We start from the raw sequence: 288358 nt of genomic DNA, 5'->3' as shown, positions 1-288358 counted from the left end.
AAAAATATTTTATAAAAAACAAAATTTTATAAAATAACAAAATTTACGAGAAATAATTTTAATGATAACGAATTTAAATTTAATTAAAAAAGTTTGAATTTATAAAAAATTCTAATACTATTCATGTAACTCAAGAATTGATTTAAGAAAAAATGTTTGCAAGCGGTTAAACAAGTCCTGATTTGCAGCCACCCGTGAGTCCTTTCGTGCATGATGCGATCCATACATCTCAACGTCCTTATTTCTTGACTCTGTAGCTTCTTCAGAGAGCTCTCTAATTGAAAGTAATACATATTGAAAAACAACAGAAGTGTGAATCAAAATTGTATGCACTGAACGATGAAGATAATACCAGAAATACTTAGTTAGTTCTCTTGCAGTATCTACTTGTAGAGCGAATTTTCTAATTTTGTTCAAATTAATTTTATCACCTGATGATAAGGCTTACACTAATGTTGCACAATTTTCAATTAGCTGTTTTTATACTCTTGCAACATGTTGGTACATAGTATAATATTTTTTTTCACTTAACGGTTGCTTGTATCACTTAAAACTAATCGAGTTAGATATAAAGTTATGTATATCTACATGATCAGGATCAAGAGGCGATTTGAAATCTGGGTGACTGTCTGTCAGTCCGTTCGCCTGTGCAAGCTGTAACTTGAGCAAAAATTGAGATATCTTGATGAAACTTGGTACATATGTTTCTTGGCACCATCGTCTCGTCCACAAAATGTCATTAATAAATTTACATAACTGAGCTCCAAAATAAGATATAATGTTGTTATTTGGTACAAGGTATCGCATTTGGAAGGAGCATCTGCAGTTTAATAAATTTTGAAAAAGTGGGCGTGACCCTTCCCTCTAATAAGTTTAATGTGTATATCTCCTAAACTACTAAAGCTATATAAACCAAACTTGCTGAGAATTAGTCATTTTGTTACCTCTTAAGACTCTGTGAAAATAGGTTAAGTCGGGTAATAACCACTCCCACTCCCAATATAACGGTTATGTTAAAAACTACTAAAAGTACGATAACTTACTAAATAAATGAGCCAATAGCATTAAATTTTACGACCAGGATGGTAAGGATGAGCTTTATTATCTGTTGTATGTTGTAGGTAAAATCTTATATCTTAGTACTATCTGACCGATTTCAGCCAAATTTGATGTGTGAGACATTCCTATTATTGTAGATACTGCAAAAATGGACGAAATCGGATGACAACCACGCCTATTTCCCTATAATAAACGATTAAACTCTGTCTAAATTTTTTACTTGACAGTATACAAATCAAACATTAATAAAGTTATCAGAATAAAACTTTGCACAAATAGTGCCCTCAAGTTCGATTTCAATTTGCCAAAAATGGGTAAAAGCACACTTCCCCCCATTTACCTAACATAAATACTTTTGAAACTCTGGTTTACTTTATACCGCAACTATCTGGTCAATATGTAAGAAATCTTAAAGAAATTCAGAAATAATATCTTTCTAATAACAATATGTCCTCTTTCTTTAAATTAATGAAATCACGGCAATACTTTACTTAGTTTGATATAAAGTTTTCTCAGGTATTTAGACGGCTTTGATATTTGAAAATTACAAGAGTATAAAAAGTTCATATATACAAGTTTGTAAGCTAAATGCACAAAAACGCTTTTAAAAACGGCTCAATAAGCAAAAATATTCATCAAAGGGTGCACAGCCTGGAAAAAGATTATCAGTATGTTGTCGCCATATGCCGCACAGTTGGGTGCTTTAAACGTAGGGATTCGCAGGTGTGTTGGGGCGCGTTGCAGGGGGTGGGGTAACAAGTTGAGCGACTAAATGACAAAGCGTCCCAATGGTTGGTTGAGTTGCGGCGCTGTTAGCTTCTTCTTTGAAATTTTGCCAAAAAGTGTTGCATGTTAACGTTCAATCAGCTTATGCTGCTGTTAGCACTGGGATGTGCAAAACAATGAATATCGACGCGCTTCAGTTCGCACGAATAACAAAAATCGCTTGCTTGCCGATGTACAACAGATTTCCCTTCTGTGGGATTCATTAGAGAAAATTAAATGAAAATACCAACAAAGCGGAATAAGAGGTGCAGCTAAAGAATTTTGATAAATGCTCGTCTTGGGGGTTGCATACGTCGCCTCTCCAGGAATTAGCGAGACTAACATATCTTTCTCCTAAAATGCATTAGGTTATCAATTTCATTAAAAATACTTATATAATGAAGCATAAATTTAGATAAATTATTATTTCTTCTTTCGGTATTGCCGACACTTAGAAATCTCTGAATATATAACTAGTTATCCGTAACAGCAGTAACCTCACGTTCAACAATAATATAAATTCCAATATCTGCACTCAAGTTTGGGATTTGTTTGTCTTTTTATCCTATTCCTCTCCACAGATATCATCGGACCATTATTAAAAACTTTTGTGTTTCACGAGATATCTTCCCAAAATGTGGCATGGATTATTCTCCAAGACAACATTGACAACGGAATGAGAAACCTGTATATAATTTCGTTCCAAATTTGTATGTTTCCCTGTAGTGAAATTACTACGACAGTGCACACCAATGAGTCAATATTCGTGATTAAGACAAGCGAGAAATTGTAAAATCATTTATGTTCAGTGTTTACTTTTCCGGTTTATCTTGTTATGGGCTCATATAACTATTAAAATATTGTTTTGTTTGACTATGTACAAATGGTGAATTAAGTTACATATGGTGGTTATTATCCTCAAATATCAAATTAACTGCGGCAGATACTCAAAAATTATACTGAGTCTTTATAAATGGTGTTTTTTAGACATCTGGTCTTCAAGAAAAAATAAAACGCGTATAATTTAATATTAATACCAAGAATTTAGCTTTATTATAAAGATAAGGGTTGGCCATTATGTTTTAAAATGGCTCGAAGAAATTTTAGCCAAATGGACATTTTTCGACCAGTTTTTGCAGTAATTTTGGCGGTGTTCCAGCAATAGGAGCCGAATATTCTCTTCCAAAATATCTTCCAGCGGTGTTTAATCGCACGATCTTGGAGTTCAGGCGCAAATTTTCCTTAATAAATTAATTGTTTCATTAGCTGTATTCGCATGTAGCCACTACAACATCCTTCAATTCAGGAACGAAAAAGTCATTAATCATGGCTTTATTGTTCCCCATGAACTGTAACATTTTAGCTGACTTCATTTATGAAGAAATATGGCTATTAATTTATCTTAAGATTTTGGGGCGCGACTACGGTTTTATTGTGTCAGAACTATTTTGCGCAATCGGAAGGTCAGTTTATTACAGTTTCATTGAGTCACTAGCATGGGCAAGATTCTCCGTCGTAGGAATCCAGTTGAAAAATGATGTTTTAACCATACTTTTAAGGCTACCCTATTTTAAACAGTAGTTAGGTATTATTTTTCTTGGTTTTGCGAGTACAAACTAGTTAAATTAGTAATTATATTAATTACTTAAGTCTATGAACATTAGTTCTTACAAGCTAATAGAAAATTATAGCATAATAAAATTATAATAAACAAATAGATAACTTATCTAAAAACAGAATTAATGGTGTTAACGAAGGAAGTCCTAGAGTGAGAAAAATCAATTAGAACTTTCTCAGAAATCGAGTTAAACTCACACACAGCACGCTTGAGGGGGCATAACCTGAAAATTTAGTTTTTACGTTGAGAAATATTGAAAACAAATGAAAGGAAAAGAACCGACTGTCGATTTTCAAGTGATTTAAGGTTTAATAGCAATATATGAGATTCATAAGACGGTGATGGGTAAACAAAATTTAAGAAGCTAATAAACAATATGGTCTCCAGATGAACACATCATCGTATAGGGATCCGAAAATATGGACGCATTTCGACAGACAAAGCCAAGCACAGTGAACGATTTAGAAGTGATATAATCAATGTGATTATTGAAGGAAAATCTTTTGTCAAATATTACCCCAATATCTTTAATTTCGGTTAGACATTTTAGGGCGCTATTTGAAATGTTGTAACTAGAAGGTAAAATGCTATGTCCCTCGCATACGAGATTTGCGAATATCCAATCATAAAAACTATCAATGTCACACTAAAGTTTATTTACATCTTCAGAGTTTTTGATTATTGAGAATATTTTTAAGTCATCTGCATATAGTAAAAATTTAGCAAAAGAGAATCAACAGGAAATGTCGTTAATGAACAGCACAAAAAAAAGAATACCTAAAACGCCTCCTTGAGGCATTACCGATGACGCAATGAAAGAATCAAATGACACCACGCAATAACGCAACGTCTATGGTGCAAATATGACTGCAAGAAAGAGTGAAAACCTAAAGTGAATAACTTTTTAATTATAATATTGTGTTAAACTTTATCAAAAGTTTTAGAGAAGTATGTATATACACAACACAACTTGAAATCCAGCGGAGAGAGCAGACATGCAATAATCACTAAAAACATCTAAATTTGACACAGTAGAGCTACCAGAAACAAACCGATGCTGATTGACGTTAATGAGTGACTTAATTGCAAAAAAGACATTGCAGGACAATTTTTTATATTTACAGACGGCAACCTATCAAAATCAATTTTGATAGAAGGCCTGATATCACAAATAGATTTGGCAATATCATCTTGCGAAAAACTGTGTATTATTGCCAAAATTTACAGATGAAAATTGTTTTTAGAAAAAATAGAAGTACTTCCAAATTCATCATGTACATAATTAGTTTATCAAAATAATTATTGGTACAATAATTTCTGTTAAGCTATATGTAAACGGAAGTCACCTTAATCAATTTAAGGACATTACACTCATTAAATCTAACAGAATATGTAAACTGTACTGTAAGTCTACTGATGCTAGTCTGACTCACGGATTGCCACCTGTAGACTTCACATACACGACCATACATTTTTACCTGCGGTTCTATGATCGAGAAAGTAAGGACAATTACAGCTCAATGTGAAGAATTCGAAAATTTCACTAGCCATTTAGGCAGAGTACAGCCCACTACCACAGCTGGTCCTGTCATCTCCGCTGTTGCTCTGAGTGTCTTAGATTTCTGTACAACATTTGATGTCTCTCATTCAAACGGATATGGTTGTTGTTTAATATGAAATGTCAAATATGGTAGTAGTTGCTACATTTGCTGGTGCTTCAACGGATTGTACGTTAAGTAGTGTGGTGCGGTTCTTCGAGCTTTCATAGCGGCGGCTCTTCCACTCATATTTATGTTCCTATATTCTCTGTACACACAGCGGTTAGTTGCACTGTCAACACCAGCTAAAGTTGAAAATATCCATAACTGCATATGTATATTCATAGGTACATGCTACTTGACATTTGTTCCATCCCCCAGTGGCCCGGATGCATGAACTAGGAAACCGGCAGCTGACACAATTTGTTCTCGTCAACAAGGACAGACGGATGCAAAACCGAACCACAATCTGGAATTTAAGCACAGTATATATACATATATGTAGATGTTTGGAGTGTGGAAATTTAACTATGTAAAGCTTGAGTAGGTACACGTACGATATGCTTACTTTTATATATATACTTTTGTACGGGAAAGTCTAAACTTAGAAAACATACTGAGGAAAACATTGTTAAATTACTAAAAGCAACCTCCGATATAAAAAAACTGATTGGTAGAAATTCGCTGAGCATTTATTATTAAAATGTTAGCGGTCTTAATACAAACCGTTCCAATTTTAATTTCCATATAATTGGATTTACAGAAACATGGTTAAAACCGCACATTTTTGATAATGAGATTTTAAACAGTGAATTTCAAATATTTAGATGTGATCGACTGAACAGAATCAGAGGAGATGTTCTACATCCGTACATTTCACTATCCCATCTGAATATGTTCTCGTTCTAGGAACCGACTTATTTGAATTTAAATGTATTAGAGTCTATGTTAACAGCTTACATACCACCCCATTCGGAATTATCTGTATATATGCAGCATGATTCTTTATTAAAGAGTGCTACCTCGATGGCAAATAATGCAGATTCAATAATCGTTTTATTATAATTCAATTTACCGTGTGCTTCGTGGAAAGCTTTCGGTGATTGTCACCGAATCGTACTGATTTGCAATCGGTCATCAGAGTTTTTCGAAAAAATGTCCGAGTTGAGTCTGAACCAAATTAATTTGATTCCGAATAAATTTGGTAAAGGCTTAGATTTAGTATACGTTGATACCTCTTCAAAGTGTTCAGTTATTCATAGTGATGCTCTTGTTTTACCAAAAGACTCGTATCATCCTGCTTTGGAAATACCTGTCGAAATCATAGGCAGTGTAAGGGATAATAATCATCAAACTTCTAGCTTCTATACTCGGTTTAACTTTACAAGAGCTAATTTTAAAAATTTAAATAGAGAACTTTGTACAATAAATGTTCTAATTATAATAGCGATATTGAATTAAGAGTCTCGCATTTTAATAATATTATTATGAAATTATTTGAAAAGTATGTTTTCGAAAGAGTTATATAAATTGAAAAACAGAAAAACTCGAGCCTTTAAACATAAAAAAACCGGTTCACTTGTTGAATTTGTTGTGCTTTCGGCACGAGTGTTTGATCTGACTAAATCAAGCTCTTTGCAGCTCCCTCGTGTGTACATATAAATATATTAAATATTTCGAGCTCGAAATGACTTGATCGGATAGCTATGTCCTGACATTCTAGGGTAGTATACCTGAAGTCGATGTCGTCGTTGATTACACGATATTGCAAAGTGTTGTGCAGTATGAATGAAATTATCTCGCTCTCGATATTCACGTTAAACGTTGAATCCGCCATAACTCAAAAGATCTGAACTGAATCTATATTTCATTCATTTGTCAAACATACACTTGGGTATACACTAGTTATGTAGTTTGAAAAAAAGGGTTAAAAAAAGGGGTTTTAGTTATAAGACGAACTCTGGGGTCATCTAGCGGGAAAGTTTTTTAAAATATATGAGAGCGCTTACGAATAAGCAAATAAACAAATATTTAAATATTATATTCTGTTAACGATTAATTATAAGTTTAATTAATTTGAGAGAATTATGCTGTACAATTTGGCAGCATCATTCTCCAGGTACAATCTGGCATCATCATTGTCAGGTGACGCACTTTAGCTTCGGCATTTTTACCGTTGTTTGGGTCAGACCATTGTGAAGTACACAAGAACAACAGGAATCACCATTATCAGATGATGCATTTAGCTTTGTCATATCATACCATTCTATTGATGTTTAGTCAGGCCATTTTACCGTATGCAATAACAACTTTATTACTTTCGTCGGTTCGCTTACATACTAATTTTCTATATAAGCATAAGTTAAGCATAAGATTAAGTCAGTTGTCTGTCAAAGGAATTGGATAGTACTTGGAGCGTAGCAAATAAATAGTGAAAATAATAAAACCGCAGCTTTATTGTAGTGCAAATCCGTCATTAGGATACGCTTAGTTTGAGTGTTAGTGCAATCCTAGACATATACAACTTATTTTTTAGCCCAGCCGCGAAATGTTTTTAAAAAAACAAATTTAAGCTGTTGCTTCAACTTTATTCTGCCATCTTTCCAGAACGCCTTCTTACAGAAAAGAGTCTGACTTATTTTACACTTAAGCCTATTTATACTATTCATTATTGTTTATTTAATATGAATTTCATCATTTGATGAAATTCTTTAACCTTGAGTCTATTGGATTGCGATTTTGTTATTATTGAGAATTTAATACCGAAATCTGTTTACAAACAGTGATTGGCGATATTTTGCTATTGCTTAGAGTTACTTTTCAATTAAACTATTATGTTTACTTTACAGTTAAGTGCTATGTGTGAGCGGTGGCGTTAACTCCCCCACCTCTAAGTCGAAGCGTCCCGTCTTCGAATATAATGCTGTTAAGTGGTTGATTGGATTTGACAACCTCAATAAATTTTCTTCTTTTTCTTTAGAATTTTTTAATTGAATTTGAGAAGTAATGTATATAAAAAATTTATAAACAAAATAAACCAATAATGTCACTAACGCTATAATAGTAATTGACCACCAAATGGGATTATTGTTTATTTCCTGTTTTAATGGTGTAAGTATATTGAAGTTGTTTTATCTCAAATCTACATTTTTTGTTTCAATATATTCTTTTATTAAAAAAGTTTTAAATTTTCCTCCTTTTAAATGATTAATGATTTTTCCTGTTGGGTTTTCATATATTTTACTATCAATTGTTACATTATCTTGAAAAGTTACCAAATAAACTCCGTTTATTATGTGATTATTAACTTTATGTTTTCCAGATACTACTATCGCTCCATCTTTAATAATTTTTATAGACTCATTTTTTCATTAATTTTTGTACAATTAGCATGCTTATTATTTAACATATCAGACAAACATGTATTATTTGCTTTTATCATACAGAATGCATTATTCAATTCATTTTTACAAAATTTTACGGAATAAAATTTATCTTGACATTTTATTATTTCATTTTCAATAAATAATTTTCCATCGCTTTGTGCGACAGCTATTGCTTTAAATAATTTACATATGTTTTTTACTTTTGGATATTTAATGTAAATAACTATTAAATTGTTTTTTTGTGCAATTTTGAAATCGGATACATCCATAAGATCTGATATTGATACATTAACTTTTTCTTCGTTTATTATTTCTTTTATTTCTGCCATATCTAAAATTAATGGATTTAATATCCCTACTTTTGACAATGCAATTGTTTCTACTGTGTTTTCAAGTTCATTTATTATTAGTTTATTCCTTTGTCTTAAAACAGTTTTTTCATTAGAGCTACCTTGTAATTGTTTTAATATTTTAGTGAATTTCGTAATGGTCTTAAATAACTGTGAATTAGTTGTAAATTGTTTATTATTATTTTCTATTAAATCATTTACTTTATTTGTTATTTGCATAAAATCATCATGGTCAGGTGTACTTGTAATCCACTTCCAAACTGTCCCAAGCTCATTAATACCTCTTTTTGATCTATTATCAATTTTTAATTTTTCTAATAACGTTTCTATCATTTGTATTTCAAAATCCATATTCAAATCTTCAAATAATGATATTTTCTCATCGATTCTATAGTTTTTTATAATGTTCTCAAATAGCGATAAATTAGTCAAATGATACAGTGATCCATAATTTTCAAAAATTGCTGCATTTTCCTCCTCTATTAGTATATAGTGTTCCCTTGTATAATCAATTATATCTGATGTTATAATTGTAGCATACAACATCAACAATAAAATTTGTTTATGTGTTCCCATTGTTTCTATAAAATTATAAAATTACACTTTAATATTATCCTTATGAATAATTCTGTTTATGCTTTGTATTTTAACCCTATTTCCTAAATCCTCTATTACTATTTGTTTTTTATATTTGGGTTTTAATTTATTCCTTTCCCCATATATTTTTTCATATATAACTTCCCTGATAACTTTTTTGAATCCGTTTTTTATAATGGTACTTCAACATTTTTTCCTGAGCATTTTTTAATATTTCTCCCCTATTTCCATGTGCTTCTTTGTTAAATAAAACATTATAAGGTTTTTTATCTGTTACCGAGTGTACTGTTCTGTTATACTGCTGAACTGCCTCATAATTGATTCGTAATCACTTATCAAATTATGTTCTTTCTTCAAACATCGAGAAATCTCCACCAGTGTCGAATGAACCCTTTCTACTTGTCCATTGCTAGTACTGCGACGTGGTGCACAATAATAAATTTGTATATTAAATCTTTTCATTAAAGACTTGAACTGTATCGTACTAAACCCCGGTTCGTTATCTATAAATATACTTTTAACATCTGGAAATGTCTGCAAAAGTTCCAAAACCTTATCTTCTAAATTTAGTTTATCTTCAATACATTTGATAACCAAATATTTGGAATAAGAATCCAAACACGTAATAAACTTTAATTTTTGTGCAAAAAATATATCAATATGGAGTTATTCTCCTTCTTTTTCTGGAATTGGTGTTTCACCTATTGGAATTTATTTCGGATGCCTTTCATACTTATTACTATTACATATATTACAATTTTTCGCATATTGCTTCAATTGTTTTACCATTAACGGCCAATAATATTCTTGCCTAATTTGAGCCATATTTTCTCTATAATTTCTATGTGCTCTATTATGCGTTTGTTCAATAATTGCCCCCTGATCCTCTCTATTAGTCACATCATTAGCGAATAACTTTGTATAAAAAAATTTTATCGCTGGAAATGCTTCCCCTAACAGATTTTTTATTTCATAAAGCACTTGAGCTGTGCAGTGTATTCCCGTAACTATTTTTGGATTTATATATTCTTTCAAAACACCAATTATATTTTGTGGTATGTCGTACTCATTTAAAAACCGCTTATTATTAAAATAAGAAATCGTCTCCAAGACTGTTATTCTTGCTCCATCATTAATCAATATTTGCTGTTTAAAATGATTTAATGGTTTCTTTGTTTCGTGAATGTGATACTCATCACTACTTTCTGCTGAATGTTGAGTATTCGTTACTGAATCACCTGAACGATCTGACTCCTCAGGGCTAGTTATGTTATTTAGTATCTGTCTTGACAATGCATCAGCAACGACATTTGTTGCCCCTGGCTTATAAATAATTTTTGGTGAAAATTCTTCAATAAACGATCTCCATCTTTTAATTTTAATATTTGGATTCCTTTCAGAAACCGCAAATGACAAAGGTTGATGGTCAGTGTGAATTTCCAAATCACTAACACCGTATAGATAATTTCTTAATGTTTTTAGTGCCCACACTATGGCAAATAATTCCTTTTCATTTGTTGCATAATTCATTTCTGTAGAATTTAATGTTTTTGATATAAATATAATGGGCTTACCCTCTTGTGATAACACAGCTCCCAAAGCCACATTCGACGCATCAGTAGTTAGAACGAACTTCATATTATAATTAGGTTGCGTTAACTGCACCTGTTGAGACAATACATTTTTCAATCTCTCACAAGCAGTTATGCCACTCTGATCAAGATCAACACTTTTCTTCTTTGACAAGTATTGAGAAATCTTTCCATTTTCTCCCTGTAAGTATTTAGTTAATGGCTTCGATATTGCCGCATAATTTTCTATAAATTTCCTATAGTACCCTGTTAATCCCAAAAATCCTCTCAACTGTCGTAAGGTAATTTTGAATAGTTTCAATTTTTTTTGGATCTGTTTTAATAATATCCTTAGCTACTACATATCCAAAAAATTCAACTTCCATTTGATAAAACTTTGATTTTTCAGACGATATTTTCATGTTTGCCCCCCTTAACATTTCAATTATCAAATTCAAATGTTTTTTGTGTTCTTTTAAACTTTTTGAAAAAATTATAACGTCATCAATATACACATGACAGAATTTCCCTATATATTCTCTCAACACATTATCCATAGCTCGTTGAAAAATGCTCGGCGCATTCTTCAATCCGAACGGCATTCGTAAAAACTCGTATTTTCCATTATTAACCGAGAATGCCGTTTTTTCTATATCGTTTTCTTTCATTAATATCTGGTAAAATCCAGACTCCAAATCAATTGTGGAAAAGTATTTTGACTTTCCTAAATTTGTCAGTATTACTTCAGGGTTTGGCATCGGGTACCTATCCGATATTGTTTTTTCGTTAATTTTTTTGAAATCGATCACCAATCTCAATTTTGGACTTCCGTCGTCATTCATTCCGTTTTTTGGAACTACCCATACTGGAGAGTTGTATTGGCTTTTACTTTCCCTGATTATTCCCTTTTGCAACAAATTTTTAATTTCCTCATTAACAAATCTATTCACTGACATTGGATAAGGATATTGCTTTGACCAAATTGGTCTATCCTCAGTTATTCGTATTTCCGCCTTTACATCAGTACGAAAGGGCAGATCTAAGTTTACATTCCTATGTATTTCCAAAATTTCCTCAATTGCTTCATTTTGCAATGTTTTTATCATTTTTCATTCAATGCTGATGGTCCTCCGATCTTTGAAACTTGATCGGGGTTGTTAATCAATAAATTATGTAACACATGTCCGCTTTCGGAAACATGCCCAATTTCTTTTTGGTTTATTTTTTTTCCAAAATCAGCTTTTAGTAAGCGTTTTGTTTTTTTGTTGCCGGTATTATCGTCGGCGGGCGCCTTAAGATTTTTGAATCCCAAGGGGTTTAAAATTTTATTTCTTTTACTTTTATTTTCACATTTTTCTTTTCCGTGGCCGGTATTTACATCGGCAGGCGCCTTAGGATTTTCGAATCCCAAGGGGTTTAAATTGTTTAAATCATCCAGAAAATGTATTTTTTCTATTTGGCTATCACCATATAACAATACTCGATTTGGAATATCAATTTTGGCCCTGATTTTATTTAAGAAATTTATTCCAATTAAGAGATCACTCTCTAAATTATCAATTTCATAAAACCGTTCTGAAACCCAAACAGATTCACGTTGTGGTAATATTGTATGATGGTCGAACCATTAATGGTCCTTACCCTCTTCTTAATTGCTAAAATATTTTTATTAATATATATTCCCGCCCGTATATATGAACTGGTTGCCCCCGTATCTATTAATATTCTAAATATTTGCCCCATTTTTTTTATCCGATTTAATAATATAGGGCAAATCGAGATTTACTCTAAAAAATGATTTTCGTTTAAATTATTAATCCTTTGTACCTTCTGCTGAGGTTGAGAGCTGATTTGAGCACTATCATTTCCCCTTTTTGGTACGTTATTTGGTTGGTAATTTGTCTGATAATTACCCCTATTTACCCTTACCTGCGACTGGTTTGTTCGCCTTGGGCTAGGCCTATTTAATATTTGGAAAGACTGATCCACGTCCATCGGTTCTGGACGATTTTGTGTAACTTCATTTATCTGTGGCGTCCTTATTGGATACCTTAAATTATTTTGAAAATTGTGAGCCCTCTGATTTCCCTGTGAAGGACCCCTTGAATTTATCATGTGACTATTTCTTGAAAAATGCAAAGCAAATTGTGCTCGCATTTGATTTGAATATAATTCTTGCGCCTTAGCAAGAGCGTTTGGCAAATCTTTTGGTGCCAGCGTAAACAGAATTTGATCCAATGGGGGATTAAGTCCCGTTATAAAAGTACGTAGGGCTGTATCCCTATTTTTAATATTCAATTCCTTTGTTATGGCAGAATTCGTGCCATGAGTCATAATTGTTTTGTTAGTTAATAACGTTAATTTTTTATTTACCTCGTTATAAAATTGTATTAAGGTCCTGGAACCTTGTCTTAGTATACTCATCTCCTGCTCTATTATATGACAGGGTCTCTTATCGGCATATGCGAAGTCCAATCGACTCAAAATAGCGTCGAAGTTAAGGACAGTGCCGTGGTTTGTCAAGATGTCATTGGCATTCTGCGTTAATTTATTACGCAGTATTGTTAAAGCTGCGAAGTATTTTTTACTCCCCCTGGTATAAAGCGACATAGAGTTATTGGCGGCTTCACGCCAGCTAACGTAATTATTTATTTTTCCTTTAAATTCGGGAAGAGATTTTATGACATCTAAAGTTTCATCACAATGAATGGTCGAGTCGATACTCTCAACCGAATATTCAGTTACATTATTATTAGAGCTTAAATTCCTAAGCTGGAACCTAACTTGCTCCAATTCTGTTCGCAATGAAGCAGTACTAGCTGCTATTAACCTAGACACCACATCCATATTCATCGAATTATTACCGTTATTTGCCAAGGCCATTACGGAAAACTTTTTTGTTACTTCTTCCAGTTTGTTTTTTATTTAAAAACAAATTCTTTTATTTATTTATTTATTATTTTTTTTTCCTTGGGCACTTGGAATGATTGTGATTGTCCCTACACTTATCACACCAATATAGTCTTTGGTATCCTAACTTAGAGGGACTATTTCCCATTAGTATTTTAAATACATGAACTTATACTTAACTATATTTATTCCTGGTTGCTGCCTGGTCACTACCACCGTTAATAATTATTTGTTATATCTCCTTGTTGATGCCTGGTCATTATCACCGTTAATAATTATTTGTTATATCTCCTTGTTGATGCCTGGTCACTACCACCGTTAATAATTATTTGTTATATCTCCTTCACTTTCAAAAGTTTTTTTATTTTTTTTGTTTTTTATATTTTTTCTCGTATTATTTTATTCACGATACTTATTTCTTGTAATTAAGCAACTGGAGATTTTTGTCTCCTTTATTTGTTACTCAGTTTTTTCGGTTTTTGTTTTACTTTTCTCGTATTTATTACGATACTTGTTTCTTTATTTTGGACAACTGGAGATTTTTGTCTCCTTTTTTAGTTGCCAAAAAATTTTTTATTTGAGTTCAAGAGATTTTTTTACATCTCCTGGCAGGATCGCCACTTATTTTTTAGCCCAGCCGCGAAATGTTTTTAAAAAAACAAATTTAAGCTGTTGCTTCAACTTTATTCTGTCATCTTTCCAGAACGCCTTCTTACAGAAAAGAGTCTGACTTATTTTACACTTAAGCCTATTTATACTATTCATTATTGTTTATTTAATATGAATTTCATCATTTGATGAAATTCTTTAACCTTGAGTCTATTGGATTGCGATTTTGTTATTATTGAGAATTTAATACCGAAATCTGTTTACAAATAGTGATTGGCGATATTTTGCTATTGCTTAGAGTTACTTTTCAATTAAACTATTATGTTTACTTTACAGTTAAGTGCTATGTGTGAGCGGTGGCGTTAACTTACATACTATAAAATAATTTCCAGTTGTTAATTAATAATTGCATGCCAATATTTAGTAATAAACAAAAAGGAAGCGACATGTGGGGCCGAACAAGTGATAATCCTGTAAATTGAATGAATTAGCGGCGTTTGTTATATTAACAAACAGCGGAATAATAAAATCAATACAATTGAAATGTGTGCCGAAATACTAGAGATCGTTTCAAACATCCAATGATGATAGACAGATTTCCGTTCTTAATATCTGGTGAACTTTTTTCACTAAGCATAATATGAATTTTATAATACTAGACTAAGCTCAAGCGAAATTCACCTAAACGTAGTTTTTCCAATTTGTGAACTAATTCACATGACTAATACATTATCCTTAGCTTTAAGTTAAGCGTATCTGGGATTATTCATTAGAGAGGTCTCGAAATTTTAGTTCTGATTTGATTTGGTTACCTTATTCGGTATCTGGGGGTTTTAACAGCTGAATGATTTTTACAATTTTTAGTCATAAGGTGATACGAGTAAAAGGCACTATTTGAGCAAAGTCTGATACTCTATATTTATATTATATTTAATTGTGCTTGATTTTTATACCGTGAAGCTAAATATTGAGGTGGAATTTATAATTGTGTTGTATGGAAAAGAAGCGTGATTGTACCTCGATTACAACCATTTTCGCACCGTAAAATACAAATATCAGGATAATGTTATTAAAATCTGGCTGTAATCGGTTGGGTATCTTGTGATATGGGATTTGACTTAAAGGTGAGCGGTGCCACATCAATTGTCCAATTTTGACACCGGCTCCTATGAAGTCCTATGTGAACATCATAAAGGATGTGAAATGTAATGCTTAATGAGTTATTGCACTTTTAGTAGTTTTAAACATATGGTTTTATTCCTTGCATTCAATAATTTTATCTTAATATTGACCTTAGTTATGGCATTTTAATGGCTTTCAATTAATGACATTTTGTGGGCGTGACAATGGTCAGATTCCGCCCAACTGCAATACCCATATAATCATGGTGCCAAGAAACATGTATGGTATAGCAAGTGCTATCAAAAATCTAAATTTTTACTCAATTTATCGCTTTTTAAAGATTTCAACTCGATAGGTTTGAGGTCACAAGGTGACTGTTATGTGAACAAAACTATTATGCTCTGTAACAACATGTTGCGAGATTATAAAAAACCTTAGGAAAGTATTAGCGCGAAATCAGAATCGTTGAGCCTTTTTCAAGACAACTACGTGAATAATTCGAAATTATTTCTATGGTTTCCGAAAATTTTATAATACTTATACTCTTTAAAAGTTCAAAGGGAATATTCTGTGGATATTCATACGTGAAGGTATACATTCTCATACAGTTTTCACATACATCGGGATTACTAATATTAGTTCAGATACTCTTCTATAAGTAAGTGTAAGTACTTAGTTATTAGTAATATGTGAAAATAAGTATATCCTTCTATAAATCGGCGTAAGTATTGACCCGATTCAACCCATTTTTGGCACAGGCGTATATTATTATCAAAGAAAAATTTTCCCTAATTTCAATAACATATCTCTCAGATTGACCAATATCTTAGAGAAAAATGCAGCCATACGCTCTGGCGCCCATATATTCGGTATGTGGGGGGTTGAACAGTTATGGTCCGATTTTGACAGTTTTTAAACTCGAGATGACATACCTCAAAGGCACTATTTGTGCATCTAATTGTATTCACTTGTGCTTTATTTGTATACTGGAAAGTGAATAATAAATTATAGTTTAAAAAACTAAAACACGTTTTAAAGGAATTTTTAAACCTTCTTCTATGAAGCTCTTGGTAGGGATCTTGTTTGTGAAAATTAATGCTTTTGAGCTTTGGAAGATATATGCATTAAACCATTTTGGACCGGGGTTACGCCTACCTTTAAAGTAATGGGAAACTGTTATCAAATTATTGCATTGTCATCGGTCCTTGACACGTCTGCAAAGTTTCAAGTTGATCAGACTTCTGGAAACCGGTGAAAATTGAGCTCTAAGATTCAATTACATACATACAACCCAAGCTAATAAAAGCGTATTAAAAAATCAGATGGAATTTAAAATTCCGTTATATAGGAGGTAAAAAATTTCTCAACGTAAAATAGAATCGTCAGGATAATGTACCGAATTTGGTAGAAATTGTTTGAGTAGGTCCGAAGATATGCGATTTCACTCAAATGTGGGCGGTGCTACGTCCATGGGCCAATTTTGATCTCGGCTCCTATGAAGCTCTCTTGTATCATCTTAGATAAAATTTAATGCCTCTGGCGCATTTAGTTATTGATTTATCGCGCTTTTGGCAGATTTTAATCTAGCTGCTTATAATCCGATTTCCTCCATTTTTTTGCGAATTTGGTTATTGTAGCTTTAGTGATTTAGGAGATATGTACATTAAACGTATTAGTGGGCGGGGCCACGCCAATTTTTTTAAGATTTTAAGACCACAGGTGCCCCTTGCTATTACAAATCTCTGTACCAACTTATAGGTTAATATCTTAATTTATTGCGTACTTAAGACATTTTATAAATTTTTGATTAATGGCCTTTGTAGGCGTGGCAGTGGTTCGATGACGCTCATCTACTATTTTTTTTTGCCAAGAAATACGTGTACCAAATTTCATTTTAATTTTTACTCAAGTTATCGCTTGCACCGACGGACAGACAGTCTTTCGTATTTCAACTCGTATTACCATCCTGATCATTTATATAAATATATATACTCGTAAAACTATATATACTTCGATTAGGTTTTGGTGCTACAAACAAACGTTAATGGAACAAAACTTATACTCTGCACCAAAATGTTCCAAGAGTAAAAAAATGCTAGTAGATACGGAAGTAAATATATTAATATTTATGAATAATGACGAAAACATTATTGCCGGTATAAGAGTTCAAAGGGTTGTTCTTGAGGTTTAATGAAATGAAAATGATTTATAGAAATATTTGTCAATGGAAAAAACAATGAATTTTCCCTTCGGCATTTTACTCAAATTTGTAATACTAATAATGTTTATACCCTGAATACCGAGAAGGAAACTTCGGAGACGCTATAAAGTATATAAATACATTTAAGAGTGACGAGCTGAGTCGATTCAGCCACGTCCTCTGTCTGTATATACGCGAACTGAACGATCAAAATCAAGTATTTGTATGGAGTATTTTGAAATTGGAATTGGTTGCAACCGAAGTTTACGTTTTTCGAATATTACATTTTCCACTTTTTCATGCTCATCATAAATTATTGTCATACTCATAAAATTTTTAAATGGTTCCAGAACTGATCTATAGCTCAAACAGACCTGCCTGACGTTATTTCGCAAATGATTTTGTCCAGATAACTAATGGCCACACAAAAACATTGCCAACTTCAATGGCAAAAAATTTACGATGTAATTATATGCGTAAGTACATACTTGTATATTATTACTTACTTTTACAAAGATCCCAACAAAAGAAATTCAAAAACATTCAAAAACGTTTCTAATAATATATATTTTAAAGCTATTACAACTTAATTTCAAACTAGATTAATGTATCTATTATTAACATTTCCACGTGTTACCGGTATGGTGAGCGAAAAAAATGTGGACCGATAAAGGTATTGAAGGCACTAGAGTCGAACCATTTCTCCAAAGGGGTGGTTGTGAAAATTTTATTTACACACATTAGAGCACATGATGTACATACATACATATGTATATAGTAAAGTATATAGAAACATATCTATGAACGCAAATAAATTAGATTTATGCAATTGCTACCCTTTAGCTGTTGTTTCCACATTTCTCTCATTTGTTGCGCTTGAATGCATCGACGCCGAAACTATTGAAAACACGTAAGAAAGGGCCAAGTTTGAGTGTAACCGAACGTTTGATACTCTTGCAACTTACCAGGATCAGTGCTGGTAAACCAGTATTTTAAAAAATATTGCGAAAAAATTAAACATTCATTGTTCGAAGAAATCGTGAATAGATTACAATTAAAAGTGTATCTTATTAACTTATATTATAGGTCATAGACTAAATTAGTTTTATACCTATATTTTATTTCCTGTCAGCGAAAATTATATTAAAATCATCATCAAATATGACATATCTGACAGGATTATGTGGTATACAGTCAGTCGGACGTTCGAAAATTTTTCCATTAGGTATATGGTATATCTCCAAATTTTTATGATATCTCACAGATTGGTCAATATTTTCGATAAAAAGTTCGCAACAGGAACTGGTGTACACATATTGGGTGTCTGAGAGCTTTAGTAGTTTTGGTCCGATTTCGACAATTTTTAGTCATAAGGTGGTATACCTTAAAGCCACAATTCGTGCAAAGTTTTATCCGGATACATTGATTGATTCCTTATTTGTATACTGAAAAGTGAAAGATTTCACCTATTTTCAAACTGTATTGTAAGAATGTCAGGATAATATTACCAAACCCATAGTTAAAATTTGTTATTGTCTCCTATAAAGCCTTCTTGTATAATCTCGGGTGTAAAATTTTATGTCTCTGGCTCATTTATTTATAGATTTATCGCACTTTTAGTAGTTTTTAACAAAACTAATACAGGGGGAGAGAGCGGGGTTATTGTAGCTTTAGTGGTTTAGGAGATATTACCCACAGGTGCTTCTTTCAACTGCGATCGCTTGTACCAAATTTCAGTTTTATATCTCAATTAAGTGCTTAGTTGTGGCGTTTTATAGGTTTTTATTTTAACGACGTTTTGTGGGCGTGGCATAGGTCCGATTAGGCCCATCTTAAAACTCGTCCTTTGTTTTTAGCTAAGTAATACGTGTAACAATTTTTACTCAAGTTATCGCTTGCACAGACGAACAAACGGAACGACATACTGTCACTCAGAATCCAACTCGTTTCGTCATCATAATCATTTATATTGTATATATAACTCCATATCTAAATCGATTAGTTTTAGGTGATACAAACAATCGTTAGAATAACAAAACTATTAGACTCTGTAGCAACCCTAGGAAATGTCTTATGAATCAACTGTAAAAAAATTACACACGAATTATAAATATGCGCACAAGCAAAAATATGTGTGTGTACAAAATGAATTTGTAGCTGTTGATAAGTTCGTGTGCTGCGACGAGAGCGTGCACTCGTTACTTCTATTGCAATCCCCTAATTTTCTTTAATTTCCTAACCAATTCTGTCATTATTGGAGAGGAAAAAAAAAACTACAAAGTAGACCCTCGCAGTGGCTAGTACAGAATGAATGTTTGCATGTATATGCATATGTATGTACATTAGGAATCACCAGCGCGCTTAACATAAATTAATGTGGTAGTTAGAAATTGCGACGATAGTTATTTGTTATACGAAGGGTCGAGTAAAAGGGGTTAGTAGTGAGTACCAGCTTGGTCAACTTCTCTCTCATAGAATATTATTTAAGATGTCATTATGTGCTGATAATAAAGAGCTGATGCTGACGTACACATAAAACTCCAATTGTATCCTTTCAGTAGAGCGTCGAGACACGGCATTCTGCATTGCTTTTATGATGAGCTGTCACCTTGGCCTTATGTTGACTACGACAACATTTGCCAAGTTTGGCGGCGTTTTTATTGTACTACAAGTATATCTAATTACTACGTTTATACATTTACGAGTATATTTATTTATATAAAGGATCAGGATGGCGATACGAGTTGAAATCCGAGTGACTGCCACGCCCACAAAACGCTATTAAATGAAAATTGATTTGGGACATAACCGAGTACTAAATTACGATATAAAAATGCAATTTGGCACAGGGGAGTCCAGTAACATAGGGCAACTGTGGTATAAGAGGTTTGAAAAATGTGCGTGGCCCCACCATCCAATATCAAATCTTATAAGAACCCCTATCAACAGTGTGAAAATGGATGAAATCGAATTATAACCCCGTCTTCTCCCGCTATAAATCAACAAACGTGTCAAAAATGGGTTGAATCGGATTTCCCTAGCCGTCATACCTCATACATATATTTTCGAACTTCCGGTTTTATTTATACCGCATATATCGGCCAATATGTAAGTTATCTTAGTGAAAACGAGAGTGTATTTTACTAATTACAACGTATATTTGTGCCTAAAATGGATAAAATCGGGTGAATACTCGTACTAGGATTCATATAACCAATATCACGATTTTCGAACGTCCGGCTGACCTTACTCCTTATATATTGGTGATGGTAAGTGTATCCTAATGAAACTCTGGGATCATATTATTAGTATGCCGCATGTTAATAGTTTGCGATATTGGCAGAAATAGATAAAATCGGGTAATACCACTCCCAACTCCCAATTCCCATATACTACAAATAATGATTTTCGTTTTTCTAACAGTCCTTATGACGAATATGTCGTTCAGCGTATTAGTTATATATTTATAAAATTGCTTAAAATATGTTCTCAAGTATACCTGAACAATGTTCAAATTAATGCAATCTGCCTGTTCCTTTCTCTGCCCCCAATAAAGCATACGAGTATATAATGATTTCCGACTTTCCACCTGACTTCAAACCGTACAATTTTGTCAAACGGTGACTATTTGTGATATTTTAGTGAATTTAATATTAAGAATTTCAATCCTCGGGTTGACGTTTTCCACATCAACTCCATATAATAAATTTAGCCAAACTGCTTAGAACCGGCTGGACCGATTTTGATAAAATTCTGGGTGATTATCGGGTAAGTCTGAGAATTGGACAACATCTATTTTTCATACCCCTAAATAATAGGACTGGACTACACCAAATATCACCTTTTTTTATTTTTTTGGACAAAAAAATGTTTTTTTTTCACGAATCAGGATTGAAAAATAAATACAATTCTAAACTTTCACCCTTGTGCGATAAACCCCTGATTTTTATTCGAAATATTTATATTTTTTTCGGTTCCACAAGGCAATAGCATGTATTAGGTGTAGTAAAAAGGAATCTATTATTTTTCAAATAAATGACGTTATTTATCTGTATCTCGCTTTGTATAAATCCGGTTCAGCTAGATGGCATTAGAAAGATGACATTTCGTATATTTTACGGTTTTTCTTCGATTAGAGCGAAAACGCAAGCCAGGCGTCTGAAATGTTAATAGCGTTTACGGTCCTGATACTGTAAAATCTAATCAGACGGAATTTTGGTTTTGTCGATTCCGTTTCGGTAATGTCGATGTCAAAGAAGCACCACACACTGGAAGGCCAATTGTCGAAAATGTCGACAAAATCATAGACATTGTCGAGTCTGACCGTAATGTAAGAACTGTTGTAATTGCACAAGAGCTAAAGTTTGAACAAAACCGTTTGGAACCATTTGAATAAGGCTGGATACGAAAAGAAGTTTGATGCATGGGTGCCACATGAGTTAACGCAAAAAAACCTCATGGACCAATTTCCATCTGCGAATCGCTGCTGAATCACGACAAAACCGACCCATTTCTGAAGCGGTTGGTGACTGGCGATGGAAAAGTGGATCACTTACGACAATGTCAAGCGAAAACGGTTGTGGTCACAACGCGGTGAGCCGGTGGCCAAGCTAGCATTGATGGCAGGGAATTATCTACTATAAGCTGCTCCCATACGGCGAACTCTTAACTCGGAACTGTACTATCAACAATTGGACCGTCTGAAGGAAGCAATCGCCCAGAAGCGGCCAGCTTCTCAACCAATAGGAGAGAAATTGTGTTCCATCAGTACAACGCCAGGCCACACACATCGATAGTGACTCAGCAGAAGCTCCTGGAGCTTGGTTGGGAAGTTATTATGCATCCACCTTATATTCCGGACCTGCCTTTAAAGCCTTCAATTTCATGCAAAAATAATGGAACTATTTTTACTACACCGATAATAATTGAAGTACTTCTTCTTGCGAAAAAAATTCTGGTATAAATCAACACGTGTTTTGAACTCCGACAACAACGGTAGTTGTTTGTAATAGTGATTGATAAGCGATGGTAGGTTCTGCGCCTACCATAATTGTAACGGGTAACGATAAATCAAAGTTCGATTCCGGAGAGGGAACCCAAGCAACAGCAGCAAATTGATTAATTCATATTTTTTATGTACAGACAACGATGCCAACTAGACGCAAAGGGGCCAATTCCAGTCGAACAACAAATCAAGAAACATACAAGGTAGAAAATCAAGCATGCCGCAGTTATATCAATCACAATCGCAACAGGCTCGAGCTAAAAGAAATCAACGAAGAAAATTAGGACGCGAAGCGCGCAGATTCATAATCAACAGACGAAGAGTAATTGACCAACAATGGCAACCAGTATATCGAGCATTTACATCAGGATCATTCCTTCGACTAGCATTCCGGTATGAGCCTGATGTTGAATATTATGCTCATTCCAAAGTGATCATTAATACTTTGGACAAGGAATGCCCATATTGTCGGTCACTTAAATTTAAAAATGCGCCAATCGGGATGGGTTGTACAAATAATGGAAACTGAAACACCACCTGAACCATTGAACGGCTTACTTATCGGTACTGATCCAGATTCTAGCCTGTACCTAAAGTCAATTCGTGCATTCAATTCATGTTCCCAAATGACATCGTTCGGAGCAACAGAAATTGTTCAAAAAATTGCTGCAAATAGTCAACAATTTAATTATACTTTCAAAATCAAATACCAAATTTATCACAAAGTGGGTTCATTGCCAATGCCAAACGAATCTCAAACATTTTTACAAATCTATTTTATGGGCTCCGAACGCGCATTGCAAATCGCGTGAAAGCACATTCCGATTACAATAACCTAAATTCAAAATAAAATTGCCAGGCGAATCATCGGCGAGCTAGACGCTCTGTTAAATGATTTATTACTTTTACATGTGATCATCCAAAATGGCCTGAAATTACGTCATTGCTACTACCAGGACAAAATGCAACACATCGTTATGACAGCACGTGGTTTTAAACAAAAACAAAGTCCTTAATAAACTTTATTACAAATTTCATGTATTTTGGCGCTACAATTCGGTTGAGTGGCAAAAGCGAGGGTTACCTCATGCTCATATTTGGATTTGATTCATCGACAAAATACGTGCTAAAGACATCGAGTTTAATTTCTGCAGAAATTCCAGACTCGTTTACTGATCCATTATTGTTTAATATTGTTACTACAAACATGTTCGTGAGGAGATCTGAATCGTTCATCGCCTTGCATGGTAGACGGAAAATGTACAAAGCGTTTCCAATAATACAGACATTGACAATCGATGGGTGTTCACCTCTGCTGAGTAAAGCTTTCAATGCTCATATTAATGTTGAGTTTTGCAGTTCGGTGAAGAGCATCAAATATATTTGCAAGCATGTGAATGAAGGAAGTGATACTGCTGTATTTAGAATTGAAAATACTAATGCAAATGCTCCTCAAATAAGTGTAAGTAATGAAATAATAAATTACCCAATTAGCCGGAATATCAGTTCAAATGAAGCTGCCTGGCGTATCTTCGGCTTTCCAATTCATGAACAGGACCCAGCTGTTATTCATTGAGCTGTGCATTTCGAAAACGTCCAACGCGTATTTTTTACGAACGAAACAGCACTTGATCGTGCTATTAATCCACCAAAAGCTATGCCTACTGAATTTTTTGAATTGTGTTATTCAGAAGTACCAAGTTATATTACATGGACCCAATCGAAAAAAGGGATCCCATGCTAGCGAGGCTCACCAGTTGCCCTAGGCTTGCTAGAAGATGACAATCATTGAGATAGTATGCTTGCTGAAGCAGCATTAAACTGCACAGGGACCCAAATTCGTCTACTTGCTATAGTACTGACGACATGTTTCCCAACTCGTTCCCATATGTTGTGGGATAATTACAAAGATTCGATGACTGATGATATATTGTATCGACATCGTACAAGGTGCAATGAGTCATTTCGGTATGAGTTCCCCAAATCGAAGTGCATCTGATTTAAACGTCACAGTTATAAATCGAGAACTACAGTATGATATCGTTGAATTGGCTGCGACTGTCACCACCACTAAATGATGAGCAAAAAACAACTTGAGGAGGTGGATAGGATATTGAAAGATTTAAAACAATATCGACAAACTATTACTCCTTTCAGGTGATTTCAGACAGACGCTATTATCGAAGCCACCATTTTGAATGGCAAGTACTTGAAATAGGTGAAAATGTATTGCTGTCACGAGTCTATATGATTCTTACAGATGTATCAATTGAATTCAAACGCACTCAATTTCCAATTAGACTGGCATTCGACGACCAATAAGTCACAAACGTTATTTGTTTGTGGCTCAGATTTAGGTACACAATGCTTTTTTTTACAGATAACTTTATGTGGCATGTTCTCGCGTTGGCAAACCATCCAGTATGTTCGTATTCGCTTAAGACGGACTGACCAAAAATATTGTACACTCGATTGCGTTGAGAGATTAGTCTTTGTCTATTTTGGATTGCTCTAGTTAGTAGTAGAAATAACAACTAATTGTACTTTAAAATATATATGTTACTTTAATAAATAACAATTTATTAACTTATATAAAGTATTTATGTTTTAATTGTCTACAAATTTCTCCTCTTTATAATTACATCCCCCACACACATATTTTGTCAGCTATTTTTAAAAATATTTCCCAAAAATTATTGCAAAACAATGTTTGCCGAGTGAGCTGGTTTTAATATAATTTACGTTGCCGCAATAAAAAAATTTCTAAAACCAATAATGAATGTTGATTTCTTTCGCAACATTTTTATACCTTTGCAATTAGTTGCTTCAGTGTATAATAGCGGTTGTGTGCATCACTTAAAACTAATAGAGATAGATATACATAGTTTTATATATGTATAAATAATCAGGATATTAGACGAGTTGAAATCCTAGTGACTGTCTGGCTGTCCGTCTGTGCAAGCGATAATTTGAGTAAAAATTAAGATATCTGAATGAAACTTGGTACACTTGTTCATTGGCAAAGAAGTTCATAGATAGGCGTAATCGAACCAATGACACGCCCACAAAGCGCCATTAATCGAAAACTTGTAAATTGCCATCACTAAGCAGCAAATTAATATATAAAAGCACTAGGCGCCCTCCGGGACGCTCGCTTCGCTCGCTCGCCTACGTCCACCCCCCGCCGAGCGCGAGCTAGCACGCTCTTATGTTAGTTGATTCTCGACAGCAGCAGAAAACTTTTATATATAATAGAGAGATAATTTGGTACAACAATTCGTAATAATGAGTGCCATCTGTGCTTAAAATTTTTTTTAAGTGTAATGTATACATCTCCCAAACCATTTAACCCATATCACCCAAATTTACATAGCACAAATAAAAATTTCGACATCTCTTGCCCCAGCGTGAAAATAGGTAAAATCGAATTATATTCACGCCCACTTCCCATACAACGGTTTTGTAAAAAGCTAATGAAAGCGCGATAAATCAGTAACTAAATGCGCCAGAGACATTAAATTTTTCACCTAAGATTATACAAAAGGGCTTTATATAAGCCGTGATTTAAATTGGACGATTCACGTGGTAGGTGAATATTTAGGCATATTTAGGTGAAATCACATATCTCTGGACCTGCACAACCATTTTCAACCAAATTTGGTATATAACAATACGCTGATGATCCACGTTGTCATGGCGTATGGCTGAGTAATTCCCGAAAATATTGGTCAATCTGTGAGATATGTTATTGCAATTCAGGAAAAAGGTTTCTTTGATAAAAATATACGCTTGAGTCAAAATACGCTTGAGTCAGAACCGGGTCAATATTTCCCTTAGCCTTCAACTTCCAGATGACTATATATCACATATTATATATCGGCCAATGTGGGCCGATATTTTAAAAATAACAAAATCGGGCGAAGCTCGCCTTACCCCATATAGCCAATATTCAGCATTTTCAAACTTCCGGCTGACTTTACTCCATATATATGTATGTATGTTATATTTATAAAATTATATTAATGGCTTAGCGGTCAATATAAATGAATTGGTCTTGGTCTAAGCCTCCTATCTATAATATAAAAATGAATCGCAAAATGTGTTGGTAAGCGCATAACTCAACAACGCCTGGACCAATTTAGCTAAATCTTTTTTTTAAATTTTCGTTGAAGTTCAAGGATGGTTTTTACGGCGATAAAAATTAGAATTATTGCTGGAAAAACTCTAAAAATAGCCCTTTTCTTTTTCCCATACAAATGATTTGTAACTAAAACGTAGTCAATTTGAGCTTTATTGCTATGGTATAAAGTTCATATTAAATTACAAGCACTCACTGTTGTCTAAGCAATGTAGGTGTGTTCCTAACGTCAAAGATCATATCTATCAAAACAATGTGCGTGTGTGCGTTGGAGCTCAGAATATATAGTTGGAGGAGTTTAATGTGGCGTTCCGAAACTCGCGGACCAACAGTGTTTTATTATTTTTAATATCCAAATTTTAAGTACGGCTTAAAAGGATTTGACTTCAAGTCATATAAAATTTAAAAAGAAAAAAGTTGTCTGTTACCTAATCTACTGAGTTTGCTTTTGACGACTGATACACGAAACAAATTCGTATATAGTTTTTTGTGCAGAGTGTTTACTTAGTTAGTGTTTGTTTAGTTCGTGATTAGTGAAAAAATAATTTATATTTGATATGCCTCCTATAAGACGAAGCAATTTAGGTAGAAGAACCAGAAATGCTACAAACCAAGCTAATTACCGATCTAATCGTACTGCACAAGAACGTGACGACGGAAATGAACGTGAAAGAATTCGGATATCACAAACGCGTGAAGCGCGAGCGCGACATTCAACTAATAATCGCGCAAGTTTGAATCGAGCTGCTTTCAGTTACGATGTGTCAATTGACTACAGTAACTACCAATGTGTTGTTATTGGTTCTATGAACTCGGTTTGCTCACACTGTAAGGCATTAAAATACAAAAACGAAGCCAATGGATTGTGTTGCGCAAATGGTAAAGTGAAATTGATACCATTGGATCCACCACCAGAACCATTGTACTCATTGGTTTCAGGAATAGGAACAGATTCTATACACTTTTTGACACATATCCAACAATATAACAATTGCTTTCAAATGACTTCATTTGGGGCAACAAATGTAGTTCGGGAAAATTTTATGCCAACTTTCAAGGTATGTATTATAGCAGTTACTCATAATTATTTTAGCGAACAAAATTTTTTGGCACCAAAGTTAAGATGTGTCACTAATCTTCAATTTCTTAATCACTTATATATCACTTAGTCATCATATTAGATGGGGATTTAGTTTCAGTGACACTTTTATTATATTTTATATTTAATAGATATTAGTTAAAACTAAATATATACATCCAATCCATTAATTTATACCACACCATAATATTTTTTTTTTATTTACAGATACAAGGGCAAATATATCACAGAGCAGGTTCACTGTTACCAGTGTCAGATAACGACAACAAATTCCTGCAAATTTATTTTATGGGCAATTCACCACAAGAAATTGATCTGCGTTGTGCACATAACAATTTAGTAAAGAGGTCTATTGTAGAACAATTACAAACTTTATTTCATCAACACAATCAATTGATTATATTGTTTAAAACTGCCTTGGATCTGATGCCATCCGATAATCACAAAATTGTAATCAGAGCTGATAAAACACCTGCAGGTCAACATACAAGACGTTTTAATGCATCAACTATTGATGAAGTTGCTATCGTTGTAGTTGGAGAAAACTTGGAATCCCGTGATATTGTTTTACATCGTCGGAATGATCAATTACAACGTATAAAGGAAACACACCGCTCATATGATGCACTGCAATATCCCATTATATTTTGGCAAGGTGAAGATGGCTACGATTTCTCAATAAAAATGATAAATCCCATTACAGGTAACTAAAATATCTCAGTCATTATATTATGTATTTTGAATGTTATTAAAATAAAATCTATTTACAGGTTCTGAAACCAACAAAAAAGTCAGTTCAATGAACTATTATTCATACCGCCTAATGATTCGGGAAAATGAAGATCAGGTTGAATCAAACTAAACTCCGATCTGAAGAGTATGTTCACCTTCGAGATGCGATTAATACTGATGGAAATGCACAGAATGTCGGTCGGATGACTATTCTTCCAGCAACATACATCGGAAGCCCTCGGCATATGCACGAATATGCTCAAGATGCCATGTCGTATGTTCGTCATTATGGTACAGCAGATTTGTTCATCACATTTACATGCAATCCACAATGGATAGAAATCAAGCAGGAGTTATTCCCTGGGCAATCACCCATTGATCGTCATGATATTACAGCCAGAGTCTTTAGACAAAAGTTGATTTTTAATGGATTTCATCGTAAAACATAATGTGTTTGGTGAGTCACGCTGCTGGATGTATTCTGTGGAGTGGCAGAAACGAGGATTGCCACATGCACACATTTTGATTTGGTTGGTTGAAAAGATAAGGCCAAATGAAGTTGATGCAGTGATATCAGCTGAAATCCCTAATGTACAAGTAGATCCTGGATTGCATGAGGTAGTTATCAAAAACATGATACATGGTCCCTGTGGAACTCTTAATCAAAATTCACCGTGTATGATGGATGGTAAATGTTCAAAACGATATCCACGGACATTAATATCGGAAACAATTACTGGTAATGACGGTTATCCATTGTATCGTCGCAGATCGACAGCAGACAATGGAAAATCAACAATTGTCAAATTAAATCAACAAGATATTGAAATAGATAATCGTTGGATTGTTCCATATTCACCCATTTTATCAAAGACATTCAAAGCACACATCAACGTTGAATCTTGCCATTCAGTGAAATCTATTAAATACATTTGCAAATATGTAACCAAAGGGAGTGATATGGCTGTGATTGGAATTGGTGCAGAGAATTCCAATGATGAAGTTACCCAATACCAAATGGGCCGCTACGTCAGTAGTAATGAAGCAGTTTGGCGAATATTTTCTTTTCCTATTCATGAGAGACACCCTTCTGTTGTTCACTTAGCTGTGCATTTAGAAAATGGACAAAGAGTGTATTTTACAGCACAGAACGCAGTACAAAGAGCTGCTCAGCCACCATCTACTACATTAACCAGTTTTTTTGAGACATGCCAAAACGATTATTTCGCACAAACATTGCTATATTCTGAAATGCCAAAATATTATACCTGGAATCAATCCTCAAGGAGATTTATACGACGGAAACAAGGAAAACCAGTTCCAGGATATACAGATGTATATTCCACCGATGCGATTGGCCGGATTTATTCAGTACATCCAAGCAATGATGAATGTTTTTACTTACGACTGCTATTAGTCAATGTACGTGGCCCAACATCATTCCAACAGTTACGAACTGTTGATGGTGAATTGTGTGGATCCTACAGAGAAGCCTGTCAACGTTTGCAATTGCTTGAAAATGACGCTCATTGGGATCAAACTCTCAATGATGCTGTAATATCATCACACGCTCACCAAATACGAACATTGTTTTCTATAATCATATCTACATGCTTCCCATCAAACCCAATTGATTTGTGGATCAAGTACAAAGATTATATGTGTGATGATATTTTGTATCAAATACGGAATAGAATGGGAAATCCAAATATACAAATCAGTGAAGAAATTTACAATGAAGTATTGATTTCAATTGAGGACATGTGCTTGATAATGTCAAACAAACTATTAATTCAATTAGGCCTGACCGCGCCCAATCGTCCAATGCATGACGCTTTTAACCAAGAGCTGCATCGAGAAAAACTGTATGATCTCAACTCTTTGAAAGAATTAATTCAAACAAATCTTCCACTGTTAAATGAACAACAGAAGTATGTATTTGAAACTCTTATGAAAGTAACAAATGATGAAACTGGAGGCATTTACTTCTTAGATGCACCTGGTGGTACAGGAAAAACTTTTTTGATTTCATTAATATTAGCAACAATTCGCTCACAAAATAAAATTGCACTTGCACTCGCTTCGTCGGGAATCGCAGCAACTTTGCTTGAAGGTGGTCGAACAGCCCATTCAGCACTAAAATTGCCATTAAATATGCAAAGCAATGAAACTCCAACCTGCAACGTTTCGAAGAACTCTGCAATGGCAAAGGTTTTGCAGCAATGTAAATTGATTGTTTGGGATGAATGCACGATGGCACATAAAAAATCTTTGGAGGCTTTAGACAGAACCTTAAAAGATCTACGGAGCAATAATAACCGATTTGGTGGTGCAATGATTTTATTAGCAGGAGATTTTCGTCAAACATTGCCAGTGATTCCACGATCAACGCCAGCTGATGAACTCAATGCATGTCTAAAGTCCTCCAATTTGTGGAAACATGTCAAAGTACTTCATTTAAGTAAGAATATGCGTGTCGAATTGCAAAATGACCAATCTGCAAACATATTCTCTAAACAACTCATTGACATTGGTAATGGCAAATTTCCTATAGACATGTTGACTGGCTGCATTAACTTTCCTCAAAGTTTTTGTCAGTTAACTCGATCAAAAGATGAACTTATTCAGAAGGTGTTTCCAGATGTTTCTCAAAATTACAGAAACCATGATTGGTTGAGCGAACGAGCTATACTGGCTGCAAAAAACATAGATGTAAATGAACTAAATTTCAAAATTCAAGAACAAATTACAGGCGAATTGAGGATATATAAATCAGTTGATTCGGCTACTAATCAAGATGATGTAGTCAACTATCCACCGGAATTTTTAAACTCGCTGGATTTGCCAGGATTGCCACCTCACAATCTTCAATTAAAGGTTGGATCGGTTGTTATAATGTTGCGAAATATCAACCAACCGCGTCTTTGCAACGGTACACGGTTAGCGATAAAAAAATTACTAAACAATGTGATAGAAGCAACTATACTCAAAGGAAAGTATAAAGGAGAAGATGTTCTTATACCGCGCATCCCAATGATTCCGACTGATGTGCCATTTGAGTTTAAACGACTACAGTTTCCAGTGCGGCTTGCTTTTGCTATGACTATAAACAAGTCCCAGGGGCAATCATTAAGTGTTTGTGGTATTAATCTAGAAAACCCATGTTTCTCACATGGTCAATTGTATGTTGCCTGTTCCCGTGTTGGAAAACCATCAGATTTGTTTATCTATGCGCCAGGTAATCAAACAAAAAACATCGTATACCACAAGGCACTACAATGATAATAATAATAATTATGATTCACATGATTAACAATAAAGCGATTACTTATTTTTAAATCCTTATATATGTTTTATTTAATTATTTTTTATTCACAACGCCCTATCACCAGGGTGACGGTTCTGTTCAGGAGAATTTTTTAAAATACGTAGGCGAAAAAAATGCCAAATTACAAATCTTTTTGACAGGACGAAGTCTGTCGGGTCAGATAGTTCCAAATAAAAATGAGATCCGAGAGTTTGGTTCACATTATTCACATCAAATCAATATATTAAATTTAGTCTCTTTGGTTGAGTTTACATCACACGTAGTTCATTTGAGGATGATTTAAGTATTATTTTCGCTGACGGGAAGTATATATTGTAACAAAACTAAGTGAGTCTATGAAATTATCAGCATGATGAGCTGAGTTGATTTAGTTATGTCCGTCTGTCTGTCCGTCTGTGTGTATATACTCGAACAAGTCTCTCAGTTTTTAAGCTATCGATCTGAAATTGCGCACCTGTCCTTTTCTCACTAAGAAGCTGATCATTTGTCGGAACGGCCGATATCGGACAATTGTAGCATATAGCTGCCATACACATTGAACAATCGGAATCAAGTGCTTGTATGGAAAACCTTTATATGTGACGGAATATCTTCACGAAATTTGGCATGAGTTATTTCTTAAGGCAACAACGTAATCTCCGAAGAAATTGTATAGATCAAATTACTATAGCATATAGGTGCCATACAAAGTGACCGATCGGAATGAAGTTCTTGTAAGGAACCTTTGTATTTCTGAAGGGTATTATAGCTTCGGTGCAACCGAAGTTAATATTTTTCACCAAACTCACCTCGATTTTGCAATCTACATTTCATGTACTCGTATATACATCCATATATAAAAAAAAGTCATGGTAGTTATACTATTTATAACTCAAGAACGGCTGAACCGATTTGTCTGAAAATTGATAGGGAAATATATTAAAACCAGGAGACGGACATATGATACTTTTTATCTTTTAGTGTTAAAAGTCAAATTAATTCATTTATAAAAAAGTTAAATTTTAAATCATAAGCATGTGATCAAAATTCATATAATAATCATTTGAATATTTTTTTATTATACTTTTAAAAAATAAAATAACATCACATAGCTCCTGCCAGAGTACAGTAAGTTTTGTTTACATATGTACATGGATTATGCTGAAGGTTGTTACTGAACAAGGAGTTTATTTTCTGGGCCATACCACATGGAATCGACAAGACATTTATAATGATGCATCGCCAGGCAATGTGGTTACTTTGCCAGATGTCGGGAGAACGGGGCACAGTCATTCATAACAAACCAAACGGAACATGTAACATAAAAAATAGCGGAATAGCTGCAGTGTTGAGAAAAAGTTCTGTCATAATTTGAGATAAGTGCATAACAGCTTTCAAATATTCTCATAACAATGCAACATTTAAACGGCATCGATTCAGTTTTCGTTGGTGTTGTCTAACGAGTACTACTATCTGGTAATTTCCGACATTTTTCACATTTCGTAAGCCAAAGAGATTACCAAAGTTTAAACAAACTTTCTCAAGTTTGGATTAACCATTTAGGGGTTTCAATAAGAGTAATATGATTTACAAAAAAACACACTTTTTAAGGAAATTCAAATGTTTTTTTTAGAGTGGGGAACAATCGATACAATTAAGTTCTGAATACAACATTATTCAAGTGACCTCCACGACTTCTTTTGTAGGAACGAATCCGATTAAACCAATTTTCTAGTACTTTTTCCTTCAATATTAAAATTTCTTGAAATTATCGAATCTCCAAAGTTTTCTCGCAATAATTCGGTTGTTGCAGGTGCTGTGTCGCACGTAGCCCCGTATTGTTGGAACCAGATTGTTAAGATCAACTTCTTCCAATTGCACTCATAAAAAGTTGATTATCGTCGATCTACACCGCTCTTCATTGACAGTAAAGGTGTTACCAGATTCATTTTAAAAGAAGTATGGACCGATGATTCTACCAGACTAAAAACCACACCAAACTCTCTATTTAGGTAATGTACAATAAAAACTACAGATCGAGACATATTAAAAATGACCGAAACGACACTTAGAAATCATATCATCCCTATTGGAAACCCCGATATATTCGAATTACAATTGCAGTCATTGCCACAAATGTAGATATTGACGAAATTAATTTCCAGTAAAAAAGTTGTTGATAGGCGTTCTGATTAATTTAAAATCGATCACTTATGTTGTTGATAAAAACGAAAACGTAAATTTTCAAATTGTATTTCAATATTTTAAAATAAAAAATTCTACATCTTCTGTTGACTTGTGACTTGTGCTTAATAGCAACTCAAAGAAAATTTTTATCAATAATTTAGAAGTCTTGTTCAAATTTTAATCCCGTGGGTTTTTATATCGCTATAAAGGTAATAATAATCTTAATTCATAAGTACGAAATTCGACCAATAGAGCATACAATTTATTAACATTAATAGTATTTAAATTATATTGAAGAATTTGAGCAAAATGTGAACAAAATCTAAAGATAGTTGTAGAAAACAATTTACAGAAATAAATAAATAAAAACTCAAATTTATAATTAATTTTCGTGCAAAATTATTCTGTACGTGGTTTTGGCTTAATTCTTCCTCGAATGAACAATCGAATCAAATCGGCCTATGCACTTGCGAAAGGATGCCAAAATAATTAGTATAAAATATTAATCAATTGTTTGAATGAAATACCGATGAAGTCTCGAACTGATGCTCCATTTTGAAATCTTTTCAACAAAGAAATTAGTTCTTCGGTGATATCGGAAATTTATTGGCATAGGAATCAGCAATTTCGTAGAACAGCACCTTCTTCTGAAGTAATTCAACATTCTGACGCAATTTATCGCGTTGAACCTTCTTTGAATCGCGTTCAATTTGCAGTTGATCGCGTTTATTCTTTAATGAAGTCACAATTTCGACAATGCGACTTTGCACAACATCTTGTTCCCGTCGTAAATTGTTAAACAAAATCATATCCTCTGCCATCATGAAATCAAATCGCTTGCATACAAGTGAAATCAAGAAACAAATAAATGAAATTAAAATATTAAAAAGACTGGTATGTTTGCAATTTTTTAGTCAGTTCTTCCAACAATTCGACTTATTGCACCGTATGTTTTTCCTTCTTCCAAAAGTTTAGTCATTATTTCCCTTTCAGAGGATCCCTTTGTTTTTTTTGGGCGAGATTCGATGTGTTAAATTTTATAACAAACTGATTAATACAAAAATCGTTTAAAATTGCTACTTTTACGAAAACAAGTAAACCAATAACTTTCCGACACTTTCACTCAACTATGCTATCCGATTTTTACTGCTTTAAATTCTATGGGATTATGCAATTAAACTTAATTTACGTATTAGTCCAGTCATTTAAGCTTAAATTAGGTAAGAATCTCGGAATTCAGATACCCAGCTGTAAGTCTGTAAATACTTGTATATTGACACCCTAAAAGTTGTCTCAAAACCTACATATGGTAGGGTGTACTCAACTATTAAATTTCAAGGTCAAAGGTCACAAAAATCGGTTTTTTGCGCTTTTTTTGTAAATATCTCATTTCCTATGGGTTTATTGCTATTGGTATTTATTATCAATATTGTAGAATACAAAGTTCTCTACAAATTTTGTTTAAAAATTTTTTTCATACGGTGAACCGTTTTCGAGATAGAGGGCTTAGAGCGCGCGGTCACAGCATCACTTCAGGTCAACCGGTGCCTCCGATCAAAAACGCGCCATATATAGTTGATGAACTATCGATAAATCAATGATTATAAATATTTGTCAATTTTTATTAACTATTATATTATATTTTATCATTTTTTCCTAACCTATCCACTTTTTATTCAGTATTAATTTATTTAACAACACTTACCTGCCCATGAAATTGCAGAATTGTTAATGAAAATATAGGAATTATATTTGAATTTAAACCTTATTAATAGTAATAACTTCATAAAGAATGGAATAAAGGGTACAAAAACTACAATTTATAATTTTAATCATCTTCTTCCTCTTCATCGTCGTCTTCCGGCTGCTGGTAAATTTCAAACTGGTCTTCATTATCGTCTTCAACGACATTTGTTTCAAGTTCTTCCATGATTTCGGGGTCAAAAGTTCCATCTTCGTTAATGTCGCTCTGATATGGTAGAGCATTGAGACAAGCTTGCCCATTACAGTGGCCACAAGCTAAAGAGCATTGCAAGCCCGCTTTCCTGCATCCGCATCGCGAACCACAACCACTCTTGCAGTTGCAGAAAATTGTATTTAGCAAATGTTCTGGAGCAGGTGGTAAAATAGTCATGATAGGCTCCAGAAAATCGTTTCGCATTGCCCAACCCCATACCTGGGGTTCCAAATCATGCCCTAACCAAGTTTGAACTTGATAATATACACGTTCCAAATGTTGATGAGCAGCTGCACTTGTTGGTGGAATATTTGAAAGCTGCACAGGTTTATTAAGTTTTGTAGACTTGACGTAATGCATATAACGAAGATGATCGAGACTTTTCACAGATTTCGGAGCATTATAGACTGCCAATAAGGTTTGAGTTCGACTCTCTAATAATCTCTGGGCCGAACAATTTTCTTCCTCAAATGCTGCAGCTAGTTCATCCAAATTGGTCAGTTTCTCAAAAACTTTAAAAAATGTTTTTTTCCCTTTTTAAAAAGCGCAGAAGTTGTGTCACATCCACTTAATGCGTGCAGAAATAAAATATGTGTTTTGGAATGAGGATAATTATCAAAACTTTTAGTCGAGTATATCTCCGTTTTTACATTGCCTTTCCCAACTTTTTTAAAGAAAATTTCTTGTTCGTAAGACAGTGTACGCCCAATTAAAATGATGAGTAAATCAATATCTTGTCCTATTATTTACAAATTTACAGATTTTAAAGAAGATGCACTTAATTATTTTCTAATTAAAATGTCATTAGTGTTAATGGGAATATAATTATAGTAAGGTTTAAGTTTTTCCCTTCATTATTTTTTAATTTTAGGAAACGGTGATCAGTATTATTGAATAGATAAAGATTTAAGGCATGAAGAAAATGATAAAATATAATATAATAGTTAATAAAAATTGACAAATATTTATAATCATTGATTTATCGATAGTTCATCAACTATATATGGCGCGTTTTTAGATCGGAGGCACCGGTTGACCTGAAGTGATGCTGTGACCGCGCGCTCTAAGCCCTCTATCTCGAAAACGGTTCACCGTATGAAAAAAATTTTTAAAAAAAATTTGTAGAGAATTTTGTATTCTACAATATTGATAATAAATACCAATAGCAAAAAACCCATAGGAAATGAGATATTTACAAAAAAAGCGCAAAAAACCGATTTTTGTGACCTTTGACTTTGAAATTTAATAGTTGCGTACACCCTACCATATGTAGGTTTTGAGACAACTTTTAGGGTGTCAATATACAAGTATTTACAAACTTACAGCTGGGTATCTGAATTCCGAGGTGAACTTACTATAATGACTGGACTATATATAGAAGATATTTTTTAACAAACGAAAATAAGACATAAGCGTGTACGTAGACTTTTTTCTGTCGAGTGTATATTATTCAATAAGTGATTGCGATCACACATGTAAACCGAATTAAAACAAAAAATTTTAAATTATACTCATACTAGCTGTACCCGGCGTGCCCTGACACGCCCCTTTTATATTGTCAACATGTTGCTATATAGTACCGGGTGGCTCACGAATCGTGCTAAAAAGACAAACCGTAAAGGAATATGTCATCAGCGCAGTTCTGGGTAAAAGAACTCATTCAACATCTTTAAATAACGGTGTCCATTGACAGTTACTGTTACACCGTTTTCTTCAAAGAAGTATGCCCGACAGCACACCTTGATGAAACTGCGCACCACAGAGTGACTCGTTCTGGCAAAATAATTTTTTGGAAAAATTCTCTTCGGTATCTATCGTTAATTATCTATCATTAATTTTAAAAAATAATTAATAATAACCTGCCAAATAAAACAAGTAAGTAACCGACACAGAAAAATTTTATTACGGTTTGCCTTTGCCTCTACAGTAGATTTGTATACCTAAGGTTGTTTGTATCACCTAAAACTAATCGAGATACGGTAGATATGGTAGATATGGAGTACAGGGGGACAATGTGTCCGTTCTATTGATATCCTCGTTAAATCTATTTTGTATGAGCTAATTGACAAATTTCAACGAAATTAGGTTTATAAGATTATTTTGACGTTCCCATATTACGATGTGCGAATTCGGTCTACAACCGAGTCTTCTGATTCTGTCACTTCACAGTGTAGAAATTGCAGTTCAATAAAGATATCGGGTTAAAACTTTGTAAAAATAGTTCCAATTAGATGTACCATCTGCCTTGTTTAAAAATTACTTGCAGTAGCTATGTGTTGTTATTCTATGTTTTTTAAGTACGCATGAGAACGCATGCTTATGATTATACTGAACAGGGTATATTAAGTTTGCCCCGAAGTTTGTAACATCCAGAAGGAAATGTCACATAAATAATCAGCATGATGAGCTGAGTTGATTTAGCCATGTTCGTCTGTCTGTATATCTGTATATACTCGAAAACTAAGAGACTAGAGTTTTTGAGATATCGATCTTAAATGTAGGATATGACCGTTTCTCACCAAGAAGCTGCTTATTTGTCGGAATAGCCGATATCGGACCACTATAGCATATAGCTGCCATACCAATTGAACAATCGGAATCAAGTGATTGTATGGAAAACCTCTATATGTTACGTAATATCTTCACGAAATTTGGCATGATTTATTTCCTTAGGCAACAATGTAATCTCCGAAGAAATTGTATAGATCAGATTACTATAGCATATAGCTGCCAAGCAAACTGAACGATTGGAATCAAGTGCTTGCTTGTACAACTTTTCCATTTGATGAGATATATTCACGAAAGTCGGAACGGATCATTATCTAAGGCAATAATAAAAGCTCGGAAGAAATAGTTCAGATCGAATTACTATAGCATATTGCTGTCATACAAGCTGAACGATCGGAATCGAGTTCTTCTAAGGAACCTTTTGTATTTGTTAAGGGTATTATAGCTTCGGTACAACCGAAGTTAAGTTTTTTCTTATTTTTATACTCTTGCAACATGTTGCTACAGGGTATGATAGTTAGTTTCAGCTAACGGCTGTTTGTATCGCCTAAAATAATCGAGATAAATTTAGAGTTATATATTGGGTTTTTCAATAGGGATGATATGATTTCTAAGTGTCGTTTCGGATATTTTTAATATGTCATGATATGTACTTTTCTTTCAAGATATACGCAAGAACAAAGTTTACAAATTATTCCATTTTTTTTATCAAAATAATTGTTCCTCAATTGCAAGTTTCCGTCTTCCCCGATGAGACTCACCGTCATCTGAGTGGGGCAATAAATAAATATAAATGTCGATTCTGGTGCGAAGAAAATTCACAAGTTATTCATGAACGGTTTGGTGTGTTTTTTGTCTGGTAGAATCATCGGTCCATACTACTGGAGAGCGGTATATATCGATGATAACCAACTTTTTATGGGCACAATTGTAAAAAGTTGATCTTGACAATATCTGGTTCCAACAAGACGGAGCTACGTGCGACACAGCACCTACAACAACCGAATTATTGCGATAAAACTTTGGAGATTCGATAATTTCAAGAAATTTTGACATTGGATGACCACTAAGAAGTTGTGATTTAACACCATTAGACTACTTCTTGTGGGGTTATTTGAAGTTATTGGTCTAGCAATAAATCAGACTCTCTTCAAGCTTTAGAAGTCAATATATTCATGACATACAACTTGATTTAGTGGAGAAAGTACTAGAAAGTTGGATTAATATCATGGGCCATTTGAATGATGTTATATTCTGAGTGACTGTCTGTCTGTTCGTCTGTGCAAGCGATAACTTGACTTAAAATTGAGATATCTTTATGAAACTTGGTACACGTATTCCTTGGCAAAAAAAAGTTCGTAGATGTGGGTAATCAGACCACTGATACATGTACTAAATGTCAATAATCGAAAACTTGTAAATTGCCATAACTAAGCCGCATAGTAAGATATAACAGAGTACTTTGGTAAATATATTGTTAAAAAGTTTTTTAAAACTAGGCGTTGCCCGCCCCCAAGTGTATATATCCCTAAACCATTCAACCCATATCACCCAAATTGGCACAGCACAAATCATTACGACATCTCTTGCGCCAGTGTGAAGATGGCTAAAATCGGATGATAATCACGCCCACTGGCCATACAACGGTTTTGTTTAAAACTAATGAAAGCACTTTAAATCAATAACTAAATGCGCCAAAGACATTAAATCTTACACCTAAGATTATACAAAGGGCTTTATAGAAGCCGGGGTTAAAATTGGACGATGCACGTGGTACTGCCCATGTTTAGTTGAAATCACATATCTCCGGACTTATACAACCAAATTTAAACAAACTTGGTACATAACATTACGTGACGATCCTATGTCAAGATGATTTTTTCACTTTCCAGTATACAAATTGGAACGAATGAATATATTCGGATAAATTTTGCACAAATAGTGCCCTTGAAGAATGCCATCTCGAGTCTAAAAATTGTCAAAATCGGACGTTAACTATTCAATCCCCAGATAACGGATATGTGGAGCCCAGAGCCTATGGCAGGCTGAAAATATCGATCAATGTATGAGATATGTTATTGCAATTCGGGAAAAATCTTTATTTAATAATAATATACCCTTGCGTCGAAAAGGGATTGAATCGGGTCAATACTTCTCTTAGCCCACAAATACCTACTAGAAAACTTTTCGAACTTCTAGTTGACTTTATACCACATACGTATCTCGGCCAACGTGTTAGTTATTTTAATGAAATTGAGAGAGAGTGTTTTTCTAAATAACAGTGTACCTTTCTGCCTAAAATATATAAAATCGGGCGAAAACTTGCCCTAGCCCACATATACCTGATATTATTTCAAATGTCCGCCTGACTTTACTCCATACACATAAGTTTATATTATATTATATTTACGAAATTGCTTAAAAATAAGTTCTCAAGTATACCTGATCAATATCAAAAATCAGCCCTTCAATTTCTATGCCCCCCATGATTTTAATATAACTAAAACTGAAAAAACTAACTGACGGTAAGAAAAATATAGTAATAATACTAAATAAGTCTATGAACTTCAAAATAAGTTAATATGATTCCAAATTTGATTGTAATCCATTTACCGTTTCGTCGAACATTGAAGTTGAACCTTTTCGCTACATTTCTGGCCCTGGCTTTCTTGTTTTATACGAGTATATGAATTGTTTTGACTTTTAACATAAAAAGATAAAAGGTATCTATATCCGTCCCCTGGGTCTGTGCTACCTCCCCACCAATTTTCAGCCAAATCGGTTCAGCCGTTCTTGAGTTATAAATAGTGTAACTAACATGACTTTCTTTTATATATGTATGTATGTATATACAAGTACAATACATAAATATGTATATTGAAAAACCGACTGTGATTTTACAAAAATGGCCTCTGCTAGGACCCTCTGCAGTATATGTATACCGAAATAGCATTTAATTTTTATATACATATCAGTTAAACAAATGTCAATATGATATAAGTTTTCATTTATTTATTTATATCGCTGATCCACCATCAACATTGGTCTAGTCCTAAAATATTCTTTATTTGGGGAGGTTAAAAGTTCTTCAACAGTGTTCTCATTATGAAGCCCTACTCGCTTTACCATTGTATTGGTATTAATCCACTGTACCATATATAAAAAAAAATAAGTTGTTTAAGTGTTCAAGTAAAAGTTCTAGCGGTAAAAGTAATGATTAAACTTTTTTTATATTAGCTTAAAGTATTTATAGTTAAAGTTTCATTATCTGTGGAAAGAATTATTTGAATATTTACAAATAGAGTATACAATAATTTATTATTTCTATACAAAATTTGTATTTCATTCTATTCTACTTTAGCGATGAGTCGTTATCAAAGGAACGTTTCTTTCGGAATACGACAAGCGAAGACAGACGGCCTTGCTCTTCTCAATATCCATAGAGATAATGATGTTTCGAGGGAAGAAATTTTGAACATCAAAGCTTCACAGCTCCGAAGACTGGATATCGCTTTAAAAGAACTTTTTTCATTTGCAAAAAATTTTGTTCAGTTGAAAAGTAAATATAATTTAATGAATAATTGACGTAGTATACTATATTAAACAATAAAAAAAACACGTTGACAGTACTAACTATTTTAATCTGCCTCATCCCTTTTTAACATGAAGCAAAATTTGAGCAGAAAGCCCCCCTGAAATTTGTTTTTGCGTACGCCGCTGTAACTTATTAAAAATTGTGATATCGTAATGAAACTTTGTACACGTGTTCCTTGGAAAAAAGTAAAGACGAGTGAGTAAACGGGCCATTTATCTACAACTTATAAATTGCCATAACTAACCCGCAAATTAAGATATAAAACTATAATTTGGAACAGGGGATCGCAATAGTATGAAGCACATGTGAGCTGAAAATCTTTAAGATGTGGACATGGCCTGACGCCTAAATAGGTCTAATATCCAAATCTCGCAAATCATTATAGCTATTTGAACCAAATTAGATCAAGAAAAATCTTCTTGATACCTCCTTTGATAATTTTAAAATGGATGAAATCGGATTATAGTCACGCCCATTCTTCATATAACAGTTATGTTGAAAACTACTAAAAGTGCGATTATTCACTAACGGGCCGTCCATATATTACGTCATTCTAAATTAGGGGGGGTTGGTCTGCGGATGACGGTAAAGTCAAAGTCGGTAAAGACGGTGTCTTTAAGAAATGACGATAGGATGATTATAGGGGGGGTTCTAAAATCTGAAAAAATCGATGACGTAATTTATGGACGGCCCCTAAGTAAATACGTCGTAGGCAGTAAATTTCACGAAAAAGATGTTAGGGAAGGTTTGATATTGGCCGGTATACAATTTGGTCAATGAAGGTGGCATCGCTCACTTTAGGTGAAACCTTATATCTCGGGAAGAACAAAAGCAATTTTAACAAAATTCGGCACATAGCACTATACTGGCATGGCTATCTAACAGCGTGAAAATGGTCGACAATTTCAAATTCCATCTTGTTTATGTAATGAGCTAAAAATAAGTAATTTGTCTCCTCCTGTCTCCTTTTCCTTCTTTTTCGAAATTCCGGTTGACTTTATATCATATAACGGGTGATCCAAGTAAAGGTAATTTTTTCAATAGCCTTTTCCTGACAGATTACGCGTGAGTCATGTCAAGCTATCATGTTATTTTTGTTGAGTATTATTTAGCGTTTTATCATAAAAAGAGTTACGCCTGAACAACCATCGTTCAACTTAATTAGGAAAATTCATGTTCTGTAAATAATGTGTTTCGCGCGCTTTGCTCACCTTATGGTTAACATAATCGGCCTACTGAGCGTAAAATTCTCAACACCATCACCCATATTGATACCTAGCATTCATTATTGGATAATATTCGACAGACAGACCACGTCCAATATGTAGTGAAGAAAATATAGCAACAGTAGCTGAGAGTGTACACGAAGACCGTGGAGTGTTGATTCAGCGCAGTTCGCAGCAACTCGGACTGACGTATGGAACGACGTTCAGCGAGGAGTCCCATTTCTGGCTCAATGGGAAAATAAGCAAGCAAATTTGCCACATTTGGGACGAAGAGCAACCTGAGGTGATTCAAGAGCTTCCATTTTATCCAGAAAAAACAACGGTTTGGTGTGGTTTGTAGGCCGGTGGAATCATTGGTACCCGATTCAATCTATTTTTGACATGCAGACATAATAATATCAGGAAATGATTCTCTCCGAATTTCAGTCATAGGTATATCTCATACATTGCACGATTATTTGGTAAAGAGTCAACCATGGACACTGCGGTCTACCGTTTATGACCCAATTTCAACAATTTTTGCATTTAAGATGGCATATCTTGAATGTACTCTTTTTGCAAAGTTTTATTTCATTAATTCTTGATTTGTATACTAGAAAGTCAAGAAATCAGATGGAATTTAAATGTGTGATTTTAGACGTGGTTTAAGTCCGATCTCATTTTTGCACTGTGACATAGGAATGGCAGAATATTGCTACCTACCAAAGTTGGTTGATATCGGTCAAGTTAGTAGTTTTAATAAAAACCGTTATATGGTGATTTTTGCACTGTCGGTATGTATATGTATATTATTGTGGATCTTAGTTATGGCAATTTATTTGTTTTTGATTAATGGCGTTTTGTGGGCGTGGCAGTGATCATCTACAATAACAGCCTTCTTACTGTGCCAATGATCATGTGTACCAAGTTTCCTCAAGATAACTAAATTTTTACTTAAGTTTCAGTTTGCACAGACAGACCTGGATTTTAACTCGGCTCTTCACCCTGATCATTTATGTATACGCGGGGTGTTCAACGAAAAAGGTGAATTTTGATATTTCGCGGGCTGTGTACATTCGATTATCGATATTTTGTTTTTGTTTTAATCGGACACATATGTTTATCATGTGCTTTTATTAGGAGCCATTTTTGATTAGTATTTTGTATTTGCGAACAGAAAAGGTTAGTCACTTTGATTCATTTCCTACACTGAACCACTGAAATATTATATAAGTACTTTATTTCATTAAAATATTACACTCACATTTTCGGAATTAAGCAGTAGTATATCCAACATTATACGTGCATTTGTTACTTCTAAAAATATTATTTTTAACTTTCTTTAAGGTACCCCAGAAATTTACCGACATTTTTAATAAAAAGCTCAGCCATAAGCAAACAGATCCACATATTTGGTATCTGGGACTTGAAAAGTTATGATCCGAATTTGTTTATTTTTGGACGCAAGGTTGCATACCTAAAATGCACTTGGCGTGCAATGTTTTATTCCGAAAAAGTCATTGGCTGTCGATGTATATACTGTAAAGTGAATCATATGGAATTTCGATGTCACACTGATTATGCCCATCTGCAATATCAATCTTCCTTGGGTGCTAAGGTATATGTGTACCAAGATATCAAGATATCTCAATTTCTACTCAAGTTATCGTTTGCATGGACAGACAGACAGTCACTCGAAATTCAACTCGTCTCATCATCCTGATCATTTATATACATATACATACTTGTATATTTCGATTAGTTTCAGGAGATATAAACAATCGTTAGGTGATCGAAACTATTATACTCTGTAGCAACATGTTGCGAGACTATATACAATTATTATAAGAGAACCCATTTATACTTGGAAAAAGAAATTTAAACAGCAAAATAATTACTCAAAAAATGGCACACAAAATTAAAAAATAATTGGTCGTCTAATAAATTGAGAAAAATTTTTGCGCGAGACGGAGAGCCCAAAAGATGGCCTATTTTCAAACCGTTTATTTAAAATTTTATATTAAATGGATATACATATTTAAAAAGTACGAAATATCTGCTATGTAAAGTAATTGTAATAGAATCTGACACTCCTGAATGTAAAGTTATGGACTCATACTATTATTCTCAGTTTGGTTTGCCATTTCATAACGCACAGACTTACTTTATAACACCGTTTGCAAATTTAAATGTAGTGGTCACCGATCCCGATTGTCACAAGAAAATTTTGTTCAGGGCCGTTTTAACCTCACAAAGTCACTGTTTGGTGTGCTCTACGGTCGATATGATTCCAAAAATTATGACTTTCATAATGTTAGAGTTAATGGAGAACGATATAAAGCCATGATTAATAACTTTTTCGTGTCTGGATTGGAGGATGTTGATGTGGACGACCTTTAGTTCCAAGAAGACGGCGCTACATGCTATACAGCCAACGAAACAATCAATTTATTGAAGCAAACTTTTAGTGAAATCAATTATCTCTCCTCGTGAGCCTGTGGTGTGGCCTCCAAAATCTTGCGATTTAAGACCGCTGGTCGTTTATCTACGCAGATACGTTCGAGACGATTGACGCTTTGGAAGAGAATATTCGGCACGTTATTGCTGACATACGGCCCCAATTGCTGCCAAAGTGTTCGAAAATTGTGTTCACCACTTAAAACAGAAACAAGTAAAGTGCAAAATATTCTCAAAGGGATGCAAATATTTGGAAAATTTTTCCTAATTTCTAGCATTGATGGCATTCAATAAGTTGTATAGGGGCATTGATCTCTTGAAGAATCAATTTACTTTCATTGATTGACTGAAGGATTTTATACCATATGAAAGCCGTCAAAACGCACTAAAATTTGCACATATGTTTCAAAAATCCATCAACGTCTCGACGAGTTTCTGCCGTAGGTTAAGTTGTATGCTGCTATTGAAAATATTGAAACATGAAAAGTTTTTGTTCGAAGACAGCATTCAGCCTTCATATTTACCGTTCATATTACTACCATTATCGTAGCCATGTCCATGGCAAATCGAATTAATCACCTATCAAAAGCTTTATAATTTTTAACTATTCATTTAATTTTTTTGTAAATACGGGACACTTTGACAACTTTTAGCCCAATTAATTTGTTTGCTTGAGTTTTCAAAAATTCTTTTAACGTAGTTTGTCTCAACTTTCCTCGATTATGTTTTGGCGTACTGCGTACGGCCCAGTTGTCCTGTTGCTTCAGAATATGATTTAATTTGACCCACATCATACATGATAATGTCAATGTCAATATCTGCTGTATTAACAATTTCGTCGATTAACCAAACAGTCGCCCGAATGCGGTCCTTGCTGATTTTCATTTAAAAGTTTTATTAAAGCCAATAACGTCGTTATGACAATAACGTCTTCTGCATCGAAGCCAGAAATTTTTCTCACACTTTTTTGAAAACATGCCCTTGAAAAACAGTTTTTAATTGTTTTCATCGTTATGTTGCCCATGCCACCTTTAAAATGTCAATTGTCAAAGTTTCTTCATTGAAATGTCGTCTTTTCTTATCAAAATAAGTTTGATAATATTGCATTAGTAAAAACATTTGAAATTATGAGTGTAATGACCTGATCGAGAGACTGGCAAACGGATGTTGTCCTAGCAGTTAGAAAGATCAACTTTATGATATTAAGTTTAATATATCGTATATAGATTTCGATTTCCGGTCGGTTTAGTTACTTTACCTTTGTTTTAATTATTGATCTTCGTTGTATGCAAATAATTGTTTTCTTTGCACTTTCGTTTAGCAATTTAATTTTCTTGTTCGTTATTGAGAGGTTCCCGTCCGCTTACCAAAGATAATAAAAATTAAAAATGGTAAAAACAAGTTTCCGCGGCCGGTCTTTGTTCTAATTTGTTCTGAAAACCCAATTTAAAACGCTCAACACATAGATGATGATGACAAACGAAAGGCAGCATCTGCCAAATATTAAAATGCACACGTTTTTATGGGCACAGTTTTTTAGACAACCGCATGACTTCACGGCCGCAAGCTTGCAGTTGTCGCTGTCGCTAAATTAAAACCATTTCTTATTTTACCGACAACACTGCTGCCAATCGTGCTGCCACTAATATGTGAAATATACAATTATTCAACTCTCTAACAAATCTAATGTTGTTTTAATAACATAAGCATAAAATAGCACTAATATATCATTTGTAGCATCAATTGATAATTTAAAACCAATTAATAGACCTATTTACTTATTTTTTGCACCAAAAATTTCGTTTTGAACAAAATATTTAAATATCATTGAGGTAAAATAGGGGTTTTAGTACGGCAACAACGAAATTGCGTTTATTAGATGTTAGATATGTCTTCAAAATGTTCAAGAAGCTGGCTTCAAGTCGACATTTGCAGACAAGAAAATTTCGTTGCCATGTACTCGTCTTTGTATTCAAATCATAATGTTCAAACCGATGCAAAACCGTGGACCGAATCAGCTGATACGACCTATCTTATGAGAGCGCAATTTAAATGAACTCTCAAAACCGCTATCCATCCATCTAGCGTCCGTTTCTACAGAAGGTAGGATATCCGCGAAAATTTAATTTTTCCAGTAGAAACAACTGAGCTAAGAGTGAGAGAGAATTCTCTTGCAGCGCAGGGTGCCAACCTCTTAATTTTGTAGTAATTATAAAATAAACTAGAATATATTTTAAATATTCCTAAAATAACTCAAAATCACAGTCGATTATTTATAAATAGGTAAACTACTTTTAATAGTTGGATTTTAGTTTTGAGCTTTTACACTATGAAAAATTATAACTAAAAAACTAAATGTGTGAAAAATCGTGTATACAAATATAACAATGGCAACATTGGTGAAATGAAAACAAAAGAGAACAACTGATTTCTGCGTTGCAACAACGGGCATAACTTTTGACAAACTTGTTTTGATACGGGCGGTAAGTACGGAAGGGAGGCACTTCGGTGACTGTTTGCGGTATAAAACTTGGTTTCTGAATTTTTTTTTTGTCCGTTTAAGAGAGAAACTCCGCTGATTGCGGATGTCCGCAACTATAGCTTTCGCTATACCTATAAATATATGTAAAAATTTGTAAAGTCAGGCACTTTTCTGTTGAAATTTACTTTGTGTACATGCTGTGAAAAATAAAAGTATGTGGGTATAGCGCCGCGTTTGAAGAGAATAAAATATTGAAAATGTCCTATACTTTTCTCTTAATAGATAAGTGTACATATCGGAATTGAAACGTTCGCAACGTTCCGATACACATCTGATTCTCTCTTTTGAATATTCTTTATACAACGGGGTGCATCCAACTTTCTCAAAAATGCACTTGTGCGCACAGTAAATTCGACCGGAGCTAAAGCAGAGAACGTAAAAGAATTGTTATATATACAAAATTATTATTTTCAATAGAAGTAAAGTTAAGTATATTTATAATGGAAGTAAATGAGCATCCAGTGAGCAAGAATATTTATATGAATATGAGGGTGTGAATGTGATTTATGAAGAAATTTGAGTAAATATATGATTGCAAAGTACATGAATGGCTGACAAAGCACACTACCACACCAGACCGCAAGTTGAACTCTGTGGGTGTCACTGTTTATTGTAATATTGATGTTGCGGAGATGTGGCCGCCGAATGTGAAAGTGTAAATGTGATGCGGTGAAATTGTTGTCCAAAAGTGAGGAGTGAATTTAGTGCATCGACGACACGGTATTGGAACATTGAAGAGCAGCAGTAATATGATTGTGAACTGGCACAGAGGTGACCTAATACAGGTACCTCTCACTGCAAATTATTTAGTAACAAGTTACACATTGAGTGGTTAGTGCCGGAAACGGGTTCTCGGTTCTCGCGTTATTCGCTGCGGTTTTTTTGCGCGAGTTACTATCAAATAAGACAAGCTAAAACAAAAAAAAGGCTATCCCCAAAAAACAGAAACCTTATCAAACAATAATGCTTACGGCACTGTAAGAAATAAGAAATGTAAATGTCAAATAAATTTTCAGACTATAACATCTCTAAATCCGGTTACATAAATAGCGCTATTTAGCGGGTCAATGACTGCTAGAAATTGAAAATTAATTACGCTGAGTACAACGCTTAGCTACCGACGTCGTGGGCGGTATAAGGTTGCGTCGGCACCAATTCAAATGATTAAATGTTTGTATGTATACGTCGATTGTACATATATTTCGATATGTATGTTTATGTGTATGCTCCAGTGTTTGTATGAATATATGAAAATATTGATTGATGTGAACTAAAATTCACCAAAATAATTTTAGTTATGGGAGTTGCTTCTTCTATCTTATCACTTAACTAGTCAGTCACAAGTTAAAAGCTGCAAAAAGCTCTAATGTAAATATATATATATACACTTTTATGTTAATATATAAATATATCTTAACACAGTCAATAAAATTATGTGTACGTACGGCAAATTGATTTTAAACATTTAAAAATACAAGTAAAATACTCTGAAATATTTGCGTATCCACATATGTATGTATGCATATATTATATATTGTTATGAATTTGTGCGTTGAAAGGCACAATACATTATGTAAATTCCGTATAAAATAAGGAGAATGTGGTTTAATTCAAAAATTTCTATCTGTCTTAAGAAGATCATTTATATATACATACATATATGTATGTATGTATATAAATATACACATATAACCTCATGCTTTAAAAAGATTTCCAAAGCACTTTAACTGATTTAGATTTCAAAGCGTATAAATGCATGCATATTTTTTATCAGCGGCGGCAAGTTTTCGCGCCTAGTCATCCGTGCGCGTATAATTTTTTTATTGTGTGTTTCTAAGTTTTTTGTACATAAAAATATCATCCGTCACATGCACACGAATTGTATGAGTTTTATGTATCGTGTCATGTAGTGTCGTGATTTTAGGACATCTTACGGAATTGTGGTGCTCACTAGCTGTTTGGCCTAATGAAGATTACTATAAATACATTGATGTACGAAACATTACTCAGCGGTTGTTGAAGTACAATTAACTGTATTGCTAATTAACTGCGCTCCTTCCGTTCATCGTACAAGGAACACTGTTTGCGCTGTCAGTCGTTACCGAATGCAAACTATCCAACTAGAAGCGCTTTACATACATACATAAATACATATATACTCTTTCAAAGACGTCACTAACAAAAAAAATTAACTTTTCAGCTTTGCAAGGTAAGTATACAACCTCATTTGTTTACGACGGCCGCATAATACCTACCCTTGGCGCCAGCTATACACAAGTATACACACTTAAACTTATACAAACTTACACATGTATGTAAATCGTTTGTGCACACAGAATTGAATGCATCAAAAAACACACACAGAGAAAACATTTTTCCCTCTAGTAACTTGAACTACGGCCGATTTAATGTTTTCAATAATACATAAATATCGATTGAATACAATAGTTAATTATCCCTTCTTATGTATCTACGAGTATCAAACTAATTTTGCATTCGTATATCTAATAATTTCGGTTTATATTAAGAAAAAGCAAATACGCAAAAATTTGTATACCCTGAACAGAGTGTATTAAGTTTGTAACACCCAGTAGGTTACGTCTGATACCCTATAAAGTATATATTATACATATATAAATGATCAGCGTGACGAGCTGAGTTGATTTAGCTATGTCTGTCCGTCTGTCTATATAGGTACATATACTGTAAAACGAAAAATTTTTAATCTTCATACATATTTATTTTGTCGCCTTCAAAATATGCTCCTTCTGAAGCGATACACATATGCCACCTTTTTTTCCAATCATCGATACATGCCTTGTCGCGAATTTTCTTTTACGCCCCAATTGAGTCGAAACGGCTTTCAAGGAATGGTAAATTGAGTTTTGGAAACAAGAAAAGTTAAATGGGGTCAAATCCGGTGAATACGATGGTTGATCGATGGTATTGAACAATGCTGGTCTTAAAATAGTTCATTATACTTTGTAGTAAAATGTTGTACTATGTAACCAGAAAGTTTCTGGAAATTGCTTTTTTTTTATATTCGCGGTTTGGTTCATCATGAATTCATTCCAACGGGACAGAAGGTCAAAAAAGAGTATTATATAATATGAGCGTTTTGAGGCGTTTGCGTGAAAACATCTGTCGTAAACGGCCGGAATTGTGGGCCAATAATTTCCGGAAACTTTCTGGTCTTATTGTACGTAAATTAGTCCCTCAGTTTTTGAGACCATCCTTTCATCCTCAAGAAACTGCTCATTTGTCGGTACCGCAAATATCGGACGACTACAAAATATAACTGTCATACAAACTGAAGGACCAAAATGAAGACCTTGTATGGAAAACTTTTTTAATCTCTCTCACGAAATTTGGCATGGATTACTGTTCAAGACAATAACATTCTTATAAATTTTTCAGATTGGACCTCTATAGCATATACTCGTACTAGCTGTTATACAAGCTGACCGACCAAAATCAAGACAAACATATTTTTATAAGAGTATTTAAGAGTATTATAGCTTAGGTGCAGGCGACGTCACCTTTTTTGTACTCTCGCAACCTGTTGCTACAGAGTATAATAGTTTTGTTCACCTAACGGTTGTTTGTATCACGTAAAACTAATCGAGTTAGATATAGGGTTATGCATATATAAATGATCAGGATGAAGAGACGAGTTGAAATCCGGGTGACTGTCTGTCCGTCTGTCCGTCCGTGCAAGCTGTAACTTGAGTAAAAATTGAGATATCTTTATGAAACTTGGTAGACATGTTTCTTGGTACCGTGAGACGGTTGGTATTGCAGATGGGCGTAATCGGACCACTACCACGCCCACAAAACGCCATTAATCAAAAACAAATAAATTGCCATAACTAAGCTCCGCAATAAGATACAAGACTGTTATTTGGTACACAGGATCACATTAGGGAGGGGCATTTGCAACTAAACATTTTTTTTAAAGTGGGCGTGGTCCCGCCTCTAATAGGTTTAATGTGCATATCCCCTAAACCGCTAATGCTGTAATAACAAAATTCACTGGAAGCAAATGTTTTTAGAACCTCTACCTACAGTGTGAAAATAGTTGAAATCGGGTGGCAACTCCGCCCACTCCCCATATAACGGTACTGTTAAAAACTTCTAAAAGCGCGATAAATCAAGCACTAAACTCGCCAGAGACATTAAATTTAATCTCTAGGATGGTATGAGATGACTTTACAGGAACCGCGTTCAAAATTAGACAGTGGGCGTGGCACAGCCTACTTTTAGGTGAAAACCCATATCTTGGGATCTGCTTAACCGATTTCAACAAAATTCAGTGCATAACGTTCTTTTCATATTTCTATGTTATATTGCGAAATCGGACTACAACCACGTCTATTTCCCATATAACACCATTTTCAATTCCATCTGATTCTTTTACTTTCCACTATGCATATCAATCATCAAACTATGATTATATCGGGGTAAAACTTTGCGTGAATAATACGTTTAAAGTATGCCACCTTGTGACCAAAAATTGTCTAAATCGTAACAAAACTGTTCAAGCCCTTAAGTACTAAATATGTGGACCCCAGTGCCTATAGTTGACCTTCTACCGAAAGTATCAGCCAATCCACAAAGAAATCTCAAACGAGTATACCATTTGACTTTGCGAGAATATAAAATGTTTGGTTACATCCGAACTTAGCCCTTCTTTACTTGTTTAGTTTTTGTTTTATTAAAAATTTACCTCCAACAAGCATTGCATATCTGAACAGCATTTTAATAACTATTAACATTAATATAACACAAAAATATTTCACTGCTTCTCCGAGAAGATTTCAATAGTTAATTATTTGCAATCGATAAATTTCCTACAGGAATTCTCTTTGGTGTAATAATTAACTTATGACTGCAGCCTTATATTTTGATTTTAACTCATGCACAGCAATTGTAACCGATAACAGCAGTACACATATGTATATATGTATGTATGTGAACCAATTAGTGCTCTTGGGGCGGAAAAATGTATGTTTGTATAACTAACACTTTCTCAATAAAAAGCAATCGAGACACCGTCAAGAAACCCTAGCGATTCTTTTCCTATACAAAGCCTCACATTCGTATAGAAGATGTTCTATAGTATCTTCTTCTTCTACTTTTCGGCAGCTTCTATAATGGTCGTTGTATGATATCCAGTGCCCTGTTAGAGTTGTTATGTCATTCATTTTGAATTTTAATAGTCGGCAGACATATATATATCTTCTTATTCCACTAAGAAATCAAGACATTTCATTATCTTCGATGAACCGTAAGAGACTTTAGTTATTTCACAGCCGCTGGGCTATCTGTGTATATATATATAGGATTACGAAAATTCGAGGTATTGGGTAGAAATGGAATGCCTCTTTTTTGTTAATATTAAAAAAAATTTGCTCTACTTGATATTTCGACAGTTTTACCGAACATTTTCTATACCAATTTTAATAAACATTACTTTTTCATATTTGAAAAATATATATACATATATGTATATTAATAGTTAGTTAATCCTTTTTAGGAGCGGAAACTGAACCTTTTGACAACATCGTAATGAATGGGTGAAGAAACAGTGTATTTATTTCATCGAACTAAGTCTTCCATCCATCGTGGTTCTTCGCGAATTATTTCGGATGTCGTTCAAACCAAATTTTCGAAGACTTTTATTTCTGTCCTCGAGAGCTTCTTCTGACATCATACCTCTCGAAAGGGCAACATGTCTTATAAATTCAAAACAAAGTTTTAAAATTTCATACACAGATGTAGGCATATAAAACCATGGGTGGTACTTCGCTTGTCGGATCTGTACAAACTTGTACTGCCCGCAAATACGAGTGCGTCGCATGGAATTTCTTTCACGATGTCCCAAACGTTTTTTTGTCATTTTCTCTGACAATCTGTGAAATTAAGTTTGGGTTGCACTTGATTCTAGATACACCAATATGAGCTCATCATTAGGATATTCCTTCTCGCTTGCTTCAAATTTATATATATATATATATCAATGATTTTCTCCTATTTCAACGCCACTGACTAATTCAAAAACATTGAACCGGTTTCAGTCGAACCTTAAAAGTTCAAATCTACGAAAGATTAGTTTATTAGTATAAATAACATCTCTATAAAGCACTATAACTAATACTGAAATTTGGAACAAAACACAATCCCAAATCACAATGTGCGAATATTTAGAGAATAATTACACGACAAGTGTGTTTGCCCTATGATATAACGTACCATATATACCTATATTATATTAGTATCGGAGGACGAAACTGTAATGGCGCCTGGATTATTGTTTGAATTTGAACTGTTAAATCAGCGATTTGTGGCACTGGCAGTGGCGTGCCGTCTGTACTTGTCACACAGGTATGTTGAATTTATGCTCAACTCACATATATGAGCTACACACATGTGCGGTGTATGCAGTATTTTGTAAAAAAATTTACCTATTTTACATAGGATTAGTAAAAATGGGTTTGAGGGGAAGCAGCCATTTTTAATCAATCATCATCAATTTGAAATTTTTCACACGTTCTTTCCTTCGCAAGAAGCTGCTTATTTGACGGAACTGTCGTTATCGAGCCAATATTGCATATGGCTGCCATATGTTACAAACTGACCGCTCAAACTGAAGTCCTCGTCCGGAAAACCTTTTAATTTGGCGTAAATTATTGTCCAAAGCAGCGCTATAATATCTAAAGAAATTTTCAAATTGAATCACAATATCATATTGCTGCCATACAAGCTGAACAATCGAATTCTTGTTATTGTATGGAAAACTTTTTAATTTGGTGAAGTATCTTCATTCAATTTTGGCATCCATTATCGTTATAATCTCCTAACATTTTGTTCAGATCGGACCCATATAGAATATAGCGATTCATTCAATATATTCAATGACAGTAGACTAAATTTTTGGCAGTGTACTGTCTAGTACTATCTGTTATCCACAGACGGCATAATAGCAGCTAGTCTGGCATGTAAAGCATAATTCATTGTTATTTTAATACATAAACAGGTTCATTTATAGACAGATACCAAGAAATCCAACTTTCATATCTAAAAGCAATTTCAATTATTTGGATATTCTTTTGCAGAGAATTTTTATGAAATCAACTTTGTGCATGACGATAGCGTGATAAGTAGATGAGTGATGAAGGTTTGTTATATTAAGTTGTATTTGTAGTTCATTTCGTTACTTTGACACCAATTAAATTTTTTGAAGAAACACACGGAAAACCGTATATGTAATGCAGTTAAAATTGGGAGAAAGGAATGCGATTCTATTATATTGTGTTGTTGTCAATTGACAAGCGTTCAGAGGTCAGTAGAGAAGTAACTAAGTTCTATTAGCATAAATAGCAGCATATGCGATTATAGGGATATGCTCGATATTGTTAAAAATATAAAGAATATTATATTTACTTTTTAAGCTGATGGCTTAACTTGTTAAAATTTAACTTACTTATGTATACTCGTATTTAAACAATTTAAAATGAATTATATTTTAAACTTATGTATAAATCAGTTCAGTACATCTTTTGTACGTGCCATAGATGAAAATAATATACAAATAAATATAAACATAATAGTTTGAATAGTTTGCTACTGCTTGGTTTAAAATGGAGATTTCTATCTGAATGAAGAAATACTAAAAACTAGGGCGATTTCCACTTTAATGAGTTCATTCTGCTAATTGATTTTAAAAATGTTTCTTTGTTCTCGACGTTGCATAGATTAACCTTAGAAGTCTATCATTTAAATTTTACAATAGGTATTACTTTAAACATGCAAATGTAAAATATTAAAAGCATAACTTTGCATATGTATAAACACGCTCATATATAATATAATTTCTCACAAATACCTAATATCTTAGTGTAGTTGCATAAATTCATACGTTTGTATGGGTTAATGTTGAAATACTGAATATGCATGCAGTATATTTGGTATATGACGACGCGGTACCTATATGTAGAATGAATGCTGAATTGAAGTATATTGAATATTTATACTAAATAAATGAAGTGAAATCCGTAAAGTCCGCTTCCTTCTCATGTATAAGTATTAATTTAATTTTCCCAAAGTGCCCTTGAATGTCAATTTCATTTGCCACCCGTCGGTATAGAACAACAGTCCTAACTTTGCACTCATACAAGTACATGGCTCTGCACCTCATCATTCACTGCAATACATTTAATTTTACACCACCAGTCTGTGCAGCCCTTAACCACACCCCGGCCGCAAAAGGGAGAATCAATTTCAAAGGATTTTCCATGTATTTATTCAAGGACTTTAATTTAAGCATAAATTACTGGCATAACCGATTGAGGCATATTTTTGGAGACCAAAGGTAACAAGGCAACAAAATAAAGACGCCATTCACAAAGCGGAGAGATTATCCGTGGTATCGCAATGCAGTTCCCATAATATTTCCTAGTCGACATTGACATATATACCACATACATAACATGTTTATACATATAAATATATACAAAATTAATAAAAGTATTGTATGTTTGACTAAGGCCATTTGTCTCTCATTTATGGACATATGAAGATAACCAATAAGCTTGTGTGCACTTACTCCATTACATACAAATATGCAATTCTCCTATATTCCCGATATAACTGCCCACCTACCTATGTAAACATGCATATGTATACCGAGATGTTAAATTTGAGCATTAGTTTTAGTGCTCTTTAAATTAGTGTACCTTGACTCGAAGTGTTGGTATGAAAGTCAAACTGCAATTTTAAATTGTCTAAGACTGCTTGTTTTGATTTACCATTAAATTAAATTAATTAAGAAGATTCGTTTGGGAATATGTTTTCTTTACCTTAAAACAAAGTTCTATGTTTTACTTGTAGGTTTTTGTTAAAAGCCATGCGTTTGGGAAAATAAATGGAACAAAAAAGTACTTTCGCTTAAAACTTGGCAAACGGAAAATTGTCAACACTTAGTGCCCATTGAAAATAGTGAGCTAAAATATGTTATTAGCCAAAAGTGAAAGCTCTGCCCAAAGGCATAGTAATGGCATTGGTAGGAGATAGAAGCATAAAATAAGAGATTTGTGTTCCAAAAAATTTGTATCAACAATGTTGGTGACATGAAATGGGCTGATAAATATTTAGGCTGAAAAGAACCCTCGTAAGGCGGTGTAGCACCAAAACTTCGAAAAGAAAAAGTGTTGTACCAAACGTTTCTAAAATAAATATTATATTTAAATATTTTTGTTCATTTTTATTTTATCTGCAAAAATTGCTGCGGGGATCAAAGTAGGATCACCGTTTTTTCGAAAATTGTGCCGTTGTCTTGAACCCATTCCGAATTTCGTGCAGATATTTTATCGAAAACAAACATTTTCAATACAAGGACTTTATTTTGATCTTTCAGTTCCGTTTTAGTTATATTTTAGAAACTAAATCGTCAAAGGACAAATTTTCGATTTATTTACACTAAATGATTTTTTAAATTTTAGATTCACTTCAATCATAGTTTGATTTTGAAAATAAATTCAGGTTAATTTCTTCTTCTTTGTCGCTCGTCATTCTTGTCGAAGTTTATTATTAATTATTTAAAGGTATCACATCGAACAATTGGCATAGCGAGTATATTTCACAGAAACATATTACACATATAGGTATGTTTAATTAAATGAAAGCGATATATTTAAGAACATTTTACCGCAGGAGGTAGTCTGGTGTAAACATGGGAAAGTAAGTAATAATAAAATAGCCCATAAAATAATTAATAACATCCTAAACACCACCTGAACCATAGAACTAAGCCATCAATAATCCCATTTTACTCTGGGGTAGTAACTCAATTAAGCCTTATCCATTATTTTTTGAGTCGGCTATGAATCACAGTTTTTAAGCTTTCAGACTTTGTCAGCTGTAATTTCTGCAAAAAATTTAAGATTTGCTATAAATTAGCAGACATTCTAATTTCCTATAAGGAATATAAATACATAAACTTTCAGATGTGGTCAAATATCAGCAGAGTAAGGACTAAAATATTTACCGGTTAATCATTATTAAGCTCTATCGACTTGTATGTATGTATGTATGAAATTATTCAGAGTATACATGGATGAATATACTTGTACATAGTTAGATGTTTATTTAAGCTTAAGGCTACTGAAAGTATTGACTGGATCGGTTTCAAATTAAAATTTGTTCTGGATTTCTTTAGCTTGTCGGATGCCATTTATTTGCTGATTCAACAAAGCCACAGACGAATGTGCGCACTTAAATCAATAATAACAACAAAAAACTTAAACATTTACTCGTATTAGTGGGGAACATAATATATATATTAACGTGAAAAAGGGTAGAAACTGTAAGAACAATGAAGCCAATTTCATATTATTGGAATGTCTTTAGCGAGTTAAGCGGTACCTGCTGTATAAATATGAGAGAAAACTAAACTAGCTTAGGTTGACAGGATGAATGCAGGTTAAACAGAGGCTACTAATCTAAGTTCTTATATGAAAAGCTATTCATTATATAGTATACCATACAATATTATATGTATTAAAATTTTATGCTCACCATTTCTCTGAATGTCTTTCTTCAAGCTACAAAACCATCTCTTAATGCATTTTAGGAGAGAAAAGAGCACACATGTCCTCTCTCTACATATTTCATGCGCTTTTCCCAAATCCATTACTGTCTATTTGACGACTATATCATACTACTACTCATCCATTCCATACAAGGTTCATTTGATCGGTCAATTTGTATGGCAGCTATATGCTATAGTGATCCGATTTAAACAATTTATTCGAAAATTACACTATTGCTTTAGAAAATAATCCATGCCGAATTTCTTGAAGATATCACGCCAAATGAAAAAGTTCTCTATACAAGCACTTGATTCCGTTGGTTCAGTTTGTATAGCAGCTATATGCTAAAGTAGTCCGATATCGGCGCTTCCGACAAATGAGAAACTTCTTGGGGAGAAATGCACGTGTACAAAATTTGAAATCGATATCTCAAAAACCCAAGGACAGACAGATGGACATGGCTAAATCCAGTTGGTTCGCCACGCTGATCATTTATATATGTTTTCTTCTGGCTGTTACAAGCAACTTATAGGGTCGCCTAAGTTAAACTTCGTGGCAAACTTAATATGTACTGTTCAGGGTATAAATATCTATATTTCAGACATCCATGATTAACCGTTGGGTGAAGTTCATTCATTAGCTCAGGTAGCGGCTAATCAAAAAAAGGAAAAGTCACATGTTTTAAGGTTTTGGAACTGACTTAATATATAATAAAGAAAATTTGATAATGTGGTCTCATACTTTTTATGTGCTACTCTAAAGTCTGTTTGGAAATATACGTAGATAGACATTGTTCGAAATTTTAGCGCGATACGATGATTGTTGCAAGTATCAACGTTTTCAAAACTTTGGTAGTATTACGGTATAATTTGGCGATTATTCAGACGAGCCAGTAGAATAGCACTTTGAAGCCCCGTTCTATGTTCGGACGTACCAAAAACGCTATTTAATTATCTATGGCTTTCACTTTTTAGCGTAATCGATTTACATTTTCTGACTGTTACATCGTTGGATCCTTCGGATTTGCATCATCGTCTATGATCCACACGAATGAGTTTTTACTGGAACCATGTTTCAACAGTGTCTTTTATATATTGTTTTTGATCTCGAAGCAAGCAGTTACCTATCAAAATACTCAGGAACGTGTCGCTCATCTTTATTGTATTACTTAATCTCAGTCGCATTTTTTAATGTTTTGTTTCTTCACTTCTAAGACAAGAAATTTTTAGGAATGATCTAGTATTTCGCATCTATTAATATTTTATAAATATAACTCGATAAACTCAAAAAGTACTGAACCGATTTTAATAAAATCTTGCCCACTGTGTGCCGTTTGATCGAACTGAAGAGATAGTGAGCTGTAAGGAATTTATAGAAGCGAATTTGTTTTACTGTAAATAATTTTTTTATTATATTAAAAACAGTTATAATTATATGTAAGATTCTAACAGATGACGGTGTAAGGTAATTTGTCCGCTTGATTAAGTAGGTTTCGCTTTGTTAAAAGTTAAAATATGTCAGGTGTATCGGTATGAAATCAGCGTTTTTTTGTGAAATTGAAATACTACTTTCAAAGTATTGACCCTAGCTCTTTACAAATATTTGCCAATAGAAATGTTCGTATTTCGAAGCAAACCAATCAGATACCCAATTCTCAATTTCTGCGTAGGAATCGAAGTGCTGCTCAGCCAATACGTGTCCCATCGATGAAAACAAATGGTAATTCTCGTCGTTTTTCAATCAATACATGGTTCTGATTGATCATTTGTTGTCTGTAGGGTTTAGTATTAACAGCTTCACCAGGAAGCTTTTAGAAGCTTATGAAATACTACACCCTTCTGATTCCACCAAACACAGAGCAGTGCTTTCTTACCGAAGCGAACTGTTTTTGCAGTCGATGTTGATGGTTGTCCCGGATTAACCCATAATTTTTTTCGTTTAGGATTCTTAAAATAAATCAGTTTTTTATAGCCAGGGAGCATTCGATGAAAAACTAATTTTCTTTCGTGTCTTTGAAGGAAATTTGTCTTTAATTCAATTCATGTGGCACCAATTTTTCACATATTTGGATATTCTCATAGCTTTCAAAATTGTCTGAAATTGTTTGTTGTGCAACATTTAATATGCCATTTTAGGTGGTCTTCCACGTTTTTCATTTCTCACATCGAAATCATTATCTCTGAACCGTTGAAACCATCTTTTGCATGTTGCTTCTTATAGAGCATGACCATTTGCCTCGACAAGCATTCGGTGCGACTCTGCAGCACTCTTCTTCAATTGGAAAAAAAAAAATAATGCTTTCCGAAAATCATTAATTTTCGGTACAAAATTTGATATTTTCAAAACTGTCAAAAAAATATGATGTTGTTTAATTAATGACTGTAAGGCCAGCCAAACAGGAAAAAAATTAGACTTGTTAACAACAAATGTTCCCTGTAAACACAGTTGTACCTTCGTTCACTTCATACCGGTATAGCTGGTACGTAGTGTATGGTACTTAATACTATAAAAGATACTGTCCCACAAGGAAATCGTATTGGCAGTTCCATTGGTATCGACAAAGATAACCATTTTGGCGGTGCTGTGTTACTACTGTCTGTTGATTTCTGATAGACCTTGCCGGAAATCACGTTTGGTCATCAAAAAGATTACCGGAAATATTCTTGAAGCAATTATTTTGATTGGAAAGTTTAATGGAAAAATGCTCCTGTTTAACATATTTCAATGACACCGTCAGAATCTAAGTTAGGTAAATATGTAGAAATATTGGGTGGATATGCACCGTCACCATGGGTCTATTGTGCTCTATGGTTCTTTCACATTTCACATGAACGTGACTATTACTATAGCAACATGTTCCGAGAGTATCAATATTACTCTGGATTAGAATAATCTAGTTGCATATTCGTCAGTATATTTATTCTTGTTCGTATGTGTATACGTTCGCTTTATATTTACACTATAACAATATTGAAACGATATACTCGTATGATCCAAAGTGAATTAACACACTTTTGAAAAATTTTATAAAGAAATTCCTACTGCGTAATCAAAATGTCAACGCGACCTAGAAGTAAGAAACGAAACTTTTTACACCATCGTGTTGCATTTTTCCGGTGTGCAATTTCCATGATTGTCAGATAATACCGTAAAGCGAAGGGAAAATGAGAAATAAAAAAGGGTAATGAGAAAATTAATCTCATGCATGTCATTGTCAATGAACCAAACGACTTTGATGAAAATCTAACTTGACATTTAGTGATACGAAATTTGGGGTTTCTGACGATGTGCACGACTATTTCTATATACATATACATATGTATGTGTTTACATCCTATGTACCAATATATAAATATATTTAATGTTAAAATATTAATATAAATATTTTCTACTTCTAAATATTTCCAATCACGGTTGCTATAAAAAATTATAGAAAATGTTATTTTTTGTTTGCTGTAGAAGTTATATAAAGTTTGCTAAAATAATTAAAATGATTAAATGAATGATAAAATTGACAATGTGCAATCGACTTGTTGGGAAGCCATGGGGTTGCAACCCGAGGATTATCAGATGGTTGTACACCATGATTGTGAGACCGATCATAACATATGGAGCGGTGGCTTGTATTTCCAAAGCATCGCAGACTTTGGTAGGACTTTGACTATCGAAGCTGCAATGACTTTCCTGCATCTGCGCGTCGGGCGCGATGCGTGCGTGTCCGACTGCAGCACTGGAAGTAATGCTGGAGCTCACACCGTTACATATAGTGATCGAACAGACAGCCAGACAGACCCTGCTTTAAATGACAGCAGAAGGGTTTGAAAGAGAAAGGGAAAGTAACCCTACTGCTAAGGAATAACACTATCAAGTGGTACACCGACGGCTCAAAAACGGCGGAGGGGATTGGTGCAGGGGTCGCAGGACCACGCACCAAGCTCTCCATTCCCATGGGAAATTTTCCTAGCATTTTTCAGGCGTATATGCTATAAGTTGGTGTGTAGAGATAAACCTCCAATACAACTATAGCAATAAGAGTATTAGCATACTCAGCGATAGTCAGGCGGCACTAAAAGCGATCTTGGCTTTTGAGGTCAAATCGCGACTAGTGCAGAAGTGCATAGAACGGCTAAACAGCCTATCAAGCCACAATAGAGTGCACCTCATCTGAGTGCCTGGTCACAGGGGTATAGCAAGAAATGAACCATTAAAGAGCTGCTCCGTAAAGAGGAAAGAGCAGGCAGGGAGAGACATTGGCAACATCTCCAAGGCATGCGCCATGCCATGACCTAGGGGAGGGCACAACAGACCATAGGTCGCGGTGCATACCTTTATCCTTATCTAATGTAACCTAATCACAAAATTACATATTTATAATCTTAACATATAGACAGACTGACAGACAGATGGACATGGCTAAATCAATCATTTATATACCAGTATATATTTTATATTTTACAAATTTAATATACCCTAAATATGTAAAATATAAAATAGATACTGGTATATAAATGATTGATTTAGCCATGTCCATCTGTCTGTCAGTCTGTCTATATATGTATACGCGCACTTTTGAGATATCGATTTGAAATTTTGCCCATGTCATTTCCCCCCAAAAATCTGTTCATTTGTCGGAACCGCTGATATCGGACCACTATAGCATATAGCTGCCATACAAACTATCAGATTAAAAACAAGGTCTTGTAAAAAAATCATATATTATGTAACTCAATAATTATAACAAAAATTAGCTGTTTTCGATTAGCCATTTCTCTGCTCGCTTCTGCTCTCTTGTCAACAAAATTACATGTAAAAGCAACATGAACCTCATTAAAGTGGTATAGCCGCTATCTCCAAGGCTACCAAGTTTTATTTTACATATTTTAGATCAGTTTTACTATTGCGAATGGTTCAAATGACAAATGCAAATACAAATGCAAATAAAAATTTCCTTTTTTTTTTGTATTTTTAAAACATGCGACTTAGTTTCAATTATAATAATTTATAGAAAACCAAAATAAAGGGTTACAGTAAAATTTTTTAACACGAAAAAAATAATTTATTCACTAAGAAAGAATCATAACACTATTGCGCATGTGTCAGAAGACATGTTAGCGCATGTTGCACCAGAAGTGCTACCCGTTTGTTTGAACGTCTGGTATAGTTTGTTCGATTTGCTGGAGAGTAACGCTTGGCGAATCGAAGTCAGCTATAATATCGTAATAATTACCTGGGCTGTTTAATCTTAGAATTTTAACTACACTCTCTATTTGAGGCACAGTAGTTTTTACAATTACAATAATTATTTTACCAATTTGGTAAAAAATGAATTATTAATTTCAACGGGGTGATATGTTCTTGTTAGGGTGAAAAATTTAACGAGTAATATCTATGTATATACATTAGGGTGGGCCCAAACAAATTTTTTTTTCTTAGTTACCATAAAAATCTCATCCGAAATGATGAAAAAAAAATTCTGGTAAAATTTGAGCTCCTAATATTAATATTAAGAGGCGTCCCATTGATATTTTCGATTTCCCATATAAATAACACAGGAAATTTTACTTTTTTTCTTTGGATTTTTATTGTACACTAACCAATAATTGTTAAGCGAGAATCAACACAGATTCTTATAGGAAATTTACCGATCTACAAAAAAGTTCTGAAACTTTTATTGGTTGTGTCAACTCATATCAAGTTATTCGTAGTTCAAAATCATAAAAAACTACGAATAACTTTTTTGGCCCACCCTAATATACATATACTGCTATTTAATGTACTTTTAAAAATAAAAAATGTCGCGCAGTTATTTAAAACTGAATAAAAACGACAACATTGTGGGAGTGCTAAGTTCCTTCATAGGGGTAATAACACCGTTTCGGATTCGCACCACCAGCACTTCACGACGTCATACATGATAGATTCAAATGTACATAGTATGCTTTCGTACATAAGGCTGCTCGTACGCCTATAAACCTCGACATCGTTCGGTACAACTAAACCTATTTTTAATGGTTTTATTCAGCCGTTTGCATGCCGTGATGGAATATAGAAAATTTAGAAAATGTCAGCAGGCTGATGATATTAGCGAAAATGCCACAGATACTATAATAAAAGAACAAAAATTGTCTGTGATTGTGACAGTCGTGGTGGCATCGAAAAGGTCAGAGCAACAAAGCTAACAAAAGTATACATTGTACGGTCGAATTGGGCAATACATCGAGCTGTTGAATGGTAAAAATATATTCACGTACATGGCGCGGTATTGCACCATACCTAACCCCACAACAGCAGAGCCCTTGGTTCGTAGCAGCGAATGCGTTGGCGGTTCGCCGACTTTGCAGCAACGATTGTACCGCATTCTCCATGTATTGTATAGTATCGTGATGAAATCGTTCAGCACCTTCTGTGTTATATTTATTATAATATTTCAAGATGTGAGGCAACCGATATGAACGTGTCACGATTTTTACAATTCACACACTTCGCTTCCTTCACCGCATTTTCGCTTGTTACCATAGCTCAATCACACAGCTAAATGTGTACGGGTGCATGTACTATACTTGGTATATTCCTACCTTTGCTTTAGGGCTGCAATTCACCACGATTGTCTTCTTCGAGTTGTACGCTCATCGTGTTTGCTGGCTGCCATTCCAACAGTATAGCCGTCTACTGGCAGCATTGCCTTCTTGAATATGATTTACGGATATCTACAAGCTGTACAAACATACACGGTTCATGGTTACCTGTACCCAGAAATGAGTATGACTGCTCATATAACACCAACATGGTGTTTCTGGAATGACGCGACTTCTTGGCGTGAATGCGCAGCTTGTTAAACGATCATGCAGCAAGTACTCACTTCGTTTTGTTAGGCGGTAACCGCTTTTTCTGTCTGTTCGGATTGTTGATTTCGTTGGCTACTCGTATCTTGTTCATATTCTTCGATCCCTTTCAAACAAACTGCCCCGCTTATTATTCTTTCATCTTCAATTCTGCCGTCTCATAACTTCGTTCGCTTTATGCCACAGCATGCGTTGTCAGTAAGTTTTTACTTGTGCTATCTGTCTCCTTTGGGAATCGATTGTACTGGAATGACTTAACGATGTCTGCGGGCCATCCTTTTACGCTGCCATAACAGTGTTCTGATTATTACCAAAACGCGCATATGTGAAATACACCAGCATGTAATGCGGCATAGTTGAGGGTAATAAGAAGCAATCAGCAAGCTCCATTCGCACCTTCAACGCCTCCTTATTGTATCTAAATATATTAAATAGCCGTCGTCACACAAATGTTTGTCCATTAACTCTCTTTGCAAGTAAATGCAAAATTGTTGCACTTTTGTGTTGGCTTCAAAATCGGAAATTATGCAGAGTTCTATGCATATATGTACGTAGTGTCAATTTATCGAGACTGTGAAACGTAATATTTATATTATCGCTACATGCTGAGGCAGAGTATAATAAACGGTACCGAAGGGCTTTATGGTAGATGATGACAAAATTACACAGTGGGCAAGGCGCCGGCGACCTTTAGGGAAATTTTATATATAACTACTTGACCAATTTCACCCTAACTAGGTATATAACATTCTTCACCTTCTTAAATATGCTACCAAAAATGTATATCCAAAAATTTAAAAGAATTTGCAACTTCTAATTGGCTTTATATGTGAAATCGGTCAGTGCATTACTATATCTAGAGTATGTGGCTATTACACCTGAACTTAGCACTTCCTTATTGGTTTTCTTATTAAAATCGCATTGTATGAAGGTAATAATAATTATTACTAATAGGAGAAGTCACTTCAATAAATCAATCTACAAGTAAATAACGCTTTGATTTTTTTGTAAAAACGTTCGCTTAGATTTTTGTACACATTTTTAGTATTATAGTATTATATTTAATCGAAATTACATTATAATTCGAAGTGTATTCTATAATACAGACCGCAAAGTCGGTAACTGTGTATATACATATACATATATGTATGTATGTATCTAAATTTGTTTTATGTAATATCGCGTTACTTATTGATTAATATAATGGAATATATGTTATTTTATATAATCATAGGTTAGTTGGTGTCAATGTATCGACTGGGACTCAAGCGTTCTTCATCGGCTACTTTTGTTCGTATTTTTTTCGTCAGTTCATATTATATCCCGCTGGAGATTATGCTTAAATTTAAATTGTTGGCTCACCTCCATCTTTCGATCTCAGATGTAAAATATTTTTTTGAAATACTTGACACAATAAGTCAGGATAATTATTAATAAATGTGTAATATAAAAAAATTGTATATTTTATTATCAAAACATCTGGTTGTTAAAAACTTCGAGGCAAACTTAATATACCCTGTTCTGAGCATAAAAGATCGGATTATTTGTAAATTATTTCTTACCACATAAGGTGTTAAACTTTAGATCTTTTACAAGTTGCCTTACAAAATTAAAGATGCAAAAGTAAAGAATAACTAATTTCCGTGACATAAAAAGATAATAGAGTTAAGTATAGAAGGAATATACGAGTATATAAAATCTTCGTTTAAGGAAACGAGGAGCCTAGCAATTTTATGTTCGAATCCTCCCGTTTTTTATATCTGTGAATTAGAACTATTGAAGATAAAGTTTTACATGTGCACAAGAGTTATTTTAATTTGGGCTTAATAAAGATGAAAGCGCGCAAGTACCGTAGCTACTGCAAAAAAATAGTGGGCGAATCTTAACAGGGCGGAATAAAAAGCAAATTTCACAACTCGCTATTTCTATTAAATAAACTCTCTGAACAGTTTTCCAAAACGGCATCCAGAAACGTCATTTTTCTTGTAGTTTTACTGTGGATAAGCTTCTTCATCTGTCGTTTCGTTGACAAAACGTTAATATCTTTTAAGCGGACAGGTTTACGAAAATCCGTAAGACACCATTTTGTAGAGCATTTAATTTCCTATGAAATCCTCAAAACAAAAGATGTTTTCAAGTAGTTGGAAGCGAGATAGGAATTTTCTATCTGATAATACGAAAAAATAGAAACCCGTTAAGTGGAGAACCCTCCCGTTACAATTAGTAATTTTTTAGAGTACCAAAAAAATAAAAGAATTTTTTTTTTTACCCTCCTTAATATAATATATATTATATATACTACTATATTATATATATATATATTTAAGTATATATGGGCTTGCGCATTTTTCAAGTTTGTCAAGAGTTTTTGTTGTTGAAATATCTAACGTGTCTGCATTTTTCTATTGATTTCCACTTATGATGACATCGAATTGACGATGGCAGACGGGTATTGTTTGGCATTTCAAGCTGGTGTGGCGCTTTTTTGGTTGCTGTGAAGGCTACATTGTTTGCAGTTAGAGGAATAGCAGTAAGACGAGGATGAAATATTAAGATCCACATCCATTTTTTGTTGCGAACTTGAAGTTGTATTCGCAGCTTAAGTGAGAACATAGTTAGACGAATATTTGGTTTGCATATTTATGAAATGAAAACACTCATTCTTTACTTAGTTAAATTGGATAAGGTTAACAGAAAAACAGCAGAAGATTTAATGTTTCCACTGAGTACATACATACATATATTTAATATATTATTTTAATCTGCGAGCGATCTTAAAGAAATTAAGAAAAATATATTTTCCCGGTCTCCATATGTGAATGTGTAATGAGTGAAACTAATCCACGAATTACTCCAGCCATCTACATATATAAGTAAGTATTCTAGTGGACTCTACGCCGAATATGTCACTGAAATTAAGAGTTGCAATAGTTTAATGCTCAGATCTTCCCTTATGCCTCTTTGGTTGAGTTTATATCGCATATATATATATATAATATATATGGTCTACTGTACCACCCTACAGCATTAATAAGATTTATATAGACCCATAGTAAAAGTTAATATGTTACGATGTTATGATGTCGTTTCTTCGAATGTTTAATTTTTACGCAGCACTTATGGCAACTATGGTCTGAAAATGTTCCAAAAGTTGGGGAGACCCCGCCCTCTAACAGGTTTAACGTACACATCTTACAAACTTGTCTGCTCTGTATAAATGGGTGAAATTGTATTGTATGAACAGTCACTCCCCATATAACGATTATGTTGAAAACTAATAAAAGTGCAATAACTTCATAGAAATGCGTCGGAAATATTAAATTTTACACCCGAAATGATGGGGAAGGGCTTAATAAGAGCCGGTGTCAAAAGTAGGCGTGACACCGCTTGACTTCAGATGAAATCCTAAATATGAGGAACATTACTTTAACATTTTTATACGTTGTGAAAATGAGCGAAATCTGACAACAACCACGCCTATGCATCAATGTAGTTGCATAAATAACGCTTCTAAAGTATGCAATCTTATGTCCAAAATTGGTCGAAATCGGACCATAACTTTTCCAGAAAGAAATTGGGAGAGCGTCTCTCTCTTATAGCAGTGTATCCTTGTGCCTTAAATAAATAAAATCGGTAGCCCCCTATATCCAATATGAGAAATTTATATTTTTGGGTGAATTTATAGCGTATACACATATATTGGTTAATATGTAAGGTGTCTTAAAAAAATTAAGTGAAGGTATATATAATATTAAAGAAACTACAGCTTAATTCCGAAAAAGTACCACAAATTACCCCAACTCCCATTATTGTATACCATATAATGATTTTCATCATTCAAACCAGACTTTACTCCAAATATGAAAGTATGAGTTAACTTCATAAAATTGCGTTTAAACTTTTTCTCCAGTATATTTACGAAATGGCAACAGTTAAACTGACTTTTAACCTTTTATGTTTGTCAAAATGTGTCATATTTTAATGAAAATAAACCTTAACCATAATGTGGTTTACCCTGATTATAAATGGAATTGGTTTCGACCTTGCTCTAAACCTTATATACCTAACTTCCGATTATTTGGTTGACTTTTTCGTCATATACCCAAAATATTAAAATAGAACACTTTGCTTTAGTTTATTTTTTATAGTACAAGTATATTAATATATGGGATGGATGAATGACTTATAATATATATAAGTTAATATATACTAAATTTGATTCCAATATATTCGGTTTCTTCGAATAATAAGGTATATTACTGGATCACATTAATACAAATATGCAATTGGAAATGAACTTTCCGACCACATTATTACTCGAGGAGGTAGAAAACTATTTAGTTTGGTTGATGCTGTTATTAACCACTTATACTTTGGTTTTGCTGACGTTGACCCTGAGGTTTGCTGTTTCTGATCGACATCTATACATTTTTATGTATTGTACTTACATATATACATGCATATGTATATATACTAACACATGGGCTGAAACGTCCCGGCTTTCACACATAGATGGCGCTTCAAAAGACAGCTGTTTAAATTTCATGACATTCTTTTCATTAGTTTGCGAGCTATTGAGATAAGACTGACGCTACTTTCGTTATTTTAAAAACAATGGATGATAATCAATTTCGTGCTTTAATTTTATACTGAATTTTTCATGGGAAAAAATACCGTTTAAGCGATGACTTGAAAAGTGTTATGGGGATTCCTCACCATCAGAAACCAGATTAAACGTTGGTTTGCTGATTTTAAACATGGTCGTGGAGACACCAATGATGCAAAACACAGTGGACGTCTAAATGAGACTGAAATACTAGAAAACATAAAAAAAATCCACAAAATCGTTCTGAATGATCGGAAAGTGAAGTTGTGTAAGGATTTCAAAAGACCGTGTTGGCTTTATATTGCATGACTGGTTCTGAGCAGTGTTCAGCCAGTTTAAAAGTTACAAACCGGAATTTTGCATCGATATGGGACAATGGATGAAACCTGGATCCATCACTTTACTCCGGAATCAAAACGATCGCCATCTGAGTGGACAGCATCTGGTGAATCTCGTCCAAAGTGCCCGAAAGCGCCACAATCAATTCCCACAACAGCTGGTTCTACGTTACCGGAATTGACAAGCATTTTATCTGGCCAAGGGTGGTTATTACGCCGATCTAACCCTGTTTGTATCGGTAAGTTTTAGTTTAAGTTTGTCGTAATTAGAGAAACGCTTAGCAACAGGGTTGCTCCGCATCCTCCTGATCCGTGTTGGCATCGAGTCAAACCCGGGCCCTGAAGAATTCTTCTGCTGGATGGACCCATCTTAAGACCTGCTCAGGCGATGTCTAGCTCGAGATATTTATTATACTTCGTGGTGAAAACCGTTTGGTGAGTCTAATCGATATTGACATCGACCACAAGGACACTACCCTTGAATGTCTGGGTATAGCTGTCCGGTCAGGCGATGCCTAACTCGAGATATTTATTATACTTCAAATAATATAAGCACACGAGCGCGACACCTTACGCCATGCCGTTCCTGTGATCCCCAAATAAGGAATCTCAATTTTGGGCAAATGGTAAATCAGAATAAGCGCACAAAATGGATAGGACTTCAGATGCTAGTCCTGCAACCTCTCCACCGGTGTGAGTAAGCTTTGAAGCGAGGAAACATGACGACCAGGTTGAAATTCAATTCCATGCGCCTAGATAGGGGGTTTCACAGGGTGGTGTCCTCTCCCCGCTACTGTTTAATTTGTACATATCGAAACTCTCCCAACCACCAAAGGGAATTTCCATGACCTCATACGATGATGACTGCACGATATTAATGTCGGACAATGGAATCGATGGCATGTGCCCGAAAGTAAATGGCTATCTCTCCGATCTTTCTCTCCTCTTTTCTGCATGGAGCCTGACACTCTCCATCACTAAATCCACAGCGACCATTTTTACAACTTTAAGGAAGGAGTACAGACTGGATCTAGACATTTCAGTTGATGGCATTAAAATTCCGACAGTCAACAACCCTAAAATCTTAGGCGGTACATTAGACAGTCTGTGCTCCTTCACTGCTCACACGACCTCAAATCGATTGCCGGCAGCAATCGGCCAGCCGATTTTAAACTATCCTGCTCCAATAGGGTTGTCTGGATGAAGTGCAACGCAGACGAAGAAACTTCAGACTTGTTAAAACACTGCACTCCGGACTATCAAGAGATGCCTCTTGATGGCCCCAATGGAACACCTGCATAGTGAGGCCCGTATGCTTCCGGTTACGGAACATAACGAGGTCCTCTCCCAGCAGTTTCTGCTGGGATGTTTTCGTAGAAATCACCCCTGCAGCTATCTGCTTAAACGGAACCGCCTCTTAATAACATCAAGAGGTCCTTCCTTAATTACGGCGGCGACATTAGACAGTACGCCGATCAAACTTCGGACGCAACGAGCTTTAGACAAGTACTGACCGCCATTCACAGTGGAGCCATCAACACCTTCACCGACTCCCTCTCAGTGAATGGCGTACTAGGAGTCAAACCACCAAACATAGCAGACGTAGAGCTCGATTTGCCTCGCGTATCTAGAGTGACCCTCGCGCAACTTCTTTCTGGATATTGTAGCAGGTTAACTCCTATAGTCCAACCCGTCGAAGCAGCTTGTTTCCTGGACCTCCCGTTAAATGTCCAGGTAACCGTTACAACAACAACCACAATCAGTGGAAAAGGTTATGGCCGCGGTATTTAGGGATATAAAAAGTGTAATATTCATCGACTATCTTGAAAAGGGAAAACCATCAATAGTGGTTATTACATTGCGTTATCGAATGTTTGAAGTCCGAAATTGTAAAAGAGCGATCAAAGCGACAAAGAAAAAAATTTTTGTTCCATCAAGACAACGCAACGTGTCACAAGTCAATCAAAACAGTGACTAAAATGCATGAATTGCACTTTGAATTACTGCCGCATCCACCTTATTCTCTAGGTTTGGCTTCCAGCGATTACTCGTTGTTCGCAAACCTCAAAAAAATGCTAGCCGGTAAGAAATTTGGCTCGAATGAAGAGGTTATCACTGAAACTGAGGCCTATTTTGAGGCAATAGAGAAATCGTTCTACTAAAGTGGTATTGAGATGTTAGAGCGTCGCTGGAATGATTGTGTTTGTTTTGATTGATATTATATTGATGAATAAAGCCAATTTTCAACAAAAAAAACGGTGTTTCCCTTGTTAGGCCCGTTACTTTTAAGCCCATGTGTTATACCATATTCAACTGCTTGAATGTATAAGAATGTATCGTGATGTAAATTACATCGTTATATACATATGTGCATTTACAATCCCTTTTGCATAACTCTCCACCTTTCTGAACAAAATTTTTGGCGTTTGAAGAACTCCAACTAAACATTGTCGAATAGACGTAATAGACATACGAAAATAAATATGCGTATGAAAACATATCCGCATTTCCAGATTCAATAGTACGAGGAGCAACCAAACTGTGAAGAACTCATAGGTGAAATGTTTGTTCCTATTTCCCAACAATAACATCACAGAGAGTCCTTCTGAAGAGCTTTCATTTTTATTTCGTTTCTTTTTGATTTTCATTTGCCGCGCCATTTTCCCAAGGCCCATCGTCTGACGTGCTCAATCCAGCAGAATCAAAATGCAGCACATGAAGATGCGATATTACTTTGTAAAGTAGCAGACGGCTTCTAGTCGGTCAAAAAATGTGGTAGGTAGAGATCCTCTCTCGTTAGAAGATGTGGGGTAGGTACGAATGCATTTTCCGTAGAGTGAAACATTTTTAGGGTGCTTACAAAGTAATTATTCGCGGCAAGTTGAAATTTTGGAAGATGAGAAAAGTTTACTAACACTTATTTGTTTTTCTGCCAAATTATTTACGAACGTTTCGTCCAATCCTTAATTGGAAACTTCTGCTCTTTGTTTGCGACTTTACCTTCTATGCCTTAGTGTAGTGCATAGTGCTTAGTAACTGCATAAATGTTAAAGTTAAGAAAGTTTATTTTATATTAATTTTAATTTATTTGCTTATAATGTCTGGATGACCAGTTTGATATCGGCAAACCTGTTGTTTTTTATTGCTTCTATAATACAGCGGTTATATCATACAACGCCGGAGGTTATACTTGTATTCATACATATGAAATAAGACGATATAATTTTTCTATAGCATATTATATACCAAAAGAGCGGAGAGTCGGAAACAGACTTAAGTAGTTTTTAAGGTACTATAGTATTGAATAACGAAGTTTTTATTCTTTCGTAGTAATAGAAGTTGATTTTCAATGAGGTATTACTTTTTAGAGGTAAATTCCCTGGTAGCTGCGAAGCAGATGAACTAGCCAGAACAGGTACCACTTTACAATTAACCACTAAAAAAGAGGGAATTTTTATGCGTGCTTGAATTGTGGCTCCAACAAGACGGCGCTACATGGCAACGAAACAATCAATTTATTGACATAAACTTTTACTGAGCACATTAACTCACTTCATGGGCCTGTGGCATGGCCTACCAGATCAAAGATCGTGCTTGGACCGCTGGCATATTTTTTGTGGGGTTATGGGGTACACACAGATAAGCGCGAGACGACTAAAGCTTTGGAAGAGAATATTCGGCGAGTTATTGCTGCCATAGCTCCAATTGCTGCAAAAAGTGGTCGAAAATTGGCCTTCTTGGCTTTATTTATACCAGATATAAACATTCATACAACTTATATTTATATAAAAGGTAATGGTGATAAAGATTAAACATTTTAAAAAATTATATCGGGGATGATATGATTCATAAGTGCCGTTTCGGTCATTTTTAATATGTCATGATATGTACTTTTCTTTCATTGAATTCAGTAATGTTTATAATTTCATCATAGAAAGATATGCACAAGAACAATGTTTACAAATTATTAAATTTTATTATCAAATTAATCGTTCCGCAAATGCATTTTTTCGGGCGGTTTTACCATTTTATGGTTTCTCCGATGAGGCTCACTTTCATCTGAGTGGTGGGGTATGTAAACGAAACTGTCGATTCTGGTGTGAAGAAAATTCACAAACTATTTTTGAACAGCCAATTTAATGGCTAAATTGACAATTTGGTGTGGTTTTTGGTCTGGTGGAATCACCGGTCATCGGTCCGTACTTCTTTCGAAATGAAGCTGGTGACACCATGGTGGAAGAAGTTAATATTGACAACATCTTGTTCCAACAAGACGGTCACACAGCACGTGCAACAATCTTATAATTGCGAGAAAAGTTTGAAGATTCGATCATTTCAAGAAATTGTGACATTGAATGGCCTCCAAGAAGTTAGGATTTAACACCATTAGACTACTTCTTTTGGGGTTATTTGAAATCATTGGTCTTTAGCAATAAACCAGACTCACTTCAAGCTTTTGAAGTCAATATTGAATATACGACTTGATGTAGTCGAAAAAGTACTCGAAAATTGGGTTCATCGAATTTGTTCCTGCAAAAGAAGTCGTGGAGGCCATTTGAATGATGTTATATGCAGAACTGAATTGTATCGATTGCATAGTGTGTTTTTTTTTAATCATATCAGTCTTATTGGAAAGCCCTCGAGCTGTGACTTCATAAATATTTGATTAGCTCGAGTGTTTGGCAAATATTTATTTTATTTAGGAATCACATGTGCCGCGCTTAGAGCTACGGGGACAGTTATTGAGTATAAACGATTCATTTATTTGGCTTTACTGGTGTTATCGTCATAGACGTAAGCCGTGGAGTGTGCAGTATATATGCATGTATTAATATCACCCACTCAAAATATCTTCAACCGTACTGCTGGCAAATCATTTTGTAGTACCGTAATGTAAAATCGGGCCTTGTGTGCAGTCATTGAATAACAAAACCGCCTACAATATTCGTGCGTACGTGCCACAAATTGTTAAGAGAGAAAATAATAAAAAAATAAATATATAAGTAGTACGAAAGTCTTTTTAGTTTCGTCAGATCACTGATCACTGTCAGTAACAGTGTGCTCTGCTTTTTCTTCCAGTGGGAAACTCTATCAGCAACATTTGTTAGCAGACGTAATAATAATGAAAATACGAAATGTCATAAAAGCCGTAAAGTATTAGGTGTAGTAAAAATAAAACTATTATTTTTCCAATAGATGGGGTTATTTATCTGTATCTTGTGTTACCAGTCGTTTTCGGCTAAATGGCTTTAGAAAGATGACATTTCGTATTAAAAAAGCTACTCTGACAGTTTTGTGATTGGTTGATTCAGTTTTCTTTGAGCTTGCGTCATGGACACTAGCAAAGAGAAAATAGCTTTTTTTACAGTTTTTCTTCGATAAGGGCGGAAACGCAAGCCAGGCGGCTGAACATGTAAATAGTGTTTATGGTTCTGATACTGTAACAGCCAATCATGTTAAATTTTGGTTTCGTTGATTCCGTTCCGGTAATTTCGATGTCAAAGATGCAAAAATGAAAGACCAATTATTGAAAAAATCGATAAAATAATGGAAATCGCCGAGCGCAAACATCGATTACGATTGCCCAGGACCTAAACATTGCACAAAAAACCGTTTGGAACTATTTGAATAAGGCTGGATACAAAAAGTAATAATAAAAGCATCACGTATTACCACCCTTATTGTGAGTATGCAAAGAAAATGTGCCCCTTGAATTGATATTATTTTTTGACACCTTAACGTTGCTTAAAGTTAATTATCAAAGCAGTTGAATTTAGGAACATGGATCTGAATAAAGGTCTGGACCGATTTATTTAATATTTAACGCTAAACCATATTGTGGTCTAGAAAACATGTTCTCTATATTTCATTTAAATATTTCATTTTCACTCTATTAAAATCATATATTCTCCTCAAACCACTTGGCCGAACAAGGACGTGACGAAATTCTTTCTTTCTTCAACTGCATTCCTCAAAATTTGGATCACTGTGTCGCAGAGGGCACTCGTGGCGGCTTTTTTGTGCTCACATACCGACGAGGGAGATGTGGATGGGGAGAAATCGCTGGAGTAGAGGCACAGTGAGCTTTTTAACGGATGGGTTCCAGCTAGGAGAGAACGTTGGAAGAAGAGTTTTCTGTAAGGATCTCTCTGTCAATATTAACTTTAGGCTACCGAACCACTGTAGTGTTTTTCAGGCAGAAATGGCTTCTAGCGAGGTGGCGGTAGACGTACTACTACGAAATGCAGCCTCTTTAAGCATTCACTCCGACAGCAGAGCGGCAATACTAGCTCGCTAACTGTGCGCTCAAAGCTGGTCAAGGAGTGTATTTTTTCACTAGAAATAACATCAAGCCACTTCGTCATCTTGGTCACAGCAGTACCCTTGCTCCGCTCACATCGGAATGGGACCGAGTTGGATCCCAATGGCTTCTTGTGTTCTAGCACTGGACCAATGGACCAATAGCCTCTAAGCTGTATTAGTGAGATTCCTCTTAGGAACGACCTCTTAACCTAACCTAACCTAAAATCACTATGTTAATGTATTGGCTATAGCGGAACACCCGGACTGATTTCATCTAATCTAGACATTAAACTATACAATTGAGAAAATATTTATATGAAATTGAATTAAGATAACTCACACACCGATATCTTTGTCCTTAAGCCTATTAGAATAACCCAAAGCATTTAATAGATATGTACATAAATAATGACCGAGGTAGTTTTTTGAAAAACTTCACCCGTTTTCAGCATGTAACTACAAGATAATAGCTAAAAAATCCTACTTAATATGCTGTGGCGGTTCTCTTTAGCAAGCTACCGCTAATTTAGTAGGTTTATTCAAAACATTTTTCTGGGTGCTGCGCTGGCACTATTATCTATTATCCGATTTCACCTATTACTATCACATGTTACTAGCGGAAACGCTTCCAATAAGTTTGGTTGATATATGAAATATAATATGGAGTGGGGCTACGCCGCATACGTCCCTTTATATGTTAATGTTTTATTCCAAGTTTAAGTTATATAACTCTATATTTGTCTCGAACAACCGTTAACTGAACAAAACTATCATACACTGTATAAAATGTTGCGAGAGTACATAAATATTTATCTAGTGTGCGAACAGAAGCCGCTTAGATCACATATGAATTCACATACGTTCTATTAGGCTCAATTAAAAGTAATTTAATGACATTTACTGACATTTTGATGTTTGAGAACACACACTAACTGGACATCAACTTGAATTCGTAGGTATTTACGAATGTGCGCGTATTGAGTAGAAGTGACGACAGTATAAGATTTTAGCGTTGACTCGGGGTGTAAGACGAGTTGCAGAATATGAATAAAAAAACACGATTTCGTTCATCCAGTGGAAGAATATGAGCCCTGCAGATTTAGTGATATAACGAAAAAATCTATTGTTGAGTTTGGGATGCCTTTTATTGCTTGGCAGACGCTATAACAATTCACTTAACGTTTAGAAGAATCCAGCTCGTATGTATGTACTAATGTATTTGGTGGATGAGTATGAATGTTGATTGCGGTTGATGACACTCTATCTCGTTTTGATTTCCTCTAACAAATTTATGTTGAAATTGAGTCATTGGAATAGACGTCTTCAACACATTCATTACACTCGCGCAACCTGTTGCTACAGAGTATAATAGTTTTGCTCACCTAACGGTTGTTTGTATCACCTAAAACTAATCGAGTTAGATTTAGAGTTATGTATATATAAATGATCAGGATGAAGAGACGAGTTGAACGCCGGGTGACTGTCTGTCCATCCGTCCGTCGTCCGTCCGTCCGTGCAAGCTCTAACTTGAGTAAAAATTGAGATATCTTTATGAAACTTGGTAGACATGTTTCTTGGTACCGTGAGACGGTTGGTATTGTAGATGGGCGTAATCGGACCACTGTCACGCCCACAAAACGCCATTAATCAAAAACAAATAAATTGCCATAACTAAGCTCCGCAATAAGATACAAGACTGTTATTTGGTACACAGAATCACATTAGGGAGAGGCATATAATAGGTTTAATGTGCATATCTCCTAAACCGCGAATGCTATAATAACAAAATTCACTGCAAGCAAATATTTTTAGAACCTCTACCTACAGAGTGCAAATAGTTGAAATCGGGTGGCAACTCCGCCCACTTCCCATATAACGGTACTGTTAAAAAATACTAAAAGCGCGATAAACCAAGCACTAAACACGCCAGAGACATTAAATTTTATCTCTGGGATGGTATGGGATGACTTAATAGGAACCGCGTTCAAAATTAGTCAATGGGCGTGGCACCGCCCACTTTTAGGTGAAAACCCATATCTTAGGATCTGCTTAACCGATTTCAACCAAACTCGGTGCATAACATCTTCTCATATCTCTATATTATAGTGCGAAAATGGGCGAAATCGGTCTACAACCACGCCTATTTCCCATATAACACCATTTCCAATTCCATCTGATTCTTTCACTTTCTACTATGCATATCAAGCAACAATGATTATATCGGGGTGAAACTTTGCGTGAATAATACGTTTAAAGTATGCCACCTTGTGACGAAATTGTCTAAATCGAACTAAAACTGTTCAGCCCCTAGGTACTAAATATGTGGACCCCAGTGCCTATAGTTGACCTTCTACCGAAAATATCAGTCAATCCACAAAGAAATCTCAAACGAGTATACCATTTGACTTTGCGAGAGTATAAAATGTTCGGTTACATCCGAACTTAGCCCGTGCTTACTTGTTTTTGAATTAATTTTCCTCTCGCGACTTATATAAAGGGTGTTTTTTTAACATGTGGTTTTCGAAAAAATACTAAAATGCATATTATATAATGTTATGGCCAAGAATTTAGCATTATTAAGCAAGAAATGTAAAATGCGACAACTCAACCAAAAGTGATATCATCACTTATTGTGAAAATCGGTATTCTTCTGCAAAATCTTCCATAAAGTGGAACAGCTCCAATAGTTGAGTGCGATGGCGGATAGATTCTTTCGGGTCTTCTTAGATACTCTGCTCCACAGCTGCAATAGCGTCTTTGGTGCGCAATGTACGGCATCTTTGAGGAGGCACATATCCATTAGAGTAAACGTGGTATGAAACCGATCCATGGTTTTCGAATTACCGACTCTGCTGAGCGATTATGTCGACCGGAAATTGGACGCAGAGCGCGAGATGCATGGCGCAAAACGAACAATTACTTTGGTAGTAAAATTGCACAATTTGTAAACGTTGTTAAGTGGGAAAACAGCAACCAAAATTGCTATATTTTCAAATTCTTAAAAATTCTACATTAAACAATTAAAAATTTATATTCAAACAAATTTAATATGACGTATTGGTCCATACACCAAAAGTGATGAGTGTTCATAAATATATCGTATGGGCGTTTCCGTTTAAACTATTAGTGAGTGCTTGCGCTTATTAAAGTCCAAACAAAGTGTTTTATGCTCCTCAATAAATTAGGTATCAAGTTCTTCAAAAGTTATGTAAAACCTACATTTTAAAAAGTTCCAAAAATACCCAGTCTATTTGGCGCTTTTATGTTTGCGTTTAATGCAATCATATTACTAATCCTTTCCTTTCTTAAAATCCTTCTATTGAAAATATCTACTTATCGGCACTACAGCCGAGCCAGAGACATCATATAAGAGTATTATAGCTTTAACACACAAAATAAAGAAGTAAGATATAGAATTTTGTGTCCTGTCGTTATCCTGATCGATATCTATTTCGATTAGTTTAAGTTGTCACAAACAACCGTTGGGTGACCAAAACTATTATACTCTGTTGCAACATGTTGCGAGTGTATAAAGAGGGCATTGCTTTTTGAAATGTTAATAATTATAATTGGTGACTCACAATTCTGCATAACATGTACGTTCGATATATTAACCCTTTGTGCAACATATATAACCTTAATTGTGCAAATTAAAAGTGAATTGAAAGTACTTATTGTATAAGACATCCAGCTTCATTAAGTATTTTTTCTGCCTTTCTTTGACCCATTGTACATTGCCATCCGATTGTATTATTTTACTGATTATCTCAACATTTACAAACAAAAAGTAAAAAAGATGACAGCATCCACTGTTGGCAATGATAATTAAATAATTGCTGAATTCTAATCAGTGTTGCAAATAATTCATGAAAAATATATTGAGCTCAAATTTGAATTAAAATTTTTTTTATTTGGTAATTGAAAATATGGGATTAAAAAACAAATTAATCCCAACATCGGGATTAAAAAACAAAAATTTAATTTTTAATCCAAACATTTTTAATTAAAAAATTGGCAGCCCTGTTTATCCTTGTGCTCATCGATATCTCGATGAAACGTAGTATACGTGTTCTCTGATTCTATCAGAAAATGATCATTGCATAGGGGTGGAATCGGATTATCGAGAGAATCGTAGATGGATGTAAGTGTTCCTATTTAATTTTTTTTTAATCGTAAGAAATGTTAAAGAAAAATTAATATCTAAGTATTTCTGTGATATACTGATTATCCAAAATTTTACATTATGTTAGTTTCATCCGACCTAAGTTGTGCAAAATTTTGATACTATTTAAATTTCTTCATAACATTCATATCACTAATACGAATTTTGTCCATACCTTTGCTAACAACAAGTAGATTTCATCATCGTTTAGAATTTTAAACGCAATTTTTGCAAAATTTAACGCTCTTCCACTTCAGAACGTACTTGTTCGTACAAAAACAACAACGCATTTAACTTATTTAAATATGAGAAATTGAAAATTAATTGTAAATTAAAATAATTTTAAAGACTAAAATAAGTTTTTTTAAATCTAAAACTACTTCCCTTCGCTGATACCATTTATTATTAATTGCTTACACGTTAATTATCTGTTTCTAGCTCTTTATAATTTATAGCTGTTTCATGATTAAGCTGTTTCAAAGATTAAAGAACACAAACATATTAAGTAGATTGTGGCAACCAACCAATTTGAACCAACTTCGTCATCAAACTTGCATGTTTGTCAAAGAGCTATTTTTTTTCTCAAGTTGGTAAATGTGTCATGAGAACACATGCAAAGTTACAAGCAATTCTGTCAATTAATTCTTTGTTTACAAGCTATTTAAAGTTGAGGTGTCAGAGTATTTTTTTAATATAGAAACACTTTAATATCGCCGAGTGATGAGATTATTTGTTTTGAAAGGTTTAAAAAAAGAAAAATTATGAACAGCTGTTAGAAGCTTATACTAGTCTTCAACTTCAAAAAGCACCGTTAAATATTGGGCTGGTGAATTTAAACGTGGTCGTACTAGACTTGAAGACGATCCAAGCGAAGGACGATCAAAAACTGCAACCACACCAGAAGTCATTGCGCAAGTTCATAATATTGTTAGAGAAAATCCAAGTTTGACTAAGCGTGAAATTGCTAATGCCATAGGCATATCAGAGGAACGAGTACTTCATATTTTACATAAAGAATTACATATGAAAAAGCTGTTTGGAAAGTTAATGCCGCACACGTTAACAATTCAACAAAAGCTGGATCAAAAACAAATTTCTCAGCATAATTTGGAGCGTTGAAACAAAATAAAACCGAATCCTTGCGTCGTTTTATAACTATGGGTGAGACTTGAATCTACCACCATGATTCTAAATTGAAACAAGAACGTTTACCGTAGACTGAAGCTGGCTGGATCAGCATAGAAGGTTATGGCGTCAGTTTTTTGGGATGCAAATGAATTTTGTTTATTGATTATTAGCAGAAATGTAAACCAATCAACTCTGAATATTATTACAGCCTGAGAAAGGATCTGGTTTACAGCACAAAAAAATCATTTTTCAATATTACCTGCACACAAAGGTGTTTTAACAATTACAAAATTCAACGCATTAAAGTACGAATTACTTGAGCATCCACAGTATTCACTAGATTTGGCTTCCAGCTACTACTACATCTTCAGAAGCCTGTAACAATTCGTTCGTGGAAAGCGGTTTTCGTCGAATGAAGAAGCTATTACAGCCGCAGACCGGTTTTTTGCAGAGCTTCCTGAAAGTCATCGTAGGAATGGCATAAAATTATAGGAGAATCATTGGAATAGGTATATTGAAGTTAAGAGAGATTATATTAAATAAAAAACAAGTAAGGAGGTTCTAATTTCGGGTATAACCGAACATTTTATACTCTCGCAAAGTCAAATGGTATACTTGTTTTAGATTTCTTTGTGGATCTTGCCGCCTTGTTTTTGTTGACTGATATTTTCGGCAAAAAGTCAACTATACGCATTGGGGTCCACATATGCACTACCTACGGGCTTGAACAGTTTTGGTTCAATTTAGATAATTTTTGGTCACAAGGTGGCATACTTTAAACGTATTATTCACGCAAAGTTTTACGCCGATATAATCATTGTTGCTTGATTTGCATACTGAAAAGTGAAAAAATCAAATGGAATTTAAAACTATGTTATATTGGAAATAGGCGTAATTGTAATCCATTTTCGTACTATAACATAGATATATGAGAAGAATATTATGTACCGAATTTGGTTGAAATCGGTTAGGCAGATCCCAAGATATGGATTTTCACCTAAAAGTGGGCCCACTAAAAAAAAAGCGCCCACTATCTAATTTTGAACGTGTTTCCTATAAAATCATCTTATACCATCCCAGAGATAAAATTTAATGTCTCTGGCGTGTTTAGTGCTTGATTTATCGCGCTTTTAGTAGTTTTTAACAGTATCGTTATATGGCGAGTGCGCGTGGACCCGATTTCACCCATTTTCCCACCGTCGATGGAGATGCTAAAAGCTTTTGTTCCCAGTGAATTTTGTTATTATAGCTTTGGTGGTATAGGAGATATGCACATTAAACTTATTAGGGGGCGGGACCACGCCCACTTAAAAAAAAATAAACTGCAGATGCCTTTCCCTAATGTGATGCTGTATACCAAATAAGAGTCTTGTATCTTGTTGTGGAGCTTAGTTATGGCAATTTATTTGTTTTTGATTAATGGCGTTTTGTGGGCGTGGCAGTGGTCCGAATATGTCCATCTGCAATACCAACCGTCTTACGGTACCAAGAAACATGTGTATCAAGTTTCATAAAGATATCTCAATTTTTACTCAAATTACAGCTTGCACGGATGGACGGACAGACAATCACTCGGATTTCAACTCGTCTCTTCATCCTGATCATTTATATATATAACCCTATATCTAACTCGATTTGGTTTAGGTAATACGAACAACCGTTAGGTGAACAAAACTATTATACTTTGTAGCATATATTACAAAAAGATTACATTGAATAAAAAATGTATTCCGTACCAAAAACAGAGTTGTCATAAAATTGTATTCTGTGAACGTTGGAATAGGTAATAAGTCATGACTACTGTCTGATATAGTGAAATTTTTTTTGTTAATCGATCATGAAGGAAAGTCATTGATAAGTCATATAAAATAAATATATTATATAATGATATACAAACATAAAACAAAGCGGCTGTGGAAAGTTTCAAGAAATATTTTAAGAAAGTACGTTGATGTACCTTTAAAACACAAAAACACATAATAGAATTGAGTGAACTGTCACATGGCGTATAGTAAGAACAAAATATTTTTTCTCTCCAGTTATGCTCCTGCATAGGCAGAAAATAGTTAAAATCTAACTAAAGAGTTTCGAAACAACCTCAATCTTAACCTGACATTTATTTAATGTCCCTCTCAATATTTCTACTTTAGTGCTAAAATACTTATTACGAAAACTATACTACGTTTGAATTAACTTTTTTTTCCAAAATGCTCATCGTTTATACGTGAGCGTGATAACACCAAAGCACCATATAACAAGATTGCTCTTGCAAGCGCTACTACAATGCTTATTCTGCATTTACGCAGCTGGTGCATTACTACTCCCGTTTCCTTAACCGTTTTCAACTTTCGCAATTATAACCACAACGGACTCTATCGCTCTCGAGCTGCAAGCTTCACAACCGTACTACGACTATTGAAATGATTTTGGCTTCTCTCTCCTACCTTGCAATGTATAGCGTACTCGTCCTTTCGATGATATGGTGGCCGATTAAGATACACATATGTACATACCTACAGGTTGATTGAAAAGTTTCTGCGCTCGAAATAAAAATATACTGTTTTTGTAAGAAATATATATATTTTTTTTCAATACAATCTCCCTTCACTTCAATACATTTATTCCAATGATCCTACAATAATTTTATGCCATCACTATAACGAATTTCTGGACGCTCTGCAAAATACCCGAGGTAGTAGTAGCTGCGAGCCAAATATGGTGAATACGGTGGATGCTCAAGTAATTCCTACTTTAATGCGTTGAATTTTGTCATTCCTAAAACACCTTTATGAGCAGGTAATAATGAAAATTTTTTGTGCTGTAAACCAGATCCTTTCTCAAGAGGTTTTTGATCCAGCGAATCCAAAAGGCTGCAATAATATTCAGAGTTGATTGGTTTACATTTCTGCTAATAATCAATAAACAAAATTCACTTGCATCCCAAAAAACTGACGCCGTAACCTTCTTTGCTGATCGTTGTGACTTCACCTGCTTTGGAGCTGAACAACCAGCTTCAGTCCACGGTAAACGTTCTTGTTTCAATTTAGAATCATGGTGGTAGATTCAAGTCTCACTCATAGTTATAAAACAGCGCAAGAAATCGGTTTTATTTTGTTTAAAACGCTCCAAATTATGCCGATAAATTTGTTTTTGATCCAGAATTGTTAACGTGTGCGGCACTAACTTTCCAAACAGCGTTCGTCTGAGATGCCTATGGCATTAACAATATTATGAACTCGCCCAATGATTTCTGGTGTGGTTGCGGTATTTGATCGTCCTTCGCGTGGATCGTCTTCAAGTCTAGTACGACCACGATTTAATTCACCAGCCCAAATTCAACGGTGCTTTTTGAAGTTGAAAACTACTATACGCTTCTAACAACTGTTTATAAATTTCCTTTGCTTTTAAACCTTTCAAAACAAAGAATCTTATCACTGGGCGATATTAAATGTTTTCCATATTAAAAAAATACTCTGACACGTTAACTTCAAATGGCTTGTCAACAAAGAGTTAATTGACAGAATGACTTGTAACTTTGAATGTGTTCTCATGACAGATGTACCAACTTGAGGAAAAAAATTTGGAGCTAGTAGTGGTATTTCTTGGTGAGACCAACCAACTTTTCAACCAACCTGTAGTTACAAGATTTATTATGCGTTGTTTGCACCCACACACTTCCAGTTAGTAGTACTGGTGGCGGTATTTCTGACTGTAGCACAGACAAGTATTAAATGCATACAACTAAATTCCAGGAGTTTCAACATACATTTATACAAATATGTGTTCATGGAGCAAAGCATACAAGGACTCTATTTGAGTTGTTTGTACAAGCCCTCGACATAGATAAATACATGAAAGTATACAGAAATATCATAATACCAGCGTCTCTGATGTACGTCCATATTTCAATCTACGGTCTGTGAAAATTATTAAGCCGGTCACATATGCATCTACTGAGCATAGATGGGTCGACTTTTGTAGAAAAAAACATATGAAAATAAAAGTACCTACATATATATGTAATGACTTTTGAGTAATATTTTAAATATTTCATATATGTGAACATATTTTATCTTTAACGAAAAATGTTTTATGCCAATTCTTCATTTCCTGGTCTATTATTCTTTTCAATTTTTAAATTCCGACCGCTCAAATATTTTATAGATTGCTTTATTTTTCTTGCTAAATAAAATCTTCGTTTACTACACTTTTTAAAAGCTACTCGGTTTTAACCTCTCCCGTAAAAAGTATGAATTCTAGTCAATTTTCAAGTTGTAAATTCAAAGTTAAATCAAACTTTATCATTCGCTTCCCTCGCAGCGATTTTGGTAATTACTTAAGTGCCTATCTATTAATATGAATGACATTCAGCAGATCTCTTATATTTATTTAGAACTTATATTATTACCTCTGTATTATATGAGATTTCTAGAAAGAGGTTCAAGAACTTTGCCATATCGACGGTAATATTCATATGGTATATATTTTAAATATTGACTATTTCAACAAAATACTGCAAAGATTTTCTTATTTGGGTTTTTTACTCGCTGTGAAATGTATGGAAGGTCAAATGTTTGCGCTATGTGCATAAATTCATACGCATGAGCACGTTCCGCCTGCCTACAAAGTATGTACATACCTATATGTATGTAGTACTGTGTACAAGTAGGTTCACATTTAAAATTTTACGTTCGTCACCAGTAATATTTATTACACTCCAGAGTCTAAAATAAGCGTTTTGAGCTTTTCCTTAACTTGTATACATTCATAGACACATATGAACGTGTTTCAGTTCGGCATTTGTTTGGTTCAACCAAGGAAACTGATGCGATTTTTCTTGTTAAATCAGCGAAATTGTTATTTGTATACTCTCGCAACATGTTGCTACAGAGTAAAATAGTTTTGTTCGCCTAACGGTTGTTTGTATCACCTAAAACTAATAGAGGTTATATATTATATATACATATTGTATAAATGATCAGGATGAAGGGAGGAGTTGAAATCCGGGTGACTGTCTGTCCGTCCGTCTGTCCGTCTATGCAAGCTGTAAAGCGCGATAAATTTAACACTAAACTCGACAGAGACATTAAATTTTATCTCTGGGATGATATGAGATGACTTTATAGAAAAAGCGTTCAAAATGAGGCAATGGGCATGTCACTTTTAGGTGAAAATCCATATCTTGCGATCTGCGTAACCGATTTCAACCAAAGTTGGTACAAAGCATTCTTCTTATATTTCTATGTTATAGTGCTAAAATGGTTGAAATCGGATTACAACCACGTCTATATCCTATATAATTTTATTTTCCATCTGATTCTTTCCCTTTCCAAAATGAAAATCAAGCAACAATGATTGTATCGGGGTAAAACTTTTCGTAAATAAAGCGTTGAAAGTATACCATCTTGTGCCCAAAAAATTTTTTAAATCGAATCAAAACTGTAAAAGCCCTTAGGTACTAAATATATGGACCCCAGTGCCTATAGTTGACTTTTTACCGAAAATATCGGTCTAGGTGAAAGATATACAATTGAAATTCATATAATAAAATAAATAAATTAAAGTGCCAATAATAGTATGTTTTTGTGTCGAAAATGGGTTGAATCAGATCAATACGTCCTATAGCTTTCATATACTTGTACCTAATATTAAAATTTTTGAACTTCCGGGTGACTTTATAATGCATGTATTGGTCAATATGTGAGTTATCTCAATAAAAATGAGAAAGCGTGTTTTACTCATAACAAGGTATCTTTGTGCGGATAGCTAAACATGTATAATAATATCAATATAATAAACAAAAAATTTTATTCTTTGTCAGAAAACGATATCTTTCCATATAAAATCAATTATAAGCGTGTACAACAAAACAAAAGAACGATTTCTCATAATTTGTGTAAATTTAGTTAAAAAATTGCTCTAACTAATTTTACTGTGAATGTAAATATCTGAGACAATAGTTCCTACCTCTAACGATTAAAATATATAAAACAAGTAAGGAGGGGCTAAGTTCGGCTGTAACCGAACATTTTATACACTCGCAAAGTCAAATGGTATACTCGTTTGAGATTTCTTTGTGGATTGGCTGATATTTTCGGTAGAAGGTCAACTATAGGCACTGGGGTCCACACATTTAGTACTTAGGGGCTTGAACAGTTTTGGTTCGATTAAGACAATTTTTGGTCACAAGGTGGCATACATTAAACGTATTATTCGCGCAAAGTTTTACCCTTGATATGCATAGTGGAAAGTTTTATGCTTGATATGCATAGTGGAAAGTGAAAGAATCAGATGGAATTGAAAATGGTGTTTTATGGGAAATAGGCGTGGTTGTAGCCCGATTTAGCCCATTTACGCAATATAACATAGAAATATGAAAAGAACGTTATGCAATGAATTGGGTTGAAATGAGTTAAGCAGATTTTAAGATATGGGTTTTCACCTAAAAGTGGGCGGTGCCACGCCCACTGTCTAATTTGAACGCTTTTTCTATAAAGTCATCTCATACCATCCCAGAGATAAAATTTAATGTCTCTGACGTGTTTAGTGCTTGATTTATCGCGCTTTTAGTAGTCTTTAACAGTACCGTTATATGGGGAGTGGGGGGATTTGCCACCCGATTTCAACTATTTTCACGCTGTAGGTAGAGGTTCTAAAAACATTTACTTCCAGTGAATTTTGTTATTATAGCATTAGCGGTTTAGGAGATATGTACATTAAACCTATTAGGGGCGGGACCACGACCTCTTTAAAAAAAAATTTTTAACTGCAGATGCCTTTCCCTATTGAGATCCTGTATACCAAATAAAAGTCTTGTACTTTGTGATGGAGCTTAGTTATGGCAATTTATTTGTTTTTGAATAATGGCGTTTTGTGGGCGTGGCAGTGGTCCGATTACGCCCATCTGCATATCTATATATTATATATATATATAACCCTATATCTAACTCGATTAGTTTTAGGTGATACAAACAACCGTTAGGTGAACAAAACTATTATACTCTGTAGCAACAGGTTGCGAGAGTATAAAATGTTCGGTTACATCCGTCCCTTCCTTACTTGTTATTATTGGTGTTACTGACGCAGCCGTACTGCTTTTCATATTATGTTTTTGAAACGTGTTTGAGTGCAAGGGGACTTTGGTAATCAACGGTCAAATAAAACTGTGTTAATTGCACACTCGTATTGTGAGCAAATCATAGCCATCGCGTGATCTCATACGAAATTATTTTGCCATCCTTTCCAAATTGTTGTCCGATTAGCATAACAAACAAATACAAATACATTCACCACCGATGAAGAAAATCGAATACACCCTCATATTTAAAATATGAGCACCGGTCGTTCGAAAGCAGTGCTCAATGAGTATGGTCGAACTTAACTTCATACGCCTATAATAAATTTAATATGCGCATTCTAAGGGAGGGGCAACTGTGTAACTGTTTGATAAAATTGGATTTTCTTTAACCAATCAGCGCATTTGCAAATTATAAAAAAAGACATTACCTAACAATCAAATAAGCACTTTTTTTGAAATTTAAGAAAGCACATTTAATTTTATTTTATTAGTCTCTGTCCAATTTTACTAGACAATTGGTCACGCTCCTATTACTCAATTACCGGCCAAGGCAAAATCTACATATACAGGGTGTCTTACGAATCGTGCCACAAAAACAAGCCGAAATAACTTTTTTCCATGTGAATAATCGACTTATTTTGTTTTTTTTTATTTGGCAGGTTATTATTTAAGTTTTTTAGTAGTTTAAAATTAAAATTTATTAACCGATTTTAACTATTTACAAAAGAAATCTTTCTAAAAAAAAGTTATCGAAAAGTTAAAACAATGCTATACTAAGTGTATCTATTCGAGGACTTCAAAAACTCTGACCGGAACACTTTTAAAAGGAGTAAGGAAGGCCTAAGTTCGAGTGTAACCGAACATTAAACATCATCTCTGGCCGGGATCAAAGCCGGCAAAATACTTTTAGGTGCATATGGTAACTAAAATCATTATATGTAGTGTAAGGTGTTTGGGTAATTCGTCGACTAATTTCACATATTTTGAGCATTAAACTATAGTATACCCAATATTATCAGTTATTTTGGTAAGATATCTTACCATACTTATAGACCAATACAAGTATATATGGTATAAAGCCATGGGAGATATTGGTAGTAGTTACCCAATTTTATCTATTGTTCGCATTACTACAGATTATTAACAGAAAAATATGCTCTCTGAGTTTCACTAAGGCACCTCACATACCATCACCAATATAAAAGGTGTAAAGTCAATTAAAGAAAATCCTGATATCGTTATATGGGGTCTGGGGCAAGTTTTCACCCGATTTTATCCATTTTAGTATAAAGTTATTAGAAATACACGCTCTCTCAGTTTCATTAAGATAACTTACATATTTGTCGATATATTCGGTATAAAGTCAATTGGTATATGGGGGCTAAGGGAATTATTGTTCCGATTCTCATATGATATTTAAAATATTGATTTTAGGCGTGGTTGTACCATGATATTTATTAAACCTGTGGTGTATCGCTCTTTTACTCTTTTAGTTTCATCAAGATATCTCAATTTTTACTCAAGTTATCGTATGCGTGGACAGACGGACAGACAGTTACCCAGATTTCACCTCGTCTTATCATCCTGATCATTTGTATATATACATATATAGCCTTACAACTAACTCGAATCGTTTTATGTACTACAAACACCGTTGGCCGAACAAAACTATTATACTCTGTAGCACCATGTTGCTAAAGAATAATACAATAAAAAGGCAATTAAATATTTAATGTTTTCACATCTGTAATATATGTATGTACATACATATATACAATTTGTATATAGACATATGTATCTGGCGTGTTTAGTTGTTTTAGCATTCTTATTCCCAATCAATTGTACGTAATATCAATAAAGACTATAATATTTCAGAAAAATATCGGTTTTTCCAATTAAATTTAAAAACAAATTTACATATATTACACAGTGCCCTGGATATGTGAAGGTGGAAAGGTAGAATATTTAATGATCCTCAAATACTACAGTAATTGATAAAAGATACAGATTTTATCATTGTCTTGGCTGTTCAGGAAATTGAGGCTTGAAAAGTTGAGAGTCGAAAATCTCCTGGGTAACCATAGATCACAAAAATTACAAAATGCCACATGATGGCGGATTATTGCCTAAAAAGAGATTGTTGACTGGAAAATTAAAGAAGATGTGGTCTAAAATGAGTTTTATTGAAATTAAACATACATATGTTTCGACATATATCTCTCTGTTTACTTCGATGTATCCTTATTTTTTAAAACAAAACTGGCGTTATAAATATGTATATTTTTTATTTTGTTTCATGTTTTGTTTGCTTTGAAATTGTTGGCCCACAATTCCAGCCGTTTACGACGCAAGCGCCTCAAAACGATCAAATAATACTTTTTATTGACCGTCTGTCCCGTTGGAACGAATTCATGATGAACCAAACCGCGAATATCGAAAAAAAAATTCCGGAAAATTTCTGGTTTCATGGTACAATTTATACTACAAGTATATACCGAAAATTCGTTCAATACCATCGATCAACCACCGTTATCACCGGATTCGGCCCCATGCTACTTTTTGTGTTTCCAAAACTCAAGTAACCACTACGTGGAACCCGCTTCGACTTACAAGGCATGTTTCGATGATTGGAAAAAAAGGTGGCATATGTGTATCGCTTTAGAAGGATCATATTTTGAAGGTGACAAAATACAATAATTATAGATGAAGATTAAAAATTTTTCGTTTTATTTACTATTTCCAGAAACTTTCTGGTCTAAAGTACATACATATATGCGGATAAAGTCAACTAGAGGTTCGATAATCTTTTTGTTAGGCATATAAGGGATAAAGAAGTATTGGCGTGATTCTACCCAATTTGGATAGAAAATATTCTCTTCGAGTTTCAATCACATATTTTACAGATTGACCGACATTTTTTGTAAAAAGTTTGTTAAATGCACTGGGGTTAACATATTTGGTAGCTGGTGGTTTGAACAGTTATATTCTGAATTTGACAATTTTTAGTCAAATATCAATAATAAATATAAATAATAACCCAACGATTACCCTCCCCCCGCCCAACCGACGCGAGGGGCGCAATCCGCTTACTTGCGGAGTTAGCCGAGTCAGAAAACGCAGGAGAGTTTTTTAAGAGTTGAGATCTAAAACTGCTCAGCTACAGAAACAAAAATTTCAACAGCTAAGATTTATAGTTACAATATAATAAATTGTTACATTTTCATTCATTACGAGAAAACAATAACTTCTTTTTAATTTTGAAAAGTGAGTCAGATAAGACTGTGCTGGAATGAGAATTAAAATCATGACATATACGGCTCTTATGGCTCGTTTAGTTCAAAATTTGATCTACAGGATTTTAACAGTAAAGGGGTAAACTACCTCGAAAGCGAATTTAATTTCAGACAGGAGAAAAGAACTGCAGACTGTTCCATTCAAGATTTTTACTAAGAATATTATGCCAAACATTTCCCTACGACTAGAAAGTGTAGGTAGATTAATAAGTTTTAAACGACTAGTGTATGGAGGTAGACTTACCCTAGAATCCCATCGGAAATGCGCTAAGGCGAAAAGTAAAAATTGTTTTTGAACAGACTTTAACTTGTCAGAATGGATTTGGTAGTTAGGGTTCCATACATCAGAGCCATATTCCAATATAGGTCTAACCAAAGTTGTATAAAGTATTTTAGTAATATACGGATCCCTAAATTCTTTAGACCAACGTTTAACAAAACTGAGTACAGCTTTTGCTTTCAAGACCATGGTGTCAATGTGAAGACAAAAATTAAGCTTAGGGTCCATATTAACTCCCAAATCATATAATATATCATTCATCAATCTATATTCTCCTACTGTGAGTAATAATATAAAATTAAAAATTAACGTAAACATGTTAAAAGACTCAATAATAAGTGATTGAAAAAGTGGTTTATTTCGACATAATATTTTGGTTTTGAGAAAATGTCAACAAATATCAACAAATTAGCAATGAGGCAAAAATCTTCTTAATATGAAGGCTTAATAGGATGACTTTTCGATTGAACAACACATTTGAAAGAACCCAGTCATTTTTTCCAATCAAATAAATGCAAATTTACTTTCATCCTTGGGTTACGTAAGTTAGAATAAGAGATCGATACTAACAGGGATCTCACTTGAGCAGCTTAGAATGCCGGTCCGGTGTGCTACCTAAAACTCCTATATAATAAATCACAGGACCCTCACAAATCGACAAAGCACTTTGGGCCTTTGAAAGTGCCTGGATGTTTCTACCTCACCTTCCTCCATACAACTCGAACAATATCCAGCAAGAAGTCCTATGATTACGGCAAGACTAACTTTGATAAGGGCAAGTAGTTCACTGCCTTCTAGTATAGGCCAAAAGAATCTCGCAGTCGCACAGAAGCGGGTCGTCGACCAACGCCTGGGCAGCGCATGCGAGGTCCATTGGTCTAAAGCTAGTACACAAGATAAAAATGCAAAATGGGAATGAGTTTCTATTCCTATCTGATAAGGGCAAGGGAACCCCCTTTTACAAGCTCATCGGCTATGCAGTTATTAGCGATTCCGCTGATAATCTCGATCCTCCGGTGTTACTAAAACCTGGCGAAACATATTCTAAATGGTATGAGCGATATCGCTCAAAGAATTCTAAATGGTTTGACCCACACGCTGTATATCATTAAGAGAAATACTACTTGACGTTTGTGCTGAAGCATTAAAAATTACACGAAACTTGTTTAGTATGGAATGATGCGGAATGTAATATATACGATGAGAATCACAGTATGTACCTAAAGCTTCCATTTGCCCTAGGTCGATATACTGCTTCATGAAAGCAATATATTTGTTACGTAATAGTGTATCGGAGGCCAGTCGACGCTGCAAACGATAGAATTTGGAAGGCACTGCCATAAAAGTCGTTAGGGGTGGTGCGTTAGCCTGCATTGGTAAGCGCACAATGTAACGCCCTTCTAATGTTCATGAGTGAATCAAAATCGAATATTCGCTCACATTTATCATCAATAATCTCGTCGGCATCAGACCCCTCGTCGAGCTTCCAAAAGCTGCTTACAATCTGGTCCAAGCAGGACTCTTCCAAAATTTGAGCGCTACATGACCGCAAGTCTGAATTTTTTATTGAAGATGTTATAATAACCCAACACAAACCCGAAAGTTGTGCATATGGTTCGTTAGGATTACCCTCGATAGTGACTCCCTTCAAAATGAGACGCCAGATGTCAACTCTTAGTAGAAGGTCAATGCTACCCGGAAAACCAAATGTTTATACTGTCTTCCAAAAAATTGTGCTGTTCATTTATGAAAGCGTTGAGGTAATAGATGTAAGGGCAAAGGCATGACTTGCCACTGAAAATTTCGAGTCAGTTGGTTTGAGTGGCATTGCCACGATGCAGAGTGTTGTGATTCTCGACAAAAAATGGTATTGTGCCTGCGCTCACATTGATGAAATCCTCCTGAGGGACATATGCCTTGACCTCAAGCAGTTCTAGCTTAAACCTGATTTCCTCGGGACATCGAAACGTTTCTCCGGTGGTAAGTCCAATATAGTTGTACAACGCGTAACCTTATGAAAGCATTGACAATACTGATACTTTGTTTCTTCCATTGAATGGTTGCATTTGATGGTGCGCTCTGATATGGACGGCCGGATACTGTGTCGGGACCATCTGCGACTCGAACAAGCTCTGTTGACAGACTTTGAGCATTTTTTTTCAAGAATTTTTATAAATCCGATATACTTGACAACTCCGTTGGAGAGCAGAGCATGCACCATTCGCACTTGTAAAAGGGAGCTTTGATACGACGATAGGCATTCCACTCTTGAACTAGCAAATTCATAACAGCTAACAAAGGCAGAGAATCACTTACAACATCTCTGACGCCAACGAAAGGCTTAGGAAACGCGCGACATGAATTTTTATCAACTGTTTGGGGTTATCATACCGTTTTTTTAAAAGTTTCTTCGTAAACTCCAAAATTAACACCACCAACTAACGAAACTGATGAGTAGGAAACAACTTGTCGCAACTTTCCGAGTTTGTATGTGGTGGGCGATTCCCGGTTGTGCACTAAAGTCTCGAATTCGTCCTTAAACGCTAGCCAATTATGTAACGCGCCACTAAATGATGGAATATGCAACGACTGCAACTTTAACTCGACCGTCGAGTCTATACTGCCCTCCCTGGGAGCGTGTGACTCGTCACTTTTCGTCGGACAGAAACTCATAAGACTGGAACATAAGTCGTTGTACATTTCTGCGGTGACGTCCCACAAATTCAACAGTTGCTCAGCCTTGGATGCATAAAATTTCCCTGCGCGCCTTGCACACCTGATCCAAAGTGCGAGAAATAGCAGATGCATAAAACGGGCAAAGATTTATTTCTATCGCTTCCAATTTATGTACATATAAAGTGCAGTTATGCTTTAAAATTGTACAGCAGAAATTGAACTTTTTCCAAAATATCGCGCTAATCCTAAGCGTCAAGCTTATTTACTTACGAGAATCAGCAATTGAAACTCTCAAAGTAAGCTGAGTCCTCACAGGAGGCACCAAAAATTATGTTAAATAAAACGCAGGACTAAACTTAATAACACGTCTGTTTATTGTGGATCCAAAGATCCTCTTACAGAAATGGTACGATAGTTAAAGCAAATAACTGAAGTAGGGTATGATAGAAAATAGAGAAAAACTTTGCACAGGGTGCATCGTGTCATATGAAATAAAAATAGAATATAAATCTAAAACAGACACGTTCAAGATTCTTAGCAAGTGTACCGTTTCGAGCAGCCACAACAGACGAATACATCATATAACATTATTGGCTTGACTACGGTTTAGGGTAATGAATGAATTTTGGCCAGACGATCTTTTGAAGCATAATTGTTCCCTGGACGGCCGCCCAAGTAGCCATTCCCTTCAGAAGAGAATCTGAAGCTCAAAGAAGAATTCACCAAAGCTCAATTGATTGGACGGTCCAGAAATCTTATTATCAGATTAATCGATCAACAATATAAAATATTTCTTTCAAGTGATTAGACCGTACACTTAATCACAATAATTATTGCAACTACGAAATACAGTGGTGCCAATATAATGTTGAATTTTTTTCCAACTCAATAACTGCTAAAGCAACTTGGCAACATACTGGCAGGAAGAAAAAATCTTATGGATCCAACTGAAAAATATTACTGTATTCCGATAATTCCTAAACATAGGTAGAATTTGAAAATTTTCAAAAAGAATCTTAAGTTGTATTTTTAATATATCACATATGTTTTGAAACCTCATTTGCTCATCAACATCCGAACCCTGATGATAGCCGTAACTTTTTATTTATGCTTGGTAAAAACAAATATTTAATCCAATTCATTAATTTGAACTAGAAGTTTTCTCTTCAAGCGAGCTAATGAAAATCACAACTGCACATCTTGCTATGAATGTGGACGATCTCCTTGCGTATGCATTTACAGCAGAAGATAGACAAGCACATCGGCCGCCAGCCAGTCATATGCTAGGTATATTTTATGCAGGCATCTTATTCGGTAACCTCGTAGTCGTCAGTTGCGTAAGTATGTGTATATTTTATGTAACATCAGCGGTGTCACATTATATCTGAAAAATTTCTAAATGCACCAGTCAAAGATAAGAAAAGTATTCGAGCCAAATCGAAGCATCTCCACTGTCCACAGTCTCGCTGGATTTCCACTTTTATCGTTGGAAGTAACTCGTGGTTGCTTATAGCTGAGACTGCCCCTACAGAAACTGCTGATGGGTTCATCACCACACTCACATTTATTATTTCAGTACTGACAGTCAAATGAACAGTAAAATGACGAACGAAGGAGTTTCCAATATTATATTTGAATACCTAAGTAATTATTAAGTTTAAAATAAAATTTATGTTTTTTAGCTAATTTTCATTTTTTTTAGGCATTTTTAAATTCGGAAATATTCATGAACTGGAGAAATACGTACAGTAGAGCTTTTAAGAAGAGCAAGCATGGAATTAAGTGGAAATTTCTTTTCATAATTTATTATTTAATTCTATTTTTTTACACTCTTTTTTTATATTTATGTATATTATTATAACTAGTTGTAATTAAAAGTTTTCAATTTATTAAAGAAATAAAAATGATAGTATCTACTGCGCAAAAGAATTTTTCACTTGTGATAGATTTACAGTCATAGCTGACAATTTTCAGCTATGATGAATTTATGGTCAGCAAGACATGAGATTAAGTAGTATAGATATATAGTAAATCAAGTCCGAATACCCATGCGTTAAAGAGAGATGCAAACTCACACACATACATTTGTTTACATCAGTTTTTGCACAAGGCTCTTAGATAGAAACTGTGTTCTGCGCACTGACAGAATTTTTTCAGCTGTGACTGTCATATGACCAGTCAGATGACTATCACTGTGCTTATAGGGGCCTTAGACTGTACAAGGTGCGTTCCAAAGTAAACAGGGCTTTTAAAAAAAAGATAGAACAAATGGTTTTATCGGCTAAATCAATTAATTTTATTCAAAATAGTCCCCTTCTGCTTTAATACAGCTTTTTGCACGGTCCAAAAGCATGTCGAACGAGTGTTTTAGCTCATTGCCCGGTATGGCCGCCAGTATGCCGGTGCAAGCCTTTTGAATGGCCTTCACGTCTGCATAACGCTTTCCTTTCATCGGTAAATGCATTTTTCTGAAAAGGTAAAAGTCGCACAGTGCCATGTCAGGTGAATACGGGGAGTGGTTGATTGTTAAAATGTGATTTTTGGTCAAATAATCGGCCACAAGCGTCGATCGATGAGACGGCGCATTATCGTGCAACAAACGCCAACTTCCATCTTCGCGATATTCGGGCCGAACACGTCGAATACGGCGCACCAAACGCTTTAAAACTCCAAGGTAGAATACCGCATTAACGGTTTGGCCGGGTGGAACAAATTCTTTGTGGACAATACCCTTGGAATCATAAAAACAAATCAGCATTGTCTTTACTTTTGACTTCTGCAGGCGCGATTTTTTAGGTTTCGGCTCATCGTCATTTATGTCCTCACGACCACTTTGAAAACGTTGAAACCACTCGTGCACTCTGCTACGGGATAGGCAATCATTGCCATAAACTTGTTTCATCAATTGAAACGTTTCGGTAAAAATTTTACCAATTTTAAAACAAAATTTAAAGTTGGCTCTTTATTCGAAGCTCATTTTCGCACCTCTCATCTGCATCGCTCTCATTCAGGCTTATGCTGGAAACAGTCACCGACATTCCGCCCTTCCGTACTTACCGCCTGTATCAAATCAAATTTGTCGAATGTTATGCCCGTAGATGCAACGTAGAAATTAGTTGTTCTCTTTTGTTTTCATTTGACCCATATAGCCGAAAAATAGTCTACCTATTTAGAAATAAATGTATTCGATTGTAATTTGGAGTTAGTTTAAGAAGATTTTAAATATATTCAAGTTTATTTTTTACTTTTTAAACAAAATATCGACACTGGCAACCCTGCGTTGCAAGAGAGCAATCACCTCCCTCGTTTCTACGGAAAAAAATCCAATATTCGCGGATATCCGGTCTGTAGAAGAGGTGGTGAGTGTTCATTTATATTGCGCTCTCTTAAGATAGGTCGTATCAGCTGATTCGGTCTACGGTTTTGTGTCGGTGACTGTTTCCAGCATAATAAATATTACAATACGAGTAGGTGCCAGGTCACACACGAACTCCTTTGTAACCCAAACCGGTTTATTGTGGGCGAGGGGACGATGATTAAAGACGAAGGGACCGTGCCACTCGTGCTCGGGAGTCCCGTTTTGTGTTCTTGTTCGTAACAGTTCACTGCTACGCAATTCAGCATTCCTTTTCATTTTGAAATTCTTTTCATGGTTGCAATAGCGCTCGGTTTCATATGAATATATACGATATGTCAGGAAATTTTAATTTCGTTATCTATTTTTTGTATGTAATATGCAAATATGTACGCATAGAATAATAGAAATATTTTGAAAAATTGTGAATAAGCAAAAAATTAAGATACTCAAAAATATTTACTTAAAATGTTTAATAACATTTAGAATTGTAATAAAAATTGAGTTACTTTTCCTAAATTTTTTTTCATACATAAAATATTAAGATGCTTTTATATTTATTTCTCTTAACCGCAAGGATTTTGTTCGAATATTATTTATTTAAAATGAGAATAGTAATTATTTTATGAATGTTTTATAAAAAATAAATAGAAATATGGAATAAAAAAACTAGGGGAATTTAATACTTCCCGAAAGATTGGGAAATTCCTGTCATATATTTAGCCTTGAAAATGTTAGTAGTGGATATTCAATACATTCTGGTGGATTAGGGAATTCCCGCCTTAAGTATTTCTTTGAAACTACTTGTATTAAGCATATTGTTCTACCACATTAATGGTAATTCCTTGCAAGCAATATGCAACACACTCTAAGTCTCGCGTAGCCGAACCGCACAAACATTTGCAAAACTTTTATGAAAAGGAATGACAAAAAAATCGATTTAAGTTGCTGGACTTTTTTTGCTCATGTGAACGCACAGAGCGACACCAAAAGAGAATTTGCCGATAATGAGCGTCAAAGGAATCCCCATGCATACGCCGTATAGGGAAACAGTGGTAATGATGCGAACTGAATATCTCTCATTTTATTATATTTCAGTTTCTTTATTTTATTAAAGTTTTAGTGCCCCAATAGTCACCGACATTCCTCCCTTCCTTACTTACCGCCCGTATCAAACGAAATTTGTCAAAAGTTATGCCCGTAGTTGCAACGCAGAAATCAGTTGTTCTCTTTTGTTTTCTTTTCACCAATGTTGCTATTGGTCTATTTATATACACGATTTTTCACACATTTAGTTTTTTAGTTATAATTTTTCATAATGTAAAAGCTCAAAACTAAAATCCAACTATTAAATGAGTTTACCTATCTATAAACAAGTGTATTCGACTGTGATTTTAAGTTATTTTAAGAATATTTCAAATATATTCAAGTTCATTTTTTTATTACTACAAAATATCGAGATTGGCAACTCTGCGTTGCAAGAGATTGCTCTCTCACTCTCAGCTCACTCGCTTCTACGCGAAAATCTAATTTTCGCGGATATCCTATCGTACGGTCTGTTGAAGCGGACGGTAAAAGCGGTGGTGACTGATCATTTACATTGCGCTCTCATGAGATAGGTCGTATCAGCTGATTCGGGCCACGGTTTTGTGTCGATGACTGTTTGTGCCTTTAAGAATGAATTACATACGCCTAAACGCATGTGTTTTATAAAAGCATGTACATATATATATATGTAAATATGTTTAAACACATACATATGTACGTCAGAGCAATACCTGATGGTGGCGTGTTGTTTTTAATGGTCCAGATCTTTGCCACAGATAAGTGCTGCATTTTATATGTTAGTTTTACACATCTCAAAGACTTAAAATATATGTACAAATATACAAATAGGTACATACATGAGTATCTCATATTTCTCAAGGCATTATTGGCGGCATTGGAATGTGAAGTCTGCCTGTTTTCTACGGAAAGACTCATTTAGATTAAATGATGATAGCAGCATGTGATTTACGAGGGATTTTAAATGTATTATTTAAACGTATGGTATGTTTGCATGTGTGTCTCCATATATGTACATTTGTATGCATGTACAAGTATATTTAAAGCAGAGTAGGGAGAAAATAGAAGGTGTGTCCTAATGATTACCAAACTTTTTAGATATGGAATAAAATGAGCATTATACTTATACAACACTTGTAAGTATCAATGACAGTACTATGGAATTTATTCATTATTGTGTCTTCCTTTAGATAATTTTTGTTTTTATTCTAACATACTGATACGTATCAACCTACATATACATAAGTATGCATTTGATGTTATTAATTCTGTATGTATGTAAATATGTGTGTACTCACTCAAAACCATGGAGAACTGACTTTGTTGTTTAAGTGATTCGATGGGACTTTTGATCATCAATTAACACATAATTAAGTGCGAATAAAAGGGCGATTAAAGACAAACAAACAATATTTTCCTACATATGTCTGTAATAATTGAGCAGTCTCCCACAAACATATGCACATTTTATAGCCAGGTAAGCATTCTTAGTGATTTGAATTAATTTCAGATGTTTCGGGATTGAAAGGTTTAATAATGATTGATAATGATAATTATTAAATTGAATCATATTGAATGTGTATTAGAGCGGGTCGACTGGTAGAGAGCCACAGAAAAATCGCATATACGGAAAATGTTCTACGGATCATTCTGAACAACTTTGCCTAAGAAAATATAGGTCTAGTTTAGCTTTTATGGATTAGAAAAATTTGTACAATATATGAAATTAATACACAGGTGTATTTTGATTATTTGTCGGAATCATCCAGATCGGATAACTATAACATATACATATATCCCAACAACATTATTCAGACATTTTATTCTCCGGTATAGTACTGTCTTTAATTATCTTAGGTGATCATACATATTTTAGTTGTAGTAAACTTTGTGTAAAAGATAAGTAGGAGACTAAGGGGCACATAGATTTACTATAGCTATAGTTTTTTATGCTGATAGTGAAAGGATGTGTCAAGTGTCAATTAAACGTACCTTCTAGGTTGAATTCTTTACCACTTCTATTTTATAAGAATGTGTTTTCGCTGCCTTTTCATTCAATTTCCCTTAACTTGCGCGGAAATATTTTTTAGAATATCCTTAAAGGGAATACTTTTTATACACAGGTATTACACTGGTCTATAGTGGGTTTGTTGCCCTATATATAAAATTGATTATGTATATATTTGTGTTCACAATTCATAAAAATGTCAATGCTTTTGAAATATTTGCTGTCGTTTTTTTTTAACTTTATTGCCATTTAATATTACAAAGTAAGAAAACATGAAACAAAATAAGCATAAAGTTAAAGAGAAAAATATAGAAACATATGCTAACTAATTCAATAAAAACTCTTTTTGTGAGGATTTCTTTTATATATTCTCTCCGTTCCTCTCTTTTATTTTCTAAATTATCCAAAAAGTTTTCCAGAAGATTGCGGATATAGTCTAACTAGTACTCGATTTCCTCCTAGAGTATGAAAATTTGCCCTACTAAACAGCTGCTACTACGAAATAACAGGTAGATAAAATACAAAGGCAGATTTGGATCTTTGGCATTTTCTGCAATATTTTTTATATCATCGGAAAATAAAGATTTCAGCCAAGAAAAATTCTTCCTTCCTTTGTAAAACAACTCATGTTTTGACATGAGAATTTTCGATTGAAACATGTAGGGTTCACAAGGTGTCATATCGTCATATTGTCTTATTTTTTTAAGAGTGTCATATCAACACTGTTGTTGTTTCCCATACCAAAATTTAAATACGACAAATGCAACACGGCGAGGTATGTTTTTTGAGTGTGCTATTTTATCAGCTGTATCTGTTTAATTTTTTTATTGTTGACGTTTAAGTGCCTAAACTTAATAAATTAAATAGATTTCATCAATTTCTATAATAATATGAAAGGAAGCCACGATATTCAGGTAAATTAAGTTGAAGAAAAGGAAATACAAAAATATTTTGTTGTTTCCGTTTCAACGTTAAGAAAGCCTTCACATAAATAAGCTTTAATTTAATATTTGTCAGCTGGTGAAGTGTAGAAATTTTATACAATATGACATACAACGAATAAGGGGTGCTCACAAGTGTCGCATTTTTTAAGACTATTGAAATACGACATAAGACAAAGCTTGTGAATTGCCTAATAGAGTTATTTTTTTATATTACGTCAAAATAAAGATCAAAATTATTATTTTAAACTAATTCAAGTATGAAAGGTCTAAGTTCGGGTGTAAGCGAAAGCTGGGAAATTCTTTCAGGGGTTGGCAAAACCATATATTAAAAACTGTAGCGAAAGAATTCAACATTTATTGGTCGACGAAATCGTAAAAGAATTACACTCAAATTTAATTAAATTATATACATCTTGTTATAAATCGCAGATTCGAGGAAATTCGTAAACAAAATTCATATATTTTTTTAAACTATATACATCCTATATTATACATTAACTTAATTTTGCAAAGGTATCTTACATATTGACCGATAATGCGATATAAAACCAACCGGAAGTAGGAAGTTCTTATATAATTATCAATTTTCTTATATAAGGTATATTGGGGCAAGGGTGTTTTCATACCCAATTTTATCCAGTTTCGATATTGCAACATACTCGTATAACTATCAGAACCAGAGGCTCTCTGAATTTCATTAAGAAAGATCACAGATTGACTCACATATAAGGTATTAAGTTAAGCGGATTTTTGAAAATCCGTATATTAGGAATATGGGAACTCGGGAAAGTAAATCCCAGATTTCATTCATTTTAAGCAAGAGGATACACTTTTATTAATTAGAAATTCTTTCTGAATTTCATTATGATTTCTTACATATTACATATATTTTACCTATTTTCGGCAGAACGACCATGCTGTCAATATAAAATATTGTCCCCGAATTTCAATACCAGACGTCACAGGTTTACCGATGTGATCGGTAAAAATCAGCCTCGTATGCACTGGGTTCTACATATTTGGTGTCTGGTTTCTTGAAAAGTTATAGTCCACAATTTCTAGAAAGTTCTATTTTTACAAATTCTTTGATGTTTGAGTTTTATACTGGTATTCTCTTATTTTCACAGTGTGTGATAGGATGTGTGTGAGTTATCTCACCCACCAAATTTTAGTCGAAACCGGTCAAGCAGTTCCTGAGATATAGAATTTCACCTAAAGGTAGGCGGTACCACGCCCCTTGTTAAATTGTTAGACCTAGTCTTATAAAGTCCTTCTCTACCTTGTGACTCTTTTATTCAGTGAGTTATCGCACTTTAACTGTTTTCAACATAACCGTTATATGGGGAGTGGGCGTGGTTATTATCTGATTTTACCATTTTCACAGTTTATGAAGAATTGCTGATAGGGCTTCTTTTCAGCAATTTTGGTTGCTTTAGCTTTAGCGGTTTGGAAGATGTGTACATTAAACGGTTTAGGGCGAGTTCTCCCCCACTTCTAAAAAACTTTTATCCACGAGTGTCCGTCGCTACTGCGATCCCGTGTACCAAATTACAGCTTTGTATCTTAATGTGTGGCTAAATTATGGCAACTCATAGGATTTCGATTAATATCGTGGCGGTGTAGTGACCTGATTACGCCCCTTTGCAATACTAACTTTCCTTGAGTGCTTTGGAACATTTGTAGTAACTGATACTATGTTTTTTTTTTTTTTTGCTTTAAAAAATTATCTACTCTGGTCAAACTTTCCAATTTACAGATAGTGAGTGAAATAATTATAATATAGACATAAACCGTGTCTGGCAAAAGTGATAGATATTTACTTTTTGTTCAGACATAAATAGTAATTATGTATTTCTCGTTGAATGGCATTTATTTATGTATTTAGCATATCCTCAGGTACACTGTAAAATGACAACTTTATATAAAATTTTCTTTCAGTACAGGCAAATCGAGAAGCGTCCGAGCGCCAATATGATGCAAGACGCTTTATTATGAAAATGATATAATCTTAAAATAAAATCAAATTTTAAAAAAACTTACTCATCTCCCGCTGCAGCTCCAAGTGTTGTTATATGTTAGCTGTTAATATGTAACGTAATGTTGTTAATGTTTCCTGTAGGAATAGAATATTGTATTATCCGGACCAAATGGTACTCTAAATGGCAAATGCTCAGGTTTACCAGCAAAAGTTTTGTGCCAACATATATGTCGAAAAATTACAAATCATTTTGGAGAATCTATAAACAGATTAAGATATTAACATTTAGACCTTGTTATCTATGTAGTTGTTGTATACATACAAGTATATCTCTTTCCTAGGCAATTTTAGGGAAATCCTTGTTCATATTACTTTTACTCACGACTGCTAGTAGTAAGCTGTTAATATGTATCCGAGAACTATTTTCCTTTACATACTCATCATTTCGTAGCATTACCAAGCACAGTTAATTCACAAAGTAATTGTATAAGACTTGTTTCAGTCAGATGTAACGACTGATCGTGCATCCGTGGATGAACCACGCTATGTGTCTAAACGTTATTTTTAAGCGAGGAGCAACTTTGGATTAGTTTGAGTGTTTTAATATACCCATCAGAACTATTCATATAATAAAAACTTTTTTTAGACATGTGGTTTTTAAGAAGTCCGCTGCTGGCTAAAATAAATTCTAGCCGAGGAACCCAATTTTCGCCCCCTTTTTGCTGCAATTGAGGCCGTATGTCAGTAATAACTCGACGCATATTCTCTTCCAAGCTGTCAAACAAACTTACATAACCTCACAAATAATAGAGAGATAATGCATTCACCAAAAGTTTCCTTTAATAAATTGATTGTTTCGTTGGCTGTATAGCGTGTAGCGCCGTCTTGTAGGAATCAAAGTTCGTAAACATCAGCATCCTCCAATTCCGGCACGAAAAAGTCATTAATCATGGCTCTCCCCATTAACTTTAACATTATGATTCCGTCTTCCCAAAGAGCATTTCAAACAGTGACTTTTTGAGGATGTAGCGGCGTTTCAACAATGATTTCCTTTTGGATTACCAAGACTCCAAATGCGAAAATTTTATTTATTCCCGTATCTATTCAACCAAAAGAGAGCTTCTTTTCAACAAAGTTTTCTTGTGAAAATCGTATTAAAAACTGGTAATAAATTTGCGCGATTTCCAAACGGGGCCCGGAGTAACTCTGTTCATTATAAAATGGCAAAGGAAACTGAGTGTAAATCAAGTAATAGCTGTCAAGAAAAGTACCTTAAAAAAATATTGCCTCGTTGAAAACCACACGTCTAAAAAAACCCCGTTAGAATACGTTTGAAAAACTCATTTCGTATTCTATTAGGCATGTGTGTATGTTAATGCTTTCTCTTTTATGCACCTTTAACATTGTATTTTAATTGAATTTAGTTGCATCACCCTGAAATGGTCAGAATCGATATGCATTTCTATCCAACTAGTGTGTTATTGCGCAAAGACTCTCCTCTTGCTCAAGGTAATTTTATCATATGATTATTAATAAATGTGAAAATTCGCACAGGCTCTTGTTTAATGTCTTCTGATGAGGGTATTTTGCAAATTTAAGGGAGTTGCAACTCTGAGTTTAATGTTATATGTTTTACATTAACGATTTAAAGTTATCAACTATGATTACATTTCTGCTATGAAATGTTTAACTCGATAAATGGTGTGCTTTGAGTTATTTAAGCATTTTATTATTTGATCGAGGATTTTTAGGCGCTCCAATACAAGGAAACGGTGCTGTCATAATGTAGATTTTGAATGCAAGTAAAGTAAGTCAATAAAAATCATTGTTAATAAATGAAAACAAAAGAAAACATTAACTTCGGTTGCACCGAAGCTGGAATACCATTCTTAATTAAAAAAGTTTGCGTACAAAAACTTGATTTTGATCAGTACGGCAACTATATGATATAATGGTCCGATCTAAACAATTTGTTCGGAGATTGGACCACTGCCTTAAACAATAGACCATGCCAAATTTCTAGAAGATATCTCGTCAAATGAAAAAGTTTTTTATACAAGCACTTTATTCCGATCGCTCAGTTTGTATGATAGCTATATGCACCACTATGCGATATCGGCTGCTCCGATAAATGAACAGCTTATTGGCTAAAAAAGAACGTGTCCAAAATAACATATCGATATCTCAAAAACGAGAAACTAGTTTGCGTATATACAGACGGACATGGCTAAATCAATTCAGCTCGCCATGATGATCAGTTAGCATATACGTACATTGTGACCAGAAATTTTCCAAAAAATTTCATTTAAACTGCCCACGCTGAATATTTTACAGCAGTTTTTTTTTAAGTTGGTAGTACTGTCCTTAGATACTATGCCAAAAAGGAGTGCGATATGTCTACCTGTTCGTTTGTATCAGCTGTTTAAATCAGGCGACCTCAGTATTGTTTTGAGATTTTTACAATAGAAAAAAATATTGAACAAAGAAGTTGCTTAAAATGTTGTGTTTCGAACCAATTCCGCACACTAAAATCGTTGCGAATGTTAGAAAATGCGGATTTGGCTGATTCAGAGGGAACTGAAGGTGATCCCGGACAGCACCTACGTGGCATGTTTCGATGATTGGAAAAAGAGGTGGCATATCGCTTCAGAAAGTGCATATTTTGAAAGCGACATAATAAATATTGATGAATTTCCGGATTTCCGATTTCTTTCTGGTCACATGGTTGTATATTGTATATTGTTTCCGACGATTCTTTCAGGATTTTACAAACTGTAAGGTAATAAATATACTTTAAGGACCATACAGTAGGTATGGCCTAATTGACCAATCTAAATATACCGGTTATGCAACTTTTCAGGGCTTTATTTTCCATCACTGAATTTTCAATGAATTTGCCCCTCACTATCGACAAAAAACGATCAGAGGTAATTTTTGTTCCTCCATTTCAGCCAAGCAAAATTACAATACCATGAGCTTATTCATGCCCTCCTTTCGCGTATCACTAATCCGCCCTGCGTCGCCCAGCAAGCGCACGCCAATTTCCGCGAACAGACAACGTTCAGTTCCATGACTTTTTTGACAGCTGAATTCTGTCTTTTCAGTCATTTATGCAGTTATACTCGATTTAACAACTAAACACACATCAAACACATTTTAAAAAGTAAATTAAACTAATTACGTGTAATTTTCTTGTCTATTCTGTCTTTCAGATATCCTACATTGCTACAGTTGTACACGTACCTTGAATACAACTTAACTTGAAAGATTGATGCAACCGAAACGGTAGGACACGTAAAAATTACGTGAATGCCGACGTGAGAACACGAAGACGTTAAAACGCACAAAACCGACGTAAACGGAAGAGCAAAAAGTAAACTTAATTAGAAATATTTGTCGCACGTCTTTACCTCAGTGAACTTCTCCTATAGGAGCAAGACACTTTGGTACTGAAACTGCACGTCTCTACTTCCGATGTCAAATAAATACAATAAAATTCCGATTAAAATAAAGCGGCCTGTCATTTCTAGCTGCTAAAGAAGCATAAAAAATATAGCGAAATAATAAAACTGAAAGGATACTGTAGAAGACTACCCATCTTCCTGCTCGCTCTTATAGTCATGTAGACCTACAATATAATCGACTAAAATAGTAATTCTTGAAGCAAACTTTAACGATATTTATAACATCAGAGCTGTGATACACCAAAAAAACCAGACATCAAAATGAAATACACACAAAAAACCACGAAAGAAAGCAAAACTGAATAAACAAGGGAAAGCAAAGGCCAAATAAAGTGAAATTACAAGTAGATCATAAAACCGCAAATACGCTCTTATATATTCACATAAATGATATTCGAACATATATATGTATGTATGTGTGTTTGTTATACTAGGTCATAAACAACATTTGCTACGAGGCAACAGCGCATAAAAAAGGCTCATCACAGTAGATTTTCTCTTATGGCGCCACCGGATGGAAAAATTGTTTTTAATACGGCAAAACGGCCCAACTATCGCCTATTGCCGTAAAAGTGATTTCGGGGGAAACAACACAGCAATTGGCGTTGTGTTACCTCAGCGTTGGCAAGTCTTAAAACCATTCGTATCGGGATTTAAAAGCAATAAATGACGTGCGCCAAATTGTTGTCAACTTTATTTTGAAGCACTTTGCTTGCCGCAAGCTACAGGCATATGTTCAACTGAATCCGGATGGTTTTGGGTTCGCATGCATACACTTATTTTAGCCAAGTTGCTGTGAAGAGCGTAGCCAATCTACAATAAAACGCTGACTGGCAGCTACAAACGAAATAGTTTGGTCAACCCAAACGTAATTTATAAAAACGAACTGTCAAATTCGGCATATGCGGCCAAATACCAAGCGGTCATAACACTTACACACATTCTTTACATTTGTTTTTTACCATTCGTTTTGAAAACTATTAACACGCACCCGAGAGGAGGTTCGCACAAACATACAAATACACATACGCTCATAAGCTCACAGGACAAGCACACTCATCGCTATATCATTAATTTAGAACGGAATGGCAACGACAATGTCTCCAATAAGCAATTCAACTTCTAAAGCGGCGGCGCAGAAAGGGGAAGTGAAACATTCAAGTTCATCGCTGTTATCGTTAATCACATGTTTTATATCATGTTTCATCATGGCTGTGAGTTGCATTTGTCCGTCAACAGTGGAGGCGACGGCAACTGCTGCTGCGACAGCCTCGGTAACATCGACAGCATCAGCAGCAGCGGTGGCAATGACAGCTAAAGTAGCCACAGTGGGCAACGGTAGCGAAAACAGTTCAACCACTATTGACAGTCAAGGTAGTAGTCGTTTGGGTGTTTTGAGTATTAGTGATGTTGGAGGCAATGGTAAAGGCAACGCTTTGAGCTGGGATCATGCGGTCGATTTGAATGAGGATTTTCGTATTTTATGGACAATCATTAATCAAGATATTACGTTCGAAGTACAAGCACGTACGCTGGGTTACGTTGGATTTGGTTTTTCGCCCGACGGTAACCTCGCTGGCTCTGACATTGCCATCGGATGGGTAGACAAGGGTCAAACATATTTTCAGGTGAGCTGAAGAGTATACTAAAATATATTTCACACACCCATTTAACTATAATTGGTCTTACACACGCAGTTCATAAGTATTTTCACGCTCATTCTTGCTTTGTATCTGAGAATATTTATCTCTCTGATGTCTAAATTTTATCCCCATCATTACTTATGTGACCTTTGTATGTATATATGTAGGTTTGTAATTATGTACATATTTTGAAAAAACTAAGAGCATTTGTTATTGTATGGCATAACCTTTGTAGGCTTCAATATATAAGTTTTTGAGTTATAGCAACTTTAGTAATACAATTGGAAGGAGGATGGAAGTACTAGATATGTATTTATATATACACCTGTATATAACTGTATAAGCATTTGGTCCGATATAGGCGGTTCCGACAAATGAGTAGCTTCTTCATTACTAAATAAACTCAGCTCGTCACGCTGATCCTTTACCATATAAAGGGTGTTTTTAGAGGTATAGAACTTTAAATTGCAATAAAACAACGATGGATTAATCCATTGACATGGATTTTATTTATCCGAAATATAATCTTGTGGCATTACATTTTAAATATAATTTCTGGCATATGACCGCCACGGCTGGCTCGAATGTAGTCCAATGTGGACGTCCAATTTTCGATGACTTTTTTCAACATGGCCGTATATCGGCTATAACACGGCGAATGTTGTCTTCCAAATGGTTAAGTGTTTGTGGTTTATGCGCATAGACCAATAACTTTACATAACCCCACAGAAAGTAGTTTAGCGGTGTTAAATCACCAGATCTTGGAGACCAATTTACAAGTCCAAAACGTGAAATTAGGCGGTCACCAAACGTGTCTTTCAATAAATCGTTTGTGGTACCAGCAGTGACATGTTGCGCCGTCTTGTAGGAACCACAGCTCCTGGACATCATGGTTGTTCAAATCAGGAATGAAAAAGTTAGTAATCAGGAATAAAAAGGTTCTGGCCATCATCTTTTTTGAAGAAGTACGAACCAATAATTCCACCAGCCCATAAAACGCACCAAACAGTCAGTTTTTCTGGATGTAACGGTGTTTCGACATACACTTGAGGATTAACTTCACTTCAAATGCGGCTGTTTTGTTTGTTGACGTAGTCATTTAACCAGAAGATCACTGCGATAAAATGAACGTAGTGCGCGATACGTATTCCGCACTGAATCATTATTTTCGAAATAAAATTGCACTATTTGCAAGCGTTGAATTGCCAAATCAAACTGAACTGAAGAGTAATGCCAACTTAAAATTCTATACCTCGAAAAAAACACCCATTATATACATATATTTTATAGGATCTCCTACGTTTCCTTCTGGGTATGAGATATGACTATAATTTGAATAAATTTTTTAGTTTAGTGAAACTAGAAGCTTGACTGAAGCAGTTTCAGTTTTTATTTATAATATATTCATCTACACGTAGAATTGGAGTTAACACCTCTATTTTCTGTTTTACGAAACATTTTTCATGGAAGATCAATGCTCAGAGACTTTCCATTCATTACCGAAGGGCGTATTCTATTACAAAAAGCCATTGTTATACTTTTCAGCGGAGTAGTAATCGAATACAGGTTATGTATATATTTTCGTATATATCTAACTGTTTCCAATGCAAGGAGCTTAGCTTCTAGTGATTCTCTCAGGGTTAGCTGTGAGTGGCAACACTGGTTGAAGCCCAATTTAATGTGCAATTTTCTCGTAGTTGGGTTGTCAATCTGAATTATTATTCTAGCAGAATTTTTTTTTAATGACAGAAATACAACCGGTATGTGCCAAACAAATAAGTAAAAGAACGTGGATCGCAATGATGACATTGCACGTTAAAAGTTGATTGCATGCGCAACAAGCAACTCTTTAAAGCCACCGCCAGTGTCATATTCCCGTACAGAATCTTCAAGATGCATTCAGATTTAACCAAAAAGATACAACCAACAAAATAACAATGAAATTTATAAGATAAGATATTTTTATTTTTAATTACAATTACATAAAAATCATACATATTATTGTTTTAGTATAGCGAAATACCAAGTTAATTTAAAGTTGCTATAAAGGTTTATAAAATTAAATGTACGTAGTGTGTTCAAAACATAACGGGAATTTTAATTTTCTGAAAAAAAACGCCTTCGAAACGTTTTAAATTCTAGGTCTCCGATTACCTGGTCATCGTTACAGTATTGTTTTTGGCACAGAATCCACGAACAAATTCTTTTATCCATTTCTTTTAACAAACGAAAATCGCCAAGCTCATAAAAACACGTCTAACCTTAGCGACTGCTATAGACAAAGTAAGCAATGAGTAATAAAAAAATTGACAATTGGACTCTTCAAACCCGCGAAACTTTAATTTTAAAATTCCCGTTATGTTATGAACACACCTTGTCTTCAGCAGCACCCACCATTCTTAATTAGGCTTAACGGTCAAATTTAGTATATTTAATTAAACCTTTTATAAGTAATATAAACAAGTAAGGAAGAGCTAAGTTCCGATGTAACCGAACAATTCACACTCTTGCAAAGTTAAATGGTATACTCGTTTGAGATTTCTTTATATATTTTAATAATTAGAAGTAGGAACTGTTGCCTCAGCTATTTACATTGACAGTGAAATTAATTAGAGCAATCTGTAAACTAAAATTACTCAAATTATTCGAAATCGTTCTTGTGTTTTTTGTATACGCTTATAATTGATTTTATATGGAATGCATTAAAACTGTATTGAGGAGTATGAAAATATAATATATCGTTTTTGGACAATGAATAACATTTTTATTTATTATATCGATATAAGTATAAACAGGTATAATACTTTTTAGCTTAAAAATTATAAATACTAACAACTTTAAAAATTATAATATTATATTAATTTTCACAATATTAAACATACAGTTTTATAGATATTGTTATACATATATCCATTTTATATAATATTTCTTTTCTCCTTATACTATTTAATTTCTTTCATACATTAATACAATAATGTTTTATATAATAACAAATTATACATATAATTTAAATTTTCTTAATTTACATATTTTTCTTAAAATTGTCTTAAAAACTACTGTAAAAATTGCTATACCATACTAATTTGATTATATTGCTATGATACCCTTCACTAATACAAAGGCTCCTTACAAGTACTTAATTCCGATCGTTCAGTTTGTATGGCAGCTATATGCTATAGTCATCTGATCTGAATAATACTCCGTGCCAAATTTCGTTAAAATATAATGAAGAACTATTGCACTAAGTGTGAAAATTTTAAATCGAAGTAAAGACACAAATACTGTCATGATAGCTGTGTATTATCCCAAAAGTAATTGCACGTTCCTCAGGTCGAGAGGTATTTGTAAATATTTCTGCACTACTTGCTTCCGAAAGATGGAGCCCAATGCAGCTTATGCAGATATTTCTGTGCCTGATAGAAATTTTGTGACCTATATGTTTACGATTTTGCTTAAGAGCTTCATTTACGAGCCTAGAACTTCCGCTGTTAGACTTGTTAATATAATGCTCTATGGAGTTCCAAAATCAAAGTTTATAAAACGATAATGTAATTTTCGTTTTAGAAAAGTTTTAAGTTTTGATAAACTTGATCTAAGGGCCAACAAATAGTCATCAAAATACATATTTATCCTACCATCAGACAGGAAATGTTCAAAATCTTTAAAATTAGAAATGTTTTCTGTAGTCATATTTGAATTTAAAACGTATTGAATTTTGAAAATGTTTTCCTTGTGCCTTTCTGAATTTTGACTTGTTTCTCTAAGAGGTAACAGTATTTGCGTTGAAGGCATTGGTGGATATGGTATATCAAAACAACAAAACTGTTGTTCTCTTATTTTCCTAGTACAAGAACGACTATGGTTTGGGCTTTTGATAAGCCAAATAATTTTCTAAGTGGCTGGCCGCAACATCTGTAGAAATATAATTGTCAATAAAACTAATGACATCAGGGAATATCTGAGGATCTTAAAGGATGATCCTGGAAGCATTATAAAGCCAATACATGCCATGTACATGCGGGAACCTCTCTGTTGAAACTCCACTCTCCAGTTGAATTTGTGACAAAATGCTCTCCAAAAATCAATCGGTAGTTCAAATATCTAGCACAATTAACCGCGTCTGACCGAATGAAGCGATATCTATCTTGGGTTGTTAAACTGTTGGCTTCCTCTTCCGAAATATCTTTAGAATCAACACTTTTTGAGAGGATGACCAAAAGCTCAACCCACTGAGATTCTTCAGCCGATAAAGGGATATAGAAGATTGGAAGCCCAAATTGACGAATCATAGCGATTGCCTTTTTTTCTCAGCATCCCAGTGCGTAGGAGAGGATCTAACTCCTTTCAAAAGGACAAATCGTACATATAATATTTTACGTATATATAAAGCCAAACGGAAGTTTGAGTTTTTTACATATAGTATGTTGGAGCTAGGTCAATATATTCCCGATATCGTCGGAACCGACAATTTTATACTCTTGAAATTCGCAAGAAAGCCTTTCTTCAAACAAATTTCAGTGTATTATTTATATAGTGTTTGAACTATTATTATACATACATATGTGCACACTTTTACACCAATATATGCAACCAAAGTACCTATACACCGAACAGGAAAGGAATCATAACAAGGATTCAATTGCAGTGAAAGAGAGCAGCACATAGGATCCAACTTTTCACACACGGACGGACGGAATTAAATAAGTATTATATACATATAAGTATTTCATATATTTCGGTAAGCCATTTATTATTTATTAATTATGCCTGCATTAAGTAGAAGGTCTGTATTTCTTCTTTTTAATGCAAAGATTTCCCTCGGAAGATGGAAATTACAATTGTTGTGTTACCTGCAAAATTGCGATTTAAAAACAAAAACGTTCCAAAAATATGTTAAGCTAAAGTCTAGACTTCCCCGAAATACCGGATTGTTTGAAAGACTTAACTCCAATTGAAGAACGTCTCATAATGTCTAGATTACTTTTCATAACAATCCGTCGGTTAGGATATCAGGGTCAGAGTTTGCTCAAAGGTGCTGTTATTAATATACCAATTTCTGTTAACAATATTGCGACATCTCTACCAAGGTCCTTTGATGAGGCTCATTGGATACAAATTCATTTAAGAAGGCGATTGGAATACAATCATGATTACATGATCGATGCCACACGCCTCGCAAAGATTATGTAAGCTTTGCAATTCTTAGTGAATACCACTCTGCATCGTGAGCCCAATATACATATTAATGAGAACTGGATTTCAGAATTTAATAATCAAGAAGAAGATCCGCTTGTTGCATCTGCAGAGGATTGCCGATTGGTTCAATCTTTTTATGCGGAACAAATTTTTAATGGTAATCCCTCAGGTAGTAATATTCCCACGGGTCTTTTACCTCAAAGCTCAGTGTGACTGCTTTTTTTCGATGTTCAAGCTTTTCTAGTGCAACAAACTTTTTTTTGGCTCTAAACGATAAATAAACAAGTAAGGAAGGGATAAGTTCGAATGTAACCGAACATTTTATACTCTTGCAAAGTTAAATGGTATACCCGTTTGTGATTTCTTTATATATTTTAATAATTAAAAGTAGGAACTGTTGCCTCAGTTATTTACATTGACAGCGAAATTAATTAGAGCAATCTGTAAACTAAAATTACTCAAATTATGCGAAATCGTTCTTGTGTTTTTTGTATACGCTTATAATTGATTTTATATGGAATGCATTACAACTGTATTGAGGAGTATGAAAATATATCGTTTTTGGAAAATGAATAATATTTTTTATTTATTATATCGATATTATTATACATGTTTAGCTTAAAAATAAAAAAACTAACAACTTTAAAAATTTTATTAGGTCAAGCAAAAAGTTCGTTCGGTTTTTATTTAAGAGATGGCGTTATTGTCCATAGTACTAGTGTTACGTGTCGCATCATGTCATACTATACGGCGCTGAAAACGTGTTTATTCGCGCTATTGATAATTGATTTTATATGGAATGCATTACAACTGTATTGAGGAGTATGTAAATATATCGTTTTTGGACAATGAATAATATTTTTTATTTATTATATCGATATTATTATACATGTTTAGCTTAAAAATAAAAAAACTAAAAACTTTAAAAATTGTATTATATTATTATATTAATTTGTATTTGCCTTAAAAACTACTGTAAAAATTGCTATACCATTCTAATTCGATTATATTTAAAAGAAAAATGAAGAACTATTGCAATAGAAACATAAATCAAAATAGAAACATAAATACTGTCATGATAGCTGTGTATTGTTTTAAAAGTAATTTCATTAACATGGGAAGGATCCATGTTTGAAAATGCCCAATCAATTTGTGTACCGGCAGGTATAGTTGAATATTTTACACCAAGCAGGGAACTAAAATTTTTTTCTTGGAGCAGATTTCCTATTGTAGTCCCTGTATTTTTATACTTTAAACAAATGTTAAAATCTCCAACAATTAACACATTTTGATTGTATAACTCAGAAGTAAGGATTTTTTGAAGATCTACAATTAAATGTCTGACAGAGATAGCTGAATTTCTGAGCTAGCAATACTATGCTTTGCATATATTATACTTGTAATGCCCCGTTTATTTCTGTTGCTTGTTTCCGTGCTATCTATCCTCAGCTCGTTAATTGGAGTAAATCCTGGTATATCAAAACTTTCGCAAGGACAACTCCAAGTTTATACAAAACATAAAATATCTGAAGATAGCATCAAAGAGTCGTTTTTTATATCATTAATGTGAGCGTGAAGACTCTGAACATTATGGAATAAAATTTAATGTCCTGATGTTCAGGAAATCATAAAATTGAAACTTGTTGTTGTTCAATTCCCTCAGTTCCCTAAATACAGGATCCGATTCAGAAAACTTGTTAGGACGAATACAATTTCCTATGATGAATAGACCTTCTGCAGAAGTAGCTAGTATACAAGCGACATATATTGAAGCTTTAGGCATTCTGGGTCTAGTATGAACAACAACTTTATTATATTTGGCGCCGTAACTTTTATGAATAGTTATTCCTTCAGCCGGAACAACTGGAAACTGATTTCTTTCAATTGAAATTTGTTCATTTCTTTTATGTTGAAAAGAGTTTAGAACTTTTTCAATTGGTGTCCAAGAACTTTCTAGAGGATGAGGCTTTTTGATCGTGCTATCAAACCAACAGAAGGTTTCAAAAATTCAGTGAACAGAATTGTTGGAAAAGAACAATAGAAATGAATTTGTATCAGTTCTCCAGCTGCCCCATTAACCAAGCCATCACACGTGTTTATATTCCTTGTAATCATATATTTGGCGGCTGTTTTTAGTGTCATTTACCAGATGCTATATCGTTTATTGCAATTGCAAAGGCCTGATCGTCCCGTTGTTTCATCATTTCTGTTTATTCAAAGTATTTAAATAACTCCCACAAAGGGGAACCAACTAAAATGTTGTATGCATCATTGGGATTAGGAGAGAATATCCACCTATCTCCAACAGGTGAGAGTTGCTTCAAATCACCAAACACTATGATCGGTATACCACCAAAGGGGCTGTCTGTTTTGAAAATTTGTTTTATTCTCGCATCAACAGGGCTAAACATACGAGCACCTACCATCGCTATCTCATCAATTATGATTTATTTTAAATTGATAAGTCTGGAATACAATGAATTAACTGTGCTAAGTGGCTTCAACTCTCTATTCAACTGATTAACTGGTAAAGAGAATATTCAATGAAGGGTCATTCCACTTATTCCGAATGCTGCTTTACCCGCAGGTGCGCAAAGAAAAACTTTTAAGGAAGTTGGATTGGATCCAGGTGTAAAATTGTAACGATGGTTAAGAGCTTGATATATTGCATATATCAAGTGACTATTTTCTACACCTGCACCGCCGCAAATGAACTCAAAAATAGGTTTTTTGCTTAGTATTTAGACTTTGAACTAAAGAAAATAATTCCTCAACTGGAATTAAAGGGAGTAGTTTAATAGGTCTAATATTGCAATCAGATTCAGTGCCATTAGCTGTTGAATCTTCACCATGCAAGTCCAGCAAATTAACATTTTCAAGTTCTCTTTGCTTTTTCTTTGATTTTCCTCAATTAGAATACGATGTGTTTTGCAAGTATTCTCATTATCGTTTTCAATGAGATCTTTCTGTTCAATCCGCCATGAATAGTAAAGCATTACCTTTTCGTCGAAATACTCAACCCTGGCCAAATCTGGGTTAAACCTTTTAGACCGAATTATACAAGATTTGGTACGTTTTTTAACAAAACCGCTACCGTCTTTAAGAGGCATGAGAATCCCGCTTTCTGGTTTCCTTGGCCTTGTGCTCTTCTACTAGATTTCCAATATTTATACTTAGATTCAATATGAGCTAAACAAAGATTTGCTTACTGATCGGATCTTTGAACATAACGGTCTAAAATACCGGCTACGAATATATCAGTCGAGCCTAAAGGAAGGTTCTGAAGTTTCGCTCTAGGTTTTACCATTCGAATACGTTCCTCAGATCGAGAGCTATTTATATATATATATAATATTACTTGCTTCTGAAAGATGGAGCCTAATGCAGCAACATACTGCTTCTTGTGCAGATATATCTGTGCCTGATATAAATTTGTGACCGATATGTTTAAGATTTTGCTTAAGAGTATAATTTCAAGCATTTACCTTATATATCTTCATTTAAGAACCTAGAACTTTCCCTGTTAGACTTGTAATAATAATTAATTATATATGAACAGCAAGCATATGCATCTATTATATATTGGATATCCATATTTGCTCTATAGAGTTCCAAATTCAGAGGATTATAATCGTTTATAAAACGATCCTATAATTTTTTTTTTAGAAAAATTTTGGGTTTTGATAAACTTGATCTAAGGGCTAACAAATAGTCATTAAAAAACATATTTATTCTACTATCATCTTCTCTAAGAGGTAACAGTATTTGCGTTGAAGGAATTGGTGCATATGGTATACCAAAACGACAAAACTGTTGTCCTCTTATTTCCCTAGTACAAGAACGACTATGGTTTGGGCTTTTCATAAGCCAAATAATTTTCTAAGTGGCTGGCCGAACCATCTGTAGAAATATAACTGTCAATAAAACTAATGTCATCAGGGAATGTTTGATAATCTTGAAGGTTGGTTCTGAGAGCATTATAAAGCCAATACATGCCATGTACATGCGGGAACCTCTCTGTTGAAACACCTCTCTCCAGTAGAAATTTGTGACAAAATGCTCTCCAAAAATCCCGGCGTTATCTTTAAAAAGCTTAAGAATTTGTCGATAGCGGTAGTCAAAATATCTAGCACAAGTAACCGCGTCTGCCCGAATTAAGCGATGTCTACCTTAGGTTGTTAAACTGTTAGCTTCCTCTTCCGAAATATTTTTAGAATCAACAGTTTTAGAGAGGATGACCAAAAGCTCAACCCACTGAGATTCTGCAGCCGATAAGGTGATAAAGAAGGTTGGAAGCCCAAATTGGCGAATCATAGTGATTACCTTTTTCTTTTCAGCTTCCCAGTGCGCAGGTGAGGATCTAACGCCTTTCAAAACCTTGTAACCATCATCGTGGTGAATCAAGTTTTGAACAAAGTTTTCGTTTAATAGATTTTGGGCCGTAACTCGGTTGCGACCTGAAAACTTTCTAAGGCAAATGAATGTACTATTTTTAATTTGTAGCAGTTCTAATTTTTTGTAATCATAGAACAACTTTGGAATGGTACATGCTCTTCTGTCAAAACGGCGAATATCAGAACGTATTATCTTGCTATACATATGTTTCAGAGCATGTATGTTTCTGTCCAAAGTACAATATATTGTTCCAAATGATAACTTTTCTAAATTATTAACTTAAGTTAAGTCAATTGGTCTTTGTCCTTTTATTCGGATGACCTTGTGTAATAATTTTGAAATTTAATTTGCGAATTTGGTGTGAAAACTATAATCCGCCGCAGCTAATACATATTTCCGTAGTGCCCTTATTTATATTTTGGAAATAAATGTTTTTGATGTTAAATTGCCACTATTATCAGTTTCTATAACATTATTTTCTCTCGTTAATCGGATTCATTGGGACTGCCTTTGGTTTTCAATTTGCCTATTGACCGGGTTATCTCTACGAAGGCGAACTTGACTTTGTCTAAGACGTCTCTTTCTAAAAATTTCTTCCTTCATACCCCACCTACTATGCTGTCGACGTTGTGTTTCTCTATCACGCTCCTCTCTCCTTATTTCAGGATTTCTTCAGGAATGTTCTCTATGCATTTGATCACGAATGCGCTCAGGATTTCTTGCGCGAAGTTCTCTAAGATCCCTAGTGTTCCTACTTTGCTCTTCATAAAGTACCTCGGAATTTATTCGACGAGATCTATGATCTCGACTATTTCTTATTTGAACAGTATTTACAACTTGCTCAACATATCGTACCTCGGGGTCTCCGCTCCTAAATCTATGACCTCTAGTATTTCTTATTTACTCTAAAGAGTGAATTTGGGGATCTTGCCGCCTTATTCTATGTTGAGCAGTATTTACAAATTGCTCAACATTTCGTACCTTGGGATTTTCGCGCAGAAATCTATGTCCGCAAGTATTTTTGCTTTGCTCTGTAGAGCGGATTTGGGTATTTAGATGTCTTGACCTATGTTGAACAGTATTTAAATTTTGTTCAAAAGACCGTACCTCGAGATTTTCCCACCTGGGGATGTTGATTTGTATTGATAATTTGTTCGGAAAGACGTACATCAGAATCTAACCTACGATTAACGGGACTAACAGTATTTTGTGACTGCTCACTATCTCTATATAAAGAGTTTGCACGAAGAACTCTCATACATCTTCTATTCTGAAGACGACTTAGTAATACAGATTTTCTACTTAATCTAGGCATAATTAATAAATAATAAATGGCTTAATATATAAAATACTTATATATAATACTTATATAATTCCGTCCGTCCAGGTGTGAAAAGTTGGATCCTAGGTGCTGCTCTCTTTCACTGTAATTGAATCCTTGCTATGACTAGTTTCCTGTTCGGTGTATAGGTACTATGGTATACTGGTGCACATATGTATATGTTTTTGCTCGCCACTGTATATAACAATTGTTCAAACACTATATAACTAATACACTGAAATTAGTTTGAATACAGCACTTTACTGGTCAAGAAATCTAGTGTAACTGAAACTACAAACACAGTGTACTGATATTTATTATAAGAGTATAATATTATAAAGCGCATAATAGTTTTGTTATGATATATTTTTGTACACACAACTTACTTCCTTTTATATACTTATATATTACTTAGATATTCACTAACATAATAATACATAATATTTAGTTATATTTATATTTTATAAATTAGTAGCTTATTTCATTGTATTGAAATTAAGTGCTCGGAAAACCCCTCCGTAAATTGCTTTTGTCTAAAGATTTTTAAAACAGGGGATCTATAGTACCCATTTTGAAAGGTCTGCCTATGAAGGTTAAATAAACAATAACTTACATATACAAGTAATTAAGTATGGTATACACATATGTAGAACAGGTATGTAGATTTTCTTCTCTTTCTTATTTCTGTCTTAATATCTAAACCTTTCATAAGCTGCCAACGGCGCTGGGTAAAAATGTAATATTCTTGAGTTTACAGTTCAACTTATGACCTTCATATTAAAATGTGTCGCAAAACTGAAATATTAGACAGTAGCATTTAAACCGATGGGGTCGCAGTTTATCTATTACCACATAAAAAGGGTGTTTAGCTCTTTTGATACTACAATACTAATATTTATTTCATGCGATTTTTTCTAGAAAGATATTTTTACTCTATACAAAGTCCAGTACTCTAAGAAACTTTTTTACATTGTTGTCTAATATATTTTCTTATAAGTTCAACATGATGGCTGAGAAAATATACCTATCCACTGATTATCACAAAATATTAGGAGAAATCTATGTAGATATATGGAAATCTATATCTATCTCGATTAGTTTTAGGTGATGCACACAACCGTATAGTGAACAAAACTATAATAAGTAGCAACATGTTGCAAAAGTATAAAAATGTTGAACTCAACATTCATTATTCGATAATTTTTCGGTATCTTATTAACTTATGTTATTGATCATATATTTATTTAGTGTTAAAACTATTTTTTTCTCCGAAGTGTTAACTTTAATAAAAAGAAGCTATTTAACTCAAAGATGATATAGTAACATAAATTGAACCAAAAGACTTAGATTTAATATGTGGGGTATATGAGGTAGCTGGTGTACCAGAGGAGCGGAAATCAGAATATTAGGGTTATAAGGTTTAAACAAAGGTTTAGACCAATTTCATTCATATGCAGCGATATACCATATTATTTTTAAGAAAAACTGTTAATTTAATTTCATTAAATTTTTAAATTAACGAAAAAAATTATACCATAAGTTGTACATGTGAGCTGGGGAAATTCGTGGACCGATTTCACACATTTTCGACATTAAACTATCGTATATCTAATATTTTACGTATATATAAAGCCAAACGGAAGTTTTAATTTTTTATATAAAGTATGTATGAGCTAGGGTCAATATATTCCCGATAATGGGTACTAAGGCGGAACCGAGAATTTTATACTTCTTAACCTAAATTAAAGGTCATAAACTTAGTCTCATTTTTATTGCTTGAAGTGAGATATACTTGTACATAAGTATGAATGTGATATCAACTCTACCAAAGTGTCTAAATTTTATATTTTAGCTTACGTGGCAAACGTCAACCAGAGAATCAGAATTCATTATATGAAGGTGTGAGGTTTAGACCAAGGTATATACTAACTTTATTCTAATTCAGCGTCAAACCATATAATATATTGGGGATAGAGAAAGATATTAATTTTGACATTGCTCAGCTATACTCAAGAACATATTCTGAAGCAATTTTATATATAAAAAATATTAATACTCACTGACCGACATATTCCGCATAAAACTGGTTAGAATAACGAAAAGCATTATATATATGAGGGTAGTATTAATCCGATTTTATCAATTTTTGCCAATACTAACATGCCACAGACTAATAAAATCCTCCCACTGTTTCATTAAGGTACCTCACATACCATCACCAATAAAATAGAGTAAAGTCAGACGAATATCCTGATATTAGTTACATAGGGGCTACGTAAAATTTTCACCCGATTTGATCCATTTTAGGCACAAATATATTTTGTTATGATTAAAACAGCCCTCTCATTTTCATTGAAATAACTCACATATTGACCGATATATGCAGTATAAAGCCACGCGGAAGTTCAAAAATCTTTATATTAGTTATATGAGGTCTATACCAACTATTGATCCGATTCAACCAATTTTTGACGCAAAATCATACTTTTATCGAGAGTTTCATTTATTTACTTTCGGTAAAAAGTCAACTAGGTTCTTGAACAGTTTTGGTATGATTTTGACAATTTTTGGTCACAAGCTGGCATTACTCACACAAAGTTTTACTCCGATACAATCATTGTTGCTTGATTTGCATAATGGAAAGTGAAAGAATCAGGTGGAATTTGAAATGGTGTTATATGGGAAATAGGCGTGGTTGTAATCCGATATTCCGACCATTTTCGTACTAAAACTTACAAATATAAGTGGAATATAATGTACCAAATTTGGTTTGAAATCGGTTAAGCAGATCTCAAGATATGGGTTTTCACCTAAAAGTGGGCGGTGCCACGCCCACTGTCTAATTTGAACGCAGTTCCTATAAGGTCATGTCATATCATCCCAGAGATAAAATTTATTGTCTCTGGTGTGTTTAGTGCTTGATTTATCGCGCTTTTAGTAGTTTTCAAGAGTACCGTTATATGGGGAGTGGGAAGGGTTGCCACCCGATTTCATCCATTTTCATAACATGGATAGAGGTGCTAAAAACATTTCTTCTCAGAGAATTTTGTTATTATAGCTTTAGCGGTTTAGGAGATATGCATATTAAACATATAAGGGGGCGGGATATACATATGATCCTCTCCAATAAGATCCTGTGTACCAAATAACAGCCTTATATCTAACTTCTTAGCGCCCATCTGCAATACCAACCGTATTACGGTACCAAGAAACATGTGTACCAAAGATATCTCAATTTTTACTCAAATTACAGCTTGCACGGATGGACGGACAGACAATCACCCGGATTTTAACTCGCCTCTTCATTCTGATCATTTATATATACATAACCCTATATCTAACTCGATTAGTTTTAGGTGATACAAACAACCGTTAGGTGAACAAAACTATTTACTCTACAGCAACAGGTGCCTTTAGGATAGTTAGGATAATTTTACAATATTGCACTTATTTTTCAGGTTAATCGATATAATATATTCTTACGTTATATAGTATACTATTATACGAAATTATAAAACAAAATCAAGTCATAAGCTGTTGGACTAAATGTCATACGAAAAGAGGACGATTCAATACTAATAAGCCAATTTGACTGGTCGTTTCTATGAAGTATTAATATCCATATGCCTGTAATGCTTGTACAATATTGGATATTGGAATCCTGTGAAATATTGTGAGGCAGAAATAAAATAATCGGATATATTATATATTTACCTACGCCTACGACTCGACCTCGCGAGAGTTAACAAGCTAGACTTGTTTTTGATCAAAACAAGAAAGCTCTAAAATGAAATATTCAATGCAGCGACGTGCACTTCTTAATTTATTCACTTTTTAATAGTTTATGTAACAGAATTTAGTTATCTTACGACTATTTATACTAGAATGTGCATTCATAATTGTTTCGGTCAATTGTGTGGCTACCTGATAATATTGTTATTTTTGTTGATACAGATGTTTTGTGTTTATGTAATAACGTTGTTTTCGAAATGTAAGTTTGTTTTCATGCTGATTATGAGGTACTCGAGCGAAGACATTTTCTCTGCCAACACATCGTTCAGCTACTGTTGAACAGACTTCATGCGAGCGCCAATCACAATCATACTTACCGACGCTACAGTACGTTTAACATTGATTTGAAAACGATTTCGTAAACAAATTTTTTAATTAAAATTATTAAAACACAAAAAAACGTTAAATTCGTTTGCAATGAAGCTTTAATATCCTTCTTAGAAGGACTGGGTTTTGACGGATCAGTTTGTAGGGCAGCTTTATATACGAGTACTAATGAGTTCCAATATTAGCGCTTCTTGGGATTATCAATAAATTTTATGGCTTAAACAAATTGATGTGACAAATTGACCTACAAATGAACATGGAATAGGAATTTGTGATACACATGTACATATGTATGTATGTACGAATGTCATTTCTTACAAAAGTTCTAATTGGATGAGTTGGCAACAAGCTCGGAGTAATTATAATTTAAGTACGATTTCAATCTTGCGATCACAACTTAAAATTCAACACGATTACAAGACTGGAAACACGGAAGCCAAATTGCAATAAAAAGCCTAGTACTATCTCCAATCGTACAAATGTAAGCAACTATTTCTTTTCCTTCCGCCTCCTCAGCTCCGCTAACTTCAATACAACATTATATAGGGTACATAATAATTGGTATTTGGTAATGGAGAACCCACACTGCTGTGCGTGAGCCGAAAACATACCTTTGGAATGACAGTGGCGTATTGTTTCAAGCGTCAGCATATTTTACTTACATTTAGGCGTAGCTACCCAAATATGTGTATTCTCTACTAAACCAATTGTTGGCTTATTACACAATGGAAATATTTAGAAACGGGTGAGTAAGAACAAAAATCAGGTAATGAAAAATATTTTTGTGTACCAAAAGAGAATTATACAAGGTGCGTCCAAACAAGTCGCACGGTGCCATATCAGGTGAATACGGGGAGTGGTTGATTGTTAAAATGTGATTTTTGGTCAAATAATCGGCCACAAGCGTCGATCGATGAGACGGCGCATTATCGTGCAACAAACGCCAACTTCCAACTTCGCGATATTCGGGCCGAACACGTCGAATACGGCGCACCAAACGCTTCAAAACTCCAACGTAGAACACCGCATTAACGTTTTGGCCGGGTGAAACAAATTCTTTGTGGACAATACCCTTGGAATCATAAAAACAAGTCAGCATTGTCTTCACTTTTGACTTCTCCAGGCGCAATTTTTTGGGTTTCGGCTCGTCCGGTCTCGACCACTTTGAAAACGTTGAAACTACTCGTGCACCCTGCTACGGGATAGGCAATCATCGCCATAAACTTGTTTCATCAATTTAAACTTTTCGGTAAAAGTTTTACCAATTTTAAAACAAAATTTAATGTTGGCTCTTTGTTCGAAGCTCATTTTCGCACCGATGACAAAAACACACTGACACTTAAAACGCCATAACTTCACTTCCAATAGATGAAATGTCATGAAATTTTACTGGAAGTCAATAAAGGATAGCAGATTCTAACGCACTACTCGACATATAGATGGCGCCACTAGAGTTTACTTTGTTACTTTTTTACTGTTTACTTTGGAACGCACCTTGTACACATTCGCAGTTTACCATTGCTTTTCAGTAGCAAGAGCGTCTTCGGTGCGCACTAGACGGCATCTTTAAGGATGCGCATTATCCAGTAGTGTAAACATGAAACGGAACCGATCCACGATTGTTTGAATTACGGACTTTCCATCATTCGGCGATTATGTCGGCCGAAAATTGGATGCAGCGTGATGCATCCTGCGAACCGAACCATGATTTTGATAATAAATTTGCACGATTTGTAAACGTTGTTCCAAACCAAACGGAGTATAAACCAAGTAACAGCTGTCAAAAAGACCAATTTCGAAAAATATATTGCCTCACTGAGAACCACACGTCTAAAAAAACACCCTGTTTATTTGTGTACTTAAATTCTTAACCCAGGAATTCACATTAAAATTTCGCAAGCCTTATCATAAAGTTGTATGGATATTGTGCGGGGCTATGAAAAACTATAATAAGGAACAGAACATATGTTTATCGATTAAGTTGACACTTATAAAATTATTTGCTAAAAATACGGATCGTAACTACGTTATGAATTTACAACCACACTGAGGGATATAACAACGCCCTTTCAATCAATAATGCATTGTGTTCAAATGTAAATTTTACAATTTCTCCAAGAGTAGCGTGTAAGTTAGGCCTTTATTTTAGCATCACAAACATGTTCTGTACAGGGTATCCTACTTGGCATCATTGCAAGATGTTGGGTTCCTGCAAAAATCAATGCAAACAATGTTGAACTTTATTGATCGGGATTTATTTTGCATGAAACTAGGTATTTTATCCGGGCGAAATACAATTGAACTATAAGTTGTGTAACTATGTATAATATTTACATGGGTATACATATATGCATAGGAGCATGTATTCATCAGGTATTTACGCAAGTGCCCTTTTAATTGGATTCTTAACAAATACACGTCATGCCGACACTTATGCACATACCCACGAACACACACATACTTATGAAAATGGCTGGAGTGTTTCCACAAGCACTCCATTCATGTAAAAGCTCGTGTGTAAAGTAGAATGTTGTGCACAATCGAACACAAAACAAACAATGGCCATCAGTTGGTCCGGAGCAGCGCTTATTCTGAAAGATAGATGATAGCATAACCACTGGGTTCAAATGTTTGGGGCCGTTTGTTTGTTCCCACCGCCAATTCCATCGTTCTGTTGCACCGAATTATTAAGCTAATGTACGACGGCTACAAATATTAGAATATATCCACGATTGCCTGAGTAAATACATGTGCGGCTGTATGCTTTGCACATACATAAACTCCAACATGAGCTCACATTAGCCCCGAAAGACGCAAATAGTCATATAATGGACACAGGATAGTCTCATTACTCAAATGCCAATCAAAGCAGCATGCAGCTATTTAACGCTCCCTTCCCTACCACTTTACACACATGCCTTTAGATTTCGCTATAGTTCGTGCAGTCATTAATCACCCGTATATTTATAAAGTGTATACATCTACACTCATACATATACTTCATATACTTGTATGTTATTCGACAATCATCAAAATGTTAAAACACTTATTACCATAACATATGTATGCACTGGTACGTTCTTGCTTAATCGATATTGTAAGGTGCTTTTTTTGATAAACATTTTCGTGAGTAAAACCAAGAAAACATTTTAACTTCTGTTATACCGAAGCTAGAATACTCTTCACAAATAAAGAAGATATCTTACAAACACTTTATTTTGACCGATCAGTTTGTATGACAGCTGTATGATATAGTTGTCCGGTCTGAAAAATGTCTTCAAATGTTGTGCCGTTGTCTTGGATAATAAAAAAAACTTTCCATACAAGCACTCGATTCCAATCGTTCAGTTTGATATCGGCGGTTCCGTCAAACGAACAGCTTCTCGTGAGCAAAAGTTCTATCGATATCTCAAAAACTGAGGGCTAGTTCGCGTATATACAGACAAACGAGCAAGGCTAAACTGACTCAGCTCGTTATGCTGATCATTTTTTCGAGGATTGTTCAAAGAAAAAGGAGACTCTTGATTTTTCACGGGCTGTGTAGATTCAATTATCAACAAAGTGTTTATGTGATATTGATGACGATGAGCATCTTGGAGGATGCCTGTTGTCTTTCTGATGAGTTTCCTACTCTTGGCACAGGTATCAATTGTTCTTTATTTCCATATGAATTAACTACCAAACAGATGTTCTTCTTTTAATTTGCGAGCATCTAGAGCAGGAAATAATTTTCAATCATAGTGAACAATCACAAACTCTGGCATCTCAGTTTGAAAATCAGTTTTAATGGATTCCACACGCCCTTTGCCTTTTTCTGTGCGAATTTTTGGAATTGAGGATTTACTTTTAACAAATTCATCAGTATTGTATCCTAATAATAGTAGGTTCAAGAACATATACGGTATCCGTCAAAATTTAGTGACACATGTTTAGCGCCGCTACTAATTTTGTATGAAGTCTTTCCACATTGACTTTTTTTTTGGCTTGCGAGCCCTCGACCCGAATTGACCAATCTTCTTGCAACGATATTATGTCTTCGTTCGAATCATATGAGTATTCTTGTATATGATGATATCGATGGGTTTGCGGTGCAATATGTTTAGATCGCAGTTTCTCTGCTTATCATCATTTGTTTTCATTAATTGAATCGTATCGGCGTGGGCAATATCAAATATATTGTCTAATTTCCTGACAAACTCTTGGCTCCGCTGTCTTGAGTTTTTTGTGCACTTTTTTTTGCAAATTCTTTCAAATTTGATATAAATTCATAAGTTTCTTTACACTATTAGGAAAATATTTTGTAGTACTACGAGCATATTCCCATTATATAATGCACTCGCGAATTCTGAGATGTTCACTTTCACTTACAGTTAATTCACTTGACGTGCTGCTCACATGGGCTCAATTGGCGGTGAATGCGCCATTTTGAGACACTATCGTAGAACCATAAAATCTTGCTATTCCGTTCCATATTTTCGCTCAATGAAACTACTTATGTCCATTATTCTTTTTGTGGACAACCATTCAAGATCCCTTCTAGCTTGCAGCTGTGGCAAATATTATTGTATGGCCAGTGCCCCCTTATAGTGGCTGTATATACTATTTCTTGAAATATTTAATAAGTCCTTGGATCTATATAGTTTGATTTACTTAGGTTAGACTTCAGGATGGCGCTATGTCTATATTCATTCCGGTTCCAAGCTCCTAATTCCTTTATCCTGAAAGAGGAACTTGCTGCTACGTTCCGAATAAACTCATCTATGGGCAGTTGGTTCAGAATTAATAGTCCCGGTAACCCCTGCACAGACTGCTCTTTGTATTCAATTTAGTTTTCTGATATTATATTACTTTTTTAATGCTCGTCATCAAACCAGTACTCAATAAATTAGGATTAGTCTAATGACGGCCGTATACATCCATATGACTATATTTGATTTTAGGCTTCAGTTCCTGGCAAGTATTTGTATGCAGATGTAACGTCCGATGTGTTTAACGTTTGTACCCACTGACGACAGCCTTAATCAGCGTCCTGAAAATTTTAGGCATTTTTCAGTACCGATTGGAAGTATGGAATGGACATAACAACCACCTTGGTAGGGTTCGAGACCTATCTAAAACCTCTGCCGTACTTTGGGTTCGGCACACAGTTCCAATGGAACTTCGCATCCAACTGACAAAAAGTTAGTTCTACCACATTCGGATATCAACCACAACCACCCCAATACTCGCCGAAGGACCGCCGTCCGCATTAGCAGGGTTGAGCGAACTCCATGGGCCCCCGCTCTCCGTGGTACAAGAATTAAGTCTCCGGTCAGACCTCGTAGTCGAAGCTACTACCAGTTGAGTTTTATACTGCTCTGGACTGGTAACCAGGGTTTGAACCCCATTCGCACATTACACCCACACACCTTTCACACAAGAAGCTAACCCTAATTCCCAGTAAAACGCCTTCGCCGCCTAAACAACTAAAGCGCAAACGACCGTAACTGTTCGGCATTCCGACTAGTGGAGATCACACCACTAACATCTAAACGTCCGTCAGTCCAGCTAATCCCCAAAAGAAGAAGGTCGTCCGCATACGCCCAACATTTGCAGAGGGGCACTTTTTGAGTGCTGCATATTTATTTTCACGCATCTAAGTTTAATTTTTCGCCACCTCCCATAGCAACTGGCTGGCGTCGTCGACCCCTACCGTGTCGTGTTCGTTAGCCGTTTTGTCGCCTTGAAAGATCTTATGTCTGGCCTTGCGGATACCGAAGCTGATTTTATTATCAGCCTTCGATAGAGCCCTTCGAAGTTGGCCATTGGTATAGGCTTACTTGCTTTATTTCGCTTCTCCTTCTTGATCAGCTGCCAGTCATCTGTACCTGGTAGAGATTTATTCTGCAGCTTGATTCATCTGAGGAGGTTTTCGCCTGGCTCCTATAGAACGGCAGCCAAATGTGAGGTCTTCTTGGGATATCCTTGGCGGGTATAAGCTTCAATTTGCAGTCTATCTCTGGCCACATCACCGAAGTGCCTTGCTGCTGCTGCACTATGCTGCTCTGTACCCCCTTGCTTGTGCGTTTTGGGCTCCCATCGCTTCATTTTGCGAGCGATTTCTTTTTTTTGAAAAACTTTGCCTATTTAGTTAGTTCTGATTGTTTCCTTTTTAGGACCCCTAAATCCTCTTCATGAATTGAGGTGCCCGCAGCCTAATCTTTGGCAACCTTTCCTAGTATGAAGACTGCCCTCTGGTACCGACTTTTCCTCACCTGATTTAAGAACTTTTTCATTTCTTTCTTTGACCCTCTCCTTTTGCAGCCAGTGTACTTTAGTTGGTACTCATGGGTGCTTTAATCCCTTTTCATCAATTGAGGTGCCGGCAGCCTAAGCTTTGACAATCTTTCCTAATATGAAGACTGACCTCTGGTACCTGCGTTTTCTCACCTGATTTAAGGACTTTCTATGTTAATGCTATGTATCTGTGTTTGTCGTTGCTTGTTTTCAGTTTCCATATTATTTCCCAAAGTAAGCCGGAAGGGGTTGGTCACTCGTTCACAAAGCCGGTACGCGTAGAGCAGACATTTCATACCCCCGACGTCACCTGGGCATCGGAGGGGACCGTTCGCGATTAGCTGTTCTAACGGGTGGCCCAAGTAGAGGTACCATCTTGAGACTAACATTCATTATTGGAATAGACCACGTCCAGCACTCAGTGAGGGAAATATAGCGGCCGTAGCTGAGAGTGTACACGAAAACCGTGAAGAGTCGGAGAATCGATTAGGTGCCGACCGCAGCAACTCGGATTGACGTATGGAACGGTTTGGCGCATTTTACGTCGAGATCTTAAATCGAAAGCGTGCAAAACACAGCTTGCGCAAGAACTGAAGCCCCTCGACCTTTCCAAGCAACATCGCTTCGCTCTATGGGCTCTTGATAAGTTGAAAGGAGAACCGACGTTTTCAAGCCAAATTTTTTAAACGATGATGCCCATTTCTGGCTCAATGGGTATGTAAACAAGCGAAATTTAAAAGAGATAATCTTCAAAAATTACTGCCAATGAAAGTTCTATCGAGTAATAATAAACATTCCCTTTTAGGTTTGAATTTTCTATATTTTTGTCTTTAAAAAAGTAGGGAACCTCGTAATGAATCACCCTACCACCCACTGACCATTCAGCTATCAGGTGTCCTCACAATTCCACAATAGGGGATGGGCGTAAAATCAAGGATTTATTCATCCATGTGCCATTGTGGCACATATGGGGGTTCCCCTTCGTCACGGCAAGGTGACCAACGCTAAAGAAGGTTTTAGGATAACACTTGTTTATAAGAAGGAAGTCTTGATCCCGTATTTGATGTTTTGCATAACCTATTAAAAAAATATTTAAAAAATTTTTTTAAAACTGCGTAATTGAAGCATGTTGGTCGAAGAAAAAATATGTGTAAGTAGCACAAATTATAACATGTACATATATGGATAGTTCGTCCGTGTCGGCTGTAGTAAGTAAGTATTTACAAGTTTTGATGTAAATCGGCCCGGTTTATCGTAATCTCATCTACACCAAACTTAGTTTTCAATTGTTTCAATGATTCAAACACATTGAGAGGGTATGCGTTAAAAAAAACATATATTTTGGGACACCCAAGTTAAACCTGTTACAAATTGGTAAATTCATTCGATTTGTAAATTTTTTTTCATAAGATCAAGGGCGTTTCTGAGTGATAGAACTTTAAATTTAGCAAAAATTCGAAACGAGGATGAAGGGCGCTGTGGGCTGTTGTTTCCAAAAATATGCACAAAATTCGAATGAGTATTTGCTATGAAAAAAAAATAGTATTTAAAAATTTCGCACAACTTTGCCAAATATATTCTTGGAAATGTTTTTGTGTCGGTCTTCACGCCCATCCTGACTAACAGGAATTTAAATATTGTCCTAGTTTCTTCTAAAGAACGCTAATTGCCTAAAATACCGTTACAAATTAAAACTTTATTTTTTAGATGCCATTTGTATTATATTAAGTATTTAATCACTTAATGGATATATATCCGATAGTGGTTTGAACAAAAAGCGCTATATAAAAATACAAAACACAGTAACATAATTTATGATATTTATTCTTTAAATTAGTCCCACTATAAATATGACAATGTTGGTTCTATGACGTCAACGGTTGATATAACCTTGTATATTGTGACAACTTTGAAATCATATGATTGATGACGAAGTTGGTTCACTTTGGTTGGTTGTCATAGACTTTTTAATATGTTTGTGTTATATTATTCTTGAAATAGGTTAAAATATTAATAATAAAACTATAAATGGTCATGTTCTTGTAAGCAATTGATAAGCATTTGTATCAAAGATGTTTTGAAGTAATTCGCATTTAAATAACTATTTTTAGACTTCAGGAATTGTTTAATATTTTTCTTTCTCTTATATATAAAAATGAAACGCCATTTCTTTATGATCTTCCAGAACGTCCGAGCCACAGCACGGAAAGACGTGAAAATTTGCACAGTTATTCGTTTATTCCTGCAAAACGTCCTAACGAAGGTCTTTTTTGCAATTATATACAACGAATGTTAAACAAAACATTACTATTGAAGCGAGTTTAATAAAATTTAGCACACTGAGCCCAGTTTCATCCTATTTAAGAGATACAATAGTTTCTATCTCAATTATGTTAAACAACAAGCAATGTAATAAATAAAGCAAGTAACGAAGGGCTAAGCTCGGATGTAACCGAACATTTCATACTTTTGCAACTTGCAAGGATTAAAGCCGGGGAAATACCCTCAGGGGTTGGCAAAATTTTATTTCAAAAGATGTAGCGAAAGAATTCAATATTCATTATGGTAATAGACTGTTTTATTTTTACCTTTCTATTGGGTATATGGGTGATAAGGGCAAAATTTAATTAAATAATTTCGATAAAAAATCAACCATGGACACTAGGCTTCGGTATATGGTGGCTTGAATAGTTATTCCCTGATTTTGACAATTTTTAGACTTGAGATGGCATAACTTGAAGGCACTCTTTTTGCAAAGTTTTAATTCAATATAGTAATTAGTCCTTGACTTGTATACTGGTAAGTCAAAAATTCAAATGCATTTTGCACTACTACCTACCGAATTTGGTTAAAATCGGTAAAGTAAATCCCGAGATATGGGTTTTCACCTAAGGGTTGGGGTGCAGCAGAAACCCATTGTCCAATTTTTATATTGGCTCCTATAAAACTTAATTGTACCATCCATATCATCCATGTGTAAAATTCAAAGTCTCTGACTTGTTTATTCAATGAGCACTTTTAGTAGTTTTACTTAAAACCATTATATGGGGAGTGGGCCGGGTTTTCACCCGATTTCACCCATTTTCACACGGTCGATAAGGGTGCTAAAAATATATTCCCTGAGTTGGCTATTATAGCTTGAGTGGCTTAGGAGATATGCACAGTAAACTTATTATAGGGCGGGGCAACGCACACTTTTTAAAAAAAGTTTAAACTGCAAATGCCCTTCCCTAATATAATTCGTTACACCAATTTATAGTGTTGTATCCTAATTTGCGGCTTAGTTATGGTTTCCGATTAATAGCGTATTGTGGGCGTTACAATGGTCCGATTCAGTCTATCTGTAAAGTCAACCCTCCTTGGGTACCATGGAACATGTGTACCAAGTTTAATCAAGATATCTAAATCTGTACTCAAGTTATCGCTTGCACGGATGGACGGACGGACAGACAGACGGTCACTCGAAATTTAACTCATTTCATCATCCCGATCATTTATATATATATAACGCTATATCTTTCTTTAGTTTTAGGTGATACATACCTATAACCGTTAGGTGAACAAAACTAATGTACTCTGTAGCAACATGTTGCAAGAGTATAAAAATTATAATTTTGAATAAAATTTCGAGAAAAAAATCAAAGCTCAACAAGTAAGGAAGGGCTAAGTTCGGATGTAACCGAACATTTAAGACTCTCGCAAAGCCAAATGGTATACTCGTTTGAGATTTCTTTGTGGATTGACTGATATTTTCGGTAGCATGTCAACTAGAGGCACTGGGGTCCACATATTTAGTACTTAGGGGCTTGAACAGTTTTGGTTCGATTTAGACAATTTTTGGTCACAAGGTGGCATACTTTAAACGTATTATTCACGCAAAGTTTTACCCCGATATAATCATTGTTGCTTGATATGCATAGTGGAAAGGAAAAAAGTCAGATGAAATTGAAAATGGTGTTATATGGGAAATAGGCGTGGTTGTAGTCCGATTTCGCCCATTTTCGCACTATAACATAGGAATATGAAAAGAACGTTATGCACCGAATTTGGTTGAAATCTGTTAAGCAGATCCCAAGATATGGGGTTTCCCCTAAAAGTGGGCGGTGCCACGCTCACTGACTAATTTTGAACGTGGTTCCTATAAAGTCATCTCATACCATCCCAGACATAAAATTTAACGTCTCTGGCGTGTGTAGTGCTTGGTTTATCGCGCTTTTAGTATTTTTTAACAGTACTGTTATATGGGGAGTGGGCGGGCTTGACACCCGATTTCACCCATTTTCACACCGCCAATAGAAGTGGTAAAAACATTTGCTCCCAGTGAATTTGGTTATTATAGCATTAGCGGTTTAGGACATGTGCACATTAAACCTATTACAACTGCATATGCCCCTCCCTACTGAATTAATTAATTAACTAATTTGTTGCCTTAAGCAAAAACTCGTCCTTAATTTCGTGAAGATACCTCGTCGAATGAAAGAGTTTTCCATACAAGCACTTCATTCCGATTGTTCAGTTTGTATGGCACCTACATGCTATAGTCATCCGATCTGAATGATTTCTTCGGAGATTACATTTTCGCCTCAAATAATAATCCATGCAAAGTTTCGTGAAGATACCTCGTCAAATGAAAGAGTTTCCCATACAAGCACTTAATTCCGATTGTTCAGTTTGTATGGCAGCTATATGCTATAGTCATCCGATCTATACAATTTCTTCGAGGATTGGATAATTGCTCTAAATAATAATACACGCCTAATTTCATGAAGATACCTCGTCGAATGAAAGAGTTTTCCATACAAACACTTGATTCCGATTGTTCAGTTTGTATGGCAGCTATATGCTATAGTGATCCGATATCGGCCAGCAGGTTCTTTGTTAGAAAAGGACAGGTGCAAAATTTCAGATCGATATCTCAAAAACTGAGGGACTAGTTCGCGTATATACAGACGGACAGACAGACGGACATGGCTAAATCAACTCAGCTCGTCATCACTTATATAACATATATTATATACTTTATATGGTCTCCGACGTTTTATTCTGGGTGTTACAAACTTCGTGGCAAAATTAATATACCCTGTTCAGGGTATAAAAATTACATTACTTATTTAATTTGTTTATAATATACAAAAATTATAGTTTCATTCTAATACAAAGCATAAACAACGGGAGTATTGTTAATTTTTTTTAATAATAACATCGAGTGGTTGTTTTTGTATGGTGTACGTTGCTGTTCGTTGTTTGCGAGTATTCCATTAATTTGGATACAAAATACCACATATTTATGGATGCACTTATGTATATACGAATCAAAAACGGCACCAGTTCGCTAGAGAAAAGAGAAAAGACAGTTCAATTATGAGGGGAAAGAAAAGCCAATTCGCGATGCTAAGCAAAATTTTAAAATTAGTGTCTATTTTGCGATTATTGATACTGCATTGTCTTCAATCGATGAATAATACGATCAGTTGAAACAAGTTGCATAAACTTTTGGATTTTTATTAAATATCGATCAGCTGCGATCATTTGCGTCTGATTTTTTTAAGTTTAAAATATTTAAATAATTTTTTTTTTGTTATACTAATAATTGTAATCTTTTAAAATAATTATGTTAATCCTTTGGAATATTATAATTTTTAAAAGTTATATATGTTGTTATTATGGTAAAATAAGTTCAGAAGCGGCAGAGGAATTCTGCATTTGCCTAGGGCGGTAAATTGTCTCGGCCTTGCTAGTAATTCAAAAATTACGATCGGTGCAGTAGGCAGTATGTAAATATTGTCAGACATTAAAATTTCACCAGAATAGTTAACAGTGATTTTCAAAGGGAAAAACAATATGACCATGATAATTTAACTAAAACTACCGCGAAGAATGAGGCATTACTAACTGATGTCCAAAATACTATTGACAATCGGATTAGGCTAATTACTGCTCGGAACGGTAAAATAAAACCAAATACGAAATATTAGGGCAATTTTTGCACTATTACACACGAAAAAAAATAATAAATTGGTACTATTTTCCGGACACACGAAATAATTACTTAAATAAACTGGCTCGGTAATCAGGCTCTATTGACAGCAAAAAATTCCGAAATTAATTTTGAAAATAATATTTTTACTATACTAAACAGCTTACTCAAATATAATTTAATTATACCTTAGGCACAGCAATGCGTCGCGGTTTGATAGTTTCAAATAAAATTTTAATTTTCAAAAACAAAGTGTATACATAGCAGCTTTAATGGCTGATGCCATTTCTAACGAATGCAATCATTTAAAGGCCAGATGTATTTATTTACGTTTTTATCATTTATAAAAAATAAGTGCCAATTCGTAATGAATATTTTAATATTTTATATATTACTAATCAAATGCCGACCTTAAAATAAAAAATTCCATATAAATGTTAACTTATCGCCTTAATCAGGGCATTCTTGAACACATTTTTGGTATTATAAGAAACAATGGCGGTCTTTACGACTATCCTTACCAACAGGAATTTAAATATCGAGTTTGTTCGTATATTTTGGGTCACAACGAAGCGGCTTTAATCGATTACGGCAATGTTGAATCCGAGGATACATCCAATTTAGAAAGGACATGGTTACCTCTTACTGATTTGCATAAGCTTCAGCTAGGTAGTTATTAGCAAGTATGTCTGATTTCATTTCATCTAGGTATACTATTACGAAAACTCGAAGTGAAAGGTCCTGAGGACCAGAACTGACAACGCATTATTGAATCTCGAATTCGATGGTCTAAAGCTTTTGGTGGGATACATTTGTAAAAAATTAAAAACTGAAGTGGTTGTATTTAAGAAAGATCAGAAGAATACATAGGTCACGTAAGCGATGGCGGAATCAACTGAAAAAATTATGACGGTGATGTCCCAACGTGACAAGATTAAACGTTTGCTCATTAGATTTCGAATGTATTTTCAAATTATATTTCTTAATAGAGATATCTTACACTTTTTGTACACACAACGCAAAAATAAAAATAAAATAAATACTAATTTTTATCAAAAATAAAAATAAAATAAATACAAATTTTTATTTTATAATTAAAATAAAATAAATACTAATTTTTATTTTTCAAATGTGACGTCAAGGTTGTCATAACTTTGTATTCTATGAACATAGTAGATTTATATTATATATAAATACAAGATCATTACATAAATAAATAGCTAAAACTTCTTAAAACAAAATATTTAATATAATTTGGTAATAATATATAAATAACCAGTAAGGCAGGGCTCACTTCGTGTATAACCGATCATGTTATACTCCTGTAACTTGCAAGAATCAAAGCCGGCTAAATACCTTCAGGTGTTGCCAAAAATTTATATTAAACCAGTAATGAAGTTTTAAGTTCGGTTGTAACCGAACATTTTATACTCTCGCAACTTCCAAGGATCAAAGCACGGGAAACTACTTAAGGTGTTGGCAAAATTTTATATTAAAGTCCGTCTTGATCCGATTCAACCCAATTTTGACACAAAAACATACTACAAGTATTATCGAGAGTTTCATTTGGGGTCCACATATTCAGTACCTAGAGGCTTGGACAGTTTTGGTTCGATTTAAACAATTGTTGGTCACAAGGTCGCATACTTTAAAGGCATTATTCACCCATAGTTTTATTCCGATACAATCATTGTTGCTTGATTTGCATAGTGGAAAGTGAAAAAATCAGGAATTTAAAATGGTGTTATATGGGAAATAGGCGCGGTTGTAATCCGATTTCGCTCACCAAACCATAAAAATATAAGAAGATTGTTATGTACCGAATTTAGTTGAAATGGGATAAGCAGATGCCAAGGTATGGGTTTTCACCTAAAAGTGGGAGGTGCCACGTCCACTGTCTTATTTTGAACGCGGTTTCTATAAAGTCAACTTGTGCCTTCCTGGATGTAAAATTTAATGTCACACTGTCGATAGAGGTGCTTAAAACATTTGTTCTTAGTGGATTTTTTATTACAGCGTTAAACCTGTTAGGAACGAGACCACGCTCACTTTAAAAAAAATTTTAACTGCACATGCCCCTCTTTAATCTGATCCTGTGCACCATAAAACAGTTTTGTATCTTATTGTGGAGCTTAGTTATGGCAGTGGTGCGATGACGCCCATCTGCAATTCGTTTTTGGTAATACAAACAACCGTTAGGTGAACAAAACTATTATACTCTGTAGCAACATGTTGCGAGAGTATAAAAATATGGTGAAAGAATTCAACATTCATTATTCGATGAAATCTTGAATGTATTACAATCAACTTTGGTGTTTTATTAAGTTATCATATAGGTCAAAGACTTAATTAGTATTATTGTTATATTTTACTTTGCGTCAGCTAAAATTATATTGAAAACATCTTAAAATTTTATGTATATAATATAAACTCAACCGGAAAAGCTAAATTAAATATATTGACATGATATGGAAAACGTCAACCAGAGGATGGGATTTCCTTATATATATTAGGGATATGAGGTTTTTACCAATACCAATTTTATTTACATTGATCGCCAAACTATTAATATAATTTTAAAACTTTTAAGAAAACGTGTCCACTTAATTTCATTAAATTATCACACATATTGACCAACCTAAACGGTTTGTAGTTAGCTGGAGAGTTGAAAATCTCTATACAGGGTATATTGGGGACAGAGAAAGGTCTGGGCTTGGTGTATTAACCTTTGACATTGTTAAGGTATACTCGAGAACATATTTTCAAGCACTTTTGTAAATAAATAAATCACGCACTGACCGACATATTCGGCATTAGGTTTTAAAAATTAACAAAAACAATTACATGTACAAGTACATATGGAGATAGGGGTACCATCACTTATATATTACAATGTATAATATAAGGAGTAAAGTCAACCGGATGTTTGAAAAGCATGATATTAGATGCATATATGAGAGCTAGGGAAAGTTTCCCCCCCATTTAATAAATTTTTAGGCACAAAGATGTACCGTTATCAAAAAACACGACCGCTTAATTTTATTAAGATAACTCACTGATATATGCGGTATATAGTCAGCCGGAAGGTCAAAAATCTTTCTATTAGGTATATGAGTGCTAAAAGAAGTATTGGCCCGATCCCATCCATAATGTTATATTATATTATTAGGAAAAGATTTTCTCCGAATTCCAATTATATATCTCATACATTGACCGATAATTTCGGTAAGAAGTCAACCATGGACACTAGAGTCCACATCTTCGGTATATGGGGGATTGGATAGTTATGACCTGATTTTGACAATTTTTATACTTAAGACGGCATATTTTGAAGGCACTCTTTTTGCCAAGTTTTATTTGGAAAATTTTGCACTGCTATATATGAATGTGAAATAATGCTACCTACCGAATTTGATTGAAATCACTCAAGTTGATCCTGAGATATAGGTTTTATAATTTTTGTGTTGGCTCCTATAGTGCTTAATTGTACCACCCTATGTGTAAAATTCAAAGTCTCTGACTTGTCTATTTAATGAGCTATCGCACTTTTAGTAGTTTTAAGCAAAACCGTTATATGGGGAGTGGGCGGCGTTATCACCCGATTTCACTCATTTTCACACTGTCGGTTGCACTCTTAGCAAGAGATTTGTCCATCCGTCCGTGCATGTTAGCTGTAACTTAAGTAAAACATAAGATATCTTGACGAAATTCGGTACACATGTTCTGGCAATCGGACCACTGTCACGCCCACAAAACTAACTACTACTAAATTAAGATATTAACCTGTAATTTGCTACATAGGGTTGCATTGGGAAGGGGTATCTATGGTTGCCAATTTTGTTAAAAAGTGGCCTTAATAAGTTTAATGTACAATATATAATATATCTCCCAATCTTTTCGAGCTATATGACCAAAATTTGCAGTGTGAAAATAGATGAAATCTGATGATAACCCCGGCCACTACCCATATAACGGTTTTGTTCAAAACTACTAAAGGTGCGTATGTATTAATGCGTCAATCTTAATAGAATTAGGTGGATGTATTTTTCTTACAATGGTCCATTTTTGAATCTAAAATGAGTAAAATCATGTGAAACCTTGCCTAGCTCCCATATAACTAATTATATAACTTTCAAACCTCCTTTTAATTTTATTCCAAATATGTTGGTGATGGTATGTGAAGTACCTTAATGAAATTCAAGGGGCATTTTATTCTGTTAATAGTATGTTGTATTATGTTGTATTGCCGAAAGTGGATAAAATCGGGTAAATACTACTACTTTCTCTCATACAAGTATACCTGATATAAAGTGATCAAACTGCCGGTTGGCCTTATGCCGTGTATATCAGCGAATATGTAAGATATCTTAACAAAATTAACTGAACGGATAATATTTCATATATTATACTATAGTTTAATACCGAAAATATGTGAATTTAGTCTACGTATATTGATTTTCATTATTCTAACAAACGTTATGTCGAACACGTCGTTCAATGTGTGAGTTATATATTTATAAAATTGCTTAACAATATGCTCTCAAGTATACCTCTGCAATGTCAAAATTACCTCAGCCAGTCCATCCCTTTCTTTGTCCCCAATATAACCTGTATAATAAGTTCCGACTTTCCACATGACAAACTGTATGATACTCTAATAAAATTAAATGAAGAAGTTTTCTTAAAAATTGTGTGGGAATATGAATGAAATTGGTCTAGACTTTGTTCTAAACCTTATATCCCTGAAATAATGAATTGCGGTCATCTAGGTATTACATAAACTCATTTAATTAAGTTTAGCTTCTTCAGTTGAGCTTATATCCCATATACTTGTATATCAATTTTAGCTGACACGAGCTAAAATACTTGTATAATAAATAAACTTAGTGCGTCCGTAACCTATTAAATAACTTAATAAAATACCTAATTTGATTGTTAATCCATTGCGATTTCGTCGAATAATGAATGCTGAATTGTTTCGCAACAGTTTTTAATATAATATAAAGTTTTCATAACACCTGAAGGTTTTTCCCTGCTTTAACCCTTGCAATTTACTAGAGTATAAAATATTCCGTTACAGCCAAAGTTAGTCCTTTATTAATTGTTTCATATAATTCAGGGAACGTGCTTGAATTAAAAATTAAAGAAAATGAGAGAGTCTAGTATTATGCCATCCTTGCCTAAATATTATATTAAAAACTCAATAGGTAAGGTTAATCTGGTTGGCTAATAAGAAGTGGATGAAAGTTCTAGTAAAGAAGAAATTGAATTCAAAAGAAATCGTTCTCATTTCTATGACAGTAACATGATATGAAAGAAGATGAACTCAACCCAGCTGAAAAAAGTTTTTGCAAAAAAGTATTCCATTTATGTATCTAATTTTGTATTGTATTTATGTATGTAATGTCCCATGAAACTATTCAACTCAGTTTTTGCAATGCAACTTATGAAACCCGTCTTTCTCCATAGATGCTATTGAATGCCATCAATGCTCGAAAATTAGGAAGACTTTTAACAAATATTTCAATTGCCTTGAGAAAATTTTGCACTTTACTCGTTTTTGCTTCAAGTGGTGAACGGTTGTTTAGTACTTTAGCAAGGATCAAAAATATTTATCGATCTTGCTCGTCAGAGGGTGGATTTCAAGACTTGCTAAACTGTACCTAGGCAGGACCTCGAAAAGCCCAAATAATTGAAAATTGGTGGTGATTTCAAAAGAACCATTAATAAGATCAATAAATAAATGTTTGATTGAGATATTGGTGTCTTTTTATTAATATTTTTGAAAGTCTATGTATGAACTGATTTATACATTACTGATTTTCAAAATCGTGCAAAACAAATTTGTTCCACCACAAAAATTATTTTAGGGAGGGGGCCCCACCTCTGTACCCCAGGGGCGGGTTTTCTTTCAGCACCCCTGGACGATAATAAATGTTTAGAGTTTAATTAAATCAAAAATAACATTGGTATTCCCTACACAATCCCATAGACTTTTTAAAATTTCTTTACATATATTAAAATTTATCCTTACCCAAACTTTTTCTCAAGCTACTTGCGACATAAAACAAAGAAATGTGAAAACGATTAAATAGTAGCTAGAGCCGTAATTATGCCATTTTCGCATGCCTTTAAAAAATCGTTTAGAAAGTTAGCATCTCTGGTAATCTATGTCCACTCCACGCATTTTACGGTTGAACACATAGCAGCATTGACTCATACCCGGCCCGTTGGAGGACATTCGAGAACATATCAGCGAAATGGGCATCTGCCCCATTCGTCGCCATTCTTCATGAATGTCAAATTGAAGTTGCTGCAACCATCTTCATCGCCAACATCGTCGTTGCATACGAAAAACGTGCATCTTTGTATGTACATACTTCTGCACAGTCATACACTAACCCTGTAAGAATATCGACATATTTGATGTGCTGCCGTCAATACTGTAAATGAAAACCCTCCCTCTCAATTAAAATCCTCATAAAACTTTTTAAAGTGGGTACAGTTTTGAGCAATATTTCAAAATGATGATCTTTTACCAAAACAATTTACGAGTTAGTTAGTTCGATTTTCTAATTCATTGTTGATACCGGTCACTCTTACCTTGCTCTGGTCCAAAAGTGCATATTTCGAGACGTACAAATACGCACCCAAATCAAACTGAAATTTTTCCTATATGGATTCAGGAATACATATAGTCGACATTTTTATGTCCAGCCATTGACATTTGCCTTTCACTGAACGTCTTGTGGTGCTCACTACTGACGTTTAGCGTAATGCAAAACATCGGAGCTTAGATATTCCTATTTGAAAAATGCCGTTGGCGTAATGAATTTCTCGTCATTCCACTAGTAAATTTCTTTCATGCGATAATTTATGATTGAAGCGAATGGGTCTGCTAGTTTTACTGCATGTCGGGTTCAGTTGTGTGCAGATTTTAGTATTCTTGGCTATCGACTACACAAAACGGAAATAGAGGAGCATGTGCATTAAAAGTGCGAGGGAAGAAAATTACTGAACTGAAGCTTCAGCATCACTGCACTAGAGTGGAACATTACAAGTGGGCTTTGTAAAAATAATTGCAAGTACATCTGTGAGTAACGAAAAACAAATTTAAATTTTTTGATTTTAGGTGCCATTTAAAACGAAATACACAAATTTTCAAACTTTTTAAAGTCATGTTTAACCCATTCGACCTCAGCATTGAGTGTGAGCAATTTCAAATGTTCAACAACTAACGGTAATCGTTTTTATACCCTAAACAGGGTATATTAAGTTTGCCCCGAAGTTTATAACACAAAGAATGAAACGTCGGAGACCCTATGAAAGATATACATAAATTATCTGCACATTGAGCTGAGTTGATTTAGCCATGTCCGTCTGTCCGTACGTCTGTCTGTATATACGCAAACTAGTCCCTCAATTTTTAAGCTATCGATCTGAAATTTCGCACCTGTCCCTTTCTCACTAAGAAGCTGCTCATTTGTCACTATAGCATATAGCTGCCATACAAATTGAACAATCGGACTCAAGGGCTTGTATGGAAAACTCTTTCATTTGACGAGGTATCTACACGAAATTTGGCATAGACTGTTAGTTAAGGCAATAATGCAATCTTCGAAGAAATTGTATAGATCGGATGACTATAGCATATAGCTGCCATATTAACTGAACGTTCGGAATAAAGTGGATGCAAGAAAAACTTTGTCTTTTGACGAGATATCTTCACGAAATTAGGTCGTTAACAAGTTTTTGTGAGAAACCTTTGTATTTGTGAAGGTTATTGTAGCTTCGGTGCAACTGAATTTGTTCATGTTTTTTCTTGTTTCTATTATTGTCTGCTCATTCTTCGAGATTACGGTACTTTTATGTATGTTTTCATAATGTGAGAAAAAAAATGCTAATTTGGACATAATGTGACGAAACTGGACTTCTGAATAATATTAAAATTGAGTGATTTACTTATAAAATAAATATAAAAAATATTAAAAGAAAACGAAATATTGTTAAATAATGATTTAGCTAAACTGTGGTTAAGTTCAATTTAATTCATTTTCAAAAATAAATAGATGACAAATTTTTAAAGTTGTGAAGTTGCTTGTGAGCAACCTTGGGCCATTGTAAGTATATGCCATAGTATGAGACCGAAAGAGATAAGATTGTCAAATGATGACATTGAGGGATTATCAACTTCGATTGAGATGCCTTTACTAATAAAGAAAGTGGTGATGAAATAGAAGATATCTCTGCAGTGCTGGAGAAGAATTTAAATGGCATCGTGGAAAGAGAGAAATCAATAGAGCTTGATTATATTGAACATTTGATCGATGAAGAATGTAACCAGGAAGCTAGTGTTGTGGATAATAGTTTCTTTGAAAAAGGTGATCCCAACACACTAAAATGGAGAACAAGGCCATTTAAAGCTCTAACAGACATTTGGGAAGACGATAAACTCCAAGCCGATAACGTGATGACACCTGATGACTATTTCTGCACCTTTTTTGACATCAAAGTAGTTAACTTGATAACAAAGGAAACTAATTTGTATGGGCATAGCTTCAATGCACTGAAGATGATATCAAAAGATTTATTGCAATTTTATTATATCTGGGTGCAATAAAAGTTCCCCAACTGAAAATGGCTTGTTCAAAAGAATTAAAGCTTACTGAAAAAATCAAACAATGATTACACTACAACGATAACACCGAACAACCTAAAAAAGGAGATTTGAACTATGATAAGACGTACCTACAAGATACGCCCTTTACTAGAAATTCTCAAAGAAACTTTCGGTAAACTACCCCAAGAAGAACATTAAAGCGTTGATGAACAAATCATAGCGTACAAAAATAACCAAATTTAAATGTTAATAAAAACCATATTTTTAGTTTCAATTTTGTTTTCAGGTCAGTCATCATATAAGCAATATAGTCCAGCTAAGCCTCATAAATGGGCTCTTAAAATGTTTACGCGCGCTGGAAAATCTGGATAAGCTTACGACTTACCCGCTGAATGTTGGTGAAGGCACTTGCCCTTGTTATGGATTGGGAATATCGTCGGATGAAGTGTTGTATTAAGCAAAAGGGCTTCCCAAACCTTTCAACTTTTTTTTTGACAATTGGTTATTGTCAGTTAGTCTTTTGATTGCCTTGAAGGAAAGGGGAAAGAAATGACAGAATTGAAAAAACGTGAAAGAGGATGTTTTGATACAAAATATGAAGTAAAAATATTGTATATGTAAAATTGTTTGACAATAATTCAGTACAACTTCTATCTTCGTGCGAAGACCATCAATCAGTTGGGATATGCAATCGATGAAGTCCAAAAGAAAAAATTTACATTGATGTAGCAAGGCCTGCTATTGTAGCTTCTTACTTGTATAATAAGGGTATGGGAGGAGTAGATTTAGCGGACATGCTCATGGAGTTATACAAAGTCAACCGCAGTTACAGAAAATAGTACATCAGAATTTTTTATTGACTACTGCATAGAAAGCATTTACATTTAATATACTGCTTATGAAATTTCAAATGAAAGTTGCCCATGAGCTGCTACAATGTACTGACTCAACTTCCTTCGAAAAAAAGAGAGGCCGGTCATTAAACGCACAAAACACAACTCAGTAATATCCTTGAGCTCACTATCAAGCTGTGTGACTCCGAATTCATCCAGAAAGTTAAAGTTTCAACCAGATCCTACAAATTATCTGCGTTATGATAAAGTGTAACATTGGGTGGTATTTGCTGAAAAAGGACGATGCAGATTGTATAAGACAGGAACTCCAATGTCTAATTACAATAAAAACTGTATAATAATATCTTAATATACTTAAATTTTGAATATAAATAAAAATTACTGTCATATAAAGATTTTTGTTTAAATTTAATTTAAAATGCCCAACGTTGCTCACAGGCAACTTCCGGTAGGGCTATAATTGGTGTGCCGGGCAACTTGAAATTTTGCACAATTACTTCTTACTCCAATACAAAAGGAATATAATAACAAACAAAAATTTAATTTTACAGGGAAAAAGTTGGGTTCGAAAGGGTAAAATAATAAAAGCGAAAAACATTACAAATTTAGATTTTTGTAACGTAATGATAAAATGTATTCACTCTCTATTCAAGGATTAGATTTAAGTAAGACTAATAAATGTGTGGTAAAGAAAAACGACGAAAGTGTTAAAATTTGCCGTGAAGATAATAGTAATATAGCATTTCATTGAACATATTATATGGTAAATGAAATAAACATTTTCCCCAATTATATACATTAGGGTGGAGCGAAAAAATTTTTTGCTTAGCGTGAGAGTCAAATTTGTAGATTTTAGTTATTGAGTTTCCTTAAACGTTAAAATAAATGTTGAGTCAAAACCGTAAAATTCGGTAATTTTTATATAAATGTGAGAGTTTAAGCCAAAAAGATTGTTTTGCTCAAAAAAAATTTTAACTCGAAATTTACTTTAAAAGTTAAATTTTTTTTCGCTGCACCCTAATATACATGTACGAGTATACGGGTTAATATTGTGATATTTTAAACAAATAAGGTTGACATGCTTTCTTGAGCATATAATTTAGAAGCAAATATTAGTGAATAAAATCGGTCTAGACTTTGGATTAACCGTCCTTAATATAATATCCCTATATCTAATATATTTGGTTTCGGCGAGGGTGTTCCAAGAATTTTTTTTTACTTAAAAAAGTCTACTTAAGCTCTAACAATACATTGCTTTTACCTTTATCTCGTCTCAAAAATGCGTTTTCTGGGGATCTGCATCTAACTTGTGATGGATTTGTACCCATAAAGTTAATTTAGGGCCCAGTCTTACATCTAGGTAGTTAACCGCTTTGTATTCTTAGCATGTTTGCAGTTTGCATGCTAACTTCAAGAAGGGCATACCATATGCTTATTTGTTAGCAGTAGTAGCTCTGATTAATTCGTACAGCTAGAGGTTGTGTGAGACAAGCCATGCCTGCGTCCTTTCATGACCTTATTTTAGCTTTCTGTGGGCTTTTTCTGTGTAAGTAGCCTTACATAAAGCTTTCCCACTGTTCGAGCATGATATGCTGATGCTGACTTGAGATCTCTTTTTCCCTTACTGATTCAGACAAACCGTTGTTTCTTCTAGTCCAGCTTCGGGGCAAGCTCTTCGAATGTCAACTGGAGAATTTCATCAAGTCATGTAGGTTCTAGATCACTGGCTCTTTTTTTGTGTGTGGAAAAGATGCGATAACGACATGATCCATTTTGACGGCGTTCAGGTCAGATGGCTTTGCTCGAGCTCTAAGTTTCTTCATTACTATTTTATACCCAATTTCTCAGAAGTTTTTGTGAACATCATGACGTTTGTTCTTCCCATTTGTTCTTTTTGCTATGACATACTTCGCCGCTTGATATTGCAGGAGCAAGTTTGTCGATAAAGTCCACTGTTTTGATTTTGCTTCGATTTCTTGTGTGCACCAACGCACATTGTCCTCAACGAAGCAAGAGTGATCCAATAATAAAGAAGTCATTAAATAAAATAAATCAAAGCAACAAACAATTTACAACTTCTCTTGGTTTTGAGTAGTTGAGATGAAATTCATGTATTCATTTCATATTCAAATTCATTAATGAAATGAAAGTGTGAAAGATACAATAAGTTGTTATAATATCTCTCTATTATATATAAAAGTTTTCTGCTGCTGTCGAGAATCAACTAACATAAGAGCGAGCTAGCTCGAGCTCGGCGGGGGGCGGACGTAGGCGAGCGAGCGAAGCGAGCGTCCCGGAGCGCAGCGGAGGACGCCTAGTATTATATATCATGATAATGTTGACACTTATTATTATATACATACTTTTATTGAGTGGAATTTTTACTTAAAGAAGTGACATATATGAGGTCAATATAGTAAACATCTAGAAGTATATTACTTCGATTTAGATTTTTATTAAGAAAATATTTTATAAATCGCACCGATAACTAATCGTACTTGATTACTCAGTATTTAAGTTTAATAAAAGAATGTCGCTCTTAAGTCTGATAAAATAAATTTTAAAGTTTAAAATGCTCTTTCGACCGACACTTGTGTTGCAGGAGTAGCAAGGACAATTTCGGCTAAACTCTTTCTCTGTATAGTTTTGTCAAAATTGCAAAATATCTGCATGTGGTGAAAAGCGTTTAATATTGTCAAAACAATTAATTATGTCTACAGTCGTTTTTCTAGTTGGTAAATTTTCCTTTTTATTCAGTTGTTCAAGTATGGATTCCAGTTAATCAGCTGAGCTTATCTTAGAGTGTAGGGACTCCACCGTTGTTCCTAAATGTTATATTTTAGATTTGATTTTGAAAATTTCAATCAAATGTTTTTTGCCTCTTTTTCTGAGACTGATAATAAATTTGATATCTGGAGTCTAAATAATCGGTAGCTAAAACACTGGAATTAGTAAATAAAGACTCTTTTCGTTTTGTTAATGTAGTCAGAAACTTAGGGGTTAACAACCCAACCTTTCTTCTCAATTTTTATTTTACAAGAATACCAAGCAAAAAACATATCGCTTAAAGGTACATTTTTTCAATCAGCTGCCAAACGTTCTTACACATATGCAATTCTTTTATGTCGTCAGCTTTTTTCAGCTCTTTTTAAGCAAAAGCTCTTTTAAATCAAGTAAACGCTTAAACATGTTGTATATTGACCCCCATCGAGTCACGCATTCAATAGTTGGCTTGTTTAAGCTTTCTATTCGTAACAGACAAGGTAGGTGTTCTAAGCCTTTTTACTACGGTTTTCACTTTGCTGGGGATTTCATCCATTTCCTTTAGAAAATCTGACACTGTTAAATTTAGGGTATGTGTGGCACACCTAATGACATTTATGGAGTTATGATATCAAAAGTCTGCCTCAAGTTCTTCAAACGTGGAATTTGGAATGGTTGCGCCGGAAATTTCTCCACTGTTACCATCGTCATCATCTCCGTCAGCAATGCCAACATCTAAATCTACAAATAATTTGAAGCTTATCATTAATATATTAATAAAATCCAATACATATTTTTTTAGTTACCTTGTGTCTGCGTCAATGATTTCATTTCCTTCTTCTTCAGTATACAACCGTTGAGTTTGATGGAAGTTTTGAACAATTTTCTTAAGAAATTTTCATATGCATATCATATTGTATTCGCCACATTTTCAGCAATTATGGAGTAAATATTTATTTTATATGATTTTTAAACTTATATTATAATATTCGACAAGTTCGGCGTGCGTCACAAATATTTCTTTCATTGACAGAGTGTGAATTGACAAATCACCATTTTTAACTTATTGTGCATTTATTCCTATTATGGACCTGTCTAATCGACTAACACAGTCCACTTTTATGGAAAGTAGACTACAGAAAGAAAGGACAACAGAACATAAGTATATTAATTCAGCGTAAGTTTTAAAGCTGTTTGTAAAGAACATTCTATACAGCTACACTTTGCCCACAAAACGTCATTAATTGAAAACAAATAACAACAAACCGTTTACAAGTTTTTTAAAAGGTGGGCGTGGTCCAGCCACCTAATATGTTTAATGTGCATATATCCTAAACCGCTTAAGCTATTGTATATAAACAAAATTCACTAAGAAAAAATATTTTTTTGACATTTATATCCACAGTGTGAAAATAGGTCAAATCTGGTGACCTGCCCACTCCGCATATAACGGTACTGTTAAAAACTACTAAAAGCGTGATAAATCAAGCACTAAATACGCCAAAGACATTAAATTTTATCTCTGGGATGATATGACATTACCTTATAGGAACCGCGTTCAAAATTAGACAATGGGCGTGGCCCCGCTCACTTTAAGGTGAAAACCCTTATCTTGGGATCTGCTTAACCGATTTCAACCAAATTCGGTACATAGCCATATTCTCATATTTCAATGTTGTAGTATAAAAATTGGCGAAAGCGGATTACAACCCCGCCTATTTCCCATATAACTCCATTTTAAATTCCATCTGATTCTTTCACTTTTCACTATGCAAATCAAGCAACAATGATTGTATCGGGATAAAACTTTGCGTGAATAATGAGTTAAATTATACCACCTTGTGACCAAAAATCGAACCAAAACCATTCCAACTATTCAAGGTACTGAATATGTGGACCCCAGTCCCTACAGTTTATATAATTAAATAAATAAATGAAACTCTCAATAATAGTATGTTTTTGTGTCCAAAATGGTTTGAATCGCAGCAATACTTCCTGTAGCCCCCATGTACCTAATATAAAGATTTTTGAACTTCCGGGTGGCTTTATACCGTATATATCGGCCAATATGTTATCTCAATGAAAATGAGAGAGCGTGTTTTACTCATAACAACTTATCTTTGTGTCTAGAATGGCTCAAATCGGGTGAAAATATTACCTAGCCCCCATGTAACTAATATCAGGATTTTCGAATATTCGTCTGACATTGCTCCATTTGATTGGTGATGGTATGTGAGGTACCCAAATAAAACAGTGGGAGCATTTTATTAGCCTGTGGCATGTTAGTAGTACGTGGTATTGGCAACAAATTGATAAATTCGGGTTAATACTACCCTCAACATCCATATACTACAATACTTATAAGCTTTTCGTTATTCTAACCAGTTTTATGCGGAATATGTCGGTCAGTGAGTATTAATATTTTTTTCTCAAACGAGTATACCATTTGATTTTGCGAGAGTATAAAATGTTCGGTTACATCCCAACTTAGCCCTTCCTTACTTGTTTTAATTGGTTTTCGGTTCGGTTTTCGCATTTTAAAATAAAAATGGTTCGGTTCTTGGTTCGGTTCAACGCCTGTAAAACGAGGCGTTTGTAGGCCTGGTTTGTAACAACAAAAACATTAATGATAAGATTGGATAACTACATACAAATAAACTGAATTATCAAGAACCGTTGTGTATGGTCTGGAAAATTTGCTCTCAACGTATTACAAGTGAATTCAATTAATTCCATTATTTATACTTTACAATTAAAACAAAAATTTAAGCTTCCAATTTTAGATTATGCCGGTTCTATGCAAATGTTTACTTGCTTTTATAATTATAATTTAATACTCATGGAACTTCCGCAGTTGAAATATTACAAATTGCGATCGTTGAATTTAGGATTGCCAATAAGTAATTAAAAATATATGTATGTTTTACCGGGATTGCTAAAAAGACTCACTCTACTCACCATGCGTTCAATCTTTATCTCAACAGAATACTGTGTACGATCGAGAAATTCGAAGTTAATCGGTTCACGCTTTGCTTTCAATTCATTCATTTGGAAATACTACAAGTATATTGACAGCAAATATTTTATTGACTTAAATATAGAAATTCAAAGTAAAATCACTAACGAAATGAATTACATAAATCAATAAATGGAACAACACTATTCGTAAATCAAAAACGAGCGCAAATAGAAAGCGCGATAATAGGGCATAAATATAATTTCAGATTTTAAATATTTTTATACTCTCGCAACATGTTGCTACAGAGTGCAATAGTTTTGTTCACCTAACGGTTATTGGTATCACCTAAAACTAATCGAGTTAGATATAGAGTAATACATATACAAATGATCAGGATGAAGAGACGAGTCAAAATCCGGGTGACTGTCTGTCCGTCTGTGCAAGCTGTAACTTGAGTAAAAATTGAAATATCTTTATGAAACTTGGTATACATGTTTCTTGGTACCATAAGACGGTTGCTATTGAAGATGGACGTAATCGAACAACTGCCACGCCCACATAATGCCATTAAGCAAAAACAAATAAATTGCCATATCTAAGCTCCACAATAAAATATAAGACTGTTAACCCACATAATGCCATTAAGCAAAAACAAATAAATTGCCATATCTAAGCTCCACAATAAAATATAAGACTGTTATTTGGTATACAGGACCACATTAGGGAGGTGCATCTGCAGTTTAATTTTTTTTTTTAAAAGTGACCCACCCCTTCTCAGGTAATGTGCATATCTCCTAAACCGCTAAAGTTAGAATAACAAAATTCTCTGAGAAGAAATGTTTTTAGCACTTCTATCGACAGTGTGAAAAAAGGTGAAATTAGGTGACAACCCCGCCCACTTTCCATATAACGGTACTGTTAAAAACTACTAAAAGCGCGATAAATCAAGCATTAAACACGCTAGAGACGTTAAATTTAAATTAGAGACGTTACACCCAGGATGGCAAAAGATGACTTTATAGGAAGCGTGTTCAAAATTAAACCGTGGGCGTGGCACCGCCAACTTTTAGGTGAAAACCCATATCCTTTTATATTGCTATGTTACAGTACGAAAATGGGCAAAATCTGATAACAACCACGGCTATTTCCAATATAACCCCATTTTAAATTCGTTTAAATTTTTTTACTTTCCATTATGCAAATCAAGCAACAATGCCTGTAATGGAGTAAAACTTTGCGTGAATAATGCGTTTAAAGTATGCCATCTTGTGATCAAAAATTGTCTAAATCATACCAAAACTGTTCAAGCCCCTAGGTACTGAATATGTGGACCCTTGTACCTATAGTTGACTTTTTACCGAAAATATCGGTCAATGTGTCAGATATATAATATAATTGAAATTCATATAATAAAATCCGGCAGCTGCGTAAGCAGAAAAAGCCATGTACAAAATTTCAGAGCGATATCTCGAAACTGAGGGGTTTAAAAGTTGTTATCTTACTAACTTTTATTATGATTCATAAAATTAATTAGATTTATTACTATATTTTACCACATGTCCGCATATACCAAAATTTTTTATATAAATATATATCCCATATTATACATTCACTTTATTTTACTAAGATGTGTCAAATATTGACTGGTATAAACAGTATTTTACAATTCTAGGATTCACCATTATAACAAAGAGAAGCCCTTCGAAATTCATTAAGATAAATCGTTATATTTGGTATATAATTGCGAAGGGAAGTATAAGGGCACAGTCTAACGATTTTCTCCGTATTTCAATAATATACCTTACGAGTTGACCGATATTTTTGGTAGAAAGTCAGTTATAGGCACTAGGGTCCCCATATTCGGCATCTGGGGGATTAAAAAGTTATTGTCTGATTTGGACAATTTGACAAAGGATGTCTTAAGGCACAATTTGTGAAATTTATTTCGATAACGTTACTGGCTCTCGGTGTATGTACTGGAATATTAAAGAATCAGATTATATGAGAAGTATGTAATCCGATTTCACTCACTTTCATGATGTAACATAAGATTTATAAGATATATGCCTTAAATAATAATCCATGCCAAATTTGGTTAAATTACAAGCACTTGTTTACGATCGTTCAGTTTGTATGACAGCTATATGCTATAGTAATCTGATGCAAATTTCTTCGGAAATTACGTTGTTGGCTTAGAAAATAACTCATGCCAAATTTCGTGAAGATATTACGTCAAATATAAAAGTTTTCCGTACAATCACTTGGCTCCGAATGTTCAATTTGAATGGCAGCTATATGCTATATGCCGTTTTGACAAATGAGCAGCTTCTTAGTGAGGAAAGGACAGGTGCACAATTTCAGATTGATAGCTTAAAAAATGAGAGACTAGTTCGAGTATATACACACAGACGGACATTGCTCAATCAACTTAGCTCATCATGCTGATCATTTATGTATATATTTTATAGGGTCTCCAGTGTTTCCTTCTGGGTGTTTCCAAATTGTAGTTTATATCGTCCAGTTTCGGGATTTTACTCCACGAACTCAACAAATTTTTCACCTTCGATTGGATTTGTATATAGTATGAAATTATGAATAAAATAGTTCTTTTTACCGAGCTTTCATTTTCTATTCATATTTTTCTTAAATATATTCATCAATGTTTAACTACTACTGCTTGTTAGTAGTTTAAACTCTAAACCAAAAAATGTTGACGTTTGACAATATTTCAACCGAAATGTTTTTGACGGGTTGAGTAATTTTTGTAAGCATTGTGTGTAACCCAAAAACGTCTAATACATCGATATATTTTTATCGATATTAGTAGATTAAGATTACAAAGGAGTGAACTAAAAAGGGGATTTGCCCCGAGGATCAGAATAAAACTTTTTTTTTACCGATAACACATTTTGCTAAACCGACTGCTCCCAGCTGCGACTTGAACATGAAGGGGGAAGCATTTTTTTCTTATTTTCGCATTATGTCAAATCAAATTGAAGCTGTGAAAGCATATGCGAATAAAATAAATGGGAAAGAGAGAAGGTGGATGTGATTTTCCAAAAGACACGATTTACATTTTGTTATTGTAATTTTGAATTATTTGTTTTTTGTAACCGGTTGCAACCCTACAATATTTTTCCTTTGAACAGTTACGCATAAATGCTATAGAGTATACTAGTTTTATTCACCTAACGGTTGTTTGTATCACCTAAAGAATATTGAGTTCGATATAGGGTTATTTACAAATATGGTATATAAATGATCAGGATGACGAGACGAGTCGGATTGAAGGATGACTGTCTGTCCATCTGTGCGCGCTAGCTGGGACTAGAGTAAAAATTAGGATATCGCAATTAAATTTTGTACACATGTTTCTTTGTACCGTAAGGCAGTTGGTATTGCAGATGGGCGTAATCGGACCATTGCCACGTCCACAAAACGGCATTATTCGAAAACCATAAAATATCATAACTGTAATTTGGCACAGGGGATTGCAGTAACAAGGGTCGCCTGTGGGCTAAAAATTTCGAAAAAATAAGCGTGGCCCCGCCCTCCAATCGGTTAAATGTTTATATCTCCTAAACCATTCAAACTACAACAACCAAATTCGCTCGGGACTAATCCTATAAGAACTCCTATCGACAGTGTGAAAATGGATGAAATCGGATTATAACCCCGCCCTCTCCTCATATAACGGTTTTGTTATAAACTGCTAAAAGTGCGATAAAGCAATAACTTAACGCGCCAGAGACATAAAATTTTACACCTAGGATGACACAAGAGGGCTTTTTAGGAGCCAAGGTCAAAATTGGATACTGAAATCCTATGTTACGTTGTGGAAATGGGCGGCAATCAGACTGAAACCCCGCCTACTTCCTATATACCACAATTTTAAATTTCATATGATACTTTCACTTTCCAGTTCACAAATCAAGCACCAATGAATATATTCGGATAAAACTTTGCAGGAACCCACTTTTATCGTTCAGTATTTCCTCCTCATCATCGATATTTTCCTCTTCGCTTACTGCAGTTATAGTTTCTGGAGGCAAGACCACTACGTCGTCCGTTCCGCATGGAGAATGTGAAATAGTTTACTCAAGAACAGAAATCACACTGGAAAACCTGTTCGGGCTCGTGTACAACAACCGATTAACTGCCTGCTTGGAAGAGTTTCTTTTTATGTTCATGACCTAGGAAGCTTCTGGATAATTATATTTTATATAGAAATATCTAGAACGAAAGTTCTCCGTGACTTGGAAACAAGTTTTCAATCGAGTTTTACATTTTCTGCTGCAAAATCACGGAAAACTATGGTGTATAAGTTATTTTTTTATTATCGGTAACTGTTACTTTATTCGATAGCCACGGTGTTGTCGACTACCGCTGAATTATGTTTGAATATTTATGTGCGTTGTGAGCGGTAGCGACGGTGTTGTCCACTACCCACGAACTATTTAAATAATATTCCGTTTATGCGATAGCGACGGTGTCGTCGACTACCACGGAATTATGTTTTTTTAAATAAAACCAATTTGAGTTCCGTTCTAAAACTGATTTATTAAAATTACATTTTCCTTATTTATAACCTACTATACTACAACCAATCTGATTAAAAAAATATCACAATATGCGAGATTTATTTAAAAAAAAAGATGTTTTTCCCGCGTGGGAAAAAAAGTCTTTAGATGTAAAAAAATTGACATACAAATATTGCCTTCAGGACATATCTCGTTCATTTTCGACTCGGCGACCATTAGCTGTAAATGGGTTAAACTTTTTAGGTTGGTCACAATGTGTGATATTTTAATGAAATTACGTGGGCACGTTTTCTTAAAAACCATAAAATTATATAAATGGTTTGGCGGTCAATATAAATGAAATTAGCCTCAGTCTAAACGTAATATAATGAATTCTGATCTTTTGACTAGCGTATTTCATATCAACTCAATATATTAAATTTTGCCTCGTCGGTTGAGTTTATATCACATATATCTAATTGTGGAAGAAGTGTTATAACTAAGGGAGTATATGACTTTCAAAATAAATTAATATGCTACCAAATTTCATTGTAAGAGTAGAAAATGTGCGATTACACTCGAACTGAGCCCTTTCTTACTTCTCTGAAATAAAATGTTGCTAACGCCGGGAGGTATTTCCCCAGACTTAATCCTTGCAAGTTGCAAGAGCAAGAAATGTTCGGTCACATCCGAAATAAGCCTTCCTTACTTGTTCGTATTTACGAATATGTTTGTATGTTTATATGCTACGAATATGTTGTAAATGAAATATTCAGAAGAACACACTTTCTAGCTTTTTCTTGCTGGTTTAATTTATAATATATTTTATTTATTTTGAGTTGGTCAAAATAACCCATAGTCTGTTATAGAGTCAACAATGCAATATAATTAAAGTACAGAACTGACGGTGGAAATGCCAAATAATCTGGTGGCTGGTATTTAGAATATACACTTCCCAATTTGAGGTCTATATACATAAGTATGGGATGCAAAAGAGCGTTAAGATACAAATGTGTTGATAGAGAACATTTGTTCTGAACGAGCCTTAAATTGTTTTCTGTCTGGTTGGCATGACATCTGTCAAACATATTAATAACCTTACATTTATTGAACAAACAATATCATATTCTTTCATCGTGTTGAAAATGTCAAATTTTGTACCGGAAAGTAATGATTGGTGTAAAGCATTAATTTTTTCTTTCCATTTGAAGAAAAGTGCTAGAATCGCATCGAATGCTTGTCGAGCCATATGGTGATCATGCTCTATGAGAAGCAACATGCAACAACGGTTTCAACAGTTCAGAGATAATGATTTTGATGTGAGAAATAAAAGTCGTGAAAGACCACCAAAAAAGTTTGATGACGCCGAACTGCACGCAATATTGGATGAAGTGATACTTTGAGTCAGAAGCAAATGGCATCCATATTAAATGTTGCACAACAAACAATTTTAGACCGTTTGAAAACTATGGGAAGGATCCAAATATGTGGAAAATGGATGCCACATGAATTGAATGAAAGACAAATGGGAAACCGAAAAAACACTTGTGAAATTTTGTTTGAATTTGAGAAAATTACCGGACAGCCATCAACATCGACTACAAAAACAGATCGATTCGGTAAGGCAATGCTCTGCGTTTGAATGAAGCTTCAAAAACCTGGTGAAGCTGTTAATACTAATCAACAACAAATGATCAATTTGAGCCATGCATTGATCGAAAAACGACCAGAATAGGCCAGAAGACACGGCAAAGTAATTTTGTTACACGACAATGCACCTGCACACAAAGCAAAGTCGGTTCAGGATACCCCACCCGCCGTAAGCACTTTGATTCCTAATCAGAAGTCGAAAATTAGGTGTCTGATTGGTTTTCTTCGAAAAATGAACACATCTATTGGGGAATACTTTGAATACATTTTTTTACTTCCCCATTCGAAATTAGTATACTGTAATAGGTACACCGGTATCTTGCTAACAACGTTCATAAAGTTAACAATCTTTAGTATGGTATTTATCGATTTATACTGAATTTTACATTCTCATTTTTCTGTTTTATATTCATTGGCACTTCACTAGAACCAAATAATTTCAAAATACCTATACTCTTTATTTAAAAACGCACAAAGAGTGTAAAACAGTGATGAATTTGAGTATGTAGATTCTATTTACAGGTACCGGGATTCCACATTCGGAGGGATCATAAAATGAAAGAACAAAATTTTTTTTTTGTTTATCAAAACAAACAATTCTTATTGCTTTAACATTTTTATTTTATTTTATTTCATTTCTTTTTTATTACCCAGTTCATTTGCATAGAGTTTCATTGCATTACTCGACACAGTTGATATTATCATTTTATTTTAACTTGATATAATAGGGGTATTCACACCTGCTTTGTTATTTCATGGGTCGTTATTCAGTAGTGTTTTACGTGCATTTTATTTTGAAAAATTACCGAGTAACGAAGCATCGTTTTGACAAGCTTGATAGTTTTTTCGTCACTTGGTAACATCAAATTCGCTGTTTTTTTTGCGTTGAATAAACTGTTTTGAAAGAAAGTTTACCACACTACTGAGATAGAGCAAAAAGTATGTTCAAAGTACAGTATTTTAACTAAGTATCAACTAACGAATTATCAGATTAACACGTTCGGTCTGAATACCTAATAATAATAAAATTTTTGGTTAAAATCGTGCTACAAATACATAGGTAACGCAATATTGGCTAGGACATATTTCGTTAATTTTTCTTCCACCTCTCAGTCGAACTATCGATTTATATCGAGAAGATCGAGGGTAAAAAACTGTAAGTTGAAATAACGGGAGCCCACATGAAAGAAGACTTGTCTCAAATGTCTTACTGTATAAATTGCTGTAAAATAAATCTCATTAATGATGTTATTACCTCTGAGCCGTTTATTGCTGATGTTCATAGATAACTATAGAGAACTGTTTCATTCGATTAATTAACGTTGTATATAACATATTAACTACGAACTTATCCTCACTTAATGTATCTTATAGCCTCAAGCGAGTGCCGATGCTATAAAAGCTGTTAAGGTAATCTTCATCCCATCAGAAATTCTTTAATATTAATTTAAGATGACAGTGAACAGAAGGATGTGGTCAGAACTCAAGCTCGTGTACTAGCAAAATGGGCCCCTTGAGTAAACTGTATACGTTGCTTTTTGGTATGACATTATTAAAAGGTTCGATTCAACCATCAAATTTCTCCAAAGTTCTACAATACGTTTCGCTGTTAACTGTCTGTTATCTTAGCAATCATTCGTGAAATCCTAAAGAGATGAGTTCGAAATGTACGGAAAAACTGTCAGAGAATTATCCGAGGTCAGCCAATGTTGGCTTCAATCCATTGGATCTCAGGCATCGCCAGTGCAACTTTCAGCGAGGGACAAATTTCTTACGGATGTTTATATTCCAGTCATTGATGGATTGATTAGTACACTTGAAAACGAAATTTCCGCTTACGAATTGATTTACGAGCGATTTAATTTAATTGGTGAGCTAATATTTATAAAATCAGATGATGGTGATGAAAAAACTTGTGGAAACATACCCAAAGATTAAGAAGCCTCCTTGTGGAATGCGCTCATCCGAAAATCGGAGAATCAACTGAGAAGTTTTTGTACCGCATAATAAAAAAAAAATATTTTACAGTTTACGTTTGTCAATTCAGAAATTATTCTACGATATATATATATTGGTAACGAATTGCAGAAGTGAAAGATCTCAAAGATGAAATTGATCAAAAATCAACGCCGCACATGTATGGACGAAGACCTTAACTAATATTTTAACTCGAAATTTTACTTTAAAACTGAGTGCGCCATAGCATAGCATTTTGCCGGCTCTAGGTGTTAAATTTTTTTTTTTTTGCCTAAAAATTTTTTTTTTTTTTAAATGTTCAGATTTTATCCCCAGGCTAAACCAAAAAAAAATTTTTTTTTCGCTCCACCCTAGTATATATGTGGATATGTATATAGATTTGGGTGTCTGTTATTACCCCAAGTTGTTTTTTTTTTTGCTTACGTCCCCGAAATTTCAGGTTTTGTCATAAAATAATTCTGCAAGTTCTTTATATTCAATATATTCAATGAACCGAATATAAAACGTTTTTCCATAAAGGTATACCTTTCAAAGTTATACATCTTTCATACAATTGAATTAGCATCCATACAAATGCTTTATAAATTATTATAAAGACATGTGATTTTCTAGAAGAAATGACCCGCATATAATTCAATGTTATGGCCAAGAATTTAGCTTTAAGAATTATTTCGGGCAAGAGTCCTTTGTGACGAGCTTGAACAAATTCCAGTCGAGGGGCCTCGACAATAATAAATATGCACGATTTGCAAACGTTGTTCCGGACCAAGTCTCTTCAATAAATAAAGCAATTAACAGCTGTAAAAAAGCCCAACTCCTCATTAAAAGCCACATCTAAAAAATACACGTTATAACCTAACTGCGAAAGACAGTGAGGGGAGAAGTGGCGAATCGAAGACAACTTTTATGTGCATATAGTGGCGCACAAAGTTAAATCAAAATTTATAAAAATTCATTGCCACTCATTTCTTAAACTTACTATACATAGTTAATACATACTTAAACCATATTATTTTAATAACAACAAAATGAAATAATGGATTGTAGAAAAACGAAAATATAATGAATCAAATTTATGTGATCATAAGTATAATTTACTTACCTCAATGAACACTGTTATTTTTTGATAGTTTCGCCAAGCGCTGCGGCAACGAAACACTCTACTTTTCACGTATTTCTGCTGAAATTGTTAACCATATTTGAATCTTTTGATTCATTTAAACTACGAGGCATTATTTGCTAGTCTTAGTATTTAACCACGCCCAAACATTTTCAATAGGAGAAAGGTGCAAGGTATAGACTAACAATTGACCTTATGAATACAAGCGTTGACCTGTTGAAGGTTAAACTCCTCGCCAGTCAATAGCCTACCTGCGGGTATGACGAATTAAGATACACTTAAGTATTAATTTTGCTTCCAAGTACCACTCTTTTGGTCAGAAATGCCTACCATGAGGTTCTTATTGTCTTCTTTAAGTATAGACTTTGCACACTTATGTAAATGGCAATGGTCACCACTATACTTCATCCTTATCATAGACTCATCCGTCCCAAGAATTTCTGACCAAAATAATATGGTTTCAAGACATGGCCTGTTTAAAATTTCTTTGGGTTTGCCAAGTTAACATTGTTTATGTAAGGAAGTTTTCATGATACCATATCCATATTACCAAATTCCCTTCGGATAAGCGTCTACGAGTTGTAGGCAAAGAAGGTGAACTTTTTCTTTCGCCACTTGCAACATATCCTTAATTTTTAGTGCGGAATAAACCCTATTCGACGTAGAAATATTAATAATGCTGACATAAACACGTTTTAATGTAATTCTAGGCCTTCCTGTGGAAAAATTTCGAGCAATTCGAATCTCTATTCTGAATATTTTTGTAATCTTGTGAACTGCTGAAGAAGATTTGCTGAATGTTTAACTATTGAGCGTTTAGTTTCACTTTTTATACTCTCGCAACCTGTTGCTACAGTGTATAATAGTTTTGTTCACCTAACGGTTGTTTGTATCACCTAAAACTAATCGAGTTAGATATAGGGTTATATATATATAAATGATCAGGATGAAGAGACGAGTTGAAATCCGGGTGACTGTCTGTCCGTCCGTCCGTCCGTGCAAGCTCTAACTTGAGTAAAAATTGAGATATCTTTATGAAACTTGGTAGACATGTTTCTTGGTACCGTGAGACGGTTGGTATTGCAGATGGGCGTAATCGGACCACTGCCACGCGCACAAAACGCCATTAATCAAAAACAAATAACTTGCCATAACTAAGCTCCGCAATAAGATACAAGACTGTTATTTGGTACACAGGATCACATTAGGGAGGGGCATCTGCAGTTAAAACTTTTTTTTAAAAAGTGGGCGTGGTCCCGCCTCTAATAGGTTTAATGTGCATATCTCCTAAACCGCTAATGCTATAATAACAAAATTCACTAGAAGCAAATGTTTTTAGCACTTCTATTGACGGTGTGAAAATAGTTGAAATCGGGTGGCAACTCCGCCCACTCCCCATATAACGGTACTGTTAAAAACTACTAAAAGCGCGATAAATCAAGCACTAAACACGCCAGGGATATTAAATTTTATCTCTGAGATGGTATAAATTGGCTTTATAGAAACCGCGTTCAAAATTAGTCAGTGGGCGTGGCACAGCCCAATTTTAGGTGAAAACCCATATCTTGAGATCTGCTCAACCGATTTCAACCAAACTCGGTGCATAACATCTTCTCATATCTCTATATTATAGTGCGAAAATGGGCGAAATCGGACTACAACCACGCTTACTTCCCATGTAACACCATTTTCAATTCCATCTGATTCCACTATGCAAATCAGGTAACAATGATTATATCGGGGTAAAACTTTGCGTGAATAATGCAATTAAAGTATGCCACCTTGCGGCCAAAAATTGTCTAAATCGAACCAAAACTGTTCAAACCCCTAAGTACTAAATATGTGGACCCCAGTGCCTATAGTTGACCTTCTACCGAAAATATCAGTCAATCCACAAAGAAATCTCAAACGAGTATACCATTTGACTTTGCGAGAGTATAAAATGTTCGGTTACATCCGAACTTAGCCCTTCCTTACTTGTTTTTATTCAAATTCATAATTACGGTGCGTTTCGTCGGACCTAACGTTGCATTTGTATTAACTGAAATCAAATATTATTTGCGATCAACTGTACATGTGTTGAAAATAATCATATCATATTACAATTACAGTTATTTAGTATATGACTACGATTACTGTATTTAGAACTATTCCACTCACACATTTTTTCAATACTATATTTATAAAGAGTTCCCTCATTCCTTTCGGCCATTTTTCGTAGTATGCGCCGGTGCAAGCAAGAAAATCTCTCTGGAGTGTTAACTTTGTTTTGCGACATCAACAAATGCCAGAGGCGTATATCTAATGGCACATCGCTAATGTAATGGACTGAATTCAATTGTGTACAATTAACATTCCCCATTTATTCTAGAGTGTATACCTATACAACTCAAAAGTGAGGTGGCGGTAGTTTCATAAGTTAGGTGATACTTTTTGTCACTGCCTTGGAGAAAAAGTGCTAAAAATACAAAAGGGATTTTTAAATATGATTTGGAATTGCTTTTAGTGACATTGCTCTGCATCCATAGAAAAAATTCGTATATCTCTTCGTAATGTAGAAGTTTTGCAAGCTGACTACCAATGTCGGATACAATATGGCCATTGCAAAACGGAAAAAAATATGTTGCTAATAGCGGCAAGTGCGTATTTTTAGCACACTGGATAGGTAAATGTAAAATTGTGCGTATTTCTTCATTGCACGTATTATTTTTATACTCTTGCAACATGTTGCTACAGAGTACCACGCCTATTTCCAATATAACAAAATTTAAATCCATCTGATTATTTCACTTTCCAGTATACAAATCAAGCACCAATGAATGTATCGGGAGAGAATCCTTTCGACGAATTACCTCAACTCCCATATACTACAAATAGTGATGTTATGTTTGCTTGAAAATATGTTCTCAAGTATATTTGAGTAATGTCAAAAGTTAGTGCAATCAGCTCAGACCTTTTCTGCCCCCAATATACTCTATATAGTGATTTCCGACTTTCCACTTATCTTTAAACCGTTCAGGTTGGACAAAATGTGTGATATTTTAAAGGAATTAAGTGAACAAGTTTTCATAAAAGATATGTGGATTAGCGTTTAATATGAATGGAATTGGTTTAGACCATGGTCGAAACCTTATATCAGTATTATAATCACTTCTGATTTTCTGGCATCTGCAATCAAAATACTAAATATAGCCTCTTCGAGTTTATATCAGATATGTCTTATTTGAAGATGATTTTAATATAATTTTCGCTGACGCGATTAAAATATATTAATAAAACTAAGTGAGTACATGACCTACAATATATGTTAATAAGATGCCACTTTTGATTTCACGATTTCGTTGAATAATGAATGTTGAATTCTTTCGCAACATTTTTATACTCTCGCAACATGTTGCTACAGAGTATAATAGTTTTGTTCACCTAACGGTTGTTTGTATCACCTAAAGCTAATCGAGTTAGATATAGGGTTATGTATATATAAATGATCAGGATGAAGAGACGAATTGAAATCCGGGTGACTGTCTGTCCGTCCGTTCGTCTGTCCGTCCGTCCGTGCAAGCTGTAACTTGAGTAAAAATTGAGATATCTTTATGAAACTTGGTACAGATGTTTCTTGGTACAGTAAGACGGTTGGTATTGCAGATGGGCGTAATCGCACCACTGCCACGCCCACAAAACGCCATTAATCAAAAACAAATAAATTGCCATAACTAAGCTCCGCAATAAGATACAAGACTGTTATTTGGTACACGAGATCACATTAGGATGCTCCTCCCTACAGTTAAAATTTTTTTTTAAGTGGGCGTGGTCCCGCCTGTAATAGGTTTAATGTTCATATCTCCTAAACTACTTAAGCTATAATAACAAAATTCATTGGAAGCAAATGTTTTTAGCACTTCTATTGACGGTGTGAAAATGGGTGAAATCGGGTGACAACCCCGCCCACTCCCCATGTAACGGTACTGCTAAAAACTACTAAAAGCGCGATAAATCAAGCACGAAACACGCCAGAGACATTAAATTTTATCTCAGGGATGGTATGAAATTACTTTATAGGAACTGCGTTCAAAATTAGACAGTGGGCGTGACACCGCCCACTTTTAGGTGAAACTCCATATCTTGGGATCTTTTTAACCGATTTCAACCAAATTTGGTACATAACATTTTTTTTATATTTCTATGTTATGGTGCGAAAATGGGTGAAATCGGATTACAACCACGCCTATTTTCCATATGACACCATTTCAAATTCCACTTGATTCTTTCACTTTTCACAATGCAAATCAAGCAACAATGATTATATCGGCGTAAAACTTTGCGTGAATAATACTTTTAAAGTATGCCACCTTGTGACCAAAAATTCTCTAAATCGAACCAAAACTGTTTAAGCCCCTAGGTACTGAATGTGGACCCCAGTACCTATAGTTGACTTTTTACCGTAAATATCGGCCATTGTGTAAGATATATAATTGAAATTCATATAATAGAATAAATAAATGAAACTATCGATAATAGTATGTCTTTGTTTCAAAAATGGGTTGAATCGGATCAATAGTTTTTGTAGCCCTCATATATCTAATATAAATATTTTTGAACTTCCGTGTGACTTTATACCGCATATGTGAGTTATCTCAATAAAAATGAGAGAGCGTGTTTTACTCAGAGAGCGTGTCCTACTTATAATGCTTTTCGTTATTCTAACCAGTTTTATGCCGAATATGTCGGTCAGTGAGTATTAATATTTTTTTGTATATATAAAATTGCTTCAAAATATGTTCTCGAGTATAGCTAAGCAATGTCAAAATTAATATATTTCTCTATCCCCAATATATATATGATTTCCGTCTTTCCACCTGACTTTACACCGTTCCGGTTGATCAACGTGATATTTTAACAAAATTAAGTGGAAAAGATTTCTTAAAAATTATATGGTTTGACGCTGAATTAGAATGAAATTAGTATATACTAAGTCTAAACCTCACACCTTCATATAATGAATTCCGATTCACTGGTTGACGTTTGCCACCTAAGCTTATAATATAAAATTTAGCCACTTTGGTGGAGTTAATATCACATTCATACTTATATATATCTCACTTCAAGCAATAAAACTGAGACTAAGTTTATGGAATTTAATATAAGTCAAGAAGATACCAAATTTTATTGTAATTTAATCACGATATCATTTAATAATGGATGTTTAATTCAACATTTTTTAATATACGGTTTGGAGGAATTTTCTGGTCTTTGATTTTCCCAGCTAACATGTACTACTTATGGTATAATCTTTTTCGTCAATTTGATAATTTAATGAAATGAAATGGACACCCTAATATACTGATTTCCGCTCCTCTGGTACAACAGTAACCTCATATACCCCACATATTAAATCTAATCCCTTTGGTTCAGTTTATATCACATATACCATGTTTGAGTTAAATAGCTTCTTTTTATAAAAGTTAACATTTCGGAGAAAAAAATAGTATTGACACAAAATAAATCTATGATCAATAACATAAGTTAATAAGATACCAAATAATAATCGAGTAATGAATGTTGAATTCTTTCGCAACATTTTTATACTTTCGCAACATGTTGCAACAGAGTATAGTTTTGTTCACCAAAGAGTTGTTTGCATCACCTAAAGTGATAGATATAGATTTCTATATACATATATTTCCTCTAATATTTGGTGATAATCAGTGGTTAGGTATATTTTCTCAGCCATCATGTCGAACTTATTATAAAATATACCAGACAACAATGCTAAAAAAGTAATTTTGCCTTCATGGGTAGACCCTTCAAAATAGGTACCATAGATCCCCCTGTTTTAGAAAGCGTTTAACAAAAGTAATTTACGGAGGGGTTTTCCGCGAACTTAATTTCAATACAATGAAATAAACTACTAATTTCTAAAATATAAATATAACTAAATATTATGTATTATTATGTTAGTGAATAGCTAAGTAATATATAGGTATACAAAAGTACGTAAGCTGTACCAACATGTTGCAAGAGTATAAAAATATCAGTACACTGTGTTTGTAGTTTCAGTTAGACTAGATTTCTTAACCAGCAAAGTGCTGTAAAGGAGTCCATAGCAAGGATTCAATTACAGTGAAAGAGAGCAGCACCTAGGATCCAACATTTCAGACCCGGATGGACGGAATTATATAAGTATTATCTATAAGTATTTTATATACTAATCAATTTATTATTAATTAATTATGACTAGATTAAGTAGAAAATCTATATTACTAAGTCGTCTTCAGAATAGAAGACGTATGAGAGTTCTTCGTGCAAACTCTTTGTATAGAGATTGTGAGCAGTCACAAAATACTGTAGGTCACGCTAATCATAGATTACATTCCGATGTACGTCTGTCCGAACAAATTATCAATACAAATCAACATAGAACCAGGCGGGAAAATCTCGAGGTCTTTTGAACAAAATTTAAATACTGTTCAACATAGAACAAGGCGACAAGATCCGGTCTCGGCGTGAAGACCCCGAGGTTCGATCTGTTGAGCAAGTTGCAAATTCTGTTCAACATAGAACAAGGCGGCAAGATCCACAAATTATGAAGAGCAAATAAGAAATACTCGAGGTCATAGATCTCGTCGAGAAAATCCTGAGGTACGTTATGATGAACAAAGTAGGAACACTAGGGATCATAGAGAACTTCGCGCAAGAAATCCTGAGTATAGGAATTTAGAGCGCAGAAGAAATCCTCACATAAGGAGAAAGGAGCGTGATAGAGAAACACAACGTCGACAGCTTAGTAGGAGGGGTATGAGGGAAGAAATTTTGAATCAGAGACGTCTTAGACAAGGTCAAGTTCGCCTTCGTAGAGATAACCCACTCAATAGACAAATTGAAAACCAAAGGCAGTCCCAACGAATCCGATTAACGAGAGAAAATAATGTTATAGAAACTGATAATAGTGGCAATTTAACAGATTTCAAAAACATTTATTTCCAAAATATAAATAAGGGCCCTACTGAAATATGTATTTTCTGCGGCGGTTTATGGTCTTCACACCAAGTTCGCAAATTAAATTTCGAAACTATTGCGCAAGGTCACCCGAACGCTGCATCCGTCTTCTTTTTAATGCAAAAATTTCCTTCAGAAGATGGAAATTACTATTTTTGTGCTACATGCAAAAATGCGATTGTTAAAAAGAACGGTCGAAAAATATGTTTAGCTAACGGTCTAGACTTTCCTGAAATACCGGATTGTTTAAAAGGTTTAACCCCAATTGAAGAACGTCTCATAATGCCTAGATTGCCTTTTATGACAATCCGTCCGTTAGGATATCAAGGTCAGAGTTTGCTCAAAGGTGCTGTTGTTAATATACCAATTTCTGTTAACAATATTGTGACATCTCTACCAAGGTCCTTTGAAGAGGCTCATGTTATACAAATTCACTTAAGAAGGCGTTTAGTTATAGCGCCAGGTGAAGGACAAAGACTAATTGACATAACTCAAGATAGTAATTCAGAAGAGTGGTCATTTGGAACAATATACGTTGGGCAGAAGCGTACATGCTCTGAAACGTATAGCAAGATAATACGTTCTGAAATTCGCCGTTTTGACAGAAGAGCGTGTACCATTCCAAAGTTGTTCTATGATTACAAAAAATTAGAACTGCTACAAATTAAGAATAGTACATCCATTTGCCTTAGAAAGTTTTCAGGTCGCAACCGAGTTACGGCCCAAAATCTATTAAACGAAAACTTTGTTCAAAACTTGATTCACCACGATGATGGTTACAAGGTTTTGAAAGGCGTTAGATCCTCACCTGCGCACTGGGAAGCTGAGAAGAAAAAGGCAATCGCTATGATTCGCCAATTTGGGCTTATAACCTTCTTTATCACTTTATCGGCTGTGGAATCTCAGTGGGTTGAGCTTTTGTCATCCTCTCTAAAACTGTTGATTCTAAAGATATTTCGGAAGAGGAAGCCAACAGTTTAACAACCCAAGATAGACATCGCTTAATTCGGTCAGACGCGGTTACTTGTGCTAGACATTTTGACTACCGCTATCGACGAATTCTTAAGCCTTTTATTTTGTTACAAATTTCTACTGGAGAGTGGAGTTTCAACAGAGAGGTTCCCCGCATGTACATGGCATGTTTTGGCTTAATAATGCTCCCAGGATCAACCTTCAAGATCCTCAGACATTCCCTGATGTCATTAGTTTTATTGACAATTATATTTCTACCGATGGTTCGATCAGCCACTTAGAAAATTATTTGGGTTATCAAAAGTATAACCACAGTCGGTCTTGTACTAGGGAAATAAGAGGACAACAGTTTTGTCGTTTTAGTATACCATATCGACCAATGCCTTCAACGCAAATACTGTTACCTCTTACAGAAAAAAGTCAAAATTCAGAAAGACACATGGAAAACTTTTTCAAAATTCAAAACGTTTTAAATTCAAATATGACTACAGAGGACATTCCTAATTTAATCGATTTTGAACACTTCCTATCTGATAGTAGAATAAACATGTCTTTTGATAGCCCTTAGGTCAAGTTTGACAAAAACCAAAATTTTTCTAAAAAGAAAATTACATCCATATATCCAATATATACTGGATGCATATGCTTGTTGTTCATATATTATATAATTAATTATATTAACAAGTCTAACAAGGGAATTTCTAGGCTCTTAAATGAAGCTATATCAGAGGTAAATGCTGGAAAGTATACTATTAAGCAAAAACTTACACATATAGGTCACAAATTTATATCAGGCATAGAAATATCTGCACAAGAAGCAGTATATTGCTGCATTGAGCTCCATCTTTCGGAAGCAAGTAATATTATATATATATATATAAATACTTCTCAACCTGAGCAACGTGTTCGAATTGTAAAACCTAGAGCAGAACTTCAGAACCTTAATTCAGGTTCGACTGAAATATTCGTAGCCGGTATTTTAGACCGTTATGTTCAAAGATCCGATCAGTTAGAAACTCTTTGTTTAGCTGATTTTGCATCTAGGTATAAATATTTTAAATCTAGTAGAAGAGCACAAGATAGTGATCATGAAGAAGATGAGAGGGAAGACGATAATTTATCAGAAAGCGGGGTTATCATTCCTCTTAAAGACGGTAGCGGTTTTGTGAAAAAACGTACCAAACCTTGTATTATTCGGTATAGAAGGTTTAACCCAGATTTGGCCAGAGCTGAGTATTTCCGCGAAATGTTAATGCTTTACTATCCTTGGCGGAATGAACAGCAAGATCTCATTGAAAACGATAATGAGCAGAATTGCATAACACATCGTATTATAATTGAGGAAAATCAAAGAAAATATGATGTTTTTGAGCAAAGAGAATAATGAAATAGACTTGGACGAAGGTGCTCAAAATAAACTACCTATCGTGAAAAATGAGTTCAGAGTGTTGGCACTTATAGAAATAAACCCAAATATAAATTTGCTGGACTTGCATGGCGAAGATTCAACAGATAATGGCACTGAATCTGATTGCAATATTAGACTTATTAAACTACCCCCTTTAATTCCAGTTGAGGAATTATTTTCTTTAGTTCAAAGTCTTAATACTAAGCAAAGAACCTATTCGACACATTTGATGCACCACCTAAAAACAAATCTCCCATTTTATGAGTTCATTGGCGGCGGTGCAGGTGTAGGAAAGAGTCGTTTGATATCTGCAATATATTCAGCTCTTAACCATCGCTCCAATTCTACACCTGGATCCAATCCAAATTCCTTAAAAGTTCTTCTTTGCGCACCTACGGGTAAAGCAGCATTCAGAATAGGTGGAATGACCCTTCATTCAATATTCTCTTTACCTGTTAATCAGTTGAATAGAGAGTTGAGGCCACTTAGCAATGACAAAGTTAATACATTGTATTCCAGACTTATCGATTTAAAATTAATTATAATTGATGAAATATCGATGGTAGGTGCTCGTATGTTTAGCTCTGTTGATGCGAGATTAAAACAAATTTTCAAAACAGACAGCCCCTTCGGTGGTATACCAATCATAGTGTTTGGTGATTTGAAGCAACTCCCCCCTGTTGGAGATAGGTGGATATTCTCTCCTAATCCCAATGATGCATACAGCACTTTAGTTGGTTCCCCTTTGTGGGAGTTATTTAAATACTTTGAATTAACAGAGATAATGAGACAACGGAAAGATCAGGCCTTTGCAATTGCATTAAATCATATGGCATCTGGTACTATGACAAATTAGGACATATCACTCATTGTAACTCGAGTAGTTAATTTCGAAGAATTTCCCGATGATGCCATACATTTATTTTGGTCCAATGAAGAGACAAATAATTTCAATGCCCTTAAGCTCAGTCGAATCCCAACAGAAGCTTTCTTTTCAACTGCAAAAGAGCAGGGACTGCCCTATGAATTGACACTTAAAACCTCCGCCAAATATATGATTACAGTGAACATAAACCCGTGTGATGGCTTGGTTAATGGGGCAGCTGGACAACTTATGCAAATTGCTTTCCATTGTTCTTTTCCAACAATTCTGTGGATTAAATTTTTGGAACCTTCTGTTGGTTTGATAGAAAGTCTCATCCTCTAGAAAGTTCTTGGACACCAATTGAAAAAGTTCTAAAATCTTTTCAATATGAAAGAAATGAACAAATTTCAATTGAAAGAAATCAGTTTCCAGTTGTTCCGGCTGAGGGAATAACTATTCATAAAAGTCAGGGTGCCACATATAATAAAGTAGTAGTTCATACTCGACCCAGAATGCCTAGAGCTTCAATATATGTCGCTTGTAGTCGAGCTACTTCTGCAGAAGGTCTATTCATCATAGGAAATTTTATTCCTCCTAACAAATTTTCTGAATCGGATCCCGTATTTAGGGAACTGAGGGAATTGAACACAAATAAAGCTTTAACAACAAGTTTCAATTTTATGATTTCCCGAACATCAGGGCATCAAATTTTATTCCATAATGTTCAGAGTCTTCACGCTCACATTAATGATATAAAAACCGACTGTTTGATGCTATCTTCAGATATTTTATGTTTTGTAGAAACTTGGAGTTATCCTTGCGAAAGTTTTGATATACCAGGATTTACTCCAATTAACGAGCTGAGGATAGATAGCACGGAAACAACCAACAGAAATAAACGGGGCATTACAATATATGCAAAGCATAGTATTGCTTGCTCTATAGAATCAAAGGCTGTAAAGAAAATTTATTCAGGCCGCTTTTAGAAGCGGTTTTGTTTAAATGTTTCAATATTAATATTCTGGTTTTATATAGAAATACAGCTTTCTCAGTCAGACAATTAATTGTAGAACTTCAGGAAGTCCTCCTTCTGAGTTAGGCAATCAAAATGTGCTAATTGATCCTTCCCGTGTAAATGCAATTACTTTTGAGACAGTACACAGCTATCATGACAGTATTTGTGTCTCTATTTCGAACTAAAGTTTTCAGACTTAGTGCAATAGTTCTTCATGTTTTTTTTTTTCAAATATAATCGAAGTATAGTAATCGAGTATAGGAATTTTGACAGTAGTTTTTAAGACAATTTTAAGAAAAATATGTAAATAATCTAATTAAGAAAATTTAAATTATATATATAATTTGTTATTATTATATAAATATATGATAGAAATTAAATAGTATAAAGAAAAAAGAAATATAATTTGGATATATGTATAAGAATCTCTACAAAAATTTATGTTTACTATTGTAAATATTATATACAAATTAATATAATAATATTATATCATTTTTAAAGTTGTTAATATTTATTATTTTTAAGCTAAACATGTATAATAATATCGATATAATAAATAAAAAATGTTATTCATTATCCAAAAACGATTTCTTTTCATACTTCTCAATACAGTTGTAATGCATTCTATATAAAATCAATTATATGCGTATACAAAAACCACAAGAACGATTTCTCATAATTTGAGTAAATTTAGTTTACAAATTGCTCTAATTATTTTCACTGTGAGTGAAAAGTAAATAACTAAGGCAACAGTTCCTACTTCTAATTATTAAAATATATAAAGAAGTCTCAAACGAATATACCATTTAACTTTGCGAGAGTATAAAATGTTCGGTTACATTCGAACTTAGCCCTTCCTTACTTGTTAAAATTAGCTTTTGCGTAGTTAAACAGAGAAGCTAGAAGTTTGATGATTACTATCCCGTACATTGCCTATGATTTCGACAGATATTTCCAAAGCAGGATGATACGAGTCTTCTGGTAGAACAAGAGGATTTCTCTGAATTGCGAAACACTTTGTGAGGCTTTAACCACATTTCTGCAAATCCAATTAAATGAAAATTAAAATTGGAACAGTCTAACCACAAATCGATAAAGTTTGTATTAAGACCTCTAACATTTTGATAATAAATGCTCAGCGAATTTCTGCCGGTGAGGGTTACAAGATCTTGACCGATTTCGTTAAAGCCATTGCGTGTCCCCCTATAAACTTTAAATAGATCGATTTCACTAGATATACAATTTAAACAGGATCAACGTAATCCCTTACAGTCGGGAATGTAATCTAAGATTCTACCTGTCAGTCCCGCACATTTAATATGGGCAATCCCACCACAAAGCTAGCATGAAACATAGCGATCTGACTCGCCTTTAATGTTACAGTTGGGGAAGTTACACGACATAATAAACCACAAGCATTAAAAGAAAATTAAATAACAACAAAAACGAATATATAGGAAATTGCATCTGTATCAAAATATACAAGGTACAATTCAAAAGTTCCAGGACTTTTTAAATAACGTGGCTTCTAGTGGCGCCATCTGTCTGAAATTGTTATCCCTCAATTGTGTATTCTTCAGTGTTGTCGTATAAAATTTATATAACAGCTGACTTGTATAACAGCTAAGATATCGCGCTACATGTGACATTACATTTGTAGTGTCGGTCGGAAAATGAGCATCGAACAAAGAGCCAACATTAAGTTTTGTTTTGGTAAAACTTTTACCAAAACTCATCAAATAATGAAACAAGTTTAAGGCGATGATTGTCTATCCCGTAGCCGTATTCACTAGTGGTTTAAACGTTTTCAAGAGGGACGGAAGGGCTTGGAAGACGACGAACGTTCGGGCCGACCAAAAGATGTTGTGAACAAAAAAAACACGGAAATTGTGCGTGAATTCATTAAAAAAGAGCCGAAATCATCGCTTAAATATATGGCCGATTCCATACAGTCGGGAATGGAAAATTATCAAAATCCGCAGCGTCGATTTATCGTATTTTGACAGAAAATTTGGGCCTCAGAAGGTTTGTGCTCGATTTGTCCCGCACACTTTGAAACAACACGAAAAAGACCTCAGAATTCAACATTCAAGAGACACTCACGACAGATTTTTTGGCAAAAATCGCATTCATATCATCAACCATTCACCCTATTCGCCTGATATGGCACCCTGCGATTTTTATTTGTTCGGAAAACTACATTTGGCCATGAAAGGAAACCGCCATGGTGACGTTGATGCCATATAAAACGAAGACCGCCATCCTCAACGCTATACCGACAAATTACCTAAAAAAGTCATTCGATAACCTTCTTGAACGTGCAAAAGGTGGTATTCTCGCGGAAGGAGACTATTTTGAAGGAGACCAATAAATGTTTCAAAAAAAAACAAATAATATTCGTTTTTTAACAAAAGTCCTGAAACTTTTGAATTGCACCTTGTAATAATAATAATAATAAATACAATTCAAAACGAAAGCAATAAAAACACCAAAATATTAATCTAAGAACAAAACCAAACAGTTTGAAAAAAAACACTGAAATAAATAAAAAAAACTTTGGGCAACACAGCTGTGAATAACGAAAGAGAAATAATTAATTAGGGCCCCTTATAAGAACTTTATTCCGAACATTCAATTTGTATGGTAGCTCTATGATATAGTGATCTCATCTGACCAATTTCTGCAGAGAATAATTTGTTGCCTTAAGCGATAACTCGTTCGATCCGATCTATACAATCTTTGGCGATTACATTATTGCCTTAAACAATAATCCATGCCAAGTTTCGTGAAGATACCTCGTCAAATGAAAGAGTTTCCCATTCAAGCACTTGATTCCGATTGTTCAGTTTGAATGGAAGCTATATGCTATAGCCATCCGATCTATACAATTTCTTCGGGAATTACATTGTTACCTTAGAAAATAACTCATGCCAAATTTCGTGAAGATACTTCGTCAAATGAAAGAGTTTTCCATACAAGCACTCCATTGCGATTGTTCAGTTTGTATGGCAGCTATATGCTATAGTGGTCCGATATCTACAAATGATCAGCTTCTTTGTGAGAAAAGGACAGGTGCAAAATTTTAGATCGATAGCTTAAAAACTGAGGAACTAGTTTGTATATATACAGACAGACGATCAGACGGTCATGGCTAAATGAACTCAGCTCATCATGCTGGTCATTTATGTATATATTTTATAGGGTCTCCGTCGTTTCCTTCTGGGTGTTATAAACTTCGTGGCAACTTAATATATATAAAAAAGAAAATAAATTAGAACAAAATTAAACAAAAAATTACTCAGCACAGAAATAAGAAAATATGAACTTTAAGTTAATGCATTAAAATAATGATAAGACCACTTAACTTATGTGTTTTGAAAATGCACAAATAAATCACTAAATAAAAAACTAATCAAACTTTATAAAACTGACAAATCGCACAAAAATTCACAGCACAAAAGTGTTGCCACCATTATTTGTGCAAAGATTTATTCTGATAACTTCATTGATGTCTGATTTTTATACTGTAAAGTGAACGTTTCAGATGTAATTTAATAGTTTGATATGTGGAAAGTAGTGGTTGTCAACCGATTTCGCCCATTTTCATGGTGTATGGTAGGAATGTTTGTGTCAGCTCACATACTAAATTTGGTATATTTGAAATCGGTGAAATAGTTCCTGAAATACAGAATTTCAACTAAAGGTGGGCGGTACCACGTGTATGAAGAAGTGCTAAAAGGCGTCTTTTTAGCAAGCTTGGTTGATTCAGCTTCACTATTTTTGTATATATTCTATATTTCTCAATTTTTAATCTCTAATTATCGCTTCAGGACAGACGAATAGGCACTCGGAATTTAACTCGTCTCGTCATGCTGATGTTACAAACAACCGTTAGGTGAATAAAACTATAATCTTCAGCCACATTTGGACCCAATGGGTCGCATTTGCAAATCTGTATCAAAATTTATACCGTTGATTTTCGAACTTTAGAGCGGAAGCAAACCATTACAATACAATATAATACTTGTACCTTCTTGTACCGACATTATTCTAATAGATCTTAGCTTAGAACTTAATTATATTATACTTAAAAATATAATTACTTATACAGCTACAAGATTCGGACTTTAACACATTTAATTACTCTCCTTGTGCCCTACGGCCATGTCATTTTGATGATAGTTACAAAAGTTCCAAGTTCATAATCCTATTAAATTCACTTTTTAATCTGATCAGACGTCACTTCCAACCAACAAAGGAAACCACCACCACTTTTTAACATTGTGAAATGAATTTCATAGAAGCCGAATTTATTTTTGTTATATTTATTGATTTAAGAAAGGACAATGAAGCAAATGAACTCGCCCACTGCTTTTATCGTAGCTCACATACTTTGAAGGGCTGCCTCCGCGACATTCAAACTCACAGACTCACAACAAATTAAATCCCTAAACCTTGACACATTTGCGTTCGCCAGAGTGTTCAACGTCAATGGCATCGAAGTGAAGGATGCTCGAAGCCCTCGAGTAGGGATGTGGCTGATACGAAGCCAATGAGCGATTTTAGACGATGGCTTCAGAAAGTATGATAAGACTTTGACACAGCAATTAAAAACTTAACAACAAAAATCACAAAAGAAACGATAAAATTTTGTTATTCTAACGGTTCAGAGTAGCAGTCACAGCTCTACGGGGCCCATTTCAATTTCGCCCCAGCCCCAAATTGGGAAAACATGAAAAATGAATGTGAACATCTGGATATTTATCGTACATATGTACATATGTATTAACATTTTATGTATAATATATATGTATACGAAAGGTATATGTATGTTCATCTGTAGAAAAACCCTCTAAAATGGCTGTAAAAAGGTCGTGGCATACACATTTAACTATATTCCCACATGTGTATATATACAAATATATATATATATATAAATATAGGTATATGAAATGATACGAGTATATGTAAGTACAACTAGGCAGGTTGTTTGGAGGCAAATTTATGCAAAAGTAGACGAAACATTTTAAATTTATGGCATCGTATAGGGTATCTAAATAAAACCTTTTAACTTCAAAAATACGACTAACTTTGCATAAAATGTATATAGTTATATTTCTTTAGTACATATGTATAAGTTAACAAATGTATCTTCTTGGCTACTTGTGCATTGCATAGCTCATGAGATGATGGCTGTGATGCCTTTGTTCTCGTAAACCGAAAATCGTTGCAGAATTAATACAACCAAAAAGTGATGTCGAGAAAAGCATTAAAATCAAAATATTAAAAAAGACGTGATTATAATGTATTACGAAAAACCGAAGTGAATGCCCACATGTAACCTGGGTGACCTTCTGAACTACTCCCATTTTCGGTTTCTCCTCCATTTCATTCAGCTTTGCTGTAATTACACAGGTAATTTCCGAAATCGTTTGAAGAAATAAGCATAAGTTAAAAAATCTGAGCATACTTCTCGATGCTCAACCTTCCGATATTTAAATTGTATGTCCATATGTGACCCAATTGTCAGTGTTAATTATCCTTACGTAAAATCCAATTCTCTCTTTTTAACACGCTTATATTAGTTTCACTTGTATGTCTGTTTGTAACTAAAAAACTAAGCTCAACACGATGACAAAGTATGCGCAAAATGTTTGCATACTTTTTAACACTCTTTTATTAGCTTCATTTCTATGTGTGTCTGTCTGTTTGTAATCAAACTAAACCCAACACGACTACAAAGTATGCGCAAAATATTTGCATACTTTTAGGCATATTTTGGCATCTCAAAGGGAACAAATCAACTGAACGGACAACAAAAATTATAATATTTAGGATAAATTTTTTTAATGGCAGATCAAAATATGGAATTTAATAAAAAATAAAAAAGAATTGAATATAATGAGAAGTTAGTAATGCTTAAAATATTTTTATTATCTTACAAGAGACTTAGACTATTCAGGAATTTTTATTATTGAAACTATAGTTTTATGGTAACTGAAATAAGATGCATAAGTTTGAGACTTGACATCCTCTAAATATCTGGAAAATACCGCGTGAATGGTGTTTCCATATTTTGTAGTGGATTCTTGTGGATCAATATTCATTTTCAAATTCAATCTTTCCGAAAGAAAATTTGTCAACCGCTCTGACTTTTTATCAGCGAAGTTGATGTTGAAAACGCCACCGAAGATGAGTGGAAATTTGTTACCACTGATAATCCGATTGAAATACCTAATTTCAATCTTATTGTTCAATTCAAACAAGATACTATTCCAAAAGGTGGGGTAGCTATTTACCAAATAATAACGTTACTAATATTATGAATTTTTTTATTAAACTCCATATTTTGGACTGCTGTTAAAAATTTGTATCTAAAATATTATTATTTTTGTTCTGACCGTTCAGTTGATTTGTTCCCTTTGAGATGCCAAAATATGCCTAAAAGTATGCAAATATTTTGCGCATACTTTGTAGTCGTGTTGGGTTTATTTTGGTTAGCCCGCGATGAAAGCTATTCAATAGTTTTAAAAAAATTGTAATGCAAAATACTTTGTTTTCAGTATTTATTGAAAGTAAGATAAGTGTTGCGATGGCTATCGAACAACTATCACTTAATATACAATAAATATGGTTATATCGAACTAAAAAGTTGAAAATAATTTTAAAAATTAACTTAAAAAAATAGTATATAAAAAATACTAGTATAATTAAGGAAAAAGCTTTATTACTGTAAGAATAAAACGCAGAAATAACGAAGTGTATGCCGTCAGGGGAAGTACAAGTAATGAGTACGTTACGATGCAGGGATACGGAGTCCCAGTATCGGCGTCTGCTCAGGGTGAGAAAGCAGGCTCGCAGGCGTCGTCATCAAACGACTCCAGCTCTTCAGTGGTAGGCAACTTGGCTACTGGAGAGTATAATGTTACAGGAAGTAATCGAGATTTCAGAGAAAAGCAAGCCTAAGCCAGTTAAAAGGACTGCAGAGCTCTCAAGCGAGAAATTAGAAGAGATGAAGGAGAAAAGAAGGATCTATATGAGAAATTATAGAGCCAAGGAGTTAAAGGAGGCTAAATTGGCTCGTTTACAGCATGTGCGTCGGCATACAGCTGATAAACGAACCTCAGAATCTGTTCAGGCTAGAGAGGCTCGTTTGCAGCGAGAGCGTAAGTATAAAGCTGAAAAACGCACCTCAGAACCTGTTCGGACTAGAGGGGCTCGTTTGCGACAAATGCAACATCGAAACGCTGAGTCCAGAAGACTAAGTAGAGCCAGTGTGACTGGCTTTATGAAGACAATTGACACATTTTGTGATAAGATATGTGAAATTTGCACTAAACAGTGCTATAAACATCAAATCTCTAACTGGATTGTTGATACTAAAACGGCGCCTTATCTGCCGGACGAATTAACACAAAATAATTGCTTGATTGTTTGCAATCGTTGCAAGTGTCATTTGACTTCAAAGAAAGTGGTAGCACCATCGAAATCTTACTGGAACAATTTAGATCTAGGTACTATTCCAGAAGTAATTGTAGAGTTAACTCAAGCTGAACAAAGGCTAATTTCACGTATTATTCCGTTTGTTAAAATTATAAAATTAAGCGGCATATTTGGGCAATATAGTTTTCGTGGTCAAGCGGTATTGTTCGCGCAAGATGTTTTCGAAGTCACTGAAAATCTTTCGAACATGTTACCAAGAAGCACTAAAAATGCTGGAATAATTGTCGTTACTGAGCGTCTTGAAAATATCAATGTAACACGACAGTTTTCAGTATCTAGGGAAAAGGCAAGCAACCAACCACCGGAGAGCGGCATATATGCTAACAATCCACTGTATAAAGGCGTTACTATCGATCAAAACGTCGTAATCGATAATGAGGACATCATTAGAGTAGAACAAGCACCACCAGAAGTCGCTGAGGAGACTAGTGAAGAACCTACCGAAGAGACTAGTGACTATATCGCTGATTGTTCGAGAATTGTACGTGCTTCGTGGCATCAAGGAAATGATGCTATATTCACATCAGGATTTGCAGGCGTCCAATGTTGTGCGATGGCAATGTCCAACATCTTAAGAGCCAGTATTCTTACACCACAACACTGGTCGTCAAACACCCTGAATCTGAATATGATAACATGTGACCAAATCTACAGCGACGTAAGATTTCAAACAGAGATAAGTTTAAGAGCGTATCCTATTGAAAATGATGGATACCTACAAGTGCGAAATTTCAATGTGGTCAAAGATGACTTATTCGCATTTGGTAAAAGGTTTGAGATTACGATGGAGGATGATCCGAACATATATGGAAACTTGAGCGATAAGTATAATGCAGAAGACCTTGGTCGCACTCTTCGTCAAGGCCTGGAAGATCTATTCTTGTCACATAGTGCCGGTATATTAATAACAGGTGGACAGTCATTCGGAGAGATGTACTACAATAACAAATATTACTTCAGCAATCCTCACTCTTGTGGTCAAAAGGGATCCAGGGTAAATGACAGCAATGGAAAAGCTTGCATTATCGAATGCGATAATTTTGAAGAGATGGTAAGAATTTGTAAACGTACAACAGGCAGTAAAAACCAAGAGTACACTCTTGATTACATTGACGTCGAAGTCTTTGACATAAATGATGAACTTGAGGAAACAGTGTCACAGCAGAGTATTGCGACGGTAACGGAAGCGCCTGAAACGACTACTTCAACAAGAATTAACTGATCAAGTAATCCCACTGCAGACATCAGTGATGGCAGCGATTGATGTAATGCAGCCTAATGTGGAGGAAGAACTACATGTTACACGAAATCTCAATGAGATTACCCGCAAAACGAAAGATAATATCGTTAATGTGGAACATGAACTGAAAGCAGAAGACTCGTACTTTTTGTTTCCAAGACCAGTAAAAATTACAGCATTAGACTACTTCCAGTTCAGAATTTTGGGAAGTGATACAAGATTTCAACGCAACGATTATCTCTTTTATGCCTTATCCTTCTTTGAATATTATCGTATCAAAAGCACTATTTCAGCATGTGGCAGGAAAATCGTTTATCAAGAAGGAGCGGTTGAAGACGTCCATCTGTATGTGAAAAATTTGAGAGGTTCTGCAGCTTATTGGAGATCAGCCTTGAATGAGCTATTAGCTCAAATCAGATGTTAAGGAGCCCCAACCTATTTCGTAACATTTAGCTCAAATGATCTTAACTGGTTGGATCAACGAAAGGCCTTGTTAATAGCAGATGGTAGACCTGATGTTGATCCTAGTACGATTTACATTTATGAGGCTCAAAGACTTATCGACAAGTACCCAGTAATCTTGAGTCGACATTTTATGATTGGAGTAAATGCTCTAATGAAATTTATCAAAAATAATGACGAAGTATTTGGCGGCAAAGTAAAAGACCATTGGTGGCGTACTGAATTCCAGAATCGGGGAAGTCCTCACCTTCATATGGTGATTTGGATTGGAAATCATCCAGAGTTTAACTCAGAAGAAGGGAAACAGCTTCTTGATCGTAACTGTTGCTGCAAACTGCCTACAGAAGAAGAAGATTCAGAGCTTCACGATATAGTTAATAGATGTCAAATTCATCGGCATAGACCAACATGTACGAAAAATAATACCTCTGTAAGATGCCGATTTAATTTCCTGCGTCGAAACACGAATTGTGTCCCATTCTTCGGATGATTTTATTCGTAACGGGGGTAGAATCTGTCTACTAAAGCGTGGAAAAGAAGATGCGTGGGTGAATAATTACCACCCAGAGTTATTAAGACTGTGGTCAGGAAACATGGATATTCAGCCATGCGGGTCAAACGAAGCGATAGCGTACTATATAGCAAAGTACATATCGAAATCAGAACCTGAAGGCGTAGATTCTGGAATTGCGCAGGCAATACAGCAAATTCAACGTGAAGAGACTGATCTCTCACGCAATCTGTTCAGGATATGTATGAAGATTCTTCATGAACGACAAGTATCAGCTACAGAATGTGCGTATCGACTGTGTCATATCCCATTACGGGACAGCTCGCGAAGCTGCGTTTTTCTGAACACAAGAAAACCAGGACAGCGTTACAAAATATTGCAGTTTGACAAAAGCGGACACGCAATTGGCTATTATAACAATATCTTTGAAAGATATGAAAAACGTCCATTACAGCATCCTGACTACGATTTTGCGAATATGAGCCTCACAGCATTTGCAATGTTGTTCGAACCATTCTATCCGAAAAAGACAAACGATATCGAGGAAAGTGTAGATCATGATGTCTATGAAGAACGTCCAAATACACGTCGCACACTCATCGCCTTGTTAGATGGTCAAAACCAAATGGTTGTTAGAAATGTTCCTGCAGTTGTGAGAGCGCCATACTTTATAGCTGCATCAGATCCAGAAAACTTCTTCTACAGCTTACTCATTCAATATATGCCGTATCGTTCAGAAGCTGAACTACTTGAAGGTTTTAAAAATGCAAAAGATGCTTTCTTAGATCATGAAGACCGTTTGAAGCAAATGAGTAGATATATGCGCCCATTTCGAGAGCGGGATCAACAGCTTGAAAATGCATTCAATCAAGTTCATGCATTTGAAATTTTAGAACAGCCAGAAATTATCAATCGTGAACTTGACGAAGAAGAATTACCAGAGATAGAAATGAGCAATGATCAATTCCAGAGGGCACAGCAGTCTCTGAATGCTGATCAAAAACAACTGTTCATCTGTGTCACAGAGAGCATTAGGAAACAATTTAATGGTGACGTTATACGAGAGAGAATTTTCGTAACTGGACAAGCAGGCACCGGAAAAACTCTTCTCTTTAATGTACTGAAAAACCAAGTTAACCGATGTTATGGAAAACCGGTTGTGAAAGTTGGTGCTCTTACTGGAGTCGCAGCACGGCTGATCGGTGGATCTACACTACACCGTCTGCTAAAACTACCAGTACAAAAAGATGGAGTAATTGTTAGCATGCCACTTCTGTGACTCTCGTTTGCGTCAACTGAAAAACCCGAACTCTTGTTTCGGAGGTATAAATGTTATACTCTTTGGTGATCTAATGCAGTTACCACCTGTCCGAGGACATCAAGTATATCAACAGCCAGAACACAATTCTGCCTATTTGAACTCAAACAAAACATGCGCCAACAAGGAGACAAGACATTTATAGATGTGCTTAACGCTCTAAGAGTTGGAGAATTAACGTCTAAGCATCTTGAAGTTCTTCTGAATAAAGTGTCAATAGATACTACTGGAGAATTTTCAATTGAAAAAGCTTTGAGAATTTATCCGACAAATGATCAAGTTGCTAGACATAATGAAAAAGTTCTCCAGACTTTTGAAGATAAAGGAACTACTATTTACACAATTAAAGCGCAAGACCATCTCATTGATGCTTCACGAAATTTAGGTAATAAAGACGTAAGCTCTGTGATACCTAATGATATCAATAAAACAGGAGGTCTTCCTAATGTATTGAAAATATTCGTCGGAGCTAAAGTGACGTTAAGGTCGAACATTGACGTTTCAAAGGGTTTAGTGAATGGTAACATGGGCTTCATTACAGAAATTATATGGCCAAATTTTTGCAGGGACCAAGTATATGCGAAAGACATCCCGTCAGTCCGTATTAATTTCGATTCAGATGGTGAACACGTAATTAACCCACAATCGATTTAATTTCCAGCAAAATACAGCTATGGAACTGCTGAGAGACGAATGCTACCAATAATCCTAAGTTGGGCATCGACTGTTCATAAGATGCAAGGCTCTACAGTTGATCATGCAATCATTTATTTAGGATCTCGGCTGTTTGCTGCTGGACAAGCATATACAACTTGACTGCTCCAAGTTGACAGGTAAGACCCCAAGTAACAACGAAGCGTTAGACGAAATGGAACGACTAAGAAACATTTCATAAGAGCCGTCATTATCAGTTGGTCGCCAATAATATAATATCGATTCACAAATCATCAAGCACAAGTTCATACAACTGTGTCTAAAATGATTAATTGAAAAATTTCATTTATATTTTTAGCAAGACAAAATTATAAGATGATAGAATTCTGGTAAAAAGAGCCGAGAAAATATGAAATACAATCGAGTTCATAACGATGAGTCATACCATATATTGGTCATACATTACATACTGTGATACTTCGTCCGAAAATGTACATAGTGTAGATAGCTACAGCTACTATTTATTAAAAAATAATAAAATATAAATAAATATAGTTTAAAAAACTAAAAAAACAACGCTTTTAAAGAATATCGAACTAAAAAGTTGAAAATAAATATAGTTTAAAAAAACTAAAGACACACGCTTCTAAAGAATATCGAACGAAAAAGTTGAAAATAATTTTAAAAATTAACTTAAAAAAAAGTATATAAAAAATACTAGTATAATTGAGGAAAAAGCGTGGGGCGTTCGATATACGAAAGTTATGGCAAAAAGCGCCTTAAGCCTTTTCCTCAATTATACTAGTATTTTTTATATACTATTTTTTTAAGTTAATTTTTAAAATTATTTTCAACTTTTTCGTTCGATATTCTTTAAAAGCATGTGTCTTTAGTTTTTTTAAACTATATTTATTTTCTTATAAACTAAACGGCTGTTTATAACAACCTGAACTAATCGAGATAGATATAGAGTTATAGCTATATATATATATACTTGTATATAAATTATCAAGATTACGAGATTCGTTGAATTACGAAAATATATAAAATCCTATAACTAAGCCGCAAATTAAGATACAAAACTGTGATTCGCTAAAACGTGTCGCAATAGGAATAGGCGTGGTTTGTTTTAAATAAGTGGACGGGGCCTCCCCCCTACTTAGTTGAATGTACATATCTCACAAAGAGGTGAAATCGGATAATAACCTGCCCACTCCCAATCTAAAGATTTTGTTGAAAACTACTATATATGTATATATATAAATGCTCAACTAAATACATTATCAGCATTAGATTTTATAAGGCTGATGTCAAAATTGGCCAGTTAGGATGACCCCATCCATCTTGAGCTGATAACATATACATATCAGTAATTACTTCACCAGTTTCGTTCAAATTTGGCACGTAAAATCTCTCTCTCCCGTCTAAAAATTATTAAAATCGAACTATAACTTTTCTCATTTCCCAGATACCGATAATGTGAACCACAATGCTTGTCGTTGACTTTTTTACTGTACATACCGGTCAATCTGTGATATATCAATAAAATATGGAGTGAATCACTTTTTGATAATAGTGTATGCTTGTGTTAAAAATACGTCAATACATTCTCTATCCCCTATGTACTCGTACTTAATGAAATTCAGAGAGTTTCTCTTATGTTTTCGGGTCAATACTAATCCTACCTCCCATATACCTTATATAAGAATTTCAAACTTTCTGCTGGCTTTATATAGTATATATCAGTCAATATATCTTATCAAATACCATTTTTATTAAATATACTAAATATTTTTTTGATTTATGGTTTTTGCAACAATCAGTAAAACTAGTTAACATACTTATAAAATTAAGTTACATAACTCTTTACACTTAATTAAAAAACGTTATGTATTGAAGGTATCTACTAAAATAATTACCATATTTACTAATTTAAATTAATTGATTAATTTATTGTCTTATGTAACATATTTACTTAAAACACTTAATATTTTTTTAGGATCGTCACATTACAAGAAATGTAAAGACAGAACCATTTGTGGATCCATCTCAGGACTATATTCTTATGTTGGGGTATGAAAATGCAACACATACTGTCTTACGGTTTCGTCGAAAACTAGACACTTGCGACAAATTGCACGACATCGTTATTACGGTAAGTACAGTTATATATTTATAACTGGTCTTCCAAATAAGTATATGGTATAATTAACCACAATTTTTGATTTGATAATTAACCACAAATTTTGATTTGAATAATAAACAACTAAGCTCGTGTGAAAGCGAAGATGTTATCCTCTAACAATTTGAATAATCAAACTACTTTGTCGACAACAGCTTGAATATTTGGTTGGATGTGACAAAAATCCTGTGGAAATGAAATCTCATTTGTGGCAGGATCAATGAATTTTGCCGTTCTCTATGTCTAAAAGTTGTTGCGAAAATGTTTGAGCAGATGAGTCTTGCTGTAAATAAACACGCATATTCATTGATAGTGTGATTTTCTCGACTTTCCTCCAAAGATATGAAGATTTCAGGCAAGCGTTCAGGCAAAGTTTGACGAAAGTCACCAGCAAGAAGAATAAGAGCACCTACCATTGGTTGGTCATTTCCCCGAAAATCGCACAGGGTCTTGTCAAGCGCTTCGCGTGATTTTTATGGGCCATTGTACATTCCTCCCAAATAATAATTTTACGCGTTTTGAGGACTTTACGCATACCAGAACTTTTGCCAATATTTTGCAAGTTTGTGTTTCTGTTAGGTTTAAATTTAAGGGAAGTTTGAGAGCTGAATGTGCAGTGCGTCCACCATCCAAGAGCGTTGATTCAATTCCTGATGATGCCACTGTGAGTTCAATCCATTTCCACATTCGAATGGACGCCAATATCAAATTAATCAGGTAATTAAAGCACCACTATGTGAACAAACTTTGTTCATTGCACCGATCACTACGTCCTTGTGACTTCTGTAATCGTCATCCTTATTGTAGTTGAACGCCGCAAGTTTTAAATTTATTCTTTCTCGTGATTGAGCCATTCATTTACGATTGGCATCAAGTCTTTGCGTACGTTTTTGGATTGTCTCGGTAGTTCGTAATGAAGATTCTTTGCCACGATTTTGTTGAAGCCGTGATTCACGCTCTTCTTCAGTTTCAATATTTCTTCTTGTCGATATTCTGTTACGATTTTTCTCAAGGGAAACTCACGTTCCTCAGATGTTTCATTTGCTCTTTTTTCCTTAATTTTCTTTGATTTGAAGGTTTTTTTTATCAATACTTTCTTTTTTTGATGTCTGTATTTGACATTTCAAAAAGAAAAGGGCTCTCATCGATCCAAACTTTACAGGATTACTCGTCAGGTTAATCTAAAGATTTCCTTAAAGATTCATTGGAAGTGGTCCATCCGTTTCGGAGCCTACACGGAACATACACACACACTTTCTTTTTTATATACATATATGTATATAGATAGATAGATTATTGGGAAACGACAAATTTTTAGATATTTTAAAAGGTGAAGGGGTAACAAAAAACCAACAAAACTTGTGTGCATTTTCTACAAGGCTCAGGTGGATTGTTGGTGTGATTTAACAACAAGCTGTCGACTAAGTAGGTTTTGATGGATCTCCTCGAAGTGGCAAACACTCGTCGTTGTATTAAGCGCTGCTTATTCACTATTAAGAACAATTTTTGATATTTTGCTTGGAAGAACTTGTCAAAACATCGCAAAATACATAGCAATTCTAAATGATTTTTACATCGACGTGATGACAGGTGCGGAGACCTTCAACTACTTATTAAATTTACACAGGCAACTATTGGTTCTTCTTAAAAGGGCAGGTATGAACTTGCGAAAATGGAGCAGTGACTGCGATGAGTTACTTCTCTCCCAGAAAATATCCGAGAGATGTTCGCATGTACTGTTGAGCAACCTAAATGTAAGTGGGTTTTCATACACCGTGCACAATTTTAGTAAAATTTTTTTTTCAAAAACTGTGGCTACTACAAATAGATTAGAAAATTCCTCTCTCTACGCTAAATACTCTGCAACTCTGAAGGAGAGTATTGTTTGCACTTGAACGTAACGAATTATATGGTTTGCGATGCGTATCTAAACGAATACGCCGCAGTCATATTTTGCCAATCAATCTCCGAGGGTAAAAAAACTATCCAAGTAGTGACAGCGAAGAGCTGCCTCCCTTAAACAAATATCATTACCGCGCCTTGAGCTGTGCGGCGACGTTCTCCTCTGTCGCCTAATGAACCATGTGCCGAAGACACTCCAAATCGATAGTTCAGAAGCTCAAATGTGGACCGATTCGTCAAATGTTCTGCATTGGTTATTGTCTGTGCCAAGGCGCTGGTCTGTTTATATCGCAAATCGGATATATTAACAACATTCAAAAGTTCCCAATGGCACCACGTTCGTTCTTCACACAACCCAGCTGACCCGGCTTCTAGGGGCGTATGGCCAACAGATTTGCCGAGCTTAAAATTATGGAGGGATGGGTCTCGACTAGTGCATGCTGTTGCTTATTGTCTACGATTTATTGGATTACTACGGAAACAAAAATACAATATATTCATGTCATCTAATGAACTTCATGCTGCTATCATCTTCATAATTCGCGCCGCACGAGAAGAACTTTTCTCAGCAGACATTGCGGCCTTAAAGGAACAGCGCACGACTACGAGTAAGGGCAGTCTATTGTCGCTATCACCTTTCTTAGATGACAATGACCTGCTTCGTGTTGGTGGAAGAATTGGCAATTGTCATTTGACAAACGACATCCATTAATTTTGTCTTCTAAACAAAAAGTTGCTAAAATGTTTGCTAAGCACATACATTTTACTCATATGCACGTCCGAAAAGCACAGATTATATTCATACTAAGAAAATATAATTTTATGTTCATGTAAGGGGTTACATACTGTGCTAAGCCTCAGTACCACCACTCTCTCCGGTAACAACTGGCGCACCCTAATCCACCACACCACACCAGAGAACAATCACAGGTTCTCACCACTCGATGAAAACACACCATAACACGGCACCTGTACATCTAACAAAAGGGACGGGATCATCGCCCTCACATCTTCTTTCGCTTATCGTCTACGGGCTTGAGCGCCACACATACCTTCGCTAAAATAATTCGTTCGGACACCAGTTCCTGCGCGCTACCGCATCAATTCAAGACGACCCCCACGACGTTTGATTCCATCAATAATTATATTATATATTTAATTTCGTTTGTGTAAAATATATTGTCAGTAAATGCGGAATAAACTAAAATTATTGATTTACCAAGTCACTTGCGTTTGTTTTAAATTGGATCGAGTGTTAGTGTTGAATTGTGTATAGATTTAATCACATACAGTTAAATTTTTCAAATAATCGACTTTTTCTTTCTTAATGTACGTATATTTAAGATTACACATAGAAAATGTCATATCATGTGAATATTTTCGAATTTACACGTAAATTTTAAAAGGCGTTTCGGAGTCCTTGGAGGTACAAGGCCGGGGCGGCAGCGACTACCTGCTCCTGCCTATTGTAAATGCTTCCTTTTAATGTATTTATTGTGTAAATCAACAGTGTGATTGTTTTGTTTCATACCTAAAATGTAAACTTTTATTTTTCGAAACGTAAACTGGAAAATATTTAAGAGTGTAGTCAGTATACGCAGCTAAGCCAAGCAGTACACTTGTGAGTTCGTTAATATTCTTTTGTGTAATTTTTTGGTGAAAATGAAGTCTTCCAGAGAAATGAGAAAATCTCTTAACATATTCAAACTTGTTTTTAATCCAGAATCAGCTGAAACGGATGAAAGTAGTTTCAGTGCTTTGGCGAAAAAATTTAAAGAACAACAGAAAATCTTAGTTAACATAAATTCTTGTCCTTTTGTCGCGCAATCTTCTAAAATAAATCGACAATTTTTATTTGCCATGACCATCGGACTAGGGCTAAAAGGTACAGCAAAATTTTGTGGATTAATGGAAATACGAGCTTTTATATCACAACCCACCTACGATTTGATAATAAATAATATTAGCTACAGTGTAAAAGCAGCCACCGAAATTTTTTTTAACAGGCTTGTACTGAAGAAAAAATTTAACTTCCGAACATCAAGATGATGACCTCTCGACAGAATTAACTGTATATGACGTTGGCACATGGAAAAAGCGGCGGTATACTTCCTTATACGGTGTGACATAATTGATCGCATACTATTCTGGTAAAATCATAGATCTTGTTGTAAAAAGTCCCTACTGCAAACTGTGAAACTTGGAAAAAGAAACTCATGAAAATATTAGGTCAAGTAAAAAGTTCGTTCGGTTTTTATCTAAGGATGGCGTTATTGTTATTCGCTATATTTTACAATTTTTCTTCGGTCAAAGCGAAAAAGCAGCTGCAGCTGAAAACATTAATTTAGTTTATGGGCCCGATACTGTAAACGAACGTGTAGCACAAAAGTGATTTGCTAGGTTCCGTTCCGGTAATTTCGATGTCAAAGATGCACCACGCGTCGGGAGGCCTGTCGTCGAAAATTGCGATCAACATATTATCATTTTTGTTCAACTGATGAAAAACCTCAACACGACAAATAGTTAGCATTATCCAGGATTGACCAGATTCGTGGTACAGCTGGCAGAGGGCTGCAGTTGCCAATCCATTATCCACTTGCGAACATGATTATGACCCATTATTAGAAGAAGTTGCTGAGGCTATACGTCCGATTTTCATAGATCTCAGCAATGAGAATTTATTAGAAAGATGACAACAACGAGAGCTACAATCAACTGATTTGGAAAATCTCTCCCAAAATTGTCCGACTGGTTCGAAAATTGTGGAAATCGCTGCATACATAGCTGCTGGCATATATAATGAAGGAACGGCATCACTATTGTATTATATGAAGCCAATAGTCAATGTGCAAATAAGACCTACTTTTTATATATTTCTTATGTTTGATAATATAATATAATATACTTCCATATATATTCATACATGCGATATGTATACTATATATTGTACATAACGTACTATTATAATATACTATAAGCTTAATATATTACAATAGTAATAAATATAAATCCCACATACAATTTCTTTACTACAATTTCTTTAAAACAAGAAAAATTCAGCCAGATGAGTCACGGGTAAATGAAAGAACACTTTTTTCTGGACAAGAAAATTTTCGCACAAATGTTTATTACCCTAGTCTAGATACTTTGAGTGTACAATTGGCCGGGCGTAAAATTGCATATGAAAAGCTTTACGAAAATTTATATTTTTTTGACGATTTATCTGACATAGATACAAACAAATTGAAAAATCTTGCCAATAAACTAGTCAATAAGTATATTTGGAAAAGACATTTGCCAATGAATGCATTCACACATAACACAAAGATACCTTAGAAAATACGGAAGATGTATGCAATGTATTGCATTTACCGAGTCTTCAAGGTGTTTATCCAAATGTGAACATTACTCTCCGTATTTTTTGAGTACTCCGGCGACAAATTGTTCAGGAGAAAGAACTTTATCCACTCTAAAGAAGGTAAAAACCTATTTACGCGCAAGCATGGGCCACGATAGACTTAATGCTCTGGTATTACTATCTACTGAAGCTAAACTAGTCCAAGAAATTAATTATGACGATATTATCGACGTTTTTGCGCGGACCGGACTGTTATGTTCATTTGTTTTATTTTAATTATAATTTAATAAATAAACATAATAATATTGGATCGAAATTAATGAAATTCATTTTATCAAAAAGCATAAATCCATCACTGAGCGTAAGTCTACTCAAATGCAAATAATCAGTGATTTGCCCCTCGAGAGGGCGAAGTTTCAACAACCATTTACAAAAGTAGGTTGCGATTATGTACGCCCATTCCTACTAAAAGTTGAAATAGGGAAATTATCGCGTAAGGTTAAATGTTATATTTCACTTTTTGTCTGCTTAGTAACAAAGGCCATTCATTTGGAACTGATGGATGACTTATCATTCGAATCGTTTATTGGTGCCTTGGATTGTTTCATTTAACGTCGTGGAAAAACTGAAGAAAATGGTCGGATAATGCCACAAATTTTTTCGGCGATAAACGTAAACTTCACGAAAAATATCAAATTATGAAGGAACAACAACGAAGCGAAATTGCAGATTTTCTCTCCTCAAAATGAATTTTTTGGCGCTTTATACCACCCTCATCACCATACTTTAGAGGGTTGTGGGAAACCGGCGTGAAATCGGTGAAAACCTATTTAAGACAAGTAATTGGAGAGACATCGTTAACCTATTAGCAATGATGGCAAAGTAAGAGTTGTTGCAGTGAAGACATCAAAGGGAGAGTATGTAAGACCTATAACTAAGCTTGCATTATCTTCTTCACCTGTAGAACTTGAGTCCTTCATCGAGCTGGAGGATGTTCCGTAACCACATATGTATAAAGGTGTAAACGACTAACTCTTTTACAACACATTGTATATACAAATAGCTACATTAGTAACCGCACATTATTGTATACCTTTTTTCTTGCTGTTATAGGTTATTCTCAATTTTTGCTATTGAATTGTTCTCCTAATAGATACTGTTATATACGGTAATATCAGACCATACCTGACCGTTACCTGACGTGTGAATATTCGCTAACAAGCTGTTCCGTCTATGACTGAGTTAATGTTAACATTAATGTTTATATTCACAATAATGTTAATGTTAATGTTAATGCTAATGCTAATGTTAATGTTCGGTCTCGTGGATTATTTCTTGATTTGATTCATTCCATATAAGGCAATTTTGCTTGTTTTCATTTCCGTTTAGATCAAAACGAGCCTCATCAAACATAATCAGGCAATTTATCAAGTTATTGTCTTCTGCCATTTCAATCATTTTTTGTCAAAATTCCAGGCGAATAGGCAAAACATTGAAATATTACATATATTGATCAACATAAACGGCTTACAGTCAGCTAGAATTTGAATTTGTTTTGAATTTATTTTTTCCAAATATGATCAATTACTACAATAATACTTCAGCTAAGCAAGTAAAGCGACAAGTTGAAATATTCAAAAGTTTTTAATCCATGCAAATTGCGGCAAACTGAGCCCATATTTTTTAACTTTTTCTATCCTGTGAGTATTTTCTTGAGCTCGTCGTTTAATCTACAGTTATGATCTGCCAGTCAGTTTTAGGAACGATGGATGGTTCTCATATTTTTACTTTCTTAGTTGATGTTTATTTAAGCTCAATTTGTTCTACTTGTGTTATTAAATTTATTAAATCTCTATTACCATGTTTATGCTGTATTTCTACTCGGTTATATTCTACACGACTAAATCCCATAAGCAAGAACGGCAAATATTCTACTCGAGATGAATTCTGAATGGAGTTAATCTGAGGGCTGCTACACGAAATCTTTTTTATTGCGAAATGCTTTTAACAGTAACATATATTTTCTTTATTTATTTGCTTCGCTTTCATCACATCGACTTTTAATTAGCTGGAAAATTAAAGTATGTAGGAAAATTTGATAAATATGGATAAAATTGTTGGTAAATAATTATATTTTTGATAAAGATGCTGATGTATAAAATATTTATATTTAAAGCAAACTTTTACAGACAATTTATCATAACAATATACACCGCCACAAAAAAATCAGTTGATTTGACCTTCAACTTAATTCTGAAGTCATTTATTCACCCGAGTTAACACGTATCTTTGTACCTAAATAGGATCAAATCGGGTAAAAACTTGACCTAGCGCTAAATAACTAATATCAGAATTCTCGAACATCTGTCTGACTTTACTCCACATAGATTGGTGATGGTAAATGAAGAATCTTAATGAAACCCCCCAGGGAATATTTTATTAGTATGTGGCATGTTAATAGTGTGATGGGTTGGCAAACATAATGGATTTTCCAAAAAAAGTGATATAATTTTTTTTTTCAAACGAAAAAGAAAAACACACTAATAGTTAAGGAAATTCAAACGTTTATATTTAATGTGAAGTACAATCGATACAATTAAGTTCTGAATATAACATCATTCAAATGGCACACAAAGTTGCTTATCATCGAACTATACCGCTCTCCATGGACAGTAACGGTGTCACCAGCTTCATTTCGAAAGACCGATGATTCCTCCCGACCAAAAACCACTCAAAACTGTCAATTTAGGAGAATCTAATGGTTGTTCACAAATATTTTGTGGATCTTCGACAGTTTTGTTTATTTACCGCACCACTTAGATAAAAGTGAGCCTCATCGAAGAAGATGATTTCCTTAAAAAAATTGTTATCGTTTTCAAGTTGTTCCAAGGCAAAATCAGCATATTCACAACATTTACGGTTGTCCAATGGCTTCAGTTCTTGAGTGAGAACAATTTTATAGAGATGCAAGCCCAAATCTTTCTCAAAATCCGTCAGATTGTGGTTTAAGACAGTCCCAATTCTTGAGAACGGCTTATTATGACAAATTACCGTCTTCAGCAACACTTACCATCTTTCAGCATCTTTCATTGCTTGTAACGGTTATTTGTCTTATTGGCACTTTAACATTATGTAAAGAAAATGTACGCTCAAAATTTTCAAGATTTCGACGAATAGCGGGCACAGGTACACGATTATTACGACCATGAAATCGCAAAATCGCACGAAAATTTGCAATTGAAGAACGATTATTTTGATAGTAAAATTGAATAATTCGTTAACGTTGTTCTGTATATCTTTCCATTATGAAATTATAAACATTACTGAATACAAAGAAAAAATTACAGATCATGACATATTAAAAGTGGTCGAAACGACACATAGAAATCTTATCATACCTATTCTAAAACCCGATAGATAAAGTCGGATCGATAGAAATTATATTAAAAAATGCTTGAAAATACCTTCTCAAGTATTCCTTAGCAATTTCCAAATTAATGCAATCCGCCAGTCCCTTTCTCTGCCCCAAATATAATCCCTATAATGATTTCCGTCTTTTCACCTGACTTTAAACCGTTCTGGTTGGTCAAAATGTGTGATATGTTAATAAATTTTAGAGGACAAGTTTTCTTCAAAATTATGTGTTATATCTGAATTAGTATGGAATGTGGTCTAAACCTCATATCACTAATATAGTGAATTCCGATCCTCTGGTTGACGTTTTCCACATAAGGTATATATATAATATGTATATATATATATATATATATAATTTAGCCTTTTCGGTCGAGTTCATATCACATACATATACCTTGGTTGAATACGTTTTTAATTTAATTTTAGCTGACGCGAAACGAATGTTTTTTCATTATTTCATCAATAAACACTAACTCTCCAACACTATCTCTCCAACACTAGATTTTGGACCATTTGAATGAATTTTTGTTTCTGACAATGCTTCGACCTTTATCTACCATGTCAAAACTCGACCATCTGATTTGTATAGGCAAAATTTGTTTTCATCGGAGAAGATAACTTTCTCCCAAAAGTCTATCGTCGTGTTTTGTTTCTTTGTTTCACCTTACTAAAAACTTTTTTTTTTCAAGGTATTACCATTAAGTTGGTTTAGATTACACTAGCTGGCTGTCATGCCATACATAGACCTAAAGGTCCTTTGTTATGCCAGATAGAGGTTAATTAATAATACGATCTGAAGTTTATGTCGTGTAGGATGTCAACGTTTTTTTGCCTTTACTATATCCTGTTTTTTCCGCTTTGTAATGATCATATGATGGTGACTTTTCTCCATCAGTTTATATAATGACTACACAAATTGTATATATGTATGATATAAGTAGTTTCGAATGAAGATACAGTTGTGTCTAGGTATAGCGAACACTCCAAATACGCCTTGATATAGTGAACAGCCAAATTTTTACATTAAATTCTGTAAAAAGTGAACGATAGGAAATATCGCAATTGTGAACAAAAGTTTAAAAGCAACCTTGAGTGGAAAGCAGCGGAAAATACTGAAAGAATGCGAGTTGAATCGGGTATTCCCCCTTGTACTTTACTGCTTATTGCTGCTTCAAAATTTTCCAGCCAGTGGGGAGTTCACGCTGATATTAAAGAAACGGAAGGTAATTTCCATACTAGTTCCGGATAGTTATTTAGATTTAAGTCCCGCTTCGGAACTCGACTATTAAAAGTGTCCGGGGAGAAACTGTTATCCGACACAAGAGCTATTAAATTATTTAAGAATAAGCTCAGCAATATTATTTATGAGCTTAAGCTTTGCAAGAACCAAATTAATAACGCAGCTGAGACCGGTATGTTTTGGAAAATCATTCCCGATAGAACGTATGTAAGTAATAATGAAAGAACAGCTCTAGGGAGAAAAGCAGAAAAAGCTACAATCATTTTTCTTGTATGCACAAATGCAACTGGTGAGCATAAAGTCAAGCTACTCTTTTAAGGCATATGAGCTTCCTGTCGAATCCCGAAATTCTAAGAGTGCATGGATTACTACAATCAAAAACTACCCTATTACTTGACAATACACCTATTCATCCACCAGAAAATGAGTTTAAAACTGTTGATGGCTCTATATTCTTTATATGTCACCCAACGTTACGCCCTTGAATCAACCCATGGATCAAAATGTGATTCGATTAACTAAGCTTCATTACAAAAAAAACATATGTTGTTATTGGCATTAGGGAAAGATGATATCATTGAGTTTTTAAAAACTTTAACTGTTTTATGCTTGATTTGAATCAGCTGAACGCTAAAGTAATAACAACAAGTAAGGAAGGGCTAAGTTCGGATGTAGCCGAAAATTTTATACTCTCGCAAAGCCAATTGTATACTCGTTTTAGATTTCTTTGCGGATCTTGTTCTATGTTGACCGATATTTTCGGTAAAAAGTCAACTATAGGCACTGGGATGCACCTATTCAGAACCTAGGGGCTTGAACAGTTTTGGTTCAATTTAGACACTTTTTGGTCACAAGGTGGCATACTTTAAACATATTATTCACGCAAAGTTTTACGCCGATATAATTATTGGTGCTTGATTTGCATACTGGAAAGTGAAAAAACCGATGGAATTTAAAATTTAGTTATAGTTAGTGTTATATATTATATATAGGCGTGGTTGTAATCCGATTTCGCCCACTTTCGTACTATAACATAGAAATATGAGAAGCATACCGCTGCCACGCCCACTATCTAATTTTGTACGTGGTTCCTATAAAATCATCTTATACCATCCCAGAGATAAAATTTAATGTCTCTGGCTTGTTTAGTGCTTGATTTATCGCGCTTTTAGTAGTTTTTAACAGTACCGTTATATGAGAAGTGGGCGGGGTTGTCACCCGATTTCACCCATTTTCCCACCGTCGATAGAGATGCTAAAAACATTTGTTCCCAGTGAGTTTTGTTATTATAACTTTAGTGGTATAGGAGATATGCACATTAAACTTATTAGGGGGCGGGACCACGCCCACTTAAAAAAAAATTAAACTGCAGATGCCCCTCCCTAATGTGATGCTGTATACCAAACAAGAATCTTGTATTTTGTTGTGGAGCTTAGTTATGGCAATTTATTTGTTTTTGATTAATGGCCTTTTGTGGGCGTGGCAATGGTCCGATTACGCCCATCTTCCATACCAACCGTCTTACCGTACCAAGAAACATGTGTAAGTTTCATAAAGATATCTCAATTTTTACTCAAGTTACAGCTTGCACAGACGGACGGGCGGACAGACAGTCACCCGGATTTCAACTCGTCTCTTCATCCTGATCATTTATATATATAGTTTTATGTGATACAAGCAACCGTTAGGTGAACAAAACTATTATACTCTGTAGCAACAAGTTGAGAGAGTATAAAACGCTGGAAGCTTTTATTAGAGTGGAATAGAACAGAGCTAAACAAAAGGGAGAATGAGGAAGATGATAGTCCATTGTGGTACCGGTCATTTTGAGAAATACGTTGATAATATGGAAGAATCTCATGATGTCGACTAAGAAGATATGCCCGCCACAAATTTTGTAAAAGCTACTGGAGCTATTGAAAGTTTCGATAAAGTAATAGCATGGACTGAGGCAAACACTACTGAGTATTCTAGTTTACTAGTGCTGCAAAGTCTACGTGAAAAAGCAGTTTCTGAACCCAAAAACAATCATATATTCACCATTTTTTTCAAATAGTTTAAAAATTTAAAAAGATGTATACATCTCTTTTTTTACCACTGTGTTCACTTGTTTTCTATGAAATTTAATTAATAAACATGGAATGCCTTGATATAGTGAACCAACTGAATATAGTTAACAGGCCTTGCAATAATTAGTTCACAATATTCACACACGGATGTATTTTTAAAATGATATATAGGTATAATATTTAAAGCAAATTCAGGCGAAATTGGTGTCAATGTAATTACAACAATGAGTTTGAATAGCGATCGGCTTATATATGACTTGCTTATGAGCGTTCGCTTTTGCAGGCAATAACCGAAAATGAATCATATTCATATTTGATTGAAATGCTCGACAGTGTTTGATTTGTATACAGCGTTGCTGCTTTGGTCAAAATTGGTTGATTAGACCAAAATTGGTAGTTTCATTTGCCTTTGGTATTTTGGTTGGTAGCCATAAGATTTTGGTAGGCAATAGCTTTTTTTAAGATGTTCATATTTAGAATGAAAGTTTATCTTAGGATTTGTTCACTTAAAACTGCATACTTTCTTGTTTCCTATTCATTCTTACTAAAAAAAAAGTCATGAATGAGAACCCTCTGCTCAATGTGTGGAAAATGAGAGACAGAACTATAATTGAAACTGTGGATGACGAGTGTCAAGAATTTGATATACTCTCGCATTTCTTCAATTTAATAAAAAGGGGCTTATTGGCAAGGATATACATTTTACATTAAATGATTGTTAATGTTATTCACATCTGGGTTTTCATATATAACAATATAGTACCAAAAACTTCCGCAGTAAGCGAACAAAATGATGTCGTCGTCAGGTAAATGAAAACTTAAACTTGTCAATTAACGACATGTCAATTAACAACTTAATAATGTTGGTATGGTTTTTGTAGCGGTTATCAAGGTGGTGTTCCCACCAAAACGAGGTAGAAGAACACATGATACAGCTACAGACTTTAAACCCATAAGCCTCACCTCCTTCTTACTGAAGGTCCTAGAGAGGCTAATGGATATACACATCAGATCAATCATAGCGGACAACTTATCGACAGCACAATATGCTTATGTTACATTAAAGGTCGATCAACAGAAACTGCCATACACGAGGTAGCAAATGTAATAGAAAAGTCATTACACCGCAAGCAATTTACAATGGCTGGTTTTCTGGACATAGAAGGACAGGTATAGACGACACGGTGTGCAGATGGAAGAATCGATGCTTATGAACAGACTTATTATAGCATCACGCCGTTCAGTGGCGCGAACAAACTATGTAAGGAGTGGGACTCTTCAAAGAAGTGTCCTTTCCCCGCTTCTATGGCGGAATTTACACAGACAGGCGTTGCCAATGATCAACTCACTTTATTATTATTAAATAAACGACGCTACACTTCCTCTGTGAGTGCCCAGCTCTATCATCGTCATGTCATCGAACTTTTGAAATCCATCAGCCACCAAACTTCGAATGTCTCTCTAAAAATGCATAAGTAGTTTCATTGACGGCACCAAATGGTTTGAACACAACAATGGAACGTGATATGATGATACAAGGTCTTACGATATTATATCAAAGCGGAACTAATTGTGCCCGAAGGAGCAACACTCTTACCTACCTACCTATTAGTTTTTCAAATGAAATTTATGGAACAAGAAAAATGTGTACTTTAATGATTTTTAATTTTAATTGTATGTTATTGAAATATTTAATTTGTTTATAAATATGAGTTAAGTTCTTTCAGCTTCAAATATGTTATAAACGGAGACAAATCTTTTTCCTCGAGTATTTTTACTCGAGTATGGCTTGCATGATTTTAATCAATCCTACATTACTCGAGTAAATTTGCTTGTACTAGTGGCTTACCCGCAGACATATGTTTGTTCAATTCAATCTATGGTCGCAACCCAATTTGCTGATATGGGTTTATTTGAACCGAAGCTTATGGCACGAAAGTTTGATCTGACTAAGTGCCCAAACAGTCATTGACATTCCTCCCTTCCTTAGTGCACTTTTACACAGGGACTCAAAAGATTCTCATTTTTTTCAAATTTTCTTTTGGTGTGGCTCTGTGCATTCACACGGTCAAAAAGAGTCCAGCAACTCGAGTCTAGTTTTTCTGCATTCCTTTTCACAAAATTTTGTGCGGTTCGACTGCGCAACACTGCGTGCTGCGTATTTCATTTGTATGTTGAGATGATGGTCACACATTTTGCTTGCAATGAATTACCATGAATATGGTAGAACAATAGGCATAATACAAGTACCTACCCGCTAAATAGTTTCAAAGAAATACTAAAGACGGGAATTCCCTCATCCACAAGAATGTATTGAATATCCGCTACTAATATTTTCAAGGCCAAATTTATAATAGGAATTTCCTAATCTTTAAGTATTAAAAATTCATAATTTCTTTACTCCATAATCTATATCTTAATTTTCTCCTTATTTACAATTTGTCATAATATTTCTATTATTCTATGCATACATATTTGCATATTACATACAAAAATAGATAACAGAACTCAAATTTGCGATCGAATTCATTTGAAACCGAGCGCTCTTGCAACCATTCAAAGAATTTGAAAGTGAAAAGGAATGCTGAAAAGGGTAGCAGCGAGCTGCCACCCGAACACGAGTGGCACGCTCCCTTCGTCTTTCCTCGTCATCCCCTCGCCTACAATAAACTGGTTTGAGACTCTTTTGAGTCCCTGTATAAAAGTGCACTTACTTACCGCCCATACCAAATCAAATTTGTCAAAAGTTATGCCCGTAGTTGCAACGCAGAAATCAGTTGTTCTCTTTTGTTTTCATTTCACCAACGTTGCCATTGTTCTATTTGTATACACGATTTCTCACACATTTAGTTTTTTAGTTATAATTTTTTATAACGTAAAAGCTCAAAACTAAAATCCAACTATTAAAAATAGTTTACTTATTTATAAAAAAGTGTATTCGACTGTGATTTTAAGTTATTTTAAGAATATTTCAAATATATTCAAGTTCATTTTTTATTACTACAAAATATCAACATTGGCAACCCTGCCTTTCAAGAGATTGCTCTCTCACTCTCAGCTCACTCGTTTCCACGGGAAAAATCCAATATTCGCGGATATCCTACCGTACGGTCTATTGAAGCGGACGATAGAAACGATGGTGACTGGTCATATACATTGCGCTCTCATAAGATAGGTCGTATCAGCTGATTCGGGGCACGGTTTTGCGTCGGTGACTGTTTGTCGTACTCGTTACAGCTCTCTGGCGCATATGAATTCTAATATACTACCCGTACATAACTGGTTTTTAAAAAACATACATAAAACTCATTGCCTTGAAATTACACATGTCGATGACAGGTTTGCGATTTGGATTCCATTAGAGTATTGCTTACAATATGTATGGCACAGGCAAACCCAAAGTGATAATACTTTAATGCATAACGAAAAACTTTGACTAAAACTTTCGAATTACTAAATAAACTTGCACACTTTTGCACCAACGTCAACGTTCAATTTCACAAGCACAAAGTACTACTATAAACAGAAGTAGGTTTGTAGATGTACGCGTAACTACGTAAACCAAACACCACCACTCCGAGTATGTGTGTCAGAGCCTTCCCAGCATCAGTAGAAATGAACTTTGTCAAACAAAAACAATTGTGGTTATAAGTAGACAAACAATTTTATAGCCTTAATTACACATCAACAACCAAGAGGTTTGCCGCTGCTTCGGAAATCGGCAAATTTCATACAACTACCTACTTTCATATTGTATACACTTCAGACAGGATCTATTGGTATAAGTTTCTCCCGTTGGCAACATTCCATGTCAATATTTGTCTGTCGAATTAATTTGAATCAGTGGCGACGTCCTTGTAAATACTTGTACTTTAGCATAAAACTACAATCTGAAACTGACATCACGATATAACCATTTTATTAAAGAGTGGACTGCATTGAGTATTTAGTTTTAATCAATTTCTGTTTGTGTTCAGCAAGCCATTGCTGGTTGTTTTCGTACTGACGGAAGTTATTTCAGCTTATTTGCTGATAATGTATGATGCAATATACTAGCCTTTTTAGATGATATGTCACCTAGCTCCAGCTCGGAATCATCATCAAGCTCTGAGGAATCAGAGCGGGAGGAAACGAGAAAATGCCAAAACCTTTGCAAAGTAATAGAGTTCTATAACGAAAGCGAATTTAAATAGCACATGAGATTTGATGTTCAACTTTAGATTTTTTAGTTTGGTATTAATGGTGTGGTATATTTCAATTTTGTTGTTGTTATATGATTACATTACTTTCAGAGAAATATGCAAATAGCATTGCGCCCAAAAACAAAATCTGGTGGAAGAGAAATTATACCACCAAGAAAAAAGGTGTATATTTATATATAGTACGTTTCGGCAATTTGTTTGGTGTTCTCGCGAACTGCTTGGACTATAGTCAAAGGTGTATCCAGTTAGCTTATAACTATTGCCCACGAGTACATCAAATGGCCACAAGGTGCTGACATATTTGCAACAAAAAGAAAATTTTAGGCAAGGAGTAGTTTACCAAATATCATCGGCAGCATAGACTGCACTCACATCCGCATAAAGGCTCCCGATGCGGATAAAAGGTTTACAGAAGTAACTTGTAGCAAACCTGGTTCTCTTCTACCCTAGCCAGATTCTGAAATTCTTTATTTGAAAATAATGCATTTATTTTGGGTTATTCAGCTTACCCTACTACAAACTAGATTTAGAAATATTTGTTTCGTGGTAAATATTATATAATTGTTAATTATATAATGTTAATGCTTGTGTTCTGCGTAATATATGTATTATAAGTGATGATTGAGATTGACCAAGATGAAGATTTCTAAAGCAATTTTCAAGAAGAATTCCATGAGGTCCAACCACAAACTAATAATAATAGGAGAGATGAATTATTTCAGTATTTGCAGCTCCATAATTTAATATGAAAAAAAATCTTATGGAGTTCAAATCAAACAAAACGCATTTTATACATTTTATATAAAACTGAAGGAATTTATTGCCTTAAAATTATATAACTTCACAAAAATGAATAGATTATTTAAATATGTAAATATGATATTGAATAGAGCCAAATATATATAATATTTCACTAATAAATGACAAGAAACAAGAATGCATTCAAAAATTAATATAAATAATACAATTCCTTATTATATAAGGTTGTCAAATATCTCTCTTTCGCTTTTTTGCTCTTCATTCAATGCTTTATAAAAAGTGTTACAGTGATCGGATTTAGTTAAAATATGCGCCGTTTTGTTCGATGATCTGTTTCCATCTAGACGGCAACTCGTAGAAGCCCCCCTCCTTATTTGCGAAGAATTCGGACAGCCACTTTTCACAAGCCTCTTTTGAGTTCAACTTCACACCACCAAGGGCATTCGCCATGGACAGGAACAGGTGGTAATCACTTGGCGCTACGTCCGGGCTATATGGTGGATGCGATAAAACCTCCCATCCGAGCTCCCGTAGCTTCTGACGAGTCATCAACGAAGTGTGTGGTCTGGCGTTGTCCTGGTGGAACACTACATCCTTCCTGTTGGCCAATTCTGGACGCTTCTGGTCGATCGCCTGCTTCAAGCGGTCCAGTTGTTCGCAGTAGATGGTAGAGTTAAGCGTCTGGCCATATGGGAGCAGCTCATAGTGGATGATTCCCTTCCAATCCCACCAAACACACAGCAAAACCTTCCTGGTCGTCAATCAGGTCTTGGCCACCATCTGGGCCACTTCCCCGAGCTTCGACCACGACCGTTTGCACTCGATGTTGTCATAAGTGACCCATTTTTCATCGCCAGTCACAATCCGCTTCAGAAACGGGTCGATTTTGTTGCGATTCTGCAGCGATTTGCAGATGGAAATTCGGCCCATCATGTTTTTTGCGCTAGTTCGTGTGACACCCAAACATCGAGCTCCTTTTTGAATTCAAGGTTATGCAAATGGTTCCAAACGGTTATCTGGCGTATCTTTAGTTCCTCAGCAATTAAATAAGTGCTCACGTGACGGTCTGTTTCCACTATTTCTATGATTTGATCGCAATTTTCGACGACAGGCCTCCCGACGCGTGGTGCATCTTTGACATCAAAATTACCGGAACGGAACCTAGCAAATCACTTTTGTTCTACACGTTCGTTTACAGTATCGGGCCCATAAACTAAATTAATGTTTTTAGCCGCTTTGGCTGCTTTTTCGCTTTGATCGAAGAAAAATTGTAAAATATAGCGAATTTTCTCTTTGTTGGTGTCCATCTTTGACGAGCGCTCACAACGAACTGAGTAAATCAATCGAAAGACTGTCAAAGACAAACTTTTAGCGCGAATAAACACGTTTTCAGCGCCGTATAGTATGACTTGATGCGACACGTAACACTAGTACTATGGACAATAACGCCATATCTTAGATAAAAACCGAACGAACTTTTTGACCTAATATATTATATATTCTTGATCTGGAGGACCTCCTTGATACCCATTTTATCCCCGAAATCCTGAGACGGTATTCTAAAGCCGACTCTTTTATTCTCCAACGCCCTAACGATCGTGGATAAGTTCTGATGAAAACATTCAATAAATTTTAAAACAAAAGAAAAACTAAAAGATTTAACTTACGGTAAGACTTTTTTTCCTTGGTGGAGGATTTCTCTTTTCCATTAAAATTTATAAATAAGAACGAACGATTTGCCTGCCTTTTCAAGATATACATATATATAGATAAAGACAAAATTGTGTATAATAAAAATTTGTATATCACTTTGTCAGAAATTTCAAAGAAAAAATACAGAAAATTGAAATTTATTGGAGAATATTTATGATCGTTCGAAAGAACATCCTTTGGCTAATATTTTTCGCAAAATTACCTCTTTCAAATGTTGGTCGCGGCTACGTCTTAGATGGTCCATCCGTTGAGTCCAATTTTCGGCTGGTAACTGGTGAATAACACGCGTAATATTTTTCTCCAAGACCTGAATGGAAGCGGAATTGTCCGCATAGACTTAAGAATTTACATATCCCCACAAGAAAAAGTCTAACGGTGTAATATCACACTATTTTGGTGGCCAATCGACGGGCCCAAAACATGAAATTATCTGTTCACCGAAGTGTTCTCTCAATAAATCCATGGATTGACGCGATGTGTGGGAAGTGACGCAGCCTTGTTGAAACCAAATGTCGCCGTGATCACGAGCTTCAATAATGTCGCGATAACGGTCGCTACTAGGTGAGTATGTGCTAATATGTGCCCCATTTGTTATTTTAGTTATATAGCATTTTTTTTTTAAGTTTTTCAAACCATATAACATTATCTCAGCCTTCTTAAATTAACATAAGATGTCATCGATTGGTCATTTCTCTGCTAGCTCCTGCTCTCTTATCAAAAAATTTACAATCGAAAGCAGCAACGAAATTATCGAGTTGAATTGATGCAAGAGAGTACGCGTATAAAAGTGTATATAATATCTGATATGTCGACATTAAAGTCATCAAAACAAAATTAGAATTATTATACTTATAATGGATCAATTTTGTTGCGATTCAGGAGAGACTTAGAAGTGGACATTTGATTTACAATTTTTTTCCAGTTTTACTTCAATGGTTCCAAAAGTTTTTCGTCCAATGTTTTAGAGCTGCAAAGCTCGATAGTCGATTCACTCGATAGTTTCCTTAGTTTAAAAAAATACTATCGATAGTTTTCCCATTGAAATCTACTTACTTTTCGAAGGTTTAAATTAAGAGACCTTGGTTTTTAACACTTCATTTTTATCAAATAAGTTTTGGATTTATTTATAAAACAAAACATGAACAATAAAAGAAAACATAAAAAAAATAGTAAATTTAGATATAACATTTTTCATGTTACTATATACCATAAACTGCTCTGAGAGACAAGATATAAAAAGGTACATTTTAAATTAATTTGCTAATGTAATATAAAATCGAGAAATTTTTACGTAAAATACGTTTCGATAGAGTACTTTATTCCTCAATACTGAACTTGTTTTTGTTTAAAAATAGTATTTTATTGACAGTTTGAGCCTTTAGTGCCGTTCTCCTATCTGATATTAGCAATCCAGCCTGGTTAAACATTCTCTCTGTCTCTATCGTCTACCAATAGGGATGACGTGATTTTTACAGCATTTTTACAGGATTTGTGTCAAATTTTCTCAGTGTGTTCAGTAAAGTTTGCATTTTATCATATCTTGTTTCATTTTGATACAACGTTTGGAAATTGTCCAAGGTTAATTCACGTTCTCCGAAAAATTCAGATATGCACGTTCATCGAAAAATCATCTTCTTAGATCAGGCCCATTTCTGGCTTAATGGCTTCGTCAACAAACAAAATTGTCTCTATTGGGGTGAGTCAAATCCTCTTGTGGTTCAAGAAAGGCAATTGCATCCACTGCAACTCTCGAGAGGCTGGAAGGCGAAGATTTACGTAAACGGGTGGAGATATGCAAACGGAGCTGTGGTGGCCATTTAGCCGACATTTTGTTAAAATCAGAATTTGTGGATTATCTGCATGACAAAAAAAAAGAACAGAACCCATTTTGACCAAATTGAGTGTTTTATTTCATTTTAACATCACGTCGTTCTTTTTGATGGACCTTTTAAAAGTAGTTGGAATACAAAAGTAACAAAATGAACGCAGAAATCTACATTAATTTATTAGAAAGTGAGCTGCTAGATTTTACTTGTGATTAACATGAAAATTAATAGATTTTTCATTATGATAATGCCGCAACCCACTGGCAAAGACTACAAAGGAGTTCTTTAACTCCCGATAGACTGGGTTACTTCAGTGCCTGCCATAAGCCCAGATCTCAATCCCATCGAGTATCTATGGGAAATTCTTTCCGCCAAAATATTTGCATATTCAAAGCAATACGACAGCCAACTTAAAAATGCCATAGTAGATGAATGGGACAAAACTGATTTGTCTGTCGTATTCAGTTGGTAAAGATAAATAATGGTGGCACTATCTCTTATTAACCTTTATTTCACAAAACAAATAATATGTATATATGTATATTAAATAGACTTTTTGTACATATACATTTTTATATTAATACGGTTTTAGTTTAATACTCTGTTACGAAATATTTTTATTATCTAATCCGAAATACGGGATTAAAAAAAAATTTGTATTCCACAATCCAGATTGAAAAATAAAAAAGAAAACACTTAATCGCAAACAATTAATCAATAATTTGAAAAAATAAATTGTTTAAGAATTTTATAGGGTTGCGTACTTCATTCATATCCAAAAAAGTTTTTTTTTAAATTAAAACTAATCTAATTTTTATTCTCAACATCGGGATTAAAAAATGATAATGCATAAAATCCCCTGCTTTAAAATAATAATTAAAGTTAAAGGTTTGCACATACTAATAATGATTTAACTAGGGAAATATGTATGAGTATGTACATATATATATTATGAAATTCGATCCCAACAGAATGTTCACATAATATATTTCAATTTCATAATTTTTCTTTCTAAAATCAGGAGTACTAAATAAAATAGATGTTTTTTTACAACTTTTATTTTTCCACGATTCTTAATGCTTATTAAAATACCGGAAAGCCGTGGCATTAAAAATTCTGAATTGCGGCTGCATGTATGATTAAGTCAGGCTATGTGCAAACGGCATTTCAGAACAATTAAAATTCTTACCTAATTTCCGCAACATTCCTATTAACGCATCCAACACCTCATTTAAGTGAAAAAAATAATTTTAAGATACGTGCGAGGAACCAAGCTGTTTAAATGAGTTAAACTCCCTTCTCCAAGTACACCACTCTACTCGGGAAAAACTGGCGCCCCCTAATAATGCCCACCACATACTCATCAATACACCACACCAGATGACACCACAGGACAACACACAACACAACATACTATCTTTACATTCGTTTTCGTCTACGGGCCTGAGCGCCACATCAACCTTAAACATTCGAAATAATTCCGATCTCTTTGCACAACGTCATCGTGTAAAATCGCTATCTCCGCTACCAACCGTCAACACTTTCTGGGCTTAAAACAGTGGTATTAATCTTTATCAAAAAAAGTGTTAAACCAATAAAAAATTTGTGAAAATTAACATTTAATAAAAAAAGTAAAGAACATTTTAATTTAATCATGGTCCTTCGAGCCCGATAGTGAGCGGCACTATAGATTAAAAACAAAACAAAATATATATATATATATAATTATATATAACTATATATAACTTAAGTGAAAAAAAGTGCTACGAAGTGACAAAAACGTTAATACTTGTATATACACACAAACGGAAAAAAAAAATACACACATATGGTGAGAAAACTTAAATAGAACGAAAACATAAGGTGACAGTAAGTAACAATTGGGAGCACATAAACCTACCATTATATGCAAACGCATATGTAAGGAGGAAAATAAGTGCGGTGAAAAAAACAAATACATAAATATACAGTGCAAAATTTGCTAAACATCTTAAACAAATATAAAACAACACAATCGGGCGCGAAACCAAAAAACAAAAGCAATAAACGGGCGCGAAACCTAAAAACACAGTATACACAATAACTAAATAAAAACAAACGGGCGCAAATTTGTCCACAAAAATACAAACAACAAACACGCATAAGGAGCTAGCCAGCCAAAAACAGAATTCAAGTATTTACTTGCAAATATTTTCCGGCAATACCCCTTATTTTTAACAAAAACAGTAAGCAGGATTGCCTAAAATAAGTAAGCAAAGGCACAAACATATAACAAAAATTTAAAGACAAAGAAAGAGAAACAAAATAAATACAAACGACATATTTATATATTTTCAAAAACCAAGTACATATTTACATCCATATATGTGCATACGGAGAATACCTGGATATTATCAATTCCTTTTTCGCGCTCTCTTTCTATTGCAAAATATAGAAGCCCAGTTTATACATACATACGGCATACAACCTATATTTTTATACCATACTTTTCGCGCTCTCTTTCTATTACAAAATATAGAAGCCCAGTTTATACATACATACGGCATACAACCAATATTTTTATACCATACTCAACATTGGGTAATATTAAATTATTAAAATTTTAAACATTCACTAAAAAGTGATTTTCAAATTGCGAATGAATAAACAAAGTTAGTTAAATAAAATTTCCTTAATTTTATTTTTTATTAAAACGCAAACAAAAAAAAACAAACAAACTCTTAAAAAAAAAAATATATATATATATATATATTTATAAAAATACATAAAATATTCTTTTAACAAGAACTAAAGTACATACGCATATGTACATCTATTCAAGCCTCTTGTTCTTGTTAAAACACAAGCAAGCAGGATTGCGAACCACATGAAAACGCATTGATCTCTCTAAGTGCCGTTTCAGACAGGGACTCAAAAGAGTCTCATACCAGTTTATTGTGGGCGAGGGGACGACGAGGAAAGACGAAGGGACCGTGCCACTCGTGTTCGGGTGGCACGCTTTGTGTTCTTGTTCGTAACAGCTCGCTGCTACCCTTTTCAGCATTCCTTTTCACTTTCAAATCCTTTGAATGGTTGCAAGAGCGCTCGGTTTCAAATGAATTCGATCGCAAATTTGAGTTCTGTTATCTATTTTTGTATGTAATATGCAAATACGTATGCATAGAATAATAGAAATATTATGACAAATTGTAAATAAGGAGAAAATTAAGATATAGATTATGGAGTAAAGAAATTATGAATTTTTAATACTTAAAGATTAGGAAATTCCTATTATAAATTTGGCCTTGAAAATATTAGTTGCGGATATTCAATACATTCTTGTGGATTAGGGAATTCCCGTCTTTAGTATTTTTTTGAAACTATTTAGCGGGTAGGTACTTGTATTATGCATATTGTTCTACCATATTCATGGTAATTCATTGCAAGCAAAATGTGTGACCATCATCTCAACATACAAATGAAATACGCAGCACGCAGTGTTGCGCGGTGTTGCGCAGTCGAACCGCACAAATATTTACGAACATTTTGTGAAAAGGAGTGCAGAAAAACTAGACTCGAGTTGCTGGACTCTTTTTGACCGTGTGAATGCCCAGAGCGACACCAAAAGAAAATTTGAAAAACATCAGACTCTTTTGCATCCCAATGTGAAACGGCACTAACGAGCTCTCAATTGCACACAAACAAAAATAATATTTAAATATACACATATTAAAACATATACAATTATAGTTGTACATATTTTCAAAGTCCACATTGGCATACACCCCGCATACCCCTTGTAACTAACAAGCAGGATTGCGTACATAAAAAACTAAAAGCACATTGATCTCTCTTAAACGAGCTCTCAATTGCATTAGAAAATATACACACGTACGCACAAACAATCCGTGCATACTTATGTACAAAGTGTATTGATCTCTTTAACGAGCTCTCATTTTCACGAGCACATAAATATATACTAACAAGTCCGTGTATTAGGGTGTACCTAAATACAACAACATAAGGACATAAAAGTATTGTTAAATTACAAGTGCGATGCTTAATAATTAAATTAAGAAAATTTAAATTACACTCACAACAAAATATTTAAAATAAAATACAAATTAAAAAATTTATTTCGCATTTAAATATTTATCTAGTCCGAAAAAACTCGTATACAAGTATACGTAAAAGAGTATTCGGTTTTAATTATCATTTATTGCTGCGTTTAAATCAGTTTACACTGAGAAAATTTTAATTAACTTTGACACATATAGTAATAAATAACATAACAAAAATGGTTAATGACGATAAAAATCAAATTACACCTGCCGAAGCTACACGCGCAAGACAGGTTACAACAAAGCAAATAAAAGGCAAAAATATTTGTGCCACCTAATTCATTTCTGAGAGTGACAGATTAACACGATACTGCACTCGATTTTCATCTTCACCGATTCAAGACATCTCTGAATCGTTATTGGAAATAAAAAAACAAAATATTGACAATTTTTGGACTCGTCTCCAAACGGCTCATGACGCCATAGTAGATTATGACAATTCAGATCTACCACACGATTTTAAATCATCGGCTTACGCACTATACGAAAACTGCTTAGACCAGTACGAAGAAACAAAAGCTATGATTTCTGATCAATTAAAGCTAATAAAAGCGATTGCACCTACTCCACATTCGAGAGTAGAGCTGCCACAAATTCTAAGTCAAGAGGCAAGTTCAGGCATCCATCTCGAGGTGCCCGCATGTGACACAGAAATATTTTATGGAGGTTATGAAGAATGGCCGTCCATCCGGCACATGTTCACTGCCGTATATATCAACCATCCAAAATTATCAAAAGCGCAGAAATTGTATCACCTCCGATACAAAACAAAAGGTCAAGCAGGCGCAATAGTCAAACAGTTCGCACTAAATGACGACAATTTCAATTTGGCTTGGGAAGCTCTTAAATCAAGACTCGAAAACGAAAGAATTTTGGTCGATAAACAAGTAACGACACTAATAAACTTGCCTAAAATTCAAAAAGAAACAAGTGAAGAATTTGTTAGACTACAATCCACTGTTTTTAATTGTTTGTCGGTTCTATCGACACAAAATATTCCCACAGACAGCTGGGACCCTATACTGGTAAACATATGCACCGCCGCATTACCAAAAAAATCGTTACTTTTATGGGAGCAATCGCTCTCATCACGAAAGAAATGCCCCACGTGGCAACAAATGAAAGACTTTCTTACTACCCAGTACGAAATCGCTGAAAGGGTAGACAAAAAGCTAATTAAAACAAAAATTGTACAACACGACCTAAAAAGAAGCTTCAATAGACCCCAAGCTAGTAGCAAAAACAAATTAAACAGAAGCTTGTACAAAACGCAATCGTTCACATCTGAACAGAACAATCATACGTCATGCGAACTATGCACGAGAGGGCATAAACTACAATCTTGCGAGAAATTCAAAAAATTAAAGAAAGAAACTATTTCGTGAGATCAAAAAAAGTATGTACAAATTGCTTGTCACATGCGCATAAGTATAAAAATTGCAAAAGCAAATTCAATTGCTTATATTGTCACAAAAGACATCACACAATGCTTCACTACAGCAAATTTCCCAGCTCACCCCAAAAGAGCGCATATATTAGTATAAAAAGAACCACGGGTTTAGTTTCAACTACAAATCCCGAAAACCACAATACCCAAAATTGCCAAATGACATCATGCTGCTCAAAGGCACAAAACACTCAAACGCTACACAGCGAAATACAAAATAGGGTACTACTACCCACAGCAGTCGTCTCCATCGAACACCGAGGAGAGCTGTTTAAACTTAGAGCCTTAATATACCAAGGATCACAACGATCTTTCATAGCGTCTAGGGCTCAAAATAGGCTACAACTGCCAACAAAACTAGCCAATTTTGAAATTACGGGAATGGGCGGAAGAGTAGTCCAAAACTCAAATAAAATCTGCCCCATTACCCTAATTTCCCCCCAAGCGGATAAGCACATACAAGCAGAAGCCATAGTCTTACCGCAACTTACAAATATGCTTCCAAGCTATCACATAAATAGCAAGCATTGGCAAAAGGTTTCACACCTAAATCTAGCAGATCCCAACTGCAACACTCCCGCTCAAATAGACCTTCTATTTGGCAGCGATCTCATATCACAGATAATACTCGAAGGTATTGAGAAAATTTCAAGCACACTATTGGCACAAAATACTATTTTCGGTTGGATCCTAAGTGGTCTAGTTACGGAACCAGTTACAACAATGACAACTCAAGTTGAGGAAATCTCAAACGAATACCTCAATTCACAATTGAAAAAATTTTGGGAGTTAGAAGAACTCCCCCTCATATTAATTACAACCCCAAAAGATCAGTATTGTGAAGACTTCCACAAAGCCACAACTACTCGATCAAATAATGGCCGATACGTCATACGACTACCACTAAGTTCCCAATGTGTCAACACTCCACGAATTGACAGAAAACACCAAGTCAGAGTCCCTTCTGACAAGATCAGGTTTAAAAATACAAATATGTAACTTTTCGACCCCGCAGGATGGCTCTTGCCAATAATGATACAAAAATCCTGCTTCAAAAATCTTGAGTTATGTGGCGCGCTACTACTTGCCAAAATCGCACTTAACATAACATATAACAAAATTGTCCTAAGAAAATCGAAAAATCGACACCTCTCTTATTAGAGTGCCTCATAGTTGTCAACATTTTCATAACGTATAAAACTTCAAAAATAAAGTTAAGGGATCATCATACTTACAATGTGATACAGTGACGCAACCAGACTTACAAAAAGTAAAGGACGCACTTATCGCAACTATCTAAGCGCTCATCAAACGGGTAGTTTATGGGAAACACTTGTTAAAGTTGTAAGTCTCACTTCAAAAAAGTGAGCGAAAATCACAAATCTCACTCTCGCAAGATCCCTCTTCAAAGGTTTGAAAGGAGTACCCATTCTGGCCATATCTGAGCCAGGCGTGGAGTCGCTATCCTCATAAGCCGATAATAAAGAGATTGCAAATAATTGCTGATAATACAGAAAAGGCAAATCATAAACAATTCGCATAAAAAATCGATAAAAGAAAAAAAAACGTAAATACAATCACTACTTATTGTATTGCCAACTATAAAACCAAAAAATTGTCAGAATATAGTTGCGTATCTCAAGTCTATACCAAAATACAAATCGCAAGCAAAATCACTTGTTCTTGTTAAGTTGATTAAAACCAAAATTGCTTCTCACAGCTAATATTCGCGCCCTCGGCTATTCCATCAACAGTACGCCGAAATACATTCAACAGCACAGATGTATTCATTATCAATACATGTAATACTAGGCTAAATATTCGCCTAGGGGGCCCAGGATGTTTAAATGAGTTAAACTCCCTCCTATAAGTACACCACTCTACTCGGGAAAAACTGGCGCCCCCTAATAATGCCCACCACATACTCATCAATACACCACACCAGATGACACCACACAGGACAACACAACATACTATCTTTACATTCGTTTTCGTCTACGGGCCTGAGCGCCACATCAACCTTAAACATTCGAAATAATTCCGATCTCTTTGCACAACGTCATCGTATAAAATCGCAATCTCCGCTACCAACCGTCAACACTTTCTGGGCTTAAAACCGTGGTATTAATCTTTATCAAAAAAAGTGTTAAACCAATAAAAAATTTGTGAAAATTAACACTTAATAAAAAAAGTAAAGAACATTTTAATTTAAACCTTAAAAAAAGCGTTTTGTGGAAAAAATGGAAGAAATAATGTCATTGGTGAGTGCTAACATTATAGCATAACTAATCACAAGCCAACAATGAAAAGATGATGTTAAGGTTATAAATAAAATTAGAGTTCACATTTGGCATTACCAGACTCTATCATTATGTAGCTATAGTAATTGAAATTTTGCAATTTTATGAAAATACACATATGCCACCTTTTTTTCCAATCTTCCTAACACTTCTGGTAGGCCGCTTTAGGTATGGCTTTCAGTTCCTTCTTCGAATTCTCTTTTATGGCTTCAATCGACTGAAAATGCTTTCCACGAAGCGGCAATTTGAGTTTAGGGAAAAGAAAAAAGTCACACGGTGCCATGTCGGGTGAATACGGTGCTTGCGGAACAATATTTACGTTGTTTTTGGTCAAATAATCGCGTGCAAGACGAGACGTATGAGCTGGATTTTGGAACAAGTCGAGCAGACACACGTCTCATGCCCAAAACATCGTGAATAATGCTATGAGCGGATCCATGTGATATGTTGAGCTCACTAGCTATCTCTCTTTCAGTCACACGACGATTTTCCAACACAATTTTCTTTACTTTTTCGACGTTTTCTTCGTTTATTGACGTTGCTGGACGACGATCATGGGGCAAGTTCTCCAGCGATGTACGGCCGTCCTTGAACGACTTATGCCAATTAAAAATACATGCACGTGATAGGCAAGACTCCCCATATGCCTTCATGCAACAATTGCGTCCGTCGCACTTATTCCATTGGAATAACAAAATTGCAAACAAACACTTTTTGCTCAACGTTAATTTCCATAGTAAAAAAACACACTCGAGGTTAACTTGTTTATAGTGCCTTAAAAAAAAAACTATGTGACAGATCGCGCTCAAATTTGACGTGTCGTGATGCTTTAGTGATACATAGTAATTTTAATTTTGAAAACGGTTTTCATATGACACAAATATATTTAGAAAGTGAAATTGCGAAAAATATGTTCCGATGTAAAAAAACCAAAAATTACGTTGTAAACGAAACAAAATTGCTCATAAGTTGCTATACTCTTACTACGATCACATTGATTTTATTGAAGTAATTATGGCACCACATAAATGCTCAATATGTGAAGAAATAGTTTCTTGTTTTAATGTTCATCGTATTGGTTGCAAAGCTAATATGAAATCGGTATTACAGTGCCCACCTCCAACAAAAGCTAGAATCATGGGCAACGCCTTCATTTGCACCACCTATATTTGCATTGATCGATACAATTTAAACATAAATTTTCAATTTAAACATAAAGTTTATATATTTAAAAACTAAGCCTAGAACTTTATAATAATATGGTAGTTTTTTTATATCAAGAGTTGTTAATATTGTTGTATATACATATTTTCACCGCTAAATGCTGAGACAGCTGCCATGTTAATCGGTTAGACTAAACCAAATGATACTCACATTCCAACACAAGCACTCCAGTTGGGAACGGGCAGGACCTCGAACGCTTAATTCGTTGATCACCTTCGCAGTGCTCCAAGAGTCGTATAAATGTATGCATAGTGGTGACTTGCCGGGCATACCTACGGTATTTTATATATTATGAATATATTGCGAATTGTACAAATAATTTATTTATGTTAATTTATTATGTTAATTATTATTTATGTTAAGAAGTATACAGACTACAAGTATATGTATTTAAAAACGAAACCTAGAACTATATAGTAATATTATAATTTATTTTACATATGTAAAGAGTTGTTAATTAAATATTGTTCATATTTTCATCGCTAAATGCTGAAATATAAATTGTAAATAAAATTTGTGATTTAAAAATTTATACTTAAATTATAAAAAACGACTCTATAATAATTATCTCTTGATATATTTTATAATGATAAATTTTGTTTCATTTTTCAGAAGAGTTATTATGACTTGTACTACCAAATTCTGTTACCATAGTTATTTTTTCCGGTCCGCTCATAGTAAAATTGAATTTTAAGCTTATGCATGAATAAGTTAATTTAAAAAAACGCTTAAAAATATACCGCATATTTATCCACATGAAGTGGATATAATTATTATATTTATATTACTAATAAGCATTAACATGATTCTATAACCACAATTGAAAATAGTTTTAATAATTATTACAGCGTTTTTTTGTTTGCGCAACCCGTTTTTACCACCACCTCGACTCACCATACTCACTTATACCAAAAATGATTGAATATTAGACTCCACCACCCCATGCATAAAACGGCATGTTAATTGTAAACAAAAACGTAAGCGATTTTGTTAAACCATGAAATGGACTCAATTTATTAGTTTATAGTGAAAAAATCTTACTGAATTGAATAGAATAATGTTACGGGAATATATTTTGGTTATTTTTAAATATAGCCAAGTATTATATTAAAAATAAGCCAAGTATTTCCTCGCAACATTATTCTATATAGCTTAGCAAGCGCAAACTTGAGTAACAATTGAGATATCTTGATGAAAGATGGTAGTCATGGTCCTTGGCACCCAAGAAATATTTGCAGCGGTAGCGATGGGCGGAATCGAATCATTGCCACCCACACAAAACGCCAATATTCGAAAACTTACTACTAGAACTACTAAAAGATCGATAAATCAATAACCAAATGCGCCTGATACAAGAGGGTTTTATAAGAGCCGGTTCAAAATTGACCGATGGACGTGTCACCGACCACATTTGGGTGAAATCACATATCTCCGTGGCCTTACTTGACCAATTTCAACCAAATTGAGTACATACCATTATCCTAAAACCATGTCTACTTGCCATACAACACAATTTTATGATATATTCGGATAATACTTTGCACAAATAGTTCCTTTAAGGTATGCCATTTCGAGTCGAAAAATTGTCAAAATCGGACCATAACTGATCGAGCCCCTAATTACCGAATATATTTACCCAAGTGCGTATGGCTGACTTTTTCCCGAATATACAATATTGGGAAAAACATATGTCTAAGAGATATTTTACGAAATTTGGGGAAAATGTTCCTTTGATAATAATGAACCTTTGTGTCAAAAATGGGTTGAGTCGGGTGAATACTTTTTTCTACCCATATACGTAATATACAAATTTTTACCAGCTGACATTATACTATATATATCGGCCAATGTCAGAGTTATTTAAATTAAATTCAGAGAACGTATTCTAATAACAGTGCATCTTCGGACCTAAAATTTACAAAATCGGGCGAAAACTCACCTTATCCTCCATATAACTGATATTCAGGATTTTAAAACATCCGGCTGACGTTATTCCATATATAAATACGTTTATATATATATATTTGTAAAATTAAAAAAAGTTCTCAAGTATACCTGAGCAATGTAATGCAAACAGCCCTCATATCCCTAAGATAATGAATTCGTAATAAACTGTACACGTATTACCTGGCAAAAGAGGACGATTTTGTATATAGGCGTAATCGGATCACTACCACGCCCACAAAACTCCATTAAGTGGAAACCTAGAAAATTTCATAATGGAGCTCTTCATTAAGATATAAGACTGTTGGTCCTGCCCTCTAATAGGTTTAATGTATATATCTCCTAAATCACTAAAGCTTTAATAACTTAATTCCCTTAGAATCAATCCTTTAAGAACCGCTACCGACAGTGCGAAAATAGATGAAATCGGATTATAACCCCTACTATATTATTATAAAAACTATACTTATTATAAAAACTACTCAAAGTGCGATAAATCTATAAATGAATACGCCAGAAACATAAAATTTTACATCTGTGATGGTACGAGAAGGCTTTATAGGACTATGGGCGTCCCACCGCACACATTTAGATGAAAGCCCATATCTCGGGACGTATTTGACCGATATCTACCAAATTTAATTGGTAATATTATCCTAACGCCTACTTTCCATATAACAGAGTTTTAGACTTTATCTGATTCTTTCACTTTTCAGTATACAAAAAAAGAACCAATCAAAGTATCCTGATACAACTTGGCTTTAAGGTGTACCACCTTATGACCAAAAATTGTCAAAACTATTCAAGCCCCCAGATACCGAATATACCCAGTTCCTGTTGCGAACTTTTTATCGAAAACATCGGTCAATCTGTAAGATATATAATATTATAGAAATTCGGAGCGAAATTTTTTCTGATATTAGTATGCCTGTATGTTAAAAGTGGGTTGAATCGGATCAATAAGTTCCTTAGCCCCCATATACCTAATAGAAACCGTTTTCGAACGTCCGGCTGACTTTATACCACATAGTTGACTTTATACCGCGTGGTTGACTTTACTCCTGTCAGATATGTATATGTATTTGATGATGATTTTAATATAAATTTCGCTAGGAAGTAAATTATAGGTATAAAACGAATTTAGTCTATGACCTATAATATAAGTTAATAAGATAAAAATTTCGAAAATCGAATAATGAAAGTTGAATTCTTTCGCAGCATTTATTAAAATACAGGTTTGCCAACACTTGGAGGTATGTCCCGGCTTTGAGCCTGAGAAGTTGCAAGAGTATGATATGTTCGGTTACAACCGAACTAAGCTCTTCCTTACATACAAGTACTTAATATAAAATATTGCCAACAAAATGTTCGGTTACACTCGATTTTAGGTCTCACTTACTTGTTTTTATTTCATCTACCTATGTTATTATTTCGTAGCAGCAGCAGAAAAAAAAAACAGTTTTGAATCGTTTAGTGGGTTTTTTTTTGCATTTTCTAAATAAACTTACCATAGTAATGCAACGTTCATAGAATACGTGGTAACGACAATTTTAAAATCATATGTTTGATGACGATGTTGGTTCAAATTGGTTCGTTGCCATAGTCTTTGAAATATGTTTGTGTTATTTATGGTAATTCTTGAAATAGCTTAAAATATTATTAATTATAAAAGCTATTAAATGACCATGCTCTTGTTAGCAATTGATAAGAATTTGTATCAAGGATGTTATGAAATGGTTTTGCACTTAAACAACTTTTTTAAATTTCAAGAATATTTCAATTTGCAAAAAAAAATTAATTTTCAGAAAAAATTTACATACGAAAATATATCATACATAGCAACTCTAATGCCTGATGCCTTTTCCAACGAATGGCATATTTAAATTAATCAAATCCGTTAAAAAAGAAGAAAATTTCCAGCGGGGGTGGTTCGTTGGAAAAAAATGTGTATCAAAATCGATTTTTACACATTTTGTTAAATAATATCAGGTGTGTTCTAAAAGTGTTAGAAGGATTTGTGCACAAAACTGTGAACAAAATTCATGTGAGTAAAATAAATAAGTATGTGTTATAAAAAAAATTAATTTTCAAAAATTTCGCCTAATTATTTATTTTGCTTCATATTTAACATGCAATATTAGGTTCAAATACACATTTCTTGAGATTTCCCAAAAATGACGATTTAAAAATGCTATTTTTTGTGACGGAGAGATTAGTCTATTCAAGAATTCGCTCAATCATATTAAAGTGCATGATGATTAATGATTTTCGGCATTTACAAAAATAAGTGCGAACTTGTAATTTAGGTATTATTCAATCAAATAACGTCCTTGTCCTCCTATTTAAAAAATTATTTAACATTGAGTAGATATTAACTTATCGCCTAAGGGCTTCTTGGACGTTTTTTCGGATACATAGGCAGGAATTTAAATATCGTCTTCGTTTGTATCTTTTGGGAAAAAATGAAGCAGCTTTAACCGGTTGCAGTAATGTTGAATGCGACGATACATCCGATTTAGAAGGGAACCAGTTACCTTTTACAGGCGTGTATAAGCTTCAGTTATTGGTAGTTATTAGCAATGTTGTATGACTTCATTTCATCTAAGTATACTATTGTACATATTACAAAAACTCCATGTGGAAGTTCCTGAGGAACAGAGTATAGAAAACGAATTATTGGACCTCGAATTCGACAGTCTAAAGCATTTGGTGGAATACATTTGTAAAAAATTAAAAACTGAAGTGGTTGAGTTTGAGAAAGATTAGAAGTACACAGGGTTAATCACGCAACGAGGGCGGGTTGGAGAAACCAACTGAAATAATAATGGAGGTGAAGTCCCAATGTGAAGGATATTTAAAAATGAAAATGGGTAAACCATAATAATTACCTAGAATGCAGTGTCAAAATTAAACGTTTGTTTTTCATATCTCGCGTTTATTTTTAAATTAGATCTCTTAATAAAGATATATTATATAATTGTTTGAACAAAAATGCAAAAATCAAAAACAATTACATCAATAATAATTTTTTGCTATTTAAATTCGTCCCACTGTAAGTATGACGATATTGGTTCAATGACGTCAAGGTTGCCGTAACATTCTATTCTATTAACGTTGATAGTAATGTATATAATTTGTATACCAAAAAGTAGCGAATTCAACAAAGAAAAAACTTACCGACTTTTAAAATTTTAAATTTATCATATAAAATTTCACACAAAAGTTACAGATCTTTTGATTACCTACAATATGGAAATATAACTTATTTTTATAGTACCTGTAGTAGGAGATAAACCATTTTTAGCATTTGAAATTTCAACCAAGCCTCTCTCCTTGCTTTTCCCGACCGTAATCGCGTAAATTATTTTTTCTTTAATGTTTTTTACTTTCGACTTTACAAACAACTTTTGGATAACACTTCAAGCTGTAAAGCTGTAATTTTTTGGCTGTGAATTTTTGTGTTTTTATTATACGAAAATCTTCAATTTTAATCATTTTATTTGATATTTATTTAGTGATTAATTTTAAATAGCAAGTTAAGTATAAGAGTTCATAAGTTTTGTCTATTATCTTAAAGCTTAAATATTAGAATTTTGTAGCCGAGTCAACTTTTGCTTCATTTTGTTTTAATTTCTGTTTTGCTTTATTTTATCTCATCTACTTCTCTATTCACAGCTGTGTTGTGTGTAGTTTTTTATTTGTTCTAGCGCATCTAAAACTGTTCGCTATATTGTTTTTTCAAACAGTCCTGGTTTTGAACTTTGATTAAAATTGTTATTAAATATATAATACTTATAAGATATTGTTTTATTTAGTTTTTTATTTAATCTACCTTTAATCCTTCAACGGTAACATTAAAGGTGAGTCAGATCACTATGTTTCATGCTGGCTTTGTGACGGGCTTTCCCATATTAAATGTGCTGGACTGACAGTTACAATCTTAGATACTATTATCAACTGTAAAGGATTACGTTGGTCCTGTTTAAATTGTAAATCGATTGAAATTTATGTATTTGAAGTTTATAAGCAGACACGCAATGGTCCAACATTAAAAACTATAGGGTTATTGCAAAACGATCAGTTATACCTAAACTTTTTAAAGCAGACCATGTAACTTTTTCGATTTCTCCGTTAATTTCTTCATCTCAGCATGGATTTCGTAAAGGGAAATCGACACTAACCAATTTGCTTGAATTTTTAAACCATGTATCTTTGGTTTTTAGGAAATATAAGCACACGGATGCTATATACACACACTTTAGCAAAGCTTTCGGCTCTCATAAATAAACTTGATCTTCTGAGCTTTCAGATAAGATTTCTAATAAAACACAACGAGCGATATTTGAGGATACTCTTTCAGATACAATAAATGTTTCTTCAGGTATTCCGCAAGGTAGTAATCTTCGCCCGATTCTGTTCTTGTTGTTTATTAACGATATCTCTTCGGTAATAGAATTCTCAATAATTTTTTCATACGCCTACAACATAAAACATTTTAAATCATACACATCAACTGATGAAAGGTGGTTGCAAACAGACCTAAACAATTTGGTGGTAGTGTTCATTTTACAAACCGCAAAGCACTTCCAACGCGGAACATACCCCTTTCACTTCAGGTAACTTATCCTTTTTCTCTTAGGATGATAACCGCACAATGTTTAGGGTATAAATATAAAATTAGGTTTAAGTGTGTGTTCAAACTATATGTTGGAATAAAGGCTTCAAACAGCGCAAAGCGTTGTTTCCGTGCCATCGTGGGATCGAAAACGAAGCCGGGTCGATAGTCGTCACTCCTTTTGTTAAAGTTGGTATGGGATATAAATCATCAGTGGATGTTGTATTGTTTGTGTTGGTGCGTGTTGTAATGATGTGGAATGTGGATTGTGATATGATGAATACGGCGTGTCAGTGTTATGCGACTGAATAATGTTGTGTGCTAATGTGGTGTGTTGAGGGTCATTTGGCCAGATTAAAATTATTTTCCATTGAATCTCAATAAATATAAAACGATGTGCTTTTCCATAGATCTGTTCACCCCTCTTCTTATGTAATAAAAAACAATAGTCTAGAGCAAGCTTTTAACTTTGTTGATTTGGGAATATGGACCCAAAGCTTAATTTTAGTCTTCATATTAATACCATTGTCTTGAAAGAAAAAGCTGTCCTCAGTTTTGTTAAACGTTGGTCTTAATAATTTAGAGATACGTATACTACTAAAACACTCTTTATAACTTTGGTTAGACCTATATTTGAATATGAATCTGTTGAATGGAACCCTAGCTACCAAACCCATACTGACAAGTTAGAGTCTGTTCAGAAACAATTTTGACTTTTCGCCTTAGGGTTTTTCCGATGAGATTCTAGGTTAAGTCTACCTCCATACATTAGTCGTTTAAAACTTATAAATTTACCAACACTTGCTTGTCGTAGGGAAATGCTTGGCATAATATTCTTAGTGTAAATTTTGAATGGAGCAGTTTGCAGTTCTTTTCTCCTGTCTGAAATTAAATTTAATATCCCGGTTCTCTTTTCGAGGCAGTTTAGACCTTTACTGTTAAAATCCAATGGATCAAATTTCGAACTAAACGAACCATTCTCTCGTATATGTCATGATTTTTATTCTTATTCCTGCACATTTTACTTATCTGGCTCACTTTTCCAAATTAAAAAGACTTTATTGCTTTAAAAATTTATTATATCGTAACTATAAATCTTAGCTGTAGAAATTTTTCTGCTGAATAGTTTTAGATCTAAACACTTAAAAACGTCTCTTGCCTTTTCTGACTCTAATGGTTGGATTATTAATTAAAAAAATAAAATGTATTATACAATAATACAATTGTATGTACAAAATTCAAATTTCAGCACAAAAACAAATTTTGTTTTCTTATTAGGGACTTAAACAAGGAAACAAAAGTAGTTTGTTTAAGTACTTATTGTATTTATGCATATATATTTACATAGTACATATGTATATGAATATTGTTTTTGTGACTAAATCCAAAATTGTATTTCCATTTCTGGCTCTCATATTACATGTAAGAAACTAGTTTTATGGAAAAAATAATAAGGCGTAAAACGCAGAAATCAAACCTCATATACCAATTTAGTAACCACGCATTCTAAAAAAGTTAACAAAAAAGGAATGAATGTATAAACGGAGAGGGTCAAAACGAATGGGTGGATGGTTATAGCAAATAACTTATGCACACTAAGTACTCGTACAGCAAAAGTGCTGCAATAAAATATGGCAATGTGATTTCACCCTACTATACAAGCAATACAGTCGAAGTCTTAAAACCCCAACTTCTTAAAATAGTGCTCGGCATTACAGCCACTTAATGAAACGCATACAGCGTGACTAATGCTTGAAGTGATGGCACAAAAATCCAACTCCCTTTTCACTTGTATTTAGTGGCCAAGTAGTACACATAAAAAGAGCAAAAAACACGGCCTGGCACCAACCCCTAATTCCATGAACCAAATTCAATTCAAACATTCTTCGCGGACATGCTTATACAAGTATACAACACTGGCGCAACTTTTTTTGCAAGAGTAAATTACTAAATAAATTTGTCTCGCTGAGAGTTTCAATATGGTATACTTTTCCTGGCTTAAAGGGACAATGCACAAGAATTGTAATTTATGCACTCGGAGTGTCGACTACACGCATTGAATCTATGTATAATTCTGATTCGCAAAAGCTTTTCTAAGTGAAATAGACTAGTACAGTAACGGCAAATCAAATCAATTAACAAAGTTACTTGCCAATATACAAACAAACATACAATCATAAAATGTGATTTCATCTCAGATTTAAATTTTTATTTTCCTCCGCACTGCGACGGATAGTACACAATTATTAACGTTCAAAGTTCATATCTAGAACTATTGAACAAACAAGCAAATGCTGGAAATATTTTCAGATGCTAGCAAAGTTTATATAATGGTAGTGAACGGATTACAATCATATTTGCTTCCAGTGAACTTTGTTATTATAGCTTAAGCGGTTTAGGAGATATGCACATTAAACATATTAGGGAGCGGGACCACGCCCTCTATACAAAAAATATAAACTGCAGATGCCCCTCCCTAATGTGATCCTATGTACCAAACAGTCTTGTATCTTATTGCGGAGCTTAGTTATGGCAATTTTTTTGTTTTTGATTAATGACGTTTTGTGGGCGTGGCAGTGATCGGATTCATAAAGATATGTCAATTTTAACTCAAGCTTGCACAGACGGACAGAAGGACAGACAGTCACCCGGATTTCAACTCGTCTCTTCATCCTGATCTTTTATATAGTATATATAACCCTATATCTAATTCGAATAATTTTAGGTGATACAAACAACCGTTAGGTGAACAAAACTATTATACTCTGTAGCAACTAGTTGCGAGAGTATAAAAATGCCTTATGTATTTCATTAAGATATCTCAGAAATTGTAGATATTTGCTTTTTGGTATCAGCAACATCCCTTATCATAAAAAAAATTGTTCTTATTAACAAACGATTGTTTGTATCATTTGTAATTTTTTTTAACAAAACTTTAGCGTAAAAAATTATTTAACTCACGAACCAAGTGTGCAACAGCCAACTACAAAAAATTGGATTCTAGCTGCACGACCGCATCATATCCATAGGTGGTTCTGAAATAGTCCTCTTGCAATCACGTTGTAAATACATAGGTATACCTACATATGTACATTTACAATCGTCTAAGCTGGCGAAACAATTTTACACTGAAACTTGGCTAAATTACTTTTCTTTAGTAAATTAGATTTAAGAGCATTTATCCTCGATGGATTTTTATATTACTTTCTCCTGAATTATAGTAATATTTAATCTTGTTAAATATATAGCAATTTTTTTTTTATTTAACGTTTATTTCCAAAATTAGTCAAATTTATTTGTAAGCTTAAGAAAGCTTAGTAAGAATATTTTATTTGTTGAGCATAACTTTTAAGCAGTCAGATGCACGAATATAATTACGCAAGTATTATAACTAAGCAAAATAATATTTCAATGAAGTGTCTAAGTTGAGTTGAGCAATTGAGGTTAGAGCCACTGATAGCAAATTTCTCACATTCGGCATTGTTTTACTCCATAATAACAATCACTAGAACTTGTCAAGCCCTACCGTTACGTTAAAGTTGACAGCAATAAAAGCAACGGCATCCTTTTGGCCATTAAATCCTGTCGGTTTTAGTAACGATAACTGCTACAGCTACAATTGGTCATGGCTTGTTTATTTTCATTAATTTTTGGTTTGTTACCTCATGATGTTTTAAAATCGACACAAAGTCTCCTCCCTTTGCTTTCATCTCAATTTATTCATTCAGCACAACGGTTTTTTTAAGCCCGTCATTTTTATTTGTGTACAAGTTTTTTTTTTTTTGAGCACTTGAATTGTTTTGTGTTTTTATTACTCTTATATGCGATACACACAGGTGCTGGACAACAAACTCATTTACATGCACATACTTACATATTTGTATAAGCTTTAGTGAAAACCATGTCCGCATTTGTCTTTCCCCACCTACATCTCGCAGTAATGACTTTTATACATTCATTCACACATTATATACGTGTATGTAGAACTCATCATCCGCACATTTCCACTTGGTCGCTCTTCACTTTAACACCAAAGTAATACTGATCGGCCGGAATGTACGCGAGCAACGCTCCAGGGGGTTGTGTTGAAATATTAATTAAAGTATTGTGAAAATGGTAAAGCAACAAAGGTTGAGCGGCTAGTCAATAGTTGGAACCACTGTTAATGTATAACACTACAGTCACTTAACAGCGCCACATGGAGCACTTGGACATAATTGATTCAAATGCCTTTTCAAATGTACTCGGTCACACTGTAGAACAAAGTAATGACGAATGCACCGATGTTCCAAAGTCTAAATAAGAAATTAAATGCATGTAATTTAATGTTATAGCCAAAAATTTAGCTTTATTATAAAGATAAGAGCCGTATATCAGCCATAAGTCTCTGGCTTATCTACGTAGACAATCGACTTCGCAGTCTAGCGGTGTTAAATCGCATGATCTTGGAGGCTACGCCACAGGCCCAGTTTCCTTCAATAAATTGATCGTTTCGTTAGCTGTATGGCATGGATTTAAAGGTCGTGCACATCAATATCCTCCAATTTAGGCACGAAAAAGTCACTAACCATGGCTCTATAGCGTTCCCGGCCGGCCACATTTTTGAAAAAATATGATGATTAAGGATGTAAAAGCGTTTAACAATGGCTTGTGGATTATCATCCGTCCAAATGTAATAATTTATTTTATTAACGTACGCATTCAACCAAAAGGAAGCTTCATTCTTATTGGATGCAGCGCACGATCACGCAAACCGAACTATTATTTTGGTAATAAATTTGCAAGACTTGCAAACATTGTTCCGGAATAAGTCTGTTCATTATTTAAAGGCAAACCAAACTGAGTATAAATCCAGCAACAGCTCTCAAAAAGACTAATTCTGAAAAACGTATTGCTTCATTGAAAACCACACAACTAAAGAAAATACCCTTTAATAACGTACGTACATACGAATGTATTTTTGGAGTATAGATATAGATTTACCAGGGACATATTTTTGTCAGCTGCTTGACGGTCTTTCTGCTTCATCCACTTCCGAAGGCGTAATACCTTCTTTTGTTATACACTGGTTAAGCTCAGAATATGATATAATATCTTATAGTTTTAAGCAAAATCTAAAACAAATACTATTTATTTTAGTTAAGATTTTTCGTTTTTGTACTCGGAATCGCCTTTTGCTATTTCCATTTTTATATTATTGTAAACATAAAATATATGTTTCTGTATTATTACTTTCAGAATATGCTCATTCGTGTGTTCCATACACTTATTAAAAGCCTTCGCTGTGACGTACTTCAGGGAATGACTTTTAGTAGTTTTAATTTACTCATTGCGCGAATACGGTGGCTGAGTGATGACTCTCGTTTCGTGTTTTGGCAAAAAGCCAGTCACAATCATCCCAGAGTGTGCTGGTGCATTATTGTAGCGAAAAATTCATTAATTTTTTGCACACAAATACGGTCGCTTACGCAGAATTGCCTCACGTATACGACTCAAACAAGCCACGTAGTATTTCTTATTAAACTTATTTTATTAAGAAAACAATGATTATCACCTCTATTTTTGATCGACTTTAAAGTGAAATCGAAAACGGCACATTTTTTTGGAGCGGAATTCGGTAGATTGTTGACAATTTTGACGTCATATTTATAAACCCACGTCTCGTCACCAGTGATGCGTTTGTTGAATGTAGGGTCAACAAAAGTTTCAAGCATCTTTTAGCGACCTATACTCGACTGCGTTTTTGCAATTATTCAGATCTTTTGGTAAAAGTCTAGCAACACGCTTCATACCAAAAACAGTAACCAAACTAAGAGTTGTTGAGGTTTTCTGATCTTTTTTAATGTCATTATAAGAAGTAGATGACACAAATTAAAGATGACTTCACGACCTTAACTGAATGGTTTGTGCCACCCAAATAATTGTACTCGTGATAAAAAAGAATGCTCAAAACAAAATTCTGTAGGCGTGATTTCATCAGAAACCAAAAATTTTAAGAAACCCCGTTGAACAAATTGTTTAAATATAACTGTCATTCATATGACAAATCAAAATCAACATAAAGATCTTTTTTTCCTCATTAAGGGCCGTTTCCTCAATACTCGGTTCATATTACGCTTAACCGCGGTTTCATTGACGAGGGGACGACGAGGAAAGACGAAAAGACCGTGCTGCTTGTGCTCGGGTGGCACGCTCTTTGTTCTTTTCCATAACAGCTTGCTGCTACGCAATTCGGCATTCCTTCCATTTTTAAATTCCTTTCTTGATTGCAACAGAGCTCGGTTTCATAGAAATATTTGCGTTATATTTGGAAATTTATGCTTTTTTGTATGCATAATATACAATGATAACGAGGAACAAAAGAGTCGCCGTCGAAACGCCATCTAAGCAGCTGAACTTTCTTATAGATTTTACAGCTGACAGTTGTCATTTCATGTTCTGGTCAGAGACTAAACAAGACTCCTTCTTACGGTAAAGTTTACCAGAACTTAACTGAAAGATGGTTGCTAACCATATATTGAGAAAACGGCTCTAATTAATATTAATTCGGTTTGAAGGTTGTTTGTATCAAACAACTTGGCTAGAGAAAACGTTTTTTGTTGGTTGCAAACCATTAGACGGTTACGTTTGCAGATTTAGTTATACATAGGTATAGACAATATGTACAATAAACTTGTATGTATATAGTTGTCACAGAAATGCTGTGAAAGTTATTATAAAAAAAAGCCTTAGTTAAAATTTTTTCTTGTTTGAGATTACTAATAATTATGGATTCGGCCCTAAATCTTTTAAAATAATACATTTTGTACAAAGTGAATTTAATTTATACATTGTACAAATAATCCTTAAACAATTAAACAAAAGAGCGAGAAAGAAAGGCAAATGCTATTTTTTATACTCTCGCAACATGTTGCTACAGAGTATAATAGTTTTGTTCACCTAACTGTTGTTTGTATCACCTAAAACTAATCGAGTTAGATATAGGGTTATGTATATACAAATCATCAAGATGAAGAGACGAGTTGAAATCCGGGTGACTGCCCGTCCATCTGTGTAAGATGTAACTTGAGTAAAAATTGAGATATCTTTATGAAACTTGGTATACATGTTTCTTGGTACTGTAAGACGGTTGGTATTGCAGATGAGCGTAATCGGATCACTGTCACGCCCACAAAAAGGCCATTAATCAAAAAGAACAACAAGGACAGCCCCGCCCACTCCCTATATAACGGTACTGTTAAAAACTACAAAAAGCGCGATAAATCAAGCACAAAACACGCCAGAGACATTAAATTTTACATCCAGGATGGCACAGGATGACTTTATAGAAAACGCGTTCAAAATTAGACAGTGGGCGTCGCACCGCCCACTTTTAGGTGAAAAGTGACTTTGCGTGAATAATATGTTTAAAGTATACCATATTGTGATCAAAAATTGTCTAAATCATACCAAAACTGTTCAATCCCCTAGGTACTGAATACTTTACTTGTTAATTTTTTTTCTGGGCTAATATTCTTTTCGCATAATGTTCACATAGTATAATAGTATTGTGCCCACCGCTCATATAACAATTATGTTAAAAACTACTAATAGTATGGTAATAAGTAAGTAAAGGCTAAGTTCGGGTGTTATCGAACGTTTTATACTCTTGGAGCTTGAAAGGATCAAAACCGGGGAAATACCTTCAGGTGTTGGCAAAACTTTATTTTAAACAAGTAAAGAAGGGCTAAGTTAGGATGCAACCGAACATTTTATACTCTCGCAAAGTCAAATGGTATACTCGTTTTGGATTTCTTTGTGTATCTTACCGTCTTGTTTTATGTTGACCGATATTTTCGGTAAAAAGTCAGCTATAGGCACTGGGGTCCACATATTTAGTACTTAGGGGCTTGAACAGTTTTGGTTCGATTAAGACAATTTTTGGTCACAAGGTGGCATACTTTAAACGAATTATTCACGCAAAGTTTTACCCCGATATAATCATTTTTGCTTGATATGCATATTGGAAAATGAAAGAATCAGATGGAATTGGAAATGGTATTATATGGGAAATAGGCGTGGTTGTAGTCCGATTTCGCCCATTTTCGCACTGTAACATAGAAATATGAAAAGAACGTTATGTACCGAATTTCGTTTAAATCGGTTAAGCAGATCTTAATATATGAGTTTTCACCTAAAAGTGGGCGGTGCCACGCCCACTGTTTAATTTTGAACGCGGTTCCTATAACGTCATCTCATGCCATCTCAGAGATAAAATTTAATGTCTCTGGCGTATTTAGTGCTTGGTTTATCGCGCTTTTAGTATTTTTTAACAGTACCGTTATATAGGGAGTGGGCTGGCTTGACACCCGATTTCACCCGTTTTCACACCGTCAATAGAGGTGCTATAAACATTTGCTCCCAGTGAATTTGGTTATTATAGCTTTACCGGTTTAGGAGATATGCACATTAAACTTATTAGGGGCAGAATCACGCCCACTTAAAAAAAAAATTTTAACTACAGATGGCCCTCTCTATTGTGATCCTGTATACCAAATAAGAGTCTTGTATCTTAGTGTGTAGCTTAGTTATGGCCATTTATTTGTTTTTCAATAATGGCGTTTTGTGGGCGTGGCTGTGGTCCGATTACACCCATCTACAATACCAACTGTCTCACGGTACCAAGAAACATTTCTACCAAGTTTCATAAAGATATCTCAATTTTTACTCAAGTTAGAGCTTGCACGGACGGACGGCCGGACGGACAGACAGTCACCCGGATTTCAACTCGTCTCTTCATACTGATCATTTATATATATATAACCCTATATCTAACTCGATTAGTTTTAGGGGATACAAACAACCGTTAGGTGAACAAAACTACTATACTCTGTAGCAACTGGTTGCGAGAGTATAAAAATGTAACGAAAGGGTTCAACTATAGTGTTCAATTAAATCGTGAAATTTTATAAATATATATAATATATATATATATTAACATATATATGGAGTATGCCTTTAGCCAGCAATGTTGTTGTTGCATCATGGGCTCGCGGTTCCGAGGTAAGTTCAATTAAGTACTGCTGATTTAATATTGATGAAAAATTGATTAGGCTTAAAATCCCCAATTTCAAAATCCCCAAAACAATTATTTTGCATTGACGGCCTTAAAAAAAACATTAATAATAATATAAGGAAAGCGGTTCTCAAAATCCGGTTAATAAAGTTCTTAATATGGAAGAAAGATTATTTCAGATAGAGAGATAGATATGGACTCCAAATTATGATACTCTTGCCACATGTAAATAAAAGTTTTGTTCACTTAACGGTTGTTTGTTTTTGTATCACCTAAAAATAATCGAGTTAGATATGAGGTTATACATATATAAATGATCAGGATGACGAGACGAGTTGAAATCCCGCTGACTGTCTGTATGTCCGTTCGTGCAAGCTGCAACTGTAAAAATTAAAATATCTTGATGAAACTTTAAATGTTAAAATCGGGGTTATCAGTTATATAGAGGCTAAGGTAAGTTTTCTCCCGATTTTATCCATTTTAGGCTCACAGATACACTCTCATATCTTACATATTAAGCAATATTTTCGGCAAAATGTCAGTCATATGCACTGGGGTCCACATATTCGGTATGTTAGGGCTTGAAGAGTTATAGTCCGATTTTGGCGAGTCTTAGACCCGAGTTGGCATACTTCATGGGTACTTTTTGTATACAGTTTTATCGGAGTATATTCGTTAGTGCTTGATTTGTGTACGAAAAGGTGAAAGAATTAGATGGAATTTAAAATTGTAATGAAATCCACCAAGATTGTTTGAAATCGGTCAACCAGGTCCCGTGATATGAATTTTCACCTAAATGTGGGCTGTGCCACGCCAATCGTTCAATTTTGAAAACGCTGTTTTGTATCATCTTGGGTGTAAAATTTAATGTCTCTGGTGCATTTACTTACTGATTTATCGCGCTATTAGTAGTTTTTAACAAACCGTTATATGGGGAGAGGATGGGGTTATAAACCAATTTCATCCATTTTTGTTCTGTCAGCAAAGGTTTTGAAAGGAATTAGCAATTGGATTTCCACTTGTCTCGTCATCCTGATCATTTATATATACATAACCCTGTATATCTAACTCGATTATTTTTAGGTGATACAAATGACTGTTTTAGGTGAACAAAAATATTATACTCTGTAGCAACATGTTGCAAGAGTATAAAACAATCACAAAACAAAATTATATCACAATAGCACATCATTTAAGTATAAAAATATTTTCAGTGTTCATTTCGTTCTAATTAGTTTTATGTAAAGGTAATTACCTCGGCTAACAAAATATTAACTTGTTTTGTCACACGAAAACAAATTATACCAAATTTTGAATGTACTAAACTAAACAATAATATGTGAATGGAATGTGACACGTCAGGTTTTTTTGTGCCACCAAAACAAATATTTTCTTAAAACGTACAAACATTGGCTACATTTAGAGAAATTATTGCTTAATATAGAAAAATACTTATATTTTCGTGAATTTTTGGCTTGTGGAAGGTCTTTTTTATGTGTCCGACAATAATCTGCTAGCATTCCTGCGCCCCATTTCACTTAATAGCGCTTCTCCAATAATGCAATACCGGGAAAAAATCCAGATGAGAGTCCAACATATTTATTTTTAAAGACATATTATACCCCAAAGCTTTATATGACTTTGTAAGTTCATTTATTAAGTTTTTGTAATTTTCCGTAATTCTAGAAAATTTTGCCACAAGTCCCACAGCCACAGGAAGTTCGGCAATATGTAGGATGACAAGTTTGGATACTGGGTAGTGTGTTTGGACTTGGTTGTAATGCCTTTTATTTGAGCTAAACAAAAATAATAATAACTTACATGATCCTTTGGTTCTATCCAAATTATTTGTATAGCAAATGGCAAATGTTTGGGTTCTTGTTTAGCCCAACCTAATAGGAGTCTCACATACTTTAGACAATATTTATGTGGAACCCAGGATTTATCTTTATTTTCAAAGGAAATCCAAAGTCGGCTAAATAGCACTGTTCAACTAATGGTGTGAAATTACGACGCTGAGTTTTAAAAGTTAATAAAATAATAAAAAGTGTTGGGGTCGTTAGAACACTTTCGTGGTATGTTTACGATGTAACAAATGTATATATGATGTAAGGGGGTCGATCGCAATAGTTTTACAGTCGTATGATTAACAAAAAATAATCACAAATAACGTATGACAAAAACAGTGTTTATTTTTGTTTACTTTATTGCAGAATAACACCATGCGAGTCATTTATATGTATCAAAATCGCGATCCACCTCATGGATCAGTTCAACCTGGGACATTACCTGATCCAGACTCCGCTTTTCGGCCGTATCATCCAATGGTTCTTACCCAAAGCGCACAAATACATTTCCGGAAAGACGATCATATAAGGCAAATGGAGCTACGAAATGAGGATGTGGCACTTCCAAGTGGAGATATTACATTATCCTGGTGCAAAATGTTCAAGTTAGAAGATATTAATCGCAAGCACCATCTTATTCGGGTATGCAAGATCTATATATTTGTCTAATATCATGTAATACGATTTGACTAAACTCTAAAACCTTTTAGTACGAACCAATATATGACTCAACGTCCAGCATACATTATTTACAACAAATTACGCTGTATGAATGCCAGGGATCCGAGCAAGAGCTTGAGAAAATGGCACGAGAGCAGGGACGACAATGTATAGGCAATCGGGATATGCCTTTAGCCTGCAATGCTATTGTTGCATCATGGTCTCGCGGTTCGGAGGTAAGTTCAATGAAGTACTGCTGATTTAATATTGATGAAAAATGGATTAGGCTTAAAATCCCCAATTTCAAAATCCCCCAAACACTTCTTTGCATTGACGGCCTTAAAAAAAACATTAATAATAATATAAGAAAAGCGGTTCTCAGCGGTTCAAAATCCGGTTAATAAAGTTCTCAATATGGAAGAAAAATTATTTCAGATAGAGAGATGGATATGGACCCCAAATCATTATACTCTTGCCACATGTAAATAATAGTTTTGTTCACTTAACGGTTGTTTGTTGTTGTATTACCTAAAAATAATCGAGTTAGATATGAGGTTATATATACCTAAATGATCAGGATGACGAGACGAGTTGAAATCCGGCTGACTGTCTGTATGTCCGTTCGTGCAAGCTGCAACTTGAGTAAAAATTAAGATATCTTGATGAAACTTGATACGCATGTTCACATAAGAAGTTTTGTTATTGTAAAAGGGAATAATCGGACCACTGCCACGCCCCCAACACGCCATTAATCGCAAATATGTAAAATGCCATAATCAAGCACTAAATTAAGATATAAACCTGCATATTGGTATAGGAAATTGTTCACTATATCAAGGCTGATATTTATTATTTTCAAACCAACTATTATTTGCACAAAACATTTTTATGAAGCATTCCATTTTTATTTATTAAATTTAATAGAAAACAAGTCAACACAATGGTAAAAAAACAGTATGTATACATCTATTTAAATTTTTAAACTATTTAAAAGAAATCGTGAATATATGTTCGTTTTTTGGGTTCAGAAACTGCTTTTTCACGTAAACTTCGCAGCACTAGTAAACTAGAGTAATCAGTAGTGTTAGCCTCAGTCCATGCTATAGCTTTATCAAAGCTTTCAATAGCTTCAGTAGCTTTTATAAAATTTGTGGCGGGCATAAATTCTTTCATATAATATTATCAATGTCTTTTTCAAAATTGACCGGAACCACAATGGAATATCATCTTCCTCATTCTCGCTTTTGTTTAGCTCTGTTTCATTGAATAAAAGCTTCCATCATTTTGTTATTACTTTAGCGTCCAGCTGATTGAAAGCAAGCATTAAACCGTTCAAGTTTTTAAAAACTCAGAGATATCATCCTACCCTACAGCCAATAACATCATATGTTTTTTTGTAAAGAAGCTTAGTTAAGCGAATTACATTTTGATCCATGGGTTGAATCAAGGGCGTAACGTTTGGTGGCATATAAAAAATAAAGACCATCAACAGTTTTAAACTCATTTTCTGGCGGATGAATAGGTGCATTATCAAGTAATAGGGTAGCTTTGGATTGTAAACCCTTTTGTAGCAAAAACTTTTGGACTTACAGACAATAAAAACAAAAATGTTTTACAACAGTCCATTACGGATTTTATTTGTGTTATTTATTTAACCTGAGGGACGTAACAATGATGAAACCATTATCGAAAAAAAAAATGTATTCATCCATGCACTCTTAGAATTTCGGGATTCTACAGGAAGCTCATATGACTTAAAAGAGTGATTTAACTTTATGCTCACCAATTGTATTTGTGCATACAAGAAAAAAGATTGTAGCCTTTTCTGCTTTTCTCCCCAGCGCTGTTCTTTCATTATCACTTACATACGTTCTATCAGGAAGCATTTACCAAAACAAACCGGTCTCATCTGCGTTATTAATTTGGTCCCTGCAAAGCTTAAACTCATAAAAACTATTGCTAAGCTTATTCTTAAATGGTTTAACAGAATTCCGAAGCGAGACTTAAATCAAATAACCACTTGGAACTGATATGGAAATTACCTTCCGTTTCTTTAATATCAGCGTGAATCCCTGCTTTGATCCTCGCAAGTTGCAAGAATATAAAATGTTCGATTACTCCCGAACTTAGCCATTCCAGACAGACGTAGCTAAATCGACTCTGCTCGTCATGCTGTAACATAGAGCCGCAAAACAATCGATGGGAATATCGATAGTTTTATTTTTGTCTCACTATCGATAGTTTATTTTTACTATCGATGGTTTATGCCTTAACTAGACTTACCAACGATTTTCATAAAACTGCCACCCTTTATTCATACAGAATCCGTATTTTTGACACCACGGTTTGCCAGGATTTTAATAAGAATTTAACAAGTGGATTATAATGGATTAAAGTATTCATCCTAAAAGTATAATAAGTATACATATCTTGATCTCATACTTTTGAGCTGACGAGTTATAGCTCACAGTAACTTTTTTTTTGTTTTTCCGTTTTGTTTTATAAATTAATCTAAAGTTCATTTCATAAAAAATTAACTGTACAAAGCCAAGGTCTCTTAATTAAAACTAGCAAAATGTAAGTTCGATTCTAGGGAAAACTCTATCAATACTATCGATAGTATTTCTTTAAACTTTCTTTCGAGTGGTCCGACTACAAATTGTTTTGCAGCTCTATCATGCTAATCATTTATAAAATATATATGTATTGTATATATATTTTTATAGGGTCTCCGACGTTTCTTATCATACATATGTACAAAAAAGAAGTACATACACGTATACAGTGGAAACTCTACATAACAAAATTCAAAGGACAGTCTACTTTTTACGTTATAAAGAGCTTTCTTAACGAGTAATATTATACACGTTATAATAAACGAAGCGATCCTAAGGTTTAAATCGTAATCAGTTATCTTAGCTTACCGTTTTCTATTTTGTCCACATTTTAACTAAGTGCTTTTTTTGTATTTAATTTATTTTTTGCGAAATTGTCGGATTATCTGCTTTTAAAGTTACTGCATTTAACGTTATGTGTTTAACAAGTTAAGAAGGACTAAGTTCGAGTTAAACCGAACATATCATACTCTTGCAACTTGCGTTACTATATATTACGTATATGGGAGAAAGGGGTAGTATTGACCTGATTTTATCTACTTATGCCTTTACGACATTTTATTATCAGTAAATGATGTTCTCTGAGTTTCATTAGCCCTGGAAGTCATCGGTATTTTTATATCGTAAAAGACATCTTTCGCCGATTCGACTTCGCCAATTGTAAAAGGCATGTTTAAACTAACCTGTACATCAAAACCCTCAAAAGTTATTATTTTTTCATTATCATGTTTATATTTTTTCAAAAAAAAACAATATTAAGTGGTAGTATTTTAATTATAAATAAAAATTTCACAGCTCCGATTCATTTGGCTTGTTGTAAAAAAGATACGTTGGAAAACAATAGGAAAAAAAACTTGTAGTACATAAAATTCATTTAATGTGTTTTTTTCTAAAAACTAAAAACTCAAAAAGGAGCATGTTTGCAGGAACAACCGTTTTCATTTTGTGCAACAAGCACAGAACTCTATTTTATGCTCTCCACAGAAGCTTTTTTGGCATTTTGCACAGGATGATTTTGTCATTCGTCGCTTAACAGGAGGACAAAATGCGCATATTTTTCTTTTTTTACAATATTTTCCCTTTTTATTTCTTGATTGTTTTTATCAACAGTAATAACTTTCTCAATGATCGATTACAGCGACGTAGACAATATTGGCACTTCAAGTCTACCTCTCAAATGACGTTCGACGAGTGAAGAATGTAATTTTTCATAAAGGCTGGGCAACTGAGAGGTTTTCTATTTATTTGAAGCATATTATGTGAATATATAATGTAGCTATTTATAAAAGCCATGTTCAACATGCCAAAAAGATGTCCAACAATTAAACCATAGCGATGTGACTTGCCCTTTTGCGTTGCCTACTTATGTTTATTTTTCCCATGCAATATAATTTTCTTCAAACTAGTTATTTTGGAATTTGTTTTCAACAAATTAAGTGGTATGTTTTCTTCATCTGTGTCGGTTGAATCTTCTGACGAACTTGCGTCCTCAAAGCTTTCGTTCTGTTCGATCTCTGCTTCAGATTCCAACTCGCTCTTGTCTTCTTTTTCGCTTAGTTTATACTCATCGTCACACGTTGAAAACATTTTTCAATTTGTTCGTCAGTATAAAGTTTGGAGACACTCATTTTGTATTAAAAATTGAAAGGCCAAATATATAAACAAAGAAATAAAGTTAATAAAATCACTTTGAAACGATAAACTTACACAAAGTTCATCGTTCGTCGTTTCGACTACACACATAAAAAGAAAATACTTACACGAAGCGCGTGAATCTGACTGCACCCAACAACACCCCAACACCGACTAGCGCTGTACGAAAAATCAGCCGGATGTCTTCAAATCCTAAATATCAGCTATATAAGGGTTAGGGCAAGTTTTCATCTTATTAAGGAGTTATATCTCAATTTAGTGCGTAGTTGTGCATTTTACAGGTTTACGATTAATGGCGTTTTGTAGGCGTGGTCCGATTATGCCCATCTACGAACTCGTCCTTACTTTTTTGAAAAGGAACAGGTGTACCAAGTTTCATTAAGATATCTTAATTTCTACTCAAAGTATCGCTTGCATAGACAGACAGACAGTCACCCGGATTTCAACTCGTCTTGTCATCCTTATCATTTATATACCATATACATATATAACCCTATATCTAATTCAATTATCTTTAGGTGATACAAACAACCGTTAGGTGAGCAAACTATTATATAATATTCTGTAGCAATGTTGCAAGAGTATATAAATTTCAAGCAAATTGTGTAAATATTGACTTCCTTGTAGCATCATACGTTGAATTTTGACAAACATCCGACCAGTATTGTTCGCCACTGTATGTGTTAATATAGCAATAAAAATGTAAACTAAAAAAACTTTGGTATTTTTTACATTACATTGAGTTTTTGGTTAAAGGGAATTCCGTTATATAGAGTTTTCACTGTATATGTAGGTAAACCAAGTAATTATGGTTTCAATTTTTAACAGAAGGCATAATGTCCCTCTATTTCACAGGGCTTTACATTTCCGGAGGATGCTGGCTACCCGATCGACTCTCATTTTGCCAAATACTATCTAATGGAAACACACTACAACAATTTGCTGCCTGATAATTTCCAAAGCTATAGTCGACAAATGGCTGATAATTCAGGACTAAGGATTTACTTCACCCATGTGCTGCGTCCGAATGACGCTGGAATTCTTTCAATTGGTAATTATGCAATATTTCATAGCACTTTTTAGTGAAATAATCGTTAACAGAATAATACTGATTATGATGAAGGACATTTAGTACATTTGGCTATTACAAATGCTATATAGATGAGTGACTGCTGACGAACACGTAAAGCAATTTACAATTCACATTCACATTTACAAAAAAAGTTTAATACCTAGACTGATTCATTCTGTTTTCCTATCATAACCACTTTCATATTTTTTTAACTTTAATGTACTCGTACAAGCAAGTACACATACATATATATTTATATACACTTGGCTGTCAGACATGTCCAAACACGTACATATGTACACTTATCCATAAAATGTAAGTTTGCCGCGAAAATCATACTTAGCGCAGCGGCACCTGGCCAAGCCTCGGTATATTCGAGCGATATCTCGTCAAAAGAAGGTATAACCGAATTTATATTTCATGCTGTGCTTTCGTGCACGTCAATCGAAATTCGCATTAAAAAACACGAAAGGATACTTTTGTTGTGGTATTATGCGAATTGTGATCGTTGAAATTGGAAAATTAAAATGGTAATCGTAATGGTAAATAAAATTTCACTATGGTCAACAAATATTGTACTAAAAATACAAGTAAATTCCTCAAGTGGCCCGATGGATAACTCATTGTTGTATGTATCCATGTAGAGTAGTGTTAATACATATTTTAAACGGTGTCAATCAATTCTTTATTTATCGAATTATTTGAGAGTCATTTGAAATACATATAACCACGAGCTTTTCAACTCCATCACCATATTAGACGATTTCACTGCTATGATGGAGTTAAAAAATTAGCACCATATTTATATCTAACTACTTTTTTTAGGTATGGATCCAAATTGGCGTCACATAATTCCACCCGGTCAAAAGGATGTAATCTCTGAAGGACAATGTATTGAAGATTGTACAGCCTACGCTTTTCCTACTCAGGGAATAAACATTTTTGCGGTGATGATGCGTACACACCAAATCGGCAAAAAAGTTAAACTTCGGCAGGTATGGATGAGAATTGGCATTAATTATTTGTTAATAATTCAAGGTATTACTTTTATACTCTCGTAACATATTAAACAGAATATTAAAGTTTTGTTTATCTAACGGTTGTTTGTAACACCTTAAATTAATCGCGATAGATGTCGATTTATATAGGTATATCGAAATGGTCAAGATGACTAGACGAGTTAAATTCCGGATGTCTGTTTGTCCGATGATTTGTTTGACCATTTATCTGTCCGGGTAAGCGATAACTTGAGTTAAAATAACTACAAAAAACAATAGTGGTGTAAGGAAGTCACAAATTAAGATACTATACAAATTGGTACTGAAAATCACAGTAAGATGGGGTGTTCGTGGTAAAAAAGTTTTAGAAAGTGGGCGTGGTCCCGATTCTCATAGGTTCTATGTACATACATATCTCCCAAACTTTTTAAACTTATATTGAAAACAAGAGAAAACGCTATAATACCCTTCACAGGTGCATTTCGTTTAGTAACTACTATATGTATGACTACATTTGAAAACGTAACTTGCCAACGGGTTGCATCCAACGGAAAGCATTTTGCCAGTACTTTCTAGCCAGGTTCTTTGCTATAAACAATCTTCTATTCGAATTAAGGTTAGTTATTGAGGTAAATAGATCTTTCAGAAATGTATATAAATTTTAATTTTTTAAGCTGATTGATTGTTCACATTAAATTAATGGAAAACAAAACAAATTATAATATTTATAGAAATTAGAAAATATATAACATATAATAATATTTATTATTCTATAATACTTTTTTATATGATATATGAATTACAATAATTACATCTATGACTTACACTTTATATTATAATACAAACTTAAATTTAATAATATTGAATCTAACATATATCTATATATATAATATATCTATTTTCTAAAGCTTAAAAATATTCCGTCATTATCACTGTATGGTGTTTCATATGTTATACATGAGGTCATTGCAGAATCCATGTTTGTCCATACCCAATCTATTGCTGTTTCCTGTTTTGTTATGGCGACCTTAGCCAATGAAGATTGAAATCCCAACTGTTGTAATCGAGTCTCCAAATCATCAGTTACTGTTAGGCGACATACATATGTTGAAGTCACCAAGGACCACTGACGGTACATTATACTGTTCAGTTATCTGACGGATATTATTTTCCACTTGGTTTCTAAATTCCGGAAGTCTATAGCGGGGGTTCCTGGGGGTTTATATTATATTATATCGATTATATATAATCCATTGGCACTTGTGGCTCTGCTACATCCTACATATAAAGCTGATCATGATTGGTGTCCAATCTGCATTTCGACTGTGAGGCTGCTTGGAACGTGCAAAGCTTCCAACTCTTGGTTCTGCGAATTTTATCAATAGTCGCACCATTGAACATTCAGATCTATGTGATTCGGAATCAACCTGCATTAGTTCCCCCGCAGCACCATTGACTAGAACATCACTTATGCTTATGTTGACTGTCACCCTATATTTGATCGAAGTCTTGAACTGCAATGTTTAAAGCATTCCTTGTGTTTCCGATGGCTTAAAAGACTTCACAGCTTCTAAAATGTTTGCCCTGCTGCGTTCTGTTAAGGAACTTGACTTAATTGTATCCTTCGCAGTCGAAATGAACTTCTCGGTCATTGTGTTTGCAAGTTTAGTTATATTGAAATCATTTACTCCAGCATTTGAATAAAATAGATGGATGGCTTCGTTCGGTATCTCATTAAAGTTCTTTTCCCTGCTTTTGAATAATTGGATGTCAGCGTGTGTCATATTTCCCTCTGACATGTTATTTAAAGCGATGGCAAATGCTTGATCTTCACGCTGGCGCATTATTTCAGTGAGCTAAAAGTACCGAAATTGATCCCAAAGCGGTGTTCCTGTAATTGTACTGTAATGATCATTCCTATTCGGCGCAAATATCCATCGATCTCCTACTGGCGGCAGCTGCTTTAAGTAACCAAACACGATAATTGGTATGCCTCCAAAGTAAGCGGTGCTCCTGAAAATTTGCTTTTGCCTGCAATTTAAATATGCAAACATCTTTGCTCCAACCATTGAAATTTCGTCAATTATAATAGGCCTAATAGCTATGAGATTGGCATGAATAGTGTTTAATGTGTCACTATTTAGTGGCCGGAGATCGCCGGAAGACTGGTTGACGGGGAGTGAAAAAACCGAATGAAGGGTTAGGCCTCCAATTCCAAATGCTGCTTAGCCAGTGGGTGCGCAGAGTAACACCTTGGCTGTTTCGGGGTTGGTTCCTGGTACACTATTAGCTCGCAATGTCAACGACTGATATATAGTTGTTATAAGCCGACTTTTGCCCACTCCAGCACCGCCTCCGACATATTTGAAGAAGATTTCCTAACATTGTGCATTACATGAGCAAAGTATTCCCTCTGTTAAGTGACTGCACCATTGCCAGTAAATCGTCTTCAAATATTAGAGGTGGGAGTTTAATTAATCGAACCGCCTTTTCCTCTGTATTGTTGTGCTCTTGAAAAACATTAATGTATCCTGTTTGCTCTGGAACAGCTAGAGCTCTGAATTCGGGATCTAAAAGTTGTGAGGCAGCTCGATCATCAGCTGTCTGTTGTTATTGTTGTAGCGGCAGCATTCAGCCGAGTTGACAGTCCTTGACCGGATAAAATCCGGGTCCGTTCCGGTTACGTAGACCCGACTGTCGTGGGAACGGATCATCAGCTGTCTCTTCCACTGTGGCATGAAGGTTTTCCAAAATCCGTTCTAGTTCGTTCGATGAAAATTTGTCATATTTGAGCTTATTCAGCTCAATTTGCTCCTTGTGTGCATTGCAAATACTCTCGATGTCATTATTTAATAAGTTTGTTTCCTCATTTCTCCATGGGTGAAACATCATGGCGGTTTCTCTGAAGAAATCGGCTCTTGAACTTTCAACGCTAAAACGTTTCCAACGCAGAATAAGGGCTTGCTTCCTTTTCCTTAAAAATCCTGATTCATCTTTTAATGCCATTAGAAGTGCAGCTGTCGTGTCATCCTCGTTCCCTACTTCGTTGTAGTCTTCGATATTATCAAAAACATTTCTGCTTGTTTTGCAAAATCTGAACCATGCTGCAAAATCTGCTAAACATAGCTCTTCCAATTGATCGGGCCTTTGAGATTAGTGCTCCAGCACACTCGGCACATATATGTCCGTAGAGTCCTCCTGTAATTTTTTATAAATAAATTCCCCATTACTGGCTTCTGATAGATGCAGTCCCAAAATATTAGGTGAAGTAAAAAGTTCGTTCGGTTTTTTATTGATTTTTCAAAAGATGATAACTTTGTGTACATTTGTCCGATTTAAGTCAAATATGCGCCGTTTTGTTTGTAAACGTGTTGCCAACGAGATGCCAACTTCATTATACCCCTCTCGTGGAAGACTGCGTCCCTATTGCCAAAAAACTCGGAGAGCCAATTTTCACAGACCTCTCTTGAGGCCAACTTCTCACCATTAAACGCGTTCGCCATGGACAGGAAAAGATGGTAATCACTTGGTGCCAGGTCCGGATAAGGTGGGTGCATTAGAACCTCCCATCCGAGCTTCAGGAGCTCCTGGCGAGTCCCCAAAGACGTGTGTGGCCTGGCGTTGTCCTGATGGAACACAATTCGGCCTCCTTTGATCAAAGATGGCCTCTTCTGGATGAGTGCTGCCTTCAAGCGGTCTAGCTGTTGGCAGTAAAGGGCCGAATTGAGCGTTTGTCCATAGGGGAGCAGCTCGCAGTAGATGATTCCTTGCCCATCCCACCAAACACACTGCAAAACCTTCCTGGACGTCAATCAGGTCTTGACCACCATCTGGGCCGCTTCCCCGAGCTTTGACCACGACTGTTTGCGCTCGATGTTGTCATAAGTGACCCATTTTTCATCGCCAATCACAATCCGCTTCAGAAACGGGTCGATTTTGTTGCGATTCTGCAGCGATTTGCAGATGGAAATTCGGTCCATCATGTTTTTTGCGTTAGTTCGTGTGACGTTGTGAAAAATTGTAAAATATAGCGAATTTTCTCTTTGTTGGTGTCCATCTTTGACGAGCGCTCACAACGAACTGAGTAAATCAATCGAAAAACTATCAAAGACAAACTTTTAGCGCGAATAAACACGTTTTCAGCGCCGTATAGTATGACATGATGCGACACGTAACACTAGTACTATGGACAATAACGCCATCTCTTAGATAAAAACCGAACGAACTTTTTACTTGGCCTAATATTATAAGCTGCTTCTTGAGCCGATATTTCCGATCCATTTACAAATTTGTTTTCGATGTGCTGCAGTTTTCTTTTGATGGAGAAACTCCCTGCATTTATTTTCTCCATGGCTTGTCTCAATAATGTTGATACTCCTCTATTGGATTTATTTATATAATTAATGATATAGCTGCAGCAAGCGTATGCGTCCAGAATGAATTGAATATCTATATTTGCTCTATGGAATTTAAGGATATTTTTATTATAGGCATTTAGAAGCCTGATTGAAAATTTTCTCTTTGGGAGAATGTGTGGCTTTTTTAGGTCTCTTAGGCAAGCTCGACCATGTCTGTGTTTTTGATACTGAATGAATTCCAGTAAGTCCAAAACATCCCCATCGGTTGTGATGTGTCTACTTTCTTCTTTTCAGCCTCCCAATATGCAGGTAAGGGTCGAAGTCCTTTGAGTATATGATATTTTCATCCCTCACATTTGCAGCAGTTATATTTCTCGATCCAGACTTTTTACGCAGGCAAATGGAAATTGCATTTTAATGCGCTCCAACTCCTAGAACTTATAAATATACTGGAGCACGTCCACGCGCACACAACGCCGATCATAGCGTCGAATTTCAGAACGTGCAATTTTACTGTAAGTTGTTGTGGATGTCTTCTTTTTTCCGCAGTATTTGGTTGGATACAACAGTTCCTGAGCATCGTCGTCGGTTGTAACGTCCCTTGGGCATCTACCTTGTCCTGGTGCCATTGCAACCCGTTCAATGGATCGACTTTCAAGGGGTTCATTGTAAAGTCTCCTGACCACCTGGATTTAAATCCTCTTCCATTCAAGCGGTACATTTTCCTGCCGGGCATTAAGCAGGTCTTTTACTTCAGCCTCTTCTGCAGGATCTGCAATAAATGGCACAGTTTCCTCGATTCCAGCATTTGCCAGCCAATCACATGACATTTGTATATTATGCTTGACGTCGAGCTCTGTACCCAGCAGATAGTTTAGTGCCTCCAATATTTTTGCTGGTCGCACTGCCTCTGTCATAAAATTTTGTTATATTCCAATCAACGTTTCAAGTGCACGTGAATAATATGGCTGTTATCAAATCTTCGTGGAAGCATGGTGACTGTCTCTACAACAGAAATAGGGATATTCACCACTGCTCCACGAATAGCACATTGTCGTTCATATCCTAAGGAGATGATGCGCATAAATGGGATCCTCGGTGATATCAGTCTTTCTTCCAGACACGTTAAATCCTGAAGGTATCTTGCCCTTCCCAACAATACGATAGCATGTATTGCAAAAGTTGTACTTTTGGTTCGAAGACGGAAATTTTGATGACAGATAAAACACTTTTCTAGCATCTTCTGAGCGCGCAAGTTTTGTTGAAGTCTGACATTTTTCTGCTTTTTTCACTTGATGAGGGAACCAAGTGCCACCGCAACACACGCATATTTCAGTGGGTCCTTTCTTCATAAACAATGCGTACATATCAAAGATATTGGCAGCTCGACGTTGACGTTCTTGTTCTTCTAGCTGTGCATCAAAAGTTCACGACGTCTTCTTATACTCCTCTTGGTTTGCCTCTCTCTTTCAAGCTGACGATTTGTGAGATCCGATCTATGCATTGTACTCTTTCCAACGTTGATTCCTGCTCGTTTGCTAGTTGTTTCCTGATTTGCTGGCGGGTCACTCTTCATTGAGAAGAATTTAAAATTTCTCGACGACTTCTCCTCAATGCAGCATTTCGTTGCCTCTCTTCTTCCCTTATTATTGCATTCTAAAGCCGTACAGAACGTTCCATTGTGTTGCGCTCCTGCTCCGCTGCTCTATATTCCGGATTGGTTCTCCTATTTAAATGTTCCGCGGTGTTGCGTTCCTGTTCTTCAGTCCTAATATCCGGATCCAAGCGCCTGTTCGAGTGTCCTATTCTGTTGCGCTCCTGCTCCGCTGCTCTATATTCTGGATTCAAACGTCTGTTTGAATGACCTACTATATTATGCTGCTGCGTCATCAGAGCTCTGTTGCTCTGTGAAGTAGGTTCTGTCGTCTAGTGGAACGTGCAGAACTGTCACGAGTTCTCTCCTCATTGCGACACTACAAATTTGAGCTGCGTAATTCTGCAATGTAGTCGGCGTTCCTCTGTCTATTATTTTCCAAATTTTGACTATATTGTTGTCGGCTTCGATTCAGAGCATTGCGACGTCTTTATTCCTGCGATTGTCTAAATACTCTTGGCATTTTTATAAATTAATAAGATATTTATACAAATAAAAAATATACTAAAAATAAACAGTGAAAAAATTATAATAGAAAGTTGTGTGCCTTGTTGAAAGTTTAAGCTTCGCGTAAACTGACGTGATCCGATGTGTTGGGCCCTATTTATTGAATGTTTTAGAGCCCGACTTCACATCTGCAAACTCTTTGCCCTTTTTGGTATCGTCAATTAATTTTCGAAGAAATGTGGCGTTAATTACAAAAGTTGCATTGTAGAGGTTCTTTTTTACCTAGGTCATATTTTCTACCTCCCCTACGAACTATGTTTACTTTCTACCTAGGTTTTGTTTTGTACCTACCCATCAGTTAATTAGGGTTTTAAATTATTATTAATAAATATAATATATCTTGAATTATTAGGGATTTATTTATTTTATGGGTATTAAAAATATTATTTCCCCGTTAAAAAGGGCATTATCGAAGTTTTTTTACCTAGGTTATGCTTTTGAGTTACGCTTCGAACAATGTTTATTTCCTACCTGTTATTCTACCTAGAATATTTTGTACCTACCCATCAGTTAATTAGGGTTTTAAAACCGAATAATTATGTTTTCAAAGTTAGTGTTCTATTATTATTAATATATAATAATATAATATATCTTGAATAATTAGGGATTTGTTTATTTTATGGTTAATTAAATAATATTTTTGCTCCTTACTCATATGTATCCATTCTTAACACAATTTTCAACTTATTGTCCGAATTAGCTACATGTCATACCTTACTTTTGGCACAAGCAAAACTGTTTTTGGCAGATATAAGAAAAATTTTATTGAAAGCTCAAATTGGACAGTATAAATTATTAATTAATTTGATTTATTTATAATATATTTTTTGTAAAGTGGTTAAATCTGATTACAATGTAAATATATTGGAGAAGATTGATTAGTTATGTTACTCACCATTTACCATATAGCAAAAATTTAAGGGTTTAATTTTCTATTACAAGCTATATTACATTTCGGAGAAAATAGGTTCTCTATTTAATGAAAAAAGTAAGTCATGCCAAACTTTGTGAAGATATTTTGTCATATAAAAAAATTGCCCATACAAGAACTTGATTTTGATCGGTCAGTTTCTATGACAGAAACTATCCGATCTTAACAATTCGTTTGAAGTCATATCTTAAGCAATAATTCATCTAAAAACTTCCATACAAAAATTTATTTTGATCGGTCCGTTTCTATGATAGCTGTGGTCTGATATGAACAATTCGTTCGAAGATTGTAGCGATATCTTTGACAATCATCATCCATGCCATATTTCGTGAAGATAACTTGTCGTAAACAATTTTTATCATATAAGAACTTAATTTAGATTGTAAGTCTGTATGGCAGCTATATGCCATTGAGAGAAATCCATGCCGGATTTCGTGAAGATATCTTATCTAATGAACAATTTTTCCATGCAAGCACTTGATTCCGATCGTTCAGTGTGTCTGGCAGATATATGCTATAGTGATCCGATCTGAACAATTTCTTTTAAGATTGCACAGCTTTTTTTAGCAAAAACCAGTACCGAATTTCGTGAAGATATCTCGTCAAATGAAAAAGTTTTCCATGCAAGTATTTGATTCCGATCGTACAGTTTATATTGCAGCTATATGCTAAAGTAGCCCGATCTGAAAAATTTTTTGGAAATTGCATAACTTTTTTTAGTAAAAACCCATACCGAATTTCGTGAAGATATCTTGTCAGATGAAAGAGTTTTCCATACAAGCACTTGATTCCGATTGTTCAGGTTATATGGCAGCTATATGATACAGTAATCCGATCTTTGAAATCTCATCGGAGATTAAATGAATGCCTTAAATAATAATACATGCCAAATGTCGTGAAGATAACTTGTCGTAAACAATTTGTATCATATAAGAACTTAATTTAGATTGTCAGTCTGTATGGCAGCTATATGCCATTGAGAGAAATCCATGCCGGATTTTGTGAAGATATATATCTAATGAACAATTTTTCCATACAAGCACTTGATTCCGATCGTTCAGTGTGTCTGGCAGATATATGCTATAGTGATCCGATCTGTACAATTTTTTTGGATATTGCAATACTTCTTCTACCAACAACCTATGCCAAATTTCGTGAAGATATCTCTTCAAATTAAAGAGTTTTCCATGCAAGTATTTGATTGCGATCGTTCAGTTTATATGGCAGCTATATGCTAAAGTAATCCGATCTGAATAATTTCTTTTGAGATTGCACAGCTTTTTTTAGCAAAAACCAGCACCGAATTTCATGAAGATATCTCGTCAAATGAAAAAGTTTTCCATATAAGAACTTGATTCCGAGCGTTCAGTTTATATGGCAGCTATATGATACAGTAATCCGATCTGAGCAATTTGGTCGGAGATTACATTACTGCCTTAGACACTAACCTATACCAAATTTCGTGAACATATCTCGTCAAATGAAAAAGTTTTCCATGCAAGTATTTGATTCCGATCGTTCAGTTTATATTGCAGCTATATGCTAAAGTAGCCCGATCTGAACAATTTTTTGGAAATTGCATAACTTTTTTTAGTAAAAACCCATACCGAATTTCGTGAAGATATCTTGTCAGATGAAAGAGTTTTCCATACAAGCACTTGATTCCGATTGTTCAGGTTATATGACAGCTATATGCTATAGTCATCCGATCTTTGAAATCTCATCGGAGATTTAATGAATGCCTTAAATAATATTACATGCCAAATGTCGTGAAGATACATCGTTAAATGAAAGAGTTTTCCATACAAGCACTTGATTCCGATTGTTAAGTTTGTATGGCAGCTATGTGCTATAGTGATCCGATATCGGCCGTTCCGACAAATGAGCAGCTTCTTGGTAAGAAAAAGACGTGTTCAAAATTTCAGATATCTCAAAAACTGAGGGACTAGTTCGCGTATATACAGATGGACGGACAGACGGACACGGCTAAATCAACTCAGCTCGTCACGGTGATCATTTATATATATACTTTATATGGTCTCCGCCGTTTACTTTTGGATGTTACAAACTTCGTGGCAAAATTAATATACTCTGTTGAGGGTATAACTAATAAAAGGGGGCTAACTCGCTAATGAAAAATTTCAGAAGCAATATATTTTACAGTGCAGATGGTACGAAATGTGAGTCCGTATAAAAAATTTACAAAATCGGACTGCATACACGCCTACTTTCCATATAACGCAATTTTAAATTTAACCATATTTTTTCGCTTTACGATCCTTAAACAAGTTCAAATAAAAACCCTTGAAATGAAAGTTTGCATTCTAAAAATGAAGTCGAAATCGGACCACAATATTTTAAGCCACCAGATACCGAATATAAGGATATCATTGCCTATCGCTTAATTTGAGAAATATCTTAATAAAATTAATATGTACAATTGAAAAAAGGAAAACGTGGATAATTCACAAATTTTTAGAAACTTACATACTGAATTTAATACGGATGTCGTCAATGAGCTGAGTTTGGTAATTCAAAGGATATTTCCTTTTTGAAGACTAACTTCGAAAAAAATTTGTTTGGTCCAATACCCAAAAAAGAAATCGCTTTTGACGTAAATTATGTGTTGAATAAGTTTGAACTTTTTTTTAGCAATTTTGTAAACGTTTCAAAATACGAAGGCAAATAATACTTTAATGTCTGAATTTATCAACCCTAAACAACATAATATTCTCTAGGTTCTACAGATACGATATTCGTATTCAAACGAATATATGTGAAACAAATTATGAGAACGATGATGCGTTTACATTTTTTTTCGTAATGGTAACAAATTATCGACTACTACGAGTCACAACTGAAATATTTACTGTAAATTAACGCGAAGAGCTAATCTTAGTACATATATTCATCTATTACCGCCGAGAAAGTTTTAAACGGATTCTGGCTTAATTTTACTGAGACATTTCCAATTCTGATCCATATTAGAGGTATTAACCCAAATAGGACAGTGGAATTAATTACTGGAATTTATGAGGTCATTGGAAAGGTCATCAATATTTTGCAAACGAGTCACAAAATGCTCAAGAAAATATAAACGTTCACATCTTTGTTACACCTAAAACCAATGGAGGTAGATACTAATGTTCTTACTGATTTTTGCAAAACTAATTTATCGCATTTTATCCAAAACTTAAATATTTTACGTCTTTATTATCTCAATCTAACCGACATGAAATAATTTTTCTCTATTCGATCTGTTCTTTTATGTATACTTCGAAATAATTAAGCCATAATTTACTAGCAATGTATTTACTCAGGACTGAACTAATCGGGCGTATAATAATTGCAGATTCGTCAGACTGAAGAACTTTTTCCAATTGTAATGGACACCAACATCGACCCAAAGTATCAAGACTTTCGCTATCTACCTGCTCCTGTGCGGTCTTTGCCTGGTGATCGACTTATTGCTGAGTGTATTTACGACAGCTCAACGCGAAAAGCAATTACCCTTGGTAAGTAGCCATTACAGAAAAGCTGTATTACAGGTGTATGTGTATCGAAATTGTGAATAGTAAAGCCAAAGAACAACACTAAAATTGATGAAATTTCGGTAAGGAAAGGCGCTCCGTACTGCGCTTTCAAACCAATCTCTTTGGAAAAGTTACCTCCAACTGCACATGGCATAAACTGGTTACAACACTTCCAGAGGCACGCAACCCTTTCCATATTGTTTTGCTCCAGAGCTTCGAAATACCACTTTCATTGACGAGTTTTATGTATCATCCTTTTATAACATACATACAAATAGTATGAGCAGAATATTCAATTTACGAGTACATACAAGATCTCGTTACTCTTGCATAACTAACATTTATCTTTTGTGTTATTGTGTAGCATCGACATTATTGTTTATCGTCTACCTACCTAAAAAATTATATTTTCAAATCTGGATGAAAAATAGCCACTTTTATATCAAATATATCCACGTAAGAGGTTTGTTCGACAAGTTTCGCGAATTTTATATTTCTTAAGAAAGTAATCATGAATATTTTTTCCCCTTCAAAGTAATCACCCCCAGTTGTAATGCACTTACACTATTAGATAAGTAGATATCGGTGAAGGTGCGATACACGTAGCCCGCGAAAATTCAAAATTCGCGATAATTTTTGAACAATCCTCGTATTTATACAAAAACAACACATTAGTGGTGTCACAGCCACCGTATTCCCTAGACCTCTGTAACTTATTTTTCCCCAAAACTGAAGAGGCCCATGAAAGGACAACGCTTCGCAACGATTGAGGAGATAAAAACTGCGTCGAAGGAGAAGCTGAACAAAACCACAAAAAATTACTTTTTCAAGGGCTTTGAGGATTGGAAAATACGCTGGCATAAGTGCATTATATCTAGGGGTTCAAAGTAATCGCCCCTAGATATAATGCACTTATGCACTTATGGGGACGCAATAGATATTCATGAATTAATAAACACTTTCTTAAGAAATACAAAATTCGGGATACTTTTTGAAAAAGCATCGTAGACTAATTTTTTTGAATTTTTAGCCATAGTTACATTGTTATTATTATGTCCCGTTGCAGGTGGTCTGACTATGAAAGAGGAGAGTTGTACGGTACTGATACTCTATTATCCGCGCCAAAAGGAACTTACTACATGTCACTCCTTACCAAGTTTACCAACGGTGCTCCACTCCCTGGGCATCGAGGAACTTGCAACGTAAGTTTCTAATTTATGTAACATATCCGAAGAGCTTTTCTTCCAAAAAAAAAAACAAGAAAAAAGAATAATAGATCCTTTTTAAATTTTATGGTAACGCACTTAAGTAGATTTTTTCATAGTTTCACTTTTTTAAAGAAATGTTAAAAAAGTTTACTTTAATTTATCTAAAACAAATCGAAATCGACATAATCATACAAATGCCATATATCAAAATGATCAAGATTAGAATATTTATCAAAGAAAATTAGAAATATCGCATTATAACAACGCCCACACCCCTTATAACGGTAACAATTGGGAAATAGAGTGACATTATCCACTTTTAGGGGCAATTCTATATCTTAAAACTACTCGACCCATTTCAACCAATGTTGATATATAACATTATCATGACACCGTTATATTACATCTCATTCTCTTACTTAACAATAAGAGAATAAGAATAAGACCATATCGAAATAAAACTTTGCAATAATAATGGAGAGATCATTCAACCTCGATACCGAAACTATAATGTCTCAAGATCTACATGCCGTACGTGAGAATCTCAGTACCTATGACTGACTTTATACCGAAAATATTGGTCAATATCTAAAGTATTTTAGATCATTACGGTAAGTATACCGTATATATGGGCCAATATGCACGATATCTTAGCAAAAATAGTAAACATACATTAAGTATATTATAGATTGCTGGGGTGAAATCAGTCAATAAATTGCCCCAGCTTTTCATACCACATTAAATTTTATTAACAATATGTTATTCCGTAGTACAAAGTATGGCTATTGAAATGTGCTTTCCTACTGCACTAATAAGACGAATATATTTAGATAATTGTGTTAATTAAATAATTGTATATACATTGAAATCTCGGATATATGGAAACCAAAACACCCTGGTGGCAACACTTCAAGCTATAATTTTTTTGGCTGTGAATTTTTGTGTTTCTATTTTACGAAAGTCTTCAATTTTAATAATTTTAATTGATATTTATTTAGTGATTTAATTAAATATTTAGTGATTTGATTTTGAATTGTACGTTAAGTATTCTTCAAATTTTCTAAGTGCCTAAATGATTCTCACGAATCCTCCAAACCTGCTCCTAAGCGTAAACGTCCTTCCAATGAAGTAACACTTGGTTCTTTTGTACAGAAGAGACGTCTCCTCCTAATGACCTAATAAATATCTCTTCTCCTGGCCCTAAAGGTGATAAGCCGTCAACGTCCAAAGAGCTCAATTCCTCAAAAGCTCTATCTAATAGTAATAGGTGTCTCACAATTCCAGAGGCTCCCCCTAATCACTTAGTAGCATCTGTTAAAAATTAGGTAGTTATTCCACCTAACAAGTCTATATTTATTTCTAGACTTGCCAAAGATACCTTGGTGGAGGACATTAAGTCTTACATTTCGTCACGTTTAAAAATTGATGATATCAATATCCGTAAGTTTAACTTTAATTATGATAGAAGTATATCATCGTTTAAAATAGACGTATCTTTTGAAATATTCAAAAAGATCTTAGATAATTCATTCTGGCCACCTGGGGCTTTTATACGCGAATTTAAGCCTAAACTTGGAAGAACTGAGGAAAACAATGTTAAATTTCCAAAAGCAACCACCGATATAAAAAACGGATTGGTAGAAATTCGCTAAGCATTTATTATCAAAATGTTAGAGGTCTTAATACAAAACTAACCGACTTGTATTTAAACAGTTCCAATTTTAATTTCTATATAATTCGATTTAGAGAAACATGGTTAAAACCTCACGTTTTTGAGAATGAGATTTTAAACAGCGAATTTCAAATATTTAGATGTGATCGACTGAACAGAATCGGTGGAGGTGCTCTATTTGCCGTACATTCCTCTATCCCATCTGAAGATGTTCTTGTTCCAGGAACCGACTCATTTGAATTTAAATGTATTAGAGTCTATGTTAACAGTTACTTTATTTATTTAACCCTAACTTATCATTAAACTTCGTGCTTCTTTACTCGGTTTAACTTTGCAAAGATAATTTTAAAAAGTTAAATACAGAACTTACTACAATAACATGGCCTAATTATAATGGTGATATTGAATTGAGTGGTTCCCATTTTAATAATATTATTACGAAATTATTTGAAATGTATGTTCTAATAATAATTGTTAATAAATGCAAAAGTACAAGTTTTTCGAAAGAGTTATAAAAATTGAAAAACAGAAAAACACGAGCCTTTAAACATTAAAATAAACCGGTTTTTCCCGGTCTATGCTTCCTAAAAAATAGAGCCAAATATATTACTTGCATTTGACAAGGATATTTAATTCCTCTCTAAAACACGATATATTTCCTTCAATATGAAAACAGTCATTTACAATCCCTTTGCATAAAAGTGGACTTAGGTCTAAAATTGAAAACTATAGAGGTATTGCAAAACTATCAGTTATACCTAAACTTTTTGAAGCTATCATCGCATACCATATAACCTTTCCGATTTCTTCGTTATTTTTCTCATCTCAGCATGGATTTCGTACAGGGAAATCGACAAACAAACATGTTTGAATTTGTAAACCATGTATCATTGGGTTTTAGGGAACATAAGCATACGGATGTTATATACACAGACTTTAGCAAAGCTTTCGATAAAGTACTTGATCTTCTGGGCTTTCAAGCCATGGGTAGCTTCCAATATTTTTCATAAAAAACAACGAGTGATATTCGAGGATACTCTTTAAGATACAATTGATGTCCCTTCAGGTGTCCCGATTGTTTTTGGCCCGATTCTGTTCTTGTTGTTTATTAACAATATCTCTTCTGTAATAGAATTCTCACAAATTTAATAATCTGCCGACGACGTAAAGCTTTTTAAATCATACACTTCAACTGAAAGGTGTCTGTTGCAAAGAGACTTAAACAATTTGATTGCATGGTGCGATAGAAATAATTTGCCATTGAATCTCAATAAATGTAAGACGATGTAGATCTGTGCACCCTCTCTCCTTATGTAATAATACACCATAGTCTAGAGCAAGTTTTAACTAACTTTAGCTTAATCTTAGTCTTCATATTGATACCATGGTCTTGAAGTTGTTGTCAGCTTTGTTAAACGTCGTTCTAAAGAATTAAGAGATCCGTATATTACTAAAACACTTTTTACAACTTTGGTTAGACCTATATTGGAATATGGCTCTATTGTATGAAACCCTAGCTAGCAAATCCATACTGACAAGTTAGAGTCGGTTCAAAAACAATTTTTACTTTTCGCCTTCTGTATTCCGATGAGATTCTAGGGTAAGTCTACCTCCATACACTAGCCGTTTAAAACTTATAGATCTACCTACACTTTCTAGTCATAGGAAAATGCTTGGCATAGTATTCTTAGTGAAAATCTTGAATGGAAGAGTTTGCAGTTCTTTTCTCCGGTCTGAAATTCATTTTAATATACTGGTCCGCTTTGTAAGGCAGTTTAGACCTTTACTGTTAAAAACCTGTAGATCAAATTTCGAACTAAACGAACCATTCCACCGACAAACTCATTTTAATTCTCATTCCAGCACATTTGACTTATCTGACTCACATTTTTAAAAATTAAAAAGGCTTTATTGTTTTCTCTTAATAAATAAAAATGAAACAATTTATTATATCGTAACTATGAATCTTAGCTGTTCAAATTTTTGTTTCTGGAGCTGAGCAGTTTTAGATCTCAACACTTAAAAACTCTCTTGCCTTTTCTGACTCGGCTAATTCCGCACGTATGTGGATTGCGCCCCGCGGTTGGACCGAAGGAGGGTAATCGTTGGGTTATTATTATTATTATTATAAAAAAACATAGTATTATATTAAATTAAAACATGAGTATATAACCTAAAGTAAAAGTTAGTTAGATGTTGATATTCTCGAAAAGATTCACACTTGTAATAAATCTGGGAGCATCTAAGTTATGTTTTTAATTAAAATATATAATAAGCAAAATTACATTGACTTATTCTGATCGAGGAATAATACAAGTATATTGTTGATTCAGATTTCCGTATGACCACAGATTTGACAATCATACGGAAGAATTTCGAAAAGAGATTATCACAATTTACACTTCAAATATCTTTGAAAAAGCCCACCACTTACTTGCCACTTTATAAATTCCGCGTATGCAAATGAAATTAGAATTGTATGTTTTTCCGTTTAAAAATGTTCACAAAATTCGTTTATTTATGATATGTAATTACAAAGGGATAATTCTAACGCAATCACTCCCTGGTCGCATACCAGTGAAGCGGTAAGAAAAATATATAAAAAATATTTTATTATAAAAAATGAGCCAAGAAAATGCGGTTACGCGCCAAAGGCAAGTTCGGTGTTCCACAATCGCTGAGAGAAGAAGGATGTCCGCTTCGAGGACAGATGTTTTGTTCGGTGTGTTGTGTAGAGATCCTAGTCGGTGTGTGTGCGGCTGTATGATGAGTTGTGTGTGTGCTAGTGTTGTCTTGTGTGGTATGTGGGTGTTTTGCTGTTTCCAGGTGTGGTGCGTGTTTTTTTTTTTTTGTTTTTTGTGGCGAGATGTGAAAAAAACATCAAAAGACACTGTTGCCCTTACAACAGTAGTGTGAGACTTTAACCCACTAAAAAAAACATCTCAAGAACATATCTCATAGCTTTTTTATGATTCCCCTGCGGAACTACCGTTAAGTATTACATCGCAGGGGTGGCTAGGCCTATTTGCTACAACGTCTTAGGGATTTAAAAGCTGATTTTGGCTGTTTGCCGCACCATATCGCAGTCGCTCTAATCTTCGCTGCTCTTCAAGAACCTTTGTGGCCCAACATCTTACATAATCCCACATTCTGGCATCAGTCTCTCAAAAATTTGGGTATCCAAATTCTTTCTATCTGTCGCATATTGCGGACAAAGGAAAAAGACGTGTTCTGCATTCTCTTTCTCACTGCCACAATATGAGCACATTTCTGCCTCATCGTGACCATATTTATAAAGGTATTCCCTAAAACAACCATGCCCACTTAGGAGCTGCGTCAAGTAAAAGTCAACATTGCCATTTACACCAGGTTTTAACGTCTTTGATCAACCTGTGCGTCCATCGTTTTTTGGGCGCTGTATCCCACCGTGCTTGCCATTCATTTACACTCTGCTGTCTTTCTTCTTCGCGCTCTTTAGCTGTTAGAGGCCTGCCTAGATTTTTACTTTTATCGTAAACTCTCTTATGCTCCAGAGCCATTATGTCAGATGGCATTATACCAGATATCACTCCAGCGGCTTCGTGCGACACTGTGCGGAAAGCGCTGGCAACCCTAAGTGCACTTAACCTGAACAAGGATCTTACTGGTTCGGCGTATGATTTTTGCTTTAGAGCGTTGGCCCACACTGGCGCTGCATACATTACTATTGATTGGGTTACTTTTGTCAATAGTAGCCTTCTGTTCTGACTAGGTCCGCCTATGTTAGCCATTATTCGACTTAAGGCCGTGTTTACTCGTGCAGCTTTTTCGCAAGCTTTCTCGAAATTTGTTTTATAGTTTATTCTCGCGTCAATTATTACGCCTAAATATTTGAGAAAAGGCTGTGACGTGATGCTATGTCCGTCAATATTTAGGGTGATGGCTTCCATTTTCTTCCTGCTTGAAATTAATAAGGCTTCTGTTTTTTGTCCTGCCAGTTGCAACTTCGCTGTTGTTAGCCATACTTTAATTTTAAGTGCAACAGTACTGCATATGCGCTCAATTTGGTGCAGTTCTTTTACCACGATTGTCACCGCAATATCGTCAGCATACCCAATTAGTTTTACTTCTTTCGGCATTGGAAGGCGAAGGATTCCGTCATATAATATGTTCAATAGAAGTGGACCCAGTACCGATCCTTGTGGTACTCCACCAGTCACTTTGTACCGCTTGACACCGTCAACTGTGTCATATAGCAACACTCTATTGTATAAATAACTATTAATAATTCGCCGGAGATACAATGGCGTTTTAAGGGTCTCTAAAGCTTGAGTTATGTGGGCCCAACACGCAGAGTTGAACGCATTTTTAACATCCAAGGTAACGACTGCACAGTATTCCTTGGAGCCATACAACCACCTAGTGCCCTCAACAGCTTTGCCTGCTATTTCGGTCAGTTTTTTTATCGCGTCAATTGTCGAGCATCTTCTGCGAAAACCGTGTTGATAGTCAGATAGGCCCTCTACTTCTTCAAGGTATTTTTCTATCCGATCACATATGATCCGTTCAAAGATCTTACCACTGGTATCGATCATACAAAGTGGCCTGTACGAACTTGGGTTTCCTGGTGGCTTATTAGGTTTTGATAGCAGAACCAAACGTTGTCGTTTCCAAATATTCGGAAAAACTCCATCCCGCAGACACTTATTGAAAAGTTCTGTGAAGTATGTAGTTTTGAACTTTAAAGCAGTTTTTAAGGCTCCGTTTGGAATACCATCCAAGCCAGGCGCTTTTGCATTATCAAAACGTTCCGATGCTTGCACTACCTCATTGTCATCGACTGGTAGAAAAACGGGGCGTTCTAGGTTGTCAGAGGGTTGTCCCCCCCTTGCTTGCGTTTGTTGTGCTGGAAACAGGGTTTCTACTACAGCCTTTAGTAATACAGGGCAGGTCGGCATTTGCCCTTTATCGCCTCTAATTTTTGACATTACAACCTTATACGCTCCACCCCATGGGGTTTCATCTGCTTTGTCACAGAGTTCTTTAAAGCATGTGGATTTGCTTTTCCTAATTGCTGCTTTAAGTTCTTTTCGTTTTCTTTTAAAACTCTCGCGTAGCCGCTCATATTCCACGGTACCTCTACTTCTTTGATATTGTCGCCTAACTCTGTGACAGCTACACCTCAAATCAGCGATTTCGCTATTCCACCAATAGACTGGGTTTCGACGGCGGTCTTGCTTTTTCCTTGTCATAGCAGCATCGCAAGCTCTGCTGAGAGGTGTGGTGTGTGTGCCAGTGTTGTCTGGTGTGTCTGAGTTCTTCGGGGCGGAAATTTTAACTAATTTGGCCATCTCGGGCCCCCTATTCGAATGTTCAGCCTAGCAGTCGCTGTAGCTGTTGCAACGTTGCCACAACGTTGCTGAGTCCGGACGTGCGGCGATAGTTCGGCCTACGCCTAGTCGGTGCTACGTTGTGCTGACGCCATGGACGGGACTCCGATCGGGGTGCCGTTCTTCGGCGACGTGCCACACGATTGGTTTGCTGCGGTCGGTTTGCGCCGCGGATTCGTGGGGCAGGCTGCCGACTGACCTCTCGCCTCGTAGTACGGTGAAACAACGTGTGATACTGCCTGCCACACATTTGGCACAAAGCACCGGAGTCGCATTCCTGCGTCGTGTGTGTATGTGCCAGACAATTGTTGCAATGCCCATGCGCCTGGGCAACCTGCTGGCGTTGTGTCGGCGACATGCCCTTGAAGAGCCCACAGTGCTGCAACTTGTGTGGACGGCAACAAGGGGGCATCGGATGCGATGGGGCGCCTCTGGTGGAGACGGAACGGCTGCGGATGCTCGAATACTATTACGAGCGGTGGTTGACGGTGCGGTTGCGGCTGGTGTTCGGGGCGCCGCGCTTGGCATAATCCCAAGGCGAGGCACAGTGATGGCCGATCGCACTTTTTGTAATTTGTCATATTATATTTGCGGTTTTTTATTTCTGTTTTCGGTTATTTAGACGGATATTTCGATTTTTTTTCTTGTAGGTATTAATGAACGGATGGTTTACTACATGCGTTTTCGCTATTATTTGAGATTGGCAGGAAGCATAGTTTAATGAGCGGTCTGGTGAGCGTTCCGTTTCGAGTACGGAGGTCAACTACTCGTATATGACCGTCGGAACAATGATGTAGCTTCTCTATGCAACCAAGTCGCCATTCTGTAGGAGGAAGACAATCGTCATTAATTAAGACAAAATCTCCAAGCTTTGGCGCCTTTTCGGGAGTTTTAAATTTGTAGTTTCCAGCTACTTTTTTAAAGTGGGATTTGAAGCTTTTTACAGCTGATTCCCATAAACCACCCATATGAGGAGCGCTTGGAGTTAATACCTTGGGGAGCGTACTTTTGTACAATTTCAGGTGAGACTTGCCTGACAAAATTCACGAACTGTTTTTCTGTGGCTCTTTGAGCTCCTATAAATGTCTTGCCATTGTCGCTCATGAGTTTTGACGGAAAACCGCGTCGTCCGACGAAGCGATCAAATGCCGCGAGAAAAGCCTCCTTTGTCAGATTCGTACATAGCTCGAGGTGCACTGCTTTTGTCGTAAAACAGACAAAGACAGCCACATAGCCTTTCATGAGGGTGGGAGACCTTAACATGGATGCCTTTATCTAAAAAGGCCCAGCAAAGTCGACCCCTGTAATGGTGAAAGGCAGAGCGAAGTTACAGTGTTCCGGTGGAAGTGCTGCCGTAATCTGCGTTCGCATCTTCTGCTTATGCATAGTGCAGATCTTGCACATGAAAATGCATTTCTTTATTTTGGGCTTGAGTCTTGGAATATAAAATTCTTGACGGACTATTTGTTGCATGAGGCGATGATCTGCGTGTAGCAATAGCACGTGGACATAGTTAAGGTATAAGGTGGCAAGTTGCGATTTCTCTGGGATAACTATGGGATGACGTTCGTTATACGTCAGGCTGGCCGACCATTCGCACGGAGTACTCCTTTCGTGTCAATGAATGGATTTAAGACTAAGAGTGAGCTCTTTTTATCTATTGGCTTCGATTCTCTTAGTAATGATATTTCTCGGCTGAAGTAACGGGCTTGCGTAGATGCGATAAGAGCGACCTTTGCTTTTTGTAAGTCTAGGTGCGTCACTGTCTCGCATTGGGAGTGTAATGAAGACACTCCCTTAAGTTCAATTTTGAGTCGCTCTATGAACTTGAGCATGTAAGCGATTACCCTGAGGGCTCGGGGATACGAGGAAAATCGCTCAAGGATGCCATTATCCTGCAATGTTGCGTGAAAGGAGTCGATTTTTCGACTTTCTGGGGCAATTATATTGCGCATGGGCGATTGTGGCCAAGAATCAGGAGATTCTGTTAACCATCGGGGGCCAATCCACCAGAGGGTGGTGGTGACAAGGTGCAGGGGTTTGCACCCTCTTGTACCTAGATCAGCAGGATTGTTATTTTAAAATAATAATTTATATTGTGCCATGTTTAAATGCGTTTGTACGATGGACACGAGTTTGGCTAGTAGTAGCGCTCCACATAATTCAAGTCGTGGTAGACTTATTGTTTTTAAAGGAGCCACTTTTGCTTTTGCTACTAGTAAGTGGCATGTGGTCGCAGTGTCGCTTTGTGTGCGAACATATATAGTTGCGCAATATGCCTTTTCAGAAGCGTCACAGAAGCCAGTGTAGTTCGACTTTGTGCTCTGGGGCATAATTTACCCATCGTGAGATTTGTATCTGTGAGATATCATTTAGATTGCTCGCAAACTGGGACCACTTTTCTAAACGAAGTGGTTTTACTTGTTCGTCCCAGTCGGTTCCATCTAACCATAATTCTTGTAATAGGATTTTGGCTTGTATCATAATTGGCGAAAGCCATCCTGCGGGGTCGAAAAGTTTTACCACAGAGGATAGAATTTATCGCTTTGTTATGGCGGATAATGCAGATATTGACTCTGTCGTGTATGAAAATTGGTCAGATATCGCATTCCATTGGATCCCCATAGTTTTTGTTGTACTTTCCTTTTCGAATTTAAGGAAATTAGTATCTAACAAATTTTCATGTGGTATATTTTTTAAAATATTAGGGTGATTCGCCGTTATCTTTTTCAACGGAAACCCTGCGGTTTTGAGGGCTTTTACCACTTGTGATAGTGTCTCGTATGCTTGTGGAAGACTGTGACTTCCAGACAGGATATTGTCTGCATACGTTTGTGTTTTTGACTTGGTGTTTTCTGCCAATTCGTGCAATGTTCGAATGGCTAGATAAGGAGCACAGTTGACGCCAAAGGTAACTGTTTTCAATTTATAGTCGCGGAGTGGTCTATCGGGAGATTTTCGGAAAATAATTCGCTGAAAATCTTGATCTCCGTTAAATACGTATTTGAATATACGCTAATTTAAAATGAGTAGCACAAAATCTGGTTGGAGCGTGGGTCCCGTAAATAGGATATCATTTAGGGAATTCCCCGAGCTGGTGGATCTTGATGCATTAAAGACAACTCTTACCTTAGTTGTTCTTTTGTCTGGCTTTACTACTGCATGATGAGGCAAGTAAAATGAGTAATATTTGCCATTTATGAGTTTTTCGCATGGGCTTACTTCCTCCATGTGGTCTAAATGGAGATATTCTTCTAACACGCCATCGTATTCTGGCTTAAGCTCACCTTTTTTAAGTAAGTTTTTTTCCATACTTAAAAACTGCTGTATTGCAGAGGTGCGAGAGTGACCTAAGGCGAGTGTGTTAGGAAATTGTTGTTTTAGTGGTAGTCGTACGACGTACCGACCATTATCTGATCTAGTAGTTGTGGCTTTGTAAAAGTCTTCACAATACTGATCTTCAGGAGTTGTGATTGATATGGGGGGGGAGTTCTTCTAACTCCTAAAATTTTTTCAATTGTGAATTGAGGTAATCGTTTGAGATTTCCTCAACATGAGTGGTCATGGTGGTAACTGTTTCCGAAACTAGTCCACTTAGGATCCACCCAAAAATGGTTTTTTGTGCCAAAAGTTTATTTGAAATTTTCTCAATACCTTCGAGTATTATCTGTGGTATGAGATCGCTGCCTAATAAAAGGTCTATTTCAGCGGGAGTGTTGCAGTTGGGATCTGCTAGCTTTAGGTGGGAAACCTTTTGCCAATGCTTGCTATTTATATGACAGCTTGGAAGCATATTTGTAAGTTGCGGTAAGACTATAGCTTCTGCTTGTATGTGCTTATCCGCTTGGGGGGAAATTAGGGTAATTGGGCAGATTTTATTTGAGTTTTGGACTACTCTTCCGCCCATTCCCGTGATTTTAAAATTGGCTAGTTTTGTTGGCAGTTGTAGCCTATTTTGAGCCCTAGACGCTATGAAAGATCGTTGTGATCCTTGGTCTATTAAGGCTCTAAGTTTAAACAGCTCTCCTCGGTGTTCGATGGAGACGACTGCTGTGGGTAGTAATACCCTATTTTGTATTTCGCTGTGTAGCGTTTGAGTATTTTGTGCCTTTGAGCAGCATGATGTCATTTGGCAATTTTGGGTATTGTGGTTTTCGGGATTTGTAGTTGAAACTAAACCCGTGGTTCTCTTTATACTAATATATGCGCTCTTTTGGGGTGAGCTGGGAAATGTGCTGTAGTGAAGCATTGTGTGATGTCTTTTGTGACAATATAAGCAATTGAATTTGCTTTCGCACTCTTTAAGTGTATGCGCATGTGACAAGCAGTTTGTACAAAGTCTCTTTGTTTTTACAAAATTGTTTCGGTCGATAATATTCAATTTTTTTAATCTCTCGCAAGATTTGAGCTTATGCCCCCCTGTACATAGCTCGCGAGACGTTTGTTTGTACTGTTCGGATGTGAACGTTTGATTTCCGAAGTAGCTTCTATTTAAATTGTTGTTGCTACTGACTTGGGGTCTGTGGAAGCTTCTATTTAGGTCGTGCTGAACGGTTTTCGTTCTGACCATTTTTTTATCTACCCTTTCTGCGATTTCGTATTGGGTTATTAAAAGTCTTTCATCTGTTGCCACGTTGGGCATTTTTTTTCGAGATGAGAGCGATTGCTCCCACAAAAGTAACGATTTTTCTGGTATAGCGGCGGTGCATATATTTACCAGTATTGGGTCCCAGCTATCTGTGGGAATATTTTGTGTCGATAGAACCGACAAGCAATTAGAAACAGTGGATTGCAGTTTTATAAACTCTTCACTTGTTTCCTTTTGAATATTAGGCAAGTTCATTAGTATCGTTCCTTGCTTATCGACCAATATTCTTTCATTTTCATATCTTGATTTAAGAGCTTCCCAAGCCAAATAGAAATTATCGTCACTTAGTGCGAACTGTTTTACTATTACGCCTGCTTGGCCTTTTGTTTTGTATCGGAGGTGATACAATTTTTGTGCATTTGTTAATTTTGGATGGTTTATGTAAACGGCAGTAAACATGTCTCGGAAGGACGGCCATTGTTTATAACCACCATGAAATATTTCTGTGTAACATGCGGGCACCTTGAGATGGATGCCTGAACTTGCCTCTTGACTTTGTACTTGTGGCAGCTCTACTCGCTGATGTGGAGTAGTTGCAATTGCTTTTATTAGCTTTAGCTGATCGGAAATCATTACTTTAGTTTCTTCGAACTGGTCTAAGCAGTTTTCATATTTGGCGTAAGCCGAGGACTTAAAATTTTCTGGTAGATCTGAGTCATCTAATTCTACTATGGCGTCATGTGAAGCTTGGAGACGTATCCAAAAATTGTCGAGATTTTCCTTTTTGATTTCAAATGCCGATTCAGAATTATCTTGAATCGGAGAAGATGAAAATCGAGTGCAGTATCTTATTAAACTGTCACTCTCAGCAATGAATTTACTATTATATATGTAATGTCTTTCCCCCTTTTTTGTTTTGTAGCACCTTGCTTTGAGCGTGTAGCTTTTGCAGGTGTACATGGACTTTTTTCGTCCGAAATCATTTTTGGTACTTTTAGTAGTTGTGTAGATTTAGAATCTTTAGAATCTGCGTTAATTTAAAAAAGTTCAATTAGTGAAATGATTTATCTCAGTGTAAACTGATTAAATTTAAGCGAAATTCGTAATTGTAACGCGTAATCTCTTTTATATAAATAAGAGAATTAGTAAATCGGTTTATTTTTATTTATTTTTTTTTTTTAAATCGGATTAAATAAGATAGCGTGTTTCGTTGTTACGGTTTTTTTTTATTATTTTTCTCGATTGCATTGTTTATTTCAATAATTATTCAAAAATTGCAATATCTATTTTGTTATATCTTTTCTGTGTTCGTATGCATTATAGGGTATACCTATAAGCGAATTAGTATGTGTCAATGAGAGCTCGTATAAGAGATCAATGTACTTTATACATATGTATGCAATCCTACTTGTTTTTTGGTTGCCAAGAAACAAGGGGTATTGCCGGATTTGTGCCTATATGGACTTTGAATATAAATAATATTATAGAATTGTTTATTTTTTTTTCTTGTACGCACTCCTGCTTGTTTTTGTTTGCCAAACAACAAGGGGTATTGTCGAGTATGTGCCAAATTGGACTTTGGAATATATTAAATTAAATTGTATAGAAGCAATATATATAATATTGTTCACAATTTTTTATTATCGTTATTTATTTATTTATAGAATTATAAATAATTATTTTTCAATTTTTTTTTTTTTTTGTTAAGATTTCGTTTTTTCTTTACCGAACCGTTTAAAATGTTTTTTTTTTGTTTTTTTCGAATGCGCTTTTTTAAGTTCTTTAACTTTTAGTGGTACCCTAGTAGGGTATAATAATATGTCCCGTACTTGTATAAGTATGTATGTAAACGAGCGGACGTTGTTTCTGAGTTAAGAAAGAGCGCAAAAACGTAATTAGAAACGAAGTAATCGTATGTGCACTACGATTCGTAAATGTGCACTCTCGGTATATAAAGTAAATATGTACGTATGTATGAGAGTTAGATAGACACGTATATTGTATATGTTGCTATGTGGGTACTTTGTTTAATATTATTTATTTTTGTTGTTTCCACTTCACGGTTGCGGTACAAATTGTAGGAAGGGAATCATAAATTAATTAAAAGAGATTTGTATGAAGCTTTAAAGCCGCACTCTGTTCATACTCAAACACATATACTCACGCTTCCACAGACTCGCGATGAATGATTGAAACTTGAGGGCGATAAGAAAGAGAAGTTTTAATTGAAACGGGGATCTTCCCGCATCCATCGACCTGTACAAAATTTATTATCCTAATTGTGTGGGCGATGCAAGAAATGCTTTGTCGGGCTTTCGCTTTTGTTTGCGCAAATATTGTCTAATGTTAGAGGAATATGTAGAGTAACATAGAATTTCTTTTTAAGATAAGCTACTATATAAACTCAATTAAAAAAACAAAATTGTGGACGGGATTTAGACCAAGAGCTAGATCGATTTCATTCATATCAAAGGTAAAGTAAATTATATTTAAAAAAACTCAAATTGGATATTTGTTATTATTATAATAAGTATATAGGGACTCAGGGTAGTACTGACCCGATTTTAAAATTGATTGATTGATTGATTTATATGATACAACGTCCACCGGAATTTGCTTTATTTATTTAACCGTATCTCTGTGCTTCATGGAAAGCTTTCGGTGACTATATCGTACTGATTTGCAATCGGTCATCGGAGTTTTTCGAAAAAATGTCCGAGTTGAGTCTGAACCAAATTAATTTGATTCCGAATAAATTTGGTAAATGCTTAGATTTAGTACACGTTGATATCTCTTTAAAGTGTTCCGTTATTTAAAGTAAACCAAAAGACTCGTATCATCCTGCTTTGGAAATATCTGTCCAAATCATTTGCAAAGTACGGGATAATAATCATCAAACTTCGTGCTTCTGTACTCGATTTAACTTTGCAAAGATAATTTTAAAAAGTTAAATACAGAACTTACTACAATAAGAAGGCCTAATTATAATGGTGATATTGAATTGAGTGGTTCCCATTTTAATAATATTATTACGAAATTATTTGAAAAGTATGTTTTAATAGTAATTGTTAATAAAAGTAAAAGTATAAGTACGTGGTTTTCGAAAGAGTTATATAAATTGATAAACAGAAAAACTCGAGCCTTTAAACATTTAAAAAAAAAGCCGCTTCACTTGTCGACTATTCTAAATATTCTGTATTACAATATTTTGACCTTAACAAAAAATGTTATAGTAATTACTTAAATAAAGTAAAAAAGAATATTGTAAGTAATCCAAATCGTTTTATGATTTCGTCAACTCCAAACTCAGGATTTCCAAATTTCCGTCCGCGATGAAATACAAATTTATTTCAACTGACAATGATATTATATCCAATATGTTTGCAAAATGTTTCAAGTCAAACTACTGTAATAATTCTTTCAAAACTTTTTCTTATCAGCACTTGCCGTGCTCGAATACTTTAATTAACGCTCCAATTATTTCTGAAGAAGACGTCTTACTTAATTTAAATAAGTTGAAACCATCTTTTAGTTACGGCTCAGACATGATACCCTCATGCTTCCTTAAAAATAGTGCCAAATTTATTACTTGCCTTCGACAAGGATATTTAATTCCTCTCTTAAACACGGTATATTTTCTTCAATATGAAAACAGTCATTTACAATCCCTTTGCATAAAAGTGGATTTAGGTCCAAAATTGAACTACTATTGAAAACTATAGAGGTATTGCAAAACTATCAGTTATACCTAAACTTTTTGAAGCTATCATCGCATACCATATAACCTTTCCGATTTCTTCGTTATATTTCTCATCTCAGCATAGATTTCGTACAGGGAAATCGACTAACAAACTTGTTCGAATTTGCAAACCATGTATCATTGGGTTTTAGGGAACATAAGCATACGAATGTTATATACACAGACTTTAGCAAAGCTTTGGATAAAGTAAATCTCTCGATTCTCATATAGAAACATGATCTGCTGGGCTTGCAGCCAAGATTTCTTTAATGAGAAGCTTTCTATCTTTGTAATAGAACACAACAAGTGATATTTGAGGATACTCCTTGTTGTTAATTCACGATATCTCTTCGGTAATAGAATCCTCAAAAATTACGCTGACGACGTAAAGCTTTTAAATCATACACTTCAACTGATGAAAGGTGTCTGTTGCAAACAGACTTAAACAATTTGGTTGCATGGTGTGATAGAAATGATTTGCCATTGAATCTCAATAAATGTAAGGCGATGTGCTTTTCCCGTAAATCTGTGCACCCCTCTTTTTATGTAATAAAACACCATATTTTGGAGCAAGTTTTTAACTATGTTGATTTGGGAGTTAATATGAATCCTAAGTTTAATTTTAGTCTTCATATTGATTCCAGGTCTAGAAAGCAAAACCTGTCCTCAATTTTGTTAAACGTTGGTCTAGAGAATTAAAAGATCCGTATATTACTGAAACACTTTTTACAACTTTGGTTAGACCTATATTGGAATATGGCTCTGTTGTATGGAACCCTAGCTAGCAAATCCATACTGACAAGTTAGAATCGGTTCAAAAACAATTTTTATTTTTCGCCTTCTGTATTTACGATGAGATTCTAGGGTAAGTCTACCTCCATACACTAGTCGTTTAAAACTTATAACCTACACTTTCTAGTCATAGGAAAATGTTTGGCATAATATTCTTAGTGAAAATCTTGAACGGAAGAGTTTGCAGTTCTTTTCTCCGGTCTGAAATTCATTTTAGTATACTGGTCCGCTTTGTAAGGCAGTTTAGACCTTTACTGTTAAAAACCTGTAGATCAAATTTCGAACTAAACGAAGCATTCCACCGACATGACTCATGATTTTAATTCTCATTCCAGCACATTTGACTTATCTGACTCACATTTTTAAAAATTAAAAAGACTTTATTGTTTTCTCTTAAGGGGGTATTCTGGTCTAGAAATTTCAAGAAATCAATTTTTTTTTCATATTTTCAAAGTTTAACTATTCAAGAATGTGTGTACGAGAGGATTTTTGAAAATTCGAACTATTTTCGGAGATATAGGCATTTTGCTGGCGCGGCATTCAAACGAAACGAACGGCGGGCAAAACTTTAAACGCGTTTTTCTCGAAACTGTCTTTTTCAACCTAATACACATTATATCTCAAGTTCTACTGGACCAATTGACTTGAAATTTTCAGGGAATCTTCCTCATAGACTCCTCTCGGCCATGAACTAGCCCCATCCCCAAATTCCAAAATTTAGTATTTTTAAAAAATTTGAGAAAGTCAAAAAAGTTGTCCAAAAATTATGTTTTTTTTCAAACAGTCGCCATTTTATCAAAAAACATTCGTGTAGATTAATAATCTTTTTATTTTTTTCAATTTAGATAACTGGAAGGGATGAAATCATGGGTATGGCCACCTGCCAATTTTTCGAGACCCCCCACTTCATCGGCTGCTAAAAATTATTTTTTTGAAAAAAAAAATTATTTTAATTTTTTTCTGTACTCTTAAAAGGTTAATAAATAACATATAAAAAAATGGAGGGTAAAAATATTAATTGCCTATTTTATAGAGCACTTTAAAAAATACCTAAAAGTCATGCCTCTAGACCAGAATACCCCCTTAATAAATAAAAATGTAGCAATTTATTATTCGTAACTATAAATCTTAGCTGTTCAAATTTTTGTTTCTGTAGCTCAGCAGTTTTAGATCTCAACACTAAAAAAACTCTCTTGCCTTTTCTGACTCGGCTAATTCCGCACGTATGCGGATTGAGCAGCTCGCGTCGGTTTGGCGGGGGGAGGGTAATCGTTGGGTTATTATTATTATATTATTAAAAAATAAATATTTGAACTTAACCATTAAAACGCTAATTCATATAAAATTTGTGGTATTGAAACTCTACCAGTTTTTTTTATTTGTGTTGTATTCTATCATGTTATAAAACAGAGGTTTATTAAATTCGCTAATAAAAACAGTTATTATAAGGTATAAATTTAGCAAATATATTGATAAAAAGATTTTATTTAATAATGTGTATTAATATTTTAGTGATTCCAATCCTGTGCTGATTTCTTCGCCACCGGAATTGGCGGGCATGACGCTTGAGGCACGATTAATATCTTACGACTGGCAAAATCAGTTCGATGAGTTTCAAGAGGCAACTAGAAGTGGATCTTTTAAGCCACTTTGTTGGGGCGCGAAAAATCATGTTATTCCAGTAAGTACTTATATTGAATTTTTAAGCACTATTGTGCTCGAAACCAATAATAATCTTCTTAAAATCCATGCTTCCGAAGTTTGCTCCTTCTCTAATAGCACTAATCAATCAATCAATATCAACCTAATTTAGTCGAACTGGTAGTAAAGAAAATTTTATCATCATTACTTAAATGATAAAGGTACGCTTCTTTTAACGGAAAATAGGAATAACATCCCATATCCTATGTACAATAACTTCAAAACAATTAAGACAAGAAAAAATATTAACTTCGGTTGATACCCTATTGATATTTGCTAAAGTATTCGATCTGAACAATTTATTCAAATATTATACCATTGACTCGTATAATAGTTCATGCCAAATTTTGTGAAGATTTTTTCATATAAAAAAGTTTTCTTTACAGAACTTGATTTTAATTGGCCAGTTTGTATAGTAGTTATTTGCTAGCTATAGTGATCCAATCTGAACATTTTTTTCAGAAATCATACCGTTGCTTGAGATAATAATTCATACCACATTCCGTCAACATATCTTGGGAAATGAAAAAGTTTTCCATACAAGATTTTTGATCGTTCAGTTTGTGTAGCAGTTATTTGCTACAATGGTCCGATATCTGCGGTTCCGTCAAATAGGCAACTTCTTGATGAGAAGAGGATATGTGCGAAATTTCAAATCGATATCTCAAAAACAGAGAGACTATATTGCATATAGTATACAGACAGTCGCATCCACGTAAACACGGAGACATGATCAAATGGACTCAACTCGTCACACTTTCCGACGTTTCCTTTTATGTGTTACAAACATCGTGGTAAACTTAACATACAATGTTTAGGGTATAAAAAGATACGAATGCCATCAACAGTAAATATATAACCCATTTTATATGGAGCTAAAATTTTGCTATTTTAAAAATGCAGAATTTTCCTAAACTGCGTTTAAAATTATTATATATATTACATATGTATATAGTGACATAAATGCACATAATACATATTTAGTAACAAATTCACATTGCTTTATACATACTCCACTCATATTATAACGCCTTATGGAAAAGAATTGATATAACACCTTACACACCTCGCTCAGCGCGCACGCAAGCACTCAGCGATTCCATATACAAGTAATACACACAAATATAGAGCATGCACATTCTTTTATAAACATATTTACAGTCCAAAGCTAAGAAAGAAATTTCTCATAATGAATTTTTAGTCGTAAGCTGATCGTCAAACAAAATAAACGTCGATACAATTATTAATAAAACCACTCTACAAATTTTATTATTTCGATTTTCGGTGTGACATTTTTCAGCGTTGGTCTTAGGACCATTTGTTCGACTCAACAAAAGATATTTTGATATATTTTACTTTAGTATATAATTGTCTTATTCTTTACTTACGGGTCGATTAGTTGAACATAAGTCGGATTGTAATAATTACCTCAAACAATTTTCACATTTCTCCGATAGTAGATAGTAATGTTATGTGACCGATTCACTACTACATTCAAAAATGCATATGATAAAAATCTATGATATATATACATAAGAAATTTCTCATGAAATTGCAAAAGCACAAATAGACCACGAGAATTTCGCACGTGAATATTATATAATAGTACATTTCCATATATCGAAATATTTCGAGTGAAAAAACTAATGCAAGGAGGCAATATTTTACAAATTCAGAGAAGTATATCTCATATCATATTCGGCCAATTAAAAGCGAGATTTAGAATACAACATTTTCATTACGTCTTCTATGCGCAGATTAATGTCATTTAGATTCACGTACACTTCCCTTGGACTCTTTGACTTTAGTATGGACAACTTTGCTGCAAAAGTAGTCACAATCGGTCCTTATCTTCCCTAACTCACATAAATAGTCCTCAGATCTTCCGTTCGCTTTAAACAATATACCTATGTATATCGGTATACTATATGTATATATGTTTGGTAAATTAATAATATTCTGTGTTCTAAAGCTTTTCAGCGCAATGTGATTTGACATGAAAACGGATGTAATCAGTCTTTACCTTTCCTAGTCCCGATATTAGTCTTTCCTTACTTTTTATTCAATTCGATTAGGTTGGTTGTTTTTGTTAACGCTTTGAACTTAGCATGTAGTACTTATACAGCAAACGACATAAAGAAAATCAATATTTACGTCCACAGACGGCAATTCCAGGTCCCAGGCTATAAGGGCATTCCGGGAAACGAAATATCCGATAAGATTGCCAAATGTGTCATCCCCTTGGCTACCAAACCACTTTAGGGTATACGCAAGTCATTAAAAACGACACACAATTAAATTTCCGAAAGAGCTGACAGACGGATCAGGGTGAAATGGAATACCTTAGGGCATGTAGGATCAGCAAGATCATGTGCAAGGGCACGGAAGGAAAATACGCATGCTTTTTACTCACATGGTCGCGAAAAGACTGCAGGACAGTTGTTGGTCTAGGCCCTGGTCACAATTTACTGGCATCACCACATAGCATTATTAACCATGGCACACCTAGAAAATTCAGGAAAGTAGGAATGGAGTAGCATAATTAGGTATCAAGTGTCTATTATATTTCGCAAAAAGCGTTGACGTCCTGCAAGTGTAAGCTTCAGCTCGTATTAAATTAAACCTCCATTTGGCAATACAAAGGACCTGTGGGTCTATAAATGACCGGTTAGTATAACCTTACCTAATCGGATGTAGTACATCGACATATAAATAGAAACGCATTGCTACCTGTAAATCAAATGAACTTCTTTCTCATCACACATAAATACATATATAAGTTCGACAAGACTTTGAAATTCTTCCTGCACCCTCTTCTTATTTCCTCAACGTACTATAGACACAAATTAAAATTTTTCAGACTACATTTTTTAGACAGGTTTTTTCGAGTTTTACAAATATGACAGCATTTATTGTAACCAATGAAAATATGGTACATACTGCCTCAATCTGAAAAACGAGCAGCATTCGCCACCCTTTTTTTGTATCCAAACGGAAGTATTTTAATTAATGTTGATATTGATTACATTTCCCTTCATTATGTAATACTATTTACTTTTGTTTTTTTGTGGCAAATTTTTACCTTTCTTTTGCCCCACTGAATTTTTTTCTTTTTTTTTTTGTTGCAGGGCTCAGAGTACCTCGAAGGATACAGCATAAACATAACGAAAACCTTTAAGCAGCATCAATACTGTAAGCCAAAGCAACGCTCATTTGTCGCCGAGAGTGTGGAGCAAACGGATCTTGGGCTGCCTGTGCTTCATGAAATGGACAACAATAACATCATTGAAGGAGCAGCACGAAGCAGTCGTAGTTCTGCAGCCACCGAAACGCAAGGATTAAGCAAAGCCGAAGACTGTAGTAAAAGTTTTGTGACAACTTTCTGGTATGCGAGTGCTTTCATTATTCTACAGTGGCACAACCAATGGTCCTTAACTAGAAGCTCATTTTAAGTCTTCGCATTCCAATACTTTTATCTGTCCAGCCCCGCAACGCTGACGTCATTAACTCGTCCTACTATGACGTCCTCCACTCTATCAAATCCTCAATCAGTTATGTAGCTGCATAAATTTCTAATTTGTTACCCTAGTGTGTAGTAAGTTATTGATTATTTTTACAAAAGTTTATTATCGAATTGTAGACTTACGGAAACCATAAGCGTATTACGTAGTTATTATTTAAGTATACTCATAAATACATACATACATATTATATTTAAATAAATAAAATAGCGATAATCATAAAATACGCTAAAACCATAAGCATTAAAAATCGATGAGATTTGAATGGAAAGCAATAATTAGTTATCGAATACTTGTAACTCGATATTATACATTTATACAGTACTCGTATTTAGTGTGTAAAATCGTTACTTTGCATGAAGAATATTAAGATGGTATGGTGCAAATATAAATCTAAATAACCAAATACTTTACATTAGTAATGTTACAGTTTGTGAAAAATATTCGAAATTAGATCGAACTAGAAACTATTTATAGAACGTATTTGACATTAAGTCGAAAACTAATTTGTACGAGTGCATCGCCAGTGCTGACATTGGTCGCAAAATTAAATTTTAATTTTAATTCAAATAATTACAAATTCAAATATTTAATTTATTTTTAAAAAATATATACATTTGGTAAAAAAAAATACCTTTAATTGAAAGGCTGAACAATTAGCAATAACAGCCTTACACACAATGCTTTCAGTCCATTTGTGATTAAATAAAAATATTTATTTTAATTACACAATTTAGGCTTAAATCTCCCATTCAAACTTAGTTAAAGATAAACATATGAAGTTTACGCCAGAGATAACAAGTATCGTTGTTTTACGTACAATTAAAAATTACACAGCACCATGCACTACTGACCACAACATATGAGCTTTTTGTTGCAGGGTATCATTCGTATTGTCAAAGAAAGAATTTGGTGTTAATATTTTGGCAGAAAAAAAAAATTAAGCACACATATAAAAAATTAATAGAATATGGCCAAGGTCGAATTAAGATCGTGATCATACAATAATATTATAAAATTCATTGACAAATTACTCGCCAATTTATTTAACATGATCGTTAATTATATAATAATATTAATAAAGTAATCACTACTTAAAAATCTGATTTCATGTGTATTAGCTGACCTTTAAAAATAAAACGCTCTTAAACCAACTAGTAAGCGGAAATTTTGTTGTCAAGTGCACTAATCCCTTCATTAATGACTGGGAAAAAAACTCCCACACAAAATTGTCCCTCATTGAAAGTTGCATTGGCGATGCCTGAGGACCGAGAAGTTAAAAGCGCATTCTAGGCGAAATGCGCTTCTTACTACTTCAAGTCAATATCTGTGATTTTGTGCAATCTTTGAATTAATTTTTAAACTTTGAGAAATAGTATGAGCTCTTACGACTGATGTCGCATAGTTCTCTGCATATTACGAAACAGAAAGCTAGTATAATACTTGTATTTCTTTTACTTTTTCACATCATTTCCGGAAATGACGTTCAAAATCAATATAGCTATTTATAAATTTCCGAATACTGAATGATGAGTAGGAGAACTAAGAAGAGATATTTTTTTTTCATTTTGTGGGGATCCCCAAATGTGGCGGCCATGTCGGTCTTGCACTTAATCCGGCTCTGAATAAGGCAAAAGTTTTGTGAGGAAATAAGCGGAACTGGTAAACTAGATAATATATATACCTACAAGTGCAAACAAAATTTTGTGACCTTTTTAACCCCGCGACATTTCTGGATCATATGGCATGATACTGCACTCACCAGTTTGAGACCTACATATAATGCGTTGTTATACCAACGTCGTAGGAAGACATCCCTTAAGAATATCTTAGCTATTACTAGAATACGAATTGATGTTACGAAACTCTCTCCTGCTTCTTGCAAACGCTGATTAAGTTGGTAGCAATGGAGATTAGGAAACTTTGAACAGCTGATATCGGAAAAAGTGACCAAAGTAATGTAAAAAAATATCAAGGAACGACACAGATAATACCGCATTTTGTGCAACAAAAGTTTTTTAGTTATTCTTTACGAAATATTTGTACATTTCTCATAAAATCGTGATAAATATTTAAATTTTAAGTTGTTTTGTTTCTTCGTATTAATATTTCTAAATTTAAATATAATTATATTTCGTTAAATAAATTAACGTTAAATTATTTCGTTAAAATAGGTGACCTTTGAAAGCTCTCTTACTAATCAAAGAAGTTCTTATAATATCACCCTTGTATTTTTTATGAAATTACAACAATTTAACAAGATTTTTTTGGTAGCTTCGCTAATGAAAATTTACACTGACGACAGTTGTAACTTTTTGGCACAAAACACCATGATAAAAATAATCTCATTTAAGGTCAAATCGCAAAGTTTGGCTGTTCTAGTGCCTCTTTGAATCAAAAAAAATCAGTTAGTATTCTGTGGCACTTGCAGTAGATAATGGCGGCCATACTAGCGAAGTTTCAAACGCTAATTTAAACAAATACCCAAACCAATTGAAATTTTTATTTAGTTCAAAACGAAAATGCTAAGCCTTAAAAGGACGTTGAAATTTAATATAATATTTGAATTTTAAAAAATTAAGAATAAATAAATTGGACAAAGAGGCCATTTGGACATAGAGGCCACCAAATCCGACCTAAAGTATTCAATACTAACGCGCATATACCTATTGAAAATAATAATAAATAAAAGCTAATATACTTAGTATGAAAATCATAATAGTAGTAGATATTGTAGTGAGGTGTTTAGTAGTGAAAATCAATGTGAGTATTTTGAGCAAACTATTGTATTTATAAATATATGGAAATTATAGTTAATACAAACGTATGTGCATACATTTATTGATATATTATGCATAGTACATACATATATACTTAAAATATTGCCGTCATAAAAATACACTTTCACGCAGACGTAGTAGTGTAGTCTATAGTAAAGTTAGAAAACTATCGTAATAATTTTTTATACCAAAAACCGAGTCTTTGGACGAATAAAATGAAAAAAGAAATTAAAATAACATAAATTTTAAGAGAGTCATAATGGATATGCAATGAAAACACAAAACAATCAAAACTGTTGAAAAAATAAGCGTACATATATATAAGTATTTATATACACAGGTATAAATGTACCATATGTTACATATTACTGATATACATGTCACTACGTACATACAAACTACTTGTTAGTCCTATTAAATCAAACTTGAAATATGTGAACTATGAGTCGAACTGGAAAGAGTAAGAGTAAGGGAAACTTAATACACAAAGAACCTATTAGGAAAACTATATAAATAAGTTAAAGTGTAGAAACTTACGATGAAAAGCGAAATGACATATGAAACCTTAATATACCTGCAAGTTGATTGAATTTATTGGTTTTATCCCTATTTACAAATATGTATACTTACTAAAATTTAGCTTGAAAAGCTTAAAGTTTTATGTTCCTTTACTTTACTTCAAATTTATTTAGATATTTGCATTATTGCAGCTTGGTGCAGTTTTTGGGTGCAAAAACCGCGAGATGTTACAAATGTACTTGTAGCGTATGTGTAAGAACTACTAGGTGTAAGCATATGGACGCAGAATCGAGCTGAAATATTTTTTATACCACATACAAAAATACTATTTACGATAGAGTAAAAAATACTAAAATGCATATATACATACACTACATGATATGAAGTAGGTATATTTTAAAAGTCGTTACACTTTTCCCCACTTAATCCACTGATACTAAAAGACATAGAAATTCGGTTGAGTATTTAATGTTTTGATTCATAATTTAGTCAAAAGTAATTCTGCCCAAAATTAAAAAAGGAAATATAATATATAAGATTATATATAATATAAACGTTTTTCAGAGCAGTTAACAGAAAATTAAAATATAAATATTATATTTTAAAATACATTGATTTTGATGTGTTCCAGTAATTAAACCGATATTATTATCAACTAATAGAGTACAACTTATTATTTGAAACATAATTGAAATCATTAGTAATATTTGGTTTTTACACCATTTCCAATTTCCAAGTTTAAGGGGCTAAGTGTAATCAGAGACATGAAAAAATTACAATTTTTAATACTTTTTTTGCTAATAAATTATTTTATTTTAAAGTAAAAAGCATATCATCACTAAATAAGGTTTAGACTTGACTTGACATGAATTTGAAAAAAAAAAAATTAATAATTTGAAAACAATGGTTGTTTGTGCTGATCCAATTCCAGCCGAAACTCTTTGCGTCGACCACCACTAATTCTTTGAAATTCCTCTAAATTCAATCCAACAAAAAAAAATTGTTTTATTAATAGATAATCTAGTGTCTTATCGAACGTTTTTTGTAAATTAACAAAACGGCGGTTTCATTAAAATTGTTTCCAGATTTTCAGGAAAAACCAACAGTTATTTGTTTATAAAAAATTAAAATTAAAAAGAAAAAAATCCTTGGATCAGGCACTAGTATTTCATGTATACCTTTTTCTTGAAATCTATCGATCGGTGTTCGAGCTACAGTACTCACCAGTTCAAAAAACATAGTTTTGAGTAAAACACATTTGAAGTTTTACACTCTAGGATGCTCCGGAGAACCATTCGCTATTTATCGAACAACTCGAAAAGTGTTTGTCGGATTGACTTAAAATATTTCATACTTAAACAAATGCAAAACATCGACTTTTTGAAAATTCTGACTATCCCTAACCCCATTTTGCTAAACAGCCTTAATCTGGATTATTGTATGGTTACCCTCCTAAATATATATATATATATATACTTGTATTAATTACAATTTTAAATAATTTTTTACATTTGTTGGATCGGCCTCAAACTTTAGAACATTAAAAATCTCCCGTATCTTAATGAGTCTGGCAACGCAGTGTTATCATTAAATTATTGAACAAGAATCTTGTGTTCTTTGAAGAGTTTCAAAATGACAAAGTTTCAACGGGTTATAATTTAGAATTCAAAATATATCAAAATCTTATAACAAAAATTATTAAAATTAGACTGCTTATAAAGTGGAGGAAAGTGTTATGGCTACATTTAGTAATGCAGAAAATAGATAGTACTAAAAGTAATCTAAGAATTGAAAAAAAGGTTTGAAAAATGTACTTGCTACGAAAAATTCGTTATGTGTTGAATGATTGATGAATTGATGAACTATTGTTATATTTATTTACATGTAGTATTTCTAACTATAAATAAATCTTCTTACACTAAATATTGTATTCATAGCTGAACCTACCTATTAACCTTACTAACTAAAATTTGTGGTACGTATCAATCAACTTTCTGCAACAAAATGTTACCAATGCAAAAAGAATGAAAGCCTAAGCAATTCCTAACGACTTATTGATATTATTAGAAAACACAACTTAAATGTGTGTTAAAAATCTGAAAACAAAGCAATAAGTTTGATTTTGTAATAGTACAGTAAAAGTAATCTAAGAAACGCGGATGTGCAGTAAAAAAATGGTTAATCGAAATATATAATATAACTATTTAAATGTAATGTTTATTTACATACATACATAACTACATTACATATAGAAGAAATAATATGAGTGCATAAATGTCGTTAACAAACATAATTAAAATAAGAATCGTAGTTGAAAAGAAATTGTATTGAAATAAATTGAAAAAGAAGAAAAAACAAACAAAATCAGAAATACAAATACATACATACCTTATACAAATTTAACGATTGACAAACGTAGTCGTGACGTGTTAGCATTAGTAGTAGTGTAGACCGCCATATACTCATCGATGTTTGTGAATACCGAATATCCGAATATCAACACACCACCTCAACCGCCCCTTCTAGCTATGAAAAACCTAAAAAAATATGTGTAATCATAACAAACGCGTTGATACCCATACTTATACCACATACACAAATAATAATTAACTAGATATTCATACCGAACGTTCCTTATGTATATTTCTATTCCGTCTTCATTACCATATCTTTGGGATTTTTTTAACCATTATATGGGTATTCTGGATGCCTTCAAATTATCTACAGCTTATTCAAAAGTATAAGCTACAGAAAATTTAAATCTAAAAAGGTGGGTTTTTAGACAAGTGGTTTTCATGAAGAAATAACACGGAAGCCAAGAATTTAGTTGTATTATAAAAATAAGGATTTGCCATTATGTTTTAAAAATGGTTTCAGGCAAGTGACCACCGCAGCTGACCCAATTTTCGAAAACTTTTTGCAGCAATTGGGCCTTCTCTCCCAAGAAGTCAATCGTCTCGGGCTTATATGCGTAGGCAAGCGACAGCCCAAGTCAGCAGAAGTTTCCAATAACTTAATTGTTTCGTTCGCTATGCCATAACGCTGTCTTGTTCAAACCAAACGCCATATCAACATCCTTCAATTCAGGCACGAAAAAGTCATTAATCATGGCTCTATAGTGTTCCTCATTGACTATAACATTATGACCGTCTTCATTTTTAAAGAAATATGGACCAATGATTCCCTCTGCCTGTAGAGCACACCAAATAGTGACTTTATAAAAACGTTACTTCGTCTCAACAATGGTTTGTAAATTATCAACACTCCATTTGCGACAAGAATGATAGAATATAAGGTTACGACAATAATTTACCGTTGCTTTTTTCGGTTTAGGCTCTGACAATTGTTACAAAAACAAACTGCACTATACCGACTTGTTGTGACGTAATTCTCTTGAGTTGAGAAGAAGAAGCATAGAACAGCGTAAATTGTACACATAAACGTTAACACTTTTGATAATTCGTGAAATGGACTTAATTTATTAGTTCATAGTGAAAAAGATCTTACTGAAATGAATAGAATAATGCTGCGAGAAAATATTTGGCTCATTTTCAAATAAATACATTTCTATATTGACAACATAATTGCTAATTAAATAAATGGATAAAAGGGATTGTGATTGCGAAGGTTGTATTTATTTCAATTTATAAGTACAAAATATATTAGTTTGAAAAATGAAGTGTGTAGTGGCAAGTTGCAATAACTATTATGCAAATAAACTATTATAAACGAGTTTTTTCATTTTTTCTTCGGTTATAAAAGTAGCAAACAAATTTTAAATATTTTTATAATAGACATTTATTTCATAATCATAATAATTACAATTTCAGAATCCTTTCACTATAATTTCATTTAAATAAATCGGAACTATTATTAATATTTGTATGTATATGTTTGTGTATAATGTAAGAAACTATTGCTGGATACATCGCAATCGTAATCATTAATTTAATTGGCAATTATTTTGTCGATAGATAAAAGTATTTATTTAAAAACAACCAAAATATTGTCTCATAACATTATTCCATTCATATCAGTAAGATTTTTTCACTCTAAACTTTTAAATTAAATCTATTTCACGAAATAACAAAAGTGTATACGTTTTTGTTTACAATTTACATGCTGTTTTATGCTTCTTCTTCACAACTCAAAAGAATTACGTCACAATATGGCGGTTGGCGTAATCTTGTATTCTATAATTCTTTCCATTGTGACAGTTTTGTTTATTAATGTACCCATTCAACCAAAAGTGAGCTTCATAACTGAACAAATCTAATGAAATCAACGGAAATCATAACGAAATCATTATCTTGATGGTCGTTCGGCTTCAATTCTCGTACGAGTTGGATTTTGTAAGCCCACAAACTAAGATCCTTCCGCAAAATCCTTCATAAAGTGGATGGGCACAGCTCCACTACGCATTATTCGCTAGAGTAAAAGTGATGAGAAACCGATCCATGATTGCTTGAATTACCGGTTCTACTGAGCGATTATGTCGACCGAACATTGGACGCAGCGGCGATGCGTCCCGTCAACAGGACCATTATTTTGGTAATAAATTTGCACGATATTCACGCACGATTTTGGCTTTCAATGTCAAAAGAAACTGCTTTGCTCGAGTTATTGGCCGAATTTTTTTCTTAAAGTGGTTATTACTGGATCCGACGATACTAACAATAAGCGCAAAAGATCCTCTATTTTGTTAGATTGCAAATTTTTTCGAGTACGATTTAGGCGACATTTTTTTAAATTTTTGTTTCGGACTTCTAAAGCTTTTTCCGACATCATTTCGATTGGAAGTAGTACATTTTCGATGATCAATAGCTCCGTCCAATATCTCGAGCACTGAGGAAAGCATGGAGAACCATGGAAATTCTGTAACAAAAATCCGTGTAGTAGTAGTTCGAAAGCATAATTGCGACATCTATGAATGTCTATTGTATATATAGAAGACATACAGCGCAGAATCAATGAAAACCTTTCTAAACCTAAATGTCCACTATTAGTGAAGACAATATATAATTTTCGAAAAACCGTCGAGCAGTATTCCCACTATTGGTGTTGCCAGAACCTTGCATTGGAATATCTACCAACAATGCCATTTCAACCCTAAATCTACCATTATTGAATAGCGGATTTTCGTTGATCGACTATGCTTTTATCTAAACCCCGTACTTGCCACCTTTTAATGGGTAGCCGATAACCTATTTGTGACACACATTCAAAGCAGCGAGTCCAACTATGTAAAGTAGATAGTCCGAATTTGAGTAAGTCATTGTGTCTTGCCAAATTGTTAATACCATCTATGTTATTCATTAATTTAGACGTAGCCTTACAAATACCGCATGCTTGTGAAGACGATTCAACAATTATACTAAACACTCTTCCATCGATCATCGTAAGCACCAACTTGGTGTCAGCTTGAAAGCTGCTCAATCTCGTAGGCACAATTTGAAAAATCTGCACTTGTATATTCTCTCTCTCGGCTCTTACCAATTCAGTAGACTCTGTTGCAAACATTATTTTAAGGGGTCTAAAATAAAGAGTCGATGATGGGCGAGGATTTCACCAAAGAATGCCATTTTCACATATAAAGGCGCAATACATAATAAAAAGCACATGTTCATCTGCTATTTTATTTGTGGATCGATGGAACCTCTGCCATAGGTTGCGTGTTCAGAACTCCCATCGCAACCCTATTTTGACAAAAACGTCAAATTTTCATATTTGTCATCATACAATGAGATTTAGCTAAACACAAATTAACAGTTCAAGTTATCGTATGATTTAACATATCTTGCAATGGAACTTCTGCATAACATTCGTCCGATCTTCTTGAGTCCAGATAACACATCTTCTCAAGATATTGGCATTTCGCGCCTTGCCACCTAAAGGTTGCAAAAGTTTAAATGACATTTTGGTTAATAAACAATGACCAAAGCCTCCTCTGGAGTATATTTAATTAGTATCTGTTCAGTAACATTCAGACTTTTTTTTATTTTTTTAGATGCTTCTGGATTTGTGGCTGCCATTTAAGCAATATTAGATGCACTGCTTTTTCCAGAATTGTAAAGGCTTACAGTAGTTGCTTTCATAAGCTCTGCACAAGAGTTGGCTTCTACTAGATACCTTTAACCATTGGTAATTTGGGTGGCAATTAGTATAACACTTTTGCTTTCGGTTTTAATCCAAGTCTATTGTCTTCATTCAGAAGAACCAAATGTTCAGTTAACCAAACCGCGTTTTTGCACTCAAATCGCTTCGTATCCCTGTTACATTGTCTCCATCTTTCAAAAATCCTTTTACAAAAATGTTTAACTTTACCAACAATAGAATTCAACTCCTCTTCAAAACATTTCGATTTGTCAATAATATTCTCAAAAATGTACTGAGCCAGTGTAAAATTCTTCTTCGTGGCGTCTGTTTCCCCATGCCATACTGCAAAAAGTGTTTGTTTGCAGACCGACATGATTGCTGAAAATATCCCCCACATAGTTTAACACCGCTATAAATATTTTGCCGTCCAAGACCTGCCTCCCAAAGTTTTACTCTACAGAAGCGGAAATTTGCTTACAAAAAGGGTACGACAAACATTGATGGTTTCAAGCACAAATTATGAACACAACATGTATTCACAGGTCATAAAACATTTATTTTCTTTTAATACATACCTTGAGTTTAACGAAAATGGGAAAATAGATTCAAAACAGGTGAATTCCGAAAAAATGTCGAAATGTAATAACAAGTGGAAAATGTTGTGCTACCATATGTTAACTTTGAGAGCTAACAGCTGATTTATTTAATCACATTTATCGGTTTTGATATTATATATTTGATAAATTAATATTTGACCATCGGTAGGAAAAAAAAATATTGATAAATTTTAACAGTTGAAAATTGGCTTAATCTTAAGCTGGAATAGTCAAATCGGCCACTGTGCGGAGATGCGCCGAGCGAACCGAACAATTATTTTTGTAATAAATTTGCACGATATATAAACGTTGTTCCGAAGTAAGTCTGTCCATTATGAAATGGCAAACCAAACAGAGTATAAATTAACTAACAGCTGTCAAAAGGACCTACCCCGAAAAACCCAGAAAGTATTGCTTCATTGAAAACCAGACGTCTAAAAAACACTCTTTAATATAGTTTAAAAAATTGTTTATTGCACCCGTCAGTCCCGGTCAAGCATGGAAACAGTAAAAGCTTCTAGAATTAACATGCTTCCTCTATGAAACTGTAGCATCCTTGCTTTTTGAATTCGGTCCCTTGAAAGGATTACTATGTATCTTAGTTACATACATACATGCATACACTTGATGCATAATTATATACATATACACATACTTATGTAGTTTTGTACAAAAAAATAAATAATACCCATCCATACATAAATATGTACTCATAAATGTTAGATGCCGCACGTATGTAGAACGAACACCTACAACAAACAATAATACAATAATAAATTGACACAAATTCGAAAATATTCGAAAGTACCGTAACGCACTTTTATAACTATACTGCAAGACTACATTTTTTTAAGGAGTCTGTGAAAATTTATATTACGAATTCCGGTACGAATTGATTTGATTTGATTTAGCGATGAAAATATACTTAACATTAATATATTTGTTTCAAACTCATTGGAAAACTCAATAGCTGTCCCTAAGGGGCGTGTTAAGAATTTATTCTTTACTCACTTTACTTTTGAGATTTTTACATAACAAATATATTAAATGTATAACATGCATGGTTTAAATCTTACAAACCACAATAACTAATAGAAAATATTCACTACAACTTTAAGTATGTTCTATCAATATGTACGTACAATATGCATGTACTTCCTGGACAATTTTGTGCTGTTTACAAGTAGGCGATAAATTCACGAGTTAGTTGTTCATATCCAAATATCAAGTGAATCATTTCAACAACTTTTTTTTTTAATCCCGTTTTTGGAATCCTTCGGTCCGATATTTGGGATTATAATTCAAATACGGGATTGAAAAAAAATGTAATCCCAAATACGCGTTAAAAAATATTTTTAAAAATTTTAATCGCAAACATATAGACTAACTTTTAATTAAAAATATTCTTGTTCCTGACCCACACTATATTTTCAGGATATGTCTGGATTACTGGTTTTATTATTTTGAATAAATTATTGTAGAATGTATTCACGACAAAAATAAATTAACTGAACAGTATTGCGAAAGCAAATATACTAGTACTTTATTCCAGTTAACTCAATTGTATACGTAAGAAGAAAGGTAAGTACAAAGAGACAGCTAATTCAAAAAATAAACAAGACAAGTGAACTGAGTAGAACGAAGAAGAAAAGTGAACGCCCGGATTATCAATATTATAGTTCTCGTGTATACATAATATGGTTCAATTATTTTGACCCTTTTTATTCACTACAAGCAATATTATTCCAGACCTGAATAAGGGGAACATATAATTAAATATCTTCATCTTTTTGACAAACCAATTTTTAGTTTTATTTTCTATATCCTTACAATGTACATTTGATTTGCTGATGTTGCTACATAGTATAATAGTTTTGTACATTAATCCTTAAACCTATCGAAATCGATATATAGTTATATGTAAATAAATGATCAGAATGATAAGACGAGTTAAATTTTACTTGTCCGTCCGTCCGTGCAAACGATAACTTCAGTAAAAATTGAGATATCACAATGAAACTTAATAAACTTGGTTCCAAATTAAGACACAAAAATTTTGACGCCAAAGTGAGGGGCCATTTTCAAAAAGTGGACGACCCTAATAGGTTTAATGTACATATCTCTTAACCCATACGAGCTATATCAGCAAATCTGGCTGAGGGGGAAATTTTTGACATTTTAGGAGTATCAAAGGAAGCGATGAAAAAATTGGAAGATGGGAGTGGCACCACCCACTTTTAACTTAAAACCGATATATTTTAGGAAATTTAGTGTGTAACATTATGTTTGAATCCCTATGTTACAGTGCAAAAATTAACGAAATCGCACTACAACCCCGCCAACTTCCCGTCTATCACAATTTTGATTTCTATCTAAGCCTTTCACTTTATAGTACAAGTATATACATCAAGCGCTAACGAATATTGGAATAAAACTTTCCACAAATACTTCCTTTAAGGTAGGCCACTTCTTCATTGAAGACATCAAAGTTAATCATAACTTTTCAATTCCCCCAATACCAAATATGTTCACCTCAGTTTTAATAATAAACCCAACGATTACCCTCCTCCCGCCCAACCGACGCGAGGGGCGCAATCCGCATACGTGCGGAATTAGCCGAGTCAGAAAAGGCAAGAGAGTTTTTAAGTGTTGAGATCTAAAACTGCTCAGCTACAGAAACAAAAATTTCAACAGCTAAGATCTAAAGTTACAATATAATAAATTGTTACATTTTCATTTATTAAGAGAAAACAATAAAGTCTTTTTAATTTTGAAAAGTGAGTCAGATAAGTCAAATGTGCTGGAATGAGAATTAAAATCATGACATATACGGCGGAATGGCTCGTTTAGTTCAAAATTTGATCTACAGGATTTTAGCAGTAAAGGTCTAAACTGCCTCGAAAGGCGAACCGGGATATTAAATTTAATTTCAGACAGGAGAAAAGAACTGCAAACAGTTCCATTCAAAAGTTTCACTAAGAATATTATGCCAAGCATTTCCCTACGACTAGAAAGTGTAGGTAGATTTATAAGTTTTAAACGACTAGTGTATGGAGGTAGACTTACCCTAGCATCCCATCGGAAATGCGCTAAGGCGAAAAGTAAAAATTGTTTTTGAACCGACTCTAACTTGTCAGAATGGATTTGGTAGCTAGGGTTCCATACCACAGAGCCATATTCCAATATAGGTCTAACCAAAGTTGTATAAAGTGTTTTAGTAATATACGGATCTCTAAATTCTTTAGACCAACGTTTAACAAAACTGAGGACAGCTTTTGCTTTCAAGACCATGGTATCAATATGAAGACTGAAATTAAGCTTAGGGTCCATATAAACTCCCAAATCAACATAGTTTAAAACTTGCTCTAGAATATGGTATTTTATTACATAAGAAGAGGGGTGCACAGATCTACGAGAAAAGCACATCGTCTTACATTTATTGAGCTTCAATGGCAAATCATTTCTATCACACCATGCAACCAAATTGTTTAAGTCTGTTTGCAACAGACACCTTTCCTCAGTTGAAGTGTATGATTTAAAAGCTTTACATCGTCAGCGTATAATAAAATTTTTGAGAATTCTATTACTGAAGAGATATCGTTAGTAAACAACAAGAACAGAATCGGGCCAAGATGACTACCTTGCGGAACACCAGAAGAAACATTAATTGTATCTGAAGGTGTATCCTCAAATATC

The 288358-nt window shown here is 34.5% G+C and overlaps 2 protein-coding genes, 1 long non-coding RNA gene and 2 pseudogenes across 7 annotated transcripts; 3 read left to right on the top strand and 2 right to left on the bottom strand.

Moving 5' to 3' along the window:
• The first annotated feature begins 29125 nt into the window (after positions 1–29125).
• LOC138857754 (uncharacterized) lies at positions 29126–31981 on the top strand. The gene has a single exon (XM_070111458.1). The coding sequence runs from the start codon at positions 29126–29128 to the stop codon at positions 31979–31981; it is 2856 nt and encodes a 951-aa protein (XP_069967559.1).
• Positions 31982–48957: 16976 nt separating this feature from the next.
• Positions 48958–286193, top strand: olf413 (DBH like monooxygenase olf413). Of its 5 annotated transcripts, none has more exons than XM_070112116.1 (12): positions 48958–49631; positions 50382–50666; positions 108315–110194; positions 186900–187055; positions 234467–234742; positions 234811–234996; positions 239884–240079; positions 240926–241095; positions 251901–252063; positions 253148–253283; positions 270962–271130; positions 274279–286193. In XM_070112116.1, exons 3-12 carry the CDS (start codon positions 109652–109654, stop codon positions 274600–274602), a joined length of 2319 nt encoding a protein of 772 aa, XP_069968217.1. In that variant the 5' UTR covers positions 48958–49631; positions 50382–50666; positions 108315–109651; the 3' UTR covers positions 274603–286193. The 5 variants fall into 5 exon arrangements, with proteins under 5 accessions (XP_069968217.1, XP_036216157.2, XP_036216158.2 ...); XM_036360264.2 differs by having other exon boundaries at positions 50368–50666; XM_036360265.2 differs by lacking the exon at positions 50382–50666.
• On the top strand, positions 199859–204156 carry LOC138857690 (uncharacterized; annotated as a pseudogene).
• LOC138857931 (uncharacterized) lies at positions 216615–227300 on the bottom strand. The gene is made up of 2 exons (XR_011397159.1): positions 227073–227300; positions 216615–216911 (listed from the first exon to the last, which is right to left on the bottom strand). It is a non-coding gene; the product is annotated as an uncharacterized lncRNA (long non-coding RNA).
• On the bottom strand, positions 235890–236646 carry LOC138857689 (jerky protein homolog-like; annotated as a pseudogene).
• Positions 286194–288358: the final 2165 nt, after the last annotated feature.

The sequence above is a fragment of the Bactrocera oleae genome, chromosome 6 (genome assembly GCF_042242935.1).
Source record: "Bactrocera oleae isolate idBacOlea1 chromosome 6, idBacOlea1, whole genome shotgun sequence".
NCBI lineage: Eukaryota > Metazoa > Arthropoda > Insecta > Diptera > Tephritidae > Bactrocera > Bactrocera oleae.
This window is presented reverse-complemented; position numbering and strand designations above follow the sequence as displayed.

What these genes read in the sequence shown, in the direction of transcription:
- olf413 (XM_036360265.2), top strand. Translation starts at nt 109,652, where the DNA reads ATGGCAACGACAATGTCTCCAATAAGCAATTCAACTTCTAAAGCGGCG. An exon ending in TGCACGACATCGTTATTACG is followed by an intron (nt 187,056 to 234,466) that starts GTAAGTACAGTT and finishes ACTTTATTGCAG; the next exon opens with AATAACACCATGCGAGTCAT. An exon ending in AAAAAGTTAAACTTCGGCAG is followed by an intron (nt 241,096 to 251,900) that starts GTATGGATGAGA and finishes TAATAATTGCAG; the next exon opens with ATTCGTCAGACTGAAGAACT.
- LOC138857754 (XM_070111458.1), top strand. Translation starts at nt 29,126, where the DNA reads ATGGATTTCATCGTAAAACATAATGTGTTTGGTGAGTCACGCTGCTGG.